A 288358-nucleotide genomic window follows, 5' to 3' on the forward strand; every position below is an offset into this window, starting at 1 on the left:
TGTTGTAGGCGTGTGTTGGATCTAGGTGAGAGTGTGGACGGGTATCTGGTCATCTCGGGGAAAGTGTACACGGGTGTTAGAGTCTTGTGGGGTACTGTCCCTGGGAGATGTTGTAGGCGTGTGTTGGATCTAGGTGAGAGTGTGGACGGGTGTTAGAGTCTTGTGGGGTACTGTCCCTGGGAGATGTTGTAGGCGTGTGTTGGATCTAGGTGAGAGTGTACACGGGTGTTAGAGTCTTGTGGGGTACTGTCCCTGGGAGATGTTGTAGGCGTGTGTTGGATCTAGGTGAGAGTGTGGACGGGTACCTGGTCATCTCGGGGAAAGTGTACACGGGTGTTAGAGTCTTGTGGGGTACTGTCACCTGGGAGATGTTGTAGGCATGTGTTGGATCTAGGTGAGAGTGTGGACGGGTATGTGGTCATCTCGGGGAAAGTGTACACGGGTGTTAGAGTCTTGTGGGGTACTGTCCCTGGGAGATGTTGTAGGCGTGTGTTGGATCTAGGTGAGAGTGTGGACGGGTTTCTGGTCATCTCGGGGAAAGTGTACACGATAAACCAGAAAAAGTACATTCTTGTCAACCAATATCAGACAGGAGGCAGTTCATCTGTTGAATGCCAGAGTTCTCTACTCAAAGAGTTGAGCAATGCAACAGCCACAGGTTACGCGGCCATCCGACTCGCAGGTACTAGGTGAGCAACGCCGACATCGCCACGGTGTACTGCGACTATCGTATTTAATTAATCTTACACTTCACTCAGCGCAATCTGAACTACTTGCATTGCGAGCGGCTCCAATCAATCCCTCACTCGTCTCTATTTGTTTTTTAGCCAACAGTACTCAGTACATGTGTGGGCCGTGCTCCCTCGCCTCACCCAGCCATTGTACGGCTTATGTTATCACCAATTCCCCCTCCGCTTACACGCTGTTATTTCCGCTGAGGAAACGATTTTCTGCGATACTATCAACTCTCCCATCGTAGAGATACCCAAGAAACGGGCCATGTGGTCACTGGGCTCAACACACCTTTAACACGCGTTCTTTCAGAATGCCAAATATTTTGATAAAAGTGGATTGTAAGGTGTATCTAGGCACTTAGTATACCACTTCCTCACCTTTGATTGCAGTTGGCTTATTTTTCAGATGATCCGACAAGTGTCCCGGAAGCAGTACATGGCCAGTAAAAGCCGACCGTATGTCACTCTAAACCTACGGTGACTCAGCTGAAGAAGTACCAGAGGAGGACAACGTCCGAGGAGTGACCAACGCCGGCATGTGTCCGGAGCTGGAAGTGGACAATACAAGGTTTGTGATTCTGAGGGAAAGGATAACACCCATGTGACCAGGATAACAGTCCCCAGCCGTCACATGTGACCAAACCTCCGTCCAGCGTGGACCTTCTTGTGATATAGTATCGATTACGCGTGTGTCATTGTTATCACCGGGTGCCACACCTAGGAACGGTGTTCTGTTTAATGGATGTGTGTACCGTGCGGCTTGTGTATGGAGGCTCGGGGAGGACCCGTCGTCTCCCCCACCACGGAGTAACGTACAAGCCCCGGGGGAGCCGTGCTGTCAACCTAGTTATTACCTCTGCTGTCTTATAGTGGTGTTAACGGGAAGTATGGACAAGTTAGCGCTTCGTGGGTATAACCGGATCTCTCTGTCCGAGATGGAGGACTTTGATGACTTCACTCTGTAAGTAGAACCTGCTGTATCACTGCATGAACAGTCTTTTTGTCTTACACCTTGACATTTTTGCATTTTGATCCCGATCCCGTTTTATCCCGATAACCAATGACGATATTTGATTATATCATTATATTACAGGCTTGCATAACATGGCGGATGCGGGAAGCCACGATATTGTTTTACACTGTGATGAGGGCTATTAATTAATATGTATAATGTGCGACTTCATTGTTTTGAGTTGAGGTGCATCACGTCTACGGCGTGGTGAAGATGCAAGGAGGACGGTGATGGTTGTTAGCTGCACTGAGATGCAGCGCTCCTTTATGATTCAATACTACATGTATACGACAAATATCGATATTATTCTGTCAGTGATGACTTGGTGTATAAATTATTATATAATAAAGATCTTGAAATGGAGATATTAAATAATTCTATGCACATCTGATATTCGCAAAAGTCTCCCCATAAGGAACAATGCAGTTTGTTTTAGCAATAATATACTTGCCATTTACGCAAAAAAACGACTTAAAATATAATGATCGTGTCGTTCAAACTTCAGACAAATTTGGCAATGGCTTTATCATGTCAATCAAAGTTGAGATTGCACTGAAGTGTATGTGAGGTACCGCTTTATCCACCGACCCAATCATGTGCAGCTCGGCAACAGGCAGTCTTGTGTTCAGCCCCGAAGGCTCGTTCCCGTCAGAACACAGTCGGTTCCGTAGAGGGGCAGGCGACCGCCGTCGACTACAGTTAATGACGTGTCCAATTGTATTGATATTATGGAGACAACGACCAGTTTCCAATATGAACTTCTAATGTTGAGATGGGATCAGCGTTGGGGGAATTGAAGGGACGGGTCGAGGAGAGTATTTATGTCTTAGCCGAAACACAATTAGATGCATTAGATGATGCACTGTGATACGATATGCTTTGTAATTGTAGTTACCATTTACTGTCAATAAATCAACCTGCGTGAAATACGGCGATGCCGCGATAGCATATGGTGGCACTTTCCTATAATACAAACGGGCAGATCGTGGAACGGGGCCAGTTGGAAAACTGTAAAAGTAGGAACGGAATGTGCGTCGGGATTTATAGACTGGGAGATTGTTGGGACGATTTGAAGGCGATATAATTGTTTAATAATTCATTAAACTTTCATGCATATAAGGTTGTAATCAGGCATTTAACAGAACAGGCGATTAAAAAATATAATTTGATATAAAATGACTTTTCCATTTTGGATTCTTATATTTTCCTTCATTCACAACAACGTATTCATTCATGTCACGTGGGCAGTATTCATTCACAACATGATGTTCATTGATATGTCCACGTTCACAACACGGTTTTCATTCATAATATTGGATTCGTTCATAACATGGCTTAATTCATACCACAGTATTCATGCATTCAAATCACGCTATTATCCATTCATATCAGACCAGTATTCATTTATATCACACTAGTATGTATTCATATATCACACTAGTATTCATTCATATCACACTAGTATGTATTCATATCACACTAGTATTCATTCATATCACACTAGTATGTATTCATATCACATTAGTATTAATTCATAACACACTAGTATTCATTCATATCACACTAATATTCATTCATATCACACTAGTATTAATCCATATCACACTAATATTCATTCATATCACACTAGTATTAATTTATATCACACTAATATTCATTCATATCACATAAGTATTAATTCATATCACACCATTATTCATTCTTATCACACGAGTATTCCTTCATATCACACTAGTATTCATTCTTATCACACTAGTATTCCTTCATATCACACTAGTATTCCTTCATATCACACCAGTATTCAATCTTATCACACTAGTATTCCTTCATATCACACTAGTATTCCTTCATATCACACAAGTATTCCTTCATATCACACTAGTATTCCTACATATCACACTAGTGTTCCTTCATATCACAATAGTATTCCTTCGTATCACACTAGTATTCCTTCATATCACACTAGTATTAATCCATATCACACTAATATTCATTCATATCACACTAGTATTCCTTAATATCACACTAGTATTCCTTCATATCACACAAGTATTCCTTCATATCACACTAGTATTCATTCATATCACACTAGTATTCCTTCATATCACACAAGTATTCCTTCATATCACACTAGTATTCCTTCATATCACACTAGTATTCATTCATATCACACTAGTATTCATGTCAGGCACTGCACCCATCCACGACCCCGGGGCCAGCCACATCAGCCTAAGTTATTATACAATGAGCAATGCTGTATGGCGGCCGTCTGTACAGGAGATGCCAGTGACAATTATTGCAAGCTGTCCCCAAATTACATGATGTAGGTGACATACTTCAAGTTTAAGACTATGACATCCTCATCAATAATAATATGTCTCCCGGATGTAGCTGTACAATCAGTGTCCCACAAGTGCAGCTGTTTGGCTGAAATCAATGGGAAATATGTGTTTTGTTGATAATGCATCCCTAAAATTGCAGAAGGGAGCTAATTATGACATGCGAATGAAGGAGTTGCTATCCCGATATTGTTGATTTTAGAAATAACAGGACATTGGATTCCAGACTTCCAGACTTCCTCACCTTTGCGCTTCCCACAGAGCTTGGACTGACATAAACCCAAGGCTATATCACAGTTATTTTAGGGTGAGTGAGTGAGTGAGTTTGGTTTAACACCGCTTTTAATAGTATTCGAGTTATATCGCGGCGTGTCAGCTTAATGTGGGAGGAAAGCCCGAGGTGATGCAGGTATTAGACGTTTACCACTTCGGTGAAACCCACGAGCACGGGTATGGTGCTGACATACCTAGAAACATAATCGGGGCGAACCGGGAGTCGAACCCACAGTCATAGATTTCTGGCGTGCCCAAGGGACGCAACTCAGAGCAGCGAATCGCGGCGCCTTAGACGACTGGGCCCCCCGTGCCCCCGTTATGTTAGGGACCGCCCTCGACCACGTATTTGTTATGTTTGGGACCGCCCTGGCCCTGGACTACTTAATTGTTGTGATAGGACCACCCTCGACCATTTGATTGTTATGTTTGGGACCACCCTCGATCACTTTATTGTGATGTTTGGGACCATCCTCGAAAGCGTAGTTGTTATGTTTTGGACCGCCCTGGGTCACTTTGTTGTTATGTTTGGGACCGCCGAATTACATGTTTTGTTCCAGACTAATACTTTGTCTCAGAAAAGAAGTTATCTTATTTTAAGTTTAGCTACAAAATATAAAATCCAATCGAATTGGAGCCTAGAACTATATTTCCTAGAGCTGAGGCAATATAGACTTGCCAAATCATTCCAGACTTGAGGTTTCGCTTTATATTTATTTTCTTGAGTTTGGAAGAGGGGCTAATTCTGGACATGAATGGCTGTTATTATCTAATTCTTAGATCTTAGGAAGCTGATTTTAGTATTGTAATATGTGGCAGCTCCTTACACCCCCTCATCTTCCACACATCGGAGAGCCGAGGTGGGTGTCAAGGGACGCTCTTTTGGTGTTGTCCCTGGGGGCGTGAGGCGGGGATGGGGGATGCGGCTTTGATTGATCATGTTACAACTTTGATTCAGCGGATAATACACGCACAACTCTTCCATTTATCTGCCGATCGAAATATAAATTGAATATGACAATATTTGTAATTTACGACAGCGGTATTGGTTATGGGGAATGGCGGAGAGGATATTGACAGCGAGCGTGATGTATGGCAATGCCAGCTGCTCTATAAGCCTTCTACTAGAGAATCTCCGCTACCAGGACGGGATTGGCTTGTCACTCGGAGAACTGCTGTGCCGTCAGACAAACACGTGATGACTTGTTTCTCGGTAATATGGCATAATTATGCAGTAATATACCCAAATAATGACTTGTTTCTGGTAATATGGACTATGTATATTGTGAAATATCCAAATAATGACTTGTTTCTCGGTAATATGGAATATTTATGTAGTACTTTACCCAAATAATGACTTGTTTCTCGGTTATATGGAATATTTATACAGGGAGATATCCAAATGACGAGTTGTTTCTCGGTAATATGGAAAATTTTTACATGTTGAGATATCCAAATATTGACTTGATTCTTGGTAATATTGAATATATATATATGGTGAAATATCCAGTTGATGACGTGTTGCTCGGTAATCTGGAACATTTCATATGGTGCGATATCCAAGTTTTTCAATATCATTGAATATTCATATGATGAGATATAAACAAATGATGACTTGTTTTTCGGTGATATGGAATGTTTATGTGGTGAGATATCCAATGATGACATGTTTCTCTGTAACATGGGAAAATCGAATGTAGAGATATCCACATGATAATGTGGTTCACGGTAAAACAGAATATTTGTACAGTGAGTAAACCAAATGATGACTTGTTTCTCTAGCTGTAACATGGGAAAATCGAAAGTAGAGATATCCATATTATAACTTGTTTCTCGGTAATACAGAATTTTTATACAGTGAGTAAACCAAATGATGAATTGTTTCTCAATAATAAGGATACGTTGAATGATGAAATGTACAAATGAAGATTTGTAACTCGGTAAAATAGTTGAATGAAATAGTTGAATGAAATAGTTGAATGAAATAGTTGAATGAAATAGTTGAATGTGAGGATCATACAGTGTACTTATTAGCCGCAGTGAGACATATCTTCACATACTATAAGGAGTGATAGTGTTTCCGTGAATTCTTGCAGTGCTAATAAACCAGTGCAAATAAAAATCCGTCTATAAACACCAAGTAAAGGATTCCTGTCAGATATGATCTAGGCGCGGTAATCAGAGAAGGGTGCCTGTTAGTGTGTGGTGCTACGTATGTTGATAAAACACCCTGTGTTTACTACCTGTCAGTTATACTGTTGATTTTCTTTCTTCATAACACAGTGTCATGGCATGTACTATATCAGAACAGTTGTGAGTTATTAAATACACAATACCTCCTTTACGGTTTATTTGCTTCGTCAAAAACAACTTTCTTGGTACAATCATTTGTTATAGAGTAGCAACGTTACCCTTTCCAGAAAACGTATTTGAATAGGATGTACCACTTTCTTTGTACAATCAGTTGTCATAAAGTGGCAGCGCGTTTATTATGTAATTATTATGTAATCTTTGCTAATACAGTATTGCGGTAAGAAATTTAGTTTTATGAGTGCGAAATGACCCTTATTTCGTAACTTCAGGGTAGTTATGAACACATTTGTATTTATGGTTTCTGTTTAAGAGTTCTTAGAGTTCACGTTCACGTTTCTTTTTAGCGGTAAGCAGGTCTGATGTAGCGTCGCTCAGATCCGCCTGCAGCGCCGCTGTGGCAAAGCGGTGCGGCGATAGCCACGTTACTATCAACATACCACCGTATATGAAAGCTTCTGTCATCGATGGCATGTAACATTTAGCATCAGTGCACGAACTATCAGGTCCTTGCGAATCAAATAGTGTGTAATTTTATCGCTCACTGCATTCCTTAATGGTTTTTATGTGACTTGTGACTGTAACCCCGGAAATTATCAGAAGTTTTTCCCACTCGCGCGACATCCAGCTGGCGTAACATGAAAGTTTATTGCCCATTACCTGCGCTCGGCGCTGCACGGTGAGACTGCGTGTATCTGCCGCTGACAGGAATATGTGTGTGTGTGTCGATGGGGAGGGGGAGAGGAAGGGGGGAAGAACATCGTATAAACAGGTATTGAGATAAGTTCCCCTTAGTGCCATCTCTGGAGAAATAGATGAGCAGGTGGAATGTTGCCAATGTAGCCTCTGACATTGTTTGTGATCATTGGTTATAAATTAATTTTCAACATCCTTTTGGTATGTATGGACTAAAAATCGAACGCTATATTGATTGTAATGTGATTTTATGCTTTGTGATTTATAGCACCACACAGCCATATGACGACGTTCTAAATGACGATCAGTTCCGCTGAGACTTTAGCCATGACTGGAATAGATCTAATCTCCATGAATGGAAAAAAGTCTTTGGTAAAATTGGTTCCTGCAGAACGTAATTACAAGAGATAAAGTTCCAGAGGTACCAATTTTTAGGAGGTATCCACTGTCTTTTACAACGGCCTGTATTTAATGAATCTGATCAGCTAAGCCAGTGATTGATATTATGAGCACCGATCAACTCCGTCGGGGCATGCTGACACTCATCAACCAAGTCACGGAGCCTGACCACCCGATGTATTGTGTCGCCTCGTATGATATAGGTTGCTGGCGGCTAATTGTTACCCGGAAACCCTACGTTTTATTAAATTATTTATATTGAAATGTACTGGTAAAATTTGAACTTGCCATGTTCGGACTGACTGATGTTTTATGAACTGGCGACTTCGATGATTTGTATGTGTATATATCTCAGAGTACGTGAAGCAGTGAACAACAAGGATCAAATGTTTGTTTGTTTGTTTGTTTGTTTGTTGTGTTTTGTGATACAATAACCACTGTAATATTGTCATATTTATATGATATATCTCTGTCATCTATTCAGATACAGATTCAGTTTATTCAGAATTCCAGGCTATCTGACCCATAGAACATCACATGTATCTAACATAATTATATAGGGGTATCTTAATATCTCCTTTGATATGAAAATAAAACTTGATACAAAAAGACAATTTGAAAATGTACATAAGTTTGCTGAAGCCAATACAAAACTAGAATAATAAGTATATTCTTGCAAGTATTCTATTGTATAATATGAGAAATAAAATAATACGCTTTCATCTTCTATTATAGGGGCGGTCGGGTAGCCTAGTGGTTAAAGCGGTCGCTCGTCACGCCGACGACCCGGGTTCGATGCCCGACATGGGTACAATGTGTGAAGCCCATTTCTGGTGTCCCCCGCCGTGATATTGCTGGAATATTGCTAAAAGCGGCGTAAAATCAAACTCACTCACTCATCTTCTTTTACAAAATAGGTTTTACACAAGACTTCAGGATCATACAACTCACATTAACCTTCCCGGAAACTTTGTATACCAAGAGAATTCATACACGATTTGAATTTTAACAAAAAAATTTATAACATTCAAAGCTGATATCTGTTGAATAAGTTCATATTCAAATATACATTTACATAAAGAGTAGAATTTACGGTCAGCACGATTTATGTCTAGTATTGTTCGAATTCAATAGAGAAATATTTGGCATAGCCGTTATACATCGCCCGTGTGTTGCAGTTATAATCTACTTTCACTATTTTCTGTCTTCACGGAAGAACGGCCTTAATTTCATTAATATTGCCACTGATTATTATTATTATTATTATTATTGTTATTATTATTATTATTATTGAGGATATAGACTTTACATCCGAGTGTGTGTCGTTCTAATGTAACGAAACGAGAATATGAATATTGACATGTAGTTTCTGTACGAACGAAACGAATATCCCCGTGTTATGGGTTTTCGGATGTTTAAGAAACATTTATAATTTTCTCGTTAACCGCAAGAACAACTGTAAAACCTCTCACTCACTTACAAATGACAACTTTATCTTGAAAACAGGTCATCATCTGAGTACTGACAATGTATGTGTGACAACACACCCCTTGCTAGAGCGTGAGTAATCTCGACAACCATGGCCGTCCGAAAACGTATGATGTACGAAAATATGAATAATTGACATGTATTTTCTGTGCGAATGTAGTAATATCTTTATTATCGACTAACGGGATCGGGTGGTCAGGCTCGCTGACTTGGTTGATGCATGTCATCGATCCCAATTGCGTGGATCGATGCTCATGTCAATCACTGGATTGTCTGGTCCAGACTCGATTATTTACAGACCGCCGTCATACAGCTGGAATATTGCTGAGTGCGGCGTTAAACAACAAGGCAACCAACCAACCCTATTTTTAAGGTGAAACATTGCTGATACGCCATGAAAATAGTCACTCGCCTACTCATTTAAAGGACCCGTGAAGATTCCGGGGTAGAATAGGTCTTCAGCAACCCATGCTTGCCGTAAAAGGTGACTATGCTTGTCGTAAAAGTCGACTAACGGGATCGGGTGGTCAGGCTCGCTGACTTGGTTGATGCATGTCATCGATTCCAATTGCGTGGATCGATGTTCATGATATAAATCACTGGATTGTCTGGTCTTTACTCGATTATTTACAGACCGCCGTCATATAGCTGGAAAATTGCTGAGTGCGGCGTAAAACAACCAACCAACCAAAACTCATTTAAAGGTCACGCCAGAACATGTGCCACAATGTTGTACATTTGATGTAGGCTAAGAAAAAATACGTTCACCCACAGAGTTTTGAAATAGGCAGACTGTTATTGTTTTCTTGAGTACGTGTTCGCGATCGTCATGTCAGCTGGTGGTTTTGTCAAATAACAACTACTTGTGTTTTTGGTTCCGGTTCTGCTCGATAATTCCACGAATAACATATTTGTTGTCATGGAGACCCATGCGTGTCGTGCCATATATTTTGAAGTGCGACGTATTCCGATTTAAATCGAGCATGGTAAGTATGAAGGATGAGAATTTGTCAGCTTTTGTGACGTCAGCATATGACAATGATACACATCCTAATATGTACTTCTATTATATGTATACGCAGTGTTTAGGGTTGATGGCGAGGGAACGATTGCAGTTTTCACAGCAGAAATATTGCGACGTTAACGAGCGTGACAAACGCAGCGGATTGTGACGTCACCAATGACATAGACTCCTGCAGTCGGTATATTGCAGTGATGTGTGTTCAGGGATAATGTTTATCTTACTGGTCGCTGGAGACATGACTACGTTCATTGGGGACAGAAGTTAAGGTCACGTTGGATGTCCTCAAGGTCAACTAGAGAAGGTCAGTTATATAATCACCTATTCTAGCTCAGTTTAACATTTCGATATCACATTTAGCACCCAGAATCTGATGTCAATATCACCATAGTATTACACACCTGCACGAAGACGGTTATAACGCCATCCATACCTGCACACAGACGGTTATAACGCCATACACTACTGCACTTGGACGGTTATAACACCATCCACACCTGCACGAAGACGGCTATAACACATTTCACACCTGCACATAGACAGGTATAACACCATCCACACCTGCGCATAGACGGGTATAACATCATCCACACCTGCACATAGACGGGTATAACATCATCCACACCTGCACATAGACAGGTATAACACCATCCACACCTGCACATAGACGGGTATAACATCATCCACACCTGCACATAGACGGGTATAACATCATCCACACCTGCACATAGACGGGTATAACATCATCCACACCTGCACATAGACAGGTATAACACCATCCACACCTGCACATAGACGGGTATAACATCATCCACACCTGCACATAGACGGGTGTAACATCATCCACACCTGCACATAGACGGGTATAACATCATCCACACCTGCACATAGACGGGTATAACATCATCCACACCTGCACATAGACAGGTATAACATCATCCACACCTGAATATTTTGAGAGTGGTACATGGTGGCAGTTATCTGTGTCATATAGAGAGGGGCGGCAGTTATCTGTGTCATATAGAGAGCGGCGGCAGTTATCTGTGTCATATAGAGAGGGGCGGCAGTTATTTGTGTCATATAGAGAGCGGTGGCAGTTATCTGTGTCATATAGAGAGTGGTGACAGTTATCTGTGTCATATAGAGAGTGGTGGCAGTTATCTGTGTCATATAGAGAGTGGCGGCAGTTATCTGTGTCATATAGAGAGGGGTGGCAGTTATATGTGTCATATAGAGAGCGGTGGCAGTTATCTGTGTCATATAGAGAGCGGCGGCAGTTATCTGTGTCATATAGAGAGTGGTGGCAGTTATCTGTGTCATATAGAGAGGGGCGGCAGTTATCTGTGTCATATAGAGAGCGGTGGCAGTTATATGTGTCATATAGAGAGCGGTGGCAGTTATGTGTGTCATATAGAGACGGGTGGCAGTTATCTGTGTCATAAAGAGAGCGGTGGCAGTTATATGTGTCATATAGAGAGTGGCGGCAGTTATCTGTGTCATATAGAGAGGGGCGGCAGTTATGTGTGTCATATAGAGAGTGGTGGCAGTTATCTGTATCATATAGAGAGTGGCGGTAGTTATCTGTGTCATATAGAGAGTGGTGGCAGTTATCTGTGTCATATAGAGAGTGGCGGTAGTTATGTGTGTCATATAGAGAGTGGCGGAAGTTATCTGTGTCATATAGAGAGTGGCGGCAGTTATCTGTGTCATATAGAGAGCGGTGGCAGTTATCTGTGTCATATAGAGAGGGGCGGCAGTTATGTGTGTCATATAGAGAGTGGTGGCAGTTATCTGTATCATATAGAGAGTGGCGGTAGTTATCTGTGTCATATAGAGAGTGGTGGCAGTTATCTGTGTCATATAGAGAGTGGCGGTAGTTATGTGTGTCATATAGAGAGTGGCGGAAGTTATCTGTGTCATATAGAGAGTGGCGGCAGTTATCTGTGTCATATAGAGAGCGGTGGCAGTTATCTGTGTCATATAGAGAGCGGTGGCAGTTATCTTTGTCATATAGAGAGGGGCGGCAGTTATCTGTGTCATATAGAGAGCGATGGCAGTTATCTGTGTCATATAGAGAGTGGCGGCAGTTATCTGTGTCATATAGAGAGTGGCGGTAGTTATGTGTGTCATATAGAGAGTGGCGGCAGTTATGTGTGTCATATAGAGAGTGGTAGCAGTTATCTGTGTCATATAGAGAGGGGCGGCAGTTATGTGTGTCATATAGAGAGTGGTGGCAGTTATCTGTGTCATATAGAGAGTGGCGGTAGTTATGTGTGTCATATAGAGAGTGGCGGCAGTTATATGTGTCATATAGAGAGTGGCGGCAGTTATGTGTGTCATATAGAGAGGGGTGGCAGTTATCTGTGTCATATAGAGAGCGGTGGCAGTTATATGCGTCATATAGAGAGTGTCGGCCGCTATATGTGCCATATACACAGCGGCGGCAGATATAAGTGCACTACAGCGAACGTCGGCCGCTTTATGTATCATATAGACAGCGTCGGCAGATATATGTGCACTACAGAGAGCGTCGGCAGTTATATGCGATATATAGAGAATGTCAGTCGCTATATGTCTCATACAGAGAGCGTCGGCCGTCATATTCGCCTTATAGACAGCAGTGGCAGATATAAGTGCACTACAGAGAGCGTCGGCCGCTATATGTCTCATTTAGAGAGCGTCGACCGTCATATTCGCCATATAGACAGCGGTGGCAGATATATGTGCCATATAGAGTGCGTTAGCACCTGAAGACTCTTTAGAGACAGTGCACCGGCGGTTATCGACGTTAAACCGAATGTATTGGTCTTTGTCTGTCTTATCACCCTGGATGAAGCAATTCTTGCCAGCGATCACACAATCATGGTTCTGTTCATGGGGATGTTTTATACGGGACAACGTAAACTTCCAGTTGATGTTCCGACTTGTTGAACAACGGAGCATTCTTGTGACGTGCAGAGCACCAAGTCAGCCGGCAAACCCATGTTGATACAGGCAAGCTATCGCCAATCTCCCCATTCCTCCGATGTTAATCGGGGTTAACTGGGGATAACAGACAGTCAGACATCTACATCACACCGGTAGCTGTGATCTGTGATTGGTTATCTGTGAATGTACAAGCACTGGAGACATCTACGTCACGGGGTCAATGCTCTGTGAAGCCAGATAGCAATTCCACAAGTGGTACCCATGTCATATATACTAGTATAACATATGACAGGCGTAGGCAGGTATGTAAGGTGACACGCACATTAATTACACTTATTACCTTATCAACATAATTAACGATTCACCCAGGTATCAAATAGTGAGTGAGTATGGTTTTACGCCGCTTTTAGCAATATTCCAGCAATATCACAGAAATGGGCTTCACACATTGTACCCATGTCAGGAATCGAACCCGGGTCTTCGGCGTGACGAGCGAACGCTTTAACCACTAAGCTATCAGACCGCCCCTTGTAGCAAATAACAGCAATAACTGTATTGGTTTTATTTAAACGGCATTTCGTTATGAGCGCGTGTTGTTTTACGCCGTTTTCTATTTCATAACGGCATGTAGCAGTGTGTTAGAGGGGAGAAGTCTGGTCGGACAGTTATATACATGATGTCCGCCCCATCGGTGATTCTGGGTTAGAGTAGGTCTGCAGCAACATCATCTTGTCGTAAGAGTGAGTGAGTATGGGTTTACACCGCTTTTAGCACTATTCAAGCAATATCACGATGGATGGAAGGGTTGTGTGGATTCAGTATCGTGTGTCACACTAGATGAGAGACGTGCCCTTGTCGTGTGTCACACTAGATGAGAGACGTGCCCTTGTTGTGTGTCACACTAGATGAGAGACGTGCCCTTGTCGTGTGTCACACTAGGTGAGAGAGGTGCACTTGTCGTGTGTCACACTAGATGAGAGACGTGCCCTTGTCGTGTGTTACACTAGGTGAGAGACGTGCCCTTGTCGTGTGTCACACTAGATGAGAGACGTGTCCTTGACGTGTGTCACACTAGATGAGAGACGTGCCCTTGTCGTGTGTCACACTAGGAGAGAGACGTGCCCTTGTCGTGTGTCACACCAAGTGTGAGACGTGCCCTTGTCGTGTGTCACACTAGATGAGAGACGTGCCCTTGTCGTGTGTCACACTAGATGAGAGACGTGCCCTTGTCGTGTGTCACACTAGATGAGAGACGTGCCCTTGTCGTGTGTCACACTAGGTGAGAGAGGTGCCCTTGTCGTGTGTCTCCCTAGGTGAGAGATGTGTTCTTGTGGAGATCGATGTGTGCCAGATTCAGCACAGAGTTGCGTATACGTACGACTTTACAACAGGGACAACGACGAGCTGACAGTAATTCATTCATATAACTGTCACTACTATTTCGCCTTTTATGCCCAGTGGACTTTGTTTCGGCCGATAATCGAGACTGTTTCCCGCTTGCGTTGACATTTTATGGTAAATGTGTCTAACACTAGAGCATGCAGCAAGTGAATCATATCAATGCTCGTCACCTGCAGCTTGCAGTTCTCTGCTCAACTCACGCCACGGCACGCCACGTCATGCACGGGGCTCAGGGGGCGGTCGGGTAGCCTAGTGGTTAAAGCTTTCGCTCGTCACGCCGAAAGCCACGATTCGATTCTCCACATGGGTATAATTCCTTGTGCCGCCCTCACTGATACTGCTGTAATATTACTAAATGCGGCGTAAAACCTCACTCACTCATTCACCTCACTCACGCTTCAGGTTCAGCTTCTTCGTTCAAGGCATGACCTGGGGGAGGGAGCACCAGTAACTACCCACACCGCCATCCCCGGGGGCTCATCGAGATGCATCACCGTGGCGCCTCCCATTTATTCATTCGGTGTCATGTAATTTCCAGATAAAAAAAACCCAATGAAGTAATCGATCTACTCTGATTTTACCCTGAGCTAATTCTATCTGGCCATTACTCTTTTTTCTGTCTGATTATTGCCATTGATCCGCTGTGATCGTCGTCGGTCTAACTTCATCCGGCACAACGGTAATCAGTCAACGTCATTGGCTGGCGCAGACATACCAGAACATGTCCACAGTGTAATAGAGTCACAGAGGACATGGAAACAGAACATAATCCATACACACTACCCTTCCTTCAACACACACTACCCGCTTCCACACACACTACCCTTCCAATCACACACATTACCCTTCCATCAACACACACTACCCACTTCCATCAACACATACTACCCGCTTCCACACACATTACCCTTCCATCCACACACACTACCCTTCCATCAACACACACTACCCACTTCCATCAACACATACTACCTACTTCCACACACACTACCCTTCCAATCACACACACTACCCTTCCATCAACACACACTACCCCCTCCACACACACTGCCCTTCCATCAACACATACTACCTACTTCCACACACACTACCCTTCCACCAACACACACTACTCACTTTTACATACTACCTACTTCCACACACATTACCCTTCCATCCACACACATTACCCTTCCATCAACACACATTACCCTTCCATCAACACACACTACTCACTTCCTTTAACACATACTACCTACTTCTACACACACTACCCTTCCATCCTCACACACACCACCAACTTCCACACACACCACCCACTTACACACACACCACCCACTTCCACACACACCACACACATCCACACACACCACCCACTTACACACACACTACACTTCCATCCTCACACACACCACCCACATCCACACACACTACCCACATCCACACACACCACCCACATCCACACACACCACCCACATCCACACACACCACCCACTTACACACACACCACCCACATCCACACACACCACCCACATCCACACACACCACCCACTTACACACACACCACCCACATCCACACACACCACCCACATCCACACACACCACCCACATCCACACACACCACCAACTTCCACACACACCACCCACTTACACACACACCACCCACTTCCACACACACCACACACATCCACACACACCACCCACATCCACACACACCACCAACTTCCACACACACCACCCACTTACACACACACCACCCACATCCACACACACCACCCACATCCACACACACCACCAACTTCCACACACACCACCCACATCCACACACACCACCCACTTACACACACACCACCCACATCCACACACACCACCCACATCCACACACACCACCCACATCCACACACACCACCAACTTCCACACACACCACCCACTTACACACACACCACCCACATCCACACACACCACCCACATCCACACACACCACCCACATCCACACACACCACCAACTTCCACACACACCACCCACTTACACACACACCACCCACTTCCACACACACCACCCACATCCACACACACCACCAACTTCCACACACACCACCCACATCCACACACACCACCAACTTCCACACACACCACCCACTTACACACACACCACCAACTTCCACACACACCACCCACATCCACACACACCACCCACATCCACACACACCACCCACATCCACACACACCACCAACTTCCACACACACCACCCACTTACACACACACTACCCACATCCACACACACCACCCACATCCACACACACCACCAACTTCCACACACACCACCCACTTACACACACACCACCCACTTCCACACACACCACACACATCCACACACACCACCCACATCCACACACACCACCCACATCCACACACACCACCAACTTCCACACACACCACCCACATCCACACACACCACCCACATCCACACACACCACCCACATCCACACACACCACCAACTTCCACACACACCACCCACTTACACACACACTACCCACATCCACACACACCACCCACATCCACACACACCACCAACTTCCACACACACCACCCACTTACACACACACCACCCACTTCCACACACACCACACACATCCACACACACCACCCACATCCACACACACCACCCACATCCACACACACCACCAACTTCCACACACACCACCCACTTCCACACACACCACACACATCCACACACACCACCCACATCCACACACACCACCCACATCCACACACACCACCAACTTCCACACACACCACCCACTTCCACACACACCACCCTCATCCACACACACCACCCACATCCACACACACCACCCACATCCACACACACCACCAACTTCCACACACACCACCCACTTCCACACATACCACACACATCCACACACACCACCCACTTCCACACACACCACCCACATCCACACACACTACCCACATCCACACACACTACCCACTTCCACACACGCCACCCTTTCATCCGTTTCAGCTCCCTTCCCCACAGTTTATGACTCCTTCACTCACGTGCACCTTCCCTCCATTGACCCTCGGGGAATTTAGAACTTCCGTGTTGCTAGTTTTATCATGCCCCATGTTTTACTTGATACTGCTACTGGCTGGGGAAGGGGTGAGAGTTAAGTGTCAGCTTGAATGTGCGAGGATACCCGTTTGTTTTACGTTGATAAGAGAATGGCGCAAGGCCAACCATGACCTCGTGCGAGTGATACCGTCCATCTGATGGGGGCTATCTGTGTACGTGTGATCTACTCAGTGCCAATATGCGTCCAATGTGCCGTTAAGGCGTGTATTCAGGAGGGTCTTACGTTTAACGTTAGAGTAAGACCGGGCCAGTGTGTGAAGCTAAGCACGGCACGCTGATAGCTCTGCGAAGTCGACGTCCACGGCAACCGTCGTCGCCCGGAGTTGCTTCTCCACCCAGCTGGAAACGAGGACAATGCCTCGGCTGAATGATGGATAACAAACATGGAGGAACAATGCTGTAAACAGGCGAGCCTCACAGAACAATGATTTCGACGCCATTTCATGAAACTGTTTGATTGAAAATAGTACGGAAACAACAATGCTAAAGTGCTTGAGCCAATCTCGTGGCCATGTGACCAAGCGTTATTCCAATGAGATACTTCATCGGATGTCTGTCTACGAGCCGTCCATGCCAACGTTGTCCTAAGAAATGGTAGCGCATCTAGAAGTTGTTTGAAACGCACCACCTCGCCTTGCCTCTTAGAGCTCATAGCTTCAAGGTGCGCTGGGCCTGGTTCGAAACTCAATTTGATAATGATCCTGGATCCTGAGCTTGTGCTCCAAGGACCCAGGTCTACACGTCGTGCCGCCTTAGGATGCACCACTCAAGCTTAGTTTCATGGGGCAAGGGGTATGGGCTATTGGTTGTAGGGTATTGGGTATTGGCTTTGGGTTTTGAGTTTTGGGTTATGGGTTGTGTGTTTGGTGTATGGTGTATGGTGTATGGTGTTTGGTGTATGGGGTATGGTGTATGGTGTATGGTGTATGGGGTTTGGTGTATGGGGTATGGGGTATGGGATTTGGGGTTGGGGTATGTTGTATGGTGTATGGTGTATGGTGTATGGTGTATGATGTATGGTGTATGATGTATGGTGTATGGTGTATGGTGTATGATGTATGTAGTATGGTGGTTGGTGTATGGTGTATGGTGTATGGTGTATGGGGTGTGGGGTATGGGGTATGGGGTTTGGGGTTTGGGGGTTAGGGTATGATGTATGGTGTATGGTGTATAGTTTGTGGGGTATTGTGTATGGAGTATGGGGTATGGGATATGGTGTATGGAATATGGTGTATGGGGTATGGGGGTATGGGGTATGGGGTATGGGGTATGGGATAGGATGTATGGGGTGTGGGATATGATGTATGGGGTATGGGGTATGGGATATGATGTATGGGGTATGGGATATGATGTATGGGGTATGCGGCGGGGTGTATGGGATATGATGTATGGTGTATGTGATATGATGTATGGGGTATGGGATATGGTGTATGGGGTATGGGATATGGGATATGGTGTATGTAGTATGTAGTATGGTGTTTGGTGTATGGGCTATCGTGTATGGTGATTGGGGTGTGGGGTATAGTGTGTAGGACATTGTGTATGGGGTATGGGCTATGGGATATGGGATATGGTGTATGTCGTGTGGTGTATGGTGTTTGATGTATTGGGTATGGTGTATGTATTGTGGGGCATGGTGTATATGTTGTTGGGTATGGTATATGGGGTATGGATTGTGTGTTGTGGGGTATCGGGTATCGGGCAGTTGTCATTTTACGTACCCCACCTTTAATATATAACAGTTTTTGTAAACGTTATTTCAATGGTAAAATATCCCTCACTGCAATTGTGAAAACGACTATTTACAAATTCAATATCCCGGGAATGGGATGAGTAGCAGAGGTTTTGCGGAGGTTAATGTGTTTGAACAGATCGGTTGATATTTGGGCAGTGCCTCCAGTGTTATATCGAGCATGTGCAGTTTCTCTCGCTCGCTGTCCAACCACATCGTATATGTAAATATAATTTTCTGGTAACGTACACGTGTTGTGAGCATGTGGCCATTACATGCAGTTCCCACCGAGTTCTGCGAGCTCTCACAGACCAGACATAGACTGTCCCGTGCAGACCCGCCAGACACTACGGGCAAGAACAGCCGCCGGCCGGCTCCAATCCTGGACACCACCCCCTAACACACACCACACACATCCACAATCACTGACCACAACACAGTATCCCGATATCATCAAAGGGAGGTAACTCATTGAATACGTCGGAACTGCCCAGACGACACTTACATACATGGCATTTATTGTTATGGGTTCTATGTTGGGCCCCTTCCTACCATTCGGGCGTTGTTCCACAAGCTCTGTGTATGCTTGGAAAAAGGACCAGCTGTTCCATTGACCTTTTTGTCTGATCCGCAAGTGCAGGGTCCGCCCCGATTTGGTGATAACGACATGCCCTCCACCTACGCTACCAGGTACATGGTCGCAAGCCACTGCTGACATAGGTTCCACCGTCTCCCTGTGTACCCATCCAAGAACCTAGTGCTTCTCACACCTGTCCGCATCTCTCGCGCTGTTAAACATGACCCGCGGCACTGGAGGAATGTGTGGAATACAGCCGGCCGATAACACCTGGCTGCTGACGGTGCTTGCCGTCAAGATCATCTGGCGTTTAAAAAGCATCAAGTTAGCCACAAAGAAAGATGATAGTTCAAACAAATCATGCTATTTCGCAGCAAACGATGAAAAATTGGCTCCCTAAAAACCAAGATTTAAACAAATCGGGGCAGTAGAGTGGCACACTTTTTCTTCTTGGGGGAGAAGTTGGGGTGGTATGATTGCTCTTAAGGGGCGAGAACCATCTCCTCAACCCTCAACATCAGCAACGTAACTAAAATGTGGACGAGTAGTCACTTTTGATCCTGGATGTAAATATTTCCAAACCACCAAGAATGACAGACTCGCATCTCTGACAGACGGAATCGTTCTTACTCTATCAGCCACTGGGTTATCGGTTTCAGGTTTGATTACTACACACGATCGCGAGCTATGCTACTGACAAAAGTAGAGGAACACCCGATTCTTCCGTATAACTACAGGAATCTATCAAGACATTTAATAGTATATAAGTTGCTCCAAATTATCTGGCCAGGAGCCTGTCCTTGTCACCTGCTTTTAACACCAGATGTCCAAAGGTACGCTGTGTAGCTCACCTCAGCTCCAGGCCGCTGTACGTCTGTCCTCTGGTTGGTTGGTTGGTTGTTGAAAGCCGCACTCAGCAATATTACAGCTATATGACGGCGGTCTGTAAATAATCGTGTCTGGACCAGACAATCCAGTGATTAATATAATGAGCATCGATCCACGTAATTGGGATCGATGACATGCATCAACCAAGTAAGCGAGCCTGACCACCCGATCCCGTTAGTCGCCTTTTACGACAAGCACGGGTTGCTGAAGGCCTATTCTACCCCGGAATCTTCACAGGAGCTGTCCTCTGGAACCACAGGTTCTCGTTTCAAGAAGCTGCAATTGTCTCAACTCCCCGGCGTCTCTGAAGCATTGACACCACGTCAACTACCATATTGAACATGTCATTAATCACTCGGCGACTTATTCATGTATCATACTATGAGTAAGCAGTAAATGGGTGGTTTGCGGTAGAATAGCAATCTAATTTGTTTTTCCCCAGGCATATTTTGATATTTCACTCAACTGTGACCTTTGGCTTCACACACTCCTGTGATCTAGTTTTAACTCATTTGGACATTTCTGCTGAAATCCCTCAGCTTGTAATGCTGAGTCTTGGGTATGCTATTTTGGAAGCCATATTGAAAATGCCCCCTTTGCTAATGGCTCAGTCGTGTGTTCATGCATCTATTTCAAATTATGATGTAGTTCAAACAATCAATCAGTACTTTATTCAGTATGAAGGCCATAGGCCGATATACAAATAACAGTTTACAAGTATGGTGGAGGCGAAATACATAATTTTATACATTGTTTAACAAATACTTTCTTTTTTTATACGCATGAAAAATAAACAGGCATAGCGACTTTATTTTTTCTGTTTCGTTTGTGGCAAATATATTTTTAAATTTATGCATATTTACATTAGTTATACGTGTCGCAACATACAATTAAAACATGATATTCGTACTTCATACATTGATCACATAAAGGGGAGTTTCTCATGCACATATAGATTGTTTTGCCACCAACCTTGTTAGTATCTGTCATGACCAATGTCACATGCTATAGTTGATGAAGGAACAAGAAGTAGCTCTGAAATGTCACGACAAAGATTGGAAGAAGTTGCTATTCATAAAAAAGCGTCATGTTTTCACAGTCCCGTGAAGATCCGGGATAGAACTTGCCTTCAGCAACCCATGCTTGTCGTAAGAGGCGACTAACGGGATCGGGTGGTCGGGCTCGCTGACTTGGTTAATGCATGTCATCGATCCCAATTGCGTGGATCGATGCTCATGATGTCAATCACTGGATTGTTTGGTCCAGACTCGATTACTTACAGACCGCAGTCATATAGCTGGAATATTGGTGAGTGCAACGTTAAACAACACACAAACATGTTTCCATTGTGTTTCTGATATAACATGATATATAATCAACCAAGTGTGTCTTCCTACTCGGTCATTCTATCGCATTCTCTTAATTACATGGCCGTGGTACTGCCTATTATGTTGTACCGGCAGTTAAGACGTTTATATACAAACGCCTGTTACCTTTTCTGCATATCCATCTGTAACCTTGGGAAACATTTCTGATCTAATACCATTATTCAGAAAGCTTCATGTGAGCTACGGAATCTGATGGAATTATTTTTTTATGTATTCAATAGTCAGTTATTCTTATCGTAAGTACGTGCTATTTATTTCACTCGTGTTGGAAGGTAGTCAATCATTAATCGTAGATAAGTTGGACATGTGATATGGCGATAGCTTGCAATTCCTAACATTCCGGGGACTGGTGAAGAATGGAGGTGAAGAATATGACGTCACGGTTCCTGACACGGGTTATCGGGAGGAGGAAGATAAGACCATATCACGGTACCCCTACCTCGGCATCCCCACTCTCTCCCCGCCCCCTCGACATCGCAACCTCCCCCGACGTGGCCACCTTGCCGACACGCTACAGTGTAGAGGCTGTTGCCATGGGCGTCACCGTCTCGGGGGCACAAGCCTCCCCATCACTGTGATCGTCTCTTTTTCATTAATATCATGGACGTCGCAATGGGTAGATACAGGCGGGTTTTCAATCTTAATATAATTGGAGTTACGATAACGTGTAATGTGGTAATCTCTCGAGGGCTTGTTGATGTAAATTGTGATCACTTACTGAAGACTGGTTCAAACAAGGCCGACCATACAAACGTCACGTGATGGAGCATGGTGTGCACCTTCAACATATTGATATGACTTTCATTTACAGTAAGGTCAATAGTGCTGCACACTGACTATTGAATGCGTGTATTATATCAATAGTAAGTTCAGTAGCGCTGCACACTGACTGTCGAATACGTATATTATATCAATTGTAGGATCAATAGTGTTGCACACTGACCATTGAATACGTATATTATATCAATAGTATAATTAGTAGTGCTGCACACTGACTATCAAATACGTATACCATATCAACAGTAAGATCAATAGTGCTGCACACTGACTATTGAATGCGTATATTACATCAATAGTAAGCTCAGTAGTGCTGTACACTGACTATCAAATACGTGTATTATATCAAAGTAAGATCAGTAGTGCTGCACACTGACTATTAAATACGTATATTATATCAATAGTAAGTTCAATAGTGCTGTACACTGGCTATTAAATACGTATATCATATCAATAGTAAGATCAATAGTGCTGCACGCTGCCTATGGAATACGTATATTATACCAACAGTAAGATCAAGAGTTCTGCACACTGACTTTTAAATGCGTATATTATATTAGCAGAAAGTATCTACACCGCTGTACACTGACTATTAAGTATGTATGTTATACTAGCAGAAAGTATCTACACCGCTGCACTCTAACTATTAAATATGTATGTTATACAAGCAGAAAGTATCTACACCGCTGCACTCTAACTATTAAATATGTATGTTATACTAGCAGAAAGTATCTACACCGCTGTACACTGACTATTAAATATGTATGTTATACAAGCAGAAAGTATCTACACCGCTTTACACTGACTATTAAATATGTATGTTATACAAGCAGAAAGTATCTACACCGCTGTACACTGACTATCAAATATGAATGTTATACTAGCAGAAAGAATCTACACCGCTGTACACTGACTATCAAATATGTATGTTATACAAGCAGAAAGTATCTACACCGCTGCACTCTAACTATTAAATATGTATGTTATATTAGCAGAAAATATCTACACTGCTGTACACTGACTATCAAATATGTATGTTATATTAGCAGAAAGTATCTACACCGCTGTACACTGACTATCAAATATGTATGTTATACAAGCAGAAAGTATCTACACCGCTGCACTCTAACTATTAAATATGTATGTTATACTAGCAGAAAGTATCTACACCGCTTTACACTGACTATCAAATATGTATGTTATACAAGCAGAAAGTATCTACACCGCTGCACTCTAACTATTAAATATGTATGTTATACAAGCAGAAAGTATCTACACCGCTTTACACTGACTATCAAATATGTATGTTATACAAGCAGAAAGTATCTACACCGCTGTACACTGACTATTAAATATGTATGTTATACTAGCAGAAAGTATCTACACCGCTTTACACTGACTATTAAATATGTATGTTATACAAGCAGAAAGTATCTACACCGGCGTACACTGACTATTAAATATGTATGTTATACAAGCAGAAAGTATCTACACCGGTGTACACTGACTATTAAATATGTATGTTATACAAGCAGAAAGTATCTACACCAGCGTACACTGACTATTAAATATGTATGTTATACTAGCAGAAAGTATCTACACCGCTTTACACTGACTATTAAATATGAATGTTATACTAGCAGAAAGTAACTACACCGCTGCACTCTTACTATTAAATATGTATGTTATACTAGCAGAAAGTATCTACACTGCTGTACACTAACTATTAAATATGTATGTTATACTAGCAGAAAGTATCTACACTGCTGCGCTTACTGTCTAGTCCATACGAGTAAAGATGACAGAAACACGGAAGATGCCATGGAGAACATGACGCACAATACTGTTTGAAATTTAATGCAGTACATATTCCAGAAATGCAGTGTAAGGAGACGGCGAGGCTGGTTGTCGCTCACGTTCCCTCCTACACTGCCGTCCCCGTCTCGTGGCCTAATCTAATAGGTACACCATATCCGACATAGAAGATTATTCCGCGACCAAATCGATTTCAATTACTGTACAGAGTAAAGCCCTGGTACACTGAATGAAATTAGTTTCCACGGGTGTTTATTCTTTATTTTAGTTCTTTGACAAACACAAATTTAGACGACTCAGTGACAGCACAACACTTAATAACTCGTAGCGCACGCCTTCCTCCAAGAGACGGGAGAAATATGCTTGCGGTGCGGGGGGCGAGTTTTTCCGACGAGCATCTTTGTATCAAAGCAAGCTGGGTTTTCATGTTCACCAATGTCGTCGGAAATCAAAGAAAGACAAATAGCCAGCGAGTTTTTAATGTTGAGAATTAAGTCGGTGTTATCTAGATCATAGGAGTAGGGTAACATGGATTTGAGGAGGCCTTTTCTGACCCTGTGGCTACTCCGAACAGTCCACTTTGAAGAATATCGCCAGGACAATCAAGGACGGAGTCCTGACTACAGGACTATTCCCAATCACAATTCCAGAGATATTTAAATAAGAAACTCGGACAATTCCAATGTTACATAATTGTGCCTATCTGTTTTCTTTTTTTTTTAGATTTACAGTTTATGATTGTCAAAATCGCTGCAGCAGTCAAACATATGCATACAATTTGATTTGTTTATATGCGCAATGATTTTATACATAAGGGAAAACATTTATGGATGCCAACTTCTTTATTATGAGGAACACAACGTTTCGTAGTGTATGCTTACTCCTTCATCATGTGGATGAATGCTATGACCCAGAGAGCATATATATGTACATGTAAGAACAACAAAACTAATAAGATAACAAAAGGTGGAAATTTAACAATGGAACCCAACAACAAAATAGCGCTGATAGGTGATTTGCAATAGACAATGGAAGCCAAGTCTTTTGTAATTCGCGCTGATAGTATGGACAACTGGAAGCCAGAACTAAATTATCATTGTTAATAGGCAATGGACAATGGGCAAACGGGAAACCGGGGGTAATTAACACTGATAAGTGAAAGAATAGAAATAGCAAAGGGCAAACAGAAGCACCGACAAGATCAATGCAATAAGTCCCAAGCTTGTGTTCGTCATAATAAACGTGTATCACTTCTAAATGCCTTTCAAAGCCTTCATGTTATACATATACGAACAAGGATTTGTTCAGATGGAATAATCTCACAGACGCAGAGAAAATACTTACCTCCAATAATTTTCTGCTAAGCTTAACGTTTCAATATACGTGATCCTTTTAAGAGATGAACGAAGGTCTCACATATACATGGATATCTTCAGAGATGAACAAAGGTCTCAAATATACATGGATATCTTCAGAGATGAACGAAGGTCACATATACATGGGCGTGTTTAATGATGAACGATGGTCTCACATATGCATGGGCCTGTTCAATAATGAACGAAGGTGTCACACATACATAGGTCTATTCAGAGATGACCGAAGGTCTCACATATACATGAGTCTGTTCAATGATGAATGATTGTCTCACACATACATGGGTCGGTTCAGAGATGAACGAAGGTCTAACATATACATGGGTCTGTTCAGAGATGAATGATTGTCTTACACATATATGAATCTCTTCAATGATGAACGAAGGTCTCACACATACATGGGTCTGATCAGGGATGAACGAAGGTCTCACATATACAAGGTCCTGTTCAATGATGAATGATTGTCTCACACATACATGGGCCTGTTCAGAGATGAACGAAGGTCTAACATATACATGGGTCTGTTCAGAGATGAATGATTGTCTAACACATTTTTGCATCTCTTCAGAGATGAACGAAGGTCTCACACATACATGGGTCTGTTCAGAGATGAACGAAGGTCTCACATATGCATTGGCCTGTTCAATGATGAACGATGGACTCGCATAACTGACTGTACAGGAATACTAACTGTCTACATTTCGGCACATCAAATAAGATTTGACGCTTTATTGTTGACGTTCATCGGCTGATGAAGACAGCGAAGCGCTTCATGGTAAATTTAAAGCGAACTATATTAACGCGTCGAGTTGGATTTGTTGTGAAGTCATCCATCCCCAAAAATCCATTGGGAGTTACGTCCCTTGGTCTTTCAAAAAATAATAAAATGGTGGCTTCTCAATGTCATTCACTTGAAATAGAATTTTAAAACTGCACCCAGTAAAATTGGAATTGGAAAGAAATTCAGATCTGGTTGATAATTAAAATGGATTAATATAAACGTTCTGTGAACTTTGGGTGTGGGACTTGGTGTGCCTGGGTGTGTGTTTGAGGCAAACTTAGGCTAGATGAGCTGCTGATGACGGGGATTACCGCTTGAATCGACTTAGTGATTTCTTTTGGTAAGTAGAGCATTATCGGTGATAACAACTATATTATATAAAATCGAAATTCGTTATTTACTTGAAAACTTACATTATGGTAGTATTGGATGTGCACAGTCAAAAATAAATCGTCGTTTGATAATACCGTCCCTATATTTGACGTTATTTTTAGACATAGAGGAATTCCCCAGCAGTGGTTTTGTATCCCTCCGCGCGATTGATAACGTAACATTTCACGCGACATCCTGACGTTCATCGGGAAATGAACGACATTTGGCATTGCAATGTACATCTTGCGAGGTGTCACCCGCTACTGCCATGACTGTTATAACTGACTTTGTTCAGGGATACTAGCTGTCTATATTTGGATACATTTCGATACATTCACCAGTGATAATCATGAAACTGGGACGATTAGATACTCCCATACGCAACGAACTCTAAACATCGAACACCAGAGACCATACTATCAAATAACATCAGTTGCGGAAGCCATTGATCTGCGTTAACAGAGGAGCGTCTGTGTACCACGGTTTTGTGCACTTTCTGTTCTTATTAATTCGAATGATAGCAAATGGGCCAGAAGAAGGCTGGTGGTTCCTGAGCGTGTGACATATGGAAGGGACGCGCACCGTGTTGTTGTACATGAATTAGACACAGCAAATATGTCAGCCGTATGTACAGAGGATCCGGTAACCAGGAAACAGTGTTGAAGCAGGGAGGGTTTATTGTTTACGAGACAGAATGATAGAACATGCAGCACCTCCGATCAGACAGGGACTTGATAGTGGTAGTGAAATATGGAAGCGATGAAAGCCATGGTCAATAATATTGACTTTGTTCACAGGATAAATGATGTAGGCTGTATGTACAATGATACACCTATATAAGTGATTGTGATAAACAGCGTAACAGCATCACCTACCCGGACCGTGTGTAGTTATACCAGGGTGTGTGTGTGTGTGTGTGTGTGTGTGTGTGTGTGTGTGTGTGTGTGTGTGTGTGTGTGTGTGTGTGTGTGTGTGTGTGTGTGTGTGTGTGTGTGTGTGTGTGTGTGAATAATGGAGACTGGACCAGACGCCAGGGTGAACGGCGTGTACCAGCTCTTACAAGCTCAATGATGGTACCACGCTATGTTGCATACTAGTTTAGTGATGGACCCACATGGTGTTGCATACTAGTTTAGTGATGGACCCACAAGGTGTTGCATACTAGTTTAGTGATGGACCCACAAGGTGTTGCATACTAGTTTAGTGATGGACCCACAAGGTGTTGCATACTAGTTTAGTGATGGACCCACATGGTGTTGCATACTAGTTTAGTGATGGACCCACAAGGTGTTGCATACTAGTTTAGTGATGTACCCACATGGTGTTGCATACTAGTTTAGTGATGGACCCACATGGTGTTGCATACTAGTTTAGTGATGGACCCACAAGGTGTTGCATACTAATTTAGTGATGGACCCACATTATGTTGCATACCAATTTACTGATAGACCCACATTATGTTGTATTCAAGTTTAGTGATAGATCCACGCTGTTTTAGCAATAGTTTAGTTAAGTTTACTTTATCATTAGAAAAATCAAATCATATCCACAGGAGAGTAATCATGTATAGAGTGGGTGAGTGAGTACAGTTTTAGCAACATTCCAGCAACATCGCTGCGGGAGACACCAGAAATGGGCTTAACACATTGTACCCATGCCGGTCTTCGGTGTGACGTTTCGAAAGCTTTAACCACCAACCTACCTGACCGCCCCAATTATTTATGGAGATCTGCAATAATACATAGATATGGACACATACCTGTATGTGAATACATAGCCAGTTTTAATTCACTTGTGAACATTTGTAGTTTCAGCACAATATTCTACAAATTGTTCACTAACTCATTTAAAGCTTTTTTTAAACTGTCCCCAAACCATCGCGTGTCCACACAAGACGGATCCCCATTGTGCCCTATAACAATTAATCAGGCGTGTCATAAAGTGGCGTTGAATGTTTCCATATTGCTAGTCTATCAGATTATGAAGGAGAAGCAATCATCTTGGCTCGGCACATGTTCGCCCGCTAGAGGAAGGTGGGGGACCCGTGCTTATTGCTGGCCCCATAAACCGCGTGATTAATCTTTTATTGGATATGAGAATTATCCACTTTGGATTAGATGACCATTGCAGCCTGAAGCGAAACTACAGAATGGTGTGTTAATACATCCTGTAAAACGTGCGTGTGATCGTACCGAAGTGCCGATTGCACGGAGCTCGCTTGCCCGTCTCTCCCTGCCCCGACCCCCTGATTCATCTCCAGTGGGGGAGCTGCGATTCCACTCTTGGGAAAATCGCTGGAATTGGCTGGAATCGAACACTGTTGTTCACTTACTGGACGTTACTAGATTCCGCCAGTGCCGGTCACTACTTGACCGCGATCACCGGACACAGCGGGCTGGACTTCCGGCTGGTCATTTTATTATAGGATCAAAGAGAGGAGTTAAGCCATCTACCTGGGTCGTCACCCGAATGTAGCTGGGGATTGTTCTCCGCAGAGACATTTGGTATGTGGTTATATCGGGATGTTGTATTGGAGGAGATGTAGTTGGTGTTGTTGCTGTTGATGACGTATGTCCTCCTATGTTTGACAACTGGAAACACGCACAGGTGGCAGCTATGGACAGCGTGATGGACGTCTCCTTTCTCCACTACGACGGGTGAGTTAAATACTATCCACAAGACTTTATGCCAAGAGGGATGACTTCAACTTTCTAATAGTCAGCTTTCCGTTTATGTCAAGCAATATTTCAGCATTTGCAGCTGCAGCCTTAGGTGCATTTCAAGCTTTTGAGGTACTTTCGAGTATGCTCTTTCTTTGAAGATTTCAAAAAACATTATACGATTCTTGCTCAATTGCTGATGGATCAGGTTACACAATTCAAGGCTTTCAACTTTCAAAATATTTTGTAGTAAACATATTGAGAACGTTTCCAAATTTGATGCGTCAGTGACAAAAATGATGTGTGCCCTCTTTTCACTTCTACCATATACTATTATGCATGTGTATTTAGTTGAACAATTGACTTGCCTATGCATGTGTTTGTGACGAGTTTAACCGGATAATCTCACCTGTTTGCCAACATCTGGTATCGTCACCATTTGCTAGTGATCTATAAACACATGCACATGATTTACTCGGAATCGGAAAATAGACTGTTTTAGCAGATTCTTATGATTATGGAAATGTTTTTTTCGCTTGTATTTACGAACGCTATGGGGGTGGTCGGGTAGCCTAGTGGTTAAAGTGTTGGCTCGTCACCCGAAGACCTGGGTTCGATTCCCGACATGGGTACAATGTGTGAAGCCCATTTCTGTTGTCCCCCGCCGTGATATTGCTGGACGATTGCTATAAGCGGCGTAAAACCAAACTAACTCACTTACTCACGAACGCTGTGGGTTGATTAACTGATGTGTTTTAGAAGAGGGACACTCAGCTTTAACTCTACGTACATTGTAGGGCTGTGAGTCGTTGTAGCATTCTACGAATGGCCAACCAAGCTGCGAAACCACGGCAGTACTCCTTGTCAAAGAGTGCCTAACATCTAAGTAACACTTATTTTATTTCAACTTCTTATCAACTTAACACATTGATTCTGATGACTAAACAGCAGAACAGACCATATCGCTGCATAGAAAAAATGGCATTTGTTTTTCAGTAAATTATCATATGTTTATCTCATGGATTGACCTGACAAAAGATGATATCTTCAAGTGTGGCGCACTAGGCGTATCCTCGCTGATCTTCACGATCTTTCTCAGTGCGGCAGGCAAACAGTATTGTTTTTCTCAAGTGATAAACAACATGATAAATGTTGTTATAGCATGTTATATTTCACTCGTCAGATATCAATGTATTGTTTTCATATATATATATATATATATATATACACATACAGTATTCAATCGGTAAATACATAAGTCCATATGTTCCGTCTATAGCTCATTTCTAAAGTGTTATCACAGTCGAGGCGGAGGTTATGTAAACCATCCCTTGATTAATGGTGAACAGCCCGGGCGTGTGGCTATCATCACGTAACGCTACAGGTAGACTCAGATATACACGTTAACCGACCCCCTCCTGCAGTGAATAGCAGTGTCCTCATCACACCTTGGCCAGTCCTTCCAGGGTCGTAGGGGCCGACCATTTGATTTTCGGGGGGTTGGGGAGGCTAGAATTTTGAGTTTAGATTAGATATATTTTCAGCTCTACAGAACCAGACATTTTTTATATATATATTTATGATCCTGAGTTTGTTTTCAAGAAAAAACACCTTGCGACAATGTAGTTCTTGTCAGAGGAAATTTCTTTTTTTTCCAACTGTCTGAAGGATAATTATTTTTATTCGAATTTGTTAAAGACTTTTCGGGGACACTGTATTTTTATCGATAAAATTCCAGCTTTAAGTGTGAGTGAGTGAGTATGGTTTTACGCCGCTTTTAGCAATATTCCAACAATACCACGCCGGGGGACACCAGAAATGGGCTTCACACATTATACCCATGTCGGGAATCGAACCCGGGTCTTCGGCGTGACGAGCGAACGCTTTAACCACTAGGCTACCCCACCGCCCCTCCAGCTTGAAGACGGTACGGTGGGCTACAGGGTTCTCCGTTGTTCAGGTTCGTTTGCCCACATGGGTACGATTTGCGAAGGCTATTGGAGCTATGATAAACGAGTGATCCGTTCTTTCTCGTGGAGACAGTTTTTTGTTGTAAAGTATCAGAAATTACAATTTAGTTTTTCTAAAAGGAAGTTAAATGCTGTTAATCATCGAAATAAATCGTATGTATGTCCGGTAGGTGTTTTAAAATGCTTTTCTGATTACATTTGTCTCAAAATTTAGAACATTCTGGAATGTTTTATTGCATGAAGGTTCGGAAGCCGTTTCTATATTGTTCGTTACGTTGTTCAGCTTCAAAGAGGATTTCAAAGATGGGGTTTTATTACAAGTGCTTCAACTAATATCATCTTCACCACGGTACTTCGAAACAAGTGTTATGTAAGGGACAAACCGCATAGTTGGACTGCTTTGTGTTCTCTATCACTCACAGAGGTAATGACTATAACATGCTTAGATTTGTTTCAGTTTTGAATCAGAGACTCAATATAAAATGCTAATGTGGTTTTAACATCGTTATTACAAGAGGGATATGTTTGTAGTGCAAGTATGTCATATGGCCAATGTTGGGAATATGTTTTAAGTTACAAATGAGCGCACTGTAGTTGAATCGATCGGAAGCAGATTTATATTTCACTTTTTGAAGATGAAAAAGAATCCTAATGGGAAATTCTGCTATTAAAACATATACTGCTTTCATGATAACTTTTGTCTTTTACCAAAAAAGCAAAATCTTCATAAAATTCAAGGCGGACTGAAGCGTTGACGTGAAGAAATAGAAATGTGACAGACTCTTCAGTAATTGACAAGCAGGCTGTGATTACATATAGTTGTAGTGACGTTGTTGCTTATCAAGGTTACATGTTGTAGTATCGGCGACTTATACATCTGCTCAGACAGATATTTCCGCAGTTAATAATTAAAATACCCTACTATTGAATGATTCAAATGCTAAAGTAAATAAAAGAATGGATGATAACAACTTCTCTAGTATACCGTAATAGGTTTTCATACAAATGTTTTGTCTACTTTGTCATCCGTCCACTTCTACGAAATGCCTAGTGCACGGGAAACTGTCAAGTTGACTGTTTGTGAACGCGTGTATAGCCTAATACATTGGAATACATAAGATTAGAAATAGTTGAACAATAAATCCCGAAAACATTTCAGTAATATTCACCCATGACCTTGGTTTATTCGTTATGAATAAAAGAAGAATTGAAAGGTGAGCTACGTACCCTTACATCAGGCACCGTTTGGACAAAGATTCTATGTGTCCGGCAACAGAGACAACTAACTGTTCATGCCATCATGGCATGGACATCGAGGACGACGATAACGCTTTGATAATATTTGTCTTTCTTTGATTCTCCCATACCCATACCGCTAAGCAGAGCCCATCCATGTGGTTACACGTTATTTGGGCGTTTATTGCAAGTCGTCGTTCGGCTGACGTTTGATGTATTTTATGGTTTTCTTTATCACCAAGAGATCGAAGTATCACAAAACAACAGACAGGCTTCATAACCCGTTATTGTCCCGAGCCTCCCCACACCGGAAGTTCACAAGGCCCTCGGCATGAAGCTTCCTGTTTGCGTTAAAATAGAATTTCCTCATACCAAGCATATGAATGTAGAAGTTGAAAACGAGGCTGACTGGTCACATGAACCAGCCGGTGCTTGCGCTCTTATAATATGGAGGGTGTTGAGTGACAAGACATGGCCCAGTCATACCTGTAAACCAGTGTGATAGAGGGAGGCGACTTGGAAATAAATATTTACTTGTTCACGCTGTGTAATTAGGTCACGTGGTGTTGGCAGCGTTGTGAGGGTCGGTAGCTGTCATATGTGGTAGGGGTGTAGTTATACGCCTTCCCCAAAAGACCATCACGCGCGGAAATGCATACCATGAGGGAGATAAGAATGTGATTAACATTCTTTAAATGTGACACAATTGTATAAATTACTAACCATGTCATATTCTGGAAGGAAAGGAGTATGGGGTGGAGTGCTCTCTCTCTCTCTCTCTCTCTCTCTCTCTCTCTCTCTCTCTCTCTCTCTCTCTCCCCGTCTGCCTGTCTCTCTTTCTCTCTCTCTTTCCCTGTCTCTCGTTCACTCTCTCCCCATTTCTCTGTCACTCCCCCCTTTCTGTCTCTTTTTCTCTGTCTGTCTGTCTCTTTTTCACTCCGTCTCTTTCTGTCTCTCTATCTCACGCTCTCTCTTTCCCTGTTTCTCTGTCACTCTCTAGCTTTCTGTCTCTCTCCCTGTTTCTCTGTCTCTCTCTATCTTTCGCTCTATCTGTGTCTCCCTCTTTCACTCTCTGTCTGTCTCTCACTCTCCCTTTAACTCCCTTTCTCTGTCTCTGTCTCTGCCTGTTTGTCTCTCTCTCTCTCTCTCTCTCTCTCTCTCCCCCCCCCACCTCTCTCCCTCTGATGTTTGTTTTATATATCAAATGGTAAATGTTGAACTGGTTGTTTTCAAAACTAGATTGTTTTACCAGTATCTAAAACTACTATACTATGGCACTCAAAAAAATAATGATTAACATGTTTTCCTTTTGGAATGTGACTAATTGTTCCCTATCTAATACCCATGAAGTAGCATTGAAATACTATTAATCTGCCTCTACTTGCGTGGGTGGGTACAAGTAGTCCTTCTGACAAGATACTCATGGCGACCCCAGTTCAACAGCATCTAATGATCCCTGGGAATTGCCTGGAAACCTGCGCCAGGTGTGTCGACTTGCTTCGCTGAAGAACGTGCTTCAACTGCTCAGGTACAAGAAGTCACGTGACTTATACCGGTAGTCAGTAAACAGCGCCATCTGTAGACGAGATTTGTTTCATCCTGAGGTGAGCTTGAGCCAGGTACTCTGTGTTCTCAGCCCTCTCGCCACAAGCGGCTGCTGATTAGCTGACGTCAAGTGGTAGAACTGGGAGCCAGATGTTGCCTTGCTGAGTGTGTCACTGTCACGTGAAGACGTGAAGCATTCTTGTCATTAAAATTTTCTTGACGCAAATAACGTTTCCTGCCCAATGATATATATATCTTTGGGCAGGCAACGTTATTTGCGTCAAGACAATTTTAATGACAAGAATATATATATATATATATATGAGAGGATATATTATAAAAGAGGAAACTATACGTACAACATAGACTATATACTCACCGCCAAAAGACTCGCGAACTATAGAAACATATAGAGAAGTATGTACGTTAAGAAGAGACGTTTCACATGTTTGTTTGTGTGTTGTTTAACGCCACACTCAGCAATATTACAGCTATATGACGGCGGTCTGTAAATAATCGAGTCTGGACCAGTCAATCCAGTGAGAGACATCATGAGCATCGATCCACGCAATTGGGATACGATGACATGCATCAACAAAGTTAGTGAGCCTGACCACCAGATCCCGTAATTCGCCTCTTACGACAAGCATGGTCGCTTTTTATGGCAAGCATTGGTTGCTGTAGACCTATTTTACCCCGGATCTTCACGGGTCACCAATGTGTACCATTTAATGACAAAACTAACAATCAGTCAAGTGTTATCCTGGAGTGTCATTATTCATATCATGATATGCTACATGTGATTTCCAAACTTTACACATTTAATCCTGCATGAGACAAATGGTACATCTCGAGTCATGGATCTTTGACGTCACATGTGATGCGTTCATTAGCGTCGATTCACACAACATACCGGTATGTTCGGGTTCCATTCCCGACATGGGTACAATGTGCGAAGCCCATTTCTGAAGCGGCGAAAAACTCACTTGCACGTATGTATATTTTCCGTTTTTGGCAAGATTTTCATTTACATGTTTCATGAATATTCTATCCCTCGACGTGGATGTATTTTTAGGATCCAGTCAGAAACAGTAAATGTTATGACGGGGCCTTTGATCTTCGAATTTGATTAATAGCACGAGGAAGGGTCTATGCCGAGATACTCCGACATTGTACCCAGCAGTTGTACCCAATGGGTCAACACGACTCTTGCTACAATACCTGGAGGGGCAGTCGGGTAGCCTAGTGGTTAAAGCGTTCGCTCGTCACGCCGAAGACCTAGGTTCGATTTCTAACATGGGTACAATGTGTGAAGCCCATTTCTGGTCTCCCCAGCCGTGATATTGCTGGAATATTGCTTAAAGCGGCGTAAAACCATACTCACTCACTTGCAATACCTGAATACTGGGGATGAACTCTGGCCTAGAATCCCACGGCATGGTATAAATAAAAAAAAATATATAAATCACGCTTGGTTAGAAACAGAAAGCAGTACGTCACGTTTGTGTTTCATGAACGCTGGTTTTGTAACGCTTAATCATTTGAATGATGTCACCGTTTTCAACACCTTTTATTAACATTACAACCGAGAGAAATAACTTCGATGTCAAATGAATGTTAAGTCAGGGGAAATGTCCGTGTATATATATGGGTACATGGAAACCTACTTCACTCCAACGTCGACCTTCCACTCGGACATGTGGCCACCATGGCCACTGAGGCGGGTGATACTGGAGCAATCAGAGTCTTCATCAGGATGTGACATACCCCCGGGAACCTGTCTCTGACCCTTATTATCTCGGGGCCCAGGGGAGGGTTAAGACTTTCTCCTGTTATCCAGTGGAATTAGACGTGACACACGTGGCTGGGTGCGGGAGCACTGTACGGGAACTATTCGACCTATGTGAGATATCGGGATATGTAGCCTGTTGCTCATTCCACCTGTCCACACGTCCTACACCCCCTACACCCCCCCCCCCCCCCCCCCTCCCCCTTCGTCCGTTCCTCCCCTAGGGGAGCTAAGCATCACTTTTATATGGGCGTGTATATGTGAGTTTATTACATAGACAAGTGCAGGGCTAGGTTCGGTTAGATAACGTTCGCGAGCAAAGATTTCTAAATGGGTTGATGGAGATATATCGGGCGGTATAGCCTAGTGGTTAACGTCTTGTCAAAATGTACGTTCGTTTCTCTAATTAGTACATATGTTGCATGAAGTCCTTCCTTGAAGTTCTTTTGTCGTGGAATGCTGGAATATTGCTAAAATCGGCTTAAAACCATACAAACCCATCCATGGCGATATCGCAGTCTTTGATGAGGAATGATTTAATATGGGGTTATGAGGACATCGTAGTACTAAATCAATAAGACTTGATGTCTATAAGGTCATACTATTTCCCTTCTTACTTGTCCCCGCCGCAATATTTCTGGAATATTGCTATTAGCGGCGTAAAACCATACTTAGCTTTACTTGTCACTGTAATAGGAATATAACATTCATCACAATCCACCAGTTCACCGTCTTGCTTGTTGCAAAAGTGACATGACGGACGGCTACTCTACCGAAGAACGCATTGTACCGAGACGACTCTAATGACAAAGCCTAAACGACGGGACTGTTTGGACAGCTGACATCAGGCAAAATTATGTAATGAAGTATAATCGACGCAAAAAAATAATAACTGATCACATCCCCGCCCATCTCCCCCTCCGCATCTTCTCCTCCCCTCTCTCACTCCCGGCTTGCATCGACCTCATACTGCCAGCTCGTACCGAGCACAGTATTTACACAGCCGACAGACCAAGAATTCTTTACTGATTTGTCTCCCTTCCTTCATCAGCAGAACACGATTAATATTGCGTTCTCCACAGGTGCCCACTGTGTGTTGAAGCTGGTAACTACACTGTTAGTAGTTATGTAAGTGGTTATGTCAGTAGGTGGAGAAGGGGTGGGATCGTGGGATGATATTTAATCCTTAAACTTCAACTTCATGTAGAGACTATCTGAAGCGTACATGTTCGTTATAGAGATGGACTAGGAACATTGCAGAATGGATGTGAAAATCAAGTAATCTTGTACCAATACATTAGCTGTTCCACCTCGTAGCTTTTATCGTGGTAATAGTCAATGCCTGTCACATTCTATGAGACATCATGTCAATTTTGACCAGATATTTCAAGAGAATACTGGCCAAGTCGTCTAAGGCGCCGCGATTCGCTGTGCAGATTTGCGTCCCTTAGGCACGCCAGAAACCTATGTTTGTGGGTTCGAATCCCGGTTCGCTCCGATTATGTTTCTAGGTTTGTCAGCTCCATACCCGTGCTTGTGGGTTTCACCGAAGTGGTAAACGTCTGAGACCTGCATCACTTCGGGCTTTCCTCCCACGTTAAGCTGACACGCCGTGATGTAACTGGAATACTGTTAAAAGTGGCGTTAAACCCAACTCACTCACTCACTCACTCACTCAAGAGAATACAAGTAACTCTGCACGTCCAAAAGGACCATAATGCATTGGGGCTGGTCAATTGACCCCGTTTTTAAACAGTACCATGTGTTATGAATAAATGGAAAGCTCTTGGAAAAGTGCTTTTGACAGTATCGCTAAAATATATCAACCCCCCCCCCCCCCCCCCCCCCCCAAATTACATCATTGCCATTTGCAAAAAAATCAAAATGTTGGTGATAATTAACTGTGTTCGTCAGAAACCCCTATAGATCAAGACAAAGACCGAAAAGCTCTGACAGTATGGTACCTGCGGGAAGTGCAGTCGCTGGGAAGAAATCTCAATCGAAACACAGAAATGGGGACCGAAGTGTGCGCAGAACGTTTCCCCAAGTTCCAATATCAATATTGAGATCTTTAGGGTATTACCTCTGTGACTGCTTACTAGGAACTAGTAATTTGACCTTTTTCAAGGGAGTCATCAGGGTACCTTCGATGATACCTTTATTCCAAAACTATTTGTTGTACAGAGACTTACTGTACCTACATACCTGTGCAGAGTTACCCGTCCCAGCCCTAGTTGTGACACCCGGCTGTCCTAAGGATGTGAGTGTCGTTATAGGTATGCTCAGAAGTGGGATGTCATCTGACAAGGAGGCCGGTGAAGGGGAAAGGTGTTGCCTGAGACGTTTTTTTTGTACAAAAAAGAAGTGATGGACATTTTGTTCCTCATTCCTCTTGAGTGAGTCATAATGATTGATTGAGTGAGTGAGTGAGAATTCCAGATTCTCCCTGATTATGTTTCAAGATTTGTCAGCACCCAACATATGTTCGTGGTATATGCCAGACACCTTTATCACTTCGGGTTTTCTCCCCACACCTAGCCAGATACTGTTCAAAGCAACTTTAGGACCAAATCAGTCACTCACATATACCATCTTTTATCATAGTTAAACAACTTTTAACAAAGCAGTCAGCACTATTATACATGATTCATCACATCATACATTTTACAATTATTCCACTTATAAAGTGTTTGTTTTTTATCAGCTAAATTTTTAGATTTCTTAAGGTAATAGTTTGTAGAGCGCAGGCGTATTCCAGAAAGTTTGATTTGTTATTCATAACAAGCAATAATATGTTATCTAACTTGAAGCTATAGTCGACCGCCTCCGTGGTTTAGTGGTAGCGGAAGGTCCGAAGTTCGATCCCTGGCCACGTCAAAAGACGTTTAAAGATGGTATTTGTTGTTACCCTGTCTGGCGCTCGGCACTCGGGGCTCTAAGACTGGTCGGCTCGGAGTATACTGTGTCTGAGTGGGGTATCCATGTTAAACTGTGGCATATGGTATCTCAGTGGGCTTGCACTATAAATATAAGTGCAATAATCTTTTCACCTCACCTTCAGCTGAAGTCCTTTTAGCCATGAAGCAAAAACTGAGTCATTGTACCCGATTGTAGCATCCATGGCTTCCAATATCACCTATATACAGTTGTGCGTGTATCACAGCTTGTGGCATCGGGTCTTCAGTTGGTGGTCAGAACCCATGGACATCTCAACTTTATAATGAGGTGATCTAGTATCTGGAAATAACATAATTGGCGAATGGGTTATTGACTAAACTGGACCAGGCGTGGTCAGACTGTAATTGTGCGCTCTCACAATCTGTGTAAACTTACTTGAATTATGAGCCTTATGTGTGCAGGTGAGCTTCAGAGCCTGTCTCTTGCAGTCGCTGACGGAGTGGTCATATAATTCAGGGAGTGAGTGAGTGGGTGAGAAGTTACAACATCAGAGTGGGAGATACCAGAAAATGACATATCGCACGAACCTTTTAAGGAATCGATCCAGGTTCAAGTGACGGTCCAACCGTGTAACGGTGAGGCTACCCGTTCGCCCCTGTAAAATGGACGATATGCTGTTTGTGACCTATCTTATCGTATTTGATCATCTCTTAATGTCCTTCCTTTTCCAAGCAAATTAAGAAATGTTAAAAACTATCCCCAACAGGCTGTGACAAATGAAAATAGGACGGCACGTTTCACATTCACCATTCTATATTAGGGTCATATCGCCCTGTCGGTATCGCCAGTTCGACAAGTACCAGTGGAGAGCGGTACACTTCCAGCATCCAATCAGACCATCAATAACTTTAATCAATCAGCGCAATTACGAAAACAAGGCTGCACTCCATTTTATTAATAGGACATCTGTTTTTAGAAATAGATGTTTGCCTCTTACAACTTACAACTAAATGCTAATATTTCCGATAATCTCATCATGTAAGGAAAAGTGCGGATTATGCCATGGTAGTTAAGAACACCCATGTTGCTTTTGAGGTTCCAGTAGTCTCCGGTGTGTAATGACGCGGGGTATGTGGAGACAGTGTGGGAGAAGTTGTATCACCGACTTTATGTCTGTATATTCCTGCCCCGCCGCTGTGCCTCAACCTGCTTTCTCCTCCTTGTTATATTAACAATTTCCATGTTTTAAGAGGAGATTCGTTTGCAGCAACATGGCCGATGAAACCACATCGATCCCAGTCTCTTATCGCTGCAGCAATTCATTTTCATGATAGTGTTTCCTGAAATCTTTCTGGACAAATAGGCCGGGTTATTTTGGCTTTTCGGAGTAATTGAACTTCTCAATAAATGGCCATGCTGTATTTCCTTACGAATTGAAAGACCTGAAGCATCTGAAAATAGCCTTAAGCCGTTTTTTATCTTTCACGAACTGTCATACTTTCCTGTATGAATAAATGACGAGCAGCCGCGCAAGAAAGCTGTATTTAATACGTGTAGTTCTTGGGGGATCTGAGGGGGGGCTGGGAGGGGAGGGGGGGGGGGGGGGTAGTAGAAAAAGGGGTTCGGGAGGAGAAGGGGATTTGAAAGCGCAGTTCCAGACTGAAGCCCATTGAGAGGATAATGGGCAGGGCTGTTCTTGTGTATATGCAAGCGTGTAGCACGGCGGTAGATGTAGAGGGTTCGGCGAGAGCAGAGGTTACCATACAGGTCGATAGTACATTTACAGTGATCTAACTCATCATGTTTTCCGTGACTGGCGCAGAGGGCCCGATTCTGTGCAGGCTGTTCGGCTGATTTGTGTTTATAAGATCCGTGTGATTTCAGTTTCAATGTTGAGTCGTTACCGACGATGGGGGAATTCTAACGAGACTGTTGGCAAAACAATTACACAAAGTGAGCACCTGCTAGCTGCTTATTTATTTTCTCTAAACAATGGATAAACAACACATTGCTTGTTCCGTGCGGGGGTGTTGCGTTGTGGAATGTTCGAGACGCGCGTTGCTTGTCTCAGTGTATCTTGTAGGGGAAAATAACGAACAAAATATCGCTGATGATGTAATATATATAATAATGATCTCTATTTAATATCTATATAATGAAACATTAAATACGTGCCATTAACAGAGTGGGTCTGTAGAAAAATATTTTTTATTTATTTTTTTATTTTTATTTTTTATTTGTATACTAGGTATACTTACATATAGTCTCCGAGCAGGTGGGCAGGCACAACTCTCTGTATTCTGGATCTGAATACAGGTATGTAGATACAGTAAGTCTCTGTACAGGTATGTAGATATAGTAAGTCTCTGTACAGGTGTGTAGATACAGTCAGTCTCTGTACAGGTATGTAGATATAGCAAGTCTCTGTACAGGTATGTAGATATAGTAAGTCTCTGTACAGGTATGTAAATATAGCAAGTCTCTGTACAGGTATGTAGATATAGTAAGTCTCTGTACAGGTGTATAGATATAGTAAGTCTCTGTACAGGTATGTAAATATAGCAAATCTCTGTAAAGGTATGTAGCTATAGTAAGTCTCTGTACAGGTGTGTAGTTACAGTCAGTCTCTGTACAGGTATGTAGATATAGTAAGTCTCTGTACAGGTATGTAGATACAGTGAGTCTCTGTACAAGTATGTAAATATAGTAAGTCTCTGTACAGGTATGTAGATACAGTAAGTCTCTGTACAGGTATGTAGATATAGTAAGTCTCTGTACAGGTATGTAGTTACAGTAAGTCTCTGTACAGGTATGTAGATATAGTAAGTCTCTGTACAGGTATGTGGATATAGTAAGTCTCTGTACAGGTATGTAGGTATAGTAAGTCTCTGTACAGGTATATAGATACAGTAAGTCTCTGTACAGGTATGTAGGTATAGTAAGTCTCTGTACATGTTTGATATGTCGTGGTTGATTGATGCTGATCAGTTTTTTATATTGTCTTTCTGTCTTTCACCTCCAACCATATCGCTTTCTGAATGTGCTTCCTGTAGCTAAGCTGTCTTCACATTGAATTATGCTGTTACAGTATGACGTTACATACTGCCCAATTGAATCAATTATCTCCAATCGGCTTGCTTTCTGCTGAATCAGTTCATACAGGATTAGGACATCGTCAACATGTGATGTAACGCTCTTTGATTCCCTCAGCTGATGCTCCACTCGATTTATTGTTCTACTCTGCCAAGGTCAGTTGAAGTCAACCTGGGGCTTGGTAGATTTCCCTTGGGACATTTTGTTCAATATCAGTTATATTTAATATGCTATATTCGTAAAACAAACGCTCTCTGGAGAGTATTGCTCGCTGTATCAAAGAACAATATTCATCTGAAATACATAGTTTTTAGTTTACACTTGATTAGTTCTTGCTGTTTAAAAATGTACGATCGTATTTCCTAATAGGATCCTAGACATTGAAGTATTGTTTTTTGCTTCGTTGACAAGCTCCACTCCTAAAGTTAAGTGTGACCATAGCCTTGTGATTCTTGACTGAAACTGTATGATGTTAATCTGTTGCTTCCATATACGTCCCGCTATCCACAACAAAAGCTACAACTATCTCTCTGATACAAAAGCTACAACTATCTCTCTGCTACAGTAACTACACGTATCTCTCTGCCACAATACTAGAACTATCTCTCTGCCACAATAGCTACAACTATCCCCCTACAACAATAGCTACAACTACCCCCCTGCAACAATAGCTACAACTATCTCTCTGCCACAATAGCTACAACTATCTCTCTGCCACAGTAGCTACAACTATCCATCTGCCACAATAGCTACAACTACCCCCCTGCCACAACAGCTACAACTATCCCTCTGCCACAATAGCTACAACTATCTAGCTACAACTATGTCTCTGCTACAATAACTACACGTATCTCTCTGCCACAATACTAGAACTATCTCTCTGCCACGATAGCTACAACTGTCTCTCTGACACAATAGCTACAACTGTCTCTCTGACACAATAGCTACAACTATCTCTCTGACACAATAGCTAAAACTATCTCTCGGCCACAATACCAGAAGTATTTCCCTGCCACAATAGTTACAACTATCTCTCTGCCACATTAGTTACAACTATCTCTCTGCCCCAATAGCTACAACTTTCCCTCTGCCACAATTGCTTCAACTATCTCTCTAGCTACAGCTAGCTTTTTGCTATGAAACTTATTCAATGACTCGTAGCTTTAGCTAGCTATTTGCCATGAAACCTATTTAATGACTCGTAGCTTCAGCTAGCTATTTGCCATGAAACCAATTAAATTACTTAATTTCTCATAGCTACAACTAGATATTTGCCATGAGTGAGTGAGTTGGGTTTAACGTCACTTTTACAACATTACAGTTATATCGCGGCGTGTCAGCTTAATGTTGGAGGAAGGCCCGATGTGATGCAGGTTTCAGACGTTTACCACTTTGTTGAAACCCACGATCACGGGTATGGCGCTGACAAACCTCGAAACATAATCGGGGCGAACCGGGATTCGAACCCACAATCATAGGTTTCTGGCGTGCCCACGGAACGCCGTGATATAACTGACATACTGTCCAGCGCAGCAGTCAATTCATCTCACTCTCTCACGCAGGACCCGAAGCCACAACACATTCTCTTCACGTAGTTCTTTAATCTGCTCAAAGCCATGACATTTGTTCACGTGGTTATTTAATATGAGGTGAGGTGAAATTGGGTTTAGCGTCGCGTCCAAGATTATTGCACTTATATAGCGACGTGCATGTACGTGTGTGTGTGTCTACTTGTACTAGTCCGGACAGATGCCGATTTATAGTGCCGACCAGTCCTTGTTTTAGCCCCTTAATGCCGAGCGCCAGACAGGGTAACAACAAGTACCATCTTTTAACGTCTTTTGGTATGACGCGGCCGGGGATCGAACCCCGGACCTTCCGCTCTCCGGGCGGACGCTCTACCACTAGACCACGTAGGCGGTCTATTTAATATGATCTCCTTTACCTTTAATATACTTGATTCAGCTTTGTTATCCATTCATCTTAGTCCCAAAAATTGGCCCCGACGTCAATCACCTCGTCGTTACTGACTTTACCACGCTGGTGGCGTTTGCGTTTAAGGAGACTACGGCTAGGCCAGAGGGTAAGGGCAGTGGAAAGTATAATGTGCAGTATGCAGCTTCAGGCACTGCCTTTTGGGGCTTGTGTACATTGTCCTGAAGCAGTAGCACACCTACGCGAGACTCTCCTCGACGCTTTCCTTGTAAACGTCCCTCAATGACGTAGTTCAGAGGCATATCCTTGCCCATCTTATCTCTAACTTTTCTAAACTATGGTTATAACGAACTCAAAAGGACCACTAATTTAGTTTGTTATAACCATAGTTCGTTATAAGTATTATACAGCATCTATACATCAAATGGCCGGGACCAAACATTAAGTTCGTAATATCCACCAGTTCGTTATAAGCGTGTTCGTCATAAACGTATTTTACTGTAGGTAGTCAATCTTGAGTATCCTTTACTGTCCAAGAAAACCGACACCATGACTAAACTGACGCCACCCGCTTGTACATCTGTAGAAAGAATGAGGCTAAATTGTTCCACCGTTTGTCCTGAAGAACTGACTCTGAATCACAGTGATTGTCCCAGGGCTTAGCCCGACTTACAATTCGCATCATACGTGTATCAGGTCAAAGTGTCCGTGGGTATGTTCTGTCGGGCCTATCTGGTCTCAACATATCTACAACTAGCTGTCTACACGATATCGATTTGAAGACCTCTAACTACAACTAGCTGTCTACAAGATATCCATTTGAAGACCTCTATCTACAATTAGCTGTCTACATGATATCTATCCATTTGAAGACTTGAATCTTCAACTAGCTGTCTACGCGATATCTATTTGAAGATCTGAATCTACAGGTAGCTGTTTTCCACCCTTGTATAAATGAACTCTCTATAGCGTTGACAAGTCTACAAATGGATTTCCACGCTGTAAGCCATTTGGCGACGATGACCTGATCTTCCCGCCTCTCTGCTGCCGAACACAAACCTCTCCCCCCATACAATAACAGAGCGTCCCCCCAACAACACCAGCCTGCCCCTGGCGCATAGGGTGACACGTGCACGTGCCGTTGGTACTCGTTTCATGATAGCCAATCTTCGGCTATATTCATCAAAGCGATTTTGTATAAAGTGCTCACTTTTATGGAATACAATAATTGACTTACGCTGAGTTATCTCCTCTTTGTTCGGGCCTTATGTCCGTTTGATAAATACCTTCGACTGAAGCAACGTGCGTTATTCAGGCCGGAACTCCATAACAAACTCCTTCCGAGTTTCTATGAGCATTGCCTATACCATCTCTTAATTAACTCAGATAATATTTTCCTAATCCTTGTGCAGACGTGTAAATAATTTCCCTCCACGTGACTTGTGTGAGGCGCTTAGCCTGTTCAGTGGAGTTGTGCATTCCCCGCCATGTCTTCCATGGGGGTTGTATTGATAGGTTTAAGTTCGCTCCACTTATTGGCCTTCTCCGGGGCGTGATGGACACTCGCTCCAACCCCTACCCTGACGATAACGACGTTAACGACGACCACGCTCGGGCTGCCCCGTAACACACGATAGCCACTAAATGTGAGTTTTTATTTTGTCTTGAAAGCTTCCCATTTATCTGAAAAGAAAAATCGTTTCAGTTTTCGATTGTTCAATTTATCTTACTTAAACCAGAATATGTGATTTACGTGTTTTGGGTGAATGTGTTACTTGTAACAGCATACATGTTTTTAAACTTATTGGCATAAATATATCAGAGTTTGATAAATGTTTCAACACAGATATTTTCTTACTTAAGAAAATTAAACCAGCTAAAAAACTAATGCTAATTTATATACAATGATTAAACAATATTCATCTTTCTCATCCCCTTAGCGTATTTGATGGAGATTTATGAGCAATTACCAATCAACCTTTCGCCTATAGATCTCATGAAACGCACAAATACACATGCGATATTTTTTAGAAATTATTCCGAAAATGTATTATTGGTAAAAGCTTTTTTTACAATAGTTGAGTAATGCCACCAAGAGAATAAGGGTTCAATTTAAGTTGGTCCCAAGGGACCCCTCATATCGAACAGCAATCTGTCGTTCAGTGACGGCGGGGAAGAGGGACTGAAGTTACTACCGGTGGCCTACTTGGCGAAGCGCACACCTTGTGCTGGTTAGCCAGATTTAGTTTAACCTGACGAAGGTGTTGCGGGATCAAGAAGTAATGTGTAATTAAAACATAATCCTTGGAAAGCCGTCCTTCATTATAAACACATGTTTGCGTTTAAAACTCGTAATGAAATACATGCTCGTTGGTGAACGGAAACTTCTACTGCAGAGCTGTAAAAACAAAACCTATAACTGTCTATTGTGGGGGAATCGGAGTGTGTGGATGTGTAGATGTTGGATGTTCACTTTGGAGTGGAGTAGATTGTCTGACAACCGACAGCACTGTTACCCTGACCACACCCATTAGGCTGCACTGACCACACCCATTAGGCTGCACTGACCACACCCATTAGTTTGCACTGACCACACCCATTAGTTTGCACTGTCCACACCCATTAGGCTGCACTGACCACACCCATTAGGTTACACTGACCACACCCATTAGGCTGCACTGACCATACCCATTAGGCTGCACTGACCACATCATTAAGGCTACACTGACCACACCCATTAGGTTGCACTGACCACACCCATTAGGCTGCACTGACCAGACCCATAAGGCTGCCCTGAACACACCCATTAGGCTGCACTGACCACACCCATTATGCTGCACTGACCACACCCATTAGGCTGCACTGACCACAACCCATTAGGCTGCACTGACCACACCCATTAGGCTGCACTGACCACACCCATTAGGTTGCACTGACCACACCCATTAGGCTGCACTGACCACACCCATTAGGCTACACTGACCACACCCATTAGGCTGCACTGACCACACCCATTAGGTTTCACTGACCACACCCATTAGGCTGCACTGTCAAAACCAATCCTGCATTCAATCTAAGCGTGCGTTAGATGAATAACATCGTGTATTGAGAATTGCACCCGAGTGTGTGTTAATGTCAAATATGTCACCACGAGTCGATAATGGTTATCAGTTAGTGATCAATAATAAGCAGTGTATTTTTGGAAGCTAACCAGCTTCAGTATCGGAGAGATTAGGGATGTCCTTTAATCGTGACGTCATAGTAACGGGGAATTCAAAATGGTATGCGAAGCATTATGATGCCATATTATTGCAGTGATATATCATAGAGACATCGCTTGATCTCACCCAAGCGATATCTCCTGTGGAAGACAGTGGTGGATGATAAATATGTTTATCTGTTTTATTCACAGATAAGTGTACAATACGATTCAATAATAGAAAAAAATAACATCAATGAATATGCCAACTGACTGTCAGTTAAACTTTTTGATAAGATTTTTCAACATTTTTTTTATGGTTTTCAGTGAACTATGGGCATTTGAAAAATCTATACCCTTTGAAGGAATACATCAAGTTGTGTAAATATATCGTACACATTAAGCAAGAAACTACAGCTTTTATTGAGTATGGCGAGATCGGAATACGTCCTCATAAAATCATACCATTAAAACTAAAGGGATCGAAGTGCTTTCTGGGGCAAGCTCCTTAAAGGAGATCTATTGAAAAATTTAACGTTATAAATAGTTGTACAAAGTACATATTTACACAAAAAAGTCATATGTGATTTCATTGTTATCTAAATAACAACAAACAACTGCCCTGATTCCACAACCAGCGCGTAGGCATATTGAAATCCCAGCTAGAGGCTGAGCTGTAGCTGTGACGCCATAGCAGACAGACTTTCGCCATTTTGTTTGGTTTACAGTGCATTCATCTACAGGACGATGTTGTGGTTTCCGTTATTCTCGGCGTTATGAAGACGCCAAATTGACTCGTGGTGTACTAGTTCATCAAACAAAAGAACCAGGTGTCATTTCTTAAAATGTTTAAGCAAGAGGCCGACTTAGCGAGGAAAGTTTGGAAACGACTGAACATGCCGTTTTGCGTTTCTTGCATTTTACCGTCACGATATGGCTGAAATATTGCCGATGTGACGTAAAGCATAAACTCACTCACACTTCTTGCATTTTAGGCATCTGTCTATGAGAGAGATCCAGACATACTAAAAAAATTTGGTTACGAAAATAAATTAAGCATTCATTGATAAATATACTCCATGACTGACGTGCATCGTACAACAATCACAAAGGACCATGCACATTTATCAGATTACATGCTAAGGCAATGTCATTTGGTACAGTTTTTGTGAACATAAATTCATGTATTCAGTTCATGGTCTTGCGTACTTGAAAACGTTGTATGTGTCTGATTCTGCAGGGAGGTCCACTGTATTTTTATTCACAAACAGGATAAACTGTTCTACATTTTTGGGACGTCTTTAATAAACTGGACTTGAAGTTGAGAATCTTCTTAATGAACAGTATCTGTAACCCTTGAAATTAATTGAGTCCTCGTTTAAAAAAAAGAATATATAACACGTTAATACTCACCACCGCGTACATTATATTATTTACACCCTTTTTATATGAAAACAGGATAGATGATATAGGTCTTAGATATGAACAATAAAAAAAATATGAAGTACATATTATTTGCATAGAGAATGATTTTACAATAAATGACAATGTGAAAAGGTATTTGCGTGACAGTTATTATATTGGATATATGGTTATTGTTTTTATCCTCGGTGAGGAGGGATGCTTTTACTGGTTGTTGATTTCAAAAGGGCGGGGAGGGGGTGACCCATGAATCCAGCCTCTGGATCCATCACCCACGATTATTTCAGTCATTGTCTCTGTGCAAATCTAGGATAGGTCATTGTTGACCAACAACTGTTTTAGGTGAGATAAGAATTTGGTGTACATTTGGAGATAAATTATAATGTGACTGGTATTTTTAGTTCCTTTATTTGTTGTTATATAAATCCCTGTGTTTATTTTACTCTTCGTTTGTGTCTCTCTCTTGTGTGGTAGTTCATGTTATAATGATGGACGTTTTGGAATAAGACAAGTAGAGCCAGTGTGCTTGTAGTACGTTATGTGCATGTAATGTCAGCCATAGACTAACATATAGTCTCTGAAATGAACATATCGTAGAGAAAAAACAGTTGTTCAGTTATCTTAATAAAAATATAATAAAAAAGGAGCCCAGTGATTCTCTTCATTTTCAGATACTTCAGTAATCTAGACTTGCCAAACATTATAGACTTGCATGGGCTAGAGTTGATATATTTGTATCAGGGTCTGTCAGCCCCTGATATCCCTCTATGTACATATTACTGTTATATTACTGCTACACGGCAGTGTTAACTGAACCAACCATCACTAGAAAAAACAATTAACACATAACATTCATTTGCATAGAAAACAAATTTAGCTTTAGCCCTGTGCTATGTTTGGCATAAACACAATTAACACAGTGAACAATGTTTTGACAATGGTAAGCGTCGCTATTCACCTGTCACATTTTATACAAAAGTGTCTCACGATTATTGTATTGATAAACATCTGTTTTATTTAGAAATGTAAGGGTAGCGTTTATATCAGATTGTTTTACCTAGTCTTTCCGTGTTCACATCTAGTTGATCGTCTTCACTCGGTACCTCTTCCATCCATTCCGCGCTGCAGTCACGACTATGTTGACTAACCACGGGCTTATACTGATATAGAAGAATATGTGGATAAGTTCAGTGAGCAACAGCGAACGCTGGTAATCTACCAAAAAACACCATACAGAAACAGTTATCGTCTTCAAATCAACTCTCCACTAGGACAATTCGCGTGATGACAATTCTGCTCATTAACCCTCGGTAGTTTCCGGAATACGAGTAGGTTTTTGATGTTTTGCGTCACAAATAATGCTTAAAGGAATTTTGACTTCGAGATGCATGTTTTAATGTGCTTTATAAATGATTTAATCCCATATTTATAGATTTCTGTACATCTTCTTTAATTCCAAAATTATTATGCTGAATCGTTGGTTACTTAGATAATCTGAACGTTCCCAACAAAATTCCCTTTTATACAAAGTTGAGTATTTAAAAAGAGACAGGTTATAATTATATCTGGTTGAACCAATCTTTAGACAACAAGTAGTCATCAAAACAGTAGAACAAGTCCTCACTGACTTTCACTCTTTCAAGCCGATTTTTTGTTAGTACTACACGAAATCAGAAACGGCTAACTTATACTAAAAATTCCTCCCGTGAAAGATCCCCAAACTTGTTCTAATGTGTATGCAAATTATTCATTATATAGGGATAAACCTGACCGACCCATCTCCCCTCACACAGGGACTAACCTGACCCTCCCCTCTCTCCTCACACAGGGACTAACCTGACCCATCAATCTCCCCTCACACAGGAACGAACCTGACCCACCAATATCCTACAACATAGGGACTATCCTGACCCACCAATCTCCTACACCATAGGGACTATCCTGACCCACCAATCTCCTACACCATAGGGACTATCCTGACCCACCAATCTCTTACAACATAGGGACTTACCTGACCCACCAATTTCCCCTCACACGGGAACTAACCTGACCCACCCATCTCCTACAACATAAGGACTAACCTGACCCACCAATCTCCTACAACATAGGGACTAACCTGACCCACCAATCTCCTACAACAAAGGGACTAACCTGACCCACCAATCTCCTACAACAAAGGGACTAACCTGACCCACCAATCTCCTACAACAAAGGGACTAACCTGACCCACCAAGATCCTACAACACAGGGACTAACCTGACCCACCAATCTCCTACAACATAGGGACTAACCTGACCAACCAATTTCCCCTCACACGGGAACTAACCTGACCCACCCATCTCCTACAACATAGGGACTAACCTGACCAACCAATCTCCCCTCACACGGGAACTAACCTGACCCACCCCTCTCCCAACACACAGGGGCTAACCTGACCCACCAATCTCCTACAACATAGGGACTAACCTGACCCACCCCTCTCCCAACACACAGGGACTAACCTGACCCACCCCTCTCCCAGCACACAGGGACTAACCTGACCCACCAATCTTCTACCACACAGGTACTAACCTGACCAGGCTGAACCATCACCAGGGCTATCAAGCACATCTGAATGTATAAAGGTTCTCACTGATGAGACGTGTAATCAACCGCCCGGTTATAAACCTTCCTATTGGTAATTGCTCTGTAGAATTCTGATATTACCGATTTCTTGCTAACCTTTAGCTCTCTATGCTAAACAACTGCAATAAACACATTCTCGTGTGCCGGGAGATTATTGTATTTCCGTTTTAATGAGTACATAGATATTTTGAACCCCATTCAATGTGTGTTGTAACATACACACAGACAGCGGGATTTCATTAACACAACAAGCAGAACATAAGCACAGACAGCGTTACAGATACACACAGAGTCTGGACATCCTGCCGTGTTACAGATACACAGAGAGTCTGGACATCCTACTGTGTTACATATATACAAAGTGGCTGGACAGCCTGCCGTGTTGCAGATACACAGAGAGTCTGGACATCCTGCCGTGTTACAGATACACAGAGAGTCTGGACATCCTACTGTGTTACAGATACACAGAGAGTCTGGACATCCTACCGTGTTGCAGATATACTAAAGTGGCTGGACAGCATGCTGTGTTAAAGATACACAGAGAGTCTGGCCATCCTGCTGTGTTACAGATACACAGAGAGTGTGGACATCCTACTGTGTTACAGATACACAGAGAGTCTGGACATCCTACTGTGTTACAGATACACAGAGAGTCTGGACATCCTACCGTGTTACAGATTTACAAAGTGACTGGGTAGCCTGCTGTGTTACAGATACACAGAGAGTCTGGACATCCTACCGTGTTGCAGATATACTAAAGTGGCTGGACAGCCTGCTGTGTTAAAGATACACAGAGAGTCTGGCCATCCTGCTGTGTTACAGATACACAGAGAGTCTGGACATCCTACCGTGTTACAGATTTACAAAGTGACTGGACAGCCTGCTGTGTTACAGATACACATAGAGTCTGGACATCCTACCGTGTTACAGATATACAAAGTGGCTGGACATCCTACTGTGTTAAAGATACACAGAGAGTCTGGCCATCCTGCTGTGTTACAGATACACAGAGAGTCTGGACATCCTACTGTGTTACAGATACACAGAGAGTCTGGACATCCTACCGTGTTACAGATTTACAAAGTGACTGGACAGCCTGCTGTGTTACAGATACACAGAGAGTCTGGAGATCCTACCGTGTTGCAGATATACTAAAGTGGCTGGACAGCCTGCTGTGTTACAGATACACAGAGAGTCTGGCCATCCTGCTGTGTTACAGATACACAGAGAGTCTGGACATCCTACTGTGTTACAGATACACAGAGAGTCTGGACATCCTACCGTGTTACAGATTTACAACGTGACTGGACAGCCTGCTGTGTTACAGATACAGAGAGTCTGGACATCCTACCGTGTTACAGATTTACAAAGTGGCTGGACAGCCTGCTGTGTTACAGATACACAGATAGTCTGGACATCCTACCGTGTTACAGATTTACAAAGTGGCTGGACAGCCTGCTGTGTTACAGATACACAGAGAGTCTGGACATCCTACTGTGTTATTGATTTACAAAGTGGCTGGACAGCCTGCTGTTTTGCAGATACACAGAGAGTCTGGACATTCTACTGTGTTACAGATACACAGAGAGTCTGGACATCCTACCGTGTTACAGATTTACAAAGTGGCTGGACAGCCTGCTGTGTTGCAGATACACAGAGAGTCTGGACATCCTACTGTGTTACAGATACACAGAGAGTCTGGACATCCTTGCGTGTTACAGATACACACAGAGTCTGGACATCCTACTGTGTTACAGATACACAGAGTCTGGACATCCTAGCGTGTTACAGATACACAGAGAGTCTGGACATCCTAGCCTGTTACAAATACACAGAGAGTCTGGACATCCTACTGTGTTACAGATACACAGAGAGTCTGGACATCCTACCGTGTTACAGATACACAGAGAGTCTGGACATCCTACTGTGTTACATATACACAGAGAGTCTGGACATCCTAGCGTGTTACAGATACACAGAGAGTCTGGACATCCTACTGTGTTACATATACACAGAGAGTCTGGACATCCTACCGTGTTACAGATACACAGAGAGTCAGGACATCCTACTGTGTTACAGATACACAGAGAGTCTGGACATCCTACTGTGTTACAGATACACAGAGAGTCTGGACATCCTACTGTGTTACAGATACACAGAGAGTCTGGACATCCTACTGTGTTACAGATACACAGAGAGGAGACATTGTGTGAAGGGTTCACATCTTGATGCAATTAAACATTGTATAAAGGGTTGGCATCTTGTTGCATTGAAACATTGTCTGTAAGGATGACACCTTGATCCATTGAAACATTGTATGAAGGGTCGACATCTTGATGCATTGAAACATTGTATAAAGGATTGACATCTTGAGGCATTGCAACATTGTGTGAAGGGTTGACATCTTGGTGCATTAAATATTGTATGTAAGGTTTGCATCTTGATTCATTGATACATGATATGTAGGGTTCATATCTTGATGCATTGAAACAGTGTGTGAAGAGTTGGCATCTTGATTCATTGAAACATTCTATGTAGGGTTCATATCTTGATGCATTCAAACACTGTGTGAAGGGTTGACATCTTGATGCATTGAAACATGATATGTAGGGTGGACATCTTGGTCCATTGAAACATTGTATGTAAGGTTGGCATCTTGATTCATTGAAACATGATATGTAGGGTTCATATCTTGATGCATTGAAACACTGTGTGAAGGGTTGACATTTTGATGCATTGAAACATTGTATAAAGGGTTGACATCTTGTTGCATTTTAACATAGTATGTAAGAATGACATCTTGATCCATTGGAACATGGTATAAAGGGTTGACATCTTGATGCATTGAAAGACTGTATAAAGGATTGACATCTTGATTTCTTTAAACATTGTGTGAATTGTTGACATCTTGATTCATTAAACATTTTATGTAGGATTGATATCTTGATCCACTGAAACATTTTCTGAAGGGGTGGCATATTGATGCATTCAAACATGGTATGTAGGGTTGACATCTTGATTCATTAAAACATTTGTGAAGGATTGACAACTTGATTCATTGAAACATACTGTGAAGGGGTGGCATCTTCATCAATATTGCGAAGGGATGGATACATTGAGGGATCAAATAATGGTTGCTACTTTGAAGGATTGTATGATGAGTTTGATACCTTTGAATCATTATATGACACTCTGCAACATTATGAAGTATTGAATATTCTTTTTGATACTTTGAAGCCTTATGTGGCTGGTTGGGTGCTTTAAAGCCCTGAAGCATTCTGTGAATGGCAGGATGGATACCATATCGATTTGTATAAAGGTTAGATATAAAGCCCTCTTTTCGAAATTTATATAAGAGGTATTCAAATCTACAGTTCAAATCTTTGTAAACAGCTAAGTTTACTTCCCTTCTATTATGACCACAAGGGCGCTTTGAAAAGGCTTCTGTCTTTGAAGGCGTACTTACACATGGGCAGATGAGCCGGCTGTCTTAGAACGCGCCCAAAAGGGGTCAGAGTTTGTTACAACATGATGAATATTACTCATAATTGAGTTCAAAATTGATCTCTCATATTTACCGACTAGTTCAAAATAATTGCTACAAAATACATATATTTTAAATACGAATTAATGAAATAACACATCATGGATATTTATTTCTGGGCTTTGTATCTTATAAAACTCCATTTTATATGGACCTGTGGCCTTTCATACATTAAAGAATTAAATTGATATTTATTTCATTTCATCGCAAACTGTTGCATTTTGCACTCCTTGGACTCACCCAAGTCGTTTCTTAGAAATCAAAATGGCATCTTCCATTGCGGGGAGACAGGTTGTAGGAATAGTAACAGAAAACGCGAAACTTCTTATTTCTCAAATAACTATTAAATCAACATTTCAGTCATTTTGAAGTTGCATTCATATACCAGTTGATTTCAAATATCTCCCCAATAAATATAATGCTTATTTAGAATGACTATCTCTCCACACCGAACTTCGACATAACGTCAAGCAATAATACTTATATTTTTTTGCAAATTATGTGAATGGCGAGTGCTACCAGGAGGGCAGGACAAGTTATCACAGATGTTCAGTGGTCTATTCATGTAATTTGCACAACTATTTTGCCCTTTACGCCAAATGGAATCTGTTTCGGCGCATAATATAGACTGATTATGCTTTTGCATTGACATTCTATATATATGGTCCTACTTCCATGCTCGTCTCTGCCCATGGCTGTCAAATAGTTTCTATGGTGACAGTGTTATTTACAAACTGCATGAACCCAGAGAACAACCACGATCTGTTATTGTGTTCACCATTAACGCGTCGATGTACTGATCGAAGTGAGCCTGTTGGCACAAACTCTTTGCCAATGGAACCAACCTGAAGTATAACTGAATAGCGCCGTTTTTAGCTGCTTACGAGTCGGCATTATGCGACTCGAGGGGGTCAGAGAGACTGCTTGTTTGTGTGACCGTTGATTTTGTAGTCATGCAACAGTGGTTAGTGTGTGTTTTATGTGATCGGTAATGTTTTAATTTAGTATAAACAAAGATTCAATTTTGAGTGCAAATTAAGAACTTTTAATGTCAACCAAAATGTCATATGAAACAAAATGTTCTAAATTCATCTAATTAAATGTTATCTGATCAAGATCACTTATTAAGTAACGAGTATACACTCCTACCTTGTGGTTGATAATACCTCTTAGATCGTATTTGAAATTATCGTTAAACCTTGTCTTGCATTCGAACCTTTCTGTTATGTTGTATGTGTCAAATAAAATGCGTTTCATCTGCCAGCACTTTTCAAAGAATTCTCCTTTTGGATAATAACATATTTCATCATTTTTCATCAGCTGTTGTTCTTATGGGTCATCGGCATTGTTGTACAGTAGAACATAGATATAACAAACTACACGGGACCGGAGAAATCAGTTCGTTATATCCGTGTTCGTTATATCCGTGTTTTACTGTATGCATCAATTTGTAGGGTATCGATAAATAGGTTTTTTCATACGCAAGGTTTATTTTGTGTGAAGAGGAATGTTACTTTGAGGTATGAAATAACATAGATACCAGATTTTAATCATATTTTGACCAATCAGAATCAAGCATTCTCCATGTCATGGTAGAATGTTTCATTGATTTGATCTGTTGACGCCGCTTTGCACAGTTTCAGTTATAACACAGAATGCTTCACGTTGGACGTTATTACGATGGTAATTTACTCTGCTTCAAGAATTTCTTCTGATGTAGCAGTAATGTACCTCTTTCTGGAGATGTTCTTACCTCTGTAATAAATGTGTTGATGTACATGTCCATGGTATGTAACTCGGTGGAATGTGCTGATGGGGATCTCTCGCAGGTAGTGTGTTGTGTAAGAGAACGCTATATCTCTATTCTGTTGCCACATGCTGCAAATCCCCAATTAGTACAGGTGTGATGAGGTAGCGTTGTTTCTATATCTGGTGGTTGGTGTTAGCAATCAGCAGCCCTATTGGGGCAAATGTCAACATCTTGGCAGAGTGGAGGAAACCCTGGATGTTCTCGTTGTGTGGAGTAAGGAATACCTGGCTACATAGGGGAAGACATAGCAGTTGTAGTCGCGGTGTAAGCGGTGGGTAGGGACGCTATTCAATAGTTCTATAACTGTTACACACATCCTGGTACAGCCTCCCCCTGTTACACACATCCTGGTCCAGTCTCCCCCTGTTTCACGCATCCTGGCCCAGCCTCCCCCTGTTACACGCATCCTGGCCCAGCCTCCCCCTGTTACACACATCTTGGTCCAGCCTCCCCCTGTTACACACATCCTGGTCCAGTCTCCCCCTGTTACACGCATCCTGGCCCAGCCTCCCCCTGTTACACACATCTTGGTCCAGCCTCCCCCTGTTACACACATCCTGGTCCAGTCTCCCCCTGTTACACAGACCCTGGTCCAGTCTCCCCCTGTTACACAGACCCTGGTCCAGTCTCCCCCTGTTACACACATCCTGGTCCAGTCTCCCCCTGTTACACACATCCTGGTCCAGCCTCCCCTTTTTCACGCATAGTTGTCCAGTCTCCCCCTGTTACACACATCCTGGTCCAGTCTCCCCCTGTTACACACATAGTGGTCCAGTCTCCCCTGATACACATCATCGTCCAGTCTCTCCCTGTTACACACATCCTGGTCCAGCCTCTCCCTGTTAGACACACCATGGTCCAGCCTCTCCCTGTTAGACACATCATGGTCCAGTCTCTCCCTGTTAGACACATCATGGTCCAGTCTCTCCCTGTTACACACACCTGACCTAGTCTCTCCCTGTTACACACTCCCTGACCCAGCCTCTCCCTGTTACACACTCCCTGACCAAGTCTCGCCCTGTTACACACTCCCTGACCAAGTCTCTCCCTGTTACACACACCTGACCTAGTCTTCCCCTGTTACACACTCCCTGACGCAGCATCTCCCTGTTACATACTCCCTGACGCAGCCTCTCCCTGTTACACACACCCTGACCAAGTCTCTCCCTGTTACATACTCCCTGACGCAGCCTCTCCCTGTTACACACTCCCTGACGCAGCCTCTCCCTGTTACACACTCCCTGACCAAGTCTCTCCCTGTTACACACTCCCTGACCAAGTCTCTCCCTGTTACACACTCCCTGACGCAGCCTCTCCCTGTTACACACTCCCTGACCATGTCTCTCCCTGTTACACACTCCCTGACCAAGTCTCTCCCTGTTACACTCTCCCTGACCAAGTCTCTCCCTGTTACATACTCCCTGACCCAGTCTCTCCCTGTTACACACTCCCTGACCAAGTCTCTCCCTGTTACACACTCCCTGACCAAGTCTCTCCCTGTTACACACTCCCTGACCAAGTCTCTCCCTGTTACATACTCCCTGACCAAGTCTCTCCCTGTTACATACTCCCTGACGCAGCCTCTCCCTGTTACACACTCCCTGACGCAGCCTCTCCCTGTTACACACTCCCTGACCAAGTCTCTCCCTGTTACACACACCCTGACCAAGTCTCTCCCTGTTACACACTCCCTGACGCAGCCTCTCCCTGTTACACACTCCCTGACGCAGCCTCTCCCTGTTACACACTCCCTGACCCAGTCTCTCCCTGTTACACACACCCTGACGCAGCCTCTCCCTGTTACACACTCCCTGACGCAGCCTCTCCCTGTTACACACTCCCTGACGCAGCCTCTCCCTGTTACACACATCCTGACACAGTCTCTCCCTGTTACACACTCCCTGACGCAGCCTCTCCCTGTTACACACTCCCTGACGCAGCCTCTCCCTGTTACACACTCCCTGACGCAGCCTCTCCCTGTTACACACTCCCTGACCCAGTCGCCCCCTGTTACACACTCCCTGACGCAGCCTCTCCCTGTTACACACACCTTGACCCAGCCTCTCCCTGTTACACACACCCTAGTGCCGTTGTCCAGAAGAACCTTAGCGCCACGACTGTCGTAAGTCTTTGTTAAGATATGGGAGTTAATATCACAGTAGCGTTGAGATCGCTTTTCACAACAACACACAAATCAAGATGTGGGTAACAAGGTCTGTTACGGTTGATGACCCCACCCCGTGCAATCAGCACTCCGGTTGATGGTCCCAGCCTGTGCAACCAGGATTACGGTTGATAGACCCACCCCGTGCAACCAGGAATACGGTCGATGGTCCCAGCCCGTGCAACCAGGACGACGGTTGATGGTCCCAGCCCGTGCAACCAGGATTACGGTTGACAGACCCACCCCGTGCAACTAGGACGACGGTTCATGGTCCCACCACGTGCAACCAGGAATACGGTTGATGGTCCCAGCCCGTGCAACCAGGATTACGGTTGATAGACCCACCCCGTGCAACCAGGACAAAGGTTGATGGTCCCAGCCCGTGCAACCAGGATTACGGTTGACGGTCCCAGTGCAAGTATGGTCACCAAATCGGTTGATGAACCCTTTCAGTCACTGGGTCAGGGATGTAGTGACTTGAAATCAACTAAGATAGGATAATGGGTACCTGTGATTGAGTAGGTTGAGAAAGTTTAAGGTTACCTGCATTCTATCAAATGTGAACAATATCATGCTACCGACTACTGTCAGACGCTGCTGATACGATCCTCTCGCCGACGGTGCTTTTGCAATGTGCTGAGATACCACCGGATCGCTACACATATCCACAGCTTACGTATCATTGATTACTTTCCCTTCTGAGATGTGGGATTGTGTTCCGGAATCCCTATTTAATATCCAATAAAGTGTTTAGGTGACACTGACAAACGATGAAGCACGAAGGTGGACTAGTGTTAAGTGCAAACCGGTGCCGAGCGCTCGTCCCCTCCCCCGTAACACCCCCTCGTACTGACACCGCCAGTCACCACCGGCAACTCACAAACTATATACTTTCTCAATTTGTCGTCATTGATTTTGGCATGTTTGTGTCTTTCTTAAGACATTGTAACCCTGTCATGTGTGGTTTGGTTTGGGTGTCGATGGTTGCTCGTGCCGATGTATCGGGATGGTGCTGGGGGATGTTGGCAACGACGCTCGGTGCAGCTCAGTGTCTGCAATTATTGGGTTGTAATCGACAATATTTTCAACTTACTGAGTCTGCATGTTACAAGAAACTTGTTGTACACGAACATAGGCGACAATAAGGAGTAGGCAGTGTCCATTTAGCATTGATGTAATTGGTTGTCACCGATAGTGTATATACTCACCGCTAAAATAAACGCGAATACCTTACATGTTGGTTATGACGTATTACTCATATTCCAGAGGCATTAGACTGATGTCATGCGCAAACGAACATACTGTTATGTTGTGTGAACCGACGTATCACATGTGACGTCAAAGATCCATGACTCGAGATGTACCATTTCTCTCTTGCAGAGGGGTGGTCGGGTAGCCTAGAGCCGGGTTCGATTCCCGACATGGGTACAATGTGTGAAGCCCATTTCTGGTGTCCCCCGCCGTGATGTTGCTGGAATATTGCTAAAAACGGCGTAAAACCATACTCACTCACTCATTCACTCTCTTGCAGAATTAGCGTGTAAAGTTTGAAAATCACATTCAGCATATCGTGATAAGAATAAAGACACCCCGTAACACTTACTGATCACATGTTTTGTCATTAAATGGTACACGTCGGAAACATCTCTTCTTAACGTATATTCTACTATATTTGTTTCTATGGTTCGCGTTTCTTTTGGCGGTGAAAATGATAACAATGCCGATGTAACCATCATTAGTGCAGGCGACATACCCTGACACATCCTCTGTCACATGCTACGTAGTCGAGACGTGGAACTACTGTCATAGTGACCGATTTCGGACAACCTTTGTCTGAATGAAGATTTCATTTCAAAGGTCACCTTGGCTATATTGTCCTTGGTCCAGAGATGAAAGTCAGAAGAGAGAGAAGGTCTTATACTCAGCCTAGCTAGGGTTAGGCAAGGTGCTCCGGGGCACCAGACAACACCCACTACCACTATGTGCTTGACCTGGGACATGGTGCTTCGTATATATATATATACTTTATACTGGTATATACTAGTATATATATATATATATATATATATATATATATATATATATATATATATATATATATATATATATATATATATATATATATATATATATATATATATATACCTGTATAAAATAAACCTGTATATACCGCTAGGCATTGACTTCATGTTGCCAGATGGATCGTCCACATCATGTTCCTGCTGTGTCCGGTAGCACGGTCTTGGGGAAGTCTTCAGTGTCTTTGTTCTACATTCTTGTTTGTCCCAGGAGGACGGTCTAGATGTATCCCTCTGAATCCTGCATAATGGTTGGCCGCGAGTAGTTCTTAATCAAGCGGACAAATGTCTCTTACACCCAGTTCTTACAACAAACATCACAGTATAATTGGTAAGCGATGTACCATGCTAATTTAGTTTAAATTCATCTTAAACCAGCGGATTGGTCCTTATCTTTTTATTAATCTCCCATAATCAAATTCTAATATCTGTGTCTTTCATTACACTCTCTGACCCATGCAGGAATCTCCCTCTGAACATAATCTTTCAAATCCAGGTCTGTTTGTCTAATTTGTTATAGCCATGTAGAAGGGTGTTTCACATCAAGGTGGCCTTCATCGTGAACACGTCACGGTCCAGTAAACGTGGGGGCACGGGTGGCCCAGTTGTCTAAGGCGCCGAAATTCGCTGTGCAGAGTTGCGTCCCTTGGGGACGCCAGAAACCTATGATTGTGGGTTCGAATCCCGGTTCGTTTCTTTTTTGTCAGCACCATACCCGTGCCCGTGGGTTTCACCGAAGTGGTAAACGCCTGAGACCTGCATTACTTCGAGCTTTCCTCCCACATTAAGCTGACACGCCGGGATATAACTGGAATAACGTAAAAAGCGGCGTTAAACCAAACTCACTCCCCTGTAAAGGAAGACCATCAAGACAGTCCGGTATGGACGGATGGTCTATATCTATGCTAAGCTCTCTGCACCAACATAATGGTCTGTGCTTTTAATTAACCTCAGAGCTGGCATGACGGTCTGCCTATCTCTGAGTATAGAACATGTGAACTGAGCAGCATGGTGTAATGTCTCTTAATCTTGTTAGATGGTCTATGCTTGTTCAATCACTCCAGATCCTATATTCTGACCTTGATGCTCTACATCCCCTATAGGATGTCCCTGATATCCCCGAGTTGTCAGCGACGTGTTCAATGGATGGCCCTGCGGTAGATGTTGACCGTCTTCTGTCTATACTTCATGACGCGCCAGCCACATTTAGGTCCAGAAGAGCTTTGTTCGCTGAGATTACCTCTATCCCTTACCCTAAGTAGCTCGTGTCAATTGCCTCCTCCCACCCAAGCTAATTCGGTCGTCGGTGGGCCGTCAGTCTCTGAAGGGGGTACTTAGTCGGGAAAAAGGCTGACTTCGTTGTCTCAGTAGCTGATGACGTCACGACTGGCTGACGTCATTACACGAGACGAGTGGGATTACTGGCTCGTCATGGATCTCTGAATGGTGCAATTTAAATTAAGTTTATTTCTTTTGAGGAGGAGAATTTCGAGCAGAGAGGCCAAGAGTAAAATTAAATTAGGTTCGCCAATAAAGAGACAGTATCTTCAGATGAAACTTGCACTCTCTCGAGAGGCGATTCAAATTGTATTACTTCAACCTTGTCATCAGAGTGAGATCGGTAAGCCCGCTCTCCCTAAAACACTGTCTTACGTAATAATCAATACAGCTACCAGACTGCTTTTTGTAAACTAAGTGAACACAATCTAAAGAGGGATTTTATCGGCTAAATTACTAGCTTAGAAATTGAATTAATGTTGAATGATGACATAGAGAGAAAACTATCATTTGATAGCGCTCAGTTGCCGTCCTGACAAGCTCGGTCTGCTTCGTCGTTCATTTCCGAAAGACAGATTTAATCAAACATCTCTTATAAGACACACAATAAGAACAAAAATACTTTGATTTGGAGACATGTTTTTCGTAAGATTGTGATAGATGGGGTTCCTGTGATGTCTTCGGTAATCGGCAACGCAGAGGGATATATAACATACTGGTTACAATTTGGGAGGGGAGACCAAAGAAAGCGTCACATAACTCAACATTAGCTTCATTCAATCCTCTCCAGGCCAAGTAGTGTATGTAAACCTCTAATATCCCTTTATATAATCATTGTTCACCAACCCTATTGTAAAGGAATCCTGTAATCCTGATGCAAATCCTGATAGTTTTAACTTTTTTTCATAAAATACGTAATTCTACTTTAGTTTCATTCAATCCTCTCCAGGCCAAGTAGTATATGGAAACCTCTAATATCCCATTATATAAACATTGTTCGCCAACCTCATTGTAAAGGAATCCTGTAGTCCTAATAGTTTGAACTAATTTTCATAACATACTGTATTAAATACTTGCCTCATTTTTATGGATAGCAACTTCTTTTATTCTCTGTACGATGTTTCAGACCTACTATATGTAGTACTCTATGCACTTACTCAGCATTCACCTACTGAGGGAGCAAGAAGTAGCTCTGAAACGTACAAAAAATAAAAGAAGTTGCTGTCCATAAAAAAGTGTCATGTATTCAGGTTCTCCAAACTTCTAAATACCTTTCAAATACTTCATACTGCATTAACTATTTGTAAAAAACATTATGTATGAACTATTTGTATAACATTCTGTATTAACTATTTGTATATAACATACTGTTTTAACTATCTGTATATAACATTCTGCATTAAATATTTGTATAACATTTTGTATTAACTATTTGTATATAACATACTGTATTAACTATTTGTAGAACATTCTATATTAACTTTTTGTATATAACATACTGTATTAACTATTTGTATTTAACATTCTGTATGAACCATTTGTATAACATTCTGTATTAACTATTTGTATATAACATTCTGTATGAACTATTTGTATAACATTCTGTATTAACTATTTGTATAAAACATTCTGTATGAACTATGTGTATAACATTCTGTCTTAACCTTGAATATGGTTTGATACTGCAATGACGTCGTTGTATATGACTTTTATAGTGATCCAATTGTAATTTATATAATAATCATTTGTTTAGCGTACTGTAATAGCCTGGATGTATATGATTTCTATAACAACCTGTTTAATATGATTTAATGACCCAGTTGTATGTGACTGCTGTAAAAACCATTAGCATAACCCTTGGAAGTGATAACCTCTGATAACCAACTACAGAAAACTACGGTTATAACGAACTCAAAGGGACCACTAATTTTAGTTTGTTATAAGCATAATATATACAGCATATAAGCAAACGACCCGGACCAAAAAAATAAGTTTTGTTATATTCATCAGTTCGTTATAACCGTGTACGTCATAAACGTAGTTTACTGTAGCGTATGAATCACACACATCCACTGTACCGAACCGGTCGGATGAAAGCTTAATTTCTTGGTTGGGGTGGTCAGGGGGGTCGGGGGTGGGGGTCGGTACCCGAAACTGGTTGGGGTCAGCTCGCCCATGTGTGTTCCCCCTGTATCCATGTAGATGATGTTGTAGCGGCAGACAGCTCGACAACAGACAACGTTTGACTATTAGCTATTTGTCACGTGGCTCTCCCGCCCTCACTGTTACAGCGGAAACAAGATGGTAATGTGTTGTTTGCGGACCGTCTGAACATAGCAGGGTCATTCCCGTGTTCTCAGCATCTCACAGGTTCAGTGACTAATATTGAAGTTTCCAAGCTCACTTACAAATATCACTTATCTGGACGTAGCCTTAAGTGCATGACGTTATTGCGTATATTTGATGTTGGACTCCTCAATCTCCCAACAGGGCAAGCAGCGTTAATAGAAGTCTTGTTTCGGCGGGAATATTAACGAACAGTCTTGTTCACAATATACAATAAAATTGCTAAATTCTGAACCATGTTAGTCGATATTAAATGAAGTTTATGGAATAAAACGCCCCAGTTGATATAGTTTGATTTGCTGATTACAAGTTGCTATAGCAACGCCAACTAACCACATCAAATCAGTGAAACATGGGAAAGATGCTCTGTTCGTTGCTTTCATGTTCTGCGTCTCTCGACCTCAAAGAATCAAAGAGTTAGATGGGTCATCTTTTCAAAGACATCCACTCCTGAGCACTTAACCTGAGCCTTATCCGGACCATGGTCACAATGTGGACCATGAGATGGGCGTGTTCGGGAAGAAATCAAGGAGTGAAATACACAGCTTGTGAACATACTTCACCACGGCAGCTACCATTTAATGGTACCATTCGCCGGAGGCTTACTTAACCCTTGACCCTGTGGAAGCAGATAGACCCTTATTAGATAGTTAGTGATTCATATGGAACAAATGCTTACGATTCAGTGGCTCATGTAATCGTTTCAAGTGTCGACTGTTCCGTGATGGGACTGAGAGTTAGGTACAAGGCTATGTGTGTGGTGACTGTACCGTGGGGTTCCGTTGACGGATCAGTGGTAGATGGAACTGGGGGTATTGATCAGAAGGCAGTGCAACAGGTTGACTGCGGGAGCTATACTTTACACAGCAGTGGGGCGGCGGAGGGGAAGGGGTTTGGGGTGGACCAACCCCTCACGTTACATCACAGACCTGGCTTCACCCCTCAGTCGTAGCCTAACCCAAAGGGGCCACCACAGTGTCTAACCTTATCCCCAGTTAGAACATCAATCTCCCTTAAGCCTCAAACCGAGTCCCAAACCTTACCCTCAGTCGTAGCCTAACCCCAAGTCGCCACCACAGTGTCTAACCTTATCCCCAGTTAGAACATCAATCTCCCTTAAGCCTCAAACCGAGTCCCAAACCTTACCCTCAGTCGTAGCCTAACCCCAAGTCGCCACCACAGTGTCTAACCTAATCCCCAGTTAGAACATCAATCTCCCTTAAGCCTCAAACCGAGTCCCTACCCTTACCCTCAGTCAGAGCCCAGTTTCATACCTCACCCCAGTGTCTCAACGCAGTGTCTCACCCCAGTGTCTCAACGCAGTGTCTCACCCCAGTGTCTCAACGCAGTGTCTCAACCCAGTCTCACAAGCCCTGCCCCCAGGTTCCATCCTCATCCCCAATACCACCCCTGACCTCTTGTCTGTTGCCCCGCGCCCATTCAAACCTCAATACAATGTCTCGTCTCTCAAACTACCCCCACCCCTAATCTCCAGCACCATACCTGTATCAAGCCTGAACCCCGTTCTATCCCCACCCCTGTGGGTAGCTCCTCAAGGAGGCACAGGAACGACGCGTCTGACTCCGTTCTATCCCCACCCCCGTGTGTAGCTTCTCCAGGGGGCACAGGAACTCCGCGTCTGACCCCGTTCTATCCCCGACCCCGTGTGTAGGTCCTCAAGGAGGCACAGGAACTCCGCGTCTGACTCCGTTCTATCCCCACCCCCGTGTGTAGCTGCTCCAGGGGGCACAGGAACTCCGCTTCTGACCCCGTTCTATCCCCACTCCCGTGTGTAGGTCCTCAAGGAGGCACAGGAACGCCGCGTCTGACCCCTGACATAAGAATTGTCTGTGTGTCAACACTGTTAGAGACGCTCCCTTAGTTTGGAAATTAATTGGAATGCCATCCTGTTGATCGAGTGGAGGAATTGATGTGTGGTGTGTTTACACGAGAGTATGGCAATCTGCTATATTCATCAGCAAAAGATGCAGTTGACTCCGAGCTGGGGTAATCTCGACAACAAAGGGGAGAGAAGGAAGTAGTGATCTTTATGGAGCGCCCGTAATAGTTATACAAACACTCGTTAAAGTCCTTTTACAGAAGCATCGATTCTAGTAGAGGCGACTGTCAGTAGTACCTATCCGGCCCCCGAACCCCGTCAGTGCCCCGGAGCAAGCATGTATGGATGTGCCGACTGGGTTCGGTCTAGTTGTATTGAGCTCATCACGGAACAAGCCGTGCGTTGCTACATGTGCAGTGATGATGTGTAGTCCGTTAATGAACTCTCACTTCAGCAGGGTAGACAAAAATCGTTTTAAACCAGACAACCTCATTGATTGCACAAGATCCACGAGAGGTTACGATGTTTGCATAAGAAACATTAAATACAATTACTCTGGTTTGATATCTGTTTTAGAGCCGCTATTGAAACCTGACGGCGAATCGCTGCATGCTGTAGTCATTGCTTCACCTTTGAGTGAAGACACGGGTGGAATTTGATGGGACAGCCTTATCAGCGGCGGTTAACTAGCGTGGTTATTGGCAAACTCTACACGCGTTTCCTCTGTCGCCTATCGTGCGGTTGGGCGTACATTCATTAACCATTAAACTTGTTCGCCACTGCTCTTTTCCCATTTGCGATGCCATTTGACGGACCCTATCTCAGGCGACTTGGTAAAGGGTCTCTTGAATCATTGCTGCCATGACTGGCCTAACCATGCGCACGTTTGACAGATCAGGGAACGAGCGAGTGGCGGGCTGGCCGCCCCAATGATTCTATTAGAATACCGCATTGACGACCATCGCTGTACAACAATCTGAAGTTTACGGTTCCCGCTGATGTCCCCTCCCAGTAAAGTGTCCAGCTAAAGCCCTACGACGCACTTTATTACCGAGGCGTATTGACCACAGGGAAACCCAGTCAGTTATACAATATAGAAGTTCCTCTCTCAGCAAAGCGCTATTCCCATGTCTCAATCGGCGACCGTGTGCTACGCCGCTGGACTGGGCAATACTTGAACGATTTGTTTGAGTTTGAGTTAATGATTTAAACTTAACGTACTTTATGTGTAATGGTGTGTATGTGTTGAATGCGACGCCGTTCATCAGAACCTGACAGGGAGGCAAGTGCCCCCGTCACGGCGTCAACAGGGACGTCTAAACGCTGCCCTACTTCCTGTTGAGAACATTTAAATGGGGGACTACTTTTCACCCGACAACGATCAGCGATTGATCTGTTTGGGAGTGTTTATCCTAATGAGTCAGTGTCAGTTACTGTTTCATTGTAAACAATCTCGGAGAAACTGAATAAAGACGGGCCTCTCTCGGGGTATGAGAGGTATTCGGACGCCGGCCCTACCCCAAGATACTCTACCCCTAACACTGTAGCACCTGGCTCAATAAACTGACACATCTCCAAGAAATTGTTACGAAATCAAAGGTCCTTGATTTCAGTTATCACTGGAGGGAACATTCCCTGCTGTAACAGCAATTATTCGGATGTCCATATCTCTGATACTGGTATCGCGTGGTTTCCCGACCCGTGCGTCTCTGTTCCCCACCCCCCAGGCAATCCGGCACAGGACTGGGCTCCGTGTGCAGTTGACCACCACTGTCTCCATCCCTCCAGTTGGGTCTTCTTGTGCCTCCGTAAAAATCGACTCAATTATTTCAGCGCTGTGTGAATTGAAATGTGCCACTGTGTTGTAACGTGGACCTATCACATGCAGGCCGGAGACGGATATAGTCCCACTTTTACACATGTCAACGATGGAAAGTAATAGCCATTGGAAAAATGATCTGATCTTTATGTTATAACAAGGCTGTTGGAAGCTCTGCATATGAGTGATTGTGGAGTCAGTATTGCTGTGAGCTTCTTGATAGTTTTCAGTGTGAATGACAGACGCGTCAGATTCTCTCTCATACAATCCTAGTGTCCCATTCAGTGTGTTTTCGGGAATATTCAAATATGGAAAACTTTGTTTCGGAAATATTGATCTTGACAAATGTTGAAGATGACTTGTACATGACTACCAGCTTTACCATGGTCTTTCCTCAACAAGTTTATTTTCTTTGACTGCTCAGGAACTGTAGCGCTCCGCCATGTTGGGATACGAGTCGGAGGTTTGACTGTCTCTGTACCTGTAGCCGTGTTCTAGGCGTGTTCTAGCCGTGTACTAGCCACCTAGCCGTGTATCTATTTATACAGAGTGTTATGCACCAGATACAACCATGTCCAAGACGATGTTACCTTCGTGTATCGTGTATAACTCACCGTATTCATCTCCCTCTAGGGGCCTCGACCACTACGGTGCTGCCGACAAGAGGGCGTCCACCATGCCGTCCCAGGGGTCTCTCTTCACCAACTTTGAGGACGTGCAGGTAGGTGTTGCTGATTCATTTTTACTGTTATATACGCTTAGAAATACATGAAATGATAAAATGGCACAGAAATACGTGTCCTATATGTTGTGTCGATGATTCTTCTTGAGGTATCTGGTTCTTTAAGAGGTCTTATGACAAGTAGATGGCATCGATTGTTCAAGTTATGTCATTTTTACTTTAATTCCCCCGTCAGAATCTCGCTCCCCTATAATACACCCTTAAGACACATTACACGAGACCCGTGAAGTCCCGGAGTAGAATAGGTCTTCAGCAACCCATACTGGCCATAAAAAGGTGAATATGCTTGTCGTAAGAGACGACTAACGGTATCGGGTAGACAGGTTCGCTGACTTGGTTGATGCATGTCATCGTATCCCAATTGCGTGGATCATGATATTAATCACTGGATTGTCTGGTCCAGACTCGATTATTTACAGACCGCCGTCATATAGCTGGAATAGTGCTGAGAGTGGCATTAAACAACAAACAAACAAACAATCATTACACGATAGGTCAACACGCATTAAGTTCATTATAGGGTATGGAGCTCCTTAAACGTTACGCTACGTAGTTAGAAGTGTGTCGTATAGACTGTGTGCTCATTTTCCCTTGTATATCAAAGTGTAGGTTGAAGTGAATTTGTATAATCCATTTTTATAGACACTTTCTTCAAAAGACAGAGAAATGATTTGTATTGACCTTGAACCGTTTTATCGTTGCTATATCTCACGTTGAATGTTCCATATAAATGTAAATTATGCACACGATTATGAAAGGGCGACATACATGGTTTTATTGCAACTGTATTCGAAAGAACGCCGCTCATCACGATTGTAGCGTGCCTGTGTAAGGAAGAATGCCTTACATGTTTTATTATATCTGTATTCGATATTGTCATCATTAATTATACCAAAACTAATGTGTAATACTTCTCACTGTATAGCAGTTTATTCTTGTATGGCGCACGTAATATCGCACTCCTTATTACAGATTTTCTGTGCGTGGCGTGCGTCAGATCTGACATGTTACAACTTATCTATACATGACGTACGCCAAAACACACATGTTATTGCAGCTTCTTTTGTGGCGTACGTCAAATCTCACATCGTATTACGGCTCATCTATTACATATTATTACAGATTATTTGTGTGTAGTGTACGTTAAATCTCATGTAGTATTACAGCTATGCGAGGCGTACGTCAATTCTCATATATTATTACAGATTATCTGTGCGTGGCTTACGTTATACCTGACATAGTGCTAGAGATAACCCTTATCTGACGTACGTCATAGTATGACAACTTATATGTGTGTAGTGTACGTTAAATCTCACATAGTATTACAGCTATGCGGGCGAACGTCAAATCTCACATAGTACTACAGATTACCCTTATCTGACGTACGTCATATCTCACATACTATGACAACTTATATGTGTGTAGTGTACGTTAAATCTCACATAGTATTACAGCTATGCGTGGCGAACGTCAAATCTCACATAGTATTACAGCTATGCGTGGCGAACGTCAAATTTCACATAGTACTACAGATTACCCTTATATGACGTACGTCATATCTGACATATTAAAACAGCTTTTCATATGTGGCATAAGTCATATCTGCCTCATTATTACAGTGTTTACGGCATACATAAACACTTGTCACAAACAGATGGCCAATACCGCCTTCCCTCCACATCTTCGAACACCTTCTTCCAACCATATGGACTTATACTCGGGGCTGTCAGACGCATTAACTTATCTTCGCTGTTTATATATTCCCTGTCCATCTTATCTGTTTTATGTCTACGTGTGGTCAACAAAACAAAGAATGGTGAATTATTATGTAGCAAACTGCTGATACATCATACATAGTTCGGAACTCTTACATAACGTAACGGAGTCTGTGGTATAAAACACGCAGCCCTGATTGAGCTTGACGCAACAACGGTGTGTGTGAGAGTGGGTTGCAATGTGCTTGTGTCGGCGATTGGCAGCTTATATAGGATGGGGCAACCATTAGGTTTGGCATGCTGAAGATGATGAAGTTGACCGAATGAATACATTTTTGCATGACCCTCCATCTGTAATTGAATTTAACAGAGAGATAACACTGTATTTCATCATATTCCTTCATGCCGCAGTGTGGTGCATGCTCTCCTCAATAGCCTTTGGTCACATCCCCACCATGGTATTACAACATCATTTTTGTAGCTGAATGTCTTTTTTTATTTCACTTTCTGAAACGTTTTCCATGTACCGTTCAAACCTGTGTCGGTTAGATTTGACGGTTAATGAGAACAGGTTTTAATTCTTACAGTAATAAATGTGCCCGTACGCACAGACGCACTGGCGCGATGATGCGCACTTACGTACACGACTACACTAACACGGCTCTCACTAACACTCACAAGATTACACATATACACACGATCACGTATAATACAAACGTAAAGATTAAACTATCACTGGCTCCCACGACTATTTATAAGTGGCTACTTGTCATGCTAGCAGATAACACTCAACCAAACCGGACAATCAAATATGATCTCAAGGAATCATTTGAACAATTGTAGCGGGAGGACTCTGGTATCGGTGCTGATTTAATGCCTGTTTACACGCTGCTCTTCATTCCACGTCGTCTTTGAGGAACCATTTGAATACAGGCAACAACATCCTTTCAAATCAAATCAGTCAAGATGCTCAACCAGCTTACGTAAAGTAAGCCAACTAGAGACAGACGGCAATCAATGGTATTGAACATAGAACAAAGAACCCGTCGTCGCAACACGCAGATCCAGGACAACGGAATTGTCCTCAATTCAATTTCCCCGAGCCAGGGGAAAGCTGGGCAGGTACTGGGCACCACGGAGTCCATGATACCCCCTTTCACATACACGGACAGATAACACACTTTTCCGTTTCAGGCAAATTGTCTGTTTGGGTAATTGTGTCCAATTGAAGACATTCTGTTGCAACTGAAGTCAGCCATGTCTTGCATCATGCTTCTGCAACGATTGTTGTCGCTCTTGTTGACAGCGGTATGAAGAAAATACATAGAAGATTACCACACGCCATGGGAAGGGAAGTTTAGAGATGAAAAGGGAATTCTGTGCGGATTTCGCATCGATTACATCCCGGTTACTTTTGCTTCCTGTGGGATGAGGATGAGATGAAGATTCAGTATCAGTTCTAGGATGGCAGAGATGAAGTTTTAAACTCTTTTACTGTAGCATGTTTCTGTTGTGGCTGCGGTTGGACCTTTACTTTCCGTGTTATTGAACAACGAGCATGTATCAGCGAGTGGGACTGTATAGGGTTGGAGCGCTTCATGACTGAGACCTGTATAGAATTACACGTAATTGTATCAGTAGTACCACTCTTGAAATGGTATTTTGATTGTATACGGAGTAAGTTTACCTTCCAACAGTGACTGTCTGGCTTTATACCACATGATTTCAAGGCCACGTCCGCTGTTGCCCAATTTGTACAGGAGTGCTAGATGGACACGTGTTGTTGGTTTGATGTTTTACGCCCCACTCAGCAATATTCCAGCTATATGACGGCGGTCTGTAAATAATCGAGTCTGGACCAGACAATCCCGTGATTAATATCATGAGCATCGATCCACGCAATTGGGATACGATGACATGCATCAACCAAGTCAGCGAGCCTGACCACCCGATCCCGTTAGTCGCCTTTTTCGACAAGCATAGTCACCTTTTACGGCAAGCATGGGTTGCTGAAGACCTATTCTACCCCGGAATCTTCACGGGTCGATGGACACGTGTATTCCACACAGGCACATAGTACAAATCTATTTACGGTGGTTGCAAATATAATTAACAATTCATATTCTAATTAACATAGCATGATACAAACATTGATACTTTTGTGAGAGCAGGATTATCATTTCCTGACATTATTGATAATACTTTTTGTTAATTAGAATGTTCATAATCTGACAATCCTAAATACTTACTTAATAAGTCGTACTTTGGACAAACTAACAGATAATCATCTAATCTTTAAATTACATTTAAATCACATTGCTCGCAAATTCTCAATTCTCTAGTTCTGCTTCTATGTCTGCCTACTTCAATCATAAGTATTCGAGCTGCATTTAAATTGTGCTAAGGCTATTCTAAACCTTTTTACAGTTTACACCAAACAAGTAGTATTCTGGGGATACATTTGTCTTAAGAGAAAGGTCTGTTTAGAACTACCTCAGTAAGTCAGCCACAATGACAGCGCGTCGTAATACATTTACATCAAGTACAAGACGTCAGTATGGCCCACACGATAAACGTGACGAGAAAGATTTCCGATGTTGTTTTTAAAAGACCTGTGGCGGTTACATGTGTTAATCATCATTGATCAATTGGCCCAACATTCAAATGAGATGATAAAGATATGTCAAATAGATACTATAGTAAATCAATAGATTGATGTAAACTGTCACTGTCATTGTAGACACGGATCGAGGCCATACTACGATAGTTTGGATGTGCATTTTTTCGATTTTGTTCACTTGGCCTAGGATGGGTCGAAGCGAGGATATTCGTAAACGATGATGCAGTACAACTCCCTGACGTTTCTCAATGTATGAAAAAACAGAGAGTTCAAGATTAAAGGGTCTGAATGTTCAGAAACAACGCTTCTGTGTGTATTTGTGCAAAGGAATTAACAGGGTTTCCCCAGGAATGTGGAAGTAGTCCGTCGGTGTTTACGTCATGGCAAGAACACGGTCACGTGAAAAACGTATGAACGTCAAATTGTGTCATTCATACACTTATGAACGTCAATTTCGCGGTCATGTGACTGACCTCTCACCCAAAAGCCGTATACCGTGTAAACCTCACGTTAAAAGAACATATGAGGTTATAACTAAACATTAGTACAATAACGAAATCTTGGAAAGTATAGATCTAACATTCATGTGTATATATGAACATTAATATGGACTGAATATTTGCGACACAGAACATTTATGTTCTATTTTTCATTCTCACTGGATGTGCATTCGGTCTGCCAGTCAGGTCTAGAGGGAAGCGAGATATATACCTCGGCTATTGTGGACATTGCAGAAAACTTTCATCTTCTGGGAAGGGGGTTACAGGGGACACGGATGGCCCAGCTTACAGGTACTGCAGAGAGTTGCGTCCTTTAGCAGTTCCAGGGTCCGCTGATCGTTGGTTCTAATGACAGATTTGCCTGTGCTGATGTGTTTCACCAGGGTAGCAAACGTTTCCGTCATGCGTCATTTCTAGGTTCCTTCTCTACTGGAGACTGCATATCGCTATGTTACAGAACCGCTGTTGAATGTATGGTGAATAATACCGACGCCTCAACGTGGTCAGCGTGCACGCTAAATGCATCGTTCTCGCACCTGCCAGCTTTTGTTTGGTCAACGTGCAAGCTCAATGCATCGTCATCGCACCTGCACCCCTTGCCACATACTACTATAGTAGATTTACAAACATAGTTGACACACCTTGGACCTGTGCCATGTTAACTGTGGCGGCCCTCGTGCTTCCCGCATGCTAAGAACCCGACTCAGGGATAGAAAGACAATAATTGTCCACACTCAGTGTACTAATGTTTGCAGGGACACGAACAGAGGAGCTCTGGATGTGTGTCCCACTGGAGAGATACTTATCTTAACGGACCCTTCTATGTGACTCCAGAAACCAGATATCAAAGGATCGCGTCTTTTGGCTCCCTGAATTTGACAGTTCTGTATAGATTCACTTTTCAATTACCCAAGAGGCCCTCTATCTACTCCCAGAAAACAAATATAAAGATAAAATTAGTCCGTAGGCACTAGAGGAAGCGTTCGATAAGAAAACATTACATCAAAGTCCGCCTGAGGATCGACGTGCAAGGAACTTAACTTTGTCCATGCTTTACATAACACCTCGCCCTGGGTCGGTAGGGGGTGGGTATTTAGTGTGTGGGAGGGGAGGGGGAGCGGATAACACAACAAAGATAACAGTTCCATTACCCACATCCTGGGGGAGGGTGTCCTCCATCTGTTCCCCTTCTGGTCGTGTTATGGGACGGCGGTTGTTGTATTGGTATCACAGCTGCGACATGGCAGACACGCTATAATATAAGCCTACAGGGACAAGATGAACGAACAAGGAAATAATATATATTTGTAGCCGGTATTGATCTAGTACTCTTAACGCTGCCCAGGTCGATGTTATTCCGCCGAGCTCACATGCATGGCGACAGAATTACACCTGGCTATAATACTACAGTGCAAGACCACTCACCTGATGAAGGAGCAAGAACTAGCTCTGAAACGTCATAGAAGGAATAAAAAAAAAAGTTGCAATCCATAAAAAAGTTTCATGTATTCAGGTTATCCCAACTTCTAAATGCCTTCAAAGACTTCATAATAAAGTGTAGTTGCCGAATGTGGTGACTTCACATTGTGGTTCAGGTTCAGTTGTTATCAAATATTGTTATCAAATATCAGACGCCTGTGTCTGACAGTCGGTGTACATTCATCATGGACACTGTGTCGTCAACGCCGGTATTTACTCGTCATAGACACCGTTAAGATCCGGGTTAGAATAGGACTTCAGCAACACATGTTTGTCGTAAGATGCGACTGACGGGTGGTCAGGCTCACTGACCTGGTTGATACATGTCATCGTATTCCAATTGCGTGAATCGATGCTCATGATTTCAATCATTAGATTGTCTGGTCCAGACTCGATTATTCACAGACCACCGTATGCCCGGAATATTGCTGAGTGCGGCTTTAAACAACAAACAACACAAAAACAAAAGAAACATTCGTCATAGACACTGTGTCATCATGGTCGATATACATTCATCATATACACTGTGTCGTCATAGTCGATATACATTCATCATGGACACTGTGTCGTCATAGACACTGTGTCATCATAGTCGATATACATTCATCAGGGACACTGTGTTGTCATAGTCGATATACATTCATCATGGACACTGTCGTCATAGTCGACATACATTCATCATGGACACTGTGTCGTCATAGTCGACATACATTCATCATGGACACTGTGTCGTCATAGTCGATATACATTCATCATAGACACTGTGTCGTCATAGTCGACATACATTCATCATGGACACTGTGTCGTCATAGTTGGTACACGTCTATCACAGACACTGTGTCGTCATAGTCGATATACATTCATCATAGACACTGTGTCGTCATAGTCGATATACATTCATCATAGACACTGTGTCGTCATAGTCGATATACATTCACCATAGTCACTGTGTCATCATAGTCGATATACATTCATCATAGACACTGTGTCGTCATCGTTGGAACACGTCTATCACAGACGCTATGTCGTTACAATCATCTATATAGCGTCAAAATAGCTATACACATTCATCATAAAAACCGAATACCTCGCGCTAAAAGTTACATACATGTTCTCGGCAAGGTGTTCACATTGTACTGACATCCTGCTCCTGTCAACACGAATCTCCCTATTGCGTGGCTGAATGGTCAGATCGAAGAATACAATACAGTGGTCCATTACGCCAAGGGCCAAGGCGTCTTCAGGAACGTGTAATTTATGTTTGGAACAAACACATACGTTAGCTATTAGATTGAGCATGTGACTGTGTTTCTGTGAGACGGGCTCCAGAAGTTCATCTCCAACATATTGCGTAATCTCATTCTGTTGAAATAGTTTTCAAGAAAAAACTTAAGATAATTGCTTTCTTATCCTTCCCTCGGCACATTCGGAGGACTACAGGCATATCGGCCGCAACATGGCATTTGTCTGAAACCTGACGCGCAGCTGACAGAAATCCTTTCTTATCTTGTAAAACCTCTTTAATGGCCTGTGTTTTGCAAGATGCCCCCTGTCTAGATAGTGTCATGTATATAGCCCCTCCTCACTTAGTTTGTACACTGAATACGTGTCCCCAACCCTTGATATAAGTCTTGTGTCTTGACCCTTGCGGTGCGGTGTGGTGCGGTGCAGTGCGGTGCGGTGCGGCGCGGCGCGGTGTGGTGCGGCATGATATTTGAGTTTAAGGACAATTTGCGCCCAGCACATCAAATGACTTTAAACAAGACCAAAGCGAGCAATGGAAATGAAAAGGTGATGATTAACCAATATGTTTCATGATCTAGCATATTGTTTTAAAACTGCAAATAAATACTATTTTCTTTTTGAAAAGAAAATACTCATTCCATTAAAATATGGTTAGACGTCAATGCTCAGTGTATGGAATATTTGTTTTCTATTATATATCTTCATTATCTTCACTAGAAGTACCTACATTTAACCATTTAACTTAGTGTTCAAGGCGAAGTCGAGTAATTCTGACTTCTCATCTTATTTCGACGACGAATTGTATTGGACTTCACAGAAGGTTCATATGTCGGCCGGCTGTCCCAGCTTGTGGTGAAAGATTTTGCGAAAATGAAATCGAAGTTGGTTGGGGTCTGAAGTCAGATACTTTTACCTCCACCTACACCCCATTTTCGCTAGTCAGATTTCGCATGTTGGTCTGCTATCTCAGTTCCATGTCGCCCAACATAAGCTGGAATCTACACAACATCTCACGTCATATATATTGTATGTTTCCAACTTTAACATTTGATAAACAATCTACTTTGTAAACCAGTGATACCAGCTTCAGTATGGAACAAGGTGAAATGGATTTTAACGTTGCGTTCAAGATTATTGCACCTATATAGGGACGTGCCTGCACGTGTTAGTGTTAGCTGCTTGGACTAGTTCGGACTGATGCCAATTTTATAGTGCTAGCCCACTGAGATTCCGTGCCACAGCTTAACATGAATACCCCACTCAGACACAGTATACTGATTCCGAGCCGACCAGTCCTTGTTTTAGCCCCTTAATGTCGAGCGCTAGAAAGGGTAGCAACAAGTACCATCTGTAAACGTTTTTGGTATGACGCGGCCGGGGATCGAACCAAGACCTTCCGCTCTCACGGAGGCGGTCACCATCTTCATAGCTTAAACAGCTGCCATGGAGCCAGCAACTATAACTGTATCGTCATACTCATTAACTCATCTTGGAGTTTGAAAAATAACTATAAGTTACTGAGTGATAGCCATTTAGCCTGAACACGCTTGAGATGTCAAACGTGAAATCCAATATGCTCCAGCAGTGCGAACCTTGGCCGAATCCTTTGCGACATCAGAAGAAGTGTGTGTGAATGTTCACGTTTAATACCCTGACATACAGCTTCATTTGGAATCACGTTTTTGCTAGTGAGTGAATTAAGATCATATATTACCTCTTCAATATCAGTTGCTTCCTTAATGCAGGTAAATGTTACGATCATGAGTTTGGATCCCTGATTCTCTCGCGGGTTTCATCAGACTGGAAACCTCGGAGTTAGTCTACGTGCCCTGTATGATACATACCCCACACTCTTTCTTTAGTATGTATATTGACCCTCCTTCCAAAGTATGCTTTCAGTTTATTTGCCTCTCCTTGTTACCACACTGTTTTCACAACACCATATTTTCAGAACATCAAGCATGCATCCAGCGACGATATATTTTCTTTAAGAAATAACGAAATCTCATATTGATATCCACTCCCATCCCCACCCAACCCCAAACCACACCTCCACCTACACCCCATCCCCACACCACCCACACCCACACCCACACCCACACCCACACCCACACCCACACCTACACCCCATCCCCACACCACCCACACCCACACCCACACCCACACCCACACCCACACCTACACCCCATCCCCACACCACCCACACCCACACCCACACCCACACCCACACCCACACCTCCACCTACACCCCATCCCCACACCACTCACACCCACACCCACACCCACACCCACACCCCATCCCCACACCACCCACACCCACACCCACACCCACACCCACACCCACACCCACACCTACACCCCATCCCCACACCACCCACACCCACACCCACACCCACACCCACACCTCCATCTACACCTAAACCCATCGCCACACCACAGAAAAGCCCTGGACGCCGCTCGACACCACAGAGACACCCTTGGGTCACATTTGAACACCCCCGAGACCCTCATGGTATTCCATTGGGACACCACAGAAACACCCTTGAGAAAAACAAAAATATATGAGTTTTCATCACCAATGCTGAAACGGATGGAATCTTGGCATCCGACATCTCATGAAGATACATCACAAGTCATACTGGCGTTTAATATTCCCCTCCGATATGCAGACAAATGTTTGCCGTTTGATTGCTGTCTGTAGACGAGCAGTAGTTTCGCCAAGGTGCTCTGACTGCCGATCGCTGCACTGTGCCTACATGCCGCTGTTGCGTAAAGATCATTGCAAGTCGGCGCGAGCTGAATGAAGGGGCATTCGTGGTATTGTATTAACGTAGACTAACAAGTTGCCCGGACCGCAGAGGCGGGGATGATTTGTGTCCCCGGCAGTAAAGGATCAGTGGCTGATCAATACCAATAGATGGTTACATCGACACAACAAGGTGTTAAAGCAAGTCACTGTGTGGTTACATCGACATATCAGGTGCTATGGCAAGTCACTGTGTTGTAACATCGACACAACAGGTACTATAGCTAGTCACTGTGTGGTTACATCGACACAACAAAGTGTTGTAGCAAGTCAACGTGTACCTTGTACCCGGTGAGGTTACATCGACTCAACAGGTGCTGTAGCAAGTCACTGTTTGGTCACATCGACACAACAGGTGCTCTAGCAAGTCAATGTGTACTTTGTACCCGGTGTGGTTACATCGACACAACAGGTGCTATAGCAAGTCAATGTGTACCAAGTACCCGGTGTGGTTACATCGACACAACAGGTGCTAGAGCAAGTCAATGTGTACCATGTACCCGGTGTGGTTACATCGACACAACAGGTGCTGGAGCAAGTCAATGTGTACCAAGTACCCGATGTGGTTACATCGACACAACAGGTGCTAGAGCAAGTCAATGCGTACCATGTACCCGGTGTGGTTACATCGACACAACAGGTGCTGGAGCAAGTCAATGTGTACTTTGTACTCGGTTGGGTTACATCGACACAACAGGTGCTATAGCAAGTCAGTGTGTTGTTACATCGACACAACAGGTGCTGTGGCAAGTCTATGTGTCTGGTGTGGTTACATCGACACAACAGGTGCTGTGGCAAGTCAATGTGTCTGGTGTGGTTACATCGACACAACAGGTGCTATAGCAAGTCAATGCGTACCTTGTACCCGGTGTGGTTACATCGACACAACAGATGCTAGAGCAAGTCACTGTGTACCATGTACCCGGTGTGGTTACATCGACACAACAGGTGCTATGGCAAGTCAATGTGTACTTTGTACCCGATGTGGTTACATGGACGACAACAGGTGCTATGACAAGTCAATGTGTACCTTGTACCCGGTGTGGTTACATCGACACAACAGATGCTAGAGCAAGTCACTGTGTACCAAGTACCCGGTGTGGTTACATCGACACAACAGGTGCTATGGCAAGTCAATGTGTACCTTGTACCGTGTGTGTTTACATGGACGACAACAGGTGCTGGAGCAAGTCAATGTGTACCTTGTACCCGATGTGGTTACATGGACACAACATGTGCTATGGCAAGTCAATGTGTACCTTGTACCGTGTGTGTGTGTTAACACCGACACAACAAGGTGATGAAAGGACTCTTCTCAAGTAAACATTAAGCAGTATACACAAGTCAAACCAACCAGTAGAAACATTAACACCAAACAATTGCCGACTAAATACTATGTTCTTATCGGCATCCTGTAACCTCAACAGCCCAAACTTTCAGAATTCAGAGACAAGTAATCCTTACATGACAATTATTCCACTTGTCCAACGTTTATTGACGACATTTGTCCGACAGCTTACATCCTAGAATTCAGACACGCACACATACACGATATCCCAAACGGCCGGGAACGCCACACAGACCCAAAATACCGATTGATTTCCACAAACTTGACAGACTTTGTATATCAACAACTGATTCGATTTCACAAACCATCCATTCTGATATCTCAACAACAACCAGATGTTTCAAAACCTTATTGAGACTAATTTCACACTTATTGACTTTTGGGGTTATCGCTTAATAATTAGTAAGACGAATGGTTGAGTTTGAAACAGTTTACAGACTGGCTGTTCTTGAGGCTGATCAAGTGGATCGACAAGCCACAGAACACTGCGAGGTTCAGACAGGTTATGCTTTTCCAAGAGTCAGGCACAAGGGGGGACAGGGAAAACAAGTCAAGCCCCGGAATCCATTAACAACTACACCATCCTCAACTGACGTACTTGCCTACAGAGCATAGCCTACAATGGCGGAAGTATGCATAACACGGCCTGCAATGACTGAAGTATGCAGAGCACGGTCTGAAATGACAGAAGCATGCACAGCATAGCCTACAATGACAGAAGAATGCATAACACGGCCTGCAATGACTGAAGTATGCAGAACACGGCCTGAAATGACAGAAGCATGCACAGCATAGCCTACAATGACAGAAGAATGCATAACACGGCCTGCAATAATAGAAGTATGCAGAACACGGCCCATAATGACAGGAGTATGCAGAACACGGCCTGAAATGACAGAAGTATACGTAGGACGACCTACAATGATGGAGGTATGCAGAACACGTCCCACAATGACAGAAGTATGCAGAACACGGCCTACAATGACAGAAGTATGCAGAACACGGCCTACAATGACATAGGTTTGCATAAAACGACCTGCAATGAAAGTATACGTAGGACGACCTACAATGATTGAGGTATGCAGAACACGGCCAACAATGACAGAAGTATGCAGAACACGGCCTACAATGACAGAAGTATGCAGAACATGACAGAAGTATGCGTAGTACGACCTACAATGATGGATGTATACAGAACAGCCTTAAATGATGGAAGTATGCACAACACATCCCACAATGACAGAAGCAGACAACAGAACCCGTCTTACACGGACGTTATTATGTAGCAGAACAAGGGAAACAATAACAGAAGTATGTAGCAGAAAACATCTTTTAGGGACAGAAGTATGCAGAAAACGACCTGTAATGACAGTAGTTTGCAGGAGAAGACGGCCTACAATGAACAAACGTATGGCGCAGAACATTTCTTACAGCGACAGAAGTATGAAGAACACGACCTACAATGACAGAAGTATGCAGAGCACGACCTACAATGACAGAAGTGTGCAGATCATAGCCTACAATGACGGAAGCATGCAGAACACGGCCTAAAATGACAGAAGCATGCAGAACACGGCCTACAATAACAGAAGCAGACAACAGAACCTTTCTTACACAGACAATAACATGCAGCAGAACACGGCCTATAATGACAGAAGCATGAAGCAGAACAGGTCCTACAATGTGGAAAGCATGTAGCAGATCAGGTCCTACAATGTGGAAAGCATGTAGCAGAACAGGTCCTACAATGTGGAAAGCATGTAGCAGAACAGGTCCTACAATATGGAAAGCATGTAGCAGAAAAGATCCTACAATGTGGAAAGCATGTAGCAGAACACAGTCCACATGTCGGATGTAGGCAAGGAGACAGCTGATGCCAGGGCGGGTATTACTCCACCTGTCACAATAATCAAGAAAGAGTTGTATCTCAACCGTCTAAACTAATATCTTCTGACATCCTGATGTATTGATGCTGGCAATAACCTTAAGGTGTAGCCTAATAGAACAATATTATACAGATAGCATAACTCGTGGATGATGATAAATCATAGGAAATGGCGGATTAGGCCACGAGATCCACGTCCGGCACGCCCCCTTGTCTGCACTCGCTCCGTACAGCGTGCCAAGCTCTGTGACAGAGCTCTTCACTGCATATGCTGAGTCCATCAAATAGCGTTCTGTCCTGTAATAACTTGCAAATGAGCAAAACCGAATCTAAGCCTAACCGTAATGGTTTAAGCACCAGGCAAGGTTGCTGTGGCTCACAGTATTAATGCCTGCTTTCTTGCTACCTTTGACGGCCTCCATCGTTAAACTAAGCTAGCATGATGTATGAGATTCGACACAGGCAGTTAATAGTTAAAAGCTTGTGTGAAGAAAACTCCCATTCATACAGGGTGTATCTTTGGACTGTGCGTCGTTATGATCTGTGCGTATGTATATGAATGGAAATAGATATCGTACAGCCATCAAAAGCGGCTTATCAAGATATGTGGCTTATTTTATAGAGACGTGAATGGTCGTAGATAATGAAAAGTTAAAAGCAACAAATATTTGCATTCGTAAATTAATTTTGGTAATTTTTTAAATAGTAAATAAAAAATATGTTGAATTTCTTATCACATTAAGTAATACGACAACAAACACCACAAGATAAATATTCCAATTAATTCAAAATTTTACTCAATTTTAAATAAAAGGGGACTAGTCTTTGGTACATGGGCATCCTAGCAAGTGGGATTCAAGCCAATGAAACTTTTTTGTTCGGTGCCTCAGATTTGATGATGTGTAACATTGTATCCAAAATTGGGATATATTACCCAAATGACAGAGCTTTAAATTTACAATTTAAAACAAATGACACCAATGTAATTGTCTGAACCCAGACTGAAAGCCGGGAATGAACAATAAATCATAGAACAATGGCCAAATGGCCAATGATCAAAAATTCAAATGTCAGCGGCTGTTTTGTATAATATGTTAGAATTGTGCTACGTTGGTTTTGTTTGTTTGTTGTTTTGTTTTTTGTTGTTGTCTTGGGGGGTGGGGTTATTAACTTCTGCAACTCTCCCAGTTTAGCCTAATCCCCGGAAAAATATTTTTTTAAAGTTACGTTAATAATGGCAGGTGAGCTGCAGAGCCCCCTGCTTCGAGAGTCCCCGTCGTACATAGATAGATTCATGTAATCAGCTACAATGTAACAAGCGAAATGATTGTGTAACGATATTTCTGTCCAAAACATGTTCCCAATAACTCCGTGGCGACTTTAAAATATTAGCATATTTTTTTTATTCACGGCACAGTCATAATATGCAAATGTCTTATTCTCTATTGGAGTTGCTTCCGCCCAATGCAAACCAAAACGATATTAACGAATTCCAAAGTATACCCTATACTTTTAGGTCTGTATAGAATTATGTTCCTGTGATAAATTTCAAACGGTCATTTCAAACGGTCATGCCGTTTATGGTCAGCACATTGGCTTTGCTCAATGGCGCCTCTGTGTTACGAACAGGCCGGCGTCCGACACAGTGACCTAGATGCGTGTGTTTGGTTGTGGCTGATCGTCCTCAACTTGTGATACCGACTGACTAGGGCTTGGTCTGAGGCAGTTAGCGCTGGCCTTGTCCATAGTGCACAGCGATTACCTGTTTAACGTTGATTTATTCCGTCAAATTTAGCGTAATGCGATTAGCATTCAAGTTGTAACGCGATAGAAGTGGAATTATTCTGTAAAAACGTCTCTCTATTTTGTGTTGATGTAATGTACTTCCTACAAGATGAGAACGGAGCACAATGGGGTAGAGGTTCTAGGTGCTCTTCTTCCCTCAGCGCCGATACATAATCAACATCCCAAGACACAATCAGGACGCCAAATGTCACTGATTTAGGCTATTTCCAGCCTGGCGTCTGTTCGGAAGGCGATAATCAAACCTGTATTCTTAACTATGGTTTTACAGCGATTGCTTCATAAAGGAGGTTCACTCCATTCTGTGACCCAAATAATGTTATCTCTAACTGTCAAAGAATTCAATCGATGAGTTTGGACTGATATCTGAGAGAGAGTAAGGAAAAGAATCTTCCACCGTCAAAAATTCCAACCTTTCCTGTACAGCGGTACCTCGGATCATGACAGAATGCTTAACCTAAACTATTCAATATCATGTATGGCCGACTGTAAAATTTGAAACTGTTCTGTAGAAGGGAATTTCCGACCGTCAAAGAATCTTTCACTTTACTATATAATGGTATCTCTAAAAGTCAAAGAATTACAGACTATACTGTTGAATGGCATCTTCGACCGTCAAAGAATTGCACACTGTGCTGGAGAATGTTATCTCTGACGGTCAAAGAATTCCAAAGTAGGCTGCAGTGTGTTGACTGACCGTCAAAGAATTCGAAACCTATATTATTCTGAAGAATTGTATCTCCGACCGTCACAGAATTCAAAGAAATGCTGTGGCATGGTACATCCCCTCTCTGAGAATTCCAAAGTATTTGCGAAATGGTGTCTCCAACCCTAAATTTTTTGAAACTAATGCTGTAGAATTGCATTTCCGGTCGTTGAAGATTACCAAACTCTTCTGTAAAATGGTATTTTCAACAGTCCAACAATCAAGTACTTTTCTGCAACGCTCAAAGAATTCCAAGCCATGTTGTAGAACGTTATGTCCAAACTGAGTTGTACAATATACCGCACAATGTGTGCTTTTACCTAGACTGACATTTAGTCTCTGAAATCTTATGTTACACAATATCCTTTTTGACTCTAAAAATATAAACACTCCTTATGCTGATTTCATGTGGAATAGAGCCAGCTGGAGCTGGCTAGACTTGCTTTTGTATGCGTTTCTAGATAAAAAAAATTCATAAAATAAATATAAATATATGGCGTAACTTTATAGTGATATCTTCGACAGTCTAACCTTTTCCGTTAATTCTTCTATCAGTTCGCAGTAATACCAGTTCGCTGTTGACATACACGCAATAACAGAGACGCTTACTCGGACGCAGCATCCTACAGACATTTTCCCGGAAGAGCGACGGTATACCCACTCTTGTAGCTCGACTGACCCGTCTTGTGTCACGTGTTAGGTAATATGTAAATGTAGTGTATTATCAGCGGCAGTGAGGTGCGGCGGCCTGCAATCCAGTTGACATCAGCTTGTACCGGCTGATCGTCCTTAGCTGCATTTCGTCGATTTCCGTTGCAGGTAGAGAATAGATTTGTACTCGATTCTGTAACATGACGAGTACATTGCCCTTACATGACCTTGTGACAATGTCGTCCGGTACAGACAGGGACTGGATATATAGGCGAGATGCGAGGCAGGGGACCCTTCCACAAAGAGCTCGTAGCGCGAAGTCGATCTTAACTGCCATACTTTAACATAGACTTACGACTGTCGGAGCGCTACGATCGCTATGTCGCACGGGGCCCAGTACGAGTTGATGAACTGTGTGACTACGTTACGTCAAGGCGTTATAACAGTGTGTGTGTGTGTGGGGGGGGGATATTTTACGTTAAAGCGTCATAACGGTGTGGGGTGAGACTATGTTACGTAAAGGCGCTATAACGGTGTGGGGTGCGACTATGTTACGTCAAGGCGCTATTACGATGTCTGATGCGACTATGTTACGCCAAGGCGCTATAATGCTGCGATGTGCGACCATTTTACGTCAAGGTTCTATAACGGTGTGGAGTGCGACCATTTTACGTCAAGGCGCTATAACGGTGTGGGGTGCGACTATTTTACGTCAAGGTTCTATAACGGTGTGGGGTGCGACTATTTTACGTCAAGGCGCTATAACGGTGTGGAGTGCGACTATTTTACGTCAAGGTTCTATAACGGTGTCGGGTGCGACTATTTTACGTCAAGGTTCTATAACGGTGTGGAGTGCGACTATTTTACGTCAAGGTTCTACGATGGTGTGGGGTGCGACCATTTTACGTCAAGGCGCTATAACGGTGTGGGGTGCGACTTTTTTACGTCAAGGCGCTATAACGGTGTGAAGTGCGACTATCTTACGTCAAGGCGCTATAACGGTGTGGGGTGCGACTATTTTACGTCAAGGCGCTATAACGGTGTGGAGTGCGACTATTTTACGTCAAGGTTCTATAACGGTGTGGAGTGCGATTACCCCTTCCCCACCCCCCAATTGTATTGACTGATCACAAACATACAAGATGATCATAAGATAATCAGAATGCCAAACATAAAGCTCGCTAACCAGTCATGGAAAAATATGTGACTCTGATGTCATAAAATGTTTATATGACTCCATAATGTAATTACATAGTTTAGACATTGACGACTTAAAAATCATTGTCATACACCGACATGAAGCAGTCAGACCGGGACTATTGAGCCAGGGCAATAAGAATGAGTAACAGACAGGCCCGCTGTGGTCACAAGGGATTCAATTGCTGGCTCTCTCTCGTCACTGTAGGACGAAAACAACATACCTCATTGCATCTTATGTAATAGAGACATAAATTGGCAAAACAAATTATTCTTTCTTTGTCTGATTTACTGTTAGAAAATCAATCAGATGCCTTGGAGCTGTTTCGTCAGTCTGTTTTATATAATTAATTACTAATAAATCAATCTGATGCAGAGACCATGTGCCCAAATTACTACATCGTGTTGTCAGTCCCTCCCAAACAGGGGACCTTGTTCTGGGTTAACCCGTAGATATATCACAGACATTGAAGCATGCAATAAAGGGTTGGGTATTTGTGAGAGAGGGGAAGATATCTCCCTAATTTTAATAACCCAAGCCCTGTTGGGATGGCGATAGGGTTTAGTTTCCCCCGAGCAGCTATCTTGATGGCCAGAGTTACGATACCGGCAGCAACATCTCGATAACTTCCTAACTTAGGATTAGATCCACATTACGCTAATATCCTGCCTACTGATCTGATAACGCAAACCGACAGTTAAACCGGCAGGCTTAGCATCTTTAAATCAGTACCGACCATCATACAATTTCCCGGTCGACTGCTCCCAGCGAGTCTCTACTACCTGCGGTGTGCGGAGCTTCTCGACCAGCCTGAACTCAGTCACACTGGCGGCCGGAGTGATTGATCCGGGCGACGGGGATTGATGCAAGCAATTACATTTATTACATGAATACTTTGCTGTATCTCGACAGATAAAAACAAACGCAATTTGTAGTTATTTCATGACTGTTATTTTTGTTGCTATTCACGTGAATAACTGACAGTATATTGAAACGCTTGCTGTTTGTTGTAAATGGCCATATTTGACATGTGAACAAAAACCATTTATTTGAAGAATGTTTGATGGCTTGCGCCTTCTATAGTAGAAGTTACCTACCTATGTTCAAGCAGAATATATAACAGAGCATATGACCCAAATATGTCACAAAGCAAGTTATATGGTCTTAATATCTCACAGACAGACAGACAGACAGACAGAAGGACAGACAGACAGACGGAAAGTTTTATTAATTCTTTTGGTCTTAAGGCCAACAACACAGTACCTGATATATTTCAATTTACTAATTTCCTTGGATATTTACTTTCCATTTATAAATATTTTAAAAATAAATGGCTCAATGTAGGATTGAGTTTGCATTTTGGGCAATCATAAGGTGTATGATTTTGGCAATCATAAGATTTATATTTTTGGTAATCATAAGATGTACATTCTTGGCAATCATAAGATTTATAGTTATATTAATGTTCTAATATCTAACCAAAAATGGTATAATATTTTAATATCTCACTAAGCATGTTATAATGTCCAAATATCTCACTAAGCATGTTATGATGTTCTAATATTATACTAAGCATGTTATGATGTTCTAATATCTCACTAAGCATGTTATAATGTCCAAATATCTCACTAAGCATGTTATGATGTTCTAATATTATACTAAGCATGTTATGATGTTCTAATATCCCACTAAGCATGTTTTTATGTTCTAATTTATTTATTCCAACGAGCTTGTTATAGTGTTCTAATATCTCACTAAGCATGTTATAATGTTGTATATAATATCTCACTAAACATGTTATAATGTTCTTACATCCAACTAAGCATGTAATATAGTTCTATTATCTCACTAAGCTTGTCATGATGTTCTAATATCGCACTAAGCAAGTTATGATGTTCTAATATCCAACTCAGCATGATATTATGTTCCTAAATCCCACTAAGGATGTTATCGTGTTACTTTATTCCCACTAAGTCTGTTATTATGTTATAATATCTCACTTAGCATGTTAGTATGATCTAATATCCCACAAGGCATATTATTATGTTCTAATATCTCACTAAGCATGTTAGTATGATCTAATATCCCACAAGGCATATTATTATGTTCTAATATCTCACTAAGCATGTTAATATGATCTAATATCCCACAAGGCATATTATTATGTTCTAATATCTCACTAAGCATGTTAGTATGATCTAATATCCCACAAGGCATATTATTATGTTCTAATATCTCACTAAGCATGTTAATATGATCTAATATCCCACAAGGCATATTATTATGTTCTAATATCTCACTAAGCATGTTAATATGATCTAATATCCCACAAGGCATATTATTATGTTCTAATATCTCACTAAGCATGTTAGTATGATCTAATATCCCACAAGGCATATTATTATGTTCTAATATCTCACTAAGCATGTTAATATGATCTAATATCCCACAAGGCATATTATTATGTTCTAATATCTCACTAAGCATGTTAATATGATCTAATATCCCACAAGGCATATTATTATGTTCTAATATCTCACTAAGCATGTTAGTATGATCTAATATCCCACAAGGCATATTATTATGTTCTAATATTTCACTTAGCATGTTAATATGATCTAATATCCCACAAGGCATATTATTATGTTCTAATATCTCACTAAGCATGTTAATATGATCTAATATCCCACAAGGCATATTATTATGTTCTAATATCTCACTAAGCATGTTAATATGATCTAATATCCCACAAGGCATATTATTATGTTCTAATATCTCACTAAGCATGTTAGTATGATCTAATATCCCACAAGGCATATTATTATGTTCTAATATTTCACTTAGCATGTTAGTATGATCTAATATCACACAAGGCATATTATTATGTTCTAATATCTCACTAAGCATGTTAATATGATCTAATATCCCACAAGGCATATTATTATGTTCTAATATCTCACTAAGCATGTTAATATGATCTAATATCCCACAAGGCATATTATTATGTTCTAATATCTCACTAAGCATGTTAGTATGATCTAATATCCCACAAGGCATATTATTATGTTCTAATATTTCACTTAGCATGTTAATATGATCTAATATCCCACAAGGCATATTATTATGTTCTAATATCTCACTAAGCATGTTAATATGATCTAATATCCCACAAGGCATATTATTATGTTCTAATATCTCACTAAGCATGTTAATATGATCTAATATCCCACAAGGCATATTATTATGTTCTAATATCTCACTAAGCATGTTAGTATGATCTAATATCCCACAAGGCATATTATTATGTTCTAATATTTCACTTAGCATGTTAGTATGATCTAATATCACACAAGGCATATTATTATGTTCTAATATCTCACTAAGCATGTTAATATGATCTAATATCCCACAAGGCATATTATTATGTTCTAATATCTCACTAAGCATGTTAGTATGATCTAATATCACACAAGGCATATTATTATGTTCTAATATCTCACTAAGCATGTTAGTATGATCTAATATCCCACAAGGCATATTATTATGTTCTAATATTTCACTTAGCATGTTAGTATGATCTAATATCTCACAAGGCATATTATTATGTTCTAATATCTCACTAAGCATGTTAGTATGATCTAATATCCCACAAGGCATATTATTATGTTCTAATATCTCACTAAGCATGTTAATATGATCTAATATCCCACAAGGCATATTATTATGTTCTAATATCTCACTAAGCATGTTAATATGATCTAATATCCCACAAGGCATATTATTATGTTCTAATATTTCACTTAGCATGTTAGTATGATCTAATATCCCACAAGGCATATTATTATGTTCTAATATCTCACTAAGCATGTTAGTATGATCTAATATCCCACAAGGCATATTATTATGTTCTAATATCTCACTAAGCATGTTAGTATGATCTAATATCCCACAAGGCATATTATTATGTTCTAATATCTCACTAAGCATGTTAATATGATCTAATATCCCACAAGGCATATTATTATGTTCTAATATCTCACTAAGCATGTTAGTATGATCTAATATCCCACAAGGCATATTATTATGTTCTAATATCTCACTAAGCATGTTAGTATGATCTAATATCCCACAAGGCATATTATTATGTTCTAATATCTCACTAAGCATGTTAGTATGATCTAATATCCCACAAGGCATATTATTATGTTCTAATATCTCACTAAGCATGTTAGTATGATCTAATATCCCACAAGGCATATTATTATGTTCTAATATCTCACTAAGCATGTTAATATGATCTAATATCCCACAAAGCATATTATTATGTTCTAATATCTCACTAAGCATGTTAGTATGATCTAATATCCCACAAGGCATATTATTATGTTCTAATATCTCACTAAGCATGTTAGTATGATCTAATATCACACAAGGCATATTATTATGTTCTAATATCTCACTAAGCATGTTAATATGATCTAATATCCCACAAGGCATATTATTATGTTCTAATATCTCACTAAGCATGTTAATATGATCTAATATCCCACAAGGCATATTATTATGTTCTAATATCTCACTAAGCATGTTAGTATGATCTAATATCCCACAAGGCATATTATTATGTTCTAATATCTCACTAAGCATGTTAATATGATCTAATATCCCACAAGGCATATTATTATGTTCTAATATTTCACTTAGCATGTTAGTATGATCTAATATCCCACAAGGCATATTATTATGTTCTAATATCTCACTAAGCATGTTATAGTGTTAAAACATCTCACTAAGCATGTTATAATGTTATTATATCTCACTAAGCATGTTATAGTGTTATACTATCTCACGAAGCATGTTATTATGTTCTAATATCCCACTAAGCATGGTGTTATAAGCATGTTATAACGTCCTAATATATCACTGAGTATGTTATAACATCCTAATATCTCACGAAGCATGTTATAACATCCTAATATCTCACTAAGCATGTTATAACATCCTAATATCTCACTAAACATGTTATAATGTTGAAATATCCCACTGACCATGTTATAATGTCCTAATATCTCACTTAGCATGTTATTATGTTGAAATAAATCACTAAGCATGTTTTAATGTTCTAATATCCCACTAAGCATGTTATTATGTGCTCATATCCCACAAAGCATGTGATATCACTAGGAGGGAATATAACCCTGCGACCTCACCCAGCAGGTTATAAGCAGGTGATGTAGTCCTAATGCTGAACCGAGGTGATGAGACTGAGAAGTGATGCACCGAGATGACATCACGGCTCTCACAGTAGACACATACACGGTACTGTCTCCCACGACACGTGACGCAGGACGTCACTCTCGTCTCCCTCGCTTCGTGGCATCAATAACATCGTGTTTTGCGAATTTTCAACATGAAAGGTTTTGCCGGAAATTGGTTTAAGAAGCGCCGTATATCTATGAGGGTGTTCAGTTACTGAGTGTGGTATCAGGTCTGTTAGCTCCGGCGATAACTGAAACCTCCAGTGATGCATGTCAGATTTATCTACTAGACTAAACATCTATTCTCAAACACTGTCCAGTTAAAACGTCAGGGTGTGTCAGGTGACTTAAAGCCTGCCACATACTTGATGTGTGATCTAAAATTCATATATGTAAAACGATTAACTGAAGGTACACGCTGATGTATTTCAGAATAACTACATAGTTTAAGAAAGACAGTTCTTGGTGTGGTCTGTGTCGTGTTATATGAACTTTGTCTTGTCTGATGCTCTGATAGTGTTCAAATACAACCACTATCGCCTGCTGGGGTGTAGTACAGGGTCGTACAAATACAACTCCCCATCCCCGTCTTCCCCGCTGAATATTAACAATCTGTTTTATAATATTGGCCTATTCGCTGAAGTAATACTTCTTTCTGTGTAACTAAAGAATTGTTTTTTGCCTATGACGATTTTGTGGTGACATCCAACACGGATGGTAAAGTTGCCTGGAGGTTAACCGCGAGTATGACACTGTTATGAGTTCAGTGAGTGAGTGAGTGAGTGAGTATGACTTTACGCCGCTTTTAGCAATATTGCAGCAATATCACGGCGGGGGACACCAGAAATGGGCTTCACACATTGTAACCATTATGAGTTTAGTGTGACACTGTACGACACTGTACGATTCTGTACGACACTATCATGTGTTTAGTGTGACACTGTACGACACTGTTATGAATTTAGCGTGACACTGTACGGCACTGTTATGAGCTTACTGTGACACTGTACGACACTGTTATGAGTTTAGTGTGACACTGTACGACACTTTTATGAGTTTAGTGTGACACTGTACGACACCGTTATGAATTTAGTGTGATAATGCACGACACTGTCACACTAAACTCATAAACTTGTAAGATACTGCAGCAGCATTTGACCCTTGCCAGCCTTGATCTTACAATGGTATGATAGAGCATGGCTTCGGTGTTATAACCATGCGTGGCACTGAAATGACCAGCTTGGACATTGGTACCGATCGTACATCGGTAAAGGCGCGGAGTTGTCACTCATTTGTCACTCATTTGTCATTTGTCAACTGAATAAACATTAAACACTGATTTGTCACCGGTATTACACCGCCTTGCGTTGTTTTCAACTCACACGTGACTTGAGTCCCGACCACTGTCGAACCTTCGCCCTCGGTCAAGTAGCCTCAATTCATGCATCTCCTAATGTATTGCAACGCATACCACAAGTAGGGGAATTCAATTCACGTGTTAGAGCAACACGTCGATAAAAGCAAACCGAGCAATCAAGTCTTAATTACAATTCTGGAAATTAGCCAACACAGTCGTTGATAATCCAATTTGTTCACACGTTTGTAGATAGGCGGGCTTCTGAAGCCTCTACTAACGGTATATATTGACCTGGCACCACATGTCGTTGATTCCTGGCAATAATCGGCGGTAGTTCTGCCAAACATTAGGGTAAATGGTTAAAGTTGCGGCTGGAAAAGAGAGGAAGGCGGAAATAGGGAGATTTGGTGATGGAGACGAGCGTTGTAGATGAAGGTGAGGGAGTCGTCGTGATGGAAGTTGGTGGTGGTGAGGGGGGATGTCGTGATGGCAGTCGGTGGAGGTGAAGGGGATGTCGTGATGGAAGTTGGTGGAGGTGAAGGGGATGTCGTGATGGATGTCGGTGGAGGTGAAGGGGATGTCGTGATGGAAGTCGGTGGAGGTGAAGGGGATGTCGTAATGGCAGTCGGTTGAGGTGAGGGGGGTGTCGTGATGGCAGTCGGTGGAGGTGAGGGGGATGTCGTGATGGAAGTCGGTTGAGGTGAGGGGGGTGTCGTGATGGCAGTCGGTGGAGGTGAGGGGGATGTCGTGATGGATGTCGGTGGAGGTGAGGGGGATGTCGTGATGGAAGTCAGTGGAGGTGAGGGGGGTGTCGTGATGGAAGTTGGTGGAGGTGAGGGGGGTGTCGTGATGGAAGTCGGTGGAGGTGAAGGGGATGTCGTAATGGCAGTCGGTTGAGGTGAGGGGGATGTCGTGATGGAAGTTGGTGGAGGTGACGGGGATGTCGTGATGGAAGTTGGTGGAGGTGAGGGGGGGTGTCGTGATGGAAGTCAGTGGAGGTGAGGGGGGTGTCGTGATGGAAGTCAGTGGAGGTGAGGGGGTTGTCGTGATGGAAGTCAGTGGAGGTGAGGGGGGGGGGGTGTCGTAATGGCAGTCAGTGGAGGTGAGGGGGGTGTCGTGATGGAAGTTGGTGGAGGTGAGGGGGGTGTCGTGATGGAAGTTGGTGGAAGTGGGGGGGGGGGGTGTCGTGATGGAAGTCAGTGGAGGTGAGGGGGGTGTCGTGATGGAAGTCAGTGGAGGTGAAGGGGGTGTCGTGATGAAAGTTGGTGAAGGTGAAGGAGTTGTCGTGATGGAAGTTGGTGGAGTTTTGGGGGATGGCGTTATTGGTTGTGGTTGACAACAGAGGATGGAGTGATGGTTGTGTTTGACAACAGGGGTTTGCGTTCTTGTTTTGTATGGTGATGTGGAGGAAGGCGTTGGTGGATATGCGTGACAATCCATGAGAGCTGGACAGACATTCACAATCAAGAATATTGTTCTGGTGATGGATCTGCGGAAACTGGGAACAGTGTAAACTGTTAGGGTTGTTTCCAAAGAAAACCCCACACATCATGCCAAGGTAGCGATCTTTGTCAAATGCAAACATTTTCCAAGAAGTGTAAAGAAAATATCTCAAGTAATTAAACATCTGTGGAAATTTCACGTTATATCTTTAAAAGTGTAGCTAATATTTCACTGCTTTGCTTAGAAGATCAGCTTAAAGACGTTAGAAATTGGATCAGTAATGGGATTTCATCAGATCAAAGGTAAAGAATGAAGCTCAAGTTCCGTTCTCGTCTTGCTAGGGTTAGAGTGAACAACCAAAGACTTCATGTACTCTCACTCCATCCTCAGAACCTCCTCTGTCAAATGTTCCCTCGTAATGAAACCAAGGCCTACGTCAGCAGAAGCAGGGCGGAGATAATACAAGAGCATGAGTACACACATCAAGACGATTTAATGGATGAAAAAAAACGGTATAAAAAAATAATTCGTATTTGAGATTGGAACACAAGAGTGTGCAGACATGCTATTGTCCCGCAGAGAGCGGTGCGTACCTTATTACCATAACCATTGTTGGTTCACGAACATGGAAGAGAGGGACAGCGGAGGTGAAGGTGATGGACGGATGGTGGTGGGAGGGGGTGGGGGCGGGGGTGGTGGGAGGGGTTTTGAATGGCTGGGATGGGATGGGTGGTGGTGGGAGGGATGGCGGATGGAGGGGTGTTGAATGGATAGGATGGGAGGGGAGGTGGTGGGAGGGGTGGCGGTTGGAGGGGTGTTGAATGGATAGGATGGGAGGGGAGGTGGTGGGAGGGGTGGCGGTTGGAGGGGTGTTGAATGGATAGGATGGGAGGGGAGGTGGTGGTGGGAGGGGTGGAGGGTGCCAGTAGGGTTGTGTACAGGGACAGAGGTATTTACCGAATGGGGTGAGGTGAAGGGGAGGCGAGAGATGAATATTGTGTGTGACGAAACGTACGGTGCTGCAGTCGTATTAGCACGCCCTCCTATGTCCTCACATCTCCGCTACCGGCGTTGTCATGCACGGCTTTTGCTCCACACGCTTTCATCCCGGATCAAGTTGCATCCAAATCAAATTAGGACAAGAAATTGGGCTGGAAACACGAAACATTTATTCAAACCAATATGATTTCCACAATAGATCTTACCGCTGTGCCGCAGCCACCTAATAGGGATTGTCAAATGAAAGGGTTGATTCAATTTCTATAAATGCGTTTACGAGGTGCTTTTTGAATCTTCATTAGTCGCTTCACTTGCGCCGTTCTCGACGTGAGCCGAGCGACCCTGAAGGGTCAACCAATCAGAGACGTTGTAAAAAGTCCGACCGGCGACAAGGCAATCACCCTGACTCCGCACAACAAAACATCTAACAAATGGAAAATGCTTTATTATTTTCCGGTAATCCTGTTTGACATTCCCACAACTGGGCAATTTGATTCTTTCAAATAAGAGCAAATATTCATCTTTTCTCTACGAATGTATCAGGCTTCAAATGCGACAGTTTTTTTTACAAACAAGACCACATGCCGGGATGATTGAATAGAACACTGCACGTGTTTATGTGCTGATGGTAAATTTGAACGACTTTCATGTTTTAATTCAAAGTCATATCCGATACAAGATATCAATTTACACGATATCTGGGTCACAATTTTGCAAATGTTTCATTACATCTGCTCAGTTTTTTAAACGTCTATAATTGATGTAGTCGTGTTATAAATGCATAAGGGGAAGGCTGTCGTTGATGTAGTCGTGTTAAAGGTGTATCAGAGGAAGACTGTCGTTGACGTAGTCGCGTTAAGGTGCATCACAAGAAGGCTGTCGTTGATGTAGTCGCGTTGAAGGTGTATCACAAGAACGCTGTTGTTGATGTAGTCGTGATAAAGGTGTATCAGAGGAAGACTGTCGTTGATGTAGTCGCGTTTAAGGTGCATCACAAGAAGGTGGTCGTTGAAGTAGTCGTGTTGAAGGCGTATGACAAAAACGCTGTCGTTGATGTAGTCGTATTAAAGATATTTCAGAGGAAGGCCGTAACAGATACAGACGTGTTAACGGTGTATGAAAATAATGCTGTCGTTGATGTAGTCGTTTTATAGCTGTGTGACAAGGACGCTGTCGTTGAGGTGGTCGTGTTAAAGGTGTGTCACCAAATGTCGTTGATAAAGTCGTGTTAAAGGTGTATCAGAGGAAGGCTGTCGTTGATGTAGTTACGTTAAAGGTGCATCACAAGAAAGTGGTCGTTGATGTAGTCGTGTTGAAGGCGTATGACAAAAACGCTGTTGTTGATGTAGTCGCATTAAAGCTATTTTAGAGGAAGGCCGTAACAGATACAGACGTGTTAACGGTGTATGGAAAGAATGCTGTCGTTGATGTAGTCGTTTTATAGCTGTGTGACAAGAACGCTGTCGTTGATTTCGTCGTCTTAAAGGTGAATCAGAAGAACACTATCGTTGATGCAGTCGTGTTTAAGGTGTATCAGGGGTAGGCTGTCCTTGATGTAGTCGTATTAAAGGTGAATTAGAGGTAGGCTGTCGTTGATGTCGTCGTGTTAAGGTGCATCACAAGAAGGCTGTCGTTGATGTAGTCGCGTTTAAGGTGCACACAAGAACGCTGTGGTTGATGTAGTCGTGATAAAGGTGTATCAGAGGAAGACTGTCGTTGATGTAGTCGCGTTTAAGGTGCATCACAAGAAGGCTGTCGTTGATGTAGTCGTGTCGAAGGAGCATCACAAGAAGGTTGTCGTTGATGTAGTCGTGTTGAAGGCGTATGACAAAAACGCTGTCGTTGATGTAGTCGTATAAAAGATGTTTCAGAGGAAGGCCGTAACAGATACAGACGTGTTAACGGTGTATGGAAAGAATGCTGTCGTTGATGTAGTCGTTTTATAGCTGTGTGACAAGAACGCTGTCGTTGATTTCGTCGTCTTAAAGGTGAATCAGAAGAACGCTATCGTTGATGCAGTCGTGTTTAAGGTGTATCAGGGGTAGGCTGTCCTTGATGTAGTCGTATTAAAGGTGAATTAGAGGTAGGCTGTCGTTGATGTCGTCGTGTTAAAGGTGAATCAGACGTAGGCTGTGGTTGATGTCGTCGTGTTAAAGGTGAATCAGGAGAAGACTGTCGTTGACGTAGTCGCGTTAAGGTGCATCACAAGAAGGCTGTCGTTGATGTAGTCGCGTTTAAGGTGCACACAAGAACGCTGTGGTTGATGTAGTCGTGATAAAGGTGTATCAGAGGAAGACTGTCGTTGATGTAGTCGCGTTTAAGGTGCATCACAAGAAGGCTGTCGTTGATGTAGTCGTGTCGAAGGAGCATCACAAGAAGGTTGTCGTTGATGTAGTCGTGTTGAAGGCGTATGACAAAAACGCTGTCGTTGATGTAGTCGTATAAAAGATGTTTCAGAAGAAGGCCGTAACAGATACAGACGTGTTAACGGTGTATGAAAAGAATGCTGTCGTTGATGTAGTCGTTTTATAGCTGTGTGACAAGAACGCTGTCGTTGTTGTAGTCTTGTTAAAGGTGTGTCAGAGAAAGTTTATTGTTGATGTAGTCGTGTTGAAAGTGTATCAAAGGAAGGCTGTCGTTCATGTTGTCGTGTTAATGTGTATCAGAGGCAGACTGTAGTTGATGTCGATGCGTTGAAGGATGTGTAGCACGGCATGGCTGTAGTGGATGTAGACGTGCTGCAGCTGCATCCCTCATTGCCTCATCCACCCGACATACTGCAATCCCCCTGTAAATGTCTTCACATCCTTGCCATGCAGTCAGGCACTCGCCGAGCAGTAAGTAAATACTCACTGACCTGTCTGAAAGACGCACACGTTCTTCAATGCAGTCCACCAAGTCTGATCTCACTTGGTGCCTGGCATTCTCAGTGGTACCCCTCCACGTCATGCATGCTGACGTTAACTAAATCCGCCCAATTCAGCCCTTCCATGCAGGGTTACACATCGCTTCTGTCGCTAAATCAGGGCCTTTTGACAAGGTAGCAACTTATTCCTTCTGTCAATCAGCTCATCCTTTCTTCAGGGGATCTCCTCGTTGTCCCTTACCTCTCTTCTCCTTTACTCTCACCTCTTCGCTCATTCTGCTTGTGCTACCTTCTCCACAGTATTCTCACTTCTCTCAACTATCCTGACTTCTTAACACCTCAGCTCCTATCCGCTCACCACCTTCTTCCTTGAAACTTTACTCATTCGCGTTCACTCTATCACTTTCCCTTCCCTGCCACTCTAACCCGCCTGTCATTCCATGCCACTATCTATCACGCGGAGTAACTTCTTCTCAATATTCCTCCTTTCCCCTTTCGCTCTCACTTCTGACTCTTCTCCCAGTCTATTGTCTTGCTCTTCCTCCCTGCTAACTTCCGTCACTACATTTCTCCATCCGCCCATATCACCTTCTCTCGATCTCTCACCACCATCTCTCTATCACACCCACCTCGCCTACCAGCCTCTCTGTTTTTCAATCACTCCAATTCCTTCCTTCAATCAGTTTGAAAGCATTGTTCCGGATCGACTTTGGTTCGGCTCATGCCAGTCTTTCCCCCAGTTCTCCCCATGAACTCATTCCATGAATCACTCCTCCTATAAGACATATCTCCAATAGCCCTCTGTCGTTCACTTCATATTCGTCCCTCTCTCAGATTTCCTCCCTCTTTCTTACCATCTTCTCACCGGTCGTCAAGCAGGCTTCTCCTACGACCACGGCTTGCCCCCCAGTTCCTCCTCTCCTTCTGCGGTCGATGTATGTGCGGTGTGACCGGACTCACTCTGTGATGTTACTCGGTGATACACCCTAATAAGCTTGTAGTGGGATGAAGTGTTCTTTCTCATCATGTCAGAAAAAAAACAAAGATCCGAGCGGAGCGCTGGTAAATGAGTTTGTGTTACGTAAGACTTAATGATTTCATATCAAGCCGAGGATGTAAACACATCAAGCGATGTAAGTGTCGCTTACAGGCAGCACGTGGAGACAATTACTCCCGAGTCGGGAGGGGGAGGGGGGATGTGGCAGGTCGTTAGCGGCCTACGGTAATGGGCCTGGTTTACTCGCCCATAAAATAACAAACTTTAAAGACAAGAGGCAGATTGCTGGTGGCGCTGATCACCATCTTGCCCTCATCTCACCAGGGGAGCAAAGCAAGCAGCCGATTCATCTTCTGTAGTTTAGCGGGAAATTAAATCAAAACCGGGGGAGAAAATATATGACTTTATAGTGTTGTAGCTTTATATTAAAGCATTTGTCAATATCCGTCAATGAAGTAATATATGAGGGAGAAGGCCAGAAACGGCAATCTCTTCCAAGGTCCCCTTGACGTGCGATGGTCTCCCCATCTCGTTATTGAACGTTATTTTATGACTGAAATGGATCACCTTGGTTAGCAAATGGCCAGTGATTTGCAATGTAACCGTGTTATCGCGTGGCGATGATTGGGTGGCTTCCACCATGTAATGAAACTCATTTACCACACATACAGCAACGACGCTGAAGGAGGGGGAAAATCCCTAACAATTAAAACCCAGGAGAGGTGTTGGTGATAGTGTTCATGATGTCCACCGACTCCAGCCAGCTTGCACAGGGAACATCTCGCTTCGTGGTCGAACAACCAAGACTTTAATCGTCCGACAGCCATGACACGTCATGGACGGGTATAACTCTCTTGTTGACCGGATGTTCTGTGCAGCCATATGCTGGCCGGAAGTGCGGTTCCCGTGACCTGATGCGTGTCGGTCATGTCCAGTTATCTGGCGTCCATCCTGGACTTCAGCAAACTGTGGCTCCTCTTCAAACCGCTGCTGGAGGCGGGAAGCAACGACGTAAGACAAAATCTTATTTGCCAGGGAATAATGTGTTATCCGTTTTATGCCTATCGATACCCACCATCGGCTCTGCATAAAGTTAACGCGCGTGATGGCCACTGGTTATTGCCCGTGTCAACTAGCCTCAACACGCCACAGCTTCTGCACACACTGTTCCTAACTATACCATTCACAACCTTGACCTTCCTGTTGATATAACGTCATGGGTCATGGTCATCTCAGGTGAAGACAACGGCTCATCTGACATCATCGCACCTTAGGTAGACGCCGACAATTCCAACGTTGAATCATTTCAAGCCTTTTATCTCACTGTGAGAATACATGAAAATTATTGCCCTATATATGTACGAAGCTTGAAGTTCCATGTTCGTCTCTTTATTTGTCAATTGTCCACCGTATCAGTGACGTATATTTAACGTATGACTTCCATTGTTTCAGTTGACGGATGAGGAGCGCGTGTTCCTCAACGCTGCATACCTTGGTGATGTAGGGATTGTCCGTCAGTCTCTTGAAGAGAGCGGAGAGTCGAGTCTCAACGTCAACTGTGTCGACTACATGGGCCGCAATGCTCTCCATCTGGCCATCGACAGCGAGAAGCTGGACGTCATTGAGATCCTCCTTGACAATCTCTCTTTCAACTGCATCGAGGAGGCGCTTTTACACGCCATCAGCAAGGGAGGAACTAAAATTGTCAAGCTTATCATCGAACATCCGAACTTCATGGCCGGAGAGGATAGGTTGCGGAGACTGGGGGGAGGGGAGGCGTTCTTCAGGACAGAGGAGAAATCTCAGTTCCCCCCTGATATCACCCCCGTTATATTGGCCGCACATTATAATAACCACGAGATTATTCAGATGTTTCTCTCACGGAATCATACCATAGAGAAACCCCATCCTATCTCGTGCAAGTGCAGTGATTGTGTCGCTAAACAGAATTATGATTCGTTAAAAAGGTCAAGGTCACGTTTGAACGCTTACCGCGCGCTTGCAAGTCCAGCGTACATGGCTCTGTCTAGCCCTGACCCCATCATGACGACCTTTGAACTGCGACAGGAAATGATGAAGCTAGCGGAAGTGGAAAAAGAGTTCAAGGTAGGTGCACGTGACATTCAGATAAAAAATCATCTCATTCCGTTAAACTCGAAGTGTTCAGTGTTTATATCTATATATTTCTCTCTTTCTCAAACTCTTTTTTAAACTGCTCATTTAACGATGAGTTTAATGGGACCATTGTTACTGGGGTTGTCAATTATTGTAAGAGAAACAAAGCACAATGTTGAAAACCCGTGCTCTCTCAGTTCTGAAAGCATTGACGACGTTGAATCTCCGAATGCGTACAACAGTTCAAGTTGGATAAGCACGATCGGCCCATTTACTATAGCTGTAATTTGTTACGCACGTACAAGTGCGTGTGTGTATGTGTGTGTGTGAGTGTGTATGTGCGTGCATGTGTGCGCACGTGAGTGTATGTGCGTGTCTGTGTGTATTTGTGTGTGTCGAGGAGGAAGTGTGACTGTGTGTTGTGTGTACGCGTCAGGGTATGTGTGCGTCTGTGTGTGTGGTGTGAGTATGTGTAAGGGAAAGGATGTGAGTGTGATGTGTGTTTGTGTGGTGTGAGTGTGTGCAGCGTAAGGGGTGTGAGTGTGTGATGTGTGATGTGTTTGTATGTGTAGTATAATGTTTATGTGTGTGTGTGACAGAGAGGGTGTGTGTAGGGGAAGGGTGTGTGACTGTGTGTGTGTTGTGTTTGCGCGTGAGTGTGTGTGTGGTGTAATGTGTGCTTGGTGTGAATATGTGTAAGGGAAAGGTGTGAGTGTCAGGAGTGTGTGTGTAGGGGAAGGGTTGTGTTTGTATGTGTGATGTGATGTGTGTGTGAGGTAGAGAGAGTGTGTGTGGTGTGATGTGTGTGTGTTTGTGAGAGAGAGAGAGAGAGAGAGAGAGAGAGAGAGAGAGAGAGAGAGAGAGAGAGAGAGAGAGAGATTGTGTGTGTGTGTGTGTGCGTGTGTAGGGCAAGGGGAGATGAGTGTACGTGTGACTGATGTGTGTGTGAGGTAGAGAGTGTGTGTGTGTGTGTGTGTAGGGCAAGGGGAGATGAGTGTACGTGTGACTGATGTGTGTGTGAGGTAGAGAGAGTGTGTGTGTGTGTGCGTGTGTAGGGCAAGGGGAGATGAGTGTACGTGTGACTGATGTGTGTGTGAGGTAGAGAGTGTGTGTGTGTGTGTGTGTGTGTAGGGCAAGGGGAGATGAGTGTACGTGTGACTGATGTGTGTGTGAGGTAGAGAGTGTGTGTGTGTGTGCGTGTGTAGGGCAAGGGGAGATGAGTGTACGTGTGACTGATGTGTGTGTGAGGTAGAGAGTGTGTGTGTGGGGGGGGGGGGGGGCAAGGGGAGATGAGTGTACGTGTGACTGATGTGTGTGTGAGGTAGAGATTGTGTGTGTGTGTGTGTGTGGGGGGGGGGGGGGGCAAGGGGAGATGAGTGTACGTGTGACTGATGTGTGTGTGAGGTAGAGATTGTGTGTGTGTGTGTGCGTGTGTAGGGCAAGGGGAGATGAGTGTACGTGTGACTGATGTGTGAAGTGTTTGACGTAATTTAAAAAATGCCAGGCTACCGTCAAGACTAACAGATAAGGAACCTCTATCAGACAACGCGTGCCCCTCACAGCCCTGGGGGAGACCGTTCTTATTGAATATCTCATCTTTGTATCTTCATCTTACACGGCAACGATATTCTGACATGTGTGTTATTTTGTGTAGATGTCAGGAACGTCATGAATGCCATTTTCCTGCCACTTTCTTCGGCCTGATGTTTCTGAATAGGTGAATAACCGATTTCGATAGAGGAGGCGGTTCTCGTGGATGCGTGGGCGCAGCCGAACACTATGACTTACAGACAAACTTAAAGTTTATTTCAGTATGCACAGGCGAGGGTTCGTGTAATGCTGGATACACATATAACTGATCGATTTCATAAACAAAATGAAATTACAGCGACAAACCCTTGCCAAAACCATAAGACATAAGAAGTCTTTGTCGAGTGTTCGATTCCGACTAGTCTGTCTTACAGACCCTGATACAAATATATATCAAATACAGCCCATGCAAGTCTATGATGTTTGGCAAGTCTATCAGTATCAGGAAATGAAGAGAGTCACTGGGCTCCCTTTTATTATATTCTTATTAAGATAACCGAACAACTGTTTTTTCTGTACGATATGTTCATTTCAAAGACTAGATGTTAGTCTAGATTCCGACTAGAGCATGAGTTTATGAATCACAACCAAACAGTGATGACATTAGGTGTTCGCGGGGAGCGAATCCTGTCCCACAACGATACACAATCAAATGATGCAGAGTTAACGGTATACAGTGGTAGTGACAGTATTTAGATCCTTCCGTATGCGAACTCTAACAAAAACACGCATGCGCAGATTTAAGATAAGCATCTACGACTCGATGACATACATGTATATCCGATGTATTTAACACATGGACAGGTTTACAAACAAATCGAATGTTTGTTTTATTTAACAAAGTAGGGCATATCAAGTGGTCACACGGACCGCAATTTGCTGTGCAGAGTTGTGTGCCTTAGACGTGCCAGAATCCTATTATCTGATACTGATTCATGGTTTGTCAGCACCATACCCGTGCTCGTGGGTTTCATCACAGTGGCTATCGTCTGAAATCTGCATCACCTCGTTCTTCCTCTAACATCAAGCTGACACGCCGTGAGTTGATGCGGTTCAAACGACGTTACTCCAAATTCACTCACTCACTTATTACATGTACAGTAAAGTACGTTTATAACGAACACGGTTATTCCGAACTGACGGATATATCGAACTGTTTTGGGGTCCCGTCGATTTGCTGTATATAGGGTGTATATGTGCCTATAACGAACTACGGTTATAACGAACTAAAATTAGTGGTCCCTATTAGTTCGTTATAACCGTAGTTCACTGTGTGTGGAATTAGCAAACACTTAGTATCCCTGTCCATGGTTAAGTCACATGTTGCAGCCCAACTCACCTTCTGAGAGAAGCATGCTCATGAAAAGAAACAATCGTTGTCCCCTTATACTGAAGCACATGTTAAATGAGGTGTCTCAGGCAAGTGACTTTGTTCGAACTATGCCTTTGTTCAAAAAGCAGTAAATGGGTAGGATGAAATTGTAAAATGTTAACAATGAAAATAGTAAAAATATACCTGGTTGAATATGGGCAACCGTGCCTACTGCGGGGTTAACAGCTTAATATAAAATCCCAGATGAGTGCGTTCGTCACCACTCGCCCCTTCCCGTAACCTACCGGAATGATACGAGTGGTCACGATAGCACTTGAAGTGATATATGTCCGCCTCTCACTGATAGGCTGATTAGTATATCAAATATCAGTTCAACTAGCGATTCACGAATAAGCTGTACAGTGGCAAATTAGGCTAACGCCAGCATGCCTTGATCCACCTATTACTATACGCCCTCCCATCTCTTCCCCGCAGATACTTGACCCAGTGCCGACGTGTTAAAAGACGCTTACATTCCCCCAAATACAAATTCTCTAACAGGACACCTGTGATGCAAAAACGCTTCAAAAAGCCGGTAGATGATTTCCGAGCCATGAAAGACATTCGGCATGTTATATGTTCATGACCAAGCGTCAGATGGAGTTACCTGTAATTAAGGTAAAGATATGCACAAGGTGGAATTATTCCTTAAAGATTGTCTTAGCGGCGCACATTTCATTGTGGGATCGCATGTGTAAACTGTTTCCATCTTGAATGTTTTCCAACCACGCTGGTAGTTGATTGCGGTGTGTATATTCCGCCCGCTGCTTCCCCCTCTCCCTTCACCCCCCCCCCCCCCTCCTCCTCCCACACGCGCGTTACGCTAACTAATATATAACAGCATTAATTTCACACGTTATTGCAGCCTAAGGCAGTGCTGTACAGACCATATGACGGCCATCATGTCTAACTGCAAAATAAGCGAATCAATTACGTAAGAGCAGTAAAAGAGAGAATTTCATTAAGTGTTAAATGATTTGTAGTGTTTTAGCTGTTTTTTCCTCTGATGGACCAAATGAACTGGATGTTATATTATGAAATGGGTATTATCGTCACCTGTTTTCGTGGGAAGTTATTTAAATATCACTCTATTACTTGCGCTGTCGGCCAATGCTCAGGCTCTCGAGTGGAACCTGTTCTAAGTGCCATCAATGAAATCAAGATCTGAAGGCGGAAATATAATTATTTTCATATAAAACTTTATTCAGTGGATGAATCAAATGTAGAAAATTGTTACATCATTAGGAATCTTTGCAGAGTTAAATTTCTCATCTGTCTCTGTTCTCCGAAGGAAAGGCAGACCCGAGCAGCCATTTATGTTGCCAGCTCGCCCTGAAAAAAATTTATTTGCGGTAGAAACTTGTGGAAAATGAGCATGAACGTTCAAATAAGCGTTCAACAGCTTACACTCCATGAGTAATCTAGGTCACACACAACTCGTCTGTAGTGGTATATTGTCCTGGTTGTCTCATGAGAGTGACGTCATCCCCTTCAGGCAAATAAGGTTGTCTGATTGACTTCAGATTGATACCATTAGTCCAAAATGATTGACTTCAGATTCTTACCATTAGGCCAAAATGATTGACGTCAGATTGCTACCATTAGGCCAAAATGATTGACTTCAGATTCTTACCATTAGGCTAAAATGATTGACTTCAGATTGGTATCATCATGCCAAAATGATTGACTTCAGATTGATACCATTAGGCCAAAATGATTGAAGAAAAGGCAGACCCGAACCGCCATTTTTGTGGCCAGCTCGCCCTGAAAAAACATTTATTTGCAGTAGAAACCTCTGGTAAATAAGTATGAATTCAGCGTTCAACAGCTAACTTACACTCCATTGATAATCTAGGTCACACAAAACTCCTGGTTGCCTCATAAGAGTGACGTCATCCCCTTCAGCCAAATAAATGACATCAGATTTGTCCCATCATGCTAGAGTGATGAACAACAGATTGGCACCGCCAAGCGGTAATATTTTTTATAATTTGACGTTTACAAGATATATGGCTTTTTTTATGGGACGAGAGGTCGGTCACATGATCGCGAAAATGACGTTGACGTTTATGAATGACAACAATTTGACGTTCATAAGTTTTTTACGAGACCATGCCCTGGACATGACGTAAACACTGACGGACTACTTCAACATTCCTGGGGGAACCACTGGAAATCCCCAGCATGAATATACACAGCAGCGTTCTTTCTGATCAAAGACCCTTTAATCTTAAACTCGGCGTTTTAGTATACATTGAGAAACGTCAGAGAGTTTGACTGCATGATCGTTCGTGAATATCCTCGCAACGAACCATCCTAGTGAACACAACGAAGAATCCAGATCCATACTATCGTAGTAGGCTATCGACTCGACCGTTTCTAAGCTGACAGTGACAGTCTACAGCAATCTATGAATATTTACCTAACTGTCTTGGGCCTATTTGACACACCACCTTTCAATGATCGGCCAATTGATCAATGATGACTAAAACATGTAACCGCCACAGGTTCATGAACAACTTTCGAAATCTCTCCCGTCACGTTTATTGTATCAGACATATTGACGTCTTGTACTTGATGTAAACGTATAACGACGCGCTGTCATTGTGGCTGACTTACTGAGGTAGTTCTTAACGGATCTAATGGTGATATTATTTCAAAACATGACATTGTGCTGTGTCAGCTGTTTCTAAAGGTCAAGTTGTGGAAACATACGCTAATGTCACGTCTTTGTTTGAGGAACTATTTTATTCCGCGATGCAGTATTGTTGTGTGACTGTCTGTGTAAACATGACACAAAGTGAAAGTCAATTCTTAAATAATTTACGTCAGCGTGGTGCAATCAAGTCTTAATGATTGATGTGACAGTGGTGCATTTACGCCATAATTTACTTCAGAGTGGTGCAATCACATCATAATGATTGACGTCAGTGTGGTGCAATCACATCATAATGATTGACGTCAGCGTGGTGCAATCACATCATAATGATTGACATCAACGTGGTGCAATCACATCATAATGATTGATATCAACGTGGTGCAATCACATCATAATGATTGATATCAACGTGGTGCAATCACATCATAATGATTGACGCCAGCGTGGTGCATCCAAGTCATAATGATGGTCGTCAGCGTGATGCAATCACATCATAATGATTGAGCTCAGAGTTGTGCAATAACGCCGTAGTGATTGTCGTGTGATTGATATCATAAGGTCAAAATGATTGACTTTCAATTGAAACCATAATGCAAAAAGCATTGACGTCAGATGGATACCATCATGCCATAATGCTTGATGTTAGAATGAAACCATTAGGCCCAAATGCTGGACGTCATAATTAGGACAAAATTATTGACGTGCGATCGAAACCATTAGGCAAAAAATATTGATGTCAGATTGGAACAATCTCGCCAAAATTATTGACGTCAGATGGATACTATCACGCCACAATGCTTGATGTCCCCATTAGGCCAAACTGATTGATTTCAGATTGATATCATCAGGCCAAAATGATTGGCGTCAGATTGCTACCATTAGGCCAAAATGGTTGACTTCAGATTGATACCATTAGGCTAAAATGATTGACTTCAGATTGATATCATCATGCCAAAATGATTGACTTCAGATGGATACCATTAGGCCAAAGTGATTGACATCTGGTTCTTGCCATTCTACCAAATTGATTGACTTCAGAGTGATACCATAAGGCCAAATGATTGACTTCAAATTGATATCATTAGGCCAAATCATTGACTTCAGATTGATACCATTAGGCCAAACTGATTGACTTCAGATTCTTACATTAGGCAAGATTCTTACCATTAGGCCAGAGCTGCCGTCGATATAGTGGTAGCAGCTGACGAGAATGACTGACAGTAATGTGTTATGAAAATGTAATTATTCCGGTGTTGAGCGAGCACACTTCCTGACACTGACCACATGAGTCGGCCCACTGAGCAGTGCCACCCTTGAGTTCCGTCTGGTTATCTCAGCATTGATCGTCAGGCAGGAGACACGTTGCAGTCAGAGCCTGTCGTTATTCACTTGGACAGACAGTGATACGCAGTCAATACACTTGGCTCGGATTGCCCACACAGCGTGAGGAGAAGCAACTCATGCACCTAGTCATAGACTCAAACCACTGATATAGTACTTGGCTAATTTACGTTGCACTGTCTTATAAGGTTAATAGTGCTGATTCTAGCACAACGACTAACACCACATTAGATAAACGGGTAATTTGACCATCTTCATCTTTAAAGTGTTGATATGAAAGCACAGCGCCACAGTAGAACCGCGGGTCAACTAAGAGACTACGCGCTGTCCGCTTGTTAAACGCGGCATTTAAAATATAGACTACAAAAAAGCTTTTTTCGACCTTTGGTATGTTAGTATCTCTGTAAGTAAATGTTGTAATGAACTGTCTAAGAACCAATTATACAGCACACACATTAATGAGAAACGGATAATTAGGGTTACTTGAAATCGCTAGTCTAAGACATTGTGCGGCGTTTCATGTTAAAATTGAATGCGTTTGGAATGTTCTCTTATATGCGTCACGTACTCTTGGCGTCTCGCTAAATATTACAGCATTGACCTCTTAGGTTAGATCGTAAGTAGAACTGTTACAATAACAGGAACAGATTGCCCTTCACACGTCCACTCGAGAATATAGTGATTGATGAACAGATGATGAACAGGCGGGGTGAGCAGGGGGCACGCCGGTTTAAGTGTCTGAACAGCACTACATTATAGGGGGCAAGAACTCGTGTGCTGGGGGACGCGGTGATGGGAGGAGATTCGGGGAACAGGGACTCTGTAATGGGAGACGCGGGGATTGGATACTCGGGAAGGGTATTGGATGGGGAACGCGTTGATGAGAAACTTGGGATTGGAGACTCGGGGATGACAGACCCGTGGATGGGGAACTTTTCAATGAGAAACTAGGGATTGGAGACTCAATGATGGTAGACTTGTGACTGGAAAACTCGTTGATGCGAAACTTAGGAAGGGATGCAGTGAATGGGGAACTCGGTGATAGGGGACACAGCGATTGGGACTCGGTGATAGGGGACACAGCGATTGGGACTCGGTGATGGGGGACACAGCGATGGGAACTAGGTGATGGGGGACACAGCGATGGGAACTCGGTGATGGGGGACACAGCGATGGGGACTCGGTGACGGGGGACACAGCGATGGGGGCTCAGTGATAGGGGACACAGCGATGGGGGCTCGGTGATGGGGGACACAGCGATTGGGGCTCAGTGATAGGGGACAGCGATGGGGGCTCGGTGATAGGGGACACAGCGATGGGAACTCGGTGATAGTGGATACAGCGATGTTGGCTCGGTGATAGGGGACACATCGATGGGGGCTCGGTGACAGGGGACACAGCGATGGGAACTCGGTGATAGGGGACACAGCGATGGGGGCTCGGTGATAGGGGACAGCGATGGGGGCTCGGTGATAGGGGACACAGCGATGGGGGCTCGGTGATAGGGGACACAGCGATGAGGACTCGGTGATAGGGGACACAGCGATCGGGAACTCGGTGTTTTTGGCACTTGATCATGTTGAACATTGAGATGGAGGACTCAGGATGAGGGAATGTGTTATGTTTGCTTTTGTTTGTTTGTTGTTTAACGCCGCACTGAGCTATATGACGGCGGTCCATAAATAATGGACCAGAAAATCCAGTGATTTACATCATAAGCACCGATCCACGCAATTGGGATACTATGACATGTATCAAGTCAGTGTGCCTGAGCACCCGATCCCGTTAGTCGCCTCTTACGACAAGCATAGGTTGCTGAAGACCTATTCTCTTACCGGATCTTCACGGGTCCTTGGAACTTCGAGATGGAAGACTCGGGATGAAGGGTGCGTTATGGACGACTCGGTTATCTGGAGTATCTCGGGTCTGAGAGACTCGCTGGTGGGAGACTCGGACGGAGATATTCAGGGATAGACATGTGCCCCAGCTGATCCTGGCGGCTGTGTGAATGAGCAGGATGAACAACAGTTTGTACAGTCACGTGATTCACATAACAAATTAGCGGGTTCAGTCCAGATTTGATCTCATAGTCACGTGACAAGTGATTTCTGACAGCTCTGACGGTCTTCTTCAGCATGTATCTTAAAGTTCCATTGATTTGTCTGGAATTAGAAGATTCACTCTGCTTCCATTATCCTACAATTCATCCCGAATTTGTCAATCATAATTATCCGTCATGAGCGTGACGGCTGTGTTTCAGCTGACCAGGCCGGACGCCGCGAGGTCGGCATGACTGAATGTAGATAGGGCCTATAGTTATTCTGTTCTCGGACCCCCGACCCCTTCCCCTTCTCTTCCGCCACCCAGACCTTCCTTGAGCCCGGGGTCCTGGAGGAGGTCACACACGTACTGCCTGCAAGACCCGAGGCAGTGACCCCGCTACTTTACCCTGTGCCGCCAATCAGCTTCGTGTAATTGAACTAATTGACTGGCCAGCTCTCCTCCAATGAAGTTCGGGTACTGTCCCAAGTTTCTGATCTCTCCACAGCATAGCGGGGCCTGGCCACTCCAACTCCTTGCCAGATCGACTATCGGAGAACAATGTATACTTATACAAGATCTACTGAATCATCATCTAAATAATGTCAGAGCTAACTCCTTAATGTGTACTGGGACAGCTATTCTGAGACCAAGCTGGCTAGGGTAGCTGATACCGAGCCACGCCATTGTAACATTATTAAAGGGTGAGTGAGTGAATGTTGTTTAACGCCACAGTTAGCAATATTCCAACTTTATCACGACAGTCTGATAGTAATCATGTCTACACAAGACACATGTACGGGTAGAATAGGTCTTCATCAACCCATACTTGCCGTAAAAGGCGACTATGCTTGTCGTAAAAGGCGACTAACGGGATCGGGTGGTCAGGCTCGCTGACTTGGTTGATACATGTCATCGATCCCAATTGAATGGATCGATGCTCATGATATCAATCACTGGATTGTCTGGTCCAGACTCGATTATTTTACAGACCGCCGTCATATAGCTGGAATATTGTTGAGTGCTGCGTTAAACAACAAACAAACAAACAAACAAGACACTTGTTCTCGGCTGGAGGAGCATGGGTGCACGCCACTAGACTATGATTGCCGATATTGTCACCACTCTATACTAATGAGTCTGCTCTTACGCCAAGCATGGGGACTGCGGACCTATTGTTGTTCGGAATCCGCGCGGGAAAACCCACGTGGGATACCAGCTCCGGGAGATCGCCAGCTGGATGGGAAAAGAACATACAGACAGTGAGTGAGTGAGTGAGTGAGTGAGTGAGTGAGTGAGTGAGTGAGTGAGTGAGTGAGTGAGTGAGTGAGTGAGTGAGTTGGGTCTAACGCCACTTTTAACAGTATTCCAGTTATATCAAGGCGTGGCAACTTAATGTGGGAGGAAAGCCCGAAATAATACAGGTCTCAGAGATTTACCACTTCGGTGAAACCCACGAGCACGGGTATGGTGCTGACAAACCTAGAAACATAATCGGGGCGAACCGGGGTTCGAACCCACAATCATAGGTTTTTTGGCGTGCTCAGGGGACGCAACTCAGCACAGCGAATCGCGGCGCCTTAGACGACTGGGCCACCCGTGCCCTCACATACAGACAGATAGACACATCGCATGTCTGACACGGAGATCTGGGGGAGTATAACAGGCTTCCTAAGCTGGGTTGTCACCCTATGCCTGTATATGGAACACAATGCATAGACCAGAGTTTTACCTTAGCCAACAAATATAGAGGTCCAGGGCACCCTTGATCATTAATTTCACGGGCCCTTTAGGAAATATGAGGGTCTTGTAAAGTAATGGGGTTTAGAGTACTACCAGTGTAATCCACGATTTGCTAATAACTTTAATGACAGGACCTGTATAGGTCAAGAATTTGATACAGTGAATATGATTGTGCGTCTCTTGGGATGCACTCAAAATGTTCTGCGTTCATTCTGCACATAGCGACGTTTCGATGTAGATTCTTACACCGTTATCAAGTTGGAGTGATAGAGTCTGCATAGACGCACATAGCATACTAACGGCCCTTGCTGTACTTGATCCTGTCCTTCAATCAGTGTAATAATAAACACTGAAGATCATACTCCTCCTCATATATAAACAACACCCGTATTGGTGTGCGTTAGCAGTGATAAGGCATTGTGAGACTGCTTCCATCAGTGCAAGGTCACGGTCAACGCAGTGCGTGCAATGGCGTGGCGGATCTCGCGATACTTCAGTGAACGCAATACCTAGAACGTCACGGCTGCCAACCCATATCAATTGTGCCAAAAGGCATTGTGAGACTGCTTCCATCAGTGCAAGGTCACGGTCAAAGCAGTCAAGCAATAGCGTGGCGGATCTCGCGATACTTCAGTGAACGCAATACCTAGAACGTCACGGCTGCCAACCCATATCAATTGTGCCAAAAGGCATTGTGAGACTGCTTCCATCAGTGCAAGGTCACGGTCAAAGCAGTCAAGCAATAGCGTGGCGGATCTCGCGATACTTCAGTGAACGCAATACCTAGAACGTCACGGCTGCCAACCCATATCAATTGTGCCAAAAGGCATTGTGAGACTGCTTCCATCAGTGCAAGGTCACGGTCAAAGCAGTCAAGCAATAGCGTGGCGGATCTCGCGATACTTCAGTGAACGCAATACCTAGAACGTCACGGCTGCCAACCCATATCAATTGTGCCAAAAGGCATTGTGAGACTGCTTCCATCAGTGCAAGGTCACGGTCAAAGCAGTCAAGCAATAGCGTGGCGGATCTCGCGATACTTCAGTGAACGCAATACCTAGAACGTCACGGCTGCCAACCCACATCCACTGTGCCAAAACGATGTATTTATGAGGAGTTTTACCAAACCATGCAACTAGTGATAAAACCCTGAATTATCATTTGCCGTATAACCCCCTAAGACGCGGAGATTGATACTGTGTACCCATTACTCTACCCATTGCTAAGAGCCTTGATTTAAAGCCATCACTTCCATCCATTCAGTCCATAACCAGACAAGGCATTTAACACATATATCACCCATCATGCCACGTGACCACTTCTCCACTAGCAGATGGACTGAAAGCAGTGTGCGTTTGGTGAAAACACATTCCAACTTTATTAAAGCAAATGCATCGATTTTCTCATTTAGAAAAGGAAGCTTATTTTGAGATATTTCCTCTTGGTTCTGCCTCAGTGGCGCTCTCCACAGAGGATGGGGAAGGAGGGGGAGGGGGGATCCAGTGGGGCAGGGGGAGCTGCATTTCATGTACAAGGGGATGAGGGGATGAGGGACGCTATCTCATATCCTGGACCAGTTTTAAAACAGGGTTTTAATCGATTGCACAATAACAACAAAGGTTCACATAGCTAGGGCACAAAATGAACATGCATTCTGATCTGTCGCTCCGTGCTGTGATTAGAACCTCTTTAGGAGGGCGGTCGGGTAGTTGAGCAGTCAACGTGTTTTTTCGTCAAGTCAAGGATCTGGGTTCGAGTCCCTACAGTGAGTAGTTGGGTAATCGATTGGTTAAGCTTTCGCCCGTCGCTTTCGCCGAAGACCTAGTGTCGATTTCCCAAACTGTTATTTTGTGTTCCCCGGCGTGATATTGGGTATATGTATATAAGCGCATAAAACTCGACTCACTCACACTTTGTGCTTGTACTGCTTTGTTTGTAGTCCTGGCCAGATCTATATGTCTGGAAGGTAATTTAAGGTACCGACGTTTACTACAATATCAGGAAAACTGTCGGATCTACTCCAGTCAAAGTTGGTATGAGATTATTAAACAGTCATACATAACTGGATATTACATTTAAAGAAAATCGGTGCATGAATAATGCTACACCGGCGTCACGTTGAGACGCCCAAAGCTAACAGCGTATTCGTGCGTGCGTGATTCCCGTGCACCCTTTCGAGTTGAGTTGATTGGTTCAACTGTGTCATATGGCCCTGTGACGCAGGGGTAGCATTATGCAGATGGATGTTGCAATGAATGCTCGTTCCACCCGTGACGAACAGGTCTGGTTGTTGATGAAATGTAGTGATAGCTTAACAGACAGATTTTTTATTCATGCACCGATTGTCTTTAAATGTAATTTCCAGTTATGTATGACTGTTTAATAATCTCATACCAACTTTGACTGGAGTAGGTCCAATAGTTTTTTCAAATATTGTAATAAACGTCGGTACCTTAAATTACCTTCCAGACTATACCTGTGATGAAGTCTAGTGTTTCACATCCTTACAAGAACAGTACACACCTGACAGACGTCCGTACTGACAATAGTGTTGTGTAACCAGAACATGGTGTTTATAATATAAAGGATCGTCATCGATGCGATAAACCAGTCCGATACACATGGGATCACGATCCGTTATATATGCAAATGAGGTCACGTGGCAGGAACTACTTTTTGCAAGCTCCATACATCGATGTGATGCCTACTTGCTCCACACTCCGGCGCAGTGATGACGTAGCATAACACCGCTGCCACGGGCTAATTTGCATATCACGTGACCGGACTTAGTTCGTGTTTGTAAACAAGTGCACCTATTCTGAAATCAGGACAGACAGGTCTGATGCAAGCCTTTCGTTGCGCTTAACGTATTGTTTTGCATAATTATACATATATACTACTACAACTGCGATGGTGAGGTGCATGACAATACATATTTATACATCAAAGTGGCCGTATCGCTAGCTCTCCGTTGGGCTTCGATGACAGCACGTAGAGCCGTACAACCAATGTAAACAAAGAATAACTCCGCAAATGTAAATATTATATTACGATCTCGGATATTTTCTCAATGAAAGTTAACTATTCTGCGACAGATGTTTATTTAGATGCATATTCTTGTAAAAAATAAAACAACTGAAAAACATATGCAATATCTTGAATGGACTGTGTAAGATGTGATCAATCGTCACATCGCGCTGGGCACCGTTCCACAAAGCGATCTTAGCGCTACGACTATCGTAAGCAAGAGTTATAGAATGGGAGTTACGATCACCTTAGCGCTAAAATGGCTTTATGGAACGGGGCCCTGGCCTGTGGCAGAGGTACTATGCTGGCTGCCGGCCGCAAGGAACTATGGGTAGGAGAGTTTACTTGCTCGAACACAACTGCACAACGTTCTCGAAGAGTTTAGATGTAGGCCTCCGATATTTGAGTCCAACATGGCTGCTAATCATTTGGCAAGGTGTCATACACGGAGCAGGTGAACCAGGCACTGTATTCATGTGCGGTTTTTAAATTTACTTTCGTGAATGAAAATATCAATTATTTGTATAATGGAATTATGTTATAAAGAGATCAAACTCGTGTATTTCGTATGGTTGTCGCATTTCATAGACCCGCCAGATACAATCTGTTCTCCTATTACTGGATATTTACGATAAGAAAACACAGTCCCGATTTATTATGCATTTATTGATGATATGTTTAAGAATATATATAAAAATACCTCACTCGAGTGAAATAATACTGTATGCCGAAACTATTTCAGTCTGCCCCAGGGACACTATGGTTTTCAGAGAAAGATCGCGAAGATCAGCAAGAAAATACACAATGAATAGCAGAAGATGAGACAGGATAAGAACCGCACTTTGCCCATTGGGGATGCCAAATTTATATCTTGCGGAAAACGTTTGGTATGACGTCATCAGACATGTTCCAGTGGCCGACGGCTGTCCGTGTTTCTTTCTCACAGCTCGCGCACAGTTTGCACTTTTGGCATGATGAAATACATAGTGTGGCTAAAATCAGTGAAACGAGCCGATATTTCGAACTTTTTATCCTTACTTGTGCAGAGTGTTGTCAGATCAGCTCAATATTAAATCATGCAGATCCCGTGGGCCAAAAATGTCCTTTATCCGACCTTGACCTTGACCTTGTCCTTTCTGGCCGAACATGTGTTTAGCTCACCAGGTGACTTGCGCCACTCGTGAACATTTTCATCTCACTCAATATTTTAAGGTCATTCAGTGTAACCATGTTATTCGACAAGAAAATACAAGTATCCTCTCTATATAGCAATTGTTGGTATACGGGAAGCAGTGGGCTTGTCAGGTGGGTTAAGCAGGTTCAATTTCCCACATGGGTGCATTGTGTGAAGCTCATTTCTGGTGTCCCCCGCCGTGATATTGCTTGAATATTGCTAAAAGCAGTGTGAAAACTCACTCACTCACTCACTCACTCATTCATTCATTCACTCACTCACTCACTCACTCACTCACTCACTCACTCACTCACTCACTCACACACTCACTCACTCACTCACTCACTCACTCACTCACACACTCACTCACTCACTCACTCACTCATCGGGAGATCATACACGTAGAGATACCGTCCCGTAGGTATATTCTGTAAATGAAGCCCCACCCATCACCCTCCCCGGGAACCTGGAATGACCCATGGCCACGTGGGAACCCCCCTGGAGAATATATTACTTCATCATGCCGCACAGTGAAATAATAGCTGCCATGTTAGTGAGAAATTATTATACAACATGAGAAGTATTATTCTAAATGAGGAACATTATGTAAAATGAGATGGAATGTCACCACACGTAAAGAGCGTGGAGACACCCCTGGTTTCACCGCTTTCAGACAGTCTCTACTTTTGATGCAAATCTTGATACTACACACCAAGACGCCGGTCCGCGAGGGAGCCTCGGAAGTATATCTGCAACAACTAATACAATTATACAACCTGCCTGGTCATCTCTAACGTATATGAATAAGCATAAAAGTATTTGTATTTCCTTTTTCAGGGATGTATCTCGTGAAGAATATTTCATAGGAACTTACTTAGCAATACCAGATTTGATTAATTCTGAAAAGGCTCTTTAAATTCAGGGACATTATTATGAAAACTATTGTCTATTTCTCATGGTTTCAAGAACACCCCCGTCGGGATGACATGCCCCAAGAACACCCTAACGTGATACAAGAACACCCCAGTCGGGATGACATGCCTCAAGAACACCCTAATTGAGATAACGTGATACAAGAACACCGCAGTTTGGATGGCATGATACACGAACATCCCAGCTGTGATAACATGTCACAAGAACACCGCAGTTTGGATGGCATGATACACGAACATCCCAGGTGTGATAACATGTCACAAGAACACCGCAGTTTGGATGGCATGATACACGAACATCCCAGGTGTGATAACATGTCACAAGATTACCGCAGTTTGGATGGCATGATACACGAACATCCCAGGTGTGATAACATGTCACAAGAACACCGCAGTTTGGATGGCATGATACACGAACATCCCAGGTGTGATAACATGTCACAAGAACACCGCAGTTTGGATGGCATGATACACGAACATCCCAGCTGTGATAACATGTCACAAGAACACCGCAGTTTGGATGGCATGATACACGAACATCCCAGCTGTGATAACATGTCACAAGAACACCGCAGTTTGGATGGCATGATACACGAACATCCCAGGTGTGATAACATGTCACAAGAACACCGCAGTTTGGATGGCATGATACACGAACATCCAAACCGTGATAACATGATACACGAACACCCCAGTCATGATAACTTGACACAAGAACATCCCAGCTGTGATAACATTTCACAAGAACACCGCAGTCGGGATGACATAACACAAGAACACCCCAGCTGTGATAACATGACACAAGAACACCCCAGCTGTGATAACACGACACACGAACATCCCAGCTGTGATAACATGACACACGAACACCCCAGCCTTGATAACATGACACAAGAACACCCCAGCTGTGATAACACGACACACGAACATCCCAGCCGTGATAACATGACACACGAACACCCCAGCTGTGATAACATGACACACGAACACCCCAGCCGTGATAACATGACACTCGAACACCCCAGCTGTGATAACATGACACACGAACACCCCAGCCGTGATAACATGACACACGAACACCTCAGCTGTGATAACATGACACAAGAACACCTCAGCTGTGATAACATGATACATGAACACCCCAGCCGTGATAACATGATACACGAACACCCCAGCCGTGATAACATGACACACGAACACCCCAGTCGTGATAACATGATACACGAACAATGCAGTCGGGATGACATTCTACACGAACACTCACTTCAACACTGTTCGTGCCGTCTCACCACTTGTATTTATTGACGATGACGTCACACCATTTCGTTGTGTTCATGGAAATTACTCCATTCTGATTAGCTGAATTGGTCACGTGTTATTGCATTTATTTCACAATGAATGTAAAACAATAAACCACGACCACTGCGGCGCACTACTTTTATTACTGCGGAATGTCGGGGAATCCCAATATTACAGTCGAGGGAATTCCCTTTCTGCTCACGTGTATCGTCATGCACAGGACATTTAGCGACTTTCATGCATATTCATTGTCCAAACTACCCTTTGAAACAGAAGGCCTAGAACGAATGAAACAGCAAATGTGCAGGCTCACACAGATAAAAGAGTTCTGCTGACTTCAAAGCTGCTGGCACTTATCTCAAATCTCGAAAAACAGATGTGCAAACTTTTGTAAGAATCCGCTACGCGGACTCATACAGTTTGTACATCGGTTTTTCGATTCATACCTCAATGAACCGAAAAAAATATACAGTCAATCCTTAAATAACAACACTATGTACCCGGTGTGACGAGCGGTGGGTTACTCCTCTTCCACTAAACTATACGAGTACCAGAGTGCATTACCCTTTCACATTCTCGATAAAACATTGTATTTTAAAATCTCTTCTAAAGGTCATTGACACTTAATATTTGAGATAAGTGCCAGCAGCTTTGAAGTCAGCAGAACTCTTTTATCTGTGTGATCGTCATTGAAAATGTTTCCGGGACGAGTTTGTTAGGCTGAGCAGTTTTCTAAATAAACTAATATGATTTTTATTCATAGCATAGGTCCCACGTGGGAGTAGTTCGCGGGAGATGTGCCTTCTATCTATCATACGTCTAGAGTAAAACACATCCACAACGTCGTCGACATCAGTTCTGGGACATGGAACCTCCAGATGAGCGGCGGAAACGCCTGTAATGTGAGCGTGTCTGAACAAAGCGTCTCTTCTATGTCTTTCTGAGCGGGATCTAACGACATCCATCCTGCGTCTGTGACAAGTGAGCCGTGCTCAGCACCAGTTAGTGGCTTGCAGAATTTCTGTATGTTCGTGAACGTTCAGTCAAAGCCACAAGTTTTGAAAAGATCAATAAACAATAACGATAAAAATAGCAGGATAACATAACTGGTATTGAATATTGGAGATGGAACATGAGTTTCACGACTCGGACTTGAGCTGCGACTGGTTTAGAGAGCTAGGACTTCAGTACCAAAGCTAGGACTTAAGATCTGACACACGTGATGTTAGAACCAGTGCTAGGACCCGTTAGGACATTAGCTAAGGCTAATATAAGAGTCCTACGATGTAAATGTAAGAGAGCTAAGGTTAATATCAGTTCTACGAAGAAAACTGTTCGGTAGCTACGGCTATCAGAGGTCTACGATTTGAATGTGATAGTGAAGGCTGATATCAGCGCTCCACTATGTAAATGTATGAGAGCTATGGTTGATATCAGAGATCTTCGATGCAAATGTAAGAGAGCTCTAAGGTTATTATCAGAGTCCTACGATGTAAATGTATGAGAGATAAGGTTATTATCAGAGCTCCACGATGTAAATGTAAGAGGGCTAAAGTTAATATCAGAGTCCTGCGATGGAAATGTAAGATAGCTAAAGTTAATATAAGAGGTCTACGATGTAAATGTAAGAGAGCTAAGGTTATTATCAGAGCTCCACGACGTAAATGTAAGAGAGCCAAGGTTATTATCAGAGTCCTGCGATGTAAATGTAAGAGAGCTAAAGTTAATGTCAGAGTCCTACGATGTAAATGTAAGGGAGCTAAGGTTAATATCAGAGTCCTACGATGTAAATGTAAGGGAGCTAAGGTTAATATCAGAGTCCTACGATGTAAATGTAAGGGAGCTAAGGTTAATATCAGAGTCCTACGATGTAAATGTAAGGGAGCTAAGGTTAATATTAGAGTCTTGCGATGTAAATGTAAGAGAGCTAAAGTTAATATCAGAGTCTTGCGACGTAAATGTAAGAGAGCTAAAGTTAATGTCAGAGTCCTATGATGTATATGTAAGAGGGCTGAGGTTTATATCGGAATAACACTTTGTACGTATTAATTAGATCGGGTTTTCTTCTCACAGTCCTACGATGTCAGTGGTAGAGAATTACGATTTTGATATGAGAAAGAAAGAATAACAGAAAGAAGGAAGGGGTGAATGAAGAAGAAAAAAAAACTTAAAAGGAAACAGTAAATCACTGATTAAGTAATTATTCACTGTTTACCTGGTCCAGGCGTCGGCGCTGTAATCATTATAGCGCCATCAACGCCAGCACTGGTTCAGCCTGTGCAGTGTAAGGTTGATACATGGCTGGCCCCGCCCGCCCGCCAGCACAGTTCATCAATCCTACGCCGGCCACCAGCACAGAACATCTTCAACGCCTGGTAGAACCCTAATGAAACTCAGTTAAGGGAGTCCGTGAAGCCAAAGCGGTCGGACATGATGGAACCTAATAAAGTGGTACCCTACACTGCACCTTTGTCCTGCGTCCGCGTAAATCTCAGCCAAGCGACAGCACCCCGTGTCCTCACACTGACTGAGTCATCGCGCTACACTCGCCACTTATACCACAGGGACGCCTCACATGCAGGATGTGTTCAGCTGAGACGAATCATCGGAGAGTGCATTCAGCATTTTTCCAGCTACGTGACGGCGGTCTGTAAACAATCGAGTCTGGTCCAGACAATCCAGTGATTGACATCATGAGCATCGACCAACGTATACGATACATGCATCAACCAAGTCAGCGAGCCTGACCACTCGATCTCGTTAGTCTCCTCTTACGACAAGGGTAGTCGCCTGTTACGGCAAGAATGGGTTGCTGAAGACCTACTCTTCCCCGGATCTTCATCGCAGAGTGACTATACCTGAATTGTACATGGTAGGAGATAATTAGGATGTATGCAAAATAAACATTTGATAGGATTACATAAACGATGTCGTATATTCATTTGTCGACACATCAATGTCCGTGAATACATTTGTCAGTGCTACGACGTCCGTATAAACAGATGTCAGCGTGACAATGTCCCTACAGATACACTACTGCCATGACAGATAAACTATAGAACTGTGAAATAATCGGATTTTCTTTAACATCTTTTGAGTTGTATATATAGACAATGCTTCTATTTACATACACATATTTGTCAACATTTGTATAAGAAGATACATTTTACAATACTAGGATGTAGGTACTTACATTTATCAATACTATGATGTACGTACATACGTATATCAATACTATGATGTACGTACATACGTATATCAATACTAGGATGTACGTACATACGTATATCAATACTAGGATGTACGTACATACATTTATCAATACTAGGATGTACGTACATACATTTATCAATACTAGGATGTACGTACATACATTTGTCAATACTGGGATGTACGTACATACATTTGTCAATACTGGGATGTACGTACATACATTTGTCAATACTAGGATGTACGTACATGCATTTGTCAATGCTAGGATGTACGTACATACATTTATTAATACTATGATGTACGTTCATACATTTGTCAATACTAGGATGTACGTACATACATTTGTCAATACTAGGATGTACGTACATGCATTTGTCAATACTAGGATGTACGTACATGCATTTGTCAATACTAGGATGTACGTTCATACATTTGTCAATACTAGGATGTACGTACATACATTTGTCAATACTATGATGTATGTACATGCATTTGTCAATACTAGGATGTACGTACATACATTTATTAATACTATGATGTACGTTCATACATTTGTCAATACTAGGATGTACGTACATACATTTGCCAATACTATGATGTACGTACATACATTTATTAATACTATGATGTACGTTCATACATTTGTCAATACTAGGATGTACGTACATACATTTGTCAATACTGGGATGTACGTACATACATTTGTCAATACTGGGATGTACGTACATACATTTGTCAATACTAGGATGTACGTACATGCATTTGTCAATGCTAGGATGTACGTACATACATTTATCAATACTATGATGTACGTTCATACATTTGTCAATACTAGGATGTACGTACATACATTTGTCAATACTAGGATGTACGTACATGCATTTGTCAATACTAGGATGTACGTACATGCATTTGTCAATACTAGGATGTACGTTCATACATTTGTCAATACTAGGATGTACGTACATACATTTGTCAATACTAGGATGTACGTACATGCATTTGTCAATACTAGGATGTACGTACATACATTTATTAATACTATGATGTACGTTCATACATTTGTCAATACTAGGATGTACGTACATACATTTGTCAATACTATGATGTACGTACATACATTTATTAATACTATGATGTACGTTCATACATTTGTCAATACTAGGATGTACGTACATACATTTGTCAATACTAGGATGTACGTACATACATTTATTAATACTTGGATGTACGTTCATACATTTGTCAATACCAAGATGTATGTACATACATTTGTCAATACTAGGATGTACGTTCATACATTTGTCAATACTATGATGTACGTTCATACATTTGTCAATGATACGATGTGCTTATTAATATTTGGCAATGCTACGGCGTATGTACATAAATTTGCCAGCACTACGACGTGCGTACACATATTTGTCAATACTACATCGTTATCATAGCGACGTTCGTACGTCCCCAGGGAGCTTCACTTCGCAACCTGTATAGAAAACGGCTAAATTCATGCAATATAAGTAATTAATTTCAACAATCAATATGAAACGGCTGAGCTGTATTTTTATACCAGTAAATGCGCGAACCCAACTCCGTGAACTCGGAAACAAGAAAGGCGATTCAAAGGAGAAGTTTGCATATTCAACAGGCAATTTAAAAGCAAAGTTTATATTGCCCCCTTTGATCGCCATGGTGTTGTCAGTGGAAGCAGATTTCGCAACTATACAACATGAACATCCATTACCATTACTCGCTTGCTGGGGTTTTAGGGTGTCCCAGTCATTGAGGCGCCGCAATTCGCTCATGCAAGAAACCTATTATCGTGGGTTCGAATCCCATATCAGTCCTGGTTATATTCCTAGGTTTATCAGCACCATACCTGTGCTCCCTGCTTCACCAAAGTGTTAAATGCCTATAATTTGCATAATTTGGGGATTTCCTCTCCCACCAAACTGACATACTTTGAAAAAAAATGAATAATAGTGTTTACTCGCCAGCTCCTCCGTTCGTATGGTAGCCCAATTAATAGTATCTTCAGCCCCAGGGCGCTCCCCAACCAACTACGGGACATTTTGAGACTTATAAATGTGCTCCTAGTTTCTAGACTACATATTCGAACCGGAGTATTTAGTAGCGGTAAATGGAGGGAGTGACGCGTGTTGCATTTATGAATGCGTGTTTGTGGACGGAGGGAATGTATAGACTGGCTACATAATTGACTCGTGTCATGATCCACAGACTAAGCTGTGTGCCTTCTCTAGGATGAGGCACTGCTCTGAAATGATTTTTGTCACAATACGTGAAACGGAAAGGTCAGCGTTTATTTAGTAATTGTAAAATACGGCTGAATAATTGAATTCTTCTGATGCACGGTAACCTCCGTACGGGCATGAAGCTTCAGAGTTGCTACAATATCAAATGTTGGTGTCATGTTTGTCAACGGTCAAGGTCACTTTTGAGGTTATTGTGAAACAAGCTTGTATCATTCTCTGGCAGTTACTGTTGCACTGTTGGCTTTATGAAGGTCAATGACTGGAAATAATGGTTTTAGGCTGGACGTTCCCGGTGGGGTATAAAGACTTTTGAAGTGTTCAGGAAATGGCGGTGCAGGGCGGTTTGTTTATTGCATGTACCTGCAAATACCTCTACTTAGCTCACGCACACCCCCACCCCCCACCCTCACCCCCCACACACACTTCTGGCCTGTAGCCACACAGCGATAGAACCGAGCGGTATAGCGAGTAAATTGCGCGTATTGATCTGCGTCTTCACGTGACTTCTGTAAAATGCTTTGATGGTATGTCTCGTCCACGTGCGATATGATTGAATTATGTTTGGCAAGTACATTGTCACGTGTGCAAATGTCATCTGTCTGTGTTCCACGTGTGTGTTATTGTATCTTTAGTCCCTATTTGTTCCCTTCACGATATATATGTGTCTGTACCTCATGCATTCGTGTCAATTTCATGTGTCTGTGACATAGGTGTTCGTCTTTATCCCATGTGACTGTGAGCTACGCGTTCGTCTCCATCCCATGTGTCCGTGAGCTATGCGTTCGTCTCCATCAAATGTGTCTGTGACCTATGCGTTCGTCTCCTTCCCATGTGTCTGTGAGCTATGCGTTCGTCTCCATCCCACATGTCTGTGAGCTATGCGTTCGTCTCTATCAAATGTGTCTGTGACCTATGCGTTCGTCTCCATCCCATGTGTCTGTGACCTATGCGTTCGTCTCCATCCCACATGTCTTTGAGCTATGCGTTCGTCTCCATCCCATGTGTCTGTGAGCAATGCGTTCGTCTCCTTCCCATGTCTGTGACATATCCCTTCGTCTCCATTCCATGTGTCTGTGACCTTTGCGTTCATCTCCATCACATGTGTCTGTGAGCTATGCGTTCGTCTCCTTCCCATGTGTCTGTGAGCTATGCGTTCGTCTCCATCCCACATGTCTGTGAGCTATGCGTTCGTCTCCATCCCATGTGTCTGTGAGCTATGCGTTCGTCTCCATCCCATGTGTCTGTGACATATGCGTTCGTCTCCATCCCATGTGTCTGTGAGCTATGCGTTCGTCTCCATCCCATGTTTCTGAGCTATGTGTTCGTCTCCTTCCCATGTCTGTGACATATGCCTTCGTCTCCATTCCATGTGTCTTTGACCTATGCGTTCGTCTCCATCAAATGTGTCTGTGAGCTATGCGTTCGTCTCCATCCCATGTGTCTGTGACCTATGCGTTCTTCTCCATCCCACATGTCTGTGAGCTATGCGTTCGTCTCCATCCCATGTGTCTGTGACATATGCGTTCGTCTCCTTCCCATGTGTCTGTGACCTATGCGTTCGTCTCCATCCCAATGTGTCTTTGACCTATGCGTTCTTCTCCATCCCACATGTCTGTGAGCTATGCGTTCATCTCCATCAAATGTGTCTGTGAGCTATGCGTTCGTCTCCTTCCCATGTGTCTGTGAGCTATGCGTTCTTCTCCATCCCACATGTCTGTGAGCTATGCCTTCGTCTCCATCCCATGTGTCTGTGACCTATTCGTTTCTCTCCATCCCACATGTCTGTGAGCTATGCCTTCGTCTCCATCCCATGTGTCTGTGACATATGCGTTGTCTCCTTCCCATGTGTCTGTGAGCTATGCGTTCGTCTCCATCCCAATGTGTCTTTGACCTATTCGTTTCTCTCCATCCCACATGTCTGTGAGCTATGCCTTCGTCTCCATCCCATGTGTCTGTGACATATGCGTTCGTCCCCATCCCATGTGTTTTAACTTTGCTTCCCCTCCGTCCCAAGTGTCTTAGCTATGCGTTCGACTCTATCACATGTCTATGATCTATGCGTTCGTCACCATCCCGTGCATCTCAGAAGGCCTCTGATGTGGCTCGGCTGATGAGGTAACGATCAGTTCGCTGAGCTGCGGCATGGCGAAGTTAGGTAGCGGAATAACAAATAAAGCCTGCCCTATTGTGACGCGTGAAGACACATAAATCGGGATAAGCCGTACATTATTACTTACGACAGTACAATATTAATCTGCCATACAGCGACATATTAATTCTGGTTTTAACAAGATGTGAACCGCGACATTTAGGAACTAATAGAATCTGGTTCTACCGTAATTAATGGAATTCTACTCTCTATACTTTGACAGTTATTGTTTGGGGTTAATATTGACTGTTAGGAGCCAACATTGACAGACAACGTCGGGGTTCGGCATTGACATGGATTGTCTCGGGTCACGGAATAGGTACATGCTGCCAAAGATCACGTGATGTGAGAAACATAACTGAGGACTGCAAGCATCACGTGTTGCTGGTACTGGTTTCAATTAAAGTGTTACAAGCGATACGACCATTGTCTGTGGTTCCAGTAACATGGGAAGACGCCGAACTGGCAGCATCAAAGAATGATCGCTGACGAATTCGACGATATGACGTTTATTTCTGGGGTTTGTCTGCAGACGGATGGACCATGACGCGATTTTAAAACAATTCTAATTTCGTAAATATTGTACAGATTCTCAAAATGAATTGTTAGAATTTTATTAGAATCATATTTATGTAAAGAAAGTTGTTTCGGTCCCCGGAGTGTGGGACAACTGTTTTCGCCTCTTTGTAGGCATCAAATCTTACACAACCCAAAAACCATGCTCGACCCTTGTGATGTTGACACGCAATTAAACTTTAATGAAGTGTGCATTTTATTCTTTTTTAAAATTAATATTTGGACATGTATCCACTCTGTAGACTGTTTAGTAATTGGAATGGTATAACTGTGTGCTGTGATATCAACTGCTGGCAGCGTTAAGCGAGTCACGCTAACCTAGGAAATTAGCTTGAGCAAATCTACATCCGAAATGTCAGTTCCGTTGCCGGGAGAGAAATGTTAATATGTTCTTAGGGAAACATTCTGTGAGCAGTCACCTGGGTTTATCTGCACTCATTATTACATACTTCTCCACAAAACAAGGAAACTGCTTGCGCCCCTTTCCCCGTATCTCCCAAATTATGCAAAAAAATTAAATTGCGTCAATCATTGTTGTCTTGAAATACCTGGATTTACCGTTAATTGTCATGAAATCTGATTCTTGGATCGTGGTTTAAATGTCCTCAGTCTCGACAATATGACCTTATAAGGCAAGTCGTGGGATGTGGTTTGATGTGAGTGGTCTGTGAGGGTGTTGTGGACTGAGGCCCGTCTCTCAACACGTGCTTGCATTGTGACCGATGTGTTGCAGAACGAGTACCTGGGCATGGTGGAGCAGTGTATGAACTTCGCCTGTGAGCTGATGGACTTGTGTCGGGGCACCCAGGAGGTGGAGGCTGTGCTCAGTGAGAGTGGGGAGACCACCCAGCGGGACCCCCTGGCCAGACTCAAGCAGGCTATCCGGTATGAGGAAAAGAAGGTAGGTGGAGTGACTAGCGATATAGAAATGGGGCATTAGATTGATAAAACAGGTGTTGGCATAAAGAGCGACACACAGGGGGCATTAGATGGATAAACAGGTGTTGGCATAGAGAGCGACACACAAGGGGACATTAGATGGACAAACAGGTGTTGGCATAGAGACCGACACACAGGGGCATTAGATGGACAAACAGGTGTTGGCATAGAGACCGACACACAAGGGGCATTAGATGGACAAACAGGTGTTGGCATAGAGAGCGACATACAGGGGTCCTTAGATGGACAAACAGGTGTTGGCTTAGAGAGCGACACACAAGGGGCATTAGATGGACAAACAGGTTTTGGCATAGAGAGCGACATACAGGGGTCCTTAGATGGACAAACAGGTGTTGGCTTAGAGAGCGACACACAGGAGGCATTAAATGGACAAACAGGTGTTGGCATTGAGAGCGACATACAGGAGGCATTAGATGATCCAACAGGTGTTGGCATAGAGAGCGACACACAGGGGGCATTAGATGGATAAACAGGTGTTGGCATTGAGAGCGACATACAGGAGGCATTAGATGATCCAACAGGTGTTGGCATTGAGAGCGACACACAGGAGGCATTAGATGGACAAACAGGTGTTGGCATTGAGAGCGACATACAGGAGGCATTAGATGATCCAACAGGTGTTGGCATAGAGAGCGACACACAGGGGGCATTAGATGGATAAACAGGTGTTGGCATTGAGAGCGACATACAGGAGGCATTAGATGATCCAACAGGTGTTGGCATTGAGAGCGACACACAGGAGGCATTAGATGGACAAACAGGTGTTGGCATTGAGAGCGACATACAGGAGGCATTAGATGATCCAACAGGTGTTGGCATAGAGAGCGACACACAGGGGGCATTAGATGGATAAACAGGTGTTCGCATAGAGAGCGACACACAAGGGGCATTAGATGGACAAACAGGTGTTGGCATAGAGAGCGACACACAAGGGGCATTAGATGGACAAACAGGTGTTGGCATAGAGAGCGACACACAGGAGACATTCAGAGGGACAAACAGGAGTTGGCATAGAGAGCGAAACACAGGAGACATTCAGATGGACAAACAGGTGTTGGCACAGAGAGCGACACACAGGGGGCAGTCGATGACAAACAGGTTTTGCCATAGAGACCGACACACAAGGGGCATTAGATGGACAAACAGGTGTTGGCATAGAGAGCGACATACAGTTGGCATTAGATGGACAAACAGGTGCTGGCATAGAGAACGACACACAGGGGCATTAGATGGACAAACAGGTGTTCGCATAGAGAGCGACACACAGAGGGCATTAGATGGACAAACAGGTGTTCGCATAGAGAGCGACACACAGAGGGCATTAGATGGACAAACAGGTGTTGGCATAGAGAGCGACACACAAGGGGCCTTAGATGGACAAACAGGTGTTGGCATAGAGAGCGACACACAAGGGGCATTAGATGGACAAACAGGTGTTGGCAAAGAGAGCGACACACAAGGGCATTAGATGGACAAACAGGTGTTCGCATAGAGAGCGACACACAGAGGGCCTTAGATGGACAAACAGGTGTTGGCATAGAGAGCGACACACAAAAGGCATTAGATGGACAAACAGGTGTTCGCATAGAGAGCGACACACAGAGGGCATTAGATGGACAAACAGGTGTTCGCATAGAGAGCGACACACAAGGGGCATTAGATGGACAAACAGGTGTTGGCATAGAGAGCGACACACAAGGGGCATTAGATGGACAAACAGGTGTTGGCATAGAGAGCGACACACAAAGGGCATTAGATGGACAAACAGGTGTTGGCATAGAGAGCGACACACAAGGGGCATTAGATGGACAAACAGGTGTTGGCATAGAGAGCGACACACAAGGGGCCTTAGATGGACAAACAGGTGTTGGCATAGAGAGCGACACACAGAGGGCATTAGATGGACAAACAGGTGTTCGCATAGAGAGCGACACACAAGGGGCCTTAGATGGACAAACAGGTGTTGGCATAGAGAGCGACACACAAGGGGCATTAGATGGACAAACAGGTGTTGGCAAAGAGAGCGACACACAAGGGGCCTTAGATGATCCAACAGGTGTTGGCATAGAGACCGACACATAAAGGACATTCAGATGGACAAAAAGCTGTTGGCGTAGGAAGACATATGAAATCCCATATATTGTGCATAAAAAACAGAACTTCCCCACGAAGCCCGTACACAAATTCTCAAACAGTGGACATATCGAAACAGCCTCATACAGTTTTTAACCCCTTCTCGTCCCTCCCTGCTCTGCTGTAGTCCAGTATTCACGCCTGACTAGCTTCCGATACCCCAGCTGACAGGCGCGGCTCCGACTTGAGGCCATTTATCTGTAGCGATGCTCCCTGTGCACAATCAATACACAGGGATTACTGTTATCACAAGAGTGAAATATAGTTCCCACTCCGCCCCGTGCTCCTCAGCGCACTCACATTGCTGCACATACTCGCTGATAACACAACTTCTCTAATAACATTTCTATTTCTTCTAAAAAAGAAAATTCGATGGCAGCCCAAGAAGAATAGATTTGGCTGTGTATGTGATTTGTCATAGAGCGACCTGTAATCAACCGCTTGAGCCCTGACTTGGGGCCTGGCAGCAGACAAACACCGTCTGATTGTTGCAGTAGGAACACAATAACTTGATGGAGGCACTCCACACAGCAACACATGAATACCGTTCATCATAATTCTCAATCTTATTCTGCCCTGAACGTTCGTCATCCACTTTTTCAAATTTGATTTTAATCTTGATCAACTTTGCTTGACCTGCCTGTAAGTAGGCCATAACTGGGTGATATTTCGGGGCCTATTGCGACTTTATCAGGAAATTCGCTAGGAACTATAAAGAGTGTCATTTAGTGCATACAGGGTGACCTTGTCATATGGGGTTTTATAGAAGAAAGACAGTGGGTGTTATGAATGGCAGATACATGCTGGTAGAAGGGGCGGACATAGGAATCTGCTGCTCTGTGCGGAGACATGGGGTATTTTGCAGACACTGATATGTTGTCACATAGAGTAGACACAGAAACTGGCCACGCGGGTTATTATAGATACCGGACACCGACAACTAGTGACTTCAGGGTGTTATATAGACCAAACACCGACCGCTAGTCACGCTGGGTGTTATATAGACCAGACACCGACAGCTAGTCACGTGGGGTGTTATATAGACCAGATACCTACAGCTAGTCAGGTGGGGTGTTATATAGACCAGATACCGACAGCTAGTCACGTGGGGTGTTATATAGACCAGATACCGACAGCTAGTCATGTGGGGTGTTATATAGACCAGATACCGACAGCTAGTCACGTTGGATGTTATATAGACCAGACACCGAAAGCTAGTCAGGTGGGGTGTTGTATAGACCAGACACCGACCGCTAGTCACGCTGGGTGTTATATAGACCAGACACCGACAGCTAGTCACGTTGGGTGTTATATAGACCAGATACCTACAGCTAGTCAGGTGGGGTGTTATATAGACCAGATACCGACAGCTAGTCACGTGTTGGGTTATATAGACCAGGTACCGACAGCTAGTCACGTTGGGTGTTATATAGACCAGACACCGAAAGCTAGTTATGTGGGGTGTTACATAGACCAGATACCGGCAGCTAGTCACGTGTTGTGTTATATAGACCAGATACCGACAGCTAGTCACGTTGGGTGTTATATAGACCAGACACCGAAAGCTTGTTACGTGGGGTGTTATATAGACAAGATACCGACAGCTAGTCACGTTGGGTGTTATATAGACCAGACACCGACAGCTAGTCACGTTGGGTGTTATATAGACCAGACACCGAAAGCTAGTCAGGTGGGGTGTTGTATAGACCAGACACCGACCTCTAGTCACGCTGGGTATTATATAGACCAGACACTGACAGCTGTCACGTGGGGTGTTATATAGACCAGACACCGAAAGCTTGTTACGTGGGGTGTTATATAGACAAGATACCGACAGCTAGTCACGTTGGGTGTTATATAGACCAGACACCGACAGCTAGTTACGTGGGGTGTTATATAGACCAGACACCGAAAGCTAGTCATGTGGGGTGTTATATAGACCAGATACCGACAGCTAGTCACGTTGGGTGTTATATAGACCAGACACCGAAAGCTAGTCAGGTGGGGTGTTGTATAGACAAGACACCGAAAGCTAGTCACGCTGGGTATTATATAGACAAGATACCGACAGCTAGTCACGTTGGGTGTTATATAGACCAGACACCGAAAGCTAGTTACGTGGGGTGTTGTATAGACCAGACACCGAAAGCTAGTCACGTGGGGTGTTATATAGACCAGACACCGACAGCTAGTCACGTTGGGTGTTATATAGACCAGACACCGAAAGCTAGTCAGGTGGGGTGTTATATAGACCAGACACCGACCTCTAGTCACGCTGGGTATTATATAGACCAGACACTGACAGCTGTCACGTGGGGTGTTATATAGACCAGACACCGAAAGCTTGTTACGTGGGGTGTTATATAGACAAGATACCGACAGCTAGTCACGTTGGGTGTTATATAGACCAGACACCGACAGCTAGTCACGTTGGGTGTTATATAGACCAGACACCGAAAGCTAGTCAGGTGGGGTGTTGTATAGACCAGACACCGACCTCTAGTCACGCTGGGTATTATATAGACCAGACACTGACAGCTGTCACGTGGGGTGTTATATAGACCAGACACCGACAGCTTGTCACGTGGGGTGTTATATAGACCAGACACCGACAGGTAGACACATTGGGTGTTATACAGACCAGACACCGAGAGCTAGTCTCGTAAGGGTGTTATATAGACCAGACACAGGCAGGTAGTCACGTGGGGTGTTTTATAGAACAGACACAGGCAGGTAGTCACGTGGGGTGTTATATAGACCAGATACCGGCATCTAGTCACGCAAGGGTGTTATATAGACCAGACACACACAGCTTGTCACGTAGGGTGTTAAATAGACCAGAAACAGGCAGGTAGTCACGTTGGACGTTATATAGACCAGACACCGACAGCTAGGCACGTGGGGTGTTATATAGACCAGACACCGACAGCTAGGCACGTTGGGTGTTATATAGACCAGACACCGACAGCTAGGCACGTGGGGTGTTATATAGACCAGACACCGACAGCTAGGCACGTTGGGTGTTATATAGACCAGACACCGACAGCTTGTCACACAAGGGTGTTATATAGACCAGACACCGGCAGGTAGGTAGTCACCTGTGATATGGAGCATACAAAGACAGCATGTCACAGGTGCAGAGCATTACAGGCAGCCAGTCCTCTGTACATGCGTATATAAGTCCCCACTGTTTACGACAGGATTGTTTAGGAACTGTATACTCCATTGTTTACCTTCTTTGTGTCTTCAGTTCGTGGCGCACCCCAACTGTCAACAACACATGACTAGCATCTGGTACGGCTCTGAGATGGGATTCTTGCAGTCGCTCAACTGGTTCCGCAAACTCATATATCTCATCCTCTTCCTTCCCGCCATTCCATTCATGTGTATAGCCTATGTCTTCGCGCCTAATATCAAGGTAAGTCGTGAGTTCATGAGTAAAATCTTGTTTATAGTCCATGTTTCCGCGCCTAATACCAAGGAGAGTTGGTCGTGAGTTCATGAGTAAAATCTTGTATATAGCCCATGTCTCCGCGCCTAATACCAAGGAGAGTTGGTCGTGAGTTCATGAGTAAAATCTTGTATATAGCCCATGTCTCCGCGCCTAATACCAAGGAGAGTTGGTCGTGAGTTCATGAGTAAAATCTTGTATATAGCCCATGTCTCCGCGCCTAATACCAAGGAGAGTTGGTCGTGAGTTCATGAGTAAAATCTTGTATATAGCCCATGTCTCCGCGCCTAATACCAAGGAGAGTTGGTCGTGAGTTCATGAGTAAATTCTTGTATATAGCCTATGTCATCGCGTCTAATACTAAGGAGAGTCTTGAGTTCATGAGTAAAATCTTGTATATTGCCCATGTCGCCGCGCCGCATGTCATGTGGGGTGAAATGGGGTTTAACGTCGCGTCCATGATTATTGCACTTATATAGCGACGTGTGTGTGTGTGTGTGTGTGTGTGTGTGTGTGTGTGTGTGTGTGTGTCTGCTTTAACTAGTCCGGACTGATGCCGATTTATAGTGCTAGCCCACTGAGATACCATGCCGCAGTTTAACATGAATACCCCAATCACACAAAGTATACTGACTCCGAGCCGACCAGTCCTTGCTTTAGCCCCTTAGTGCCGAGCGCACATCTTTTAACGTCTTTTGGTATGGCGCGGCCGGCCGGGATCGAACCCCGGACCTTCCGCTCTCCGGGCGGACGCTCTACCACTAGACCACGGCGGCGGTCCCGCATGTCAGGATAAGTCGTGAATTCTGGAGAAAAGGCTTGTGTGTTTTCACGCCTAATGTCAATCCCTGAGCAAAATCTATCTTGCACATAGGCTATGTCCCCCCGCGTAATATCAAGGTGGGTCACACATTTATGTATATATCTCTTGTCTTCACAGCTAATTTTACGGTGAATCGTGAATTCACGAGTAACATGTTGTATATAGCCTATGTCTTCGCGCCTTATGTCAAGGTCACACGTGAATTCATGAGTAAGATCCTGTCCATAGCCTATGTCCTCGCGCTTAATATCAAGGTGACCTAGGAATTCAAATGTAGCCTAGGTCTTACTGCCTCCGTCGTTGGGAGTCAAGGTCAAAACAGATCCCTAGTTCATCATGTTTGTCAGAACCGTCTTCAGTTGGAATCGGTCGTCTGGCTCAGTGATCTGTGATTTTGTTGATTGCGTGTCTTCTCCTCCCGGTAAGTCATGCATTTATGTATAAATGTTGTATACAAATACACTCTCTAATTTAAGTTTAAGAGACGATAGGTTGGTTATATGGTTGCAACGATTGCTCATCGAACATCGAAGCACTGGTGTCTATTTCGAAGACCCATCTCCCGCTGAATAATTGTTTGTTCCATAAATGGTTACGTTCTTCCAAGCATTTAACCAGGTTTAATATGTAATACGTGTGATATGTATATCGTTGGAGTGTGGGGATTATTAATTTTGTCATTTCCTGTTCACCTTGCATATGACCTTGAGTTTTTTGAAGATCAGTAACCATTGTTGTCCCTTGTGAGTGAGTGGGTTAATATTAACGTCGCATCGGTATTATTTCAGCCATATAGCGACGAGAACAAGATGATATATACACAATTTAGTCATGAAGTTATATTTAACAACAAATTTATCGAACATGTTTAGGCATAACAATATTATCTATAACTGTTTAACACACGGGCTATACGGGTGGTACTTAACGGTACTTTAAACTATTCGGCAGAACCTTTGATAACCTTTGTTAATAAAAGCATCACTCCAAATTTAAAAACAAGCAACTAATTATACATATTCAAAATTACATATGCATATATATTTAAAAAATATCATACAGACCAATTTCTTTCAAGTAGCTCAAGATTTGATGCCCGCTTATACCTTGTGTTGACAGGATAATGCACTTTAGCTCAACGCAACATCAGCAACTTGTACTATTCGCGGCACACAAGCCTATATATAGCGGGTTATGGTGACCACAAGTCCCTCCGACCTGGATGAAATTAAAATTGTGATATGCAGTTGAAGTTTAACGTCTATTTCAGTCTTGGCGTGTTGTGCAAGCATACTTTTGATTGCGACTGTCTCGCTACTTCAGCATAAACTTGATATATGCATCTTTCCATCGTATAACCTGAAGTATTTATTTGAAAAAAAATCTTTGTTAGCTTACTTTACATTATTTTTATAAATATGATATTGTTCAAAGTAATATCAACTTGTATCAATTTGCGATTGATTACTACGTGTAGGTTTGAGCAAGAATATTGCTTACTGTCTTCTTTAGTTCACCATCTCCAGGTAAGACATCTAGAACAGGTGCGCGTCAGAGCGATGAGGTGTGGGTTGCAGATAATGTTCGGTATAGTGTCTGTCTCCGACTGTATTAACTGAGAAATTCGATCATTATGGCTATCGTGCAGACGTTACTCTATCGTCAGAACATGATAACGACTTTGAGCAAGTGTCATTAGACGACCATATATAGGTGAATTGTCTCTTTTCTTACACATTGCTGCTGTTGGATCGTGTTCTGGTCTAGACAGCGACCAAATGTCATCTGCTATAGCGCTGGTTCAACGGAGTTTCATTTCGGAAAGATATACCTAGCCGGACCTCATGGCTGTATAGTGAACTGTCTGCAATGAATTGAATACCACTGTAACAGGGGAAATAGTTGTCAATATGAGAAGCTGTTGGACATCTGCCCGACATGCATGTTTGTTGGAATTAGCGACACATCTCATTAAACAATATAAGACAAAGGTCGCAGATACAATTCGAATATTAACACTAAGGTAGAAGGTACAATTTGAAGTTTACACTTAGATATTAGATACAAATTTTGATTTTAACACTTAGGTAGAAGATACAATTTGAATTTAACAATTAGGTAGTAGGCTTAATTTGAATTTAACACATAGGTGGTAGATACAATTTCAATTAAACACTTATGTAGAAGTTACAATTTGAATATTAACACTTAGGTAGTAAAACAATTTGAATGTAACACTAAGGTAATAGATACAATTTAAATTCAACACCCACGTAGTGGATACAATTTAAATTTAACACTTAGGTAGAAGTTAAAATTTGAATTTCACACTTAGGTACTAGATACAATTTCAATGTAACACTAAGGTAATAGATACAATTTAAATTCAACACTTACGTAGTAGATACAATTTGAATTTAACACTTAGGTAGAAGTTAAAATTTGAATTTCACACTTACGTAGTAGATACAATTTGAATTTAACACTTAGGTAGACGTTACAATTTGAATTTAACACTTAGGTAGTAGATACAATTTAAATTCAACACTTAGGTAGTAGATACAATATAAATTTAACATTACGTCATGTATACTGCTCTGACCCTGACATGGCGTCGTATATTGTTATGACCCTGACATAACGTCATGTATACTGCTATAACCCTGACATTACGTCATGTATACTGCTATAACCCTGACATTACGTCATGTATACTGCTATAACCCTGACATAACGTCATGTATACTGCTATAACCCTGACATTACGTCATGTATACTGCTATAACCCTGACATTACGTCATGTATACTGCTATGACCCTGACATGGCGTCGTATATTGTTATGACCCTGACATAACGTCATGTATACTGCTATAACCCTGACATTACGTCATGTATACTGCTATAACCCTGACATAACGTCATGTATACTGCTATAACCCTGACATTACGTCATGTATACGGCTATAACCCTGACATTACGTCATGTATACTGCTATGATCAAGACATCACGTCATGTATACTGCTCTGATCCGGACATTACGTCATGTATTCTGCTGTGACCCAGACATTACGCCATATATACTGTTATGAGCCTGACATTACGTCATGTATACTGTTATGACCCAGACATTACGCCATGTATACTGTTATGATCGAGACATTACATAATGCATATTGTTATGGCCCTGACATTACGTCATGTATACTGCTTTAACCCTAACATTACATCGTATACTGTTTTGACGCTGACATTACGTCATGCATACTGTTATGACCCAGACATTACGCCATGTATACTGTTATGATCCGGACATTGCATCATGCATATTTTTATGGCCCAGACATTACGTCATGTATACTGCTTTAACCCTAACATTACGTCGTATACTGTTTTGACGCTGACATGACGTCATGTAAACTGTTATGACCCAGACATTACGTCATGTATACTGCTATGACTCTGATATTACGTCATGCATATTGTTATGGCCCAGACATTACGTCATGTATACTGCTATGACCCTGACATTACATCATGTAAACTGTTATGGCCCAGACATTACATCATGTATACTGTTATGACCCTGACATTACGTCATGTATACTGCTATGATCCAGACATTACGTCATGTATACTGCTATGACCCTGACATTACGTCATGTATACTGCTATGATCCAGACATTACGTCATGCATATTGTTATGGCCCTGACATTACGTCATGTATACTGCTATGATCCAGACATTACGTCATGTATACTGCTATGACCCTGACATTACGTCATGTATACTGCTATGATCCAGACATTACGTCATGCATATTGTTATGGCCCTGACATTACGTCATGTATACGTCTCTGACCCTGATATTACGTATTGTATACTGCTATTACTCTGACATTACATCATGTATACTGGAATGACCATGACATTACGTCATGTATACTGGAATGACCATGACATTTGTTAGCAGAACGTGGACAATCCACAGATCGTATCCCTACCTTGTCAGCTTGCTGATGGTTTAACCTCTTTAGTCATGAAAGCAAGGGGTCCTGTGTTCCAATCCGATCACGGGAATCGGAAAGTCAAATTACAAATACTTCCATGGTCCTGGCATAACGTCATGTTGAATGTAATGCCAATGACATTTTGACATGTATACTGTAACCTGATACTACGTCATGTACAAACTGATGGCCCTGATGAATGCTGGCGAACCCCGACACTGCGAGGTGCTGGGTAACGCTTGGTATAAGTGAGGTGAGGTGAAATGGGGTTTATCGTCGCGTCCAAGATTATTGCACTTATATAGCGGCGTGCATGCACGCGCGTGTGTGTGTGGCTGCTTGTACTAGTCCGGACTGATGCCGATTTATAGTGCCAGCTCACTGAGATACCATCTTTTAACGTCTTTTGGTATGACGCGGTCGGAGATCGAGCACCGGACCTTCCGCTCTCCGGGCGGACGCTCTACCACTAGACCACGGAGGCGGTCCTTGGTATACGACATGCATACAATGGTGTTTATTGGTGTTATCTCTGCGCCTTCAAGTATATGCGATTTTTAACGTCGACAAGTGGAGATCGAACTCGTCATTGTGACAGAAACGCAGGAGCTTCATGATGAAACTGCGCATGTATCAACTGGAGCTGTATTGGAGTCTGCTGGCTGATCCACTACGTTCAAAGCAATCAGTCACGCAAAGAATAACGACAGAAAATATCAATGTATCGGCCTGTTCATGTAGATAAGGCAGCCTAGCCGACTGTTTATGTGTCTTATTTTCAAATGAGGTTTACCTCATGTTGACTGTATTTCCTTCACTGCGGCGGCTTATGCGTCTCCGACATGACGGGGATGCTGACGGACGTACTGAACACTATGCGAAAGCATGGCAGCGCTTTGAAGCCATTAGATCTGGATTCGAATTCTGACATGTGCTTTCAATTTTTCTCAAGTTCATTCCTTAAATCGATTGCGCTTTATGATCATTACTTCATTAATAGGAATCACATGTACTAGATACTAAGCTTATTTGTGATATATTGGATTAATTTCATGCCTGTCTTTTTAGCATTATTCTTTCTCTGTTGCTATTTTGAGTCACTCTCATCCATATTGCATCTGCACATTTAACATGGTACTCTTCATCCGGGGAAGCAGCCAGGCATGATGTCACGTGACTTACAACATCGTCAGAACTGGCCTACCCAGCATGCGCCAGTATAATGTCCGCTGATTGTTTCCGGTTATAAGGCGGGAATGATTGGTTATCGATACACAACCTCTTTAAGTCTATAAATCAGTACAGCCTGATGCACCGACCGGTCATCAGTGGACTCTGCATCCTATTGGTTTCCAAGATGGTTCTAAATCTCCCCGTGGCGCTGCGTCAGGCGATCAATCTTACCCAGCACTCCACACCCTACTTCTTTTCCTAACACATCTTCCCTTGACCTTTTTTTTCCCAAATCAGTCACTTCAACATCTTAAAATTCACTCTCTAAAGCTAATTTAAAGACTTGTCTTAAATCTAGATCTTCCTTCTAAGCTAGGAGCGGTTAGATGTGTATTCAGATATGTGCGCTATCGTCGGTAGGGACCATCTACAGACTCCTAACATTGCTGGTCCGTCATTACCGTGAGAGGAGCAAGGCAATGGGATGCTGGCAGTGGGCAATCGATGGGGTATTTATTGTCACTGTAATGTCTAACTCAACCAGAGGAGTCGCTGCCAATAACTGAGACCGGATTAACGTTTTTTCACTGTCAGATTGAAATCACTTGGCTCCTTATCAAAAGTGAACCCATTTCATTGTTAAAATGAAAGTCATGCCGTGTAAGTCTCTTCAACTTCCTGAGGACAATCAGCGACGATTAAATCGGATAAGAATAAAGAAAGCACACCAACCATGAACTCAGAAGTATATTATCGGGAATGGAAACAGTGGCACAGCACCTTCATGATTGAATTAAAGACCTTTTGACTGTGGGATGATGGACTCTGTCCTGAATTTGGGTATTATATCGGTGCGATTATATCTGCGAGTTACACACACGCGTATCTGCCGGTAGATCACGAGGACGCGTATGTTTGTGAATGATGTACAATCCGTCAACTGTTGTTTAATTCTTAGGCCAAAGAAACTGCCAAATATCTACATGAATATCAACCAACTGTCCATCCTTAGAAACAGAGCCTTCATGAATATCCATCACCTGTCCATTCTTAGAAACAGAGCCTTCATGAATATCCATCACCTCTTCCATCCTTAGAAACAGAGCCTTCGTGAATCCACCCGGCAATGGAGAATTAAGGTTTAAGTACTGATGTTAAATCAGTCTCCCTATAAGTGGGCCACAATTGCCCCAGTCGTCGTGTGCGACCTGTGTCACATTGGACTTGTATGACATTCGGAACCCAGTGATCGTCGAACCAGACCACGTCTGTGCGGCTTTCGAGAATGACTAATGACATAATTGCCGAGAAAGTAGTCTGACGGTCAAAAGAAAGTATACACTTGAAAATTGGATTTCACCCAAAAAATTACAAACGTTATCTGAACGTTACTAGGCTGATTTTTTTGCGTTCTGTAACCTGCTCAAACTGATCATGTCAATGCCTGCTTCAACCTGCTCATCACATCACACTCGAATAAGCATTTCTAGTTCGTTTTATTGTAGCTACCATGGGTGTGTACTTTGGTTTGTCCGGCAGTGTATCGCCTATGACACAAACGGATCGGACCCAAGCTGTGCAAGTTACCTGGACGTTCCCCAGTGTTGTGATACATCTACGACAGCATAAAGGGCCAGACTGACCACACCGTCGTTACGTTTACGACCTTTACGAGATTTGAGTACGATTAGGAACACTTACGATACATGACTCATCTTGCGATAGTTTGTACAATATGCCCTATCAGGACCCTCGTTCCCTCGAGAGACAATGGAAATTACAGATGCTAAAGATTCAGTAAAAACGCGTTTCAGTCGTCACTTAGATTGGTCAGCTGAACCCCGTCTATGCAGTGGGAGATGATCTGTTTATAGAACACTGAAAAACAGTTTGAAGCGAACATAATTGGACCTAACACTGTAAAAATCGAACATTTATTTTCGCTCTTTAATACTGTATTTCTAAGGTTGTTACTGAAGTTAAAACAAGACCATTCGAGAACGTGACATTTTTCAGGTTCGGGTACCGGATCATTGCAATTATTGCAGCGAGGAGAGATATCATTCTCTTTGCTCTATGGCCACAGTGACAAAGACGAAGTCACGTAAGAATAACGTCGTCATGGCGTCACGTCGTTCTGTCGTTCCTGTTGCAATTCTTGTTATCGCATGTGACTATTAATTGCATACGTCGCCATGAGGTACCTTTACCCCAAATTCTTAAAAAAACTGTATGACAAGAGGTATGACTTCAACTTTCCAATACTCAGCTCTCCCTTTATGGCCAGCAATATTACTGTAGCTACAGCCCTTGGTGTTAACATTTCACAACTTTTCCGGTACAATCGAGCATGCACCTTTTACCAAGATTTCAAAGACATACGAGTTCGACAACGGTTACGACATTAAAAGCCCTTAGTAAAGCATTTGTGGTGGACAGTTAGGGGACATTCATGTTCGATGCAAAGTGTATTTTGAGTATGTATTACCATATGTTCACGTGTTATATTCAAGTGAACTCTTGACTCTCTTTTGCATGTGTTTATGACCGGTGCCATCGGTTTGGTCACACTAATAATTGGTGAATGATAATTAACGCGACAGACCATTGAGACGGGGACCTGGGGGTCAGGCTCGCTGACTTGGTTGATGCATGTCATCGTATCCCAATTGCGTAGATCGATGCTAATGATGTCAGTCACTGGATTGTTTGGTCCAGACTCTATTTTTCACAGACCACCGTCATATAGCTGGAATATTGCTGAGTGCGGCGTTAAGCAAAAAACAAACAATCACGGGTTTCACATCATTGATCAGTGTGAGGAATCGTACCCTGTTTTCTGTGTGGCTTGAGCAGACCAGTCTACCCAACCACTCACACACACTATGTACACTATCTCTAATTCTCCCTTCAGTTTGGGCGCATCATGCGCTGCCCAGTGACGAAGTTCATCACGCACACGACGTCACACATCTGTTTCCTCATCCTCCTGGCGGCCGCCACGTTCCGCATCACCGAGTCAGGGGAGACAATCACCTCCACCACTGAGATTAATGAAACCAAGTACGCCCATCTCAGCAGCGAGGAGAAGATACAGAATATCTTGAAGGAAACCCTCCGCCCAGCGAGTACTCTCATCACTCATGTGCAGATCTGTATAGTATTTTGGATATTAGGTGAGCTACTGCACGTATAGATAATTATAGTATTTTGGATATTTGGTGAGTTAGGGCAACTACATCTGTTTAGTAATGTGGACATTCGGTGAGTTAGGGCACCTACATCTGTTTAGTATTTTGGATTTAGGTGAGTTAGGGCAACTACATCTGTATAGTATTTTGGATATTTGGTCAGTTATGGCAACTACATCCGTATAGTATTTTGTATACTTGGTGAGTTAGGGCAACTACATCTGTATAGTATTTTGGATTAAGGTGAGTTAGGGCAACTACATCTGTATAGTATTTTGGATTTAGGTGAGTTAGGGCACCTACATCTGTATAGTAATTTGGATTTAGGTGAGTTAGGGCAATTACATCTATATAGTAATTTGGATTTAGGTGAGTTAGGGCAACTACATCTGTATAATATTTTGGATATAGGTGAGTAAGGGCACCTACAAGTTAGGGCAACTACATCTGTATAGTATTTTGGATTAAGGTGAGTTAGGGCACCTACATCTGTATAGTAATTTGAATTTAGGTGAGATAGGGCAACTACATCTGTATAGTAATTTGGATTAAGGTGAGTTAGGGCACCTACATCTGTATAGTATTTTGGATTAAGGTGAGATAGGGCAACTACATCTGTTTAGTATTTTGGATTTAGGTTAGTTAGGGCACCTACATCTGTATAGTATTTTGGATTTAGGTGAGTTAGGGCAACTACATCTGTATAGTAATTTGGATTTAGGTGAGTAAGGGTAACTACATCTGTATAGCAATTTGGATTAAGGTGAGTTAGGGCAACTACATCTGTATAGTAATTTGGATTAAGGTGAGTTAGGGCAACTACATCTGTATTATATTTTGGATTTAGGTGAGTTAGGACACCTACATCTGTATAGTAATTTGGATTTAGGTGAGTTAGGGCAACTACATCTATATAATAATTTGGATTTAGGTGAGTTAGGGCAACTACATCTGTATAATATTCTGGATTTAGGTGAGTAAGGGCACCTACATCTGTATAATATTTTGGATTAAGGTGAGTTAGGGCAACTACATCTGTATAGAATTTTGGAATTAGGTGAGTTAGGGCACCTACATCTGTATAATATTTTGGATTTATGTGAGTTAGGGCACCTACAAGTTAGGGCAACTACATCTGTATAGTATTTTGGATTAAGGTGAGTTAGGGCACCTACATCTGTATAGTAATTTGGATTAAGGTGAGATAGGGCAACTACATCTGTATAGTAATTTGGATTTAGGCGAGTTAGGGCACCTACATCTGTTTAGTAATTTGGATTTAGGTGAGTTAGGGCACCTACATCTGTATAGTAATTTGGATTTAGGTGAGATAGGGCAACTACATCTGTATAATATTTGGATTTAGTTGAGTTAAGGCAACTACATCCGTATAGTAATTTGGATTAAGGTGAGTTAGGGCACCTACATCTGTATAATATTTTGGATTTAGGTGAGTTCGGGCACCTACATCTGTATAGTAATTTGGATTTAGGTGAGTTAGGGCAACTACATCTGTATAATATTTTGTATTTAGGTGAGTTAGGGCACCTACATCTGTATAGTATTTTGGATTTAGGTGAGTTAGGGCAACTACATCTGTATGATAATTTGGATTAAGGTGAGTTAGGGCACCTACATCTGTATAGTATTTTGGATTTAGGTGAGTTAGGGCAACTACATCTGTATAATATTTTGTATTTAGGTGAGTTAGGGCACCTACATCTGTATAGTATTTTGGATTTAGGTGAGTTAGGGCACCTACATCTGTATAGTAATTTGGATTAAGGTGAGTTAGGGCACCTACATCTGTATAATATTTTGGATTTAGGTGAGTTAGGGCAACTACATCCGTATAGTAATTTGGATTAAGGTGAGTTAGGGCACCTACATCTGTATAATATTTTGGATTTAGGTGAGTAAGGGCAACTACATCTGTATAATATTTTGTATTTAGGTGAGTTAGGGCACCTACATCTGTATAGTATTTTGGATTTAGGTGAGTTAGGGCAACTACATCTGTATAGTATTTTGGATTTACGTGAGTTAGGGCAACTACTTCTGTATAGTATTTTGGATTTAGGTGAGTTAGGGCAACTACATCTGTATAGTAATTTGGATTTAGGTGAGTTAGGGCAACTACATCTGTATAGTAATTTGGATTTAGGTGAGTTAGGGCAATTATAGTTATGTAAAGTATTTTGCATATTATGTGAGGGCATGTTAGTTGTATTTTGGATATTGAGTTACTGCACCTGCAGATGTGTATTATAATAATATAATGAATGTAATATGACGGTATAATATATAATTTATAGATTTGGAACACATACGGTAAAATGCCACGTTAGGATGTCCTTAGCCAATGATATGTGAGTTAGATTATGTGCATTCATGACTTCAAACGTGTCAGGATGATTGACAACGTGTATAATAGGTAAGTATTATCGGGACTGTATGTTTGGCGCTTTGGGTATGTATTGTAATAGTTAAATAATCTTCCAGTGCATTTGAATAACATGTCCAGATGTATGTAGAAACGTAACTAAACATGTAAAATGTTTTGTATGATGTGAATAATAACTCCATTTCTAAATTTGATCTCATTCTGCGATTTCTAAGCATGTTTTATCGGCATGGATCTCATACTGTAGGTGTTTGATAAATACTACCTGCCTTCTGCTTCTGCTTATATGCATGCGGGTAGACACCTGTTTCCATGTTGATGGGTGCTTGGTGTTGCTTGGCAACCATCGTGCTATAGCAATGCGAATGAAGCCTATTGCTCCTTCTTGCGCATGCCCATTACGACTAGTAGACCAGTGTTCTAGAACCTGACTAGTCCCTGGGACAAGGTAAGTGCTCGCAGCGACCTTCCGGACAGCGGTAACACCACCTCGCTGCTGTGCAGGGTAACTAATGCATCAATCACACTGACAATGTCCTGAAACACATGCCCGTATCCTATGTATTCAACAGTTGCCTAACAAACTCCCCTCGATAAACTCACCTTGGTATATCCAAAAGTTGTCAGTCTTACCCCTCGATAAACTCACCTTGTTATAACCAACTGTTGTCAGTCTAAACCCTCAATAAACGTATCTTGGTATATCCTACTTCTGTCAGTCTAACCCCTCGATAAATTCACCTTGGTATATCCTCCACCTGTCACTGTAACCCCTCGATAAACAACTCACCTTGTTATAACCTACTTTTGTCAGTATAACCCCTCCATAGACTTACCTTCGTATATCTTATATTTATTAGTCTAACCCCTCCTTAAACTCGCCTTGGTATACGCTGCAGATGACAGTCCAGATATATTGATACCTTCTACAATCACCCCAATACCCCAACCATTACCTCAATACCCACACACACACAACACCCCAACCATCACTTCAATACCCACACACACCACACACCAACCTTCAATTCAATACCCACCCACACACCACACACCAACCTTCACTTCAATACCCAACCACACACCACAGCCCAACCATCACTTCAATACCTACCCACACACCACACACCAACCATTACCTGAATACCCACCCACACACCACACCCCAACTATCACTTCAATACCCACCCACACACTACACCCTGACCATCACCTCAATACCTACCCACACACCACACAGCAGCCATCACCTGAATACCCAGCCACACACTACACCCCAACCATCACGTCAATACCCACCCACATACAACACCCCAACCATCACTTCAATACCCACCCACACACTACACCCTGACCATCACCTCAATACCCACTCACACACTAAACACCAATCATCACCTATACACCCACACACCACACACCACACACCAACCATCACTTCAATACCCACCCACACACTACGCACCAACCATCACTTCAATACCCACCCACACACCACTACCCAACCATCACCTCAAAACCCAGCCACACACCACTACCCAACCATCACTTCAATACCCACCCACACACTACACCCAAACCATCACTTCAATACCCACCCAAACACCACTACCCAACCATCACCTCAATACCCACACATCGCACACCAACCATTACTTCAATACCAACCCACACACCACACACCAACCTTCACCTCAAAACCCAGCCACACACCACACCCAAACCACCACTTTAATACCCACCCACACACCACTACCCAACCATCACCTCAATACCTACCCACACACCACTACCCAACCATCACTTCAATATCCACCCACACACTACACCCAAACCATCACTTCAATACCCACCCACACACACACTACCCAACCATCACTTCAATACCCACCCGCACACCACTACCCAACCATCACTTCAATACCCACACCACACACCAACCATCACTTCAATACCAACCCACACACCACACACCAACCTTCACCTCAAAACCCAGCCACACACCATAGCCCAACCACCACTTTAATACCCACCCACACACCACACACCAACCATCACCTCAATACCTACCCACACACCACTACCCAACCATCACTTCAATACCCACCCACACACTACACCCAAACCACCACGTCAATACCCACCCACACACCACACCCCAACCATCACTTCAATACCCACCTACACACCACACCCCAACCATCACTTCAATACCCACCCACACACCACAGCCCAACCATCACTTCAATACCCAGCCACACACTACACCCAAACCATCATTTCAATATCCACCCACACACTATACCCAAACCATCATTTCAATATCCACCCACACACTATACCCCAACCATCAATTCAATACCCACACACCACTACCCAACCATCACTTCGATACCCACCCACACACCACACCCCAACCATCACCTCAATACCCACCCACCCACCCGACCCCATCATCACCCACTTGCCTTGTTCACTCTACCCTGGCGCTCATTGCCCCTTCATGGTCACGGCCCGCCACTCCCGGAGCCTTGGCATCGTGTCTGAAATAGTCGTCTAATGTTTATCAGTCCCTCTAAAAATACACCTACCACAGCGCATATGGTCGAACATAGCCTCGTGTAGCTGGGATATTAACTACCATGACGTTGACTACAGCAACAGTCAACATAACTATGGTCGAACATAGCCTCGTGTAGCTGGGATATTAACTACCATGACCTTAAGTATAGCAACAGTCAACATAACTAGGTGCGACTACAACAATAGACACTGACAACGTATCGTGGTGCGACTACGACCACAACATGACATTATGCAACAAAGGGAAACAGACGTCAGCATGACGTTATCAGAATATGAGGATCAGATGTTATCATGGTGTTATCTGACTAGGAGAAACAGACGTAAGCATTGCGTTATCTGCCCAGGGAAACAAAGGCTAGGGGAAACACACGCTGTCAGCGCGATATTATCAGACTAGGGGAAATAGACGTTGTCAGCATGACCTTATCTGACTAGGGGAAACAGACGTAAGCATGGCGTTATCTGACTGGGGAAAACAGACGTAAGCATGGCGTTATCTGACTGGGGAAAACAGACATAAGCCTGGCGTTATCTGACTAGGGGAAACAGACGTAAGTCTGGCGCTATCTGACTAGGGGAAACAGACGTAAGCATGGCGTTATCTGACTAGGAGAAACAGACGTAAGCATGGCGTTATCTGACTAGGGGAAACTGACGTAAGCATGGCGTTATCTGACTAGGGGAAACAGACGTAAGCATGGCGTTATCTGACTAGGAGAACCAGACGTAAGCATGGCGTTATCTGACTAGGAGAATCAGACGTAAGCATGGCGTTATTTGACTTGGGGAAACAGACGTAAGTCTGGCGTTATCTGACTAGGAGAAACAGACGTAAGCATGGCGTTATCTGATTAGGGGAAACAGACATAAGCCTGGCGTTATCTGACTAGGGGAAACAGACGTAAGTCTGGCGTTATCTGACTAGGGGAAACAGACGTAAGTCTGGCGTTATCTGACTAGGGGAAACAGACGTAAGCATGGCGTTATCTGACTAGGGGAAACAGAGGTAAGTCTGGCGTTTTCTGACTGGGGAAACAGACGTAAGCATGGCGTTATCTGACTAGGAGAAACAGACGTAAGCATGGCGTTATCTGACTAGGAGAAACAGACGTAAGCCTGGCGTTATCTGACTAGGGGAAACAGACGTAAGTCTGGCGTTATCTGACTAGGAGAATCAGACGTAAGCATGGCGTTATCTGACTAGGAGAAACAGACGTAAGCATGGCGTTATCTGACTAGGAGAAACAGACGTAAGCATGGCGTTATCTGACTAGGAGAATCACACGTAAGTCTGGCGTTATCTGACTAGGAGAATCAGACGTAAGCATGGCGTTATCTGACTAGGGGAAACAGACGTAAGCATGGCGTTATCTGACTAGGAGAAACAGACGTAAGCATGGCGTTATCTGACTAGGAGAAACAGATGTAAGCATGGCGTTATCTGACTAGGAGAATCACACGTAAGTCTGGCGTTATCTGACTAGGAGAATCAGACGTAAGCATGGCGTTATATGACTAGGAGAATCAGACGTAAGCATGGCGTTATCTGACTAGGAGAAACAGACGTAAGCATGGCGTTATCTGACTAGGGGAAACAGACGTAAGCATGGCGTTATCTGACTAGGAGAAACAGAAGTTAGCATGGCGTTATTAGACTGGGGAAACAAAGACTAGGGGAAACAGATGCTGTCAGCACGTCACTATCAGACTGGGAGACACAGATGTCATCATATCATAATGCGTCTATACAATGCACTTTTCAATGTGATATCTCCAGTCTGTGACAGTGGACACCGCGACTAGGAATGAGACTCTGGTTCTGACGCGCTGTCTGCACAGCCTTGAGACTTGTTACTACAATACCCATCTATGAATATAAAAACAATCTAGCTGTCTATCTTACAGAAACTTAATCAGAAAACCGCAGCATAATCACATTACATTTTTTACATTCACGATCAGTTTCAGCACGTTTGACCTATTGCTGCACAAAAAAACCCATAAAGTGTCAGTAATATCGTTCAGAAACCAACCATCAATCATCATACAAAAATGATGCTCCGAATTACAATATTTCATTAGGGTGATCACACATAATCTTCCACTGGGCGTGTGGTGTCTAAGAAGATTTCACAAACATTTGCAAATACCCGCAAAGCCTACATATCGGTATGAAGAACGAGAGAGTTGGGTTTAACGCCGCTTTTAACAGTAATCGCGGCGTGTCAGCTTAATGTGGGAGGAAAGCCCGAAGTGATGCAGGTCTCAGACGTTTACCACCTCGGTGAAACCCACGAGCACGGGTATGGTACTCACAAACCTAGAAACAAAAGCGGGGCGAACCGGGATTCGAACCCATAGTCCTAGGTTTCTGGCGTGCCCAAGGGACGCAACTCTGCACAGCGCCTTAGACGACTGGGCCACCCGTGCTCCCCGATATGGTGACCAATCACATTCCTTATCGCGGCCTACTTCTTCCCTACAGCTCTTAGTGTATGTTTATAGAAAGGTGAACATGGCGACAATGGCACTTCCGGTACTGGGAGAGTAACACGGAAAACCAAGTATACTGACTTTGAGGAATATTGACGTTGTTCGACAATCATTCCAAGGTGTTTCACGCAAACTTAACCACATGAGTTGTATGTGCAAGACGTCAGTCTAAGTTAGATCTTACAATCATAATGGTGTATGACACTTACAATGAAACAGCACACCAGAACAGACTTTCAGAACAAAAACTAATTTTTGGTTTAGTAAGATTCTTATCAGACTCAAATTCAATATTTTAGATGGAAAACTGATAAACATTTCACGAACTGTAGCCAGTACACGCGGCGATGTTAACACCGCGACTGTCGTTGTCGTAGACGCACGCACAGCATCCAGCGCATTGCGTGCCCTTGATGATAGGCTAAAGGCCTGCGGTATCTGACGGGGATAATATGTGCACCGTTTGTCAAGCAAGAAGGTAACACTTTGCATGAATCTATTCTACTCCGTTTCATTGCAGGTCTTCTATGGATTGAATGCAAACAAGTGTACATCTCAGGAGCCCGGGCTTACACCACGGACTATTATAACTTCATTGATTTTAGTGTCTTATCTATGTATCTAGCATCATACGTCCTTCGATTCTTCACGGAGTACCAGGTAGCGGCGGCCGACAGGTAAACACAGTTATCGCCCTTCCCTTCTCACCCCACAGTCTAGCCATGTAGATAGCTCCAACTCTCTCTCATTGCAGGTGTGTTATGGATCGAGTGCAAGCAGGTGTACCACTCTGGCGCCCGATCCTATACCACGGACTATTATAACTTTATGGATTTCAGTATGCTAACAATGTATCTTGCTTCGTATGTGTTGCGGTTCTTCACAGAGTACAAGGTATCGGAGGCCGACAGGTAACCAATCCACCGCGACTTTCTGCCGGGCTTTGTCTGTGTTTGTGTCTGTCGTTCGTCTCTCTATCTTGAGGCACCAACTTCTAACACAGGAGACATATGGTTGTGTGTGTTGCCACAGCTCACCTGGTTGTCATGTGTGTCTAACCAATACACATGTATTTGCACTACTTTTGTTTTGATAAATGCAGTTTCTAAATGTCTACCTATATTCTACATACACAACACCTCCACAATTATGGGTCCGTACACGCAAAGGAACGCGGTGCGTTGTCTTATCTTAATACTAAGGTAGCCTAGTGGTATGTGCGGCTGCACGACATGGACAAGAGTTGAGTTTTATTCCCACATAGTTACGTCGTCTCATCTACCATCATATTGCTGTAAAGTGGTTCAAGCGATACGAGACCTTGTCGCGTCCGCCTAGTGATTAACTCAGCTTCCAGTAAAGCCACTGTATTATATATGATGTCGGAGTGCTTTATAGGTCATAGTTGATCGAGAGGGCGTTGTATGTGAAATATCTTAACACAAAAGTTCATACACAGACATTGCTTTGTCGATGCCGATATTAATGATGTTATCCGTCTTGACATTGTGAATCATCGATCTATATGAACAAATGAAATGAATGAAATCCCGTGTGTATTTGTTTGATAAATACGATCCTCTTTAATTTCATATCGGAGGTAGGATTGATGCTGTCTTCAGACATGCAGGTTCCTTTGTATCTAAAGTACACACAAGCGATATGTTTTTCTATCGACAAAGACGCGCGTCCAGCCTAGTCTAGCGACGTCGTTAACGACGTGCGAAACGGTGCTACATCGCTGTCACGTACACAGGGCACATTGTCGGTGTTTGGGTGGCACGATGTGTATCTGGGGTGGTCTGAGTGTCAGGGCACACTGTCGGTGTTTGGGTGACACGTTTAGCATGTGGAGTGAAACAGAGTCGAGGCACGTTGTCGGTGTTTGGGGGGCACAGTATGCACGTGGAGTTAGACAGAGAGTCGAGGCTCACATTGTCGGTGTTTGGGGGGAACAGTATGCACGTGGAGTGAAACAGAGTCGAGGCACGTTGTCGGTGTTTGGGGGGCACAGTATGCACGTGGAGTGTGACAGAGAGTCGAGGCTCACATTGTCGGTGTTGGGGTGGCACAGTATGCACGTGGAGTGTGACAGAGAGTCAGGGCACATTGTCGGTGTTTGGGGGGAACAGTATGCACGTGGAGTGAGACAGAGAGTCGAGGCACGTTGTCGGTGTTTGGGGGGGCACGTTATGCATGTGGAGTGTGACAGAGACGGGGCACATTGTCGGTGTTATGGGGGCACAGTGTGCACGTGGATTGTGACAGAGAGTTGGGGCACATTGTCGGTGTTGGGGGGGGCACAGTATGCACGTGAAGTGTAACAGAGAGTCGGGCCACATTGTCGGTGTTAGGGGGGCACAGTGTGCACGTGGAGTGTGACAGAGAGTCGGAGCACATTATCAGTGGTTGGGAGGCACAGTGTGCACGTGGAGTGTGACAGAGAGTCGAGGCACATTGTCAGTGGCTGGGTGGCACATTATGCTCGTGGAGTGTGACAGAGAGTCGGGGCACATTGTCAGTGGTTGGGGGGCACAGTATGCACGTGGAGTGTGACAGAGAGTCGGGGCACATTGTCAGTGGCTGGGTGGCACATTATGCACGTGGAGTGTGACAGAGAGTCGGAGCACACTGTCAATAGTAGCGTGGCACGTTGTGTATCTGGTGTGTGTCGGAGCCGCATGTCGTCTGCTGCTCGAACCGTAATCAGACTTGCATCACCGGAAGTGAGCCCACACATACCACGTATTGTCTCGCATTTCACCGGAAGTGAATCTTCATACCCCATATTGTCGTGTGTTCACGAAGTACTCTTTGTTGTATCAGTACGCACTTTACCCGAAGCAGCATGAATTGAGGTCGAGGTCGCGGCACAACCTTTTCAGCATAATAAGAACTTGAACCATACGTCATGACCTTTATATCAAGGACACTGCGTCGGCTACAGTACGAACTGGGAGCCTAAGCTGAACTATCTACGTTGCATGTTCACTAAATGTTTCTCTCTAACACACAAACGAACTATTTCTAACACGCCATTTGTCTATATTCTGATGGAATACCCTCAAACACGATACATTTATATGCAGCAGACATAGTGTTAAAATACACGTATGAAAACCGTCAAATGTATTTATTCCCTGAACGACAGTGGTTCCTAAATATTAGATAATATTTTTGTCCTTGAAAAGGAAAAGACAAAGCACGTAGAACTTATATGCAGCTTGTTGATAGGAATTTGATGTTAACATGAACATTGTCGTATTTTTTGTGATGGTTACAATGACCATATCTTGATAGACGGGCATGCAGAATATTTAAACTTATCTGTTATATTTACCTACGCAACGAATTATATAACCTTAATGTTGTGGCGATGAAACGAATCGTCTTACACGATATATCGCGCTATCGGAGTTCGAGTTAACGAGATTCCCCTCTAAACACTATTAAATTCTGTATCCTTGCCACATCCATCCTTGTGTTGACGAATAATGTCTTTACTCCCGCCACGTCACTGGTGAGAGGTTATCCCCTGAGCTCGCCGCGTTCATACAGGCGTTAGGTAATTGACAGCACGGCCTTTATATACTCCATGAATGCTAATAGGATATCGAACATTTTTCACTGCCAAATGAAACATCAGAAGTGACGCACGCGAATGAATAGTTCAGCTTAAGGCGAAGTATACACAGTCACTTTATAATATGAAGTTTTTGCCCAGTGCACACTAGTATCAACAATAAAATAAATCGTTCTATATGTAACAATGTAATTTGTTCAGCAATTTTATTTTGCAGTATGTAATAACATCGCTTATACATATGATGAGTCGCAGTTGGTGTACACGAGTGATATGTATTGCAGGACGTCCAATGGCACTAATCGGGCGAGAGAACTACTTATGCAACAAAACCACACATACTTCCATCTTCTGGTTGCTGAGATTAAGAACCCGAACCATAAGATCAATTACTTCATGGAAGCATGTAAGTCAATAGGGGTTGCAGATTTTCTTCACCGCATTCCCCGAATGCTCTTATTTCATAGGACCGTTAGCTTTGCGGGATCATAACGGCGTACTTAGTCACTGGTCTACTACACCCAACAGGGCAGGCGCAGAGTTGGCTTAGCGCTCTACAAAGTTGAAATAGAGCTGTACAAAGTTGAAATAACACTGTACAAAGTTGAAATAGCACTGTACAAAGTTGACATAGAGCTGTACAAAGTTGAAATAGAGCTGTACAAAGTTGACATAGCACTGTACAAAGTTGAAATAACACTGTACAAAGTTGAAATAGAGCTGTACAAAGTTGACATAGAGCTGTACAAAGTTGACATAGAGCTGTACAAAGTTGAAATAGCACTGTACAAAGTTGACATAGAGCTGTACAAAGTTGACATAGAGCTGTACAAAGTTGAAATAGCACTGTACAAAGTTGACATAGGGCTGTACAAAGTTGACATAGAGCTGTTCAACGTTGACATAGAGCTGTACAAAGTTGACATAGGGCTGTACAAAGTTGCCTTGGAGCTGTACAAAGTTGCCATGGAGCTGTACAAAGTTGACATAGAGCTGTACAAAGTTGCCATGGAGCTGTACAAAGTTGACATAGAGCTGTACAAAGTTGACATAGAGCTGTACACCGTTGACATAGAGCTGTACAACGTTGGCATAGAGTTGTACAACGTTGGCATAGAGCTGTACAACGTTGGCATAGAGCTGTACAAAGTTGGCATAGAGCTGTACAACGTTGGCATAGAGCTGTTCAACGTTGACATAGAGCTGTACAAAGTTGACATAGGGCTGAACAACGTTGGCATAACTCTGTTCAAGCATAGCATAGAGCTTCTTTAGAGCATTTAGAAGTTTGAGTACTAATAAGGATAAAATATATGGATGAACAAGTTCTTTATTACAAATAGGAGCGACGTTTCCGTGTAGATTCGTTATCAAGAAATTGATGATAAATTGATTGATAACGGTGTAAGAACCTTCACCGAAACGTCGCTCCTAATTGTAATAAAAAAAAGTTGTTTGTCCATATATCGTATCCTTCATATGCATATAGCTGTACAAAATCGGCATACCGTTCACAACGCTGGCATAGCTCTCTACATTTATGCGTCTGTGATTCGAATGTTGTAATCTGTGCTGGAATAGCGCTGTATATCTTTGTTGTATTGGTTGAAAATAAATAGGTAAATAAGCTTGCCGGATAGGAAGGGGACATGGCATGACGTGACAAGATTTAAAAGAACGTGACAAGATTTTCTGTCTGCCATTCCAGCACGGTTCCATTGGGAAGCCAACGACCCTGAGATTGTCTCCGACGTCTTGTTCGCCATTGCCAACGTCATCAGCTTTGCACGCACCACCTACCTCATGCCAGCCTTCGAGGTGTTGGGCCCCCTGCAGATATCCCTAGGGCGCATGATCGGCGATATCACCAGGTTCATGGTGCTGTTTACCCTGGTGAGTACAACATGAGTAAGTCATTGTACGTTTACCTTGGTGAGTACAGCATGAGTAAGTCATGGTTTGTTTACCTTGGTGAGTACAACATGAGTAAGTCATGGTTTGTTTACCTTGGTGAGTACAACATGAGTAAGTCATGGTTTGTTTACCTTGGTGAGTACAGCATGAGTAAGTCATTGTACGTTAACCTTGGTGAGTACAGCATGAGTAAGTCATGGTTTGTTTACCTTGGTGAGTACAGCATGAGTAAGTCATTGTACGTTAACCTTGGTGAGTACAGCATGAGTAAGTCATGGTTTGTTTACCTTGGTGAGTACAACATGAGTAAGTCATGGTTTGTTTACCTTGGTGAATACAGCATGAGTAAGTCATTGTACGTTTACCTTGGTGAATACAGCATGAGTAAGTCATGGTTTGTTTACCTTGGTGAGTACAGCATGAGTAAGTCATTGTACGTTAACCTTGGTGAATACAGCATGAGTAAGTCATGGTTTGTTTACCCTGGTGAATACAGCATGAGTAAGTCATGGTTTGTTTACCTTGGTGAGTACAGCATGAGTAAGTCATTGTACGTTAACCTTGGTGAATACAGCATGAGTAAGTCATGGTTTGTTTACCCTGGTGAGTACAGCATGAGTAAGTCATTGTACGTTAACCTTGGTGAATACAGCATGAGTAAGTCATGGTTTGTTTACCTTGGTGAGTACAGCATGAGTAAGTCATTGTACGTTTACCTTGGTGAGTACAACATGAGTAAGTCATGGTTTGTTTACCTTGGTGAATACAGCATGAGTAAGTCATTGTACGTTTACCTTGGTGAGTACAACATGAGTAAGTCATGGTTTGTTTACCTTGGTGAATACAGCATGAGTAAGTCATTGTACGTTTACCTTGGTGAATACAGCATGAGTAAGTCATGGTTTGTTTACCTTGGTGAGTACAGCATGAGTAAGTCATTGTACGTTAACCTTGGTGAATACAGCATGAGTAAGTCATGGTTTGTTTACCCTGGTGAATACAGCATGAGTAAGTCATGGTTTGTTTACCTTGGTGAGTACAGCATGAGTAAGTCATTGTACGTTAACCTTGGTGAATACAGCATGAGTAAGTCATGGTTTGTTTACCCTGGTGAGTACAGCATGAGTAAGTCATTGTACGTTAACCTTGATGAATACAGCATGAGTAAGTCATGGTTTGTTTACCCTGGTGAGTACAGCATGAGTAAGTCATGGTTTGTTTACCTTGGTGAGTACAGCATGAGTAAGTCATGGTTTGTTTACCCTGGTGAGTACAAGATACACACGAGTAAGTCAATGTCTGTTTACCCTGGTGAGTACAACATACACACGAGTAAGTCAATGTCTGTTTACCCTGGTGAGTACAACATACACACGAGTAAGTCAATGTCTGTTTACCCTGGTGAGTACAAGATACACACGAGTAAGTCAATGTCTGTTTACCCTGGTGAGTACAACATACACACGAGTAAGTCAATGTCTGTTTACCCTGGTGAGTACAAGATACACACGAGTAAGTCAATGTCTGTTTACCCTGGTGAGTACAAGATACACACGAGTAAGTCAATGTCTGTTTACCCTGGTGAGTACAACATACACACGAGTAAGTCAATGTCTGTTTACCCTGGTGAGTACAACATACACACGAGTAAGTCAATGTCTGTTTACCCTGGTGAGTACAAGATACACACGAGTAAGTCAATGTCTGTTTACCCTGGTGAGTAGAACATACACACGAGTAAGTCAATGTCTGTTTAGCCTGGTGAGTAGAACATACACACGAGTAAGTCAATGTCTGTTTACCCTGGTGAGTAAAACATACACAAGAGTAAGGCAATGTCTGTTTACCCTGGTGAGTAGAACATACACACGAGTAAGTCAATGTATGTTTACCCTGATGAGTAAAACCTACACACGAGTAAGTCAATGTCTGTTTACCCTGGTGAGCAAAACCTACACACGAGTAAGTCAATGTCTGTTTACCCTGGTGAGTAAGCCAATGCCTGTTTACTTGGTGACGGTGACTACAACATACACACGAGTAAGTCATTAGTGTTTATGACGCAATCAGCAGTGTTCTAGTTATACCACTGCGGCCTGACAAAAAACACATTTGGGCCTGGCAACTTTGTGGTTAATAACAAGAGCAATGGCCCACGATGTCCGGTTTAACAATATGTGAAAATGATTATCTACTATGTACGAACAGTTCAAGACAACTTTTTTCAAACAGGTGGGAACGTGTGAACCAGTCTAAGGCGCCGAAATTAGTTTCGGAGAGTTGTGTCCCTTTAGCGTGTATGAAACATATAATCATAAGTTCGAATCCCATATTAGCTCTGATCACAATTCTAGGTTCGCCATCAGCACACGCCTGCTTATTGGTAAATGCCTCAGCCTGCCTCGCGTCGGCCTTCCTCCTACAGGCTGACACGCCTTGATGTAACGGTAATACTTTCAGAGGTGTACTGTTATAACCAAAGTCCATCTCTCCACCCCAGGTACTATTCGCCTTCATGGTGGGCCTGCACAACTTGTACTGGTACTACGGGGCGCAGAAAATCAAGATGGAGATCAATGGCAATCTCGTCAGCGTTCACGCAGCGAAAGCATTCCAAGGGTAAGTCCCAGACTGACGGACCATCCCCGGACCAGTGCTTCCATAGAGGGGGTCATGAAGCACCCATTCCAAGCTCGCTTAATCCCAATGAGTCTTACATCATCGTGCATTTTTTCACGTCGCCAGGCTATTCTACACCCGTCCTAAATAGTAGTTATTTAATTGGAGCACTGTCTTAGAATTCCGTTGTGACGTATTTAGGTCACGTGTTACGTTTGTTCCTCCAGTCTTTAAAGATCGGTCGATGGCTTCCTTTGATGTAATTTAGCGGTTACTACAGCGGTCTGCGTGACGCGAGGCGTTACTACCTACACGCGGCAGTTAAAGTGAGCAGAAAGTAGAACGAGGGCTATAATCTAAAAAAAACGGCCTCCTAAATGTTTCCATATCAAAATATATATTCCAATTCAGGCTATGTACTTTTCCCGAGAATAACATCCTGTAAGAAACACGCAGGGACGTTTATGCTCCTTGTCAAATTAATGTTTCTGGTTCCCGAAGTGAGTCTTTTTGATGTTCCATTATCAATCCGTACTTGCTATCGGGCACACTATGAATAAAAATGTCATAAAAGTAAACAAACGTATTTTGAAAACTTCGAATCAGTGAATCATGATTGATTTACCCTAAATAGATCTTTCAGCTAAAGTACAACTTCAAGCATATCCAGGTTCCAGTTGCCTGCTTCACAGTCGGTAGATCGTTAGTTCCAAACTCGAGGGTGGGCGAATATACGGACGTTGAGACCGGAAGCTGTCAGGGGTATTCAAGAACGGCCATTCATACTTCTGGGGATCTAATTCCAGCAAACACTTTAAGGGTTAGGTGCCAATCAGTCGATATTATGAGATAACATGCAGCGCTATAACGCAATTCAGAGTGACGTTTGCATGTCAGATTTCATTACACTTGATCCATGCTCCTCGTGGGCTGAACACTGGCTCGTTGTGCCGGAGTAGGGGTGCTTCACGGAGACGACAAGTTGAGCGTGGGGGTCAAGCAGGGTAGGGGAGACACTTAATACTCTTAAAGGATTGCAAAAAGGTGTACGGAGGGGAGGGGGTAAAAGCGGTTGTGTGCCTGGGTTGGATGCAGTCGGGGAGTGGGGAGGGGGGTGTAGGTGTGGGTGTGTGTGTGTGTGTGGGGGGGGGGGGGGGGGGTTGGGGGGGGGGGGGGGGGTTTATAGCTATAGGGTGGTGTGGATGGGTGAGGGATACGCTGTACATGGGGACACGGTAGGGATGAAGGTACACTTGAGTGTGGATGGCCCGGTGGGGACGTTGTACACGCAGTGTGGCGGGGGTGACATTTTACACATGTGGATATGTACAGGTAGGGAACTTGAAGCCAGGGTGTGGATCTTGAAGAGAGGATTAGTATCTTGAAGCAAGGGTGGGGGATTTGAAGCAAGGATGGGAATCTTGAAGCAAGGATGGTGATTTTGAAGCAAGGGTGGGGATCTTGAAGGAAGGATGGGGGTCTTGAAGCAAGGATGGCGATCTTGAAGCAAGGGTGGGGAACATAAAGAGAACTTGAAACAATGGGAGGTAACTTGAAGCAAGGGTGGGGAACCTGAAGCAAGAGCAAGTAACCTGAGGCAGGGGTAGGGGATTCGAAGCTAAGGTGGGAATCTTGAAGCAAGGGTAGGGAACTTGAAGGGAACCTTGAGCAAAGGTAGAAACTTGAAGCAAGGATGGCGATCTTGAAGCACGGATGGGCAACATGAAGGGAACTTGACGCAAGGGTGGGAAACTAAAGCGAAGGAAGGGAACTTGAAGCAAGGGTGGGGAACTTGAAGCAAGGGTGGGGAACTTAAAGAGAACTTGAAGCAAGGGGTGGGCAACATGAAGGGAACTTGACGCAAGGGTGGGAAACTAAAGAGAAGGAAGGGAACTTGAAGCAAGGGTGGGGAACTTGAAGAGAACTTGAAGCAAGGGGTGGGCAACTTGAAGGGAACTTGAAGCAAGGGTGGGCAACTTGAAGGGAACTTGAAGCAAAGGTGGGCAACTTGAAGGGAACTTGAAGCAAGGGTGGGAAACTTGAAGCAAGAGTGGGAAACATGAGGGGAACTTGAAGCAAGGGTGGGGAACCTGGAGCAAGGTCGGGGAACTTGAAGCAAGGGTCGGAAACTTGAAGCAAGGGTTGAGAACTTGAATCAAGGGAAGGAAACATGCCGCGTCCCGTGTTGGCAATGACTGTGTGATGTTCGAAAGACGAGAGTCTACCATTATTTCCTCTTGACTACGCCGCACTATCATCCACGGGAACCCGCCTCTGACTGCACCTCGTATATCAAACAGAGCACCGTTCTGGACAGCAAGCTCCTGCTTATAACTGGACAAGGGACAATTGATACAAATCCGATAAGGGAAGCTTTTAGATCAACGTTAATGGCGACTGCACGCCAGATAATGAAGTTATGTCTTTATGGGGGACATCTGCAGGGGATGCTACTGGAGTGTCCGGCACACAAAGACATTAGTCCAGGTTGTGGGGTCAAGCACGGACTGGGGACAACGGCAAGTGATCCTCACAATTCCTGAGATTCAGGACCCACTCGGTTGGAGGGTGTATGGCGAGTTGGTGGTGAGGGCATGTGAGAATATATACTCTCGATGTAATATACACAAGAGAATATATATCCGTGATGTGATATACAAGAGATTATATATACTCCCTATGTTATATACACAAGGGATTATCAGTGGTATATGGTGATATATACAATATATACTCCCGATGTGATATACACAATATATATTCCCGATGTGATATACACAATATATACTCCCGATGTGATATACACAATATATACTCCCGATGTGATATACACAATATATACTCCCGATGTGATATACACAATATATACTCCCGCTGTGGATGGGAGACTCAAGATGCTGCTGTATCCGTGGAGGATGCAACCAGCTCATTGATTCCACCCGGCTTTGTTGACTTGACATAAAACGCCGTATATAAAGATAGTCTTTTATGATGTCTAAGCGCAAAGCAAGCGGATGTCCTTTTGACATTCCTGCAATTGCTTTACTATCTGAATGTTTTGACAAATAGAGTAATCCCCTCACGCCGCGCTGAGTTTATGGTAACGTGTAAGATGAAACTGAACGGTAGGGATCTCCGTGGCAATCAGCGAGATGATTGACTACGTCACTCAGGGGAAGGGTCGTAACTCTGTCTTCAGTCCGCGGAGATTTATAACACGTAATTATACCCAGACATGGGGGGGGGGGGGGGGCTACATTGGGGAGAGGGTGGGGAGGAGATGAGATGGTGGTGTAATAAAGAAAGCAACAAACTCGCCGGCTAAGGTGGGCATAGTTCAATGTTAAGTACAGAATGGCGAGGTTTTGAAAAGTGTTTGATACCACACAGAAAAAGTAGACGGCTTGGTGGCGCACTGTAATGAGGAGCCCGAGCATTCGTGTCTGTGTGGAGGGTTATGACGGTAGTACAGGGGTCAGCAGACAGATTGGGATCCGCGTTGTTCATCACCCTATGTCTGTCACACGTAACCATACAAAGACCTTCCTTCCGCCGGGATGTGTATGGGGATTTAAGCTAGCGTCTTGAATTGTACACTGCTACCTCTGGCTCAAGTACGCAAGGCCACAAGTAGGTCTAGTCAGTTCTGACTTTTGATGGAGAATCAAGCAATTGTTCATTATGCCGCATTGAACAGTTGACATCCTTTACCATACTGAAACGGCAGGGCTACAAATCTGAGCTTTCAGCTTGTCAAACTACCGTCATGGTCAACACTTAGCGATCGGAAACCTCGCGCCGATACACTCATTCATCCTGCAGACTAGTCGTCAGCCAGCCACTTGCCTGGATGGTTGCAAGCTGGTGCTACGGAGAGCGAGAGCCCGTAGGAAAACCATGTCCGCAGTTTAGAATATGTCAACAATTACACTTCGAATGCGTTAAGCAAACTGGAAATTGATTTCTTTTTCTTAGTCATATGGACATAACTAGCGTGTATCTCCCTCTGAAGTACTTACGTTTGATGTCGACGGACACACGTGGTGTGTGGGCTGGACGTGAGGGGGTATATTGATCCGTCAGCCAAATAAATATATTACACATGGGAGGGCTGGTAATTGCTATGCTAGAATTTTCGTTTAATATGTGCATAGAATATCACACAACATTTCCTGTTGATTTACGTGTTTTGAAAGACTGACATTTAGTTTTTCGGTTTGTATAACGCAAGCCACTTTTGGTATCCAAACACAGAGCATAATAGGGTACATGCAGCTAATGGTAGTCTTAGCTGCACGAGCGCTCTATTTCATTATAAATATGCTAAACGCCGAGCCATCAGCTCTGATTTAAACATTAAAGTTCCCATTCATCCATAAATACATGGCCAGTCATATAACACAGCATCGCTTCATTACCCCAACATCACGCTCGTCAATGTCCTACATAAAACAAAGTATCTCTTATTGTAACTTTAGTAACACGTTTACCGATCATATAGCTCATCACTGGTGCACACGGTCGGTACATATTGTTTATATATCAAACAACCCCACCCCCTCGCTCTCACCCCCCCCCCCCCCCCCAACACACACACACACACACCCATCCCACCCACCTCCTTATTAACGGTATATCTATAGCTAACCCCGGTACGGGTTCATATGATGCAGGACCTTTGGAATTGATTTGTTTTGTTTGTTGTTGCTATATGACGTCGGTCTGTAAATAATCGACAGTCCAGTGATTTACATCATGAGCATCGATCCACGCAATTGGGATACGATGAACCAAGTCAGCGAACCTGACCACCGGATCCCGTTAGTCTCCTCTTACGGCAAGTATGGGTTGCTGAAGACTTATTCTCTCCCGGATCTTCACCTGCTGAGTCCTATGTAGAAGAGGTTCAATAGGCAGAACAACGCAGTCACTTAAACATGAACGCGTACCCCGCGCCTCTCTCATGTCTCTCATTTGATCTATTTCTCTCTTCTTCTCTTTCTGTCTCTCACTGTCCTATGTAGAAGAGGTTCATCACTTACTACAACACAATCAAATGTCTCTCACTCTCTCTTTCCTCTCTCTGCTTCTGTTTCTGTCTCTCATTGTATATCCATTCTCTTGTTGCGTGTCACAGCCGTTCTACAGCCTGTTCTAGCCTCTGTACTCGTCCTCACACAACGCCCTCCCCTCCCCTCCACTTAACACCCCCCACCCACCCATCCCTTGTCATTAACCGTCTCTAAATGTCTCTCTTCTCTCTCTCCTGCAGGTTGCGACAGACGTTCTACAGCCTGTTCTGGTCCATGTTCGGCCAGGTGAGCATGAGTGACATCACCGTCATGCATCCGGAACCTGATGGAGGTGAGTTTGTCCCGGGCATCGTACCCAGTACAATATCATCATCCGTCATTATAAGAGGCTAAACATTTTTATTCTTGCTAACTTTGCGAGGCATGCTGCTTCAGGAACGTTAAATGCATCCACGTGTCGGATTCTGACTGTTATGTCGGAATTGAGGACACAAAATGACAAGTGACCTAAGGGCCGCAAACATTTGTGGAGAGTTAGATCCCTTAGTCTTGCCAGGATCCGCTAGTCAATTCAATTTGCCACGATTATGATCCTTTGTGTTCCTCCCAAATCAAGCTGATCCGCTCTGATGTAACTGAAATACTGTTCAAAGGGACGTTAAATCAGACTCACTCACGTATGTCAGAATTCTCGATGGAAATCATACTTGTAAATGTTCAAGGGACAAAGTCGAGAATCTGTCTGACTTGAAATGTTCAATGTGTTCATGCCTATTTACATTGTTGCTAATGTCTGCGTTTTCAGGGATACGATCATGTTGATATACGTCATGGTGAAGTAGATAATTCAGGGCTTGTTACGGACAGGCAGTCACAACAGTCACGCCCTTGTCAAATACTAAGTATCTGAACCAAATAATAATGTCCCGGCGTTAAAGTAAAAAATAATAACGAGTACTGATATAAACAATGGAAACGAGACGAGACACCAGAGTGTGGAGAACGTTACATATGAGGGGGCTAGTGTATTACCGTTAACTATGTGTACCTATAGGGCTTCACAGGAAATATATCTCACTGGACATCAACCGTTATGATAGTATGCTGTGGCCCTATGCGCTTGTACAATACTAAGTGTTCTAAAACACTGTGTGACATGTACGCGCGTACCGTACGCAGTATTCTTAAACAGTACGTGGCCCTGAGTTCCCTTACGTACTGGGTGCTTTTGAACTTCTGTGAATAGGGCGGCGTGAGAGTTTTGTAGGCGACTTAATCGTGTATTTATTTTTACGAAGAGGCTAGGGGCGAAACTTGTAAATGACTACATGTGACATATGTATACAGTTGATTGATTCGATGAGAGTTAGGTTGTATTTCTGTAATTAGGACCACGGATCCATCTGTCTCAATATTAAGGACTTATATAATTCACGTCTCCCAGCACCTGACTCTGCCCAGGGCGCCATTGTACAAAGCGATCTTAGCGCTAAGGTGATCGTAACCTATACCTTAACATAGACGTTAAAGTTGTTTTGTACAACGGGACCCAGGTTTCGCGAAGCGATCTTAGTGCTAAGTGGTGAAAGTGCGTTTATTACGACATACTCGTTTCATTAAGAATACTTTGTGGAACGAGGACCGTGTTTCCTAAACAATCTTAGAACTAAGACTGGTATAAGTCTATGTAAAAGAGTATGTGTTACCTCATATAACGGGTGGCGCGGGTGACCAAGTCATACAAGGCGCCGCGATTCGCTGATGCTTCCCTTGGGCATGCCAGAAACCTATGATTGTGGTTTCGAATCCCAGTTCGCCCCGATTATATTTCTAAGTTTGTCAGCACCATACCCGTGCTCGTGGGTGTCACCGAAGTGGTAAACGTCTAAGACCTGCATGACTTCGGGCTTTCCTCCCACATTAAGCTGACACGCCGCGATATAACTGGAATACTGTTAAAAGCGGAGTTAAACCCAACTCACTCACTAACTCACTCACTCATCTATAGCGCTATGATCGCTTTGTGAAAGTGTCTCTGGGCTGTCCTTAGTCGTGAGATCACTTTGGGGAACCCATCAAGAACTACCTATGTCATACCATGAGAAACGTGCAGTTCCGGGCAGACTTGCATTTTCCGGAGACTTCGTCAAGGTTTTAACTCTTCCAGTGTTATGTTCAGTGTGGTAGTGTACGCAGATAGATGCCATCTCCTCTTGCAGGTTATATATCCAGTGTCGTGAGCGGCGGCAAGGGCGGAGGAGGTAGGCGTGTGTTATAACTTCACATTGTTATTTACCCCCTGTTCACTATGTGTGTTGGCGTTTCAGTTCGGTCTCCTAGAACGTGGCCTAACATCGTCCTTCACAGTTTATAACACCATGTCCATGCACTAGAGTGGCTTATCGTTTCTTGCTCTCAGCCACTAAAGCAAGCGGCCCTGCCTACGTGTGGCTGCGTATGTGCGTATGTGCGTGTGTACGTGTGTACGTGTGCGTACTGAGGCCTACTAAGGTGATCAGTAGATCTAGGGGTGTCACTTTCAGTCCTCATAACCTCGTCTTTGCAGTCAAAAAATGTCAAGTTCTAGACAGTGAGCGTGGCGACATATACTGTACCGACGGCAGCAAACGAGATCCCAACACGCCCCCAGGTACTTGGCATGTCTGTCCTAGCTTGTAGAGGCGACGAGAGCTGGCTTCGTGTGTAACATAGATAGTTTCAGCAGTTGATGTGTTCTCACATGCTTGGTGAATGTGCATGCGTTTAGTGGTGCTGCTGCTCGTGAGAGCCATGTTCTGTAACAGCTGTTCAATTGTGATGCTAGACCCCATAACGACGTCAACATTGACCTTGATAAAATATGTCTCCATTATTTGATCTTATGAATGCAGCCCTATTGTGTATAAAGCGTGTCCGAAACGTGTAACGTGTTAAGAAGAAGGACATGTAATGGATTAATGGTTATAATATCCCTGCATTTTTGTTTTTTTTAATGTTTAATGTCCCAGCAAAATGTGAGACGAAATATCTCCTGATTATTAGTCGAGCAGCTTTGACCAATACAGTCTACAGATACAGGACAACCAGTGACAACGCACATGTGTCAACGTGCAACTTTTTCAGTATCGTCCCATGCATGGGAAACACGCCTAACAGATAGCGATACAGGACCACGACTGTCTTCACTCATCTGTACACTCTGTTATTATACACTCAACAGATACTAAGTAGAGCCATTACTGTGTTCAAGGATCTGTACACACTGTTATTACACACTCAACAGATACTGAGATAGAGCCATTACTGTGTTCAAGGATCTGTACACTCTGTTATTACACATTCAACAGATACTGAGATAGAGCCATTACTGTGTTCAAGGATCTGTACACTCTGTTACTATACACTCAACGGATACTGAGATAGGGCCATTACTGTGTTCAAGGATCTGTACACTCTGTTATCATACACTCAACAGATACTGAGATAGAGCCATTACTGTGTTCAAAGATATGTACACTCTGTTATTATACACTCAACAGAAACTGAGATAGGGTCATTACTGTGTTCAAGGATCTGTACACTCTGTTATTATACACTCAACAGATACTGAGATAGAGCCATTACTGTGTTCAAGGATCTGTACACTCTGTTATTACACGCTCAACAGATACTGAGATAGAGCCATTAATGTGTTCAAGGATCTGTACTCTCTGTTCTTACACACTCAACAGATACTGAGATTAGCCATTACTGTGTTCAAGGATCTGTACACTCTGTTATTACACACTCAACAGATACTAAGATAGAGCCATTACTGTGTTCAAGGATCTGTACACACTGTTATTACACATTCAACAGATACTGAGATAGAGCCATTACTTTGTTCAAGGATCTGTACACTCTATTATTACACACTCAACAGATAGTGAGAGAGGGTCATTACTGTGTTCAAGGATATGTACACTCTGTTATTACACACTCAACAGATACTAAGATAGAGCCATTACTGTGTTCAAGGATCTGTACACACTGTTATTACACACTCAACAGATACTGAGATAGAGCCATTACTGTGTTCAAGGATCTGTACACTCTGTTATTACACACTCAACAGAATCTGAGATAGAGCCATTACTGTGTTCAAGGATCTGTACACTCTGTTATTACACACTCAACAGAATCTGAGATAGAGCCATTACTGTGTTCAAGGATCTGTACACTCTGTTATTATACACTCAACAGATACTGAGATAGAGCCATTACTGTGTTCAAGGATCTGTACACTCTGTTATTACACACTCAACAGATACTGAGATAGAGCCATTACTGTGTTCAAGGATCTGTACACACTGTTACTGTACCCCCAACACATACCGAGAGAAGCCCATGATTACATTTAACGATCTTTAGACTGTGCTCTTTTTACTTCGTTTGCGAATCCGCGACCGTAAACACTGAGGGGAAGATTAAATCAATATTGTATTGTATATAGCGCCGACAGTTTTCATACCAAATAAATCATTTTAAATATTTGGCATCGTTATAAATGCTGACATGAAACATTTTTCTGAGTGCATTACCAATACTTGAAGACAGAAAGTACATGTACTTACATTTAAAAATACCATTGAAAGACCCAAAACCAGTGAGACCAGGTTACAAAAAATATATTTCTAAGTCCCTTAAACACATCCGTTCTTTTATCTGTGTTGACCGACACGTAATTAGTAATAAAATCTGGCTCTTATATACTGTTGTGTTAACACAAACTACAAATACCAAAGCATGACTTTGTTCTACGATCCTTTAGCACTATTATAACACACTCATCACATACCAAGACATGATCACATGTTATGATCTGTTTGCTCCGTAAGTACACACCCACATGTACTAAGATATGACCACTGTAATTTTCAATGATACGTTTACAATGGTGTTAATACAGACAATACTATAACACGTAGAATGGATGAACTATGTATGCGGTAATGGCTACGGTTAGGACTATAATGGTATCTGTTCGTTATCACGGCTATGACTGAATGTGACTGTATTAAGACTAAGACTAGGGACGTTTATTGTGACTCAGCATTTGATCAAATTATAACAGTGGTCTTTTATTGAACTGATTCAGTTGTGTCTGGTACTGATTTTAAAATCTTAACACTGGGCTATATAAGCTGTATGCAAGTCCATCCAGGGAACTGAGATAGGTCAAACCCTTGTTGTATCTGTTGTCAATCAGTGCCTCATGTTGTTGGAGCGTCCGTTGTTGTCAATCAGTGCCTCATGTTGTAAGAGCGCCCGTTGTGGTCAGTCAGTGCTTCATGTTGTTAGAGCGTCCGTTGTTGTCAATCAGTGTCTCACGTTGTTGGAGCGTCTGTTGTTGTCAATCAGTGCCTCATGTTGTTGGAGCGTCCGTTGTTGTCAATCAGTGCCTCATGTTGTTGGAGCGTCCGTTGTTGTCAATCAGTGCCTCATGTTGTTGGAGCGTCCGTTGTTGTCAGGGAGCCTCATGTTGTTAAGCGTCCGTTGTTTTAAGGGTGCCTCATGTTGTTGGAGCGTCCGTTGTTGTCAATCAGTGCCTCATGTTGTTAGAGCGCCCGTTGTTGTCAATCAGTGCTTCATGTTGTTAGAGCCTCCGTTGTTGTCAATCAGTGTCTCACGTTGTTGGAGCGTCCGTTGTTGTCAATCAGTGCCTCATATTGTTAGAGCGTCCGTTGTTGTCAGAACGCCTCATGTTGTTAAGCGTCCGTTGTTGTCAGGGAGCCTCATGTTGTTAAGCGTCCGTCGTTGTCAGGGTGCCTCATAATGTTGGAGCGTCCGTTGCTGTCAGGGTGCCTCATGTTGTTGGAGCGTTCGTTGTTGTCACTGTGCCTCATGTTGTTCGAGCGTCCGTTGTTGTCAGGGTGCCTCATGTTGTTGGAGCGTCCGTTGTTGTCAATCAGTTCCTCACGTTGTTGGAGCGTCCGTTGTTGTCACAGTGCCTCATGTTGTTCGAGCGTCCGTTGTTGTCAGGGTGCCTGTTGTCAGTGTGGCTCATGTTGTCAGCATGTGTTTTGTTGTCAAAGTGTCTCTGTTTTCTGTGTTCCAAGTTTTGTTGTCGCCTGTGACCCTTTGTCCTCCTGGGTGTTTCACAGTAACTTTCCTTATTGTTTCTTTTCTTTTATTTTTATTGAGATTTACATTTCAGCCGTATGTCTCGTTACTTTCTTTCTCTCTGTGCGTGCGTGCGTGCGTGCGTGCGTGCGTGCGTGCGTGCGTGCTGTTGTCCCTGAAGGATCAGTGTCGCAATACGGATTCCGTCCACTATGTCACAGGTAGGTTACGTATTGTTTGACCTGTGGTGCCACTTTCACAACAATAGGTACGTACTAATTGCCCTATGGTGTAACAGCACTAGTCGACCTGGTTAAAGGTACGTCGTGTACAGTCATGTGACATCGTACAGTATTATCGGAAAGTACACATTTGATCCAGGAATAGCCCACGTCTCAGTATTACTTGTAGGTGATTTCACTGCCAGATATATTCCTTGTTGATGTGCTGAAGGTAGGTGTGGATTAACCGGCTGATATAAGTATTTGTCCCATGATGAATTGTACATGTGCATGGAGTGTTCAATTGAGTTTCATTACCCTATTATAGACGCATGTCGTAATATACCCAAGTAAGCTGTATTGTTTTAATGGAACATTTGTATCAGAGGCGGACTCGATGCAGACTCTCTGTTGAGGGTGGCGGTCGGGTAGCCTAGTGGTTGAAGCGTTCGCTTATCACGCCGAAGACCCGGGTTCGATTCCCGACATGGGTACATTGTGTGAAGCCCATTCCGCCGTGATATTGCTGGAATAGTGCTAAAAGCGGCGTAAAAGCATACTCACTCACTCTGTTGGGGACGGACGTAAGCCTTGCTCCAAGGCTGTACTGAAAGAAATGTCCATGGATGTATTAATGTCATCCTCCTAACAGGAGCCTCAAGTCTAGATCTAAGAGCTCCAGTATCTTATAGGGACAAGATGTTCTTATTATTCACATAATCTAGAAATTATGATTTAAACTAATAATTATTGCCTTAGAGACTTGTACAAGTCTAGGCGGACGTGTGCCACATAATTGAACACACGTTATTTCTTAACCATTTTAATATAACTTTTTCAAAACCGTTGATACCGAATAAATTTACAATTATGACTTGAATACTTATTTTAAAAAACAAATCAGATTTGTTATTGAGCCTACGTTACTCTTGTACCCCAGTATCATCACTAAACAATAGTACCGTTATCCCCATCACTGCCGTACAATTGATAACTTCCGTCTGATGATCCTGTATTATGTTTCAGTGTTCAAGTCTACCTTGTACGGGTCGTCTCATCATGACAGCAGCACGTCCATCGTCGAGAGTGTCGGGATGTACCTGTTCGGTATCTACCACGTTGTCATCATCATCGTCCTCATCAACATGCTCATTGCTATGATGAGCCACTCCTTCGAAGACATTCAGGTAGAATATCGCATTCTCCGGGCGTATTTACCTTGAAACTGTGAGGGGGGAAATAGCGTTATAGGGTTGGGGCACATGGGGATATTCGGGTAGAATATAACGTTCTGGTATTCGAATTCTTTATGAAAACTAGCGTTCTGGGGACTGGGCTCTTTAGGTAAACTTCGATTAGAAAATAACTGACTCCAAACGGATTCCAAACAGAAAGTTCGGGTAGAATATAGCTACAAATCAACATTGTTCAGAACGGGTGGTCAATGCAGAGTTATGTCCCCTACTCCGACCAGAATCCACTGATCGTGGGATCGAATCCGATTTCTTCCTGATTTGGGTCTTTGTGGTCAGCTACATACCTTTGCTAGTGAGCTTCCACAAGCGCAAACGTCAACGTATGTCCTCCAACATCAAGCTGTTAGGGTGTGATACAGCGAAATACCGTACAAAGCAGCGTTAAACCGACCCCCCTCGCTTCTCACACGTTCCCCTGACCGTGTTTCAGACCGACTGTGACGTGGAGTGGAAGTTCGCCCGTACGAAGCTGTGGTTGAACTACATGGACGAGGGCAGCACCCTGCCCGTCCCCTTCAACATGATCCCGACGCCCAAGTCCTTCTATTATGTGTATATATTCTTTAAAGACTTGATAAAGCATAGCAAAAATGGATTCCTAGAATATGAAAAGAATAGAAAGCAGACGTTTCTGAAGGTATGTAAAGTATTCTTACTTTAGATGTTTTACTTCTATTAAACTGGATATCATGACATAGAATTTTGTCTTGAGGCGGAATATGTTACAGCGCGCTTCAACATACAATTCACTAATCAGAAGAACGAGTACCACCAACTTTCGGAACGCCCAGCGTGAACGATTTATGTTTGTGTATAACCTATTATTTCGGCATTTTCCAGCATTATTTAAAAAAAAACTCGCTTAAGAATAAGATGCATAAAATAATCACAATTACATATGAATACTGTATATTTGGAATTTTTGCGAGCAGAAAGTACCGAAAACTGCGAGTGACATGTATTGTTGTAGGCAGATGCACACCGCCTCCGTGGTCTAGTGGCAGGGCGTCCGCCCGGAGAGCGGAAGGTCCGGGTTCCAACCCCGGCCGCGTCATACCAAAAGACGTTAAAAGATGGTACTTAAAAGATGGCACACACACACACACACACACACACACACACACACACACACACGTGTCGCTATAACAGTGCAATAATCTTGGGCGCGACCTTTAAACCCCATTTCACCTCACCTGTGGATAGATGCCGACAAATGTCACTACTTTGCCTTCACCAGTCGCGCTATGCACGAATATAACGGGAAACGCTGTTATTACTTGTCAGCTACAGCAATACCATTAGGTGGAGGATGTAGATCACCCTGACAGTAGTTCACACCAGATAACCAAGGAGTGCTTAAACAAGTGTGTGACACAATCAACACACTGTTCTATTTCAAGGTCAGCATGCCTGGAGAACTGTTGGAACACTGAGATCTCTATAGTGACCTCCCCTACTGGAGAGGTGTTTCATAGGCGCTACATTGAGATACACGTGGCGCCGTGGAAACATCTACCTAGTGGGGGCAGCGATACGTCAGCGGCATCACCGGCGTCACCGGCATCACGACATACAAATTGTAGTGTATGTACATAGTGGGGGGTACGATACGTCACCGGCGTCACCGGCATCACGACATACAAATTGTAGTGTATGTACAGTGGAGGGGGACGACACGTCACCGGCGTCACGACACCATCGCGACATACAAATTGTAGTGTTTGTACATAGTGGGGGGTACGATACGTCACCGGCGTCACGACACCATCGCGACATACAAATTGTAGTGTATGTACATAGTGGGGGGTACGATACGTCACCGGCGTCACGACATCATCTCGACATAAAGATAGATTGTAGTATATGTATCTAGTGAGGACCGACTACCGGAAGCCGTCACGACACCATCGCGACATACAAATTGTAGTGTATGTACATAGTGGGGGGTACGATACGTCACCGGCGTCACGACATCATCGCGACATACAAAATGTAGTGTATGTACATAGTGGGGGGTACGATACGTCACCGGCGTCACGACATCATCTCGACATTATGTTTACTGTAGAATATGTTAAGATTGTTATTGTGTACGCAGCTGTGGGATGCTGGCGAATCCAAGGCTTGACGTGATGATTTTACGACGCTTCTAAAACTTTCTCTTTCGCACTCACAGAAGCGTCGAGAGACAGTGTGCAAAACGTTGGACTTAAAGCCTGATGAGACGTCGTATATAGACATCATGCACAGGCTAGTAAAGAGATACCTCTTCAAGCTGGAGAGAGCTAAAGATGAAACTGGTACGTATGTAACAACTGACCTGGTGATAGTGCAATCACAGAACACAGGAGTATTTGCGGGGGTGGGGTGGGTGAAATGTAACAGGGGTCATGTCTATAAAAAAAAAAGTGTGATGTAGGGAACGAACGAACAAGATCCTGGTGTCTTCTGTAATCTGTGTCTTTGAGAGAGACGAATGCCATTCTTGCTCACATGATATTTTCTGTCATTCTGCTAATTCTATTTTAAAAATCGACATTTCTCATCCGTCTCATATTTGAAACGGGCCAGAAAATAATGATGCAGGATGTGTATATGCCAGACCACCGGCATGTAAAATGTGTTATTTTATGCTTTTGACTTGTATGGCATTACAGTTCGAGAGAAATGTAGTTTTTTTAAATAGAATTAGCAGATTGACAGAAAATATGTTTAAAGAATGTATTGGTTAAAGAGTTAAGTCAGTAAGTCAAAGATTTCATTAAACCGAAAAGAACTTTATTGTCATGCATACAACACATTAGCTAAATGTTTACACAAAACGATCTTGTATACATAACACATAAATATTTATAATAATCCATTTTTCATATTTCGACAACGTACTAACATTCTTGTCTAAATTAAACGTTAAATAACGTTCTTCATAAAACTCCTTCAAAACGTCAATACGTTGCGACCAAATATCGCAGCAGACACAAACACACCATCTGCAAACGGAAGAGGAACTAATTGTGCAGGTTTCAGGGTGGGGTTGGATTTCTCGTACCCACAGACTACTCACAAGCCAATTCTTTGTTATTTGGTACAGTAACTATAATCGTAAGAATAGAAAATAATAAAGGACTTCATGCACGCCCATGTTGTAAACTGAGTGAATCTAACTGACTCCTTGACAATATTATTAAATTTTACACATGATTTGACACTATTAAAAACAGATTTTCTATGATTTAATGCTCTAAATGTAACCCCTCTGGTTCTTAGAATGTTCCAAACATTTTTCCTGTTGAAGAAATTAAAGCCTTCGAAACATTTAAAACACATCCATCAATGTCCGTCGCGTTTTTATAAGGGATTGCAGAAGAACTAAAATATTGTCCATAGTACTATACCCTTGAGCTTTAACTTTCTTCATGAACATAAAACCAAAACGTCAAATTGTATATTATGTTTATTGAACATATTTGTAATAGATATTGCTCTGTAGTTAGAACCACATTCCTTGTCTATCGGTACAATCAAACCAATGCGTCATAATTCATGAAGATAGGAGCTATCAAACAAAACATTAAACAAATCCCAATGTAAGGAAGTACTACGCTATAATGTGATCAGAACCGGCACTTTAGATGATGTTAAATCTACAATGTCTGCTGATATGTCATCTCTTGTAATAGGAGAGACAAGAATAACACTGCTTGTATACTAGTACTCTAATATACCATCCACATTCTGACCACCATTACCAAGGTCAACATAATTCCTACCTTAACTTGAAATACATCATTCATGTTTCCTACCAAATTTCCATAGATATATTCTCACTAGATCATCGGTTCTTATTGCTACATGAGCATAAACATTGCATTCTGTCTAACGTAACGATGGCGTGTTGGCATCGATGACTTCTGCATCCTTTAATGTTTTTTACCGTAATGCTTTGTGCCTTGTAATGAACTGCAGCCTTGAAAGACATGGGCAACATCAGAGCGGAGGAGGTGGAGTTCATAGAAGCCCCAGACGTCCCCCCGCCACCAATACCTAGCGACACACCCAGCCGGATACCCTTCGCCACGCCCCCTATACCAGAGGAGGAAGGGGAGGATAACTCTAAAGCTGACGGTGAGAGGTCTACGTGGACGCCGCTCCTGCCCAGCGTCAAAACATTCAGCGATGTCACATCTATTCGTTTGTTTGTTTGTTTGTTTGTTGTTTAACGCCGCACTCTGCAGTATTCCAGCTGTATGACGTCGGTCTGTAAATAATCGAGTCTGGGCCAGACAATCTAATAATTGACATCATGAGCAGCAATCCACGCAATTGGGATACGATGACATGTATCAACCAAGTCAGCAAGCCTGACCACCCGATCCCGTTAGTCGCCTCTTATGACATGCGTGGGTTGCTGCAATTCGTCGGATTCAAGCCAATATTTCTATCTTTAAAATCGTATGAGGTCCCCAGATATTTACTCGCTGATATATAGCTTGTTTGCACTTGTGTATATAGGCCTATAGCTCCTAAGAAAATTGCATATACCTTCAACCATACAGTCACCGTCGACAGTGCCATGTATGTTCAATGAAGTAGCCATCGTCTACAGTGTGGTAATATTCAGTCAGGTAGTCACCGTCGTATGTGTATCACCAAGGACATTGTCGTGAATGTTCAATTAATTAGTCACCGTCGACAGTGGCGTGTGTGTTCAAGTAGTAACGGTCAACAGTGTCGCATCTCTTCAAACAGTCACCGTCGGCATTATCGTAACTGCTAACGTAGCAACTGCCGTCTCTGTTGCAGGTCGGGCCTCCGCCCTGTCAAAGAGGAAGGCCAGTAACCGGAGCCACCACACCCGGCGAACGTCCATGGCCAACGTTCCCATGACAACGACCCTGGCTATACCCCAGCTGGACGCCATCCAGAGGTCCCAGAAGCTCCTTGACGTGCGGCTCCAGCACCTGCAGGCCAACAGCAAGGAGAACAACCGTCTCCAGGACGACGTAGAGTTCATACGCAAGTTGATGACGGAGAACCAAAAAGCTTTGTGTAATGTGGTGCAGGCGTTGGCCAACATTCAGGGGGAAATTGTCAACTTGGCTCAGTGCCTAAAGCCAGCACCGAGGCCTCAGTCAAACGCCATTCCTAACGCCCATGGGCAGACTAACGCAGTGTCGTCCAATCGTGCTTCCAGGAAGAGATCCGGTCCTGAGGAGGACGATACCAAGGTCTGACGGTGAGACGAAGTGGAGGACCTCGTGTTCCTGATGTGGAGGTGTACTGGAAGGCGATGTGTATGTCTGAGTGGCACTCACGGTCACTTAGTCATCTCGCCTTCCCCTGTGTATAGCTACCGCGTGTATAGGACTCTCTCTACCTGGAGTAATCCAGGCACACAAGCAACATGTCGATATTTATGCTGTCGTGAGATTAAGGGCGCCAAGACGTTGAGTTCTGTAGTGCGGGCACTACACATCCCCGGGCACATGTCGTCACTCGTCACGGTGTCCAGTTGGGCACATGACGTGAAAATGTTCCTGCGCGGGCACATGACGTCATATTGTTCCTGCGCGGGCACATGACGTCACAGTTTCCCAGCACACGTGGTCAAGGTGCCCGTGTGGTGAACGTTAACAATGTCTTTACGGGGGACAGCTTCAGTAGTGAATTCTCGGCATCTCCTGTCGCCTGCAGCTCCTGTAAGGTATCGCTACACACATAATCGGCCTTGACCTTCAACGAATGTGTCCGGACGTTGTGGTGTCGGGATTCCTCGAGCAGCGTTGTTACTGAGAATGGCAGGGATATTGTACCGTACCGGGTGGTCGACCACGACCATGGAGATATATATATACATGCTGACGGCACCAATAGGATTTATTTTTTTCTTTCTAGTTCTTCGTGTGATGTCATTGTGCATGTAATTGTTTGCTGCTCTGAGCGCCCAGTGTGAGCGGCCACCCAGATAGCCACCCTTTCTTAGACTTACATTAATGTGCGTTGTCGGTATCATAATGAACGAAACCTTTATTTTAGCTTTGCTGTTCCCGTACATGTATTTGTATTAAGTGTGTTTACCGTTAGCGTGAAGGTGTGGTCCGTTGTGTTTGACCCGCAGCAAGGTCACGCAGATGTATTTTCCACGTTTCCAGTGTTTTAACATTTGCGGCCCCTCATTCGGGGAGGGAAAATGCGAGCTTATCATGGCTTTTAATTCCGTTAGATAATAGCCTCGGTATGAGATTCTCATCATGCAGCTCTGAAGGGCGCTTTATAACTTCCTCACGACATCTCCCTCTAGGCTCCATGCCACGTTCAGTTTTTCAGGCTGGATATGCAATATTGACGTTTAAAGGATAGGTAGATAACTTCGATTTTTATTTGTGTGTGGTTACGTAGACTGATTGCGGATTTGAATATAGCCACAAAATGTTTTAACCTGCATTGTGTTCGATACATACTCGCGCCAGACCATTCTGAAAAACGACGTATTGTGAGATTAGCATTCCAAGTGAAAAGAGCTCTAACTTTCACACTTGCTTGGATTTGCACAATATTACAATAAAGCTAGGCAGAACACATCTCGCTATGACGGGTTAGATTCAATAATAATCCAAACCCAACTTTGTATTCATCACAACGGTGTTATTGTTTTAACGCTCTCATCAGCTGAAGTCATGCCAGGTGTTAATGCCAATCTGAGATAGTGATCTCCGAGCGAACCTCTTACCGTTGTAAGAGTCCACCCTCATCTGTACAGCCAGATATCTGAATCGTGTGTATATCCATATACACCAACAAGAGTATAGCTACATACACCAACTGGGGGCATAGCTATATACACCAAAGCTGTGTATAGCCGTATAACCAAGTGTGTATATAGCCGTATAACCAAGTGTGTGTATAGCATGTACACTAAGCGTGAGTATAGCCAGTACACAAACTGTCAGTATAGTGATATACACCTACTGTGGGCATAGAGATATACACCCGGTTTCAGTATAGCTATATACACCTACTGGGGGCATACATATATACACAAACCGTCAGCAAAGCTATATACATCTATTGTGGGCATAGAGATATACACCGGGTTTCAGTATAGCTATATACACCTACTGTGGGCATACATATATACACAAACCGTCAGCAAAGCTATATACACCTGTTGTGGGTATAGATATATACACCATGTGTGTATGTATATGCAGTGACAGTGTGTTTAGTCATAATCATGAACTGTGTGTATAGCCACACGCATGACTCCGGCGCATGCCATGATATTTGACCTACTTGTATAGCTATATCATGAACCGTGTGTATAGCCACACGCATGACTCCAGCGCATGCCATGATATTTGACCTACTTGTATAGCTATATCATGAACCGTGTGTATAGCCACACGCATGACTCCGGCACATGTCATGATATTTGACCTTCTTGTATAGCTATATCATGAACTGTGTGTATAGCCACACGCATGACTCCGGCGCATGTCATGATATTTGACCTACTTGTATAGCTATATCATGAACAACTGTTGATGTATATAGTATCGTAGGCTTTGATGCATACAGATGCAGTGTTTGTAGCGCCATACAGAAGCGTGATACAGAAGGGTTGTGAAGTCAGAGACACGATACTAGAAGAACCACGTCCAATTTGTTCCAGTCCAGATATTATCCTACACCACAGCCAGGCTTGTTATCCAGATTGATTAATAGTGAAAGGGCGGAGGTCACGTCAGGTGAACAATCTAATCAACCAATTAGAATCGAGGCTTATATTATGTATATTCGAGTGTGCAAATCATTCAGAAAAGCATAACTGATTTCTGTTTCTCGAAAACGAATATAATCGGGAAGTTCCGAATGCACAAAAGTAAAGCCGCGCCATTGTATTGTATTTATTGATCTATAAATGCTGTCGTTTCTGAGCGCCATGACATCTTCACCCAAAAAGGTGGACTGTCTAGTGTATTTTATTGTTTTGTTGCGGTTTCCTTTTTCGAAATTTCCGAATCGCATTGATAAAAAATTGAAACCGAATCGTTTTAGAAAGCTAGCATCTGATTGGCTCAAGAACACACGCATCCTTCATTTTGACTGGGCGGTCAAAGTTCGCTCAGGGTTCACCTGACGCGGCCTTCTATGGAGGCGTAATTGTTATTATTGCCGTGTGTGATTCTCCGATATTGTTACTGGTAGTTCATGTAATTATAAACCTCTAGACTGGTAGATATCGTACAACTGGAGCAACGTGGTTTTTGAACCATTGAAACAAATTTAGTCTAGTGCCCTTTAAGATGCGTTTAACACGAAGCAGCGGTAAAATACCAGGGTTGACAACACAGCCCGTCTGCATTATATAGCTATAGTTTGTTTCCGTTTGTAGTTGCAGTGATTGGTATCGTAAATGTCTAGCAGAAGATCCGGAAATGTTAGCAATCTGGTGTGATGCCTCGTCACCGTCCGCCAGTCAACCGAAGTGTGTTTGGTTGGATGAATGTATGATGCTAGTCACCAGTAGTTCAAATACAGATACCCATCTTCAGAAGTAATGGCATACTGATATTGTTTATACACACTGTATAGCCTGGCAGTCAAAATATGCACTTAATTATTAAAATCTGAAAATGATATGGTTAGTACAAAAGACAAAATGGTTCATACTTGTCTCCCCTTGGGGAACAATTAACTCCATACGTTGTCCTTTCTACCTGTGGCAGCGCCCTCTGGTGTGGTGCATCTGTTAGTGAGGGGGTAGCCGTGTTGTAATAATGTAGGTTTGTGCTTCAAAGCGTATTGTGACTGATTCATTTGGCATAAGTCTTGTGCTTTTTTAAATATTTTGTGTTGTAAATTTAGTCATTACTACTACGACTGATAATTTGTTTGCAGCGTCATATGCAATAATACCCCGTCTACCTACACCCACGACATGTCCTTCTGTGGCGGTACTGGGGCGAACACTCTGCTACTCGAGATCGTTACTTACGTTTGCGTACACTCATTTTATTTTCCCACATCCGTACCCACACCCATACCCTCACCCTCACCCACAACCTCACCCACAACCTCACTCACACCAGTAGCCACACCCACATCCATATCCACAGTCATGCCAACGCCCACATGCACATCCACATCCACACCCACACCCACACACCCACACCCACACCCACTCCAACACCCACCCACCCCCTCAAACACAACACACCCTCAACCCCATTTACACCCAAACCCTCATTACTACCCACACCCCTACCCATGCCCACGCCCACACCCGTGCCCACATCCATACCCACACCCATTAGCACACCCACACCCGTACCCACATCCATACCCACACCCATTACCACACCCACACCCGTACGCACATCCATACCCACACCCACACCCGTACGCACAGACACCCCCTCCTTCAGCTTAGTATGTCACCCCTTCCCATTTCTGTCCCTCCTCACGACAACTATCACCCTATATCTGTGCCCTGTCTATCTCACATCTACCCCACCTCTATCTCCCTATCATATCTCTATCTATCCCTATCTACCTTTCTATCTACCGCCATCAGCTCTATTCATGACTATCGACGATATCTCTATGTATCTCTATCTAACTCTTTCTATCTCTCTATCATCTTAATCTACTTCTATCATCTATCTCTATCTCTGTATCATCCCTCCCTCTCTCTGTCTCTGTATCATCTCCCTCTCTCTCGCTATCTCTGTATCATCCCACCTCTCTCTCTCTCTGTGTCATCCCTCTCTCTCTATGTCTGTATCATCCCTCTCTCTATCTGTGTATCATCTCTCTCTATCTCTCTCTCTCTCTCTCTCTCTCTTTGTATCATCCCTCCTTGATCTCGATCTCTCTCTCTATCTCTGTATCATCCCCCTCTCTCTCTCTTTACTTCTGTATCATATCTCTCTCTCTCTCTCCATATATATATATATATATATGTCTCTGTCTATCTATCACATATGCTACTTTGTCTCCTCTATTTTCCCTGCTCCTATCTAATCCAGTTGGATTCCAAAAATAACTAGGTCCGTTTGGCTGATAAAGTCTGGTGATTCACGCAGCAAGGGGTAAGTGGGAAGATGTCGGGGTGGTATAGGATATCATATCACGCAGCAATGGTGGATGGGAAGATGTTAAGGTGGTATAGGATATTATATCATGCTGCAAGGGCTGTGTGAGAAGATGTAAGGTTGGTATAGGATATTATATCACGCTGCAAGGGTGGGTGGGAAGATGTTAGTGTGGTATAGGATATTATATAACGCAGCAAGGGGTAAGTAGGAAGATGTTAGGGTGGTATAGGATATTATATCACGCAGCAAGAGTTAAGTGGGAAGATGTTAGGGTGGTATAGGATATCATATAACGCAGCAAGGGGTAAGTAGGAATATGTTAGGGTGGTATAGGATATTATATCACGCAGCAAGGGGTGATGGGAATATATTAGGGTGGTATAGGATATTATATCACGCAGCAAGGGGTAAGTTGGAATATATTAGGGTGGTATAGGATATTATATCACACAGCAAGGGGTAAGTGGGAAGATGTTAGGGTGGTATAGGATATTATATCACGCAGCAAGGGGTAAGTGGGAATATGTTAGGGTGGTACAGGATATTATATCACGCACCAAGGGGTAAGTGGGAAGATGTTAGGGTGGTATAGGATATCATATAACGCAGCAAGGGGTAAGTGGGAAGATGCTAGGGTGGTATAGGATATCATATAACGCAGCAAGGGGTAAGTTGGAATATGTTAGGGTGGTATAGGATATTATATCACGCAGCAAGGGGTAAGTGGGAAGATGTTAGGGTGGTATAGGATATTACATCACGCAGCGAGAGGTAAGTGGGAAGGTGTTAGGGTGGTACAGGATATACGCGTCGCAATATTCACTTGGTTGTGGACAAACCGTGTGACATTCTTGTATCCTTCCATGGTGATATGCAGTGGTTTAAGTTGCTTCGATATTGTCATCAACAACTGCTGTTGTATCTCCACGTGAACAGTTTTAATGTAATACAAACAATGTCAACGTCGTTAATTGTGTTCAAGAAACAATATGCAAATTTTGATAGCGTTCCCATAACCTTATAGTTGTCTACGCCCAGTTACGTAAGGAGGGCATTGTCTTGTGCAGAGTGTGTAGACTCATCCCCTGCTGTCGACGCCGCTCGCCTGGTTCTCTCCGCAGTGTCAATCACGTTGTTCAAGGTCACGTGGACCTGGACTTTTCGTTACAACTGATTATGAAAGATTATGTCACAGGTGCCTTAACGACACAAATTCCTTTATACCTGTGTAAGACATTGTTACAGATTTTCTTGCAGTTTGTAATAGGCCAGTTCAATGATGTAACCCACGGGTCGCAGACACGAACCCCGTATTACTTGAAACCATGTCCCTGTGTATAATTTTATAACAAGCATCGCAATCCAGAACCCATGTATGACGATATAACACGTGTACGAGTATATCCATAGTTTATAACACGTAAAGCAGCCCTATACTTATCTATGACGTAATAACAATTACAAGTCCAGCACCCATATTTAACGGTATCTTGAACTACAGTTCTATGACATTGTATTACCCGCAAGAGAATTCCTTTACAAAAAAAGTGCAAAGTAAACATATACAAGTAAAGATGTACATCAATACTCATACTGAGCTAAATATAATAAACAAGTAAACAACACTGTAAACAACAACATGAAATGTTATAACACGTATGACAGACATACTCCTATACAAGGTGATAACGAGGAACACTTACAAGCAGATATATAATATCATATAACCTTTATATTGCATATCCATATGCTAGCATGTCGGCCTACTTTGAGCTTCTGACTAGTATACAGCATATGAAACATGGAGAATTTCGTAATATGAGTACACTGTGACACTGCGGCTTGGAACCAGGTGGCGGTCGCTCTCCGGTAGATGTTTTATGTCTGACAACAGAGTGTACTGGTTCGCCCTATATAGATGATATTCTTACAAGTTGGATGGAATTTGTTGCTATGTTTACGAAAATAATTTATTGATTGAATAAATGTTTGAAATAATATTGACTATTATAAAGGAATAAACTTCCAGTCCGGTTATGTTGCTTGTTCTTATTCCTCATTTTCACAGCAATAAAGTCAGAATCGGGATGACATGTGACCAATGCCCTGTCTCGCCAAAAATATAAGGTAAAACAGGTGCACAGTAGACTTATCTCACCTGGAATATAGAGTAAAACAGGTGCACTGTACGCTTATCTCACCGGCAATAGAGAGTTAAACAGGTGCACAGTACGCTTATCTCACCTGGAATATAGAGTAAAACAGGTGCAGAGTATATTTATCTCACTTGGAATAAGAGTAAAACAGGTGCACAGTACAGTTATCTCACCTGGAATATAGAGTAAAGCAGGTGCACAGTACATTTATCTCACCTGGAATATAGAGTAAAACAGGTGTACGGTACATTTATCTCACCTGGAATAAAGAGTAAAACAGGTGCACAGTATATTTATCTCACCTGGAATATAGAGTAAAACAGGTGCACAGTACATATATCTCACCTGGAATATAGAGTAAAACAGGTGCAGAGTACATTTATCTCACCTGGAATATAGAGTAAAACAGGTGCACATTACATTTATCTCACCTGGAATATAGAGTAATGAAGGTAAAGCACATAGAATACCAGGAATAAAACGATTGCAGTCTTGAAGCGGGTCAATAGAACATCTTCGCTTGGAGCTCATAGAACCCCAAACTACGAAGGTAAAGTCGGTTCATAACACCTCATATCGTGGATAGGGCAGAACAGTGCGGAACTACGACCCAAGGCAATATATAGTTATATTTATCACGATGAGGATTTACAGATCAGAATCATTATGGTGTAGTTATTTGACGTAAGCAATTTTATATTAACTGGTTTTGGTAAAGTATGGAAATATGTTTCCAGTGCAATGTTATCTTCTACGACTTTAAAAAATCTTGTTTTGCCAGAATTCTGAGATACTGGAATTCCAGTTTTAAATAAAAGTATCTTCAAGGCGTGTCCACAATAAGGAGTTTGCAGAGGATTAACATGTATACGGAAGTCTTGATTGGTATACTGTTGATGACAGGTTATGTGTAGACAACCAACTCATAATACTCACTCAACAAAAAGGAGAACGAACATCTTTCATGTGTATCCACAACATTGCACCTCCTTTATCCAAACCGAAGGACCAACGGGTCGTTGACACTGCTGACAAGCAGTTTAATGAAGCGCTCGTACAATTCTACAAACGCCACTATTAGTTGGGTAGGAAGAAGGGGGTATTGTGCACCCCCCGGAAATCAATTTCTAATTGGTGTTTCTAAACTGGAAAAATGTCATAGAAAACGATTTGCTATGTTAAAAAGTTGTCAAAATGTCCCACGTACCATTTTTATGCAAATTAGTCGCCATTACTGGAAAATGCATATTTCGTCATATCTCAGCCCATAGTGCAGATAGCTCAATACTTAAGGTGTCTAAACCCATGTTTTGAGGGTCTAAGAGCGTTATAAAACTATTCTTGAAATGATCAGATGTGTTATTATGCAAATTATTGCAGCCGTTAGTGAAAACTCTATTTTTCGCCATATCTTGGCCAATATCAATGATAACTGCAGACATAGAGCGTATGGACCTATGTTCTGAAGGTCAAGGAATATAAAAACATAAATACATGTATATATATTTTAAAACAAATTTATTTTCAGATGGTTCAAGAACACAATAACACTATAACACAATAACACTATAAGTGTCCTAGTACATGTAGAATGTATGCTAGCATGTCCAAGCATGCTAAGTATGCAACAGAACAGCTAGGACTGGGCCATACAATTCTGTAAGTTACAGTCAAATTCTTTACTCATCACTCATCATCACTTTCATCTAAACTGTCAAACTCATCATTTTCATCGTCATCTTCATCAACAACATGTTCATCTCCTTCCCGATCACCAGCATCCAGGAGATCAACCAGCGAGGTTGGTAGGACAGGACCATTTGACCACATTGGTTCCAGGACTCCTTGGTCAGTTCTCATCCACCCCTGCTGCTCCTCGTAAGGCTTGGGTTTCTCCACAAAAGGTTGGTCAGCTCGCTTGTACAAAGCAACCCGATGGTTCACACGCTGAATGTGTGGCTCCAAAGCAGATTGGCATGGGGGAAGGCGAGCTAGGTCGACCTTAGACTTGGAAGTGAGTTTCTTGTCCTCTCCCACCATTTTGCGGAGCAGCTTGACACGGACGGCGTTCACAGAAGACTCACGACACTGTCCGTACATCAGACATGTGAACTGCTCTAGCTGCTTCATCACCTGAGGCTTGACGTTCCAGTCGTCACCCAGTTGCCTGAAGGCCTTGTGGAACCTAGGATTCTTTTCCAGCTTTTTCAGTGGCCCAACCTTTCCCTTGCCTTTAAAGGAACTTGTGCAATCCTCTCCACTGAAGACATAGTAGGCAAGGAGAGTTGCACAGTAGTCTTCTCCTAGAGACTCAGCAAGGTCAGATACGTTGACAAGCTGTCTGTGCTTCCCCGATCCTGTGTCCAGGTACACAGTCAACTTGATTGAATGGGCATGATGCAGTACAATCACAAAGATGTCTGTATCTGGGGTTCTGACCACAGCGTCTTTGTATCCTAGTGCAGCGGCATGATGAAGGTACAATACCACCCTTGTATCGGTCTCTTCCTGGTTGCTGTAGATTGAGGGGAGGTCCCGCACCTCCACCTGGAACAAAGAGGCACTGTATTTAATTATTTTGATAGGAACACTTAAATTGACTTGACGTTTACAAAATATTACGGAAGTAGACTAGTAATTGAATACCATCTTACCTCGCCATCCGTTATAACAAGTTGATGGGCTCTACCTTCCACAATGAGGACTGCCATCTTTGTTCTCTCCAGTCTAGAAGCGGCCTGTTTATCACTCCATACGCGCAACAAGAGCTGACATAGATGCTTCTTGTTGTCGTCGTTTGCAAGGAAGCTCTTGAAGTCGTATGGCTTTCTGGTCGCTGGTCCAGCTAGAATGATCTTTTCTGAGCTGCCGCGCCTCAGCCTCTCTTGGGCTTTGATAGATCCGGGATGATAACTGTCAGTCGAGAACAAAAAGTGCTTCTTGGCTACCATCTGATCGAGGATTTGTAGGCATATCTCACCACAGGTTGGGCGCCATCCCAGAAGATCTGCCCTACCCCAAGGACGCTCTGTTCATACAGGATGGCATGGCACTGCTCCATACCATTACCAACCTTCCCCCAACCTGTGGTGAGATATGCCTACAAATCCTCGATCAGATGGTAGCCAAGAAGCACTTTTTGTTCTCGACTGACAGTTATCATCCCGGATCTATCAAAGCCCAAGAGAGGCTGAGGCGCGGCAGCTCAGAAAAGATCATTCTAGCTGGACCAGCGACCAGAAAGCCATACGACTTCAAGAGCTTCCTTGCAAACGACGACAACAAGAAGCATCTATGTCAGCTCTTGTTGCGCGTATGGAGTGATAAACAGGCCGCTTCTAGACTGGAGAGAACAAAGATGGCAGTCCTCATTGTGGAAGGTAGAGCCCATCAACTTGTTATAACGGATGGCGAGGTAAGATGGTATTCAATTACTAGTCTACTTCCGTAATATTTTGTAAACGTCAAGTCAATTTAAGTGTTCCTATCAAAATAATTAAATACAGTGCCTCTTTGTTCCAGGTGGAGGTGCGGGACCTCCCCTCAATCTACAGCAACCAGGAAGAGACCGATACAAGGGTGGTATTGTACCTTCATCATGCCGCTGCACTAGGATACAAAGACGCTGTGGTCAGAACCCCAGATACAGACATCTTTGTGATTGTACTGCATCATGCCCATTCAATCAAGTTGACTGTGTACCTGGACACAGGATCGGGGAAGCACAGACAGCTTGTCAACGTATCTGACCTTGCTGAGTCTCTAGGAGAAGACTACTGTGCAACTCTCCTTGCCTACTATGTCTTCAGTGGAGAGGATTGCACAAGTTCCTTTAAAGGCAAGGGAAAGGTTGGGCCACTGAAAAAGCTGGAAAAGAATCCTAGGTTCCACAAGGCCTTCAGGCAACTGGGTGACGACTGGAACGTCAAGCCTCAGGTGATGAAGCAGCTAGAGCAGTTCACATGTCTGATGTACGGACAGTGTCGTGAGTCTTCTGTGAACGCCGTCCGTGTCAAGCTGCTCCGCAAAATGGTGGGAGAGGACAAGAAACTCACTTCCAAGTCTAAGGTCGACCTAGCTCGCCTTCCCCCATGCCAATCTGCTTTGGAGCCACACATTCAGCGTGTGAACCATCGGGTTGCTTTGTACAAGCGAGCTGACCAACCTTTTGTGGAGAAACCCAAGCCTTACGAGGAGCAGCAGGGGTGGATGAGAACTGACCAAGGAGTCCTGGAACCAATGTGGTCAAATGGTCCTGTCCTACCAACCTCGCTGGTTGATCTCCTGGATGCTGGTGATCGGGAAGGAGATGAACATGTTGTTGATGAAGATGACGATGAAAATGATGAGTTTGACAGTTTAGATGAAAGTGATGATGAGTGATGAGTAAAGAATTTGACTGTAACTTACAGAATTGTATGGCCCAGTCCTAGCTGTTCTGTTGCATACTTAGCATGCTTGGACATGCTAGCATACATTCTACATGTACTAGGACACTTATAGTGTTATTGTGTTATAGTGTTATTGTGTTCTTGAACCATCTGAAAATAAATTTGTTTTAAAATATATATACATGTATTTATGTTTTTATATTCCTTGACCTTCAGAACATAGGTCCATACGCTCTATGTCTGCAGTTATCATTGATATTGGCCAAGATATGGCGAAAAATAGAGTTTTCACTAACGGCTGCAATAATTTGCATAATAACACATCTGATCATTTCAAGAATAGTTTTATAACGCTCTTAGACCCTCAAAACATGGGTTTAGACACCTTAAGTATTGAGCTATCTGCACTATGGGCTGAGATATGACGAAATATGCATTTTCCAGTAATGGCGACTAATTTGCATAAAAATGGTACGTGGGACATTTTGACAACTTTTTAACATAGCAAATCGTTTTCTATGACATTTTTCCAGTTTAGAAACACCAATTAGAAATTGATTTCCGGGGGATGCACAATACCCCCTTCTTCCTACCCAACTATATTGTCTGTCAACCATCACACAACCCGGTTTTTCACAATTCTTTTCCATGCATTTGCAGGTTTTTAACGCTTATCAGGGGAAACAATTTTGAATAAAGTCCTTCCAGATATGCTTGTTGCATGCAATGTTCTCTTTGTGAAATAACAAAGAGATATCAAGGGTTTTCTCCTTTTGAGTCACGTTTAAAAAGAGAAAATACCTAAAGAATAATATCACGTTATCCATGGCAACATGTAACACATTACACAAGATTTCTCGCCTATACCAATACCGTTGGTAAAACAAGATGTGGGGTGACCTAGGATCATGCATGCTGCAAACATGTTTGACACACATTATCATTGTCAAAGGCCACAAAATAACATGAAAACAATAAAGAAAGTATTTTTATTCGGGCATTACATTTTAAAAAAAACTGATATTTTTAATCAGGTCAATGATTATTGTACGACAATAACCAACATTCGTCACAAATGACACACACGAGTTTATTTACTGTGTGTATTTGTGAAACCTAGTTAACCAGACACATTTCAGGTGAACAGGCAAGTCTAGTCATTTCTAAGGCTCAAGTACACCAAGTTTAAAATACATACCAGGAAGGAAACACAAGAGAACAACATACACTACCGGGCAAAAGAAAGTATACCCACCCCCATGCTTGATGGCTAAAATTGAAAGGAACAGGAAATAGTTACTCGATCCCGTATCACAGTTGTGTTTTGGACCTTGGGTTGGCAGTGCAGCAGTGGCTGTGTTCAGCCTAGTAACGTTTTGATAACGTTTGTACGTTTTGGGTCAAATGCAGTTTTCAAGTGTATGCGTGTACTTTATTTTGTCCAGCAGTTTACTACACAGGGAAGAATCGTTTATAGGGGGAAGCGATGTCACGCGCAGCTGATCAGGTCGCACAGAAATCTGACAAATGTCTAGATTTGCTACACAATTATCAATATTTCAAGATGAAATGAATAGTTTGTTCGGAAATATGACCAAAATGAATAGTTTGTTCGGAAATATGCCTAAAATGAATAGTTTGTTGTCAGTACTAAAAATACGATGACTTTGTTTTTGTGAAAAATACCGAAACGTTAAACATTGTGTGTTAATAGTGAATGAATAGATTGTTTGATGGTGCTCAGTAAATAAATAGTTTGTTGGATACAGCTGAGGAATAAATAAAAAATAAATCGTCCTTTCAGGTATTCCCCACTTTCGCATTACTCATTACGCCTTAGCACTACGAATCACGCACTACGCATAACGGGCACTTGGAAACATATCTTTAAATCAAGTGAAAAGTATTCTATGTGCACCGCGGACTTTTCATCACCGACTATACACATCGAGGACTACGCATTGCGGACAACACATTAGACAGACAGACAGACAGACAGACAGACAGACAGACAGACAGTTTATTCAGTAAGAAGGCCATAGGCCCATAATAAAGACAATGGTTGATTGCATGAACTACGCGTGCCAAGGAAGTAGTCTATTTAAATATACACATGTGTTATATACAACATCAAAGTTTCTTGATGAAATAATTTCAGTAAAAGATATCACAGTTTGAAACTTGATATACAGTTTAAGATACATATTTCTTAGGGCTGAATAACGCTCACATACAAGTAAAACATGAAATTCATCTTCAATAAAAGATATACCATTTTCTATACAATATTTACATAATCGTTTAGTGTATTGGACATTTGTGTATCTCCCCAAGTCATTTGCAAGTTTAAACTTGCTACATCTGAAATGAGTCATACATATTCTCAGATGTACTGGTATGGGGAGTGTAAGATATTTTTCTACATTTAACAGGCATATAAAATGTTTATAATAAAAGGTATCAGATATACTATTAATAGAACTACACCATGATTGTTGAAGGTTATCAAATAATTTTTGCTTAAAAAGATGAATAAACATCTTCACATTGCCAACATCTTGTGTTAACCATACATATCCAAAACCTAATTTAAACAAAATATTCTTAATGTGAGTAGCCCATGTGGTGCGACCAGAATGGTCCAGTGATTTGAGCATTAAATAACATCGGCGAGGCAGTCTGTGCTCGTCCAAATACTTGATGGCCCTTGTGGTATACACAAGTTGGAGAGGGGCTCTTACGCACTCTCCTAAAACCGGACAACACATTACAGACTATACATATCGCGGACTACGCTTTGCGGACTACGCATCACAGACTATACACATCGCGGACTACGCATCACAGACTATACAAATCGCGGACTACGCATTGCGGACTACGCATCACAGACTATACACATCTTGGACTACGCATTACAGACTATACACATCGCTGACTACGCATCACAGACTATACACATCGTGGACTACGCATCACAGACTATACACATCGTGGACTACGCATCACAGGCTATACACATCGCTGATTACGCATCACAGATATACACATCGCGGACTACGCATCACGGACTATACACATAGCGGACTACTGATCTCAGACTATACACATTGCGGTCTACGCATCACAGGCTATACACATCGCTGATTACGCATCACAGACTATACACATCGCGGACTACGCATCACAGACGATACACATCGCGGACTACGCATCACAGATATACATATCGTGGACTAATGATCACAGACTATACACATTGCGGACTACTGATCACAGACTATACACATCGCTAATTACGCATCACAGACTATACACATCGCGGACTCCGCATCACAGACTACACACATCGCGGACTACACATCACGGACTTCGCATCACAGACTATACATTTCGCGGACTACACATCACAGACTACGCATCACAGACTATGCACATCGCGGACTATGCATCACAGACTATATACATCGCGGACTACGTATCACAGACTATACATCGCGGACTACACATTACAGACTATACACAAAGCGGACTATTGATCACAGACTATACACATTGAGGTCTGCGCATCACAGACTATACACATCGCTGATTACGCATCACAGACTTTATACATCGCGGTCTACGCATCACAGACTATACACATCGCTGATTACGCATCACAGATTATACACATCGCGGACTACACATCGCGGAGTATGCATTACAGACTATACATCTCGCGGACTATGCATGACAAACTATACACATCGCGAACTACGCTTCAGAGACTATACACATCGTAGACTACGCATCACAGACTATACACAAAGCGGACTACTGATCACAGACTATACACATTGAGGTCTGCGCATCACAGACAATACACATCTCTGACTACGCATCACAGACTTTACACATCGCGGTCTACGCATCACAGACTATACATATCGCTGATTACGCATCAGACACTATACACATCGCGGACTCCGCATCTAAGATTATACACATCGCGGACTACACATCGCGGACTATACATTACAGACTATACATTTCACGGACTATGCATTACAGACTATACACATCGTGGACTACGCATCACAGACTATACACATTGAGGACTACGCATTACAGACTATACACATCGCGGACTACTGAACACAGACTATACACATCGTGGACTACGCATCACAGACTATACACATTGCGGTCTACGCATCACAGGCTATACACATCGCTGATTACGCATCACAGAGTATACACATCCTGGACTACGCATCACAGACTATACACATCGCGGACTACTGATCTAAGACTATATACATTGCGGGCTACGCATCACAGACGTTACACATCGCGGACTACGAATCACAGATATACACATCGCGGACTACTGATCACAGACTATACACATCGCGAACTACTGATCACAGACTACACACATTGCGGACTACTGATCACAGACTATACACATCGCTGACTACGCATCACAGACTATACATATAGCGGACTACGCATCAGAGACTATACACATCGTGGACTACGCATCACAGATATACACATCGCGGACTACGCATCACAGACTATACACATAGCGGACTACTGATCTCAGACTATACACATTGCGGTCTACGCATCACAGGCTATACACATCGTTGATTACGCATCACAGACTATACACATCGCGGACTACGCATCACAGACGATACACATCGCGGACTACGCATCACAGATATACATATCGCGGACTACTGATCACAGACTATACACATTGCGGACTACTGATCACAGACTACACACATTGCGGACTACTTATCACAGACTATACACATCGCTAATTACGCATCAGAGACTATACACATCGCGGACTCCGCATCACAGACTATACACATCGCGGACTACACATCACGGATATTGCATCACATACTATACACATCGCGGACTATGCATCACAGACTATACATTTCGCGGACTACACATCACAGACTACGCATCACAGACTATGCACATCGCGGACTATGCATCACAGACTATATACATCGCGGACTACGTATCACAAACTATACACATTGCGAACTACTGATCACAGGCTACACACATTGAGGTCTGCGCATCACAGACTATACACATCGCTGATTACGCATCACAGACTTTGCACATCGCGGTCTACGCATCACAGACTATACATATCGCTGATTACGCATCACAGACTATACACATCGCTGATTACGCATCACAGATTATACACATCGCGGACTACACATCGCGGACTATGCATTACAGACTATACATTTCGCCGACTACGCATCACAGACTATGCACATCGCGGACAACGCATCACAGACTATACACATTGAGGACTACGCATTACAGACTATACACATCGCGGACTACTGAACACAGACTATACACATCGTGGACTACGCATCACAGACTATACACATTGCGGTCTACGCATCACAGGCTATACACATCGCTGATTACGCATCACAGAGTATACACATCCTGGACTACGCATCACAGACTATACACATCGCGGACTACTGATCTAAGACTATATACATTGCGGGCTACGCATCACAGACGTTACACATCGCGGACTACGAATCACAGATATACACATCGCGGACTACTGATCACAGACTATACACATCGCTGATTACGCATCACAGACTACACACATTGCGGACTACTGATCACAGACTATACACATCGCTGACTACGCATCACAGACTATACATATAGCGGACTACGCATCAGAGACTATACACATCGTGGACTACGCATCACAGATATACACATCGCGGACTACGCATCACAGACTATACACATAGCGGACTACTGATCTCAGACTATACACATTGCGGTCTACGCATCACAGGCTATACACATCGTTGATTACGCATCACAGACTATACACATCGCGGACTACGCATCACAGACGATACACATCGCGGACTACGCATCACAGATATACATATCGCGGACTACTGATCACAGACTATACACATTGCGGACTACTGATCACAGACTACACACATTGCGGACTACTTATCACAGACTATACACATCGCTAATTACGCATCAGAGACTATACACATCGCGGACTCCGCATCACAGACTATACACATCGCGGACTACACATCACGGATATTGCATCACATACTATACACATCGCGGACTATGCATCACAGACTATACATTTCGCGGACTACACATCACAGACTACGCATCACAGACTATGCACATCGCGGACTATGCATCACAGACTATATACATCGCGGACTACGTATCACAAACTATACACATTGCGAACTACTGATCACAGGCTACACACATTGAGGTCTGCGCATCACAGACTATACACATCGCTGATTACGCATCACAGACTTTGCACATCGCGGTCTACGCATCACAGACTATACATATCGCTGATTACGCATCACAGACTATACACATCGCTGATTACGCATCACAGATTATACACATCGCGGACTACACATCGCGGACTATGCATTACAGACTATACATTTCGCCGACTACGCATCACAGACTATGCATCATAGACTATACACAACGCGAACTACGCATCAGAGACTATACACATCGTGGACTACGCATCACAGACTATACACATAGCGGACTACTGATCACAGACTATACACATTGCGGTCTACGCATCACAGACTATACACATCGTTGATTACGCATCACAGACTATGCACATCGCGGACTACGCATCACAGACGATACACATCACGGACTACGAGTCACAGATATACACATCGCGGACTACTGATCACAGACTATACACATCGCGGTCTACGCATCACAGACTATACACATCGCTGATTATGCATCACAGACTACACACATTGCGGCTACTGTTCACAGACTATACATATCGCTGACTACGCATCACAGACTACACATATAGCGGACTACGCATCACAGACTATACACATCGCGGACTACGCGTTACAGACTACGCGTTACAGACTACGCATCACAGACTATACACATCGCGGACAACGCTTCACAGACTATACATTTCGTGGACTATGCATCACAGACTATACACATCGCTGATTATGCATCACAGACTACACACATTGCGGCTACTGATCACAGACTATACATATCGCTGACTACGCATCACAGACTACACACATAGCGGACTACGCATCACAGACTATACACATCGCGGACTACGCGTTACAGACTACGCGTTACAGACTACGCATCACAGACTATACACATCGCGGACAACGCTTCACAGACTATACATTTCGTGGACTATGCATCACAGACTATACACATCGCGGACTATGCACATCGCGGACTATGCATCACAGACTATACACATCGTGGACTATGCATCACAGACTATACACATCGCGGACTTCACATCTCGAACAACGCATTACAGACTACGCATCTCTGACTATACACATCGCTGACTACGCATCACAGACTATACACATCGCGGACTACACATCGCAGACAACGCATCACAGACTATACACATCGCGGGCTATGCATCACAGACTATACATTTCGCGGACTATACATATAGCGGACTACGCATCACAGACGATACACATCGCTGATTACGCATCACAGACTATACACATCGCGGACTACGCATCACAGACGATACACATCGCCGAGTACACATCGCGGACTATGCATCACAGACTATACATTTCGCGGACTACATATCACGGACTAAGCATCACAGACTATGCACATCGCGGACTATGCATCACAGACTATATACATCGCGGACTATGCATCACAGACTATACATCGCGGACTACGCATCACAGACTACGGATTACAGACTATACACATCGCGGACTACGCATCAGAGACTATACACATCGTGGACTACGCATCAGAGACTATACACATAGCGGACTACTAATCACAGACTATATACATTGCGGTCTACGCATCACAGACTTTACACATCGCTGATTTCGCATCACAGACTTTACACATCGCGGTCTACGCATCACAGACTATACACATCGCTGATGACGCATCACAGACTTTACACATCGCGGACTCCGCATCACAGACTATACACATCGCGGACTACACATCGCGGACAACGCATTATAGACTACACATCACAGACTACACATCACAGACTACACATCGTGGACTGCGCATTACAGTCTATACATTTAGCGGACTATGCATTACAGATTATACATATCGCGGACTACGCATCTCTGACTATACACATCGCGGACTCCGCATCACAGACTATGCACATCGCGGACTATGCATTACGGACTAAACACATCGCGGACTACACATCGCGGATTACACATCGCGGACTACACATCACAGACTACGCATCACAGACTATGCACATCGCGGACTATGCATTACAGACTATACATTTCGCGGACTACGCATCACAGACTATGCACATCGCGGACAACGCATCACAGACTATATACATCGCGGACTACGTATCACAGACTATGCACATCGCGGACTACGCATCACAGACTACGCATCACAGACTATACAAATCGCAGACTACGCATCAAAGACTATACACATCGTGGACTACGCATCACAGACTATACACATAGCGGACTACTGATCACAGACTATACACATTGCGGTCTACGCATCACAGACTATACACATCGTTGTTTACGCATCACAGACTATACGCATCGCGGACTACGCATCACAGACGATACACATCGCGGACTATGCATCACAGATATACACACCGCGGACTACTGATCACAGACTACACACATTGCGGACTACTATCACAGACTATGCACATCGCGGACTACGCATGACAGACTACGCATCAGGTCTCCTCACGACGTTCACATGGAATCCTAGCTTTAGGGTCCAAATTAATAAAATCAAAATAATTTCAATAGCTTTAGGGTTTGGGTCTGGGATCGGAGTTCTTGAGAGTTTTGCGGATGGTTTTGGAGACTAGATGGGCAGGGTAACTGTTGGGGGAGTTTGCCCATTGCTATTTCCATCCTTTTATCTATCAGTGCTGATTATCCCCGGCCTCCCGTTTGCCCATTGTCCATTTCCAAATACCAATCAGTGATAATTTAATTCTGGCTTTCAGTTGTCCACAACTATCAGTGCTGAGTGCAGTAAAGTGTTGACTTTCATTGACTGTTACTAATCACCTATATCCGACCATTATCTGATGTGTTTCCTGGTGAAGTTTCCACCCTTTGTTATCTTATTACTTTTGTTGTTCTTACATGTACATACATATGCCTCATAGCATTCATTCACCTGATGAAGGGGTAAGCATGTACTCTGAAACGTTGTGTTCCTCATAAATAAAGAAGTTGACAACCATAAATTCTCTTCCTTATGTGTATCACTTCTAAATGCCATTCAAAGACTTCAATAGCTTTATTTAGAAATGGTTTCATTCACCAGCCTTGGTGTCTTGTTTGACCTTTCGAAATATATTTTTCGTTGTTAAATAGCGACAGTGTACCTTTTAATTTTGAAAATGTTTCAACTTTCGTATTTACCCTTAGTGTCCACAGTTTTCGGCTATCTGATTGGTGAAAAATACTATGTGCATCAAGTGGGAATTCCGTTGACGTCATAATACCAAATATAAAACTTAGAAGGGGAAATGTAGACCCGGAGCGGAAAAAAACAAAGGAAGTGGTGTATCTGTTTAATCCGACCTCAGCTTCACAGGAACGTTATAGACTTGTAGGTTGATGGACATTATAGACAAGGAAGTTCAGCTTTGCGCGTAATCGTTGTTTGTTTTTGTTGGTTAACGCCGCACTCCGCAATATTAAAGCTATATGACGGCGGTATCTAAATAATTCAATCTGGACTGGGCAATCCAGTGATTGACATCATGAGCATCGAACCACGAGGTTGGGATACGATGACGTGCATCAACCAAGTCAGCGAGTCCAACCACCTGATCCCGTTAGTCGCCTCTTAGGACGAGCATCGTCGCCTTTTTACAGCAGGGATGGCTTGCTGAAGACAATCAATTTTGTAAACATTCAACAATTACCTCTCATACATAAGCTTACTCCGACGTCCGCGCCTTGTCACTCCTCTCGTATATAAGTTTACGCCGACGTCCGCGCCTTGTCTCACCGCTTGTAAAAACCCAATGCTAACTCTATGCTTATTATCACAAGTTTTTATTTACACCCCACTCTCTTCCAGCCAAACCCAAACCCCAAGCCTTCACTAGCTTAAGTCCTGTAAACGTTTATAATTTTTTTTGGTTGCGCTTCTTTATTTATTCTTTACGCTTTTTCCCCCACTTATATAAGTGCAACATACACTTAAGTGTAATTTATCACATGCGGAAGGCGCACGTTAAATCTCCAATGAATGAATCTACGTTCAATCGCAACTCTGCCGCTATACCACACGGAACACCGCCAACACTAAACACCCACTGTAATCCACCCCCTAGTCATCCCCATCCCATACTTGGAGGCAATTCATCATGCATTCAGACTCATACAGGAACTACCGAAAGCAAAAGCAGTCATCATACCATTGCACTACAAGCGATCAGCTGCAGAAAATCAAACTCTAGACCAAACACTGTCAATAATATTTTTTTACGAATATCTACAAAACTGACGCATCAAGGGAAACAGGAGAACCTATGGATTTGAAAAAAAGCAGACAGACTGGCGAGGCTAGCTCTAGACAAAGGGGAGATACAGCATTTTTCCTTCAGTAAACTAGAGATAAAAAGGATAAAAATCATCCATATCCCAGCGATGGCAAGCCCCATGGAACGCAACTATAATCGGCAGAAGGCTTTACAAAATTCAAGCCATAATCCACAAAAAAGCCATACTTATACTCGAATGAAAGGAAAGTTGAAGTAGCCATCTCACGCCTCAGACTCAGTCACAAAAAGCACCATGACAAGGTAAGTATATCTTGCAATCAACATGAATCCATCGCTCACGTGTTACTGGAATGCCAAGACCATACCCCAACCCGGGCTCAGTTAAAACAAGGAATTGCAGTTAGATCATATATGTCGTAGATCTACTAAAGCCAGGAAATGCAACAAGGAAGGCCAAGCTAACTCTATGGTTGACTCTCAGTCTGCCCACATCTCAGTCTGCCTACACTGTAAATTAAAGTGTAGGCACAATGAGAACACCCCTATTTCAATAATAACAGTATCCAGACTGTTAGACAAACAAAAAAGAATGTGTTATTTTTAATGTTATTTAATAGCAAAAACTTTGAATTGAGAAATTGGGCCCAGATCTATCAATAGTTCACATCGTTTATTTATTCATGAAAGGTGGTCAGCTACTCGAACGTATAAAAAGAGAGCAGCCAAAAATATTCTATAAAATTCTAAAAATCAAACATCAAATCATATCAATACGAAAATAGAACTCTTATCGATACAAAAACAGAAATGATATCAATACCCGAACTCGCAAAAGATATGTGTCCCCTACCCACACACATGAATCCCAAGGAGGGACAGGTCAGCCGAAGTTGCGACCTCAGATGGCGACCTCTAAAACTCTTAGAGCACCACCGCCGCCACCACCGTACCACCACCACCAACAACAACAACAACAACGTCTACGAAAATCCAGAACTTCAGTTCGTACCTCTGGGTCGGCTGACCCGACGTTAGTTCAAAGACGGGAGTCTCTGTCCAGCTGTGCATACAAAAGCTGATTACGTAACATGTGATTTGGTCCAATGTCTTATAATCTACAAGTCAAGTCTTTTTAATCCGACACTCGTTAATCCGACAATCGGCTTTATCCGACACTAATGATAGGAACCGATTAAATCAGTGCTATTTAGACCCGTTAATCCGACAGTCTCGCACTCCGACTCCAACACACCTAATGTGCAATGAATTACCGAAATCACTCATTAAAAGTCACGTTAATCCGACACAGTGATCAGCGTACTCCGTGGTCATCTGCCCGCGAGTACACAGCCAGTATGTTGATGTGAGGCGAGTCGGCTGGTAGCTGCATATTACAAAGCTGCAGACATAAACTTTGCTTAACACTAAACAATTAATGCTTTAAATAAAGGAAACAGGATTAATCACATGCTTAGATTACCTCAATCTCATTAAAATCAGATACAAGTTCTCGCTATCGCGGAGGACATCCCATTACAGGTCACGTCAGAAGAACCTTTCGCGAACTATGACCGACGAACGTTGGTACTACTTACATTCTCATACTCATTTATCCGACATAATCATATACAACCAGCCGTTGACTGTATTTAGATCTGGTGTCTACCCTCGGCGATGGTTCGTGGTCGAAATATCAAAAAGCCCAGTTTCGCGCATCAGTACCCAGGACCTAACTGTCGTAAATGTGAGTGAGTGAGTGAGTTGGGTTTAACGCCGCTTTTAACAGTATTCCAGTTATATCGCGGCTATTCAGCTTAATGTGGGAGGAAAGCCCGAAGTGATGCAGGTCTCCGACGTTTACCACTTCGGTGAAACCCTCGAGCACGGGTATGGTGCTGACAAACCTAGAAACATAATCGGGGCGAACCGGAATTCGAACCCACAATCATAGGTTTCTGGCGTGCCCAAGGGACGCAACTCGCGGCGCCTTAGACGACTGGGCCAATGTGAAGGGAATAGAAGAGATTAACAAATCAATTAGCATACTCAGTTAAGTTATGACTTTGTCGGCATTTCTTTGCTCCTAATTAAGAATATAAGTAAGACAAAAATTTAAGATCAATGTGAGATGAAGTAACCTCTTTTGATGTGACCCCGGATCTGAGATCGAACCCCAGATTAGGGATCGAACCCCGGACTTTCCACTCCCGGGGCAGACGCTCTACCAGTAGACCACGGAGGCGGTCTTAAGGCATGTGTCGTAGTGCAAACCATATCAATACTTTTCAAAACGTGCGCCGAAATTTTATCTCCTTTGTCTGTTTAATAAACTAATGTCCAAAAGAAACGATACCACACATTTTTCTAAATATTTTATTATGAAGAGTTAATTTTCGTCTGAAAAGGTACGTTTGCGTATCCTACGTACCTAAACCTAACGTATTCGGTCGATAAAACCGGGAACATTTGATCAATTGAGAAAAAAGCGTGCAATTTGCCCAAATGACGTTCCTTCCCGTAACACGAAATGCACGTGCATATCTTCTGCATAAAACTGCTGACCCGACACGTTGGGATCACAGCAACAAAAAGCACACAAAAGAAATGCCACTTTTGACAGCGATTGAGAGAGAGAGAGAGCCGCAGGAATGCTCCAAACAGGGAGCTTCGCCTTCGTAATTTTCTTTTTGGACCCCCCGCGTCTTTACATGTCTGTCCTCATGATTGTAAAGGATTGATTACAATGAATTTTTGTACACACACTGTGAAAACATTACTCACAAGTCATATACCAATTAAAATGTCTGTATCGTTTAGTTTTTTTGTAATGTCCTTTCAAACACGTGGTATCGTTTCTTTTGGACATTAGTTTATATGCAGCAAATACTCGGCATAACCCATCTAAATCATAAGCTCCATCTAGTCATGACCTTTAACCCCTAGCGCTATCTATAAATGTCAGTTAGTTCTCGTCGCAGGATCTTACCTATATATATAATATATGTGTGTCACTGACCTAGCTTGCCCCACTTTATGTAATACCTCTATCTACAAAACCTGACTGACATGGTCAATCAGGGTGACGGGCCCAGGTCATCGACAGATCGGGCGGTTGATACAGCTAGTCTTGGCGTCCGTCACGGCCGTCGCCCCACAAACCACTACGTCGACGATGAAGAAGCGACGTCCCACTTCCTGCCTATATGTGTAACAGAGTGGGTCTCCGCACCGACTGACCACTCAGTCCCGGTGTGCGTTCTGTCACGTGATCACTAACATGTACGCTTTTCGACTGATATTCCCAATCAACAATAAATATGATAACATAAGATAAGATAAAAGATAAGCTAATATTTTATTTGCGTGTCACGCAGTATAAAAAACATACATTCAAAGTACATGACAAAATATAAAATATACCACCCAGCCAGTTGGCCTATGAGACACGAGAGATAAAAAATAACTCAGTTTCATGTAAAGAGATTATACTAGCATCGTTTAGTGAGATACAAATGCAAAATATATACGAACGTGTGGTAACAGAACTGTTTTATTTAAGGATTGACTGTGTATTTTTTTCGGTTCATTGAGGTATGAATCGAAAAACCGATGTGCAAACTGTATGAATCCGCGTAGCAATGCAAGTTGAAATTTTCTTCTTTCATACATAGCAGTAACAACTGCGGCTAGGGGAATAGCTAAACTATCATTCTGCATAACATATATATGGTCTTCTGAGGTTAAACTTCTTAGACAAGCATGTATTGGAGGAAACATATGAGAATAGTCATATCGTAGATCAGAGTAGTATTCACATTCTGTGAGGAAATGTACTTGGTGTTCGACACACTGGCGGTCACATAACCTACATAAACGGAGGTGTAGTGGTGTCTTTGGGCGGGAGTACCGACAAAATTCAACCTCCATCCAAAAGGGAGAGAACTGCAGCGTAGTTTTGCCAAGGTACTACGTTGCTGTCTGTCTAAAACAGAGCGGACATAGGCCTACTTATTTAGAGTATTCTTAAAGAGTCTAAAAGTCCTCAACTTATTCCCATGTTCATGACCAGTGTCATTCCATAAATCACGTGACCAACACTCGGCGTCATTACATCTCAAAGTGCGTGTGATTAGATGGAATTCACTGATAAAGAAATTAAACAAATCCATAGATGGAAGTTGTAGTGATATAAACATTGCATTAACTGTCTTATCCCATGATTTGTGGAAGGTAAGAGACCAATTTCGAATCTGTGAAACAAGTCTAGATGGCGGAACAGAGTTTATCTTTCTCCAAAATCGGAAAACTTCTATTTTCTGTTTTGTGAGCTGAGCAAGCCAACCCATATCGCCCCGGACAGCTAAATTTGGAGTATATTTACCCACCCCGGGAAAGAAACGGCAGGCTTTATTTTGACCTGCGTTTATACAACTGAATTCTCGATTGCCAAAAATAACTGAGCCATATGATAAAATTGGTTGAACAAGATGGCTGCTGTCGTCTAAAACACCACCCTACGTAAATCAAGTAGTAGCCGCATGTCAAACACTTGTACGTGATGTCATTTAGTTATACGGTGGTAATTCGTATAATAAATATATGTGTGTCTTGTTTTCTTTACTCACTACGGAACTGTGGAAGGTACTTGGTGCAATTATCCCCAACCGACACCGAACTGTTGAAAATACTTGAGTGCACAAGTGACTAGCACCGAACTATCTGATCTCAAAGTTACCTCTATTTGAGGACTTTGTCATTGAGAGACGACTATGCTTGTCGTAAGAGGCGACTACCGGGATCGGGTGGTCAGGCTCGCTGACTTGGTTGATGCATGTCATCGATCCCAATTACATAAATCCGGTCTGGTCCAGACTCGATTATTTACAGACCGCTGTCATATAGCTGGAATATTGCTGAGTGCGGCGTTAAACCACAAACAACAACAACAATAACATTTATTTGAGATTTTAGACACTTCGGGTCGACACCCTGTATTTAGGTCGGGTTGTGTATTGCCTGTTATACCCCCCATCACACCAAACTAGTTTTCAATACGTTCGTAAAAATGTTGTCGAACGGGCTCCAACTGTGTATGAACGTAGTGGACGTAGTAGCAACTATTAATTGACAGTCTGTTTACGAACTTCATGGACGGGCTCGGACGGGGAGGGTGCTCTAGAACGTCCATCCCGTTCTGCAATTAGTTGGATTGACAACGTACTTAAACGAGAAAGACGTATAACGAACGGAATTGCCGTACTTCGAACGGAATTGTCGTACTTCGAACCTACTAGGCACGTGTTACGACGTCGTGCAGTCGGACATAAATTTCTGTACGTGTGCACACCGACCGGGTCGACTTCTCTTTGGAGGCATGATGTGTACAGCTCTTTGACAGTTCCGGAGAAAGACTTTGCCATACTCCTTGGCCTCATTTGTCTGGCACTCTGAAGACATCATCCATTGTGATGTTGCCAGAATGCTTCACGTGTTTGACCTTTTTCCTGTCCCTTGGGGGCCCCTTGAGGGCCTTGATGATGAGGGATGGAGCACTAGGTACAACCTCGACCTTGGCCTGTCGGTTCTGGATGATCAGCTTCACAGTGATCTTCAGTCCCTTCCACTCGGTGGTGTTCTTGGCAATGTCATCACCAATCTTCTTGGGAGACAAACCGAGGGGACCAATTTTGGGGGCAAGGGAAGAAGTGGCTGGAACTTCGGATTCTCCACCGACAGCCCTCACACATACTTCGTGAATAGCGGTTCTGGGAACCTATCAGTCAGTTGGGTGCACAGTTGAGAGAAGTCATCCACACACTGTCATTGAGAAGATTGACAGGGTAGAAATGGAAACCCCAGAGGAATAAACTGGCAGCATGGATGTTTTGAATTAAACCCTTATTCATAAAAAAAAAATTAAAAAAAAAAAATGTGTACAGCTCGGAGCCCTGAACTTGAATGAAGACTGGCTACAACGCGCTCGGTATCCATAGGAGCCGGGCCAGGACGCGAATACACACGCACTTGGGACATGATGAGGACGTACTGCGAACGAGTTGGTAGGGTTAAGAATTAGTTAGGACTGGCTTGGACGTATTGTGAACGAGGTAGAACGAGGTTGAACTGGTTAAGAACGGGTTCAGAACAGCTACGGACGTGCTCGAACTGCTTCGAAACGTTGTCGGGATGAGGTGAACGGGCACTTTTACACGATCTGAACTGGATACAAACGGACTGAAGACTGGCTAAGAACGAGACAGACGTATTGAGGACTGCTTATGAACGAACTAGCATCGTATTTTACGCCAAGCTACGCGTTCTACCGTGATCACAGCCCGATCTAGTATTTTGTTTAGAACGGGGTAGAACGGATAGAACTACTTTGGTGTGATGGTAGCATTAGACGTACTCACGCTGTTTGAGTCCAACTTTTATTTGCTTACTACTAATCATAACGCTTTTGCTTGGTGGTTACTGTCTAGTTTTGATAAATCCGTAAACTATCATTTGCACCATCTTTGTCAGTGCGCCTTAATGCTATCAGTCTGTCTATTTATCTATATTTTCGAATTCACGTGTGTGCATTTACTCATGCTTTAAAATTCCACTCGTCAGTTTATCTGTGGATGGATGAAGCGTTACTTAAGCGTTTGCGACGTAATCACTAATTAAGCACCATATGACACCTATAAAGAGGCAGTGTGTCTACAGTCCTAGTTTTCCTACAGTCGTAGAACGTCTACAATCCTAGTTTACCTACAGACGCAGTATGTCTACAGTCCTACTTTACCTACAGACGCAGTGTGTCTACAGTCCTAGTTTATCTACAGACGTAGTATGTCTACAGTCCTACTTTACCTACAGAGGCAGGATGTCTGCAGTCTTACTTTACCTACAGAGGCTGTATGTCTACAGTCCTACTTTACCTACAGACGCAGTATGTCTACAGTCCTACTTTACCTACAGAGGTTGTATGTCTACAGTCCTACTTTACCTACAGACGCAGTATGTCTACCGTCCTACTTTACCTACATTTGCGGTATGTCTACAGTCCTACTTTACCTACAGAGGCAGTATGTCTACAGTCCTACTTTACCTACAGACGCGGTATGTCTACAGTCCTACTTTACCTACAGACGCGGTATGTCTACAGTCCTACTTTACCTACAGACGTAGTGTGTCTACAGTCCTACTTTACCTACAGACGCAGTATGTCTACAGTCCTACTTTACCTACAGACGCAGTATGTCTACAGTCCTACTTTACCCACAGACGCGGTATGTCTACAGTCCTACTTTATCTATAGACGAAGTATGTCTATAGTCCTACTTTACCTACAGTCGCAGTATGTCTACAGTCCTACTTTACCTACAGACGCAGTGTGTCTACAGTCCTACTTTATCTATAGACGCAGTGTGTCTACAGTCCTACTTTATCTATAGACGCAGTATGTCTACAGTCCTACTTTACCTACAGACGCAGTGTGTCTACAGTCCTACTTTATCTACAGACGCGGTATGTCTACAGTCCTACTTTACCTATAGACGCAGTATGTCTATAGTCCTACTTTATCTACAGACGCAGTATGTCTACAGTCCTACTTTACCTACAGACGCAGTATGTCTACAGTCCTACTTTACCTACAGACGCAGTATGTCTACAGTCCTACTTTACCTATAGACGCAGTATGTCTACAGTCCTACTTTACCTACAGACGCGGTATGTCTACAGTCCTACTTTACCTACAGACGCAGTATGTCTACAGTCCTACTTTACCTACAGACGCAGTATGTCTACACTCCTACTTTACCTATAGACGCAGTATGTCTACAGTCCTACTTTACCTACATTTGCGGTATGTCTACAGTCCTACTTTACCTACAGACGCAGTATGTCTACAGTCCTACTTTACCTACAGACGCAGTATGTCTACAGTCCTACTTTACCTACAGACGCAGTATGTCTACAGTCCTACTTTACCTACAGACGCGGTATGTCTACAGTCCTACTTTACCTACAGAGGTTGTATGTCTACAGTCCTACTTTACCTACAGACGCAGTATGTCTACAGTCCTACTTTACCCACAGACGCGGTATGTCTACAGTCCTACTTTACCTACAGAGGTTGTATGTCTACAGTCCTACTTTACCTACAGACGCAGTATGTCTACAGTCCTACTTTACCTACAGAGGCAGTGTGTCTACAGTCCTACTTTACCTACAGAGGCAGTATGTCTACAGTCCTACTTTACCTACAGACGCGGTATGTCTACAGTCCTACTTTACCTACAGACGCAGTATGTCTACAGTCCTACTTTACCTACAGACGTAGTGTGTCTACAGTCCTACTTTACCTACAGACGCAGTATGTCTACAGTCCTACTTTACCTACAGACGTAGTATGTCTACAGTCCTACTTTACCTACAGACGCAGTATGTCTACAGTCCTACTTTACCTACAGACGTAGTATGTCTACAGTCCTACTTTGCCTACAGTCGCACATTCTAAATGGTTTAGCTTTCGTGCAAGCCCCGTAGCCCTTAGGGGTCGTTTGGAAAGTTTGGAAAATTTGGAAAGCTCACAGATGCCCTAAACATAGCGCTGCTAATCAATATCCTCCCCTTAAAACAGAATACCATTTAATTTTCACTTTTACTTTGAGTCCCCGTATCCCCCTGTGGTCATGGTGACATCTGATCAACATGCTTATATACAGGAACCGCAGTATATCTAACTGTGTAGCACACCACTTGTGTCATGAAGAGATTTGATGGGGTCATTATCATCGACCTTAAATTAATCTTTGAATAAGAAAATGTGAATGTAGATCTGCTGTTATAGTCACGGGCGTCCATATAAGATATCATATCATACGAGGGCTTGTCAGAAAGTTCTAAGCCTGACTAACTTTCAACTATGGGTCATAACAAAGTGAACTAGTCCATGTAGTACATTGTTTGGGTAGTTCATTGCAAGTGTATTTTTCTGTTGAGGCCGTTTGTATGACAGCCAGTTGAACGTGATGGGGGTCCAAATGGACACAGAAAAAATGGAAAAGAACGAGTACCGAGCAGTCCATCTTCCCGAGGCAAGAGAGTAAACTGACTTTAAAAGTCTAGTTTCCACCCTTGCCGAACTAGGCTAGAATTCCTGGGCTCGATCGTGGCGCCATCAGTGGCTATTACGAGTTCTATGCCTCTCCTATGGACCAATCAGATTCCACCTCTCGTATCACTTGCATTTGCTCCAAACAAAACGGTGGCGCCCAGTCAAGACGATCTGATCGATAATCAAGATCTATATTGTGATAAAACGAGTCTTACATCACGGAGTACATCAAATCACGCGAGCACCTTGATTAAAAACATGAAAAGATTTAGAAAATATCTGTTGACAATGAGTTAGCGGTGCACTTGCTTTGCAAATCCTCTAATCGACCGAAATCTGCATGACAGTTTACGAACCGGATTTCGATTTCGGAGCGCGATTTTGATTGGACTATGCACAGACTCGTTAGTCCAGCCAAACTGTAACTCCATAATACCAGCCTAGTTCGGCAAATGTGGAAACTGGACTTTTAAAGTCAGTTAACTCTCTTGCCTCGGGAAGATGCGAGCAGTCATCAAGTTTTTGACTTGAGAGAAAAGTACTTCCCAAGGAATTTGTGACCCCATGTCACAAGTGTATGGGTGAGTGAGTATGGTTTTACGCCGCTTTTAGCAATATTCCAGCAATATCACGGCGGGGGACACCAGAAATGGGCTTCACACATTGTACCCATGTCGGGAATCGAACCCGGGTCTTCGGCGTGACGAGCGAACGCTTTAACCACTAGGCTACCCGACCGCCCCTCACAAGTGTATGGGGATAGGTGCCCTAGCTGGTCTACTGTTGTACGTTGGACAGCTATGTTTAAGGCTTGGGGAACAAGCCTTGATGATGACCCTTGGTCTGGACGTCCCTCAACTTCCATCAATGAAGATTCAATTAAGGAGATAGAACAATTTATACTGTCAGACAGACGTATTGCCATTGCTGAACTCGAGGAAGACACATGTCTGAGCCATGGATCCAATGAAACTATTTTTCATGAACATTTATACAGATGAAAAAGAAATCTGCTCGTTGGGTGCCAAAGTTTCAAAATTCTGATCTTAAGAAAAAAACTGACATTGTCAGAGAATATTTAGAGCTAATTGAGGAGGATTGTGTCAAATTCAAAAAGAGACTAGTAACGAGTGATGAAACATGGGTTTTCTACTATGATTCCGAGTCAAAACGTCAATCCATGGTATAGCACCATTCCACTTCTCCGGCACCAAAGATAATCAAGTCTTCAAGATCAGCGAAGAAGGTTATGGTCACTGTATTCTGGGATGCGAAGGGTGTGATCCTTGTTGATTACGTAGAAAGTCAAAAGACGATTACCGGTTCCTACTATGCCGAAATGCTTCATCGCCTGAGAGATTCTATCGAAGAAAAGCGGCGAGGAATGCTGACTGCTATTTAATGACAATGTCTCTTCTCACACCTCTCGACTTGCAAAGGCTGCTGTGCGACGATGTGGGTTCGAAGAGCGTCCTCACCCTCCATCCTCGCCAGACCTGGCACCAAGTGATTTCCACCTGTTTCCGAAACAGAAAGAACACCTTCATTAAAAGCGCTATGACGACAACGATGACCTCAAAGCTGCCGTGAAAGGATTTTTCAAGGTGGCTTCAGAAAACTTTTTCCTGACTGGAATTTCAAAACCTCACTGTCGACATGAGAAGTGTATTGAAAAGCAGAGAGATTGTGTTGAAAAATAAATTTAAAAACACTTTCACAATTGTTGATTTTGTTTGTTAGTCTTAGAACCTTTTAACGAACCCTCGTAATGGCGCACATTTCTGATTTAATGCCTGCGTGTGCATATCACGTATCACTGTTTTCTCTAGTTGACAAAATCGAGATAAATCGTGCTTCTGTACACATTTGCCAGAACTATAGTCCAGTAATATACACAGAACCAGCGGAGACTACTTCATAACTATACATATATTCAACGCATGCATGGTCAATAACTCTACATGACTCGACTGTTAATAAAAGAAAATAACGGGGAAATGCTCAGAATAGAAAACGTGACACGTTCAATTACTTATTTCGAGTTGGAATATATAATCCTGTGAATTGTACAGGACTGAGTAACTAGTGGCGAACAAGGCTACATTTTTTAAGGAGCTCCCTGCCCTCATCCGGCCTCAGCTGTGACCGGTTACGTTATGTAAACAACTAAGGTATATGCCCTGCATGCCCTGGCATTATTCCCATCTGGCCCTGGTGCCGTACTACTGGATAAGGTGAGTGAGTGAGTGAGTGAGTGAGTGAATGGGTGAATGGGTGGGTGGGTGAGTGAGTGAGTGAGTGAGTGAGTGAGTGAGTGAGTGAGTGAGTTGGGTTTAACGCCGCTTTGAACAGTATTCCAGTTATATCACGGTTTTACAAGTTTACACGAAATTGTTTTATTGATGTTTGAAAGCTGAGTAAAAAACAATGTTATACTCGGGTAATTTTGAAATTATGAAAACACATTCACAATGTAATATTTTATTTAGATTATGACAATACATTCACAAAATTATAATATTGTTGCAGCCTCTGCTGGTCTAGATAAATGAAGACCAAGGCGGCGGGGTGTTAGACCCCTGTCTATTCCCGCTATGTAATGTGGCTATTACATGACACTCCTGTGGGTGACACGGGAGCGTAGCCTTCGGCCTGGGTGGCGGCCAACCCTTCTAGTTAGTCGTATGCAGTATAGCCTGTAAATTTGTACTGTGGTGCAGTGCTGTGATACTGACAAATGGTCAGAGGTGTTAAGATGGCTGGTGACATAGATATTCAAAATCATCAATCAAGACAAAGAACTAGCCTTCAGCCCTTTGATCAAGACAATAAAACAATTATACTAAAATGGAATAAACTGACTACCCTTAAAACAAGAATGAACTGATCCTATAACCTCATTAAGCTATGAGAGTAATATACCCGAGATTGGGATAGACAGACAACTAATTACGACACTTAACAAGCTGTGTAGTCTGTTGAACTATATACATATATACAACGCATAATAAAATTTAATTGGTACAGTTGTTTAAAATGGTTGATTTTATCCCTGTTACAATATAAAATATTGTGAATGTATTGTCATAATTACAAAATTACCCGAGTATAACACTGGCGAAGGCTACCAGCAAAGGGACCACATGGTCGATTACCAGTTAGGAGCTATCATTTATTAAATGAATATTTTTTGTGTGCTATATGAGTGGAAAAAAACAATTAATTGATAATGCACTTAATATTCCGTTTTAAAGCTATTCAGTACATTTTCTTGTTATTTTGGAGGGTTGACGTTGTAGATTTTAAATCCACTCTAGGTCAATACCGACCAGGTGGCCCCTTTTCTAGTAGCCCTCCCCTTATCCTGCCGTACCCTTCCAACTATTTAAAAACGGGTCAATAGTCAGAACTCCGCTACAACACGCATGCTGTTAGGAGCTTTTGTATGAGGGGAAAGGTTGGCGGTCATTGGGACACTGCCATAGGTGAAGGTCGTGAAAAGCTTCTCTATCAGCTGCGACTGTCCTCTGCGTTGTATAAATCTGACAGTTTATAGTTCGCAGGAAATAAAATGTTCGAAGAACCACCTCCCATTGCAAACTTCTGATTAATGATATCTAGAAATACTGCAAGGATATGAGGTAGGTTAATTTATGTTTGCGTTTTTGTAGACCAAAGACATCTAGTCGTGCGTACCGTAACATATCGGTAGTTATTTGACAGACGTCCAAATTGCTTCTCTATTCGCTATCCATAATCCCTTCAGTGTATCAAACATATATTATGTTATAGTCTACGGTTTTGCTTGATTATTCCCTCAATATAAGCTCAGGTATACATATTAGATATGTTTTTATTATTGTTTGAAAATTGTAAGAGCAGTTTGTTTTGTCAAGAGACAATGGGACCAAAACAATCCGCCAATCAATGCAGATAATATTCGAAAAATAGTGCGTTCTTCAACTACCTGAGTTGTCGTTTCATTTTGATTATTCTTGATAAAAAAGTCCCCTAATTTTTCATCATTTTATTGTTATGTTCTCTGTTGACATGTATATTGAATCAGGTGAAGTCTTTTGGTGAGATTATGAAACAAAGCATTTTGGCTGTATATTTGGTACTTGTTTTAATGCTCGGTTTGTTAATATATTTACACATATTTTACAGAAACCTAAGTTTTATATACTGATTCTTTGATTATTGTATCATAGTTGCAGGTGAGATAAAAAAACCAAAAAACAAAACAGTCACATAGATCTATGTTATAACATGAAGTACCATTTTATGCAAAAATTGGGTTAGAAGATTAAAAAGGTTTAGCAATAAAGTGAATATGTAACCCAAATTCATGTCACTTTACAATATCATGACAAATTAATTTGTTATTTAGAAGACAACTTCTTTCATAGCTTTAGTGTATTCAAGGTCCATGCATTTACTATGATTTGCTGTTTTGATATAGCTCTATATACTGCATGATAATTTTCACAGCTTTACAAAAATGGCTTGGTAGCATGGTGGTTAAAGTGTTCACTCATCAAGCTGAAGACTCAAGTTCGAATCTCTACTCATGGTCGCAAATTGTGAAGCACATCATTGGCGTCCCCTGCCTAATATTGTCTAGAATACCAATAAATGCTGCATAGTAAATACATTCTTAGAATTGTGATTGATGCACAAGGATGATTAGAGAGTATCAGCATAAACAATCATAAATATTGAAATGGAGAAATGATAAATGTTACATGCTAACCTGGCTGCATAGGCTCCACATGGCCCATACCTCATGTCCACATATTGCTTTGATGAGTGTTAGTTTGGTATGCACATTAGTGTCGTAACGATATATCAGACTATCAATGTATTGCAATTGTTTGCCCTATGATAGTACTATATTGATAGGAATTTTAAAATGCCAATAATACTGTCGATAGTGTGCATAGCAATCGATAGTTTCAACAGTTGCAATTAGTTTTAAATATAGCATAAATTATGTGAATTTCAAACTTGTCTGTGCTTGTCATGACAACTTCAGATTAGAGTTACTTTCCTTCGGTTTGAAAATGGCCAACTTTGAGACTTTTCAGCAATACCAATCTCATGAAAATCAGATCTTAAATCTCGTTACTGCTAAACAAAGATCTGAGAACATCCCATTCCGGGTCACAACAGAACAACCTTTTGCGAACTTTGACCGACCACTGACATCAGCCAATTAGAAAGCAGCTTTCTCTAGCTTTACGGCGCTCGTTTCAACCTAGCGACTTCCATTTCAAACTACGCTTGAAAAATATGTTGACACGGTTCTCGATTAAAAATTTGAAAACTGAACAAATAAACATTCCGGAATGTCTAATATATGGTTGCGATTGTATGGCAGTGCTTCCCACATACTGTGCAACGTCTACTCCGTACAAATGTTTATCCCACGGAAGCGAGAGGACAGATGATAATTTTGACGTAATCAGTCGTATGAGTCGTAACTGTTGTTAATGTTTTCGTGGTTGCATGATTAGAAAACGCATTCCGACTGTCACTTTCATGATCTGGTAAGCTGCGCTCTGATTGGTCATTCTGATGTGACCCGTAATGGGAGGTCCTCAGATCTTTGTTTAGCGATAGCGAGAAGATCTTATTTCATTGGGATTGCAGCAATACTTTATTCATATTTATGACAATTATTAAGATCATAATCAAGCCTTAATGTTGGTTTACTACTATTGCAATACAATCATATTAGCAGCAGTAGAAACTAACAGCTTTAGTTCACTAGTCCTTATAATGATAACATATAACCCCTTAGAAAGGGCAAATTTCTACTAGTTCTTATGATCCCTTAACTATTGGAAAGTTGGGCAAGGACTAAAGGACTAGTGACGATTACTAATACTGCATTAGTTAAAAACAGCCCCAATAGTCCGTCCCAAGTGAGCCCAAGTTCGTGCTTACTATGCTATATATATATCAGCAGATGTTCAGTGATAATATAGTGCTTCACAGCTATATTAATATGATAAACAGGGTCAAGTTGTTTAGCAGTCACCACTTGTGCCACATATAACATGGCAGAGAGATGGTTTATATTCTCTGCTTTCACTTTCAATTTGTATGAGTTCAGTTGAATATAGTGCAGGCTGAACTTTGTATGAACATTGGAACTAGTGACAAAAGAATGTCGCTTGAGAATTTCAGGGTCATAAAATGTGAATTGTCCATGTGCTTGGTGTAGCTGTAATAGTGTGACCCATGTCACTCATGAAGAACATGATATGTGAATATGATATAATAGCATGACATCTGAATTTTTTCCTATAGAAATGTTAATTTAACCAGAGCTCGACAAGCCTTTTTGAACCATTGAGTATTAACTTACATGCTATCATTCTGTTTGATAATTCTGTTTAATTTGCTATGTTGGATGAATTCTGAATTGCATTTTTATTAATGTGTTGACCTAATGTTCCGTTTAAGCTCTCATTGGCGATATACAGTGTTCTCTTGTTTTTGTGCCCTTCAATAGCGCTAACTCAGTTGTAGTGAGTGATAATACATGGCTCCCAAAATTTAGGTACTTTTTATAACATTTTTAATTTTACACTGACACAATGTTTTCTTCACAAAATTATTACCATCTGATCACCACAAGCATGTAACACTGGAAATACCAGTCAACAAATCTTGGCTTATTAGCAGGGACGGCTAAGGCCTGCAAGCTGATTGGATATCACCACCAGTGGGTACAGATTATACTTGATCGTTTCATTAGTTGTGGGGAGATTTGTCTTGATGTATATAATGCTGATATGGGTTCCATGTATGTCAAGACTATGGCTAGTAGGGTCATGTCAAGTTACCTTGATTAAACGTGAATTATACAAATTTAGCAATGTAACATATGTTTCTTTTGAATTTTAGTGACCCCGAAATCACCAGATCATATTCCGAGAAATGATCACATTCCATGATAACTCAAAAACTATTGTCAATTGATCTGAGAATATTTTCAACACATAAAGACCGCCTCCATGGTCTGGTGGTAGAGTGTCCGCCTGGAGAGCTGAAGGTCCGGGATTCGATCCCCGGCCGTGTCATACCAAAAGACGTTAAAAGATGGTACTTGTTGTTACCCTGTCTGGCGCTTGGCATTGAGGGGCTAAACAAGGACTGGTCGGCTCGGAGTCAGTATACTGTGTCTGAGTGGGGTATTCATGTTAAACTGCGGCATGGTATCTCAGTGAGCTAGCACTATAAATCGGCATCAGTCTGGACTAGTACAAGCAGCCACACAAACACACACACGTACATGCACGTCGCTATATAAGTGCCATAATCTTGGACGCAACGTTAAAATCCATTTCACCTTACCTTAAACACATAAATGTCTTGCAACAAAATAAATGAATGTACCGAAACGTGAACAATAAATGCAGTTGAAGAAATAATGTTTCGCGTGTTGTTTTCTCACCGAATTGTAAACTCTATTTGTGATGTAAGAAGCCTTTGTCACATTTCCCTTGTTGAAAGAAAGAGGAGAATGTTAGAAACCTTTAATCCCCCTCATACGAAGGAAAGTACAGTGTACAAATGGTCATTGTTTAATTATGGGTAGGAGATTGTCTAACAGTTAAAAAGGGTGAAGAAAAGAAGAAAGAGAGAGAGAAATAGTTAATTTATTTGTCACACATTACACTTTCTTTCCTTTGCTGAGAAAGTGTGCAATCATAATCGTGAACGGAGGCTTGCTAGCGATCAAGTATGTCATTTCGGAGCTAAACAACAAGACCAAATATGGAGCCTCTGTATATTAAAGCTACCCCCTGCAGTATTTTCACTTCAGCCTTTGAAACTGAAAGACAGAACAAAAGTGCAATTACTGCAAATAACCTTATATAATTTTGTAATTTGAAGTTTACACGATATACAGCTTTTCCATTGGACGAGAGGTCGGTCATATGAGCGCGAAATTGACACTCATAAGTGTATGAACGACACAATTTGACGTTTATACGTTTGTGTGCTTGAAATGACGTCAACACTGACAGACTACTTCCACATTACAGGGGAACCCCCTGGGAATTCCCTAGCACGAACCTTTATTCTTGGTCTCAGTGTTTCAGTATACGTTGAGAAATTTCAGAGAGCGTGACTGCATGATTGTTCAGGAATATCCTTGCTGCGGCCAATCCTAATGAACAAACGAAGAAATGCACATCTAAACTATCGTAGTATCGACTCAATCCGTACCTAGGCTGACACTGTCTGTCTCCAGCAATCTATGAATTTACCTTAGTGTCTGTTTGACACATCTTTATTCACCTTTCAATGATCGGCCAGTTGATCAATGATGACTAACACATGTAACCACCACAGGTTCATTAACAACTTCGAAAATCTCTCCCGTCACGTTTATTGTGTCAGCCATTTTGACGTCTTGTACTTGATGTGTATGTATTACGACGCGCTGTCATTGTGACTGACTTACTGAGGAAGTTTCTTTAAGACCTTCCTCATCTAATGAGGAAGTGATTTGAACACATGTGCTGCGTAAGATGTTTCTGAAGAGCAAGTTGTGCATCCATACGCCCATGTCACCATTCTTTTTGAGGAACTATTTTACTCCGCGATATAGCTGGTTGTTGTATGGCTGTCAGTGTAAACATAAATAAAATTGTGTTTAGATGTTGGCCTACATCCTTTGAGGTAAGAAATTGTGATAAAAAATTATAAGGATTATAAAATTATTGAATTGCAAGCTCTGACGTTCATACAGTTTGGCCCTCACTCTATGAAGGTTCATACTCCAATGAACTCACACAAAGTGAAGGTCAGTTCTTAATTACATGCTGTTTTCGATGTTTTGAATACGATATTTGCAATAATGATGTTACGATCTAACCAAATATTCAAAGTTGTATATTCCTATGTGACTTGCACTTTAAGGAATTATTTAATTGTAAAGACATAATGTTACTGTCTAGCTGCGATACAACAGTATATAATGATATTGATTCTCATATCTGTAACAGTTGTTTAGATTTTTCTTATCTCAGAGATGCTATCTTGTGATATTACTGATGGAGGAAGTGTTAAAGTGTATTGATGTTTTAAAATTGAACACGGCAGCAGGTGAAGACGATATTCCACCTGAATTTTTCATATCCTCCGGAGGTTTCCAAGTTCCCTGTTTGAGAGACCTATTTAATAAGGTATTTCGGTATATTCCCTACAGTATGGAACATAGGTATGATCGTTGCTTTATTCAAATCTGGTAAACTGAGTGAACCATCAAACTACACATCAATTTCCCTTATAGATATCTCGGTAAACTATACACAGGCATTTTAGATAATTCTTTATGTTCATGGGTGGAACTAAATGAATTACTTAGTGAAGCACAAACCCGGTTAAGGTGCAGCTATTCTACAGTTGATAATACATTCACTTTACAAGCTTTCTTTAAGAAGACATTCAACCTTGTAGATTAAAGCTTTTATATGTGCTGCATACGAAAGCATGTCATGGAAAAATGTATTTCTTTTTAAAGAGCATGTATGACTCCGTGGCTGTATGTGTGATAACTGAGTTACTCTGGTAAGACAAAGACGTTTAATACCATATCATGATCATGTTTTAACAGTTTTCTTGCTGTTGGAAAGTTTGCTTCAAGTAAAGCTATATCCAAGCCCAGATGAAAGTAATTAAATATTTGACTAAACTTATATTTAGCCACATTATCGTTACATTACCAGAGTTTTTTTGGGTTTGGTAAGGGATAGAATAAAATCAAAACAGAGTTATTGGTTGCTGGTGTCTTTAGATAATAATGGCAAACAAACTGTTACATGGACATCTGATGGCAGAACATTGTTATTTTCTTATGGTTTTTCCTATGTTTGGACTGCCCAAGATGTTGGGGATAAGTTATTGTTTGTTTCTACCTTTAAACAAAGACTCGTGGATATCCTTCTTTCAAGACTGGTCGGAAAGTATTAGATCCTCACTTTCTTTCACATCATGTTTCCATTAAATCTGTGTTGGAACCTGAGAAATATTTAACATTAAATGATAAATCCCTTCTTCATGTGATGTGTAAGTTTAGAATTACATTACATTGTTTAGAAATACAAGATGTTAGGAAGAACAAAGACATACACTATTCAAATATTATGTGTACATGTTGTAAAGCTGGGTCTATTGAAGACGATTTCCGTGTTCTGTTTATCTGCCATGCCTTTGCCCTCCAAAGAAAGAAATATTTGCCACATTTAGAAAATACATGCATAAATCACCAAGTAATGTACAATTTGCTCAACTCAAATGATGTAAGTACTATTATGTCAGTATCCATCTTTATCAAATAGATGCTCTATGAGGTTTCTGAGAGTTGTTAATTTAGCAAATGTCCTGTCAGTCACATGGCTATAAGTGTATTTTCTTCATTCAGTTGTACTCTGGGCCACAAGTCCTAAATACTGAAATCACGTTTGTGTGAGTGTGTGTCTGTCGATACACACAGAACAGTCATCAGTATATGTGGTGGCCATTGTGAACACATTCAATCATCCTTCACACAAGCCCAACAGTGCAAAACGATTTTTCTTTATTGGGCCGGTTGAGCTCCAAGGACAGGTCAGTGCACAGGGACAACACAATAGTCTCCGTCAGCTGTATATTGTCATCACTCTATATTATGGTTCGGGTCAACTTGTTCCACTTGAATGATAGGTCATATTCCAATCAGCATACTGAAATAGTTACACGGGACAAAAGTGCAACTCAACCTTATTTATGTGCCGCTTTATATGTTTTGAATACAATATTTGCATTAGCGATGTCACAATCTATCTAAATCTGCAAAGGTGTATAAACCCATGAGACTTACACTTTAAGTGACAATAAACGAGACATGGCACTTTTATGCATTCAATCAACACCTAAAGATCTGCCAAGTCATTTATGGTACCCAAGCAGGAAAGCAGCGTTAGAAATTGGCACTAGTCCTGTAGTCCTTACTGCCCAATAGTAAAGGTATCCTAAGGACTAGTAGAAATTGGCCCATTTTAAGGGTTTTGCTATATGTTATCATTATAAGGCCTAGTGGGCAAAAACTGTTTGTTTCTAACCCTGGAAAGGCTGGATTGTTAGTATGTGTGTCACGATCTATCTAAATCTGTAATAAACAAAACAGAAAAGATATAACATATTCATGCATGACATACTGTCATCTTGTCACATATTAATACTTTGTTTACATGCTTGTTCTTTTGTACTCTTTTGTACCACCAACGGTGGTTTGGAGAATAATAAACTGAAACTGAAACTGTTATGCTGTGGGTTTTTAAATTTTCATGCACATTTGTATGCAACCAGCTCAAATTTAGTTGGGTTGTGGTGAACAATTTTGCATACCGGTATTTTAAGTAAATAGGCAGCATATTTGGTCCTGAGTTGTTTCACATTACTGACATTCACTTTAAGGCAGCTATAAGTTAATTATCATTTTCATCATTTTTTATCCCTTCGGTTTGAAAAACTTGCTATACAGATCAGTCTAATGGTGAACTGATGCCTTTTGAAGATTTCGGATTTTGAAAAATACTGAACAGCAGTATTTTTTTCTTCGCTGAACCGAAAGTAATCCAATGACAATGAACCAAAAGTGGGTTAAGTAGCCAAACTCCATTTCTGAATCGCACCAGACTGGGGTGGATATGTCATCACCTGATGACTTTTGTGAAAAATGGGGTGGGGAGAGGATTTTTACTTTGTAAACAATAAAACTGTTGAAGGCAAGTGTTTTGCCTTGGTTTGTTAGCCACACTACACAATGTCAAACATTAATATCTCATATTTGACATGGCATAACATAAATAGTGACCCAAATGTGTATTAAGGAACTGTGACTTTTCAAACTACTGATGAAACTAATTTATAAACTTCATGTGAACAAGACTCAGCATCCAAGCCATGAATTTGTGCATATTGGATGCATAGTTTCAGAGGCATGTAAAACCCTGACTGTCTAGTGATGTGATTCACATCTCGGTCAGTCCAGTCGGTTCCTTACCAGGTTAACATGGAAACAGTTTTGTAATGGAATCCCTGATCATGCTGTTACAGATGCGAAGCCAGGTAAAAACGCGTTTTGTTCAACACCTACTGTATAAAAAGCCTGGCTGCACAGGTTGGTCCACTGAAAGCCTACTGAACATTTCTAGGTACCATGTAATCCCAAATTATAGTGGGTAAAAAACTAGAGGTACTAAGAACAGTATGGTATATGCTTATTGTAACCAATGATTGCTTTAATACGTTTCATTCACACATAAAACTGAGCATATTTAGTGTAGTGCCTTTTAATGATTTCTACATGTAAATCCAGTAAAGATCTGTCAACCAGGACAGGACTTTTTACAAAATGGCTGTCACTCCCAAACTTGCTTTTAGTTACAAAATATTCTGGCTTGAGAACGAAGTACTGCATTGATATCACTTTTTTTTTTCTTAACTCCCTTGCATCTTACTGTAAGTTTAAGGCAATGCACATCCCTGCTCATATCAACTGGCATTTAGTAATCCAAACTGTTAAGGTTAGTAGCCAACTACGGATCACAGTTGATTATTTATAAAATGTTTTGGAATGGTGTACTATTTGGTTAGATATCTGCATCAGTATATATATATACATATATATAGAAGTGACTTATATAGTGACTTATATATATAAGTGACTTGTATAACATTTTAGCAAGTGTTTACCATGGAGTGATATATTACAGGTAGGGCTGGGATGGGTAAGTCGACACTCGGGTCCGGTGGGTCCTGAGTACGACCAGGGTACCCACAGGACTAACTGGACCCGTGGTTAGTCACGTGATATATTGTTTAATGACAAAAATTATCTAAAACTCTATGATTACACTACAAGTCACTAATGTTCGCATTTCTTTCTGACTATGCACGGGGCGGTCGGGTAGCCTAGTGGTTGAAGCGTTCGCTCGTCACGCCGAAGACCCGGGTTTGATTCCCGACATGGGTACAATGTGTGAAGCCCATTTCTGGTGTCCCCTCGCCGTGATATTGCTGGAATATTGCTAAAAGCGGCGTAAAACCATACACACACTCTGACTATGCACCCATTCCTTCTGACTTTTATATGTTTGAATAAAGAAACAATTTTCAGTCAACTTAAGTGTATGCATGACCAGATCATTTTATTCCCAATCGGACAGTTTGTCGCTATCTCATGAGACCTACAATGGGTACCTGGGTAGGGACGGGTAAAAGGGGGGTGGGTACAGGGTTAGTAAATTTGGACTGGTCCCAGCCCTAGTTACAGGGTATTCTGTGTAAAGCTTCTGTTAACCAGAATGTCGTCCCTAAAGATGCTACGATGGATCCCTGATCGTTACATACTCATGTCGTGTTTCTTATAGATACATGCCGACCTGATGCTTGTTGGCTCTGAGTGTTGTAATGCATTGATATTTTGGTTAATCTTACAGCCCTATTTACTGACATTTTGTCTAGCAATGTGTCTAGTAGACCTGAGTATTTGTCAGACTTGGAGTAATGACTCTAAGTCCATGCGTATTATCTCAATCTTGAATTAACCCATTAATGATCCCATTGCTAGAATTGGATAACACTTGTTTATACCAGCTTTGCTAAAAAGTTGGCCCAAGATTGGTATAGCAGCTGACTTGTTCCTTTTTATCTGGAGCAATGCCATTGATCTTCTGCTGTTCTTTGTACCTGTTGGTGTCTAGAGAGTGTCTCGGTGATAAGTGCAGTTGTTCAGGGATGATTTGGAAATGTCTCCATATGCATCTGCGTGTGACCTGAGTGCAGATTGATGCTATGTAACTGATAGTAATAACAAACATGGTATTAATACTTGGCAAGACTCCACTTTGTATTTATGGGCTGATTACTGAGTGAGTCTACGAACCAGCAAGTAGAAGAGTGTGTGGTGGACCCGTATCGGTGATGATGAAGTTGCTGTGGGACTGTGTGGCAGGATTATTACAGGACGGGGCATGTGACAGTGTGGAAAGATTGTGGTAAATGATACTCAGTGGTGATACCGATTACATGGCATTAGACCGACAAACTGGGAGATAACATCCTGATTCAGTGATCCTAAGTGCAGCTTCAGGAGAGAGCATGACCAGGGAATGACAGTTCTTGTATGATGATGGATAGTGGAAGCGGTGGATGAAGATCCTTGGTAGAGGCGTTATCTTATTGCTGCATGATGTTTTTGTGGGTGACAACTGGAAGTTGTTTGTTGTGACTGGAAGGTGCAGACAGGATTATGCTGTGGTACTGTCTTGTGATACCGCTTGCCTGAAATACCAGCAGTGCTTTGGTGTGGTGTGCCAGCTCCCCTGCATCGCCTCCCCCCCACCTCCCCTACCCACCCCAACAGCCCTCCTCGAAGTGTTAATCACTTACCTTCCTGCACCAATGTTTCTTTTACACTTTTATGATCAGAGAGTCTCGACTGTACTGCGAACTCTATCTTTTCTAGAAATAGATGTAAAGTAAAATTGATTAGTGTAAATAAGTACTTTTTCTTCTGAGTGGTACAGACAGTGGTTCCCTCAGATATATGGTAAGATTTCATAGCTTTGAATATGTGTTGTGAGCCCTGTGAGCAGATGCCCTGGTCCTGTTGTCAAATTAACTGCATGATCACATCTCTCAGGGTAGAGTAGGTCTTCAGCAACCCATGCTTGCCGTAAAAGGTGACTATGCTTGTTGTAAAAGGCAACTAACGGGATTGGGTGGTCAGGTTCGCTGACTTGGTTGATGCATGTCATCGATCCCAAATGCGTGACTTGATGCTCATGATATCAATCACTCGATTATTTACAGACCGCTGTCATAAAGCTGGAGTATTTCTGAGTGTGGCATTAAACAACTAACCAACCAAATCTCAGCTGACAAGGTTTTATGTGTTTTGTGGAAACACTAGGGTAGACACTCGCACCTTAATGGAATGGTTCAAGCTTGTGTTCATTTTGATATATGGCATGGTGCATGTCCTAACTGTAGGGCTGCAACGAATACACTGTGAGGAAAATATGATTGATATCACAAATATAGGGTAACGAATGCGAATATTAATTTACGAATACAATAACAAGTCAGCAGTTGATGTATTATTTGTTATATTCAGTGAAACATAAACAACATAAATTATTTGACATGGTTGGTTAATTATTAATATATTATGCATTCACATTACTGCACTTATCCAGGTACTGGTATCTGCTCAAATACGACAATGACCAATGACCAAAATACTATCAAATTAAATATCATAAGAGTGTTGTCTTTGAAGAAATCTATGCATGTAATATGTTCTTATGGATATTTTTAGGTTCAGGTTATGTAAATGCACATGCTTGCATATTCATCAATATTTGAATCTAGTGGCCACGAATAACAAATTCAATTCAAACACGAGTGAATTGTAACAGCCCTACCTAATTGACAAGCAATGTTTATGTCTACATAATTACCACTTACTGTCAAGTAATAACAAGTTATTGCCATGTGTTTATGGTTGTTTTGGTTGATCAATTTACCAATAAGCTAGAAGGCATGTATACATACAGAAAACCATGATGTGAAACATATTTTGAGAATAGGGTCATGAAATGGATATGAATTGATAAAGTCAACAAGCTGATCCTGGCTAGATGCTTTTAAGAATTATTTCAAATAAAAATGTATTGAACTGATATTGATGTAGGCGTCATAACATCTTGAGAGTGGAATTGAATTGATGGGTTTTCAGAAATAAATTATGACACCAAAACTCTTTAATACTAGAATAATAGAACATTTGGGTGTCATTTCAAGTTGTGTATTGATTCAGCAGCTGTCGTTAGGGATATGGTTTCATCACGCATCACAGCACACTGTAAATCATAATACTCGCTAGTATAAACGAGGCTTGCAAATATTCAGTCATGGTTGAATGTTAAATATATTTCCAAAGGTTAAATCCCCCTGTCCTATGCATGATGCATGGGATAACTCTACACCGCATACATTTCTTTACAGTCAGGTGATAATCCCAGTGTTTGTTTGTGTATGTCAAATATGAAATGCATTCACAAATTATTATAACTTTACTAGACACCATAATTTCGAAAATTGATTTCTTCAATTATTTTTTTACAGAGTTATGGCCCTTGCACCATGCTTTTCAACTTGCTGCATAGTGTCTGCAACGGGGACAAATTTTCTCAGAAACTGCTGATGTTACATGAATGAACTTTACATGCTTATCTATGAGATATTTGTGGTGACTGTGTTCAAAAAGTGATCCTGTAAATTACTTTTCCAGAGGAGGGGCCTCTTGTGTGTATTACTTTCACATTTAATCATTTTTTTCTGATAACATAAATATGATGAAGGGACCCTAGTGCATATGTCTTCTAAGGCTTTGTAGGACTCTTTTTTATAGTTAATATTTACTACTATATAACCAAACAAAATTCTAATGTGCCCCATGGCGTGGGATAGTGATACCGCTGTTGTGTTGTTACTATAAAACATAAATTGGGAAATTAGTTTCCTCAGCCAAGCCAAGGCATTACCAGGCCTTAAAGTTCTTTCTCTTGCTAGGGAGCGGCCTGGCTCCTAATATATTGCCCTGGTTGTCTAAAGGGACAAATTCAGAAATAAGTCAAAATGGAGTTTCACTGAAGAGATGCCAACATTATCACTGTGGTACATAGACATAAATACAAGAAAGTCATTTGAATAACAGCAGCATTCGCTTGAGTAAGAGAGTATTCATGTTATTTTTTTTAAAGTAACATTTTCTGAGTAAAGTACAGATTCTTGTACTTTTTTGGTTGAGTCCCATCCGGAATTCAAACCTACACTGCCAGTCTCAGTGAGGTCAGCACATAAAGTCTGCTATCTAAGCCACTCTGCCACCGGCGCTTCCACAAAATGAAAGTCTGACAACTGGCAGTCCAAATCACGCGCTTTGTGTACCCCTCTGACAAGTGTGACCACTTTCTATATGGCATTGTGTGTTCATAAGAGAGTATTTATTAGAATTTCAGAGCTCCAGATAAGCTGCGTATCTGCGTAAAATACGCATCAGAAATGCAGAAATACGCAGTAAAATAAAATCCAGGCGTATCAAATACGCTACAAACATTACAGATACACTACAAAAATATAACTTGTGCGTATCATCAAAATATTGTGAAATAACCCTGCGTATTCGATTAGTAAATCAGCAACTTATTTTGAAATTATAAACGGGCATTCCGTCAACCTTGCCAAACTCCTAGATGACAGTTACATCATGATCATTTGCCATCACACTTTCTTGTGGAAGTATCGTGGTATTTTTGAGTCCTACAAAGCTCTCTAACCCAAACGACACCAGTTTGCAGGGACTAGATGAATAGTGTTTTTAATATTTAACTTAAATACCCACATGTGTAAAAACTAGTGGGTAACAGAAATTTGAATACGCAGATAGAATTACTGATACCCAACGATTTTAAAATGCATGTGTAAAATACCCACAACACCAAAAGCTTATCTGGAGCTCTGGAATTTTTTAAGTTTACAGGAGACAAATCTGCTGAGGTTTCTTAGCACTGGGACTTTAGGAGTACGAAAAAGTTGTTGACAGTTTTTAAGAAAGCGCTGACGATCAGTTTCCAAATGTGTACACTCAAAGAAGTAGTGAAATTCACTAGTAAACGACAGTAGTACTACAAAGTGGACAGATCCTATCAACTTAGAGTAAATCTATCCATCAAATGATAGAGGAAAGAGGAGTAGGAGAAATGTTAGCTCACAGTGTGGTGTTTATTGCTATAGTTCAACAAGGTCCAGCGACACCATTAACACAACATATTCAAGTAAACAGCAGCTGTGTGCGTTGTTTTCACAAGGGACAAAAGCTGTGTGTTTTATTTTCACAAGTGACAAAACTGTGTACATGTTGTTTTTAACAAGTAATCTGGCCTAGGGTTGGCTATGTGGAAAATCCTCTGCTTAACCTATGTCAGTTGTGTTGACAAATTTCTGTTTATGACCTATATTTATTTGTATGTAAATGTGTTTTTAGAACTGTCTTACTTATATCAACATGGCCACATGAACTAAAAAATTGTTAGGAATACAAATTTAGTGTTGTATCGACCTGTTTGTAAACTTGATAATACATTGGCCTGCTTTTTTTTATGTCAATAACATAAGATATGTCTTTTTGTGTGATTCTTATGATTTCTCTCACCCGTGAAGGTCCAGGGTAGAATAGGTCTTCAGCAACAGCTTGTTGTAAGAGGCGACTAATGGGATCGGGTGGTCAGGCTCGCTGACTTGTTTGATCATGTCATCGTTTCCCAATTGCATGGAATGTTCATGATGTCGGTCACTGGATTGCCTTGTCCAGACTCGATTATCTACAGACCTCCGTCATATAGTTGGAATATTACTAAGTGAGGCGTTCATCAACAAACAAACAAACAAAATACAATTTTTATATTTAACATGTTGAATAGACTCCATGTCCAGCTTGAGTCTACCCTGGCGTGTAAATAGGAGTGAGATCCTGAAAATTAGGACAGATTAATCTGATCCTGCCGATAGGGAATCTGATTAGCTCTTTTATAGTATTAGTTACATAGACCACAAGCAGGCGTTACGGGAATGTATAGTGTCAAAGGTTGAGGGGTGGACACAAACGTATTGCACCCCTCAAATGACACTTTACAAATTTATCACTACAAGTTCACAAGTTGCAAGGAATTTTGTTGGTGAAATATTTTATGTGACAATATTAGATTTTTTTCGTGTCCCCTGTAGGACAGGGAGTCTTAAAGTATGAAAAGTCCTGATGTGTGTGAAGGCTGCTTGGCTGACTAGCATGGGCTTCTTTATGACAGTAAGTGGCCAATCAGATACCTAGATTTTGTGATGAGTAATGAGTATGCATGTTATAAATCAGTAAAAATTAACATCGTAATTGTTTAATTCTGAACCTTGGAATACTTTCAATTTAGGGTACAAAGGATACACATCTTAGTTTCCAAATAGTTCCAAACCTTATGAAAACATTCACATAAATGTTAATCCCTAATATGGTTGGTCAACACAACCTAACCTTGTTGTGATTGGTCAACTTACCCAAACCATGGTATAACACATATCATTTAGTATAAATATCGGTCCGGAATTAAGTGTCTTATCCATAAAACAAACATCCTCTCTCTCTCTCTCTCTCTCTCTCTCTCTCTCTCTCTCTCTCTCTCTCTCCATAAGCCCTAAATACCCCCTTAAAACTACTACTCACTTCACATCAGACACAATACCCAAACATGACAGACACTCGGATCATAACTCACGCTGACATATCCGACATATCTGACAAGGACACGCCTACACCTGTGGAAGCATACAACAGTTCTGACTGGGCACCTGAAACCCTCATTCCTGACGGCTATGGAAATAATATTCCTCAAGCCTCCTCCATCCCCACCCAACCAATTTTCCCCAACCAAGAATCTTACATAGCAGGAACTAAAATTAAACAAATATTCCAAGTCACTGTAAATAGCTCCATTACTAACTGGCAATTATTCACCCGAGGCGTCATACGAATGCACCCCAGAGAAACTGATGAGGACCTCAATTTATACACCAAGGAAGCTAACTCTAACCCAGATAACCACTCACAACCGGAAATAAGTAGCACCCGTAGGATCAATCTACCAGAGACGGCAAAACCTTCCCAACCCCCATCGTCATCATAACTTTTTAAAAAACATCTAAACATCCAGAAGCCCCCCAAACAATCTCTTTTGGCCCTCACACCAACCTAAAAGTTAAACCACATATTAAACAAGTAAAACAATGAGCACCAACTGCTTACAATACAACCACACTGCCAAACAATGCAAATTCCCAAAAACTAAATGCAAGAACCGACTGCCCAGGCACATGCATGCCCTGGAACATACATTGTAAATCTATAAAACACTCCTCACTCTCCAACCAGTGCCCACATAGACATAATCCACATATAGCCTGCATACAAGAAAAAAAATTCTCTGCTAGATCTAAATTTACCCTTCCAAACTATAACTAAGAACTGACCGAGCCAAAACTAACCCAGGTAGAGCCAGAGGCGACCTCATCATATACGTCAGGGAAGACATAAGCTGCAAAGAAAACATTTGATTCACCTGATGAAGGAGTAAGCATATACTCCCAAACGTTGTGTTTCGTCATAATAAAGAAGTTGACATCCAAAAATTCTCTTTCTTATGTGTATCACTTCTAAATGCCATTCAAAGACTTATTGTATCAAAGCCAAAATGTGTGTCTTGATGGCCCAGTCATCTGAGCTGCTGCAATTCACTGTGCAACATTGCACGCTTTTGGTTGTGCTACATGACGGGGGAGTATGTAGCAGGGCGTGGAGTCATCCCACAGATGACATCTTTACCTTGTCAGCTTGCTGACGGGGTTAACCTCTTTGGTCATGTGGACAAGGTGTCCGACCTGTGATGAGAAGGTCCGTGGTTCGAATCCCATCATGGGACTTAGAAATTATATGGCCGCTACATTGGCGCCCAACGTGGGGCTGATCATGTTCATATTAAATTTAAGCAAAATAAGCCTCAGTACCCTACTATGCAGCCGGGACGTGCCTTCTGTTGACGGGGGAGTATGTAGCAGGGCGTGGAGTCATCCCACGGATGACATCCTTACCTTGTCAGCTTGCTGACGGGGTTAACCTCTTTGGTCATGTGGACAAGGTGTCCGACCTCTGATGAGAAGGTCCGTGGTTCGAATCCCATCACGGGACTCAGAAATTATATGGCCGCTACATTGGCGCCCAACGTGGGGTTGAGCACGTTCATATTAAATTTAAGCAAAATAAGCCTCAGTACCCTACTATGCGGCCCGGGACGTGCCTTCTGTTGATGGGGGAGTATGTAGCAGGGCATGGAGTCATCCCACAGATGACATCCTTACCTTGTCAGCTTGCTGACGGGGTTAACCACTTTGGTCATGTGGACAAGGTGTCCGACCTCTGATGAGAAGGTCCGTGGTTCGAATCCCATCATGGGACTCCGAAATTTTATGGCCGCTACAGTTGCAATATCCTCAGTAATGGTCGTGGGGTTGAATCCCAGATTCACCCAGATTATGTTTCTATGTTTGTAAGCACCATACCTGTGGTAGTCGGCACAACCAGATGACATAATGTGACGTAACTGCAGTGTTATATCATACTCACGCAAGATTAGGTGTTGAAAGTTCTTATCTTGAGGCCTTGCATTAAGTCTATCATCTGTTTATTCCAGGGAAATCTTTGATATACTTCTTAGCTCACCTGCACCAAGGCTTTGTATCAAGACAAATTTGTCTTATTGAAAGTACAAGGCTTGGGCAATGGGCAGTCATGGCAAGTTTGATTCTTGATTTTCAACCCAAAATTTGTTTGTTTGCTTACTTCAGTTTTATGATGTAGATGAGTGACGAGGGTTGATTGATAGTACATATAATTATTTAAATATGCTTACCAACAATGACTGTAAAAGAAGTACTTTTCTAAAAATATTAGCTTGCCGATGATGCAGCTGTCAAATCAGCCGTTTCAATCAGATGGGGTTTATTGTGATTTGATGCCTCTGATTGACCAATCAAAATCGAGTGTTTTCCAAATTCATGGTGGAATGTTTAATATGTTTAGCTGAATATGGACAAATGTGCTAAATTGAGTCCCTCTATCTATCCACATGAATATTAGCAATATTGCTTTATAATCATCCTTAAAGCCAGTGAGTTTATTATGTATTGGAGAAAACACGCTCACGAGGTTTTGGTAGACAGAGCATGCCCTGGGGAGATGGAAAAACCAGTAGGGCGAAGCCCCAGTGGTTTTTCCCGACCCCCAAGGCATGCTCTGTCTACCAAAACCGAGGGAAAGTGTTTTTCCATGCTTATAAACCGAAAAAAGAAACTTAAAACAACATTTATCAACATTTTTATGTTTCCATGAACCTATGAAACGCTCGTAAAATATCTGTTGCTGGCGTACGGATCTTGAAAAGGACTTTCTAAAAACCAGTGAGGCTTATCAACACCTCTGTAGCCTCGTGGTACACTCACTGGGCTACAGATATGAAGGTTGCGAGTTCGATCCTCGGGAATATAAAGAAAACATTTGTCATTTGATTTTACATTTCATGACATGTTACAATCTGAATGGAAGTTATATTAATAAAATACCCAGGACATTATATAAAATCCCTGGGATATTATGTAAAATCCCAGGGACATTACAACGTCCCTGTTTATGAGATTTAACCCGACTGGAAAGTAAAACCTCACAATAGGTTTTAATGCCTATAGAAAGAAGTCTCTTACTTAATAGCGATCCCAATGAATAGGTTTATAAATATACATCAGTATATTACAAGTTATTTTGAGCTAGATATTTGTTTTGACACAGGTTATGAGTCAGGCAATAACCTGGAATAAATATAGTACAATAACTGGAGGAAGGAGAGGTCAGACAGTTTGTATTGTCTGTGGGTGTACAGGATGCATCAAACTGAAAAAGATTTATTAAAAATATCTACTAGCTGTGAAAATTCCCTGGATGTTCCTGGTGTGACTGTGTGTGGGCTTCATGTGTGTGGCTCATACTGGGCTTCAACAAGGGATTGCTTTATGGCTGTGTTCAAGACAGTGGTATTGTTACTGTCTGTTTAGAAAAAAAGCTTTGTCGAGGATATTGACAGACTAAAGAAAACTGTTCATTCATTTGTGTATCATACTTCATTGTTCATTACATACTGGTTAAGGGGCGGTCGGGTAGCCTAGTGGTTAACGCGTTCGCTCGTCACGCCGAAAACCCGGGTTCGATTCCCGACATGGGTACAATGTGTGAAGCCCATTTCTGGTGTACCCGGCCGTGATATTGCTGGAATATTGCTAAAAGCGGCGTAAAACCATACTCACTCACTCACTACATACTGGTTAAAAACAAAAAAATACTTCTTTTATGATCATGCTTGACACTTTTTGTTTTGAGAATATCCCACATACTTCCTTCTTCATATTGATCAGTGTTGTTGGAAATTAGAGAGTCTTTGACACAAAATACTTTCTCTTGATCTCCCTGTTTAATGAGTTGTTCAGACTAAATTGCAATGTAACCACTATTCTTGTTGGCTTGCAGGGTTTTCCTGGATTGGAGCATCTGTATGGCAAGTCACTGTAGAACAAAACCTTCCAGGAGCACCAAAACCTCAAAGCTTAAAAGTATTCTGCACCTGAGCAGGCCAATGACTAAATTATGCCTCTCCACCCTCTTCTCAATCTATACTGCCGAGTTCTTTAGTAGTAATTCTTTAATATGGCAGAGACTAAAAACTTATCTGTGCCTCGGTCCCGCCACCAGTCGGCTGAGAGCAGCACGAGCTGTAACACGGAGCACTCCGACAGCTCCTCCTCGTCTGACAGCTCCGTGGAAAGTCTCCCACATGCTCCAGATGGTGGATGGGGCTGGGTGGTTGTGCTAGGGGCTTTCATAATCTCTGTTGTTTGTGATGGTTGTGCATTTTCCTTCGGAGTCTTGTATACAGAACTTTTAGACCACTTTGGCGAAAGTAAAAGTAAAACATCATGGGTTGGCTCTCTCTTTGTCGGGGTTCCACTGATTTGTGGACCTCTAGCCAGTGCACTGGTGACCAAATTTGGATGTCGGAAAATGACAATAGTTGCAGGATTTGTCACATCGGCTGGATTCATCCTCAGTTCGTTTGGAAACTCAATAGAGATGCTGTGCATAACATTTGGATTGGTTGCAGGAGTAGGTATGTCTTTCTGCTATGTCACTACGGTAGTTATAGTGGCTTTTTACTTTGAACAAAAGAGAGCTCTTGCAACAGGACTAGCTGTGTGTGGCTCAGGAATAGGAACGTTCATAATTGCTCCTTTGACGGAATATTTGATTGACGAATATGGGTGGAGAGGCACTGTGCTTATTCTGGGAGGCGTGCTCTTGAACATCATTGTTTGTGGAGCTTTGTTCCGACCACTGAAGTTTACCAGAGCAGAAAGAAGAAGGAGGGCACTGGAACAGTTCGACAAGTTATCCCGAACCATTTCGCGCCAAAGCCTGCCCTCACGAGGCCGTAGTCGCTATAGCAGTGAAGTAAGTCACTCAGACAGCTCTGGAGAAGAGACCAAAGACAACCAAATTGAACTTGAACAAATATGTCATTCTCAAGTGCAGCTCCCAACTTATGTCAATTCAGACCAAAAGACCGAAATTCCACAAGAGGTTCTTGCCAAATTTCGTAAAAATGGTTCAAACATCGAACAAACACTTCAAAGATTCTTCCATAGTCTGAATTTCACAGTGACTGATGAGCAGATAAAGACTGCAGAATTATTGACAGTAACAAGTGATGATCAGATTGTGTTCATGACACAAGAACCTCAGGAAAATAAACTCACCAATGGTGTGTCCAATACAAGCAATGATATTCACCCAAATCGCCACAAACAGCATCCTCATCGGGGACATGGGGTGTGGCAACGTAAGACACCCGTGAAACCCAGCAAGATGGTGCAGTACCTTCCCCTCTATAGGAAGGACATCTTCTATCGGGGAAACCTCCTTAAATTGTCAGGAACACACTACAGATCCAGCAGCTGCCCAGAGCTCTACATAAGTTCATTTGATGATGATGAAGATGAGGATGAGGATGATATATTTGAGATATGTCCTCTTTGCAAGATTCTCCGCTTGTCAAAACAAGTGAAGAGGGTGATGAAAACAATGTTTGATGTGAAGATTCTCGGTAACCCTTTGTTTTTAGTATTTGCGATCTCCAACTTTATTCTTTATTTCTGGTATGATGTACCATATGTTTTCATGGCTGATAGGGCAACAGAGCTGGGTATATCAGAGGAGAAGGCATCGCTGATAATCTCCGTGATTGGCATAGTCAACACATTTGGCCAGGTGCTGTACGGATACCTGGGTGACAAGAACCTCAGCCTCAACCTGCTGTATGCTGTGTCCTGCATCCTGTCCGGGGTCAGTGTCCTGCTGGTGCCGCTGATGCAATCCTACTGGTACATGTGCACCCTAGCGGGCAGCTTTGGCTTCTTCATCGGCTCCAACTACGCCCTGACCACAGTCATGCTGGTGGAGTTCCTGGGGATAGATAAACTGACCAACGCCTGCGGATTGCTGATGATGATTCAGGGAATTGCCAATCTGATTGGACCCCCTGTTGCTGGTAAGTGGAACCTTTTATACTCAGCATATGAGGATTTTTCTTAATTCTTGTTGGGTGAAGCTGATTTCTGGTGCCCCTCTGTGATATGTCTGGAATGTTGCTAAAAGTCAAAGCGGCATAAAACCGTACTCACTCACTAATTCTTGTTGTTATTTGCTTATGTTTAAACATAATTATTTGAAACCTAATGTGACAGTATTAAATGTGAATATATTTTAGCTCACCTGACGAAAAGTCACGCCACCTGCTTATATGGTGTCCGTTTAGGGCAGCAGCATCTGTAAACATCTTCTCAGAACCCCCTGTACCAATGAAGCTGAAACTTCTCATATCCACCAATGATGACATAGCAACCATACTGAAAATTATATTTATGGCATTACTCAGTCATTTGTGTTAACATTAATGAAATGTGCACCTTTTTGTGAACTTGTTGTGTCATAGAATGTAAGAGAAATTCTTTCTCAAGATGACCCTAAGTGAACCATGCCTCCCTGTCTTGTTCAAACCTGTATTTTTGGGGACAATTTCTTTTTCTCGATAAAATCTCATCCCCTGCCAGAATATCAAATAGAATATGGTTGTTCCCTTAGTAGATTTAAATTGTCTATGGATGGTAATCAAAACTAATGTGTCTACCATATCTACAGACAAGCAGAGAAAAATTGGTAAGGAGCTTTATGGATATGATGGCCACTGTTGTCTCCCACAGGTTGGATGTATGATGAAACGAAGAGTTACGATGCCACGTTCTATGCTGCTGGTGCTTTCATCATCATAGCTGGAGCCATGCTGCTTGTCATCAAGTGTCTGAAGCGAGTGAGGAAGTGGCAGCGGATGCGTCACTACAACCGAGATATTGTAGTGAAGGCATCCTCGAGTGGGAGGCGGGTGCACATACAGGAACCCAGCTGTGTGGTAGTGGAGATTGAGTCTGTAGTGTGAGCTCACCTGTCAGTTTAGTTCACCTGTAGTTCACCTATAGTTTACCCATAGTTCACCCAGTAGCTAAATACACCTGTGTGTTTGGTACCCATACCAGATAAGTACACCTGTCACATGATACACCTGTGAAGTAGGTTCTCAGCAATATGTTCTGATGACTGTCTCAGGGATATGTGGTTGTGTGCTGACCGAGGATAAGACACTCGGTACTGTGGGTGCATGCCACATGGTCTTGGATGAGGCCATGGTGACTTGTGAGTTGCATGACACATGGTCTCGGGTGTTGTCATGGTGACGTGAGTTGCATGCCACATGGTCTCGGGTGTTGTCATGGTGACGTGAGTTACATGCCACATGGTCTCTGGTGAGGTCATTGTGTCGTGTCAGTTGCATGGTTTAGAATGAGGCTGTGGGTATCTCAAGTTTGTTATAATAGTACTTGTCTCAGATCTCACTTTAAATGATATGTCTCACATTATGTACCCTAACAGCTAGCTGATTTTTAATCATACTATTGTGTATTGACTGTAAAGTCATATAGACCATAGGTCAAGTGAGTTTATATAATGGGCTACTTGTTTGAAATCTGTTCACAAAACTTTGGTTCCATTTCCATCTATTCCTTCAGAAACATGGGAAGGCTTCTCATATGGGTATTACATAGTTCAACTCAACATTCATATTCTGTTTTGGTCTGCAGACCATAAGTTTTGTCTTTGATTAACCAGAACATATACTGGTTAGCACTATTTTTTGTATTTTATTTTATTGATATTGACAGAAGTATTGTTTGGTGCTTAAAGCTGTTATTGTTACACAGATGCTGACTTCTTTGTGTTTAATGCCATTGTTTATGATAATTATTATCATGCTTGTGTTGCAAGAAAATTTCACTTTAGTTAATGTCTTTGTTATTTTACTCACCCTGAGCAATTGGTGTGATGACAGGGAACCTTTATCTCTTGTCAATCAAGCCTTTTTAGATTTTTTTAATGAAGCTATTGTATGTTTTATCTTTAGATCATGAGAGCTTGTTCAAGCGATTCCTCTCTGTGTTTTAGGACTGTATCTCTGACATCTTTGGCTTTAAGATATTCACCTACCTATCTCGAGAAAAAATATCAAAATACCTGTCCTTCTTGCCATCTTTATTTTATCTCAAGTGTTGTCGATAAGTGAATAGCGGTTTGTTCTTAAGCTTAATTGACACATGTTTTATATCTTATTTCAATGATGATGACAAAGCTTTAGAAGCAGCAAACATTTTTTAAGTTTGTGAAGTCAATCAATAGTGTCTCCCTTTTCCGATTCCAAAGAGCCGACAAATCAAATGTACTCTCTATGAGTCAAATCTGTTGCAACATGATCTATTCTTCACATTTTTTTACTTATCATTGCTTGTTTCCTCCTCTTCAAGACTTAAGTGAGTGAGTGAGTGAGTGGGGTTTAACGCCGCTTTTGACAGTATTCCAGTTATATCACAGTGTGACAGCTTAATGTGGGAGGAAAGCCCCAAGTGATGCAGGTCTCAGACGTTTACCACTTCGGTGAAACCCATTAGCATGGGTGTGGTGCTGACAGACCTAGAAACATAATCGGGGCGAACCAGGATTTGAACCCACAATCATAGGTTTCTGGCCTGCCCAAGGGACGCAACTCTGCACAGCGAATCGCCGCGCCTTAGACAACTGAGCCACCCGTGCCCCCCTTCAAGACTTAAGTGAGAGCAAAAATTGAATATCCTTTATCTCTGAAAATGAATGACACATTAGTAATAGGTGTCCATTTTAAATATGGGGGGATATGGGTAGACCAGTTCTCTAAGGTGCCACAGTGCACTGTTCAGAGTTGCATCCCTAAGGCTTGCCAGAATCTTATGATCGTGGGTTTGAATCTTTGCCCGAATTGTGGTTCTAGGTTTGTCAGTTTGTTTGAGCTACTGTTCAAAGTTTTTAAATCTAACTCACTCATGTCAATCACAGTGAAGCATGTTCTGTTGGTCTGTCCCACAACCATCAGAACATGTAAAGATCCCATTCTCTAGTTGGATAAGAGACATTTTCAGTAATGTGGTTTTAGTATCTCACTATGAATATTAATCATCATAATTATCAGGCGATGTTTTCTCTTGTGTTCAGGATCAAGCTCTAATTTGATGTTGATCTGAAATTTTCTTACTTTGGACATGTACTGATATAAGGATTGTTGCATATCCCACATAAATCTCTCCATAATAAGTTTGTTATCTTTCATGTTACCCAGTATTCTACTACCTTCTTGTTGTATGTTGTGCATGCTAATCTCACTGGCAGAAGATTTGGTAGATGACAGTACCAGTGGTGGTCAAACCAGTTTGCCAGTTTAGAATAGGGCAATTTATACACAGTATTCTGAAAGTGCAGGATCTGTTGGCTTATTGGGTATTTTACATTAATGGCCTCTACCTGCTACCTGAAACATTTCATCCAAACCCATCCCTTGAACCATAAAGATATGTACGAAATGAACATACATGTACTTGTTTCATGAAGTAATTTTGTCCATTGCCAGAAAACTCTTGATTTGATCAGGTTGTCTGATGACATATTGCTTAGAAAACAGTTAAGAGCTGTCAGAAAGCAATGGACCATCAGTACTGGAGTGCAGTATGGCCTGTTTATTATGTCTACATTTAACATTTGCAGGGATACATTATGAGCTGTTAATAGGTATGGACATGTTTGTTTGCTTATGCCCCCAGTACGTCCCAGCACATACATTCCTGGTTGACAACCACATCCTCTCCCCTCCCCCAAACCACACCCACATTCACTCATACCCCATTAAGATCTCCTTCTGACTAAAGCAGATGTTACTCTGTGGAAAATCTGATCTGAGGACATTTTGCCATATTCAGTAGGTGTGTTGTCCAACATTTTCCTGTGTTTACGTTGCAACCTGGGCCCCTTTCCACAAAGCTATCTTAAAGCTATGGTGGTCATAACACCCATACTTAACATAGACTTACCACAGTCGGAGCTAAGATTGCTTTGTTGAACTGGGCACTGATCATGTTGTTGGTTCATGTAACAATTTCATTTATTGATGACTTCATTTTCAAGGAAAATAAAAAAAAAAAATTTTTGCATCATGCATCAAAATTGCCATTACAGTTAAAGTAGATTCATTAGAAGAAAGATATTCATAGTGATGCAATGCATATACTGCCGGGTATATGTGGAATGATGCAATTGTTTGGCTCTGTGTAGGGAACAGAATACACTAGAGAGCGTGTATACAAACGAACAGTGACACTGATCAGTGCTGTGTTCACTGCATGAATGATACATGTTTCAAGAAATATTTCTCTATTCCAAATATGCAAAAAAAAAACCTAGGCCAGAGAAATGCAAGTCTGATCATGTTCCTTCAACTTAACCTTAGTCAGGACTATTTCTGTCACACTCTACTGTGACCTGTCACAATGGTGTCTTGAATTCCGTGTTCTTACATCTCTTTTCATCTAATGCACTTTCTCATTCACATTCTAGTGTACTATAGCACTGTGGTAGGGAGGTAGCTTTCTCTTCATATTATGTACATATTGCATAAAAATGTTGTTTGGGTAGCTCTCCTATGTGAGTGCTGGACACATCAGTTGTTTGACTAGCTATACTGTGAGAGTGATGGTCAGCTCAGTTGTTTGACTAGCTCTGCTGTATGAGTGTGTCACATCAGTTGTTTGACTATCTCTGCTGTGTGAGTGGTGGATACATCAGTTGTTTGACTAGCTCTACTGTGAGTGGTGGACACATCAGTTGTTTGACTAGCTCTGCTGTATGAGTGGTGGATACATCAGTTGTTTGACTAGCTCTACTGTGAGTGGTGGACACATCAGTTGTGTGACTAGCTCTGCTGTATGAGTGGTGGATACATCAGTTGTTTGATTAGCTCTGCTGTATGAGTGGTGGATACATCAGTTGTTTGACTAGCTCTACTGTATGAGTGTTGGTTCGATAAGATGTTTGACTCCCTCTACTGTGAGAGTGATGGTCAACTCAGTTGTTTGACTAGCTCTGCTGTATGAGTGGTGGACACATCAGTTGTTTGACTAGCTCTGCTGTATGAGTGGTGGATACATCAGTTGTTTGACTAGCTCTACTGTATGAGTGTTGGTTCGATAAGATGTTTGACTCCCTCTACTGTGAGAGTGATGGTCAACTCAGTTGTTTGACTAGCTCTGCTTTATGAGTGTGAGTCACCCAGAAAGAGAGTATAAATCTCATAATTTAGTAAAGGTATTTAATCCCACGTGTAGCTGATTTGGTGTTATCGTCTTGCATTTATTCATATGTTGTTTATCTTAATTCCGAGGCCTTTTTCAAAAATATGTTTTGAGTTTATTGTGTCTAAAAGGAAGTCCTATTTTGATTTGAATTTGTTAGCTGAATACATGTCTTTTTGAGACACTGGGACTCTGATAACATCTTCTTCAGTGAGTTAGTGCCAAACAGTCCTTCCAGATTAGATAGTCTTTGAGTAGCACTCCAGGAGGAGAGCCGTTATTCCATTACTTGGTGTTTGCAATATTTTTCTGTCCCTGTAACCTTCACCTTCTTATATTCAGTCTGGTTAAACCATAAATGTATATGCATGTGTCAATGAATTGTGTATACCATGAAATGGGTATTATGATTTCTGAAGGATATCACATGAATTAGTTTGAGCTGGAATTGTATAAATGCAAACTAAAATGATGGGCTGAAAAACATCAGAGCATCAGGAAGAGAATTTATGGATGTCAACTTCTGTATTATGAGGAACATAGCATTTTGGAGCATATACTTACTCCTTCATCAAGAGATGGATGTCAACTTCTTTATTATGAAGGACACAACGTTTCAGAGTATATATATACTTACCCCTTCATCAGGTGATGAAGGAGTAAGTATGTACTCTGAAACATTGTATTCATCATAATAAAGAAGTTGACATCCATAGATTCTCTTCCTTATGTGTATCACTTCTCAATGCCATTCAAAGACTTGATCAGAGCATCAGCTTGTTATGTAGATCAGAAACCACAATGGTATTACTTTGTTGCATTTCTAGGTAGTCCAAGCTCAAGTTTGGATGCAAATTGTATTGCAAGTTTTACATGTGAGTTTTGTTGAGAAACACTACAGAATTGTGACAGTCATTCTCCCGGTGTTAAGATAAGATAAGATGAGACTTTATTTTGCCAAGGCAATATGAATTTCCCTTGGGATAATCATGTCTTATCTTATCTTCTCTTAAGGAGTTCCTTGTTCCTCTCTGCCACTTGGAGGATACTATAGAAAACTTCCACACAATGTAATGAACTCATCTCACCATTCTGATCATCCTCTCCTGAAGAACATCAGAACAAAGCAAAGAAAACATTTCCACAGCTATTTAAAAAAAAAAATTGTTTTCTTGAGGAAAGATTTTAACTAGACTTGGTGTTATCTTAAGTTCTTAAATGCAAGTTAAGCTACACTGGCTGTACATCATGGTACATAGGGGTGAAGGTTTGGTCATGTGGTTTTTAGAAAAGACACTCTAGGGTTGCATAAGATTAAATTTTGACATAAATTCAGTGTTAATATTGGACCAACAGCTGAGCATGGCCTCAAGCAAATAATCTAGTTCTTATTTCTGATGACCGTTTCATTTATGTTCCTTTGCTTCCAGTGGAACAGTTTGACCAGTTAATTATTGTAAGAGGCAGTTCATTGTATTGAAATATAGGGATTTTCAGTGGTGTTTTCCATGTGCTTTTTTAGACAGGGTAGTGAGTGATCTGGTGGGAGATGTGATGATGTGACAGTGTGTGGAAGGCTGATCTCAGAGGTTATTGGTGGATAGATCTGTGTTGTGAAGATGGCTGTAGATCTGACTGATGGTTGTACTGTTGATAGCGGACATCAGGATGTCAGCTAGATGGATGTGAGATCTCTCAGGAAATTGTGATGGTGTCTTGCCTTCAGAGCTAAAGCTGTGTTATATAACTTGAACATATTGCAGAACAGGTCATTCCAATGTACAAGTTTGTCCTTGCTTTTGCTACTGCTAAGTAGAGAGGTTGTCATAAGTGACCTTTTATAGCTGTTTTCTGTATGCACATACCCATGAACTGTCCTTTAATAATTGTAAGTGGAAATGTTAGTATAACTATAGAGTTGTCTCTGGTTATCTATCAATAACTGTAACTTTAGTTCGCATTTTTTACTAAGCCATTGAAAATAGAATATGAGGAAGAGTTCAAAATTGATTGGAACCAGAGGAATAGAAAGTATTAAGAGCATAATATGTCTTAGTCTTTTAGGGTAGGTGAGATAGTGAAATATTTTGTGTTTGCTGAAACTGTGAAATGTTCAATGATGCTATTTTACTGCCTTAACCATATATGCCTGTGGCTTGGCTATCTCGCCTTGCTGAGCGCCAGGTGCCCTTGCTTGCTCACCCGCTACTGTGATACCAGAACTCTCTCTGTGAAATGCTTCATTTCATTATCTGTACCTCAAAAAGCCTCTGCATGGTATAGGACAAGCACAGGCATCTTATGTTTTGTCTGAAATTTGATTGTGAAAAACTTGCATGTTCTGCTTTATGTCACACAAGTCAGACTGATTGGTTAAAATGCAACTTCAATAATGTTCTGTTAGCATCTACATTCTTTGTTTGTTGTGTGAAGTAGGCGTGGTTGTTGATGAAGCGGCCATTGTCTATTCTGCATCCACAGATGCTTATTATCCTGTCGCTGCTTAGCTAGAAACTGGGAATGTTATAAATGGAGACAGTCCGAGTGAGACACCCCGAGTGCTTTTGTCTCAAGAGGAGCTGTGATATGGTCCAGAAGGTGACGTGATCATCAGACGTATAGTGTTTTAGTGCTGGTTATGTACCAAGCAGGGAAATGTCACATCACAGACGTGATTGACACATGAGATGCGATGTCAGGGTAGCAAGATAAGTATGACTTACGTAGCCGGATTTGTATTTTTCTATCACTGCATAGTTGTGTTGGTAAGCAATCCTGATGTACACATATGACTGTTATGCTGCAGCTCTCTGGTCCTAGAATGTCCTTTACCAGCCCTGCTGTGTATATATTGTACATCACCATCCTTGTGCCAACACCATCAGTGAATGGTACAGTGTTCCTGTTCATGGTTAGAATAGAGTTTTCCTTGACAGCTCATTGCTGTGTCACCAGGGTGCCATTGTACAAAGCGATCTTAGCACTAAGGTGATCATAACTCCCATACCTTAATATAGACTTACAACAGTCGTAACGCTAAGGTTGTTTTGTACGGTACAGTGGCACCTAGGTCTTATTCGACATGTTATTGGTGTAAGTCATACCAAAGTTGAAGTGGAGTGCTTTGTAACTTTACAAACACAAAAATTTATATACCTTGTCTCGTCTTGGTGATCTAGGTCTGTTTTACACTATGGGAGTTACAATGGTCTTAACAGGGCATAGGTACAATGGACACAGGGCATAGGTACAGTGGAGAGGGCATTGGTACAATGGACACAGGGCATAGGTACAATGGACACAGGGAATAGGTACAATGGACGCAGGGCATAGGTTCACAGGGAGCTGTCAGTTCGCGGGGCAGAACTATTTTGTTATGCATCGAAGTTGTTGAACATGTTGAACATGTTTATTATGTTTGTTTTAGTGTTGTTACTTTATTATTTTGTACCCAAGGGGGCATAATGTATTTGTGGATGACAATGGGGTTTCCAGTTATTCAACAGTATGACTTGTATAACATTTTATTTAACCAGGTTGTTTATTAGAATATATAAACAATTTGCTGTGTTATATCCATTTCTAACTTTTCACTTCAACTTGTGAAATCCAAGTGCATATCCCTGTACAATACTTACTACTTGTTTTATTGTCTTATGAGAATAAACTTTAAAGGCAGCCTGCTTTGTTTTGGTCTTCATCCTACTGGTAGTGTTGTGGTAGTGGTAGCCTAGTGGTTAGATTGTTCAGTCATCATACAGAAGATATGTTACCCAACCTGCATGCTCTGTGTGAAGCCTGTCTGTGGTGTACCCTCCTTGATAATGTTGATATGTTGTTAAAGGCTGTGTAAGACCATGCTTCCTCCCTTGACCTATAGTGTTTTATACCAACTGCTCAAGAGGTGTCAGTGGTATCCTGGACATTTGTAATAATGAGGGCGGTGGGGTAGCCCTGTGGTTACAGCATCTGCTCGTCACCCTAAAGACCTGGGTACAACTTGTAAAGCCCATTACTGGTGTCCCGTGTCCCCCCACAGTGATATTGCTGGAATATTGCTAAAATCGGCGTAAAGCCATACTCACTATTGTAATAATGAGACTAATGTTAGTTCCGGAATCAAACCTGGGTCTTCGGCGTGACGAGCGAACGCTTTAACCACAAGGCTACCCGACCACTCCTTCGTTTGTTGTAAGATCTGAGGAGGGGATCTAGTGCTTAATTCGGTACATTGACTGGTTCCATGTCCTATGGAGTAGATGGCATCTCATGCCTTCAGCCACTGGTTTCTCTGGACTAGTCTGGCTATAACTGGACTCTGGCGTAAAACAGCATTCACTCACAATGGTAAGTTAGCAGATGATATCTTTTAAAGGAATATACTTTTATTTACAGGGTCTGTTAGGAAAAGTCCTCTTCGAATCACCACACCAGTCAGTCAGCGCAGGGAATGAGTGTAGTTGGGGGAATAAGGTAAACATTAAGAAAGTCCATGGATGTTGAAAAAGGAAGTTTATGGTATGATCCCAAACAGGTCACCGATTTGTCGAGTGTTAAATTATCTAGATGAGGTGAGCTTCTGTACCTGTGTTACCCTTGATGTACCATACAATAGCAAGTACATGGATACAAAGTTTGTTATTCCTTCTAATGTCTTGATGTAGTTTCCTTAACCATTATCAGCCTGTGAAGATCCGTGGTAGAATAGGTCTTCAGCAACCCATACTTGCTATTCATGTCATCGTATCCCAATTGTGTTAATCGATGCTCATGATGTCAATCAATGGATTGTCTGGTCCAGAATAGATTATTCCAGACTACCGTCATATAGCTCGAATATTGTTGAATGCAACGTTAAACAACAAACAAACCATAACCCTTATCAATATGTGTCCATTATTATTATTATTATTATTATTATTATTAGAAGCAGCAGCAGCAGCAGTAGTAGTAGTAGTAGTAGTAGTATTTTTACAAATGAATTCTGTACATCCTACATCAAAACCATCTTTAAACAGGTTCGAAAATGTCTATTTCGGTGGTCATATTGACATCATATATCTCTTTCTGAGACTTATTCAGTTAGGATGCCATAAAAGGATTTGTTTTAAGCAACATTGATGGACACTTGAAGGGATGATCCCTGCAAAGTTTAAACATTGTATACGCAACGGTTTAAGAGAAAATGGCAAACGTGATCGTCATATTGAAACAACAGCAGGCATACATCTGTACAACAATAGTACTTTAATAACACTATTTTTATATATTAGAACGTCCACAAATAGTGTGTGCCTGTTTTCATGTGCACAAAAGTAACATCAATAATGGAGGAAGGTTGCATTCGATGACAAGCATCTGGCGACGCCTGAATCGTGTTGCCAGTAGGTGTCACTTGATGGCTATCCAGCATCACCTCGAGACGACGTCTGGAGCGTCAGTAGCAACATGTGGAGAGTGATGAGTGCAACGTCTTATCTTCACCTTTGACAGAAGTCCGTAGAGCACGCCACACCCAATCATACATCCTCCGGCGGCATAGAAGGTGTTGTCATAATTCCCCGACCCGTCATACAGCAACCCTGTGGAACACGCACACATATGAGTGTCAACACTCGGCCCTACATTGCCAGATACCCCGCATCTTTTCAAGTTATAAGGCATATGCCTTAAATTGAAAGAGTCTGGTTTTACTCCGGGGTTGGGGAAACTACAAAGCCACACCATTTTCGTCCTGTGACACCCATTTGTCCCTCAACATGATAACATTATAGGTTAATTACAGTTAAGTATTGATCTGCGTCCCTTATAGTCTAAGAAATGTCTATTACCATCAGCCAGGGTTGGTAGCCTAAATAATATAGAAGTGCATTTCCCTGATTGTGATAGTGTATCTGTCATAATTCTTGACTACATTCCTTACTAAAACATCTATAACATATTTAGCAGTGTTAATTTCACCATTACGAAGAAGTTTATTTGCAATGAATTTTCAGTGGTTAATGGCTGTGTACCTCTTATGATGAGCATTGACTTAATATTATTTCAAATTACAAAGAAATGACATTTCATAATTTTGAGTTGGCATTGGTCTCAGTAAATGGCTGGCTTCTTTAGTTATATTTCAATAGTTTCTGAAGTTCTTTTTTTCCCCCAGCGATTGATATTGGTATGGAGAACTTTGTTGTCCAGGGAGAGAACTCTGTCTAATTTTCCTTACGGGTTTCAAGTAGAGTCTAGAGTTATACTCGAGTAATAACATGGCCTTAGACACAAGGAAAGAATCCGGGCCTTCGGTTTATCGAGCGAATGCTTTAATCCCTAAGCTACCCCACCGCCCCATATGAATTATAAAACTTACACTTGATCCTAGATATAAACGTTTCAACAACAAACATATGGAAGCCCTAGGTAGAATTTAGTGCGACTCAGTCGGTGCATTGTTGGACTGGTTTCACAACTACGGCTGCCGTAAATCCCACGCCGCAGCACTACTTTACATCAGCTGTAGTCTTAAAATAGCTTTGTGAACCGGGATCTGGTTTCCAAACGGTTAGTGAGTGAGTTGGGGTTAACGTCACTTAGAACAGATTTCGGCTATATCACGGCGTGTCATCTTGGAGTGTGAGGAAAGGCCAAAGCGATGCAAGTAGTATAACTTTGATAAACCTCACGAACACGTGTTTGTGTTGACACACCTAGAATCCCTGTCAGGGATATAACTTAGAAAAGTGAATTACGACACCTTTTGTCAGCAGGGCGACATGGCGACGAGGGGTGACATGGAGGTGTTCGACGTTAACCAAAAAGAAAGCTGCTTTCTCGAGCTTTACGACAATAGTTTCAAACTGGCGACTTCCATGCCAGACTATACTTTGAAAATTTATTTTGACCAAATTCTCAATTCAAAATTCGAATCCTGAACAAAAGAACATTCTGGAATGTCTCAATAGATGGCCGAGATTGTATCGCAGTACATTCCGCGAGCTTTGTCACGTCTTGTCCGTTGATGTTTATCTCATATTGAAGCGAGAGATTGAAGAAGATTTTGATGGGATCAGTCGTACAGCTCGTAAATGTCGTTCGGAATACACCGAGTTAACCTTTTCGAGGTTGCATGATTAGAAAACAAATTTTGACAGTAACTTTCCTGATCTGGTAAGCGACGCACTGATTGGTCGGATGACAGGTTGTTCTGACGTGATCCGGGTTATATATATTGTTTTATTCCTTTTTATTTCCAAAGGGAGGCATGGGAGAATGTACAAGGGTTGAAAGGTTTGGTTTGTATTAGTTTGTTTGTATGTAGTTTTACGCCACACTATTCCAGCTATATGACGGCGGTCTGTAAATAATCGAGTCTGGACCAGACAATCCAGTGGTTGACATCATGAGCATCGATCCAGCAATTGGGATACGATGACATGCACCAACCAAGTCAGCGAACCTGACCACCCGATCCCGTTAGTCGCCTCTTACGACTAGCATAGTCGCCTTTTACGGCAAGCATGGGTTGCTGACGACCTATTCTACCCCGGACCTTCACGAGTCGGGAGTTGAAAGGAGATTATTAATAAAGGAAATAGTTATGATGGGGGCAGACAATGTTCACATTCATTGATTTATCACACAACCGTATCGTTTACGTCCTTGCACAAGTAGTAGTGTCCTTGGATAACAGTCATGGTACACACATCAGTGTTACTGTTGTTTAGCGGGACAAGTGGGATACATAAAAGGAGACAGCAAACTATATCAACATCTGTCTGGTTTAGGAGAGAAGCACCGAGTTCGCTAGGACCGATGCTCATGACCAGCCAGAGGTTGTTTCGTTCAGCTGTTTTCTTATCACACTTGCACACACTATGAATAAGAAGGTTAGAAAACTTCTCAGATCTTTATTTGGCGGTAAGGATAACTAAGATCTGATTTTAATGAGATGGACTCACTGAAAACGTATTAAAAAGTAAAAGACTATGAATATATCATTTGCTGATGTTTTCATCATAATTTCGTCTACCCAACACAAGATGCCAAGTGATAAGTAAACCCCTCTTTATTCAAATAACTGTTTCCGCACCCAACATCCCAGAAAGGATTTCAGTGACACAAACATGAACTGATCCAACCCAGTACCTTGAGGTACTCATGATCACCAGACACCTACCTGCAATGGGTGGGCCTAGCAATTCCCCGAAGCCCTTCAGAGTTATGATGTAGCCATACGCCGAGCTGAGCCGCCCGGAGCCTAGGATATCCACCAGCATCACTAGATTCATGGAGTCTGCAGGCGCTGAGGACAACCCAAACACAGCTGCCAAAATTGCAAGTGGTGTGAACGTAGAGAATAGGGGCATAAGTGTCAGGGCTGTGCCAGAGAGAGCTGCAGTGACACAATACATGGCGGTCTTGTTAATGTTGCGGATATCCATTAGAGATCCAAAGAGGAGGCAGCCAACTAACTGCGAAGCGCCTATGATGGATAGGAGAAAGGAAGCGTTCTTCTTGTCCACGCCTTGTTCTATGGCCTTGTCAGAAAGGTACACGTAGGGAATGCCGACCCAGAGGTTGAAGACAAAGACAGCAAACGTGTAGAGCAGATACTTAGGGTTTGTGAAAACATGAAGGCTCAAGTTTGAACAACAGGCTTTCAAGACTGCCTTCAAATAGCTTCCATTCTTTATATCGAAGTGTTTCTCTTTGTCCGTGGTGACATCATTTTCATTGCAGTAGCTTTGAAGAATAGAGGGTGAAATATGTTCCGTAGGATATGTGGTTTCGCCGACAAAATGTTCAAATTTTTCATGCGTAGGTATGGTAGAAATACTATCTTGATTTTTCACTCGGGTTCTCTCCGTTCTCGGTGGTGAAGCTGGCTGAAATAGGGCACCACATACACAGACATTCAGCATGATAGCAGACAGAATCATCAACGTCCCTCTCCACCCATAGGTCACCAACAAGTTCTCAAACACTATGGGCATAAACACCGTCCCCATCCCTGCGCCACACTCCGCGATGCCAGACACCAGACCCAGCTTACTGCTGAAATGATGATCGAGAATCACGGAACATGCTAGGTAAGGAAAAGAAGCTCCTATCCCGGCCAGACAGCCAAACGTCAGGTACATCAGACCCAGCGACTGTACAAATACGCTAGCCAGTATTCCAAGTGCTGTGACGACTCCTCCAACCATGGCCGTAATCCGACATCCAAGTTTGATAGCGATGAGACTTGCCACAGCTCCGCCGATAAGAGGAAGAGAGACAAACAGCGAACCAACTAATGCCACACTGCTTTTTGAAGCCCCGAAATATTTCCAAATGTCGGTGAAGAGTACACCGAAGGCGTTGAAAGACCCCTCGAGTATGAAATGGGTGAAGAAAGATCCAATTACAATTAGATACTTCCAGTGAGGCCTGCATGTCTTAGTGAGTTTGGGGGTAGATCCATTACCATCACAGTCCCACGTTGCTGGTCGTGTTGTCTCCTCTACTGACAGTGTAGCTGGGGAAGAACGACCATTGGGTATGTCATCTGAAGGCGACTCCACCATGGTGATGTCTGTTGTTCCTAATGTAGACTCGGCTGTACACTCCTCTTCCTGGTCAGACAACTCAGTACTTTCTCGGAGATGTGACTTCCCCAATGCAGTGGTCTTGATGTTCAATGTGAGCAATGTGTTGGTTCCATCTTGTTTTTCTTCAGCTGTTAACGAATCATCATTGAAAGGAGCTGGTGCCTTTTCTATGCCCTGGTCCCCCTTGTCCAGTTCACAGAGAGCCAGTGCTGCAGTGGGGACCTCGTTGTCCTGTCCCACTCGAGGCTGACCAGTGCCGTCCTCCATGTGTCGGCACGACGGTGAGGAGAGAAGGACTATGGGCTACCATGTAGGTCAATTCCTATACACTGTGACATCCTCGCTGAGCTGGAGGACGTGACTGGCATGATGGACTCTGTGCATTGCATTTGTAATGAAAGTTGATACGAGTTTATCAGTCATTCAATTTTTAGGGGCCGACCATTTGATATTCAGGTCGGGGGTGGGTGGGGGATATCAACAAAAAGGAATTGTCATTGAACATACTTGAAAAAAATCATGCTTCAGACACCTTCAGACACAGGATGTGATTGGTTTAAAAACATCAGCTCAAGTTGAATAAATGAATAGTCGGCCCGTATAGTACATTATAGTCCATGAAACACACATGCGAATCTGAAATGTTGCATTGTAGAAACCGATATTTAACAAGGTCTTCTGAAACACAAAGGTGTATGATGCCATCTCTTTTGGTTTTCATGTTATGTTGTTATATACATGTTGTGGTGTATTTGTTTATTTAGTTGGCACTGTAAGATCCCATGATTCACAATGAGATGGTCTAGCTTTGGTTGATAGTGGTCTATAGCCTGGTTTTAATTTATGAGAACTAATCTACTGAAATAGGTTTGTTTTATATCTAAACTGTGATATTACCTTACTGTTTTACTGTCCTCCATCGACAGGTCTTAAATTATAGTAACTACCCTGTTCTCATCGCGATATGGTTGCAATATTGCCAATGCGATGTAAAATTTTAACTCACTCACTCACTCATTGTTTATTTAGTTCCATCTTCCCGAGGTAAGGGCGTTAACTGACTGTAAAAGACCAGTTTCCACCCTTGCCGAACTAGAATGGAATTTCGTGGCTCGATTGTGGCGCCACCAGTGGCTATTAAGAGTAATGCCCCTTCCATATCCCTCCTATTGACCAATCAGATTCCGCCTTTCGTATCAACTGCATTTGCTTCAGACAAAATGGCTGCGCCCAGTCAAGACGATCTGATCAATAATCAAGATCTAAAAAACTGGTCTTACCTGGCGAGGTGCATCATATCACTTGGGCACATTGATTTGGCCAATATGTCAAGCCACAATATAACTCCGGAATCCCAGCCTACTTCGGCAAGGGTGAAAACTGGACTTCTATAGTCAGTTAACACCTTTGCCTTGGGACGATGATTTCGTTCGGTTGGACCTTTGACTTTTATGTACCACTTGTCTCTTATTGCAGTCATGTTCACACTATATTTTTAAAAAGTGAGCTTAATGTCTGAGAAAGGCCCAAATTGTTGCAGCTCTTTCTTGGTGAAAACTAAACTAACATTTAATCCATGAAACAAAGTTGTGAATTGGTTTAAGTAAATTTATTCTACAGAGGAACACATCAATATTGTAGGAACCCTAAAATCTCTTCATTTCAGAGTGAGTGAGTGAGTTGGGTTTAACGCCGCTTTTAACAGTATTCCAGTAATATCGCGGCGTCTCAGCTTAATGTGGGAAGAAAGCCCGAAGTGATGCAGGTCTCAGACGTTTACCACTTCGGTGAAACCCACGAGCACGGGTATGGTGCTGACAAACCTAGAAACATAATCGGGGTGAACCGGGATTCGAACCAATCATAGGTTTCTGGCGTGCCCAAGGGACGCAACTCTGCACAGCGAATCGCGGAGCCTTAGACGACTGGGCCACCCGTGCCCCCCTTAATTTCAGAGCTGAAAAGGGGATGAGTATAGGAGTGTAGTTCAGAGAAGAGAATGAGAGTGGAATGGATGTAAATATATAGACCTCCCTGGTTAGAAAGCCACCCTGGTAATAATGTCATGTTTTTCTCAGAACGGATTTCTGCAGTGCAAAATTCCCCGGTAATTCCCTGGTCATAATGTCATTTTTTGTTTAATTTTGACAACAAATAAGCAATGCAGTAAATCAATTAGAGATAATTCCCTCTTCTAAATAAAAAAACTAATTGCATAGGTCTAACTGATTTCACAACTGATCCTCACTCAGAGAGTCTAATTCCTGAGCAGTTGTCACACGTTAACATTCATTTCCTGCAACCTACAACAAGACACCTACAACCCTTGATGCTATTGTCACCCATGCATTCAGGTTCCAGTACTGTCAACTCTACTTAATCATCTGATAGGCTGTATTGACAATCCACTGCCCCCAATGAAGATGATAGAAGACCACCACCATCAACGTCTACGTGCAACCACTACAACATGGGGTGTTGAGAAGCACTGAGTCACAAGCCAATCCAAAATCTGGGGCTTTGGAGCAGTGCTCATACTTGATTGAAACACTGGCACAATTATCGGCTGGTTACAGGTAGACTTGTGTCTTAGACGCGTTTTCAAATTAAAATTGTCCACATTTCACCCAAGGATTGGCAATGTGTATGATGAAGTCTTGTTTGAAAAAATATCTTGGATTGAATGGGTGTGTCTTGGTTCCTATTTAATCATGGTAGTTAGGTCTGGTTTTCACCGCCCTGGTTATAAAGCCACCGTGGTTATAATGCCATCCTGGTTATAATGCCATATTTTAGCAAGAAACTCCGCTTTTGGGTTCTGTTTGGGGTGACTAGGTCTCTGGGCATATTCCATACAAATCCGTACAAAGAGAGATGTATCGCTGGGTCCAGCAAGTGTACCACCAAAATCTCTGTCTCAAAGATTACCCACAATCCTTAATAATATCAAGGAAGGACTTTCTTTTTATTCACAGACAGTATTTGAGACAAGTGGAATTAATACCATGTGGATTTTCAAAAAGGACATGCTTGGCCTTTTGTAATCCCATAAAGCACCGAGTTCAATTCTGTCAAACATTTCACTTTTCAACTTTGCACACCTCTATCAAACATAAGAAACCCCACACATCTTCAGAGGTTCAGGACAGTTTATCAAAAATGAAAGCAAATGCCGTGTGAAGTTTCCTGAGAAGACAATATGTGAAACGCTGGACTTTCTCACTGATATCATCTATGTAAACTGTGTGGGGAAGACAAGAAGTAAGAATACACCAATTGTGCCCCTTCTTGCCGATCTGTGTCTTTATGAATGAATATGATTCGGAATTTCTGCTCAGACTGGCAAAGTCAAAACAAGGTTTCATATTTAGATTCAGAGTGACAAAACGCTCTCCACATGACCATGACAAGAGGGGTAATTTGACTTTACACAGTAGACAACTTTCCCTTTACGTAGAGCAATACTCCAGCTTTTGGTGTCCAATTTTCACAACTTCTGAGGTACAATTGATCTTTCTAGGAAGATTTCAGAGAGCGCCATACGATTCTTGATCAAAAGTTGTTTGACCACGGTTATAACAATTAAAGACTTTTTTTTATAGTTTTTAAAAAGTTTAATGCTAGACATGTGGAGGACATGTCCAAATTTGACGCATCAAATATGATGTCCGATGCAATTCCCTATCTTGACTTGTAACATATATTCCCGTATTGTTTCTTTCAGATGAACACTTGACTTGCTTTTGCATGTGTTTGTGACGGGTGCCGCCGGTGTGTCAGGATGCGCTCCCCTTTTCACGAACACCCGGTATCATCACCTTTTGGTAGTGGTTCATAAACACATGCTCATGATAAAGTTGGAATCAGCAGAAATGTAGTGTAGTGTTTCATTGCACGATAAACAACGACCACGAGTCGAATATTTCTTTTATCATATATCAACTCCATGCACAGCCCCTTTAAGGATGATGATAAAATGTACAAACTAAATAATTACCCGTATTTTACATATGCCGCCTCCCTCAATAAATTATAATCATGAAGTTCATAATGGGCAATTCCCGCACATTCTCACAATCCTCACGTCGATTTCCTGCACCTTTTCTCCTAATACCGATTGTCAGATCTCTCCCGCTTTTGGATGCGATCTTTAGGCCATCGCGTTTTTCGGCGTTGCCCAGCTACATCTATGGGGAGCAACTCACAAGACTCTCTCGTCTCAAAAATAATATAGTCCAATATATGACATCATCAAGTCAAGCGTATGTTCGAATCTCCTGAAAAGGCGCCATGATAGAACATTGTTCTATCGTGAAATAAACCACAATTCGTTCTTCATTGTTCTTTGTGATTTATCGCTTAGCTATCTTATATTTCAAGATAAAAACATTTTTCGTCATTACGTCATTTCTGGAGATTCGAACATACGCTTGACTTGATGACGTCGTAAATTGCACGATGCTATTTTTGGGAGGGTAGTGAGTTGTCCCCTTTAGATGTAGCTTGGCTATGCTGTCCGGATACATGTTAATTGTAATCCACATGTTCATAAAATAGACTTGTCCGACACGACCGAGATCGGATTGTATTTTGTTGTTGTTGTTGCTTTAAGTGTTAAAGAGGTCGCCTTCTGCCACAGCAATTTCGGCTGACCTGTCGCTCTTTGGGACTCCTGTGTGTGAGTAGGGTACACATATCTGTTGCGAGTTTGGTATTCACAGAATGTCTGTTGTTGCATTGATATGATTTATATTTTCGTATATTGATATAATTTCATTTTTATCTTTGGCTGCTCTGTTTATATACGTTTGAGTAACTGTCCATCTCTCAGAAATAGAGTTAGTTTGGCCTTCGCTATTGCATCTCTGTTGATCGGGGACATAGACGCGAGGACAATGAGTGAGTGAGTGAGTTAAAGTTTAACGTCACATCGGCAATATTTCAGCCATATCTTGACGAAACAAAATTTGACATAAACGATATATATTAAGCTGTATAACATTCTGCCGACAAAGGGCAGTATAAAAACTAGCATATCACAGATTTCGTAAAACTAGTTTGATAACTATCTTAACCATTCGACAACACATTATAAAAACGGGCTATAGATCGCAACCAACTAAATGTTGACCACCGCGCTGGGGACCATGGGGACTTACAGTACTTTTGCTACCTGCATGGACCTCAGTCGTGGTCTTACATACACTCTCAGGGGAACAATAACTTTTCACTACTTTCAACCCCTTCGAGGATATTTCCACTAACAATCTCAGTTACTGATTTATTCAACCAATTGTAAAAATGAATATATCTATTTACAAAACATTGCAATCAAAATTTATGAATCAATTTAATTTCCTTTAAAAAAAACAGAAATTAAACGAGAACTTATCTGTTTAAAAAGATCCTTGATGCCTGAAACTTTGAAATATTGATCCCTTGTGATGGAAAAATCACTGCAGTCAAGGCGAGCACAATGAACTATCTCCGATGAACTATGCTGATAGAGTTGCACATCTTCTTGGAGAGTATTAATTAATCTTAGCTTGTCTTTCGTGCATCCCTGTTCACAGTAAAATGGGTTGACAATATTATGCTTGTGGTTTTTTTTTTAAAGTGCTAAAATAGATAAATGAATGAATGAAGAAAAATTGTATTTCTGTTTCAATTTCGTGCATCCAAGTAAAATGGGTTGGTCGACAGTCATGCCTACTTTGTGTAACTAGCAAAGTCACTCATCCCTGACCATACCTGGGTTGTCTAATAGCTACTGTTTACTTGTTTATTAATTAGACGAAGCAGGTTGATACCATTTAAATAAGGTAAAAAAATTAAAGCTTGTAAAACAATTAGCATCATTAAATAGTCTGTTAATACTGTTAATATACCATATAAAAAAACGACCCGTGGTCGTGTTTATCGTACAATAAAACACTGCAGGAGAATTCAATAAATCACTCGGGCCGTATTTCGTCGCTCTATAAACAACTTCCCATTGTCATGAATTAATGATAATCAGGGCGAATTTACTATCATAGGATTCTGACACGAACGCCCTTGTCATCGTAGACTTTACTCTAGCATTATAGTGAGTGAGTGAGTGAGTTGGGTTTAACACCGCTTTTAACAGTATTACAGTTATATCACGGCGTTCTATCATTACACGCTGACGCGCCCCGATATGTCTGCAATGTGTCCCAAGTGGAGTTATACTCTACTCACTCACTCAACAGTCCCTAGTTAAGATATGGAGACACATTCTATCAGCGCAGCAAACGACGAGCAAGTTGAGCCATGGTCAAGTTGTAAATAGTTCAGCATCCCTGCTACCCACCCACCACGGGGTGTCACAAGGACAATGTTGTAAGCCAGTAGGTTTCCGACTGGCAGCACCAAGGATACTTGGATCGTATACTCAATTAATGAAATATCAATTTATCCACCGCCTTCTGGGCATAAGGCATTTTAAATAGTACACAAGATCTGCAATGTAAAGACAATTCAAAAATATTTTTTGTGCAAATACAATTATTAATGCATAGGGCTCGGCATGACCAACTGATTGCTAAGACCGGGCCCATCCTACCACCCGTCTAGGCGAGGTAAGGGTCAAAGTGGTGTGTTGGACTGAGGAACACTATTGTCGGTTCCGGCGTCCTCAACCACCAGACTCTCTTCCACTGCCGACACAGGGGCGCAACCCGCGGCATTCGGATTAGACCCAACATTACAACTGCCAATATAGTTTTAGATAATGTTTCTCCTTTCGGGCTTTTGTTGTCTCTTCCTTGGCAACTTATCAGACCGGAAGTAGACTTTACTCTTACACAGTTTAAAAAATCAGACCCAAATCAATTAATATACCAACAAGAATATATAGAAGTTAGAATATGAATCCCAGCGTTACATTTATACAGATGAATGCAAGGACGGTAGCACGGTCTCCAGTGTTGCTGTCATTGGATCAAAAACCATAGCATGCCGATTACCTGACCATAGCTCAATCTTCACAGATGAAGCCAAAGCCATTTTAACGGTTTTCGAATATATTCAAAAACAATCTAGCAGTAAACGGTTCATCATCTTTTCAGATTCACTTTCTTGTCTACGGGCAATAAAATCGAGTTCTTCAAGTCATCCATTCATATTAGATATTTTAGAATTGTTCAATGACCTTGCAACTCCTCAATACGACATCGTCTTTTGCTGGTTGCCCAGTCATGTTGGAATCACGGGTAACACTATGGCTTATGCTGCAGCAAAAGCAGCTCTCAACAAATCTGTGACACCACTTCTTATACCATACAGTGACTACAAACCTTAAATTAGATGCTATATCAAAGACCTTATCAAAGGAAGAGGGACTCCCAAGTAGGTACTAATAAATTACATGCAATAAAACCTATCGGTTACACTTACTTGGGTTGTCAGTCCAGATTTGAAGAGGTCATTATGCGACGATGTCGTATTGGCCATTCGCGTTATACGCATGAATATTTATTAAAAGGTGAAGATCACCATTCTGTGTCCCTTGTGATGACAGAATCAGTCTCAAGCATGTCCTGCTTGACTGTTGAATTTTCCATCACAAGGGATACTTATGTCCTGGTTTCATCCATCAAGGATCTTTTTTTTAATCAAGTACACATTTAATTCTTGGTTTTTAAAAAGAAATAGAGTTAATAGATACATTTTGATAATATGTATTGTGAAAAGTATGTGATTTTAATTTGGTAAAATGATTATATAACTGTGTTTGTTAGTGGCTGTACCTTCAAAGGGGGTTGAAGTAACGTAAAATAATTGTCCCCCTGAGAGGGTACGTAAGCCCTACTTCATTCAGAGTATATTTCATTTTCCTGGATTTTAATCGTAGAATTCTTGTTTTTTAACGCTTTGGCTTACACTTAGTGTCAATCACCAGTAGCCTGCGGGATGGTGTAAATTCTGTCGGGGTACCATGCAGGAAGCAGATGTACCATAAGTCCCCGTGGTCCCTTGTATTGCAGGTGATCTCTAGCCCAGGTTTATAATGTATTGTTTGGAATAGTCAGTTTTTTTAAAATGGTAACATGCAAGTTTGAAATCTATAACTGTGATAGTCTAGTTATTTCACTGTCCTTTGTCGACAGATTATATAGTCTATATTTATATATTATTCCTGTACAACTTGATTTATTCATGCTATGGCTGAAATACTGCCGATGTGACTATAAATCTTAACTCACTTGTACAATATTCCCTCAAAATTACAAGACGCTGGTAGAATAGGTGTTATCGTTCTTGTTTGAAGCGACATCTGGTGTTCATGTTCATGGTGACATCTAGTGTGGCGTTAAACAACAAACAAGAAAAACGCTCTCCATTGTAGTCATTGTGTGAGGAAAGCCTGAAATGATGCAGGTCGGACACGTAGAGCACTGGTGAAACCAGTCAGAAGGAGCGTGGTGCTTACAAGTTGTGATCTGGGACTCAAACCCAGGATCAGGGATCCGGGCACCACAAAGGGAAGTGACAGCAAATTGCGGCGGCACCAGGTAACAACTTGACAACATAGCTAATTTTAAAACTTTATTAAAAACAAATGTACAAATGTCATGATGGAAATCACCAAGTAATCACGCATTTAAACAGCCGCGTGTTTTACAAGATGTTACAACGAGACAATGAAAGGAGCATAAAACATGTATATATTTGTGGATTTGGACTGCTTTAAGCAGAATATCAGATAATCAGACATTGTGAAACACTTCCTCCTCTTCTCAAGATACGTTTATACTTATTGAATGTTTGACTATCTATCTCTCTATATATGGAACATGTATCGTCATTAATATCACTGGAATTTGCAATGACAAGGGTAAAATGTGACCCATATGAACGTTTTGAGTCGTTTGTACAAGGAACTTATATAGTTTGAATAATCTCTATGCTTGTTAAGAAGGTATCAAATGAATACATCCAGAGCAGCATGGCTCAACCACATCTGTATATATCCATTCTCATGACAGGCCGAAAGAGTTTCAAAATTAATATGACAAATGCAGAATTTGAAGCATGGCTGAAACCTTAACTATAAACATTAAACCTATGAGTTCCGACTGTCAAAATTAACGTTTGATCAGTGCTTATTTGTATTCAGATGTATATATCCAGGGCAGCATGGCTCCACCACACCTGTATATATCCATCCTCATAACAGACCAAATGCATTTCATGACGTTTTTGGAGTAAGTGGTGACAGAACACGGACGTAAGAATTACAACTGACTTTGGAAGACAAAACTAATCAAGGGGAAGGGGTTTGAATTGGAGAAGGACTTAGTTAACTGTATCAACTGATATCTATGTAGTCAGCATCCTTTTGTAACTATGACCATACAGACTGTAGTGTTGTAGTCTTCAGTGTGACAAACACAGATATGGGAGCAGCATGGCTATTGGGACACTCCAATCCATGAGAGTTCATTTACGTTGTGGAGGAAGGAAGCTGGGTCCACACTAGTCCTGTTGGAGAGAGAGAGATACATTCGTTTTATATGAATGCAGATGGACGATGGTTAAACATGCATATATATATTCATATGTCTATTATATACACCGAAACATTTGTTTTACTATTGGAGCAGGACTGAACAACCTTCTTGCAGGTCGGAGTGACAGATCATCTGTTCTGAGGGATTAATTTGTCCCGAGCCTTGACAAGGACGTTCAACATTATTTCACTAGGTACATAATGCGTCATTATAAATATATAACCACAGTTTTATCACTAGTAGAGGCATCATGGCCCACTTGCATATAGCGATGTTAGCGCTTCGACTATCGTAAGCCTATGTTAAAGTGTGGGAGTTACGATCATCTTAGCGCTAAGATCGTTTTGTGCAAGTGGGCCCATGTCAGTTCCAATAACAGATTGACTACGTCACACACACAAAACAAGTAATGGCGTCATTATTCATCATATGCAAGCCATTACTTGATATGAGGTGACGTTGCTTTGGTACGCTTCGCAAACAATGAAAACAATGGAATGACGTAGACAATTAGCATGAAGAAGAAATTGTATTGCTAAGGGAGAATTACTTGAAATAAGTGCACCAGTACCCTTGCCCCTATGGATAATATGCTATACTACTATTTGGTATCACGATGTGGCTAATGATATATGACAGGGCTGTAGTATTAGTGCCACAGTGTAAAATGTAGCATCTACGTAGAAGAAGGTATTGTCTACCATCAAATTATCGCACTATTTTAGACACGTAATAATGAGAGGAGAGACTCACACTTTTTGCGGAGTTATATATCAACCATAACATGATTGAAGCCGAAGAAATCAATCGAATATGTTGATAGTCATGATTTCTTCATTAAAGAAAGGCCCCGTGAAGATCCGGGTTAGAATAGGTCTTCAGCAACCCATGCTTATCCCCGTGAAGATCCGGGTAGAATAGGTTTTCAGCAACCCATGCGTGCCGTAAGAGGCGACTAACGGGATCGGGTGGTCAGGCTAGCTGACTTCGTTGATGCATGTCATCGATCCAAATTGCGTGGATCGATGCTCATGATGTCAATCACTAGATTGTCTGGTCCAGACTCGATTATTTACAGACCGCCGTCATAAAGCTGGAATATTGGCGAGTGCGGCGTAAAACAACCAACCATTACAGAAAGTAGGTTTATGAGGTAAAACGTGAATATGAAAGAGTGAGAATTATCCAAACTATAGAAACTAATCCAAACCAATACCCGTCATCACCCAGTGAAGCACTGAAGGACCAATTCTGCAGTTTGTGTTTTTATTTCAGTGCTGACAGTTTGACAGTTTGAAATGATCGGAGTATGTTCTAAAAATACGGAAAAGGCCAAATGAAAATATACATGCTGCCAAACATTCAATTAAATTAACAGTACTTACGTCATCGGCTACACATAAACGTTGGTATAAACTAGTGTCCAACTAGGGTCGCAACGTCACAAGACAAAAATCACTGAGTAACGATATGTATACCATATGAACTCGGATACGCAGCTGAAAGTCTCCTTTACACATAGCTGAAAGTGTGATGGTAATATGTTTGGAGACTGACACTTACACGCTTCAATCTGTGTTGAGCCACCGTGACTACTGCAACTGATATACAATCAATACTACAGACAAACTGCAGCGACCGAAGTTTTTACACTCACCATTAGAGCGGTAGACGGGTGCGGTAGACGGGTGCGGTAGACGGGAGCGGTAGAAGGGAGCGGTAGAAGGGAGCGGTAGAAGGGAGCGGTGACGGGTGCGGTAGACGGGTGCGGTAGACGGGAGCGGTGACGGGTGCGGTAGACGGGTGCGGTAGACGGGAGCGGTGACGGTTGCGGTAGACGGGTGCGGTAGACGGAAAGCGGGGGCAAGGATGCCTGTACAAGTACAAATTGAGATCAGATGTCATTCCTCACACACAGGAACACGAACTTAGAATTTAACTGACCAAAAGATAGGTAGGAAGTTTTGTCATTCTAAAGAAAGTTGTTTCGAACAGTCTGTAAGTGAGCCTAATAACTGTTAACCATCAAATAAGTGCAGCTTGAAACTTACCTTGTCACTTAGTTCTGTTCAACATCCATCCACGTCAGTGGTAGACTGATACTGCCAACATCATACTATGGCACCGCACATGATTAGGAATATCCTCCTTAACTCATGAATGTTAACCGCAATATTTCGCTGAGGTGACGTTTTAACCAAAAGCAAGATACTAGTGAGATATGACACGCTCATTTTAAATCACGTACATACTTTCACAACAATCCCCTGACTGAAGACGGTTGACCAAATACAATTACCCTAGAAAATGCTTGTGAATACAACCGAGTCATCGTTCAACTAGAAAGTGTTAGCGGGTGTTTCAGGTAGAACTGTGAGCCATGAAACATCCCTCAACACCTCAGAGCTGCCGAGTCATCAGGAGGTACACATGGACACCACCAGGGACTTGTAAGTGGACGATGTGTCTAAAGCAGGACGTTGTGGAAAGGTTTGGATATACAGATAATAATACGACCAACATGTTAAGTTGGCATCTTTGCATCACGCTGGTTATGTGAAGATTGAAGAAATGGTTTATTTTGTTTAGTAATAAGATACATGGATATCGAGTATACCAGAGGGTGTCAATTCCTGCACATGAAGCGGTGTAATTGGAGGATGTTGGAGAAGGTAGCCTGTCAACACACCTGAAGAAGAAACAAAGTTTCGTTAATTTCTCAATTATTCAATCCATTTTATAAACAAACATGACGACCAATTCACATACGCGGGGCCGTTTTTAAAGTTTTGGTTGATAGTGGACAGACAAATAATGTCGGAAATGCACGCACTTATATGACAACTGTTCAAGGGAAATATACAGCAGGAATTCAATCTTTATACATTAAGAATTAATTCCTACAGTATAAATGACTCGTTTAAAGCTTCAGTTTTACTTACTGCATCTGAGGAGGCAACACCAGATGGCATGGGCGCTGAAGGAGGAATGACTCGGTGACCAATGGACTGTTGACGGTGAGACCAATGGTTAAGGATGGTGGAAACTGGATAGACGGTAACTACGCCTGGCAACTGAAGTACTAGTGATAAGGAGATTTTCGTTAAGATATATGAAAGAGGCAATTAACAAACCACCGGAATAGGAACATATATTACTTGGCAACGTATACACTTATCTACTTACACCAAGTTAAGAAACTATAACTTTGTTTACGATGAGACCATGGACAACTGGAGATGTTTACTGTCTTGGTGAGTCCGGATTAGTTTGGTAACAGTTTGATAAATTTGGGCTGAGTATGTCGGGTGAGGTACCTCAGGCAGGTGGCAGTGCAGGCAGGTGACAGTTCAGGCTGGCAGCAACTGAGGCAGGGGACTGGTGGCAACTGAGGCTGGTGGCAACTGAGGCTGGTGGCAGGAAGCAACCGAGGCACCTGGCAAATGAGGTATGTGGCAACTGAGGCTGAAAGAGGCAAAAAGACCATCTTTAGAATTTAGAAATTTTCCAATCACAATATCATATACTTGTTCCTCTTTGACGAGGTGTATGGAATTGGAGTTTCTGGGACATTTAAGGAATGTAGAGTTACCATTGCATGTGGAAAGGTGAGGGGGTGAATGAAAAGCGAACAGTGGTCGATGGGATGGTAGAATGATCAACATGAGTACAATCACACATGTGTTTATTTGTTTGTTGTTTAACGGCACATTCAGCAATATTCCAGCTATATGACTGCGGTCTGTAAATAATCGAGTCTAGACCAGGCAATCCAGTTGTTGTTGAAGACCTATTCTACCCCGGATCTTCACTGGCCATCACACATGTGACTGGACCCGATTGTATTCAACAACCATAAGGTACTGGGTTACCTATTCTGCACATAGAATAACGCTATTAAATGTGGGTGAGTGGATGAGGCCAATGCTCGCTAAATGCACTGTCTGTTCCCAATACAGATATTTATTATCCAAACATACACTCGCGTGATAACATCTATTTTTATTATGTGGATATTATTAATTGCCCACTGTGTCTTAGGCTGTAGGTGCAATGGAGTGGCGTCTCTTGATGTTTACAGTCTTCATTGTGTATATAAAGTATCCAGTTAAATTGCAGGGATCTAGTGTTCATATACTCACCATAGACTAGAGCTAGGGCCTGTTAGGCGGGCGTGGTAGGCCGGCGTGGTGTACATCTGCGACAAACGTCCCTGTGAAAGTACAGATCGTGATCAGATGCAGGAACACAAACAGAACTGAATTGACGAAAGGCGTGTCGGGTAAAGAAAAAGATAGGAAGTTTTGTACTTCTTAAGAAAGTTCTTAGGAAGAGTCTGTCCATAGAATTTAGAATTGAAATTATGAACACGGTGTTCTATAAGTCTGGGAGTTCTGAATGTCTTAAGACAGTTGTTTGGAAGAGCCAGTCTATAAAGTAAGTTACACTATTTAACCATCAAATAAGCACAGTTTGGAACTTACCTTGTCACTTAATTCTGTTCAAGAATCATCCATCTTCGTTGAAGACTGATACAGCCAACATCCTTCCACAACACCGCACATGATTAGGAATATCCTTAACTCATGAATGTTAACCGAAATATTTTGTTGAGGTGACGCTTTAACCCATCGGACACACAAGTAAGATCTGACACGCTCATTTCAATGCGCTTATTAAAATCTTTCACAACAATCCCGACTGAAGACGGTTGACCAAATACAATTACCCAAGAAAATGCTTGTGAATACAACCGAGTCATCGTTCAACTAGAAAGTGTTAGCGGGTGTTTCAGGTAGTAATGTGAGCCATGAAACATGAAACACCCCTCAACACCTCAGAGCTGCCGAGTCATCAGGAGGTACATATGGACACCGCCAGGGACTTGTAAGTGGACGATGTGTCTAAAGCAGGACGTTGTGGAAAGGTTTGGATATACAGATAATGATAAGACCAACATGTTAAGTTGGCATCTTTGGATCACGCTATTTTATTTAGTGATAAGATACATGGACATCGAGCGTATCAGGGGGCATCAATTCCTGCACATGAAGCGGTGTAATTGACTGATGTTGGAGAAGTAGCCTGTCAACACACCTGAAGAAGAAACAATATTTTGTTAATTACAGAAATATTCAATCACCTCTTTAAACAACCATGACGATCGGATCACGTTTGTGTCCTTCGTGAAGTTGTTTATAGTGGACGGAAGAGTATCTGGAAAGTATGTACTAACATAACCACTGCCAAAGTGAGCTGTAAATCAGAAAAACAATCTTGCTTTAAAACAACAGGAAAATGTTTGCCCTAAAAAATTAATAGCTGGAGTTTAAATGATTCGTTTATAAGTTGCAAATGTGGTCGCCAATGGCAGCTTGTGGCCACAGAGGCTGGTCACCTATCGCTGCCATTTTCTGATGAACGCAGTCTGGTCGTTATTTCGATGTCTGAAGTGGTAAGAAGATTTTCGTTAACATATGTAGAAACAGATCATGTTAATGCCAGGTGATGATAAACCTAGAAACAATCATGTCAAATCAGGATTCGAACACGAAATCATAGATAACGTGGACGTCTGTGGGAGGCAGAGTCACCTTTGCCTGTGTTGTAGAACGCCTAGTCCGCAATGTGACAGCTAATATTTTCTAACAAGCAAACTGGTCGATGGGATGGTAGAATGATCAAAGTGAGTACAATCACACATGTGACTGGCCCTAATTGTATTCAACAACCATAAGGTACTGGGTTACCTATTCTGCCCAGGGTCGCCCCGAGAGCATATAGGACATAAAGAACCCTGTCAAATGTTAGTGAGTGGGTGAGGCCAATGCTCGCTAAATGCAATGTGTTCCAAAAGGAGGGGAATGGAGTATACATGATTCGTTTATAACTTTATTTCACTTACGGCATTTGGGGATGTAACTCCAGATTAACCTGGTCGCCAGTGGCAGGTCTTGTTCAAGGAGGCTGGTCACCTATCGCTGGCGTTTCCTTATAAACTTAGCCTGGTCGTTGGTAACTACGCCTGAAGTGGTAAGGAGATTTTCGTCAACATATGTAGAAACAGACCATTTAAACACAAGGATGGACAATCCTGTTCTTTGACCAAGATACACAATCTACTTCTACAAGCATCTACCAACACTAATTTCCGAAACATACAAGTATGGGTTGCCGCAGGCCACTACTGACCCGGATGTTCGCGGGGCTAAACGTGGGCGAGTGAGTGAGTGCCTGTATATCATTATTCCACCAATATCAGGGCGGATACCAAGAATGGGCTGAACACATGGGATAACAACGTAGGTTTTTCGTGAGTGAGAAGCCAGCGGTTTAGACACGAGGCTAACCCACGTAGAATTGGTCGATCTGTTGATTACTCCCTTTGTAAATGATACATCTGGACACATTGGGTCAACTTACTTGTCATGCCTCCTCCAAGGGTCATCTGAAAAGCACCTGCCGGCTTGCGGACGCGTCCCCTACTCTGTAATGAAACAAACAATAATTAGACCATTACTCAGCAACTGGGTACACAGTCCCAATTATTAAAACGATACAAAACCTAAATCATGTTCCTATTGCGGAGGGTGGCTGTCGGTTCGTTTATATAACGCCGCGCTCAGTAATATTCTAGGTATATGATGGCGGTCTGTAAATGATCGAGCCTGGAACAAGAGGTGAGGTGAGGTGAAATTGGGTTTAACGTTGCGTCCAAGATTATTGCACTTATATAGCAACGTGCATGTACGTGTGTTTTTGTGTGGCTGCTTGTACTAGCCCGGACTGATGCCGATTTATAGTGCTAGCACACTGAGATACCATGCCGCAGTTTAACATGAATACCCCACTCAGACACAGTATACTGACTCCGAGCCGACCAGTCCTTGTTTTAGCCCCTCAATGCCGAACGCCAGATAGGGTAGCATCAAGTACCATCTTTTAACGTCTTTTAGTATGACGCGGCCGGGGATCGAACCCCGGACCTTCCGCTCTCCGGGCGGACGCTCTACCACTAGACCACGGAGGCGGTCGAGCCTGGAACAGACAATTCATTGATTGACATTCACGCAACTGGGATACGATGACATGTTACTGAGCCTGACCACCCGATCCCGTTAGTCGCCTCTTAAAAGCACAGTCTTCATTTATGGCAAGCATTGGTTGTTGAAGATCTACTTTATGGCGGATGTTCACGGGTTTTGTGGACAGTGAGTTGGGGTATATTGCATGGTCGGAGTATATCAGTGTTATAGTGAAGTATCGGCTTAAAGTGAGACCAGCTTCTAGTTTAAAAAGGAACAGTCACCGTTACACTTAACATTGTAATAATAAAGATACTAATAATGTATCGATGGTGTTCCTATTGTAGAAAGTGAGTGAGTTTGGGTGTATTGTTCAAGTATATTAATGCAACATTTGAGAACATTGTTCTTGATTTAGATCTCGAAAATTTTCAAGCTTGCTGTTGAGACTGACATATTTGAATTCCACTTACAATGAAAGATAGATGTTCTACATATTCTGTATCGGATTCCTAGTCTGAATTAAGGATCACGTTCATTCTAAAAAAATAGCTAATATCATACAATTAAAACTATTATTTCTATCATACAGAGTAATAGCATTGCTATTACAAGAAACGTCCGTCTATCTATATGTTAATAAAACAAGAAATACCAATGCTTTTAGCATGTGTTTGGGGACATATCGGTTATTACGGTGGGGAATCAGTTTAATGTGGGACAAGCGTCTCGTGGAAGCTAGCTTCGACAATCAGCACGACTAACACTGTACATGGAAATACGTGAGTGTGTGGGTTTTACCACAGCTTTGAACAGTCTTCTAGTTAGTGTAGGATGAACACCCGAGGCCTCAGACGTTTACATCATTGGTGGAAGCCACGAGTATGGCGCTGAGAAACATAGAAATAATCGGTGCGAAACGGGATTCGAACCCACGTTCACAGGTTTTTGGCATGATTAAGGAACTCTGCACAGCCAATTGCGACACCTTAGATGACTGGACCGCTCATGCCCCCGAATGTGACAATGAAACACTAACGCTCTGTCGGATTGTTCCATGAACTGATGACAGCGCATTAGGAGTGTTTGTTGTAGTTGCATTACGAAGGTACGGCAAAATGCAAATCGGTGCTTGACAAACCAGTACTTCTACAATCGTTAGGTAATGAAGTCTCAATAACAAATGAAGCGAAATCTCACCGAAGTCCTCTGTGCCTCATCTAATATACGTAGTAGGGTCTGGTAGGGTTGTTGTTGTTGCTGTTGTTGCTGTTGGCGTTGTTGCCGTCGAGCGATACTCTGTTGTTCCTCTCTCCAATGTTGTTGATGTTGTTGCCGTTGTTGCCGTTGTTGCTGCTGCCTTAACAGGTTGATCGTTCTCTGTCTTTGCCTCTGATCTCTCCTCAAGTTGTTATTGGTGACCTGATTCTGAGAAAAAAATACTCATTGATAGATGAATAGTATAATATTTTATAAAGATGAAATAACCATTTGTTGTAATTATACACACAGTGCAGTGATTCACATCATGAGCATCGATCTACACAATTGGGATACGAGGGCATGCATCAACCAAGTCAGCGAGCCTGACCACCCGATCCCGTTAGTCACCTCTCGATTACTTATAGACCGCCGTCATATGGTTGGAACGGGTGACTGTTCCTATTTAACGTCATATCGGTGAGACCTCAGCCATATCGTGACGAGTTATACATTTGATACATATATTCAGACTATAAAAACCTGACATCGATGGACAGTATAATAATACCCCAGTAATATATTGTTATGGTTGTATGCGAGTTCTATATATCAATATATATAACAATAGCTACAATACCTACAATACCTACATAGAATAATCACAGTTGGAACCGTCTGTGTCGACAAAGTGGCAAGAGTCACTGCCGTCCCAGGTGCTGCTGAGGTAGATGGAACCGCGGAGGTAGATGGAACCGCCGAAGTCGCCATAGTTGTTGCCTGTGCTGTCGTTGCTGTCGCCGTCGCTGTTGATGTTGCTGTGGACGTTGATGTCGACGGGACACCCTAAGAAGGAATGTAAGAGTTGACATTATCTACTTATGAACACACAGACAGTGCATGTGTTCGTTATACATATTGTGTAGCGTGCCTGGACAAACTCCAGGTGGCCCAAACAACTGTTTCCCAATAAGCATGCCTGTTACCGACCCTAAAACATACCTCGTTTCTTCAAGGAGATTTACATTTAACAACATATAGCTATAACGCTGACAATAAAACAACACTTAGTCATCAATGTGAGTTATGAACTGAATGGCAAATCCTTCATTTTGCCTTAGCTCATTTCCTGAGTACCTGAACACTGAAATACAAATCCATGAGGTCATCTCTCGTTCTCATAAATTTGAAGTTCCGAGAACTGATAACAATTCATCGAGTAGTTCTGTTAATAGTCGAAGAGAATATCGCGCGGTTCAGAGACTCGATTACGTCACTGTGCAGACGGAAGACGTATAACCAACACTGTATGTAGCCTGTGTCAACATCAAGATGTCGCGCCATCACAAGACTAGTATGCTGTTCACATCGGTGTCAAACATAAATTCATTCTGTATCTGACTTACATGTGCCTTTAGCCTCCTGTTTTCCTCTTTCAGTAGACGGTTCTCCTCAAGGACTCGCCGGTTCTCCTCATGGAGTCGTCGGTTCTCCTCGCGGAGCTGGAGGAGCTCAGCCTCGACAAGCTGCCACACAACAAATGTAAGATGTCAGCCTATTGCATTTGTAATGCTTCATATTTTGCCCACCCTGCGTAAATAGGCTTAAAACCCCTCTAACCCACCCAATAGTCAAATAAACACAACACACGACACATGGGAGTAAGACAGTAGGCATGTACACAGAACTAGTAGGCGTGTATAGAAAGGGTTGAAGCAGTTAATCAAACCAAAACTATTGTGTTAACTCACATTCAATGGCGCCGCACCCCGATGACGTGCCACTGTTGTCCTCCTCGTTGATGCCGATGTGGTCGTCATCGGGGTGGCAAAGGGCGTCGAGGAAGTAGAAACCCTTGACGTTGACGGTGTCTGGTCAGATGCCTGCGGCTGGGTCGACTGGCTAGACTGGCTAGACTGGGGTGTCTGCTGCTGGGTCGACTTGGTAGACTGGGTAGACTGAGTCGCCTGCTGTTGGGTCGCTCCGGGTGCCTGCGGGGCTAAACCAAGTGATCTGAGAAAACTGTACATGTTTCCTAGAAATCTTGAAATAATCGCTATAAATACTATTGACAATGGAAAATCGCAGAGATCATTAAACGAGATGCAACTGTGGAAGCAACCATGTTTTATAGTCCAACCTGAAGGAGCAACCATTTGATGTCAAGGGGGTGGGAGGTCGGGGATTGGGGAGCTTGATTGGTTTGAGGTTAGATCACTTTACACAGACATTTGACTATACAATACCCACTTTCTGTAGGAAAAGGGCACATAGCTGTTTTCAGTAAAACAGGGCCTGGGGTCTTGTTTTAGAAAATATTGCTCACCCCACCCCCCTCAACCCCGTCAATAAGATGGTTGTTCCCATAGTCCCATTCAAACCAGCAAGCACGTGCCCAGGGACTATTAGGATATTCAGGGACAAGCAACTGAAAGTGTGTAGATTGACGTAGTCTCGTGATGCTCATGCATGTTGCCAAGTCACCAGCCCTTGAAACAATGGGGAGCCGTCACCAACCTCCATGCAACGACGCTCTGGCTGGACATGTCGAACGTGCTCTACTCGAGTATCAGGCCTTGCACCTTTCATGGGACATCAGCCAGACAGTGGAAATCAACATGTGTTAAAACATCTCACACTTAATGTTTTACAAATAACATCATTTGCAGTTGATCGTTCTTGATCATTATCCATGTTTCAACGTCCATTGTCCAAAGGCTATCGTAAAATTCAGTCAGTATTGTTAGAATAGCTGTACTTTCCATGCTTTTCCTAACCGGCGTGCATAACACATTAGTAAACTTTATTATCAGTGGTACGGATTTCATTAAAGCAAATTTTCAGAAATAACCAGATTGATACTAACTTTTATATTTGATTTGACAGGGATCCCTACAAGTAAGTACTTTAACTTACAAGGGGACGGTGGGGTAACCCATGGGATATAACATTCGCTCGGCAAGCCGAAGATCGGTTCGATTCCCCTCATTGGTGGACCGCCTACGTGGTCTTGTGGTTGGTTGGCTGGTTGTTTAACGCCGCACTCAGCAATATTAAAGCTATATGACAGCAGTTTTCTACCCTGGATATTACTGGTCAGTGTTGTGGTAAAACGTCTGTCCGGGGAGCCAAAGGTCGTGATTACTATCCCCGGCGGCGTCATACCAAAAGACGTTAAAAGATGGTACATGATGTTACCATGGCGCTCGGCATTCAGGGGCTAAAACAGTGTCTAGCACGATAAAATCGGCATTAGTACAGACCATTACAAGCAAGCAAGCAAGCGCGCACACACACACACACACACACACACACACACACACACGTGCAAGGACGTCGCTTTCTTAGTGCAATAATCTTGAACGCGACGTTAAGCCCCTTTTCACATTACCTCCTCTTTATTTGATTCATTTTCAATACAATAACTTTTAAAAATATCGATTTTTGAGTAGAAAGTCTGATCTTGTGAGATGTATTGAGAGATTACAGACATGTTACAGACATGGGTTTTAAATGTAAATTTGTGTTATTTATAGAGAGAATAGCGTGAATTGGTCGTTTAGCGTAATATAATCCGTGGTCGTTTAGCGTAATATAATATTGTGGCGCAGACGGTGTTATCCTGTTTAATTTGTGATAATATTTGATATGTTTCTGTGTTCAGTAAATTTTGACGTAAGTCTCCCACTTTCATTGTGAACTGTCAGCAATCTGAACAGCCAAACCAGTTGCTGCCAGAATGATGTACCACTACCGTCGCTACCACCACTACTACTAAACCACTGTTACTACGGGGGCACCGATGGCCCAGTCGTCTAAGGCGTCGCGATTCGCTGATTAGAGTTGCGTCCCTTGGGCACGCCAGAAACCTATGATTGTGGTTTCGAATCCCGGTAAGGCCAAATTATGTATCTAGGTTTGTCAGCACCATACCCGTGCTCGTGGGTTTCACCGAAGTGGTGAACGTCTGAGACCTGCATCACTTCGGGCTTTCCGCCCACATTAAGCTGACACGCCGCGATATAACTTGAATACTGTTAAAAGCGGCCAACTCACTCACTGTTTCTACGACAAACGCTACCACCAACACCACAACCACTACCTCTACACCACCGTCACCACGACTACCACCACCACCACCATTATTACTACTACTGCAACTATAACTACTACTACTACAACAAGTGACAACCACCCACCCGTGAAGATCCGGGGTAGAATAGGTCTTCAGTAACCAATGCTTGTCGTAAATGGCGACAATGCTTGTCGTTAGAGGCGACTAAGGAATCGGGTGGTCAGGCTCGCTGACTTGGTTGATGCATGTCATCGTATTCCAATTGCGTGGAACGATGGTCATGATGTCAATCACTGGATTGTCTGGTTCAGCCTCGAGTATTTACAGACCGCCGTGATATAGCTGGGCTATTGCTAAGTGCAGCGATAAACAAGAAATAAACAAAAAAACAAACATAAGACGCGTCGGCGTAATGCATGATACACAATACCACACCACACCACAACCATAAGCAAACACATAAGCACCACAATACACCATGCATACAACACATACAAACACATACACATCACACCACACATACATACATAGACACTACACACATGCACACCACAATACACCATACATACAAACCAAGCACATACACACCACACCCTACCACACCACACCCTACTGGTAAATATATTTAAAGTAAGCCGTCCCAACAACTTAAACCACAAATAAAAATTACATCACTGTCCATTGCCAATCCTCTACGCTTGTTATTCAATTTATCTCCTGAACAATTCCCATCACGGTGGAAACTAGCTGACGCAATGCCTGGGTACAAAAATGGAGATAAATCCCACCCTTCCAAAGACAGGCATATTTCACTTGTCTTGGAAAAATATTTGAAAGAATGTGTAATATATTTCTAGAAAATAAACTACTTTCCAAATATAAGTCGGGATTCATCCCAAACAATTGTAATCAACAGATGGAAATTTATCATCACATTTGTAATTCGCTTGAGGATTATAATTATTTTTGTATGTTTTGTGATATGTCTGAGGCATTCCACAGGGTATTGCACAGCGGTATATCGCCTAAACGACAACAATATGTTATTACTGGTAAATTGTCAGCTTGGTATCGTAGTTATCTGTCACATAGTTGCCAAAAAGTATTTAGAAATGGTAGATTATCAAGTAAATAATTTACCAAATCAGGGACCCCACAGTGCTGGTGCTAGTGCTAGGTATCTCTCTCTCTCTCTCTCTCTCTCTCTCTCTCTCTCTCTCTCTCTCTCTCTCTCTCTCTCTCTCTCACCCTCTCACACTCACACACCATGGAGAGTGAGTGGATGTATTATGTCATATTTCCTAATTGGTACTAATTATTGTTTGTTATTGCAGTGAACATTGCCAGAACAACATCCCCAGAAATAGAAGGTGGATCATATGATACGGGTGATTCTGACTTCTTCACTCCGGATTTGGAGTTGAGTAACACTTGATCAATCTGTCAACACAAAGTTGTACTCCTGACAAAGGCATCCACTTGGCAAGGACATACCATTGGAGGTTGGGAACACCAAGCATGAAAACTGTCCCTATACTTTGTGTTGGAGTGTCATTTGTTAACATTCCTTGCGGTCACATTCTTCATAATGGACAAGGATAATGAAACTGTATTGTTCACAGACACGGCAATAATAACGACGGCGATAACTGGATTAGTCAACGCATTGGACATTATTGAAAACATCGTCATCATCTTCATCATTGCCAAGACGCCTGCCGTGAGATGATTCTCTGGAGCTCTCATGGTAAACCATGCTGGAGCTGACGTCATTCAGGAAAGTATCATTCAGACTGTCATATTTTTGTTTGTTATTCGTCCTGGAATGGTTCAATTTGACATAAGTAGTTGTGTACTGTAGTGTGGAACCACCTCAGGATTATGGAACCGCTCAGGATTATGGAACCAAGATGGCGGCACATCCTCTGTGACGTCACTTCCGGTCACGTGACCTGCGCAGTGCATGATGGGACTCTGCGCGTGCGCCTCCAAGATGGCGTCGCTTCCGTTTCCGGTGGCGTGCGCCTCCAAGAGGGCGTGGCTTCCGTGTCCGGTGGCGCGCGCCTCCAAGAGGGCGTCGCTTCCGTGTCCGGAGTCGCGCGCCTCCAAGAGGGGCGTCGCTTCCGTGTCCGGAGGCGCGCGCCTCCAAGAGGGTGGCGCTTCCGTGTCCGGTGGCGCGCGCCTCCAGGGGTGGCGGTGGTGGAGGGAGGGAGGGAGGGAGGGAGGGAGGGTGGTGGTGATGAAGGGAGGAAGGAAAGGAGGAAAGGAGGAGGAGACGGGTTCATGGTTTGGTTTGGAGGGTCGTCAAAGCAAAGGAGGAAAGTTGTCTTTCGGGAGAGATGGGTGGCCCTGAAAAGGGCCGTTGGAAAACAAACTGGAAACTGGAAACTGAAAACGACAGGAAACGTCAGGAACACTGGAACACTGGAACACTGGAAAAACTGCAAACGATGGGACACTGGTAAAAAACAGTGGGGTAGCATGGTCCCATGCGTTAGTCACTTTGTTCAGATGATCTCTCTTCTTCATCCTCTACTTCCATCTCATCCTCGGACTGAAGGTGTCGTCGGCGCTTTGAAGCGTGCTTTCTTGAGAGGCTTCTGGCCCGTTTTCTTTTCTCTACAAGAGGTGTGATGTCCGCCCGGAGTTGTGCGAGGCATTCTTTTAGGTCGAGGACATCGACGTGCACGTCTTCGATGAGATGAACCACTTGTGTCACGGGTGTCACGGGTGTCACGGGTGCCACGGGTGTCGACGTGGACGGTGTTGCTGACGTTTTCTTTCGACTGGGTTCTGGGCAATCTGCAGCGAAATGACCCAGGGCTTGACAGTTGTAACAGTGGTCCAGGCGATGGGGAGTCTTCTTTCGACTGGGTTCTGGGCAATCTGCAGCGAAATGACCCATGGCTTCACAGTTGTAACAGGGACCCAGGTTCCGATTCTCCTGCTTCTCTTGACTGTTCATCTTCGGACAGACATAGTGACGGTGACCTTGAGTGCCACACTCGAGGCATGTCACTTCAGGGCAGTACAGGTAACTGTGACTGTCGGTCTGGCACTTCATACAACTGTATCGAGCTGGCATGATGGGTTTCATAGAATGCAGTGTGTGTGTGTGTGAGTGGCTTCGCTCTTGTTTTGTTTTTTTATAGGAGAGGTACTGACATCCTGCTTCCTGATTGGTTCCCCAGGCCGCGCCCCCGATTGGTTCGTTTCAGGGCCTGGTCTGCACCTCGGTTTTCCAAAACGGACCGACCCCTGTGTTTCTTTTCCATAGGAAATGGATTTTACCATGGGAGAGAAAGCACAACCCCGGTTCGACCATTCAGAGTCCCGCATGACCCGAGCACGGTCTCTGATTGGTCGACAACCCAGGCTTCGGATTGGTCCAATTTCGATCCGGTTTTTTTTATCGGGGTGTGCATTTCGATCCTGTTTTGTTTTTCTTCATCCTACAGACCACAGAACACGACTATGAGTTTTTAAAAAAAATTTAATCCCCTCGCTCACATGAACCAACACCACAAAACAAAAAGTCACAGGATGAGGGGACCGTCCCTGTGACTTTTGTGAACACTGGGGGTATGAACGTCTGTACACTTTGAAAAAAGAAACGTTGTCACTTGGGGTGAACAAGACACTCGACTCTTCTCTTCCGTGCTTCTTGGGACACCAAACGTCTGTATTTTTCGTTCACTTCTCCATCAGGACAAAACACACACAAGTATTCGCAGGGCACTTTGGCGTGCTTCAGATGTTCTTTCCAGGGTTGGTCTGTGGCTTCCCATTGGCGGAGTGCCACACCGCAGCAATAACAGGTCACACAGTCACCTTGTCCTGGATAGAAATAGCCAGCCATGGCCATGTCATACGGGGTCTGGGTCATCTGTTGAGGCCACGTTTTAAAAGATCTCAGACGTTCTTGAAATGAATCATAGTGAGGATGAGAAGGATGACACAGGGTGTAAGAAGGAAAAGGTCCCTCCAGAATGTCACTGAGTCGCCACGTGTCGTCCCTAAAGAGGGAACGTTTTCTCGCTTCTTGTTCTCTCGCCTTTTCAGACACCCACTCGGAATCGGTGACGACATCTCGGGAGGATGACATGACATTCATAGAACGTCTTTGCTCCATGATGACGGGGACTTCACTGAAAGAAGGTCTGAGGGTTCGCCTGCTTTTATGAAACTCTCCACCCTACTCCCTTCCACCTCCTCCTTCACCTCCTCCACCTCATCACGTGACGTCATCCTGTGTTTGGGTTGACGGACACACGGCATGATTCGTGACACGATCCATGACATGACATGGTACACGGGGAGGGGGTGTGGGGATCGATGCGTACTGGAATGACCGACACCAGGCAGCTGATCTTTCAAGCATGGCCTTTCTCTTTTATCTATTTTTATTTTAATTTTACACTTGGGTGTGCACTGACATGACAGATGCACAGACAGACAGACAGACAGACAGACGGACAGACAGACAACGTCAACGACATCTCAACTCAACCTCTACCCTCGGTTCGGCACTCTATTGGAGTTGAGATCAATCAAGACACAAAGAGTCAGTTCAATCAATCACTGTTTAATCATGAAAAAACCCAATCACAACCAGATACAATGGAAATACGAAAAGTCAATGGAGGAGGGAGTGCTTTGCATGTCCCTACAACAACCACAACCACAACAACAACAACAATAACGCGACAACGTTTTCCTCTTCCATCTTCAAGCCCATAAGAGGTGGTCCTCCCTCAACCCTGTGAGAGGTCCATCCGTTCAACACGTACAGTCTATGGTCTCCCTGAAACAGACATGACACATCACTTGATCACGGTTGCAGCTTACGTGTTGACAAGTTCTTCGAGTGAAGAGGAGGATCACCATAAGATGTGATCCTCAGCAGATGTGATAGGCATGTCATCATGTGTCATTATGCGGTCATAGGTCAACATACTACAAGTACAGTCTATGAGCTCCAGACCACAGGTATGACACATCACTTGCCCGCTGTTGCAACTGATGTATCTTAACATGTTGTTGTGTCGGCAAATACGACATCCGCGTTGTAGGGGAGTGAGTTGAGCTTCTCCATAAGGATCCAGGTCAACGTCGTTGTCATCCACATCATCATCATCATCTTCATTATCGTCGCAAACCAGGGGCGTACCTGAGGAGTAGACATGAACATCTTCCGGGGATGTTGGTGACCAAGAAGCCTCAAGCAGGGGGAGCGTGTCCAGATCCATGGAAGGGAGAGTGGCCAGCTTGAGCGCTTCATGATCCTCACGGTCACCCGTCGCCATCGTCACAGCAGGGGCATTCGGTGAATAGGTGGGCTCCCGAGGGGTTTGTTCCCACCACTGTTCTAGCACGCCCTGGACTGAACTGACATCAGGGGTCCTGTCAATCATAGGACAGAGTCCATTTATCATAGGAATAGGTCATGAATATGAATCACATCAAGAATGACTGAGACAAAGAAGAGCAAGGGTACTTACAGCTGTTCTTGAGGAGAGATCTTCAGAGATAATTTCTTCCGTGATCGTCTTTTTGCAGGCGTTGCAGGTTTCAAAAAGGATGTCCCCATCGTTTCGATGTCTGTGGTCGCTGCAGCCGTTGTTGCTGTTGCTGCTGTGGTGGTGGTGGTGGTGGTGGGTGTTGCTGCTGCTGTGGGGATCACAATGACTGTGGGCTTGCTTGTCTTTTTCTTCTGGATCTTCTTTATCGTCTTCTTCGATGTGCCTTTCTCGGGTTCAGTCAGCTTCCTCATCTTTGAACGTATCTGTTCGCACATCAGGTTGTCGCCCTTCGCACGTAACTTGGCGTACGCGTCGTCGGTCTTCATCTTTAAACACAGCAAGTCGTACACTTCACCCCACAGTTCAGCAGTCATGTCACCGTTCCCATCTCCACTGCTTCCTTGGCCACTCATGTCGCTTCGCGTCTTGTCATTCAATCGTTTCGACATGATGTTGTCCGGATGTTCTGTTCGTTGTTGTTTCTTTTCAAGTCTTCACGGAGGTGCGTCAACACTTGATGGTACTCTCTCCAAACACGTGTTTCTTCCAGATAAAACGCCAACAACCAACACAACGTGAGGAACATCAATCAGAGGGGGACGATGTGGTTGCTTGGTCCGTTCAGTGAAAAGTGATGACCGGAGAGCATCGGGCGTATTAAAAGCCACGGAGGTCCTGCTTTCTGATTGGTCCGTTCCGGTGTCTGGTCTGAGTCTCCATTTTTCCAAACTGGACCGACCCTTGTGTTTCTTTTCCATAGGGTTAGGCTTGTAGCGTGAGAGAGAAAGCACAACCTCGGTTCGACCAATCAGAGCCCACCATGGCTCGAGCACGGTCTCTGATTGGTCGACAACCCAGGCTTCGGATTGGTCCGATTTCGATCCGTTTTTTTTTTTTTTTTCTGTAAGGGGTTCATGTCGATTCAGTTTCGATCCCTTGTCATGCAAAAAAATTATAGAAAGTCGTCTCTGTACCCAAAGGGGAGCGTGTCTACAGGTAGGCCTGTGGTGTCGTCGTAGACGACACGTCGCTTGTCGTACACGGTACGATAGTCTTTTCGGGTGGGACGGGTCACGAGTGCGTTTTCGTGCCGAGGTCCTTTTCGAATGATCTGATGAGGGTAATCCAAACTGATTTTCTCTTCCTCCTCTTTCCCAGACCGTTGTCCCAGTATCAGTCCTTTCATGGTGTCAAAGTTGAGATGGCGTTGGTTTCGGTAATTCAAAGTGAACCCTCGCACTTTGCAGGTCGTGCGCGTTCCATCGGGCCTGGGGTTCATTAACTCATAGCCATAGTTTTTGGGACCTCCTGACACAAACGTCTTGATGGTGTTTCCGTCCAGTTCATCCGTAAACTCACCCAACGAATGACCCAGCTCTGGATTCGCGTCGTGGGGTCGATGAATGTAAATGACGCTGTCCGTGTCAAAGTACAAGACCCTGCGGCCCACCAGGGCAAGGGTCTCGTACAGCTTGAGACGTGCTTGGGCGGTGACCCAAGCAGCGATGGCGACATTGAAATGAGAATGAGGGGTTTGGAATTCTTTCCGCTGGGTATAGGTCACATCCACCATGTGTTCGTTGACAACGGTCACATCCTCGATGGTATTGCGGTCATCCCTCCACAAGGCAAAGTACTGTGCAGGATCGTTCATATAGACGTTCTGACTGTAGTCTACCCGTTGCCCAAACTTGCCCCAGAGCGAATTCAGTTGCATCTTGGCAATCGTGCGGCGTCCTGGATTTTTTTCGATGCGGTCCTTGTCCAACCGAATGCCTTCTTTGTCGTAGATCTCCTGGATGTAAGCGTCGTGATCCGTACATCCTTCGGGGTATCCGCTGGCTTCGAGCTTCTCCTTGAAATGTCGATCGATGTAAGTGTCAAAGAGTCCCACTTGCTGGGTGTCGGGGTCATGCTGTGCAAAGGTGTCAAAATGCCAAACGTCGTAGATCTGAAGCACCCGGTAGTCATACTTCTTCACGGCTTCCTGGAGTTCTACGGTGGCGTACGTCCCCACCCATGACCTCTCTTCGTCCGTGTGCTCGCAGGGGGAGTCTGACCGGGTATCGGCACACGTACGGCACAAAGGACAGAGCAGTTTGCCACCCGATCTGTAAGGCAGTAGCGGATGGTAGAGTCGTTTCGGGGGTAGGACACGGCATTGGATCAGGCCTTTCAGTTCAAACAACGTGTCCACAGGGGGTTGATGGAGAAGGGTCGGGTGTCCCGTGGGAAACGCTCCGATCTTACAAATGTAGGGATAAAGGGAACAAATATCAATGTACTTGATGGTTTCACCTTCTTGGGCTTCGTAGCATAATCGCGTGGCATTGGTGCGTCCTCCATAGAAGGTGTCGCGAGGGTTGAGCGGCCCGGGGACGTGACGACAGTGGGGTCCCTGCAAGAAAGCACGTAGAGCGGAGTCCTCCCGTTGCATTTTCGTAAATTCGTGCTCCCACAGGGCGACGACCCGTTTCACCTCAGGGTGTTGACTCAAGAGACTCAAGCGGTAGTGGGTGTCGGTGTAACGGGCTCCCAACGACGTGCCCAGGACGGGATGCGGTTCTCCACGTCGGGTCTTGTGACAGGTCTTGCACCCATGCCAGAAACAGCCCAGGAATTCGTAGACGGTGCCTGTCGCTGGATCGTACCCATCCACGCTGTACCGATGTTGGCCCTCTCCACAGGTGAACTCTTTTTCACCGCCATTCCTGGCGTGCTGGAGGTGCAGATGGGGGTCCCTTTCCATCAGAGAGTGGAGCCAGTGCATACAGGCCTGGGAATAGTTTCTCTTGGGTTGGTAGCCTTGAGGTGGAAGAATGGCGATGGTATTGGGTTTCAGGTCGTGTTTTCGGAAGGATTTCATGGTGAACGCAGCAGCTGTCATCACTTCCACAAAGGGATCCATGCCCACCGAGTGGATGGCGTTCTGTCGGAAGTCGGCGCATCCCCGTCTCAAAATGTCCACATCGCTCTGGCAGTAAGCTAAAAGTTCTTCTTGTAAGTCGAACAAGGCTCCTTCTTGCACTTTTTGGGTATGCCACTGGAGGAAGGCTGAGCGTTCCGCGGGAGACATGCCATCGGGATCGTACGTGACGGCTGGTGGATAGGGACCTCTGTAGGTCTGATTGACTCTCGTATTGAAAAAGTGTGGAAAGTACCCTTTCTTCGTTTCTTTCAGCCCAAAGCTCTTGGGAAAGGCTTTCAGGGGGTAAGGGATGAAATTTAAGCTGTCTTCGAAACACAGTCGTCCCAGGGTCATCTGCAAAATGTGTTGGCCATGTCGAATCTTGGTGGGGAGTGTCACCAGGAGGGGGGACAGGCCCTTCAGGATTAAGTGTAAATCATAGGATCGTGCATTGTGGGCCATCACATAAATGCGATCCTCCTTCGGGACTGTATGGCAGGAGGTGTTCTTGTTCTTTGGCTTCTTTGTATTCTCCACTTCCATGGCCTCTTCCACTTCCTCCACCTCTTCCGTCTCCTCCGCCTCCTGCTGGGGTGATGCATGCCGTTGACGTTTGGTAGCGTCCTTTCTTGAGGGGGTGCCATCCCGTTTTCTTTTTTTCCCCAGGGGGGCTGTTGTCCCCTTGCGTGTGCTGCCCTCCTCTTCCTCCGGGTTGGGCTTCTTCTTGGGTATTTCACACAACGTGGTCAACCACACACACACATCATGTCGCGTGGTGGGCCCTCGAAACACGATCTCACGGCTGGGACCATACCCTTCTTCTCTCCATGGGCAGTGTTCGAACAAGTTCTTACTCACTTCACTGATGCATCGTCCACATCCTAGTTGCACCACGCACAAATTTGGAATGTGCTCCCCCGTGTCTTGCATGCATTCAAAATCGTAGAAGACGTATTGGACGTCGTCTCGTACGTGATGTTGTTCCTCTTCCCCCTCCTTCTCCGTTTCCTCTCCCCCCTCCCCCTCCTCCTCCCCCTCCTCGTTTTCTTCACGGAGAGACGTCATGTAACAGCGATGGTCTGGGGTCATGGGTTCTCGGCACACCAAGCAGGGATGTTCTTCGTCGAAGCACTCGTGGTGAACCATGGGGGTCTCCAAGACGCGGACCAGCTGAAAACAGTTCGGGCACCTGTGAATCGATTGACAGGCGCTGGGTTTTCCCTCTGACGGTGACTGGAGATGTCGGGTGTAACACGTTGGATTGGGGAACCAACCTTGACATGTCAAGCAAGGGATCCCGAGCTCTTCCTGGGGTCCGCAATAGCTAGAGTAGAAGCAGCGGTGACAGCGGTATTCCTTGGTGCAGGGATGTTTTTCGGGATGGTCGTAACGTTTGTCGCAGCGTTCGCAGTAATGGTCAGACCCGTAAAAAGCGGACATGGAAGTGATGACATCGTAGTGCTGATCATGATGGTATAGATGCAGCACCCTGGCGTGAGGTGGAGCCTCATCACACTTGTACAACAGTCTCTGACCCACCTCTTGACTGTAGACTTTCAGTTGATAATGCAGGAGGGTCAAGGCCCGTCCCACGCGTGCGAGGTCGTCCAGCCCCCGACAGGGACCTTCAGGCAGGCCAAGGCGTCGAAACAAGGCCCGTGCCCGTAGGCCTTGAACGTCGACGCGATTCGTTCTCGTCAGTCTCACTAACTGGGCTTTCCATGCTGGGGTCAGAGGATGGGGTTTGTGGGCATAATGCTGTGCCACCACCAGGGCCCGTGCCAAACAGGATTGATCTTCGTTCTTGATCCGTACGATGCACCTTTTGCGTGTTAAAAAAGCTTCGAGTCCAATCACGTTTTTCACCCGGGGAGCACCACTGCCCGATCCTAACCTGTCGGGATCTGCGACGTGTACTAAAGTCACATCCATGGTGGCATCGATGTTCAGGTCTTTGTTGGACTGTTGGACTTTTTCCACGGCCTGCAAAATATCTGGCCCATGGAGATCTTCAAAACGTCGAAAGGGAATCCGTATGGGGGTGTTCAAAGCGGGATGATCGATACCTAGACCAATACGATCTCCCTTCTGACCTGACGTCTGTTCATAAAAGTCATCGATCACCCTGTCAAATAAAGCTGGCAGTTCCAGGGGGACGCGTTCCGGTGGTACGGTGTCCAAGTAGTCTGGGTTGAAAGTCAAACGATAGGTATGATTAGCAGTTCTTAACCGTCTGGAGCGGGTGGTATCTTTCCTCTCCAAACGATAGGGCGTACTTTGGTTGCTCGTCATGATAGCGATGTGTGTCTGATGAACGCCTGTACTCTAAGAGGGTCTGAACGTCTGATGGATGGACAACCCTTCCCCAAAACAGGATCGAAATCGGACCAATCCGAAGCCTGGATTGTCGACCAATCAGAAGACAGCCTCGACCAATCAGAACACAGCACCCGACCCGAGTTGTGCTTTCTCTCCCATGGTAAAATCCATTTCCTATGGAAAAGAAACACAGGGGTCGGGTCGTTTTGGAAAACCGAGGTGCAGGCCAGGCCCCGAAACGAACCAATCGGTGCGTTGCGTTTTGGACCAACCAGGAAGCAACCCATTTCGATCCGGTTCTTCCCCCATAAAACAAGAGTGGATTCGAATGGGTCAGTGTCACTTGTAAAATTGATGTGATAAAATCAAGAATGGCTGAAACAAAGAAGAGTGGTACGACGACGACGACGCGTGGCGAAGATGTGGGAATGGAGGGTACAGATACTCGTGGATGTTGGAGTAAGAGTCATGCCGAGGAGGCGGTGTCACTGCTCAGTCAAACGCCATCGCACTATTATCTGCGCTTTGAAAGAAGGCTCGCTTCGTTTGAGACGTGGCCCACGCAAATGTATCAGACTGCTGAAGAGATGGCTCATGCGGGCTTTGTCTACACTCAGGGTGCCGATGGTGTGTGCTGTTTCCAATGTGGTGTGCGGCTGAGACAATGGGCACCCCACGACAATCCTTGGGCGGCACATCACAAGTGGTCCCCAGACTGCGATTACCTCAAGCTAACCGGGCTGGTGAAACACCAGAAGCAACTACAACTACACTATCTCTGCGAAGAGAAACAGAGGTACACGAATGACGTAGCAGAGCCGGCTGCCTAGGAGGACGACGTTTCCCGTGTCCTGCGTTCCCGTTCAAGTTCCCGTTCAAGTTCCTGTTCATACGGCCCTTTTCAGGGCCACCCATCTCACCCAAAAGACAACTTTCTACCTTTGCTTTGCCAACCCCAACCCCAATTTGAAAACACACACACACACACACACACAGGGCACGACGTTTGCATGGCAACACACAAAGTACATGACGTTCACATCGTGACACGAAGTCCATGACGTGTGCAAACTTAACGTCACGTAGGTGTATCGATCTTTCTCTATTCATCTCAATACGACACTACTCAATACACACACACACACAGGACACCACGTTTTGCCTGACATTCCGATTGGCATGGGAGTGACACACACGTACATCACGTAGGCATTCCCACGTTCATGTCTACCGATGAAGGTCCACCTTCCTTTAGCATTCAGACGACCGTCTACCTCAAAAAAATACCTAGGCTACCCAAGAAGAAAAAAAACCGGATCGAAATCGGACCAATCCGAAGCCTGGGTTGTCGACCAATCAGAAGCGGCGCTCGGACCATGGCGGGCTCTGATTGGCCGAACCGGGGTTGTGCTTTCTCTCCCATGGTAAAATCCATTTCCAACGGAAAAGAAACACAGGGGTCGGTCCGTTTTGGAAAACCGAGGTGCTGACCAGGCCCCGGAACGAACCAATCGGAGCTGCGGCCTGGCGAACCAACCAGGAGGGAGGATGTCAGTACCTCTCCTATAAAACAACAGTGGATTCGAGTGGTTCAGTGTCACTTGTAAAATTGATTTAAAAAGAAAGCATCATCATGAGCAACAGCAACAACAACAACAGCAACAACATCAAGTCTGAAAACTGGGATTTAGAAATCGCCACAGTGAAACAACCTGTGCCCCTGTGGAAAGAAGCATCACCACCACCACCATGGTCTCCAGCATGGCAATGCGACAGATGCCAAGGGGGCCTGCCTGTGTACGCCCTTGGTACAAGGGCACGGGATGGGACTTTCGAATGTGTGTACTGCGGCACTGTGCTGAAGGACACCTACGCGCGTCGGTTAACGCACACCGGTAGGTGTCCTGTCAGACGTCAAATGAAAGTTCACCCGTGCCTTTGCACCATGGCGTGCACATGCATGTAAATATCAAAACGGCCCTTTTCAGGGCCACCCATCTCTCCCGAAAGACAACTTTCCTCCTTTGCTTTGACGACCCTCCAAACCAAACCATGAACCCGTCTCCTCCTCCTTTCCTCCTTTCCTTCCTCCCTTCATCACCACCACCCTCCCTCCCTCCCTCCCTCCCTCCCTCCACCACCGCCACCCCTGGAGGCGCGCGCCACCGGACACGGAAGCGCCACCCTCTTGGAGGCGCGCGCCTCCGGACACGGAAGCGACGCCCCTCTTGGAGGCGCGCGACTCCGGACACGGAAGCGACGCCCTCTTGGAGGCGCGCGCCACCGGACACGGAAGCCACGCCCTCTTGGAGGCGCACGCCACCGGAAACGGAAGCGACGCCATCTTGGAGGCGCACGCGCAGAGTCCCATCATGCACTGCGCAGGTCACGTGACCGGAAGTGACGTCACAGAGGATGTGCCGCCATCTTGGTTCCATAATCCTGAGCGGTTCCATAATCCTGAGGTGGTTCCACACTACAGTACACAACTACTGACATACACCTTCGACTTGCCCTACCTAGTATCAGTGGCGTGGTCTCTCACAGCGTAAGTGCCCTTTCAGTAAACCTGTACCTGGCTATATGCAGACAGCAGCAGTATAAGCGCTTAGTGATATGGAAACGGGTCTTTGCCTTCATGGCTTGTTCCTGGACCATCAACATTGCGATCGGCAGCCTGTACCATGTTGTGCCGTCAGTTTACACAGCTGACCTCAAGTCACGTTCAGATATCCTGTACATGGATATAACGCCCTCCAACTGTTGGTTCTATCTTCTGCTGGTTTTCAACATACTGCTCATCGCAAATTTCACAGCAGGGTCTTGCTACCTGTGAATTCGTTCTTTTATGAAATGTCCTACCATGTCCACCATAGGTCCTCACAACATGAATAAGCTGCAGCTTTCTCAGATGATCCCCATCATGACCATCATCTACCTCCTCACCTTCATCCCCATCTATATCATCATCTCCGCCAAGGTTCAGATACATGGTGTCAAGGCAGTTTTCTGGGTTGTTAACTCTTCCTAGTACGTCCTCAAGATGTTTCTTTACTTCAAGTTGTACAGACCTTTCAGGGAGACGGCGAGGGCTATTTGCTGCCACTCCTGTCAGAACCGTGTAGGTCCAACACAATAGTAACAAGGTGGCACTGTCCAAACTACTGGGAACAAGTGAGCTGACAGCCATTTTGAAACACAGTTAAGTCTAGTACATAGCGGAATTTAGTACCGTCTGGTGTCTCGTACCTAGCGGTGTGTAGTACCTACTGGTGTCTAGTACCTACTGGTGCCTCGTCCCTAGTGGTGTCTAGTACCTACTGGTGCCTCGTCCCTAGTGGTGTCTAGTACCTACTGGTGTCTAGTCCCTAGTGGTGTCTAGTGCCTACGTGTGCCTCATCCCTAGTGGTGTCTAGTACCTACTTGTGTCTCGTCCCTAGTGGTGTCTAGTACCTACTGGTGTCTCGTCCCTATTGTGTCTAGTACCTACTGGTGCCTCGTCACTAGTGGAGTCTAGTACCTACTGGTCCCTCGTCCCTATTGGTGTCTAGTACCTACTGGTGCCTCGTTGCTAGTAGTGTCTAGTACCTACTGGTCCCTCGTCCCTATTGGTGTCTAGTACCTACTGGTGCCTCGTCCCTATTGGTGTCTAGTACCTACTGGTCCCTCGTGTCTGGTGTCTAGTATGGTTATTACTTATTACTATTTACAAAGTTATTCGATATCGAAAGACACAAGGGTGAAATTCTTCACTCTTCAAAAAAAAAGAAACGCATAGTTACGAAATAAGGAAACGTTCATGTCGACGTCGGTATACACGTTGTCTTCTATCTCGCCGTTGAAGAAGAAAACGTGACTCATCGCTGAACCAAACGCGCCGCCAGTTCCTGAGATCCCATGCCTGTACTCTGTTGCACCACCGGACACGTGGTTGACGGTGTAGACGTCGCAAGACAGGTACAACTTTTGGTCGTCTCGCTCGAATTCCCACTTCCCTCAGACGATTCCTGATGGTTTGGTAGGAAATTCTTCGCATACCAGGCATTTGTCCTGCAGTGTTCCTTGTTGTAGCAAATCGATTCTGAAGGTGATGCAACCGGATGTACCGATCCCGAGCAGGGGTGGTCACTCTTGGTCTTCCACTTCTGGGATGATCTTGAGTCGAAGTAGTGCGGGTATATCGATCCCTTAGTCGAGATATAGTGCTTTGGTGAACGTTGAAGTGTTTTGCAACGGCAGACTGGAACTCCCCTTGCTACCAAACGTCCAATGGCGATATTTCGGTCAGCTGCAGTTAATCTTGGCATTTTTCGATCTCCGTTCACGTCAGAAAATTCGTAATGAACTGATAAATTTTGTACGGTCTTTTATAGTCAGTGTCTCTACTCTTGTTTCCCACATTTAGCACGTGCATTTTGCTGAAAACCTATTCTGAAAGCATCTTCCGTGCATCCTTTGCATTTTACTCTTACTGTCAAAATTGAATCATGTTTTTTCTACCATATCCAACCCTCCAAAGGATGTGATTGATACTTTTCAGAAAAGATGTTTTAAAATTGTATGAAAGGGAAAACCGGATAAAGTGAAAAGACAAATAATGTCTCAACCCCCAAAACATGGCGGAATTAACATGCCAGTTATAAAGGATGTGGTTGCAGCACAAAAACTTTCATGGATCAGAAGAGTATATTGTTATCACTCAAAATGGACTGAGTTAGTTGCTTGCTGTATTCCAAATAGAGAGAGGTTATTGTTGGCAGATGCCTCCTATGTTGATGCATTTATTGCTCCAAATACCATGAATGTATTTTGGAAGGATGTTTTAGAAGCTTGGGCAACATACTTGTCCAAAAAGAAACTGAAAACTTGTCATGATATTATGAGACAATCTATATGGTTTAATAATGGAATACAAATAGGAAATAGTCCAATCTTTTATAAACATTGGTCAAGCAGAGGTGTAGCCTTCATTGGGGATTTAGTGGATGACAAAGGTAAATTTGATGTATTTGATGTTTTTGTGCATATAGAATCCAAACAAATTATATAGAATATTATGGAGTTGTAAATGCAGTCAAACAATTTTGTAAGACAAAGGAATACAATATTTTCAATTCTATATCTCCTCGACCAACCATTCCACTCAACATATCACATCTTCTAAACCAAAATATGGATAGTAAAGAATTTTACAAGACTTAATCAGCACAGGAGTTTGTTAAATTCCATGGCATTGAAAAATTGGAAAGTAAATGAAATAAAACATTTAGTGAAACAAATTGGCAAGAACATATATTGATGGCAAAAAGGTGCACTCAAAGTGAGGATATTAGATGGTTTCAGTTTAAGATTATTCACTACATTCTAACAACTAACAAATATTTATATAAAATTGGATATGTTGATTCTCCTATGTGTACTTTCTGTACAAATCAACCTGAAACTATAACCCATATGTTGTATGATTGTGAACATGTAAGAAAGATTTGGGAGAGACTGTATATCTGGTTAAAATCTGTTGTGGAAGGAACCATTGATTTAAACAGATACATTTTTTGTTTGGATTTCAAGGCAAACACAACAACCCACTGAATATTGTACTTTTAATAACAAAACAAGTAATATACAGACAATGTAGGAAAGGATTAATGCCACATTTTGAACACATACAGCATGCGATAAAAAGGTATTACAATGCTACAAAAGTATTGACATTCACAAATTGTAACTATACAAAAAAAATTAGTTTTTGGTTTTCCTTCCACACTTTGTTAAAAACTGAATAGTGATACACTGATACAGTACGTGGACTTTACAGGCAAGAATTTTTTGTATGGAAAGATGTACATTTTTTGAAAACCATGTACCACAATTGTATTGTATATTTAAATGCTGTACCTGCTGAGATGAATAAAGAGGGAAAATAATAAATCCTTTGCATTTTTGCTGATAAACGTTTACAAAAAACATTTTGAGATGTGTTTGCACGCAATGCACAAGAAACATGACATGATTAACGGGAATCAAACATAAGAATTGTGTTTACGACGATTGCTGGAGAAAAAAATCTAATTTGAATTTTCAAAACAACTGCGTTCCTTTTTTTTTAAAGAGTATATATACTGACCGTCAAAAGAAACGCGAACCATAGAAACATATAGAGAATTATAGACATGTTTCTAATGTGTACCACTTAATGACAAACTAACAATCAGTCAAGTGTTACCACCGAGTGACTTTATTCTTATCACGATATGCTGCACGTTATTTCCAAACTTTGCACGCTAATTCTGCACGAGACGAATGGTGGATCCCGAGTCATGGATCTATGGCGTCACATGTGATGCGTTTATGAGCGTCGGTTCACACAACATACCAGTATGTTCGTGTGTGCATCTAACCTATCTAATAGATCTTGAATATGAGTAAGTCTTCATATATTAACCAACATGTATGGTATTCGCGTTTCTGTTGACGGTGAGTATATTTACTGAAAATATAAATTTTAGACAAAGTATAATTTTTTTTCGATGAAGTCTATCTAAAACACATAACGTAAATACAACAATAGTGTATGCAGAAAATGTTAATCGTCTGTTACATGTTTGCGAGAAAACACGCGAAAAAGTGAAAAAAACACGTGCACCACGGACAACTGCAAATGCACGTGCGGGTAAGGGTATAAAACGATTGCAACGGCAAGTCAGACATCCACAGTCATAAAACACACACAAAAGAAATGCCACAACTCACAGTCGAACAACGTGAACGAGTCTTGGGTATGGTACAGATGGGAGCCACCCACGCCCATATTGCACGAACCTTCGGTTGCTCCCGTGTTGCCGTTACCAACAGGGCGGACCGCTGACAGGCCAAGAACAGGCAGACCCAGGGTGACCACGCCCCATGATGACCGGTACTTGCGTACCTTTCACCTCCGAAATCGCCTCCTGACAGTGACGTCATCGGCGACAAATGCCTTAGGTCACAGGGTTAGTCGACAGACAGTGGCCAGGAGACTCAGGGCTCATGGAATCAGGGCTTTTAGACCATGCAGAGGACAGCTATTGACAGCGCAACATCGTCGTCTGCGATTGAGATGGGCCTGGACTTTACGACGTTGGCAACGACGTGACTGGCAGAGGGTTGTCTTCACTGACGAAAGTCGATTCTGTATGTTTAGGGCTGATGGAAGACAGCGTGTTTACCGCCGAAGGGGTGAACGAACGGCGGCGTGTTGCGTGCAGGAGGTCGTACCATATGGTGGAGGGTGTGTCATGGTTTGGGGAGGGATCTGTGGGCAGGAGAGGACACGGCTGGTCATCGTTGACGGAAACTTGACAGCTCAGCGTTACACGGATAACATTCTTCGTCCAGTTGTCCTACCATTTCTCCAAAAGCAGCCACGTGGTGTCATTTATCAGCATGACAACGCTAGAGCCCATACAGCCACAATTGTCACTAACTTCCTCGCAGCCAAAAACGTTAACGTCCTGCCGTGGCCTGCACGCTCACCCGACATGTCCCCCATAGAA

At 42.9% G+C, this 288358-nt stretch overlaps 8 protein-coding genes across 13 annotated transcripts; 2 read left to right on the top strand and 6 right to left on the bottom strand.

Moving 5' to 3' along the window:
• Positions 1 to 1629: 1629 nt before the first annotated feature.
• Positions 1630 to 179087, top strand: LOC139469619 (short transient receptor potential channel 7-like). 3 transcript variants are annotated; one of them, XM_071251841.1, is made up of 17 exons: positions 1630 to 1695; positions 69307 to 69394; positions 101744 to 102397; positions 128528 to 128695; positions 134138 to 134305; positions 143262 to 143523; positions 151542 to 151698; positions 154889 to 155010; positions 156313 to 156497; positions 159019 to 159137; positions 164410 to 164501; positions 166737 to 166820; positions 171520 to 171680; positions 172180 to 172386; positions 173926 to 174049; positions 175716 to 175874; positions 176553 to 179087. In XM_071251841.1, the coding sequence occupies exons 1-17, from the start codon at positions 1670 to 1672 to the stop codon at positions 176981 to 176983; spliced, it is 3207 nt and encodes a 1068-aa protein (XP_071107942.1). In that variant the 5' UTR covers positions 1630 to 1669; the 3' UTR covers positions 176984 to 179087. The 3 variants fall into 3 exon arrangements, with proteins under 3 accessions (XP_071107942.1, XP_071107940.1, XP_071107941.1); XM_071251839.1 differs by lacking the exon at positions 1630 to 1695 and having other exon boundaries at positions 69168 to 69394; XM_071251840.1 differs by lacking the exons at positions 1630 to 1695; positions 151542 to 151698 and adding an exon at positions 151776 to 151932 and having other exon boundaries at positions 69168 to 69394.
• LOC139469078 (uncharacterized) lies at positions 94346 to 99569 on the bottom strand. The gene is made up of 3 exons (XM_071251205.1): positions 99536 to 99569; positions 94923 to 95431; positions 94346 to 94840 (listed from the first exon to the last, which is right to left on the bottom strand). Exons 1-3 carry the CDS (start codon positions 99567 to 99569, stop codon positions 94346 to 94348), a joined length of 1038 nt encoding a protein of 345 aa, XP_071107306.1.
• A 25361-nt stretch (positions 179088 to 204448) lies between the features above and the next one.
• On the bottom strand, positions 204449 to 205050 carry LOC139467790 (large ribosomal subunit protein uL11-like). The gene is made up of 2 exons (XM_071249297.1): positions 205042 to 205050; positions 204449 to 204790 (listed from the first exon to the last, which is right to left on the bottom strand). The coding sequence occupies exons 1-2, from the start codon at positions 205048 to 205050 to the stop codon at positions 204449 to 204451; spliced, it is 351 nt and encodes a 116-aa protein (XP_071105398.1).
• Positions 205051 to 211622: 6572 nt separating this feature from the next.
• Positions 211623 to 242336, top strand: LOC139468504 (monocarboxylate transporter 9-like). 3 transcript variants are annotated; one of them, XR_011653694.1, is made up of 4 exons: positions 211623 to 211767; positions 231375 to 233448; positions 234161 to 241904; positions 241947 to 242336. XR_011653694.1 is itself a non-coding variant. In XM_071250495.1 (3 exons), the coding sequence occupies exons 2-3, from the start codon at positions 231552 to 231554 to the stop codon at positions 234391 to 234393; spliced, it is 2130 nt and encodes a 709-aa protein (XP_071106596.1). In that variant the 5' UTR covers positions 211623 to 211767; positions 231375 to 231551; the 3' UTR covers positions 234394 to 242336. The 3 variants fall into 3 exon arrangements, 2 of the variants coding, with proteins under 2 accessions (XP_071106596.1, XP_071106597.1); XM_071250495.1 differs by having other exon boundaries at positions 234161 to 242336; XM_071250496.1 differs by lacking the exon at positions 211623 to 211767 and adding an exon at positions 216796 to 216826 and having other exon boundaries at positions 234161 to 242336.
• A 1733-nt stretch (positions 242337 to 244069) lies between these two features.
• Positions 244070 to 248505, bottom strand: LOC139469623 (monocarboxylate transporter 13-like). The gene is made up of 2 exons (XM_071251847.1): positions 246825 to 248505; positions 244070 to 244239 (listed from the first exon to the last, which is right to left on the bottom strand). The coding sequence occupies exons 1-2, from the start codon at positions 248503 to 248505 to the stop codon at positions 244070 to 244072; spliced, it is 1851 nt and encodes a 616-aa protein (XP_071107948.1).
• A 24063-nt stretch (positions 248506 to 272568) lies between these two features.
• On the bottom strand, positions 272569 to 273171 carry LOC139467950 (ATP-dependent RNA helicase glh-2-like). The gene has a single exon (XM_071249550.1). It carries the CDS (start codon positions 273169 to 273171, stop codon positions 272569 to 272571), a length of 603 nt encoding a protein of 200 aa, XP_071105651.1.
• A 1591-nt stretch (positions 273172 to 274762) lies between these two features.
• Positions 274763 to 276045, bottom strand: LOC139469624 (uncharacterized). Of its 2 annotated transcripts, XM_071251849.1 has the most exons (3): positions 275576 to 276045; positions 275245 to 275477; positions 274763 to 274878 (listed from the first exon to the last, which is right to left on the bottom strand). In XM_071251849.1, exons 1-3 carry the CDS (start codon positions 276043 to 276045, stop codon positions 274868 to 274870), a joined length of 714 nt encoding a protein of 237 aa, XP_071107950.1. In that variant the 3' UTR covers positions 274763 to 274867. The 2 variants fall into 2 exon arrangements, with proteins under 2 accessions (XP_071107950.1, XP_071107949.1); XM_071251848.1 differs by having other exon boundaries at positions 274763 to 275477.
• A 503-nt stretch (positions 276046 to 276548) lies between these two features.
• Positions 276549 to 280796, bottom strand: LOC139467791 (uncharacterized). Its single transcript, XM_071249298.1, has 3 exons — positions 277794 to 280796; positions 277076 to 277511; positions 276549 to 276904 (listed from the first exon to the last, which is right to left on the bottom strand). The coding sequence occupies exons 1-3, from the start codon at positions 280794 to 280796 to the stop codon at positions 276549 to 276551; spliced, it is 3795 nt and encodes a 1264-aa protein (XP_071105399.1).
• Between the last annotated feature and the right edge of the window lie 7562 nt (positions 280797 to 288358).

This window comes from Haliotis cracherodii, unplaced genomic scaffold (assembly GCF_022045235.1).
Source record: "Haliotis cracherodii isolate W230 unplaced genomic scaffold, xgHalCrac1.p SCAF_2, whole genome shotgun sequence".
NCBI classification, from domain to species: domain Eukaryota; kingdom Metazoa; phylum Mollusca; class Gastropoda; order Lepetellida; family Haliotidae; genus Haliotis; species Haliotis cracherodii.

What these genes read in the sequence shown, in the direction of transcription:
- LOC139469619 (XM_071251839.1), top strand. Translation starts at nt 69,245, where the DNA reads ATGTCCAAGACGATGTTACCTTCGTGTATCGTGTATAACTCACCGTAT. An exon ending in CCAACTTTGAGGACGTGCAG is followed by an intron (nt 69,395 to 101,743) that starts GTAGGTGTTGCT and finishes CCATTGTTTCAG; the next exon opens with TTGACGGATGAGGAGCGCGT. An exon ending in AAGTGGAAAAAGAGTTCAAG is followed by an intron (nt 102,398 to 128,527) that starts GTAGGTGCACGT and finishes GATGTGTTGCAG; the next exon opens with AACGAGTACCTGGGCATGGT.
- LOC139468504 (XM_071250495.1), top strand. Translation starts at nt 231,552, where the DNA reads ATGGCAGAGACTAAAAACTTATCTGTGCCTCGGTCCCGCCACCAGTCG. An exon ending in GATTGGACCCCCTGTTGCTG is followed by an intron (nt 233,449 to 234,160) that starts GTAAGTGGAACC and finishes TGTCTCCCACAG; the next exon opens with GTTGGATGTATGATGAAACG.
- LOC139469623 (XM_071251847.1), bottom strand. Translation starts at nt 248,505, where the DNA reads ATGGAGGACGGCACTGGTCAGCCTCGAGTGGGACAGGACAACGAGGTC. An exon ending in GCTAGGCCCACCCATTGCAG is followed by an intron (nt 244,240 to 246,824) that starts GTAGGTGTCTGG and finishes CGTGTTCCACAG; the next exon opens with GGTTGCTGTATGACGGGTCG.
- LOC139469624 (XM_071251848.1), bottom strand. Translation starts at nt 276,045, where the DNA reads ATGTCGAAACGATTGAATGACAAGACGCGAAGCGACATGAGTGGCCAA. An exon ending in ATCTCTCCTCAAGAACAGCT is followed by an intron (nt 275,478 to 275,575) that starts GTAAGTACCCTT and finishes TATGATTGACAG; the next exon opens with GACCCCTGATGTCAGTTCAG.
- LOC139467791 (XM_071249298.1), bottom strand. Translation starts at nt 280,796, where the DNA reads ATGACGAGCAACCAAAGTACGCCCTATCGTTTGGAGAGGAAAGATACC. An exon ending in CCCTTCTCCATCAACCCCCT is followed by an intron (nt 277,512 to 277,793) that starts GTGGACACGTTG and finishes ACCTTTGCACAG; the next exon opens with CATGACCCCGACACCCAGCA. An exon ending in TTGGGTCACCGCCCAAGCAC is followed by an intron (nt 276,905 to 277,075) that starts GTCTCAAGCTGT and finishes CGTTTGTGTCAG; the next exon opens with GAGGTCCCAAAAACTATGGC.
- LOC139469078 (XM_071251205.1), bottom strand. Translation starts at nt 99,569, where the DNA reads ATGAGCGAAGAGGTGAGAGTAAAGGAGAAGAGAG. An exon ending in GAGAGTAAAGGAGAAGAGAG is followed by an intron (nt 95,432 to 99,535) that starts GTAAGGGACAAC and finishes ATGTCTGTCCAG; the next exon opens with CTCTCATGGATTGTCACGCA. An exon ending in ACTTCCATCACGACATCCCC is followed by an intron (nt 94,841 to 94,922) that starts GTCACCTCCACC and finishes CCTCCACCGACT; the next exon opens with TCCATCACGACACCCCCCTC.
- LOC139467950 (XM_071249550.1), bottom strand. Translation starts at nt 273,171, where the DNA reads ATGAAACCCATCATGCCAGCTCGATACAGTTGTATGAAGTGCCAGACC.